The sequence below is a fragment of the Elephas maximus genome, chromosome 8 (assembly GCF_024166365.1).
Source record: "Elephas maximus indicus isolate mEleMax1 chromosome 8, mEleMax1 primary haplotype, whole genome shotgun sequence".
NCBI classification, from domain to species: domain Eukaryota; kingdom Metazoa; phylum Chordata; class Mammalia; order Proboscidea; family Elephantidae; genus Elephas; species Elephas maximus.
The window spans coordinates 82,051,252-82,339,609 of NC_064826.1; positions in this window are offsets into that span (position 1 = coordinate 82,051,252).

Consider the following 288,358-nt stretch of genomic DNA (forward strand, 5'->3'; position numbering starts at 1 on the left):
TCATCCCGTTTATTGCCACTTGAGCTAAATGCCCAGCATCAGCTTCTTGGCTGGGTTCCATTCCAACTACACTTGGAGCCTGCGAAAATGGCTTTGGCTCCACATCTTATATGTGATTGTCTATCATGAAGAATTTTCCCACTGATGATGATTTCTGTTTTTATGAATACTTGAAAATACACATCTCACAGAAGAGTTTTGACCTCCTTTTATCTTTCCAGTGGGAATTCTTTCATAAAGAAGTGTCATCTCTTTTATACAAGTATGCTTTGTGAGGGGCTATTTATAGCACTGTGAAAACTAGGGAACGTAGTACTCCTTTTGACTTCCAGAAAAATTGTTAAGCATCAAATTGCATGTCAAGGGAAAAATGACCTCATGAAAAAATTAACAGGCCTCACTGTTTTCCACTCCCCCTCCCATCTCCCACCCTCAATACGTAGAGGACTGGTAGTCATTACTCTCCAATAAAATGAAACTAACATCAAATATAAATCCAAGCTTTACCTCTTTTGATGTAAAAGACATACTGCTGAAAGGGGGCATTTGAAAGCACTGGGAGAACTAGAGAGCCTGCGTCTCAAGCGGGAACGCATGGTGAATGGTTTCAGAAAGAAATGATGCTTCAGGAGGTGATGTTCCATTAACTGGGATTTTCTTTACTTGAAGCTGTGGTCACCTATGTAAAGGCGAGGTGTAGTCTGTAACTACCAAATCTCCCCAGGACATCCATGTGCACTCTTTATAGACAGTTCCTCTCCCTTAGCTGTCATACATGTGATTTTCAGAAATGATAAAATGCTCATCTTACCTGAAAACTGAAAATATTCTAAGCCAAAGAAAGAATTAATGTCTCTCTCTGGAACCATCCAAATGGCTTGAATGCCAAGAGCATGCTCCATGCAGTACCAGACGTGAAACAGTGGGAAGACAAGGTGCAGCCGTCCTCATTAAGTTCCAAAAGCAGCTTCTTTTCAACAGCAGCTGAAACAATAAGTATTAGTCACTTGCCCATATTTCTTCATTAATTAATATGTAGAAAAGTAAGCACTGGGAAAACAAAAGCTATCCAGACTTAGTCTAATGTAAAAGTTAAGAAGTTATGTGTAAGAAATTAAAGAAACCTCTCCAGGAGACCTGGCAGATTCAGTGTCCAAGGCAGGTCGAGGTCAGCTGCTGGATGGGAAAAGCACCTGTGAATTTCTCTAACGCTCATCCTGAAATCCAGGAACAGAATCTCTCTGAGGAATCCTGATTCAAATACATGAATGCTTATAGTGGCTTTATTTGTGATAGCTCAAAACTGTAAACAACCCAAATGTCCTTCAGTGTGTAAATTATAAACCAGGTTTCATCCATACAATGGAATACCACTCATCCATTGAAAAGAACAAGCTATCGATACACACAGTGACACGGATGAATCTCATAGTCATTATGCCAAGTGCTGTATGATTCCATTTATATGGCATTCTGGGAAATAGGGGCAGAAAACAGATCAGTGGTTGTCAGGCACTGGGAGTCGAGGAAGAAATTGACTAAAAGGGGGGATTATGGAACTGTTCTGTATCTTGTTTGTAGTAATGGTTGTATGACTTTATGTGTTTGTCAAATCTCACATAACTAGACACTAAAAACAGAGAATTTTACTGTACGGAAAGAATAACCAAGGAATCTTGGTGGCACAATGGTTAAGCACTCTGCTGCTAACCAGATGGTTGGCAGTACAAACTCACCCAGCAGCTCTGCAGGAGAAAGACTTGGCAATCTGCTCCCACAAAACTACAGCTTAGAAAACCCCGTAGGACAGGTCTACTGTGTCTCATGGCACCTAACAACAACAAAATACAACCAGTTGAAGTCAAGTCAATTCTGACTCATGTGTTTCAGAAAACTTTGCTCCATAGGTTTTTCAATGGCTGTGATCTTTCAGAAGTAGGTTGCCAGGCCTTTCTTTCAAGGCACCCCCCAGTTAGATTCAAACTACCAATCTTTTGGTTAGCAGCCAAGTGCTTAAACGTTTACATCACCCAGGGACTATATGTAAATAATACCTGAATAAAAAACATTAAGAACCCACTCCGTTAAAAATATGAAATGATAAATAAGCTAATGATAATAAGTTTGGCAGATGTACTTCCAATATATTCAAAAGTGAGATAATGGGTTGTTTAAACAAGAAAACCTTAATTCAGACTGTGTATCTGGCTTTCTTTCTGGCAGATTATCATTCATAGCAGGGGTTCCAGGCCTGTCCCACTTTTCTGGGGATTTAACCACCAAGACACTTCCTATTTTCTGGAAAACAGTAGATGCAGAGCTCTGCATAAGTGAAGGATATCTAGGCACAGTCCCAAAGACTCAGAAGGGTTCTAGATCACTGCTACTGCCATGCCCAAGATGCCTCAGTTAAGGTTGACTATGCCTCTGGGAGGATGTATGAGGGGCATTTGAATCTGGTCACCCAGACTTGGAAACCATTGATCTGGTCAGTTAATCTAATACTGATCCTAAGATATGGGATGCCCATGGATATGCATGAAAATGTTCTTTTTCTAGGTGAAATCCAATTAAAATAAAGCTCAAAATCAGCGCATAAAAGGAAAGGGCATGAGAGGGTGGAGGGGGTTAGAAGCTGGCAAAAAGGACACGAAAAGAGAGTGGAGGGAGAGAGCGGGCTGTCTCATTAGGGGGAGAATAATTGGCAGTGTGTAGCAAGGTGTATATAAGTTTTTGTGTGAGAGACTGACTTGATTTACAAACTTTCACTTAAAGCACAATAAAAATTATTTTAAAAAATAAAAAAAAGGAAAGAGCATCACAAGAAGATAACAGGCAGCCTTTGGAGTACATGGAAAGTAGGAGTGGAAGTGTCTTCTTCAGTACAGGGGTGTGTGTGTCAGGGCGTGTATACACATAGACACACACAAGCCATCTCTTGATTCCAGAGGACTGCCTCCTTAAGATGAACTCCCGGAGTGGCACAAACTATTAAACTCTCAACCACTGGCCAAAAGGTTGGTGGTTCGAACCCACCCAGAGGTGCCTCAGAAAACGGCCCTGGCCTTCTACTTCCGAAAGGTCACAGCCTTCAAGATCCTATGGCGAAGTTCTACTCTGCACACTCGGAGTTGCCATGAGTCAGAATCGACTTGACGGCAACTAACAACAACAACCTCCTTAAGATGTAGCTTTAGCTATGCCGGTGTGATGGGCTAAAACAATTTCAAAACAATTCCCCTGAGTTTTTTTTTAAGTGTTTCAGACACCACATTCTGATCCAAACTGCCATCTTTGCCCTTATCTCTAAAACATGTCTCTGTCATGAAGTAAAGGAATTGTCCTTTAGCCTTGTTTGGCACTTCTTTTTCTTTTTTTCTCTCTCTCTCTTTGTATTTTTTTTTTTTTTGTGTTTAGGTGAAAGTTTACAACTCAAGCTAATTTCTCATTCAAAAATTTACACACATATTGTTTTGTGACATTGGTTGCAACCCCCACGATGTGACAGCACACTCCACCTTTCCACCTCCGGTTCCCTGTGTCCATTCAACCAGCTCCTGACCCTTCCTGCCTTCTCATCCTGCTTTAGCACAGGAGCTGCTCATTTGGTCTCTTATATGTGATTGAACTAAGAAGCGCATTTCCCACGTGCATTATTTTTTGCTTTATAGTCCTGTTTAATCTTTGTCTGAAGAGTGGGCCTCAGGAATGGTTTCAGTTCTAGGTTAACGGTGCGTCTGGGGGCCACAGTTTCCGGGGTTCCTCTAGTCTCTGTCAGACCATTAATTAAAGTTTGGTCTTTTTACGTGAATTTGAATTCTATTCTACGTTTTTCTCCTGCTCTGTTTGGGATGTTTGGCACTTCTTGACATCCTTCTGCCAACTACACAGACATTCAAATTCAAGTAAGAGAGGTCAGAGGGCCCAGCTGATTACAAAAGCTTTTGCATATTGATGGAATCGGGACTCCTCCTCATTTCATGAATAACTCAGCTTCAGAAATCCAACTGGCAATGATCACTGGGATTTCCCTTTCAAATAATCTGTTTTTCTAATATACTTAGCTATATAGGCCTTAACTTTTTTATAAATATCTCAGGTGAATACAATATAGAACAAGAACATGTTGTCATCTGAAGCTCAAAAATGTGTAAATTTGTAATTAGCCCGGTAATTTGGGGGCATGCAAAGTGGATGCTGCTGAAGTAATTTCTAATGTACTCAAAAAACAGTCTCCTTTCCTCTGAAGTGGGCAGAACAGTTTTCTCTTCAGTCCTGTTGACACTATTAATTTGCTTTGGACTCCCTCTCCCCCGATTTTTTTTCTCCCCATCACTATTGCAAACGGAAGCAGGAAAGCCAGGCTTGGAGAGCTCTTGTGGGGAAAGCCATTTGCTCCGGCTCAAACAAACAGCAAGTCCAATCAGCCTGAAATCTGAATTTTTCAGACTCATAATAGACCCTTGGCTTATCAAACCCTTTTATCTGATTGGAAAAAATCAAAGGTAAACTTCAGGGCTCATGGAATTAAAAGACAAATGAGATGTCATAATTATCAAAGTGGCTAATTTAGAAAATTAAGCTGTTCACATAGGTGACATAATTGCTTGTCACAATCACTCTTTTTCTCATTAGCTTCTTCCATTCAACACCTACACGCTGCAGAAGAGTGTTTGGACTTGCTCGATAGGATGGGTGTTCTTTTGTGGTTTAGCGTGAGATTGTTTCTCTCATCCCCTATAAGCAATGCATAGATTTAGTAGCAGTTTTATTCAAAGTACAGTTCTGGAAAACCCCCATCTTCCACAATTTAGTGTTTGATCCTACATTACATTTATTTCAGTTGAAACATTCTTTTGAAATAACTAGTTAATTATCAAGAAAGAATTTCTAGAATGATATACCCAGTGCCTTCGAGTCGAAATGATATAGCCTATTAACATTCCTTAGAAAACATTGCATTTTGATACATAGAAATAATAAAATTAAAAAAATCAGAGATTAAATAGTATTTGCCTTTGTCTTCCCAAATTCTGAATAGCAAGATAAGAAATACATTTTCAAAGGATCAGTTTTATTTCTTTGCCCAATATTTTATTATTTTATTTCTATAATCCAATCTAATGTAAATAATACTTTGTATAAGAGAGTTACCTGTAAGACTGACAATAATACTCTTGATGTTTCAGCAAGTTCAGGAATTATTAAGGATAATGTCTAACAAAGGAAGCAAGTCTTGTTTGCTACGTGCGTTTAAAGCGCTACGTTGTAAATGGGCAAGGGTAAACATTTTGAATTAAAACATGACACAGATAGATTTGAATATTACTTTCTTATAAAGTTGTACAATATGGTAGCCATGACTTAAAGAGAGACTCCACTGATGTTATTCATTTAGATAGTTCACCCTGTATGCATACAGTGAATCGTCCATCTGTGTGTTTCTGGAATAGTCATGTATCTATCATGTTTTGATTTCATTAACATTGAATTAGTAAATTAATCATGTCATAAGTGCTGTTATGGTCACATACTAAAAGCCAAAACTCAGAAAGAAAAAGAAAAACCCAATTACGTCTCCAAGTTTCTAGAAACCTTATAAGTGAACCTGAAAGTGGCAGTTTATAGTCTAAGGATCTATGGACATAGAATTATATGGAGAGTTTAACCCACCAAAGAAATAGTTATAAGTGCAATTATATCAATGTTATGTCTACTCCCTTGACGACCACAGGTACATTCTTTGGCGAGAGGAATGGCACACAGGATGTTCTAGACAGAGAGCTCTGAAGACTAAGAAAAGAGAGACAGAAGATGGGCAACTTGTCTAAGCTTTCTTTGTCCATTATACCCTGCAGGCTTCAGTAATACGGCAGAACACTTGGGTTGAGTTTGTTACTGGCTTTTGAATAAGAAAGTGTGCTGGTTTGTGGCAGAGGATACATTAGGGTAGAATTCACAGAGGGAGAGAAAGGAACAACAAAGACTAAGGGAAGATGGTCATGTGGAGGATAAAGAGGTAGCAGGCTGCAGTGAGGCAGGATCAATGTGTGGCAAAGTCTTGGAGACGTCTCAAAGTAGAACAGAAAGCAAGGGAACATTTGTCAGTTACAGAAGAGAACGGTGCTTGACTATTTTCAGTGATTTGACCATTCATTTGAGTCATCGTTTAGTCTTTCTGCGGTTTTCAAACTGCGCTCTGTGGAGTCCTAGGTGTTTCAAGTTAAGAAGGCAAGATAGAGCTCTGAGCTTTCTACCTCCTGCTTTAAACAGCACAGCTGCGCATCCGTCTGTTTTATACGGTGGACTTCCATTTAAGGTTTCATTTGAAGAGAAAGTGTCATGCCTAGAAATATTTGGAAAACTGCTGGTCCAGTGAGTAGGCCCGTGTGTAGCTAGAAGAGAGTAAGCTTGAGATAGTAAAAGGATAATGGTATTGCACAGGAAGTAAAGCATCGTCCACGTTTCCACCCCATGGATAAATCTGTTGTCAATTCAGGAAGTAACTCTCACATTCTTTCAACAAATATTTGTTGAGTTCACTACTCCTTATCCTCCCTTAGGTCAGCCTTAGACCACCCTAAGACACCTGAGTTGCTCATTTTAGCTCTCTACTGGGGTTGTGGTTAGGCTATTTTTCCAATCTCCAATCTGAAACTACTACTCCTAGCTTTTGACCTTTCCAAGGAGGCATTGTTAGCAAACTGCAGCCTCCTTAGCATCTGTGTTGAAGTAAAATTAATGTCTTAACAGAAATGGAAAAAACTAGAGAGGATATGCCTTCTGATGATTTCAGGTAGCCACAACCAAGAAAGGAATAAGAGAATTTTTGTCAATATTTTGACATTCACAAAATGAATCTTGTAGATGTTACTAATAAGATTAGGAATCGTGTGCCCTTTATCCCCTTAAACAGAGTAAGTCAACCAACCTTCTGAAGATCCATAGAAAATAAGTGACAAGTGGGATTTAAACACAAGCCTGTCTGAAGCCAAAGTTTACCACCACACCAGTGACAGTCATTGTGTGGTCTGTAGGCCCTTGCTGGTCCCCAAGGAGATACAAAGTTCAGGAATCGGGAGTGGGCATTTAGACGCCTTCAGAGCATCTTGACAGAGTAATTTATACATGTCAAATCTAAAAATAATAAAAATATAGGCTTATAAATTGTGTCTTTGTTTTTTATTTCATATTTTAGTAATACATTTACATCGTATTTTACAAAACTATCACTCTATGACAGGTTAGAAAACAAGAGCCAAAACAAAAACTGGCCTGCTTGCACAGCCTCTAAATTTAATCAGCTTTTCAAATAAAATGGGTGCAGTACTGAGAAAGAGAAGCGTCACTATTAGCTCCTGCCTTCTTATCTTCCACGATAAAAGGTGACGTGAATGCTCAGTGGCTTGGCTCCATTTTGCTGTTGAGTCATTTTATGTCTAAGCGTAAGAAACTTCCCCCAGTCTTCTCCCCACTGGACAGCTGTCTTTGAAACTCCTCCTTCTTCCCCCAGCACCGAAGTTCCTCTTCCAACACAACCAGCTTTATCTGGATATGTGTTTCATTTGTTTCCTCTCAGTTTGGGCTGGATTATCCAGAAGCTTTCTAATGGCTCTTTCATAGGTACTCTCTGAAAGAGACCAGATGTATTTATGATGCCCTTTGGCTAGGGTGTTCGATTTCCTTCAGGAAACATCACTGACTCTTGAAAGGTTTGTCTTTAGGTGTTCTATAGCTGGCCTGCACCCATGTTCTCCTAAACGGTGATCAAAGGTGCAGGCAACACCAAGTCAGTCAATACAAAGTGTATTCCATTTAAACATACTGCTTGGAACTCCCTTTGTAGTTTTCTAGTTTTTAAAGGGCTGTGTACTGGAGACAGTTACCAACAATCCCACTGTACTGTAATTATGTGCATTTTAAGTTGTCTCTCCTATTTTCTCCCTTGAGACTACCCAAATTTATTTGCTTATTTATTTATATAACACATACGTTAAAAGTTTAAGTAGCATATTTGGTAAGATACATTGTTAAACTAGAAGTGTAGCTTCATCATAAAAAATTAGGAACCATAATACATGAAGCATTTGTTTAACATGGTGGTCATGTTAAAGGCAAGTCTCTTAGCACCTAGAAATGTTCCCATGTTTATTGTCAAACTCTCATGTTTTGGAGAAAATTGCTAAATTGCCTCTTGGGTCTCCTTTTAAGGGAGTGCCACTGTAAACTTTAAAATGTTTACAAGTCGTTGTTTTTAAAGCTGTACTGTTAAAATACAATTAGTTGTTATCTGAAGTCAGGTTGTTATAACAGAAATAAACTTACCATGCTAGAAGGATCAATTACTCCTACAAAATTAAACATGTCCTAAGTAGCGTTGTTGTTGTGTTTCCTGGCTATTGCTTTTTCTTGGTGTACATTCAATCCTCTCAAAGCATCAACCTCTGGGTTATTTTCAAAATAGAATGTTCAAAGTATTTACCGAGACTGTCTCATCATCTCTCTAATATAAACACTGGCCTTTTGCCAATGGTGAACATACAAACCAAGGGGAGTTGTTTGTGATACCATTCTAATCTAACGATCAGTGTTGGGGCTTCCTCATTAGAGGCTTTGGAAAGAGTCAATTATTCAATATACAGTTTATTATTAAATATATTTTTTGAAAAAAAATTTTTTTTTTTTTTTATTAAGGGAACCATTCCACAGGTGCCAAATGAGAACAACATTATTAAGATGGAGAATTTGCTCAAAATAAACAAAATCTTAACACATGGGATCACCATAAGTCAGAATGTACTCGGGTAAACGGCTTGGGTTTTGTTGTTGTTTTTGGTTTTAGCAGTCATTTGTCAATCTATCTAAAATTTCCTTTCAAATCAAAGTTAAGAAGATTACATTTGATGAGTCTATGTAGAAATAATGCCATGATACAAGGCAATTTATTTTATGAAGTCGGAGGCATAAGAATGAACTACCTGGAAATATCCAAGCCAGGGAAACTTACCTTCTTAAGAATCTGGTACGGAACTCGTGTTGGTAAAAAAGGAAACCTAGCAAGTTCAACATATGTTGACCAGGTTTTCAAATGAGTTCACTCAGAGTCCTCATAGATAAGAGAAGTCTTTAATTCCAGACTACTATTAAGTAAATGCAGGTTGACAGAACAGTTGACTAAGTTCACGTATATGTAATAGTATGTACCCAACACTTCTTGGGAGTCTTCTTAAATTGCCCCTCTCCCCCGAAGCCAGAAACAATTGTGTTCAAAATTTGTAATCTGTTTCTTTTTTAAAATAATAATATTGTCTTTTCGGTAGAAGTGTACACAGCAAAGCAGGTTCCCATTTAACAATTTCTACACATATGTGACTTTAGTTACATTATTCACATTGCATCAACATTCTCATTTTTTCTGTTCTAGTTGTTCTATTCCCATTAACCTAGACTCACAAACCCCAAACCTTCTAATCTGTGATTTAGAATATTTGTTGAACATTTGGTCTCATGTAAATGATTTTTTAACTGAGTGTAGCACTCAAGGATGATATTCATTACTTTATGAGCTAAGTTGACATTTAGCTAAAATGTGATTTGAGGGGTTAGTTTCAGCTTTAGGTTTAAAGAGTATTTCAGGGAAATAGTCTTGGGGATTCCTCCTGTCTCAATGAGTCCAGTAAGTCTGGAATTTTTGAAAATTTTAAGTTCTGTTTCACATTTTTCTCCCTTTCTATTAGGACCTATCTACTACGGCCCTGATCAGAACATTCAGTAGTGGTGGAAAGGCACCATCTAATTCTTCTGGTCTCAAAGTAAAGGAGGCCATAGTTGATGTAGACAATTAGTCCTACAGACCGGTTCCTTTCCTAAATCTTGGGTTTCCTTCTTTCTCTTTTGTTCCAGATGAGTAAAGACCAATAGTTATATTTTAGACAGGTACTTGCAAGTTTTTAAGAGTCCAGCTGTTCCTCACCGAACTAAGATATAGAACATAAACTTTATGAAATTTATTACACCAATTGACCGAGTTGTTCCATGAGACTATAGCCTCAAGACTTCAAACCAAGAAAACTAATCCTGTGTAGTGTTTGGTTATGTTTAAGAAGTATCAGTTTCTGAGATTTAGAAAGGACTCAAGTTGCCTTTGCTAGCTTTGAAGATGGAGGCAGGGACCCATGAGCCAAGGGATTATATTGATTTCTAGAAAGTAGAAAAACCCACCCAGTGCCGTCGAGTCAATTCTGACTCATAGTGACCTTATAGGACAGAGTGGAACTGCCCAGAAAGTAGAAAAGGCAAGAAAATTGATCAAACCTACAACTAACAGAAGTTGTAGGTTTGATTGCTTTTCTTGCCGTAGTTACTGGTGATTGGAATGCAAAAGTTGGAAACAAAGAAGAAGGATTTGTAGTTGGAAGACATGGCCTTGGTGATAGAAACAATGCTGGAGATCGAATGCTAGAATCTTGCAAGACCAATGACTTCTTCATTGCAAATACCTTTTTTTCACCAACATAAACGGCAACTGTACACATGGACCTTGCCAGATGGAACACACAGGAATAAAATAGAGTACATGTGTGGAAAGAGATGATGGAAAAGCTTAATACTGTCAGTCAGAACAAGGCCAGGGGCTGACTGTGGAACAGACAATCAATTGCTCATATGCAACTTTAAGCTGAAACTGAAGAAAATCAGAGCAAAGTCCACAAGAGCCAAAATATGACCATGAGTATATCCCACCTGAATTTAGAGATCATCTGAAGAATAAATTGGACGCGTTGAACAGTAATGACTGAAGACCAGGCGAGTTGTGGAAGAACATCATATATGAAGAAAGCAAGGTCATTGAAAAGACAGGAAAGAAAGAAAAGACCAAGATGGATGTCAGAGGAGACTCTGGAACTTGCCCTTGAATGTCGAGCAGCTAAAGCAAAAGAAAGAAATGATGAAGTAAAAGAACTGAACAGAAGATTTCAAAGGGTGGCTCGAGAAGACAAAGTGAAGCGTTATAATGACATGTGCAAAGAAATGGAAAACCAAAAGGGAAGAACATGCTCAGCATTTCTCAAGCTGAAAGAACTGAAAAAAAATTTGAGGCTTCAGTTGCACTAGTGAAGGATTCTATAGGTAAAATATTAAACAATGTAGGAACTATCAAAAGAAGATGGAAGGAATACCCAGAGTCATTATACCAAAAAGAATTAGTCAACGTTCAACCATTTCAAGAAATAGCACATGATCAGGAACTGATGGTACTGAAGGAAGAAGTCCAAGCTGCACTGAAGGCATTGGCAAAAAACAAGGCTCCAGGAACTGATGGAATATCAATTGAGATATTTCAACAAACAGATGTAGTGCTGGAAGTGTTCACTCGTCTATGCCAAGAAATGTGGAAGACAGCTTCCTGGCCAACTGACTGAAAGAGATTCATATTTATGCCTAGTCTCAAGAAAGGTGATCCAACGAAATGTGGAAATTATCAAACAATATCATTAATATTACACACAAGCAAAATTTTGCTAAAGACCATTCAAAAGCGGCTGCAATGGTATATCAACAGGGAACTGCCAGAAATTCAGGCTGGATTCAGAAGACGACACAGAACAAGGGACATCTTTGCTGATGTCAGATGGATCCTGGCTGAAAGCAGAGAATACCAGAAGGATGTTTACCTGTGTCTTACTGACTATTCAAAGGCATTTGACTGTGTGGATCCTAATAAATTATGGATAATATTGGGAAGAATGGGAATTCCAGAACACTTAATCATGCTCATGAGAAACCTGTACACAGATCAAGAGGCAGTTGTTTGGACAGAACAAGGGGATACTGAGTGTTTTAAAGTCAGGAAAGCTGTGTGTCCGGGCTATATTCTTTCACCATACCTATTCAATCTGTATGCTGAGCAAATAATCTGAGAAGCTGGACTATATGAAGAAGAAACTCGTCATCAGGATTGGAGGAAGACTCATTAACAACCTGTGTTATGCAGATGACACAACCTCGCTTGCTGAAAGTGAAGAGGACTTGAAGCACTTACTGATGAAGGTCAAAGACCACAGCCCTCAGTATGGATTACACCTCAATATAAAGAAAACAAAAGTCCTCACAACTAGACCAATAAGCAACATCACGATAAATGGAGAAAAGATTGAAGTTGTCAAGGATTTCATTTTACTTGGATCCACAATCAACACCCATGGAAGTAGCAGTCAAGAAATCAAAAGACGCATCGCATTGGGCAAATCCACTGTGAAAGACCTCTTCAAAGTGTTGAAAAGCAAAGATGTTACCTCGAAGACTAAGGTGCACCTGACCCAAGCCATGGTATTTTCAATCACATTATGTGCATGCGAAAGCTGGACAATGAATAAGGAAGACAGAAGAATTGATGCCTTTGAATTGTGGTGTTGAAGAAGAATATTGAATATACAATGGACTGCCAAAAGAACGAACAAATCTGTCTTGGAAGAAGTACAATCAGAATGCTCCTTAGAAGCCTGTATGGCGAGACTGCATCTTACATACTTTGGACATGTGTCAGGAGGGATCAATCCCTGGAGAAGGACATCATGCTTGGTAAAGTACAGGGTCAGCAGAAAAGAGGAAGACCTTTAATGAGATGGATTGGCACAGTGGCTGCAACAATGGGCTCAAGCATAACAATGTTTGTAAGGATGGCACAGGACTGGGCAGTGTTTCCTTCTGTTGTGAATAGAGTCGCTATGAGTCAGAACCGACTCGACGGCACCTAACAACAACAACAATTCACAGAAAGGAAGGAAGTCCAGCTGATTCTTGATTCTGGCCTAGTTGGACCCATGTCAGACTTCTGACCTATAGGACTATAAGATAAAAAAATGTGTGCTGTTTTAATACCAAGTTTTCCATAATTTATTACAGCGGCCATAGGAAACAAATATAAGCCCTTAGAGGCTCTCCACCCTGGGTAGCAACATGTGAGCAGCGGCTGCACTGTTCACCTGTGGGCTCTGGCCCTGCTGACATCTGTGGCTTCCTTGGCCAAAGGGACACCTCAATCCAGGAAGGACATTGTATTTCACTAAATCTCTATTTTTTAGGTTTCAGGTAGGAAAGAATTTTTCTCAGCAAGAGTATGTCTCCCTGGATAAAACACAGACCCCCTTTCTAAATAAGCTTTCTCTATTTTCTTTCATTAAAAACTTAATGCCCTCTCTCTTCTGTGACAATGGACAAATGCTTGAGTTTAATCTACAAAAGTTGTGGTTCACATTCAAATTGCTGTTGGCCTACGGGAAAAATCTCTTCAGAACTTTCAAATCCTTTATGTTCTTCTCAATCCCTTAAGTGTATGTTATATAAGCCGAGCGACTTGTTGAAAACATTAAAACATGCAATGCATGCATAAATGTGTTATTATTAAAAATGGGATTTAAATAATTTATTATCTAGTGAAATTCATGAAGCACAAACTGTGCCTTGGAAAGATAAAAACATGTTCCCATCCTCTCAATAATTTTCTGACTTAAGAAACCAAACCCAAACCAAACCCATTGCTACTGAGTCGATTCCAACTCACAGAGGCCTTATAGGACAGAGTAGAACTGCCCCATAGAGTTTCCAAGGAGCACCTGGTGGATTCGACCTGGCAACCTTTCAGTTAGCAGCCATAGCACTTAACCACTACACCATCACTGACTTAAGAGAGTAGTATAAAGTCTGTACTATTTATTATTATACTATATACTGAAATACATACTTTCATTTATTAAATTTTTAGCAAATATTTATTAAGCATTTACTATGTGCAGAATTTGTTCTACATGCTGGGAATACAAAGGCACACAAGATAACCCATGCCACTTACTGATGGGGCTTTGAACCCAGGACTACATCTTCAAACCTCACATAAAGCCCTGGTTTAAGTCAGGGGTTCTTAACCTTTTCTCTGCCACAGATCCCTTTGACAGTTAGGTGCTGGCTATGGACCCTTTTTGGAAACCCTTCTAACGGAGTGGTTAAGAGCTATGGCTGCCATCCAAAAGGTCGGCAGTGTGAATCCACCAGGTGCTCCTTGAAAACTCTATGGGGCAGTTCTACCCTACCCATAGGATCTCTACGAGTCAGAATCAACTCACTGGCAACAAGTTTCAACAGATTATGAACCCTTTTCAAAGTGTTTTTAAATGCATGAAACCAAATACATAGGATTATAAAGGAAATCAATATTAAAAATACACAATTGTAATATAGAAGATAAACACATCTTTACTAGCACATTAAACAACAAGATCTAAGAAAATTTTTATCAGTGACAAAATGATAGGTATTGAAAATGCCATTATGATTTGTTGCCTATGTTTATCATTGAAAAAAATAAAGACTAAATTTCATTACAAGGTGGTGAAAATGAAGATGTAATTCTTTGCCCATCCATGTATAAGGATTCCTGGAACTCCAAATTTCAGTCGAGTATCCCTAGTCTAAGTTAATATGAAAGAGTAGTTTCAAAAGAAGTGGATTTCAAAATGTAGTCCTAAATAGGTTCCAGTGCTTCATGTTTTCTTCTAATTATTATAAATTTTAATTTTGATGGGCTACTCACTAGTACAGTACGGTCTCCTGGGGGGGGGGAGAAAAGAGTATTTAGAGGAAAGAAATCATGTCAGTAAAAGGGACAATCTGCTCTTATCTGTTTATTTATTTCTCTCCGCCCTTGTTCCAGGAAGGATTTAAGGCGGCTTGTTCCTGTCTAAGTTCCTAGAACTTGGTTAATTAAATCTTCTGAAAATGTAAATTAAAATGCAGTAACATTATTTGACAAATGGGACCAAATTATTATCATCTTTTGAATAATTATGTGATTGGGAATGTCTACATCATATTTATCTAATCTGCAATTAAATCATTTATATATGCAATTAAATCATTTATATCTGCAATACATAAATTTGCATCATCAATAATGGGAAATGTGGCCAATGGCCAAGTTTGTTGTAAGAACAAAATAGCCTGTGTCAGGAGGAAGGGTCACCAATGATGTTCTAATTGAAATGCTGACAAATTAAACAAGGGCATAACTCATGCATTCAGCTAGCAAGCGACACAAAGATCCTCACACTGAACTGGCAGTATTTTGTTTACCCTTTTCTACATATTCTGTAGCACACACTTGTCTTGTGGCAACATCACTGTTAAATCACTGAAGTAATGGCTTTCAAGATAGTATCTAATCTCTGTTGGGGAAAATGTCTGCTTTATTGTATAAACCTCAATTAGCATTGCTACCATAAATTTCCAGGTGCAATTTCAAATCAATTCAAAAAATACTAAGCACCTAATGTGTGCCAAGTACTGTGCTAAGGCACGTATAACAATAGGACAATTAGTCTACAAACTATAGGGTCTGCAGGGCAAGTTTCTTTCTTTATATTACTTAAATAAGTTTAAATGTGACTCTGGGCTCCCTACCAAAAAAAAAAAAAAGCAATTTTAAGGCTCCATTTCCACACCCTCTTTAGGTCATGCAAAAATCCAGAAGACTTAAACGGTGGCTAGAACGTTAGAAACCTCCGGCCATCAGGCCAGAGTCAAGGCAGCCCTAGAATTCTAGCAGCTCTCCAAGCTTCTTGTGAGACACAAAAGTCTTTGCAGACGGATGGAACCCCAGAGTAATACCTGGGCCCAGTCTCCTGAGGGGTACACACAGCCATATCCCCTGAGAGCTTGCCATCTACCTAGAGTGCTGACCCAAGTGGTACTTCGGTCTTCCCTATTCTTGCAAACTTCCAACTTTCCTTTTCTCCCCAGTCTGGAGAAAATCTGTCCTTTCCTTCTCTCCTTTTACAACTGGAGGGTCCTTCCTCTGTCAGACAAATAGATAGTGTCACTGATGAGTTTAGATTTATTCAGAACAAAAGTACTGTTCATTCCAAATAGCTTTGTCTTTCTCCACGGACAGCAACCTCTGCCTCAAAATAGCTCTCTTTCCCACCCTCCAGATAAACACATGAAACACATGTTTGAAAAGGATAAAACACAAAAACCAAACCAGTTGCCATCAAGTCAATTCCGACTCATAGTGATCCCATAGGATAGCGTAGAACTGTCTCATAGAATTTCCAAGGTAGTTTCAAACTGCTTATCTTTTGGTTAGCAGCCAAGGGCTCTTAACCACTGGGCCACCAGAGCTCCTAGAAAAGGAGGAGGGGCATTAAAAAAAAATGATGAGAACAAACACAAATCAATATCTCAATAAATTAGTCTGCCCTCATAGAAGATGTGACTTCAACTGTTGAGGAGCTAGGAAACTAGGCTTTAAAATTAGCAGTCTAATGAGGATAAAAAAAACACATTGCCAAAAGGTTTTATATACCTACAGGGTATAGTCATGTATTTCTTTCTACATAGTTCCTGGTGTTTATTCAATTCCCACTTAACTAAGTAAGTGCTTAATAAATGTTCCCTGAGACTAACAATGAAAAGTTAATAAATAAAAATCTATATAACTATAATTTTTATTACTATCTTTAATAACATTTCAAAGCTGTATAAATTAGTGCACTTACATAATTTTATTACATCAAACTGTACTTTAAGGTAACTGTTTTTCCATTTTTTAATTAAGAACACATAACAAATGTTTCTATATTCTAATACCAGCAAAAGCAAAGAAACTTGATGGTTCAGCTTATACAAACTTCCTGAGAATAAATCTGTAATTCCCAGTGAAATATTGATATTGATAATGTTATTGTTTGAAATATCAGTGACAGTTAGTGGGTCCTGATAATTCACTTGTAGGGGAAACCAGATTGGAAAAGTGTTTACGAAGTACTTACTATGTGCTAAGTGGAAACTCTGGTAGCGTAGTGGTTAAGCGCTACGGCTGCTAACCAAAGTTTGAATCCGCCAAGTGCTCCTTGGACACTCTATGGGGCAGTTCTGCTCTGTCCTATAGGGTTGCTATGATTTGGAATCGACTCAATGTCACTGAGTTTAGTTTTATGTGTTAAGTACTAAGTGATTTGCATAGAGATATTTTTTCACCCTTGCAGCCATCTCTACATTTAAGACGGAGAAACCATAGCTGAGACCAGTCAGACAACTTGCCAACCAACTAGAATAGTGCTTGCAGAATATCTACATGGCAAGGGCTTGGCCAAGGCAATTTTGCTGGAGAGTGTGTCAGGGATTTGTGGGAGCCAGGAGAGTTGTCCTAAGGCTGCCCTTGCACGCAGGCATTCTGTTTCTACTGAAGAGCAGACGTTTGTTTAGTATGGTACTGGCAGATAGAGATTATAAGGCTAGAGCCTGCCATCACCTTCCCCAAAGTATTCTTGGCACCACCACAATCCATAGTCAGAACTCAAGTCCAAGAGAATCTGATTCTGGAACCATGCACTTAATCACTGAGTTGTGCTGAGAATCTTGGGGCTTCAGAGATCAGCAGTTCAGTCCCTCACTTCCAACCTCAGATCCATACCATATTAATCATCCCTTCTGCTGTTTCTGGTATTGTGTTAGGCTGGGGACAGAGAAATGGAGAACCTAGCCTGTGGGATAGCCTAGAGTGAGGTCCTCATGCAACTCCTGATTCCCTGGGTGGGGTTCAACCAAGTCTCACCTTGTTGTGTGTTCTGGGCCATCCTGAAATATGTTATAACATAAAAAAAAAAAAAAAAAAAAACTCATTGCCATCAAGTCAATTCCAACTCATAGTGGCCCTATAGGATGAAGTAAAACTGCCCCATAGAGTTTCCAGGGAGAGACTGGTGGATTTGAACTGCTGACCTTTTGGTTAGCAGCTGTAGCTCTTAACTGCTCTGCCACCAGGGTTTCCATCATAACATAAGCAATTTTAAATGGCTTATTTTTCCTTGGAGAGGCTGCATCCTGTGCTGGGACTCTTGAGCCAGATTTCCTGGGGTCAAATCCCAGTTTTATTACTAATTAGGTGTATGACCTCACGGGCAATGCATTCTACCTCCTGGTGTTTCAATTTCCTCATTCATAAACTGGGCACTGTAGCAATACCTATGTAATAGGGTTTTATACAGATTGAGTGACTTAAACAAGCAAACCTACATGCAAATGGTTTATATAAGACAGATGGTTTCAGAGTCCAGCACAAGAAATTTTCATCTCAAAGTCTTGGTTTTTTACAAATCAACACATTGCAAACATGAGTTAGATATATCAAGGCGGGGCTCTTTGCTCATCTTAGTATAGCAGTGTCAGGAGGCTGTGTCATAGACTGAATTGTGTCCCCCCCAAAATGTATGTATCAGTTTGGCTGGGCCATGATTCCCCGTATTGTGTGGTTGTCCTCTATTTTGTGACTGTAATTTTATGTTGAGAGGATTATGGTGGGATGCTAACACCACCCTTACTCAGGTCACCTCCGTGATTGAATGCAAAGGGAGTTTCCCTGGGGTGTGGCCTGCACCACCTTTTATCTCTCAAGAGATAAAATGAAAGGGAAGCAAGCAGAGAGTTGGGACCTCATACCACCAAGAAAGTGGTGCCGGAAACAAAGCGTATCCTTTGGACCTGAAGTTACTATGCTGAGATGCTCCCAGACCAAGGGAAGACTGATGACAAGGACCTTCCTTCAGAGCCAAAAGAGAGAAAAAGCCTTCCTCTGGAGCCAGAGCCCTGAATTTGGACTTCTAGCCTCCTGGACTGTAAGAAAATAAACTTCCCTTTGTTAAAGCCATCCACTTGTGGTATTTCTGTTATAGCAGAACTAGATGACTAAGACAGGCTGTTTGTGCAACATCTGTTTTTATCCTTTAGAATAATATATTTTTTGTAGTTCCTAGCAGTTAATAGGAATAATCACATAAACCTAAGTCCCTTGAAAAATTACATATTTAAACTCCTTTTACAAGTAAAAAAATGATATCTCCTTACTAATACATTCTGAAAATATTGGCCCAAACATGAGAGGCCACCTTAGCCAAGCCACAGACAAAAGGAGAATCTCTCCTGGGGAAGAAGGAGGCTCCTTAGCTTGCTGTAAGACCAGGCCAGAGTGGAACAACAGTTTGCCAATAGTCACAGCAAACCAAAAGTGAAACTGGAACCAGAGCTAAGACAATGCAGTAACTGGGAAATTCATTCATTCATTTATTTATTATTTGCTCGGTACCAGCAGCTAATTTTCACAGCCATCTTTGTTTTTGGTTCAACATTTAAAATGCATTTTTGAAGGGCAGTTAAACTTTTCTCACCATCTTGCTGACAATATCCTTTTCCCATTTATAAACATATGCGGAAATATGACAGTGCAAGAAAAAAATATATATATACAGTTGTTGTTATATTTTTATATACTTAGATGTTTTTAATTTTAGTGGTGACTCCTGAGAGAATGAAGCACAATTAGAATAGCAACTCAGGCACCTTGTTGGGAAATACCTGATGTACTCTCACAAAGAGCAGAGGGAGGGACAGGCCAGAACTTGGGAGGAGGAGTTACCAGCTGATAGTCAAAGGGTGACAGGATGATAACTTAAAGCTCCTGGGAGAACTCACAGCCAGGATATAGGTGAAAAACAGTGACCAGTGTAGAGTGGTGAAGGTCAACACAAACATATTTTCTGTTTTGAGTGTCAGAAAATGGTAAGTTAGAGACAATGGATTGAACAAACGGAGAAACTGATCAGGAGGTGTGAAGCAAGGTGGGAGCAAAGAGAGAGACTACTCAACATTTCCTAGGAAAGGTCAGGGTTGAACTGTGATCAGAAAGAGATGGCAGGAAGAGAAAATCACCAAAGAAGTATAATATGAATTACAATACTTAAAACCAGCCACCTTTAGTTTTAGTCCCAAGGAAGGGCTGGCGAGAAACAGAGATTAACCCTGAACACCAAGGCTCCCAAGTATTTTAATGATATGACAATGGAAAGAATCAGGACTATGGGCCCAATACAGTTACAGGGTGGGTGGCATTATAAGAATATCCTGAAGAAGGTATTTGCACAGAATCTGGGATGGAGTCAAGAAAGCTAAGAAAACAAAAGGAGCGTGATTGCTGTTTTGTTTGTTTATTTATTTGGGGAGAGGTTTTTTTTTTTTTAAATATATAAATATGTTCATCTAAGCATGCATGTTTGAGAACTAACACCGTTCAGACAAGGGAAGGTGACTAATCCATAGTTGTAGATCCTAAGAACTGAGACCAACACACTCATTGCCATCAAGTCAATTCCAGCTCATAGCAACCTTATAGAAGAGAGTAGAAATGCCCCATAGGGTTTCCTAGGATGTAATCTTTACAAAAGCAGACTGACACATCTTTCTCCTGTGGATCGGCTAGTGGATTTGAACTGCTAACCTTCAGGTTAGCGGCCAAGTGTTTTGACCACTGCGCCACAAGGCCCCTTGCAACCAGCATAACCCCCTCAACTAAGTAATGCTAGGACTGGGCACGCCTTTCTGTTCCTATATTAAACAATGCTGGGGCAAGGCATAAAAAATTTTGCTGTTTTTTCCAGGAAATAATTGTTCCTAGATAACAAGATAGTGATCCAACCAAAGCTCCTTGTTCAACTGGCAACGAATGTCACAAAATAATATGTGTATTAGTTAATTAAGGAGAAACTAATTTGCTCTGTAAGCCTTCACCTAAAGCACAATAAAATAAAGAAGGCTTGCCTCAAGACCCTCTCCCTAGCTATGTCTATCAATCCAGAGCTACTATGTCATCAACTCTTATCAAACCCAATCAGTTCATTGCCTTGCAAGATCCACCTACAAATCACTCATCTCAGGCCCTAAAGTTCTGTAAATACTCTTCCCTTAACTTCGCTTAAAGTCCCTGAGTGGTGCAAATGGTTTATACTCAACTACTAACCTAAAGGTTGGTGGTTCAAACCCACTCAGTGGTGCCGTGAAAGAAAGGCTTGGTGATTTGCTTCTGTAAGGATTACAATCAAGAAAACCGTATGGAGCACCTCTACTCTGTTACCTGTATGGAATCACTCGTCACCAGGAGTTGGAATCAACTGGACAGAAATTTTTTTTTTTTTTTTTTTGGGAGTCGGGAGGGAGGTTAGCTTTGCTTGCTTTAAAAAAATCAGGGCTGGGTGGTAGCAAGCTTCATGTTGTTGGATGCTCTCCGCTGGTGTGTGGACAGTCAGCTGGATTGTATGGTCAGAAGCCGGACAGCGCCATGAGGCTGAATTCCCCAGCTGACCTCTGTTGGTGTGATCTTCAGTGGGATGGAAATTGGTTGGATGAAAGCTAACACAAAATGGTTTCACACTTACGCTGGATCGTAAGCACACACACACACAAAATTAGTTCTTTAGTTTTAATTAGTATTCAGAATTAATTGAAATTAGTCATGATATCTAGGGATAGAAAATTGGTCACTAAAGTTTTGACTTTGCATCAAAATGGCTACATCAAAATATCTCCCGCACCTTTAGGAAAGAGAGGTTTCAGTGTGTGTGAGTATTGGTCCAGCTGCCAGTGATTTTTCTTACAAAGGATTTATAGAAGGTTTTCTAAACATAATCTTGTTCTGATACTAGAGCCTATGATGCAGCACATACGATTAAACTCTTCGAAGGGTAACTCGGAGTATGTGGTGAAAACATTAATGTACTCAGGTACTAGCTGAAAGGTTGGAGGTTTAAGTCTACCCAAAAGTGCCCCGGAAGAAAGCCCTGGAGATCTGCTTCCAAAAAATCATCCATTGAAAATCCTATGGAGCACAGTTCTACTCTGACACACATGCCATGGAATTGACTCCATGGCAACCGGTACGGTGTGTAAGGGGAATTCAGTGAGCTTCCCGTTGATGGAACTGTGAATCAAATACCACTTAAGATTAGAGTCTCTATTGACCTTCATATGTACACCTCTAACAAGACAGCTGGTTTGGTTAAATTCATATTTAAATTCATCAAAAGTCATTCCTCTGACTAAGGTCTAATTGCTTCCTTTGCCATGAGACCAGAAGAAATGGGTGGTGCCCAGCTGCCATCACTGAACTTTTTGATCTAGAACCCAGTAGATGGATCCTGATTGAAAGGAGGAAAAATGTGGAACAGAACTTCAAGTTCCTATGGAAAACAGACTTACTAGATCCATTGAGGCTGATGGAACCCCCAAATCTACTGTCCTAAAATAATCTTTAAACTTTGCACCAAAACTATCCCATGAAGTCATCTGTAAACAAAAGTTTAGCTCAATTAATAAAGAATGTTGGCCTTGAATATTTTGCTCATTTAAAGAATTATCTATGTGCTGTCAAATTGAAAACAGCAACTCTAAAGTACAGATGAGAGCTTCAAAGGGCATAGAGAGTAAAAGTTAATGATGGTGAAACAATATGGGTAGAGATAATGAGAATGGTAATACAATGTGAAGAATGTAATCAATGACATTGATTTGTACATGTAAAATTTTTGAACAGGTATATTATATTGTGTGTATTTTCACCAAAAATATTTTTTAAAAATCAGTAACAGAAAAAAAAAAAGTCATGTTTCTTTGAGTTTCTCAATATTTTACCCACATTTCCTTGATTCATCATGGGGCAGCTTACTTCCTAAGGCACCGGATGCCTTAGGAAGGGCAACCTCATGGGATTATTTACCTCTTCAGAGGTAAAAAGGAAAGTTAACTTCACAAGTTAAAAAGGAAAATGGCTCAGGCAGGGAAGAAGGAAGGTGCTTTTTCAGACCAAAATTGTAAAGCCACGGAGAGGACAGCAGGAGGGGAAGCATCAGGCAGTCAAGCAGGTGGCCAGGCCAGAAGGTAAGCCACACAACATGCCACACTAATTGATAGGAATCACACCTGTTGTTTCCATTGTTTTAGGAACAGTTGATCTTAAAGTTGTGGAAATTCTACATTAGGAAAATTCAATGAGAAACCTGGAACTGCAACTTTGGTCAAGCGATAACTATACTTTGCTGCCTTCTGGAGGTCTTTCTCTGGAGATTCAAGGCAATGTTAAAGGCATGACTGCTCACTGTTCATGAGGGAAAGGCTTAGATACTCTTTTCAAAGAAGCACATCCAAGTGATGGTAATGGAAGACTTTTATTAAAAATGAAAGGTTAGCTATAGAGCCAGTAGTATATATATTCTTTGAAGCAAAGCTAGTATCTGTTCTACTGAAACTGTTGCTGTTGAGGTGACACTGATTCATGGTGCCCTCACGTCAGTCAGAGTAGAACTGCGCTCCATAAGGTTTCCAATGGCGATTTTTCCTCTGAAGCACCTCTGGGTGAACTCAAACCACCAACCTTTCAGTTAGCAGCTGAGCACATTAACCATTTACACCACCCAGGGGATCCTTGTAGCATACTACATGGCCCATGATAGGTATTCGAATTCCTGTCAAACAATACAGTAGGTTTTGCAGCTCTGGTCTCATTTTAGTGAATGGAGAAGCATTATATATATATATATATATATATATATATATATATATATATATATATATATATATATATATATATAAAACTGTAAAACAATTTCTTATGGCTTGGTAGAAGTATATACATATCAGGCACTATTTCCTGGAATACTTTGAATCCAGCTTCTTAAAATAGAACCCGCAGCGACATAAACGTTCCAGTTAAGGAGTATTGAAATCCTGGGCACACATACTGGTAATGCCTAGCATGACATGGGTGTGTGTGAAGGGTTTACGGAGCTTTCATTTAATCAGAGTCAGACTTCACCTGTCATTCAACTTTAGGCAGGAATTCTTGGACAGTTACAGGTAAGATTGTGAGTGGTGGACAGCCAAAAGAAGAGAGAACGCCAGTTGGCTAGTAGGCACTCACCAAGTGTGTTGGGCTCAGAATAGTGGGCACAGGCAGAGCCGTGTTCGTATTGGGAAGGAGAAGAGCATGTAAGTTGTAAATGCCATGTTGAGGTCAGTAAGATTTTAAATTAGGAACAGTTCAACTTCTTAGAATAACTCTGCATCCAGCTGCTAGTCTAAAATGTGAGTTTCTTATTGTTTAGTCCTGATTCTGGCATACCTAACAGTGGCCTATTTTACATGATAAATCCCTAGATGTTAGAGGTCTGTCTATTCAGCCTTCTTAGTCATAACCTAGCAGCACATCACCTCCATGCAGATCTACACTATAAAAGCCAGTGTTTTTGAAACGAAGGCACCCAATAAAGAAACTAAATTGACCTTGGTTACAGATGCCTGGGGACATTTTGGTTGGTATTCTTATATGAAGGCATTTCTATCGACCAGTTATGAAGAGATGTGAATCTCTCCTGAGTACACAGGACACGATGCCCGGCGCCAGAGCTCCACTCTACAAATCATTTCACCATTAGCCTCAGCAGCTCTAACACACCAACAACCACTGCGGGCGCGTTTGCTTTATTTTAAGGTAGAATATTTATTTGAGATAATGGATTATTAAATATATATGTATCATTTATCTCCACAAGTCGTTTCATTGAGGATGATTTATAGCCCATCAACAGCCATGGCAAAGGCATTTGCTCTCTTTTGAGGGCTGCTCATTTTATTACGAATGGCTTACTGAGCAGCCACAAGCCAATTGCAGAGAACCTGCTTTCTCCGGGCTGGGATATTTCACAAGGGTTGCCTGATAAATGTTTTGTAAATACCTTGTAAATCTCACTCTGGCAAAATATCCTAACACCCAATTAATGTCCCTATTCTAGGTGGCTGTTCTGGGAAAGAGGACACCCATGAGAGGGGTCCTGAGATTTGCCCTCCATATTAAATGAGCTTTGTCAAAATGATATCAAGGAGACTTTTATCCTGCACTTGGAACTTCAGTATAAATTAGAATATTTATTTGTTAGAATTAAGGGAACATTAGGGAAGTTTCATCACAGAATTTGAAGAAAAGGACACCTCTAGTTAATTTCTAACTTTTCTGTCATCGCTACTGGAAGGAATACTACTGTTTGCAGTTCAAGCAAATGATATAGTTCAATGTGTGTGAAATATTCAGAAATGAGTGTGAAATGTACCTTGATGATAATTATTTGGATTTTTTTTTTAAAATCTTGACTATTAAGTGTGTCTTTAATACCCTCATGTACATCTGGGTATGAAAAATATGGATACTTGGCTCCAGTATGATACTGTCAAATTTTTAATTTCAGAAAGGGTAAACACTGCCAAGTTTTGAAGGTCTGCATCAAGGATACTGACATAATTTTCAAAGCCACGGGTAATACCGCAGCACCTCCCCTTGACATAAAACCCAGGGGGTTGACACCGGCACTTCTCTCCCTTAATCTACCCCGTGCATAACAATGTTGCCACAGAGCCTTCCGGAATATTTGCAACTGCACAGGCAGAAGTGGGTTTGCGGATGAGGTGGGGGTGATGTATTTTATTGCTGATCCCCTTTCACCTGTATTTAGTTCCACTGACATGGCAAACCCCACGGCCAATTGTCTTTATTATAGCCCCTGTGTATTTCTCCCCAGCGCACTTGCACGGGGTGGGGGAAGATGTGAGAACATGGAGCATACTTAACTGCCAAGCTGAATGGCTCTGTAATGTAGCTTCAGTGTGGCATAAATTAAGCTGTCATTTTTTTGGCAGCAAGTGCAAAGAGGCGATTTTCCTGTACTGTAACATTCGAAACAACAATTTTCTGTCTCCAGGACTGACTGACAGTTCTGTGTCATACATTCTCTACGTGTGTGCTTCAGGGCTGCAGCTGGAAACTGCCTTCAGGGCAAGGTATTGTCTCTGTTAGCAAATCCTGGCTGCGGTCCCCGGAACGCAGACGTTTCCAGACTCCTTCCGCTGCCACTCATCCCAAGGAGGCTGCTACCAGGCCGGCAAAAACGGCCCTGGAGGTTCATCAGCCCGAGCAAGGTTTTTAACCATGTTTCTCATATGCAAAATGGCCTTTTATCATGAAAATCAGATTGCGCGTTCTTGTTATCCATTTGCTGGCTATAACGGTAAAAAGCCTTTTACAAATAGGGAGGTTTCCAGGAGCTGGGCTGAGGTTTTCTTGGCAGGAAACACCGGTGGAGGCTCTGAGGGGCTTCCAGGTGCGAACTACCGCTCCGTTCCCATGCTGCAAGTCAGCTCCGGTGGAAAAGCAGGACGTTGATGAAGGTAATGAGGGGTATCGGCAGGAGGGTCTCAGGAGGGACCACAGCAAACTGCGCTTTCTGTAAATGTCCTCTATCTCCCCCTCCTCCCCCCACAGGTGACTGGCTATAAAGCAATATGGGCACTCCTCGCCAACTCTCTTGAATACACATAAAGGGCAGAAAAGGTTACCTTGAAAGCAATCAAAATAATAAAACCGTGATCACATCAGTCAGGATGAAGCAGGGAGAAGTAAGTTATGTTAACCCTGAACTTGCATCCAGGGTTGTCGCTGTTATACTGGAAGAACGAGGTTGCTCCCCAGATCAGGGCCAAGGCTTTCACCAGTTCACAGTTAGGCAAAAAAAAAAACTGTACTTAAACCGATCCCAGACAGGATCTTGATCATATTTCCAGAGCTCTTCAAGGAAAAATCAGTAACTTCACTGAGTTTGCATCGTCAAGCTCTTTGCCAAGTAATTTGTTCACAGTCAGGAGGTTCATAATTGTGTAGAATGTACCTGGTCCTTTTCTATGTTGTTGTTAGCTGCATGGCAACCCCACCACACACAACAGAACGAAACACCACCTGGTCCTGCACCATCCCCATGATCCGTTGTGGATCGGACTACTACGGGGTGATCCACAGGGTTTTCATTGGCTGATTCTCAGAAGTAGACCAGCAGGCCTTTCTTCCTAGTCAGTCTTTGTCTGGAAGCACCACTGAAACCTGTTCGGCATCAGAGCAACACACAGCCTGCACTGACCGATGAGTGGGGGCTGCACAGGAGGTTCATCAGCCAGGAATCGAATCTGGGCCTCCGTATGGAAGGTGAGAATTCTCCCACTGAACCACTATTGCCTCTTTTCTCATTAGTTTCCTTTTATTCTGTTTGGTGCTGGCACCAGTGAAAATAGAGAACATGTCATAGGCATTTCTTATAAAATAACATTTTATAGGCTGTTCTCAGGTCCAAATATCTTGATTTCTACAATGTTTCACATTTATTTTGTAAATTATTTATTCATCCAGTCAGAAAACACACAACGCTTGTGATGAGTCAGGGACACAAAGACAAATTACTGATAAAATTTTAGTCCTTCCTTCATGATCAAGGCTCTCTTCCTTCACCAGCCTCATTTCCCAGCACTCTCCAGTTCACACCTATGATGTGAGCCAGAACCTCCTTCTTACTGGGCTAGAATCGGCCACCTTTTCTCTTACCGTTACGTCATTGATCAAGTTGTTCTCTGGTATAACACATCCCACTGCTTCTTCTTCCTGATAAAATCTTAACCAGACAGAAAGCCTTCCCTGACCAAATCCTGCAGCACAGTCAGGGTTAGGCATTTCTGCTCTCTGAGGACTTTGTGCATATATCTCTTTCATATTTTAATTGTCCTTTATTTGCCTATCTCTAAGGAGCCCAGGTGGCTCGAGGGTTAAGGGTTTGACTGCTAATGGAAATGTTGGTGGTTCAAACCCACCCAGTAGCTCTGCAGGGGAAAGACCTGACAATCTGCTCCCATAAAGATTACAGCCTAGGAAACCCTATAGGGCAGTTCTACTCCATCACATTGGGGTCGCTATGAGTTGAAATCAACTCGATGGCACCCAACAACAACAACAAACTACACCTTAAGTCTCTTAAAATAGTAGCTGTGTTTTGCTCTGTAATCCTGCCACATTGCCTGGAACTTCTACACATTTAATAGATATTTAAGTAAATGGATGAATACATTGATGATTATTGTCCTCCAGGTACATCCACAAATCATAAATCTCCAATTACAGAAGAAAAAAAAAATTCTTAGATAATGGTTCTTTTTTTTTTCCCTGGGCGAAATAGTCACTTGGATTATACTTCTTTTATGATCTCCTATCAAAATCCATTTTTTCCCGTAGCATGTGTTCCTACAACGCTGCTCCATGTTCAGCCCATAGCCGATAAGTGTCTAAATGTTTTCCTGCTGTGTGTAATATTCCACCACTCTCTAGAGCTTATTTCTGTGGTTTGCTGAGCTATGATCATCCATATTGAATTTTCATTCTGTTTAATCTAAGCTACATTACTGGGCTTGTCAAAACCATTTTAAATTCTCTGGCGAGATTGGAAGATTCTGTGTTTTCTCTGCCCATGACAGGATATCTGTTAGAAAAGAAGATCCAAAATGAAAATGGGTAAAATAGTCCTCAGGCTCTGAGGTCAGCCTGTGGCAGCAGTGTTTCAAGAGCTGGTGGGGGGTGGGGTGGGCTGGTGGAGGGTAGGGCGGGGGTGCAGGGGTGGGAATAGAGACCTATGTTCTTACCTTAGGTCCAGCATTTACTAACTCTGTGTGACTTTGAACAGGGCACATAACCATATTTGTGCCCAATAATACTTACACTGCCTACATATCTATTAGTGTTGTGATGATCCATATAAAAAAGCCTTGAAAATTAGGAAGAGTTAAATGATACTATTTTTGTTACTATTGAATATTCAATGAGTGTACTGTTGTGTGATCCAATAGGAAAATACCAAACCAAAACCAAACCCGTTGCCATCAAGTTGATTCCAACTCATAGCGACCCTACAGGACAGAGTGGAACTGCAAGGAGCAGCTGGTGGATTCAAACTGCGGACCTTTCGGTTGGCAGCTGAGTGCTTAACCACTGTACCACGATGGCGCTCATAGAAAATAGTTTCTGCTATTTTTTGCACCTCCACTAACCTCTTTCAAATCTGCCAGGGGCTCCTTGGAAACTCTATGGGGCAGTTCTACTCTGTCCTATAGGGTCGCTGTGAGTCGAAATCGACTCGACGGCCCTGGGTTTCGTTGATTTTGGAGCTAACCTCTTCCTGTGAGTCAGAATCAACTCGATAGCAGCAGGTTTGGTTTTTTTTTTTTTACTCTCCTGATCATCAAAATATTTATTAATTACCAGAGTCCTGGGAAGGTGCAAATGGCTGCTAACTAAAAGGGTGGAGTTTCAAGTCTACCCAGAGGTATCTCAAAAGAAATGCATGGCAATCTACTTCTGAAAAATCAGACATTGAAAACCCTATGGAGCACAGTTCTACTCTGACACATATGGGGCTGCCATGAGTCAGAACTGACTCAAGGGTAATTGATTAGCAATCAGGTACAAAGTCATTTAGCATTGTAGTTCACTTGTGCTCTCTTGTTCTGGGTGAAATAAATAACCCTGTGTCACTTTATCTTCAAAAATGTCTAAGGAGGCCTGAGTCTCATATTGGGAGTCCTCTAAAGTGTGGTCCATAGACCAGCAGCATCAGCATCACCTAGCTTGTTAGATGTAGGATCTCAGGCCCCACCGCAGACCTACTGAATGAAAATCTGCATTATAACACCATTCCTGGTGATTCATGCGCACACTGAATTGTGAACCTGCATCTGAATACTCTCTCTAATGCCTTCCAGGTCTGGTGTTCTACGAGTCTATCCATTTTCTCTCCTACCCCCTCAGCCCACTAACTTGTCCAGCAGGGTTTTTTCTGCAGAATTCATCCAAGGTTATTTATTTGACATCCAGTATCCTATGCTCTCTTACCAACTGAGAAAGTCATTTCCGTTAAATAAATGTGACCTCTATTGATTTTTGCACCCCGCCCCCAGAACTGAACTTAGCTGAATGTTGTCTCTTTCACCCATAATGGAAACCCTGGTGGCGTCGTGGTTAAGTGCTATGGCTGCTAACCAAACGGTCGGCAGTTCAAACCCGCCAGGTGTTCCTTGGAAACTCTATGGGGCAGTTCTGCTCTGTCCCGTAGGGTCACTATGAGTTGGAATTGACTCAACGGCACTGGGTTTGGTTTTGGTTTTTTGGTCACCCATAATGGGGCACACAGGTCTCTGATGGCCTAAGGCCATCTCTTGAGTCCTGAAAGACTTGTATGGAGATTGCTTCTTTATCGCTTACCTTTAGATATTTTGACACATTCTCATACCTTTATTACCTGCTAACTGAATTACTGCAATTTCCTTCTAATTGGTCCTCTGCAAACGTCTATTAGCAGGTTTTGCTGTATTCAAATTACTACTGCCAGTCAGACAGCACCACCTGTTCAAATGTTCACTCAAATCACCTTTTCTGAAGGTACTGGCTCTCTTTCAGACTGTTGATTTCAGAACAGCGGAGGATGCGGTGAAGACTCCATGCTGCTGAGAGAGGATGTGTTTCTGCTTTTCTGCTTGAATTTCAGTCCCCATGTCATGGAGCTCCGAGTCAAGGAGCAGCATCGAAAGAAAACCGGGGAGCATCCTCCCTCCACATTCGCTTTTAAAGCAAACTCAAAAGACATGGCTTTTTGGTGACTGTTTGTGTTACTCATGGTTTTCCAGGACGCATTAGGGTGATTTTCTGAACTAGCTCCTTGCATTTGTTACATCCACACCGAGAAGCATCGCTATAATTAAGTGCTTATCACCATTTTCATTGCATGCTCCTGTTTTAATGGACCTCAAACAGAGCCATAAAATTTATTTTGACTGAAACTTGGCCTGCTCAGATCCAAAGCTGAATCACTATTTTTCACAAAAAGCATAAAATTATATTATGCTTCCCAAACACTGGTTTGCTCATAAATACTTTTATGTTTAGAAGAACAAAGATGTGATTTCTCCACCTCAAAATGGTCATCTATTGTTTTTTCTCAATGGAAAATATGGGTATAATAAACTTGAACAAAAATATGTTATAAGGCATAAGAAGTTTCCTGACATAGGTGCTATATTTTCAAGAATTAGCAGTAATGATTACATTAAACGCTATAAAATACATGCTCATGTAGTTTCACGTAAATAGCCTAAAGAATGATATAACACAAAATATCTGAGACAATTATGTCCAGTGACCTACCACATTTATGGCTTTTGTTCAGTTTCACAATGGGAAGGAGAGAAAGAAGGAAGGAGGGAAAGAGAGAGAATATGAATATGCCCCTTTTGTGGCTAAATTTCCAGGTACACATCATCCAGATATATCATTAAAGGAACCTGAATGTGAAAAATAAAAGCCACCCAGACCCCATATATCTTAGTTTCCTAGTGCTTCTAAAACACAAATACCCGTTAAACCCATTGCCATCAAGTGGTTTCTGACTCATAGCAACCCTATAGGGCAGAGTAGAACTGCCTCATAGGGTTTCTGGCAAGTGGCTGGTGGATTCAAACAGCCGACCCTTTAGTTAGTAATCTTTTAACCCCTGCACCACCAGGGCTCAATGACAGAAATAGGTGGTTTTTTAAAGAACATACATTTAATTTTCTTACAGTTTAGGAGGCTAATAATGCAAATTCAGGGCACCGGCTACAGGGGAAGGCTCTCTCTGTTGGCTCAGGTGGGAGATCCTTGTTGCTTTCAGCTTCGGTTCCTAGGTTGCTCTGCGGTCTTCATGTGGCATCTACCTTCCCCCAATTATGCTCTCTTGTCTTTGTGTCTATGCTACTCTTTATAACTCAGAAGTGATGAGATTTAGGATACACCCAACACTGATATGGCCACATTAATGTAACCAAAAATACCCTATTCCCAAACAGGATTACATCCACAGGTATAGGGCTTAGGATTCCAACACATTTTGGGGGAACAAAATTCAATCTACAAGACTATATGTGATTAGAAAGATTCCTCAGGATAAAAATATTTTGGAAATTAAAAATGCAGGTTCATTATTTTTAAACTTTTAGGAGTGGCTAATATCTTTCAGAGATATAAAAGGAAATGTTAGGGGAAACATTTATTACAAAGCTCTGAATTATTTTTATTCTTCAATGATTAATGCTTCAAATGTTCTGTTATCTTTACTAATAAAGTTATTTTCATTGCTCTGGTTCTAGAATTGGGTGAGACAGTTCTATTAAGTACATGAGATCTTCACCCAAAAGTAGCGGATGCTGATATGCACATCATTTAACATGGGTTTAACACTGGGAGGGTGTTAGAAGCACCCTTTTTTCAAAGTAATGGGTAGGAAGGTTTGGGCTTTACACTCACGAAATCACGGTGTTTAGCTCTCATATAGCTTTTTAGCTAAGTTGACAGGTATTTTGGGGGGGGGGGCACAATTCAATCCATAACAATTTTTCTTAGGCCCCCAACACCACTTTCTCAGCCTTGCATACAGTTCACCAGCAATAATATCAAGTGGGTAGCAGTGAATTATATCCCCATACAGCAGAAGCCCTTGCATCCCTGCTGCAGCAGAGAGGCACTCAGGCCAGCACTGAAGGTCTCCCGAAGGGTACCAGATTTACAAGACATAGGAAAATGACGTCAGATGACAAAATAGTAGACAATCACACAGTACTGGGAATCATGACCTAGCCAAGTTGACAGGTATTTTGGGGGGGGGACACAATTCAATCCATAACAATTTTTCTGCATCGAGCAATGCATTTATGGCTAAGCCTCTTGAGAAGGGCATATTAGACCTAGAAGCCCAATCCCTGTAACTATCTCTCTTACCCAAGAGAACATTCCTAATTTTTGTTCCCCTGTGAAAGAGGAAGAGCAAGGGGAGTGGGCGTACCCGTTCCTGACAAAACTTTAGTATATATGCCATCCTGGATATAAGACATTGGCATATTCACTTTGTTTATTGAGTAATGGACTAGGCAGTTGGGCTACAGGCATTACCATATTATAAGATGGATAAGCCTCTAAATTGCCTTAATTTGTGTCTTATTTACCTAGTGCTGCTATAACAGAATTCCACAGTGGAGACAGTGGAAAATTTATTCAGTTTAGGAGGCTAGAAATTCGAATTCATGGTGCCAGCTCTAGAGGAAGGCTTTCTTTCTCTGTTAGCTCCGGGGGGAAGGTCCTTGTCATCAATCTTCCCTGGTCAAGGAGCTTCTCAGGGCAGGGACCCCTGGTCCAAAGGATCCACTATTCTCCTGGTTCATGTTTCTTGGTTGTATGAGGTCCCCCATGTCTCTCTGCTTGTTTCTTTCATTTATATCTCAAAAGAGATTGATTTAAGACACAACCTAATCTTGTAGATTGAGTCCTGCCTCATTAACATAACTGCTGATAATCTCACCTCACTAACATCATAGAGACAGGATTTACAACACATAGGAAAATAATGTCAGATGACAAAATTGTAGACAATCACACAGTACTGGGAATCATGACCTAGCCAAGTTGACAGGTATTTTGGGGGGGACACAACTCAATCCATAACAATTTTTCTTAGGCCCCCAACACCACTTTCTCAGCCTTGCATACAGTTCACTAGCAATAATACCAAGTGGGTAGCAGTGAATTATATCCCTATACAGCAGGAGCCCTTGCATCCCTGCTGCAGCAGAGAGGCACTCAGGCCAGCACTGAAGGTCTCCTGAAGGGTACCAGAGGCTCTGGAGGGATGCAACAATTATCCTGGATGTTCATCCCCTGAAGCCTGAATCTTGAGCCATGTACAGTGATAGAGAGCCACATAACAGAATATTTACAGATAAATTAATAACCATGAAAGAACCCACCCACTTGCCCCCCAAAAAGAATATACACACTCAGAAAGATGGAGACCTAACACTTCTATGGCTTTGTTGTATGTTTTTAAATTCTGTAAGTGACCGACCGAATGGGACCATTAGATTATTTTCACCTGGCTTTGGACTAAACCAATCCCTAGGCAGCTGAAAAGTGCTGAAAATTTACCTGAATATATTTCTGTACTTGAAAACTCTTGGCACCATTTGCATGTTATATATGTCTCTTAGCCAGTCCCTTGGAGAAGGACATCATGCTTGGTAAAGTAGAGGGTCAGGAAAAAAGAGGCAGACAAGACCCTCAATAAGACGGATTGACACAATAGCTGGAACATTGGGCTCAAGCATAACAATGATTGTGAGGATGGCCCAGGAATGGGCAGTGTTTCATTCTGTTGTATGTAGGGTCACTACGAGTTGGAACTGACTCTACAGCACCCAAAAACAACTTATCTTCTTTGGCCAGGTTTATTTGTGCATGTGTCTAATATTTACTACTGGACTATAGCATCTAGGATTCTAGGTATGATGTTTTATACCTACTCATTGCTCAGTAAGCATTTATTGGAGGAGGGGGAGTAGGGGAAGGCAGCAGGAAGGTGTGTAGGCTAACCCCTCCCATTTGCCTCATATATTCCCACAGAAAACATACAATAAAGTGTGAAACATACATCATCTTTGGCTGCAGGGACCAGCACTCCTGGCTTTTCTGTCTCTGGCTTCATAGGTACCCAGGATGTAGTCTTACTAATCACCCTGATGGGCCATTATACTGCCAGCATTGAGGAACTCTTCCTACATGGGTTCAGAAGCATCTCACCACAGGAGATTATTCCACTGGATGAAGTAGGTAGAGACTATGAGGCTAGTTTGCCTTCTTCCATACTTCCATTGCCCTCTGCTCAGCTTCTATAAAACCAAAAAAAAAAAAAAACCACACCTGTTGCCATCGAGTCGATTCCGACTCATAAGTCTCCTGTAAGTAGTTGTTATATATTACAATGAGCAGGGGGAAAGCCTGGATTTCAAGCTTGTTACCTCCTACCTGGTAACTGCAGGATCTCAGCCCTCAGTCTTTCAGTGTAGTTGTCACCAGTCAAGAATCTCTGGAGCTGTCTTGCATGTGCTTGTGAATCAGACTGTCATTGCTCCTCTGAGCCAAGCTTCCACCTCCTGTGGAATTTGATCCTTTCTGTAGGGCAGCTCACTGAGGCTGCCTCTGCCTTCAGATTCCTCCCTGGGCACAGTTTGATGCTCTGAGGCAGTCATTGTCTCAAGCAAAGTTCCCACTGATCCCAGGGAATGTTGTTTATGACTCTGAGTAAACTTAGACCGGGTAAACCGAGGTTCTGCCAAGTCAGAAGATTGAGGACTGAGTTTTGGCCACAGGATCAAACTGACTTCACAGCCTTTATCTCTAGTTATATCTTCATCTTTAAATGTGGACTTTATCACTGGATCTCTGAATCCCATATAACCCCAGTGGTGGTCTTTGCCCTCATTTGGAGCGCCTCCTCCTCCTATTCTTTATTATGGGAGCCGGGGTATTGATGGAGAAATTCAACAGAAGTTTCCTTTTAGGGGGTGAGTTGTGATGGTTGCCTGGCAAAGGCCAGCTGGTCTCACTCTTCCCTCCTTTTTTTGGTTGATAACCTTTCTGGATTTTGCACTCTGTCCTCCAGGAAATTTGTTCCAGAGTCACCCGGGCCATGTTCCTGAGGCTAGCACATGCTCCTGTCCATTTGCTTTCTTGGCCCTTCCCAGAGAGCCCTAAGACTGATTCCTGGCTACCAGAAAACTACTCTCTTGAACACAACAAAAACAAAATGGCTGCAGGTCTATTTCAGTTAGCCCCAGCCTTTTGCCTTTTGGGGCTAGGAGGGGCTTTTCTGATCACAGTGGCCTTTGTCGAACTTACCACCTGGACCAGGCTCAGGGATAGACTAGCTGCTTGATCTAACCACTGAGGACTGACAGGAGACTTTGAGACTTTCAGATGGCTTGTACTTTTCTCTTAAGCCATTGCTGGTGGCCCCCCTCAACTCTAGAAAATTGGAAGCCTGCCCCAAATCAGTTTATTGAGGATTGCCACAGCAGGGCTTGTTCAAGACTAGCCATGTCTGCACTATACCTTGTCTTGTCTCAGGACCCTTTTGTGAAACAGGGCTTCTTACCGCAGTGCATAGAAGAGACTCATAGGCCTTCTGCTAAGTCTTAGGAGGAGGCCTGCAAGGCTGGTCATACTTTGAACACTTAACTCGTCCCTTCTGGTACCAGTCGACCTGGTACACCTGCTCAGTCACAAGGCTGTCCTTCTGCCACCTTCTCCTTGCCCCTTATGAGGCCTGACATTCTGTCCCCTGTTCGTGGACTGTGTCAGCCAGTGTTCCCAGTTCTTTCTTCTTCCTCAATTTGCTGAATGTTCTTCTTCACCACCTTACCTCATGGGTAGGCATCCTGGGGGGTGGGGCTGGGGTGCATCCTTAGGCTTAGGCTAGAGGGGGCTGTCATTATAGCCCAGGATCGTGGCCACACCTGCCACAGGCCACCTCATCTTTCTCCAGGAAACGTTCATTCCTGGAAATTCTTCTATCAATATTGGTGAATTAAGGATCACTTTCTAGGTACCTGTCCCCTTTTCTTGTATCTTTCTGAAGATAGAAGAAAAATTGACATTCCCATCAAGCTCTAGATGGCTGTATTCATGTTTTCTTCATTCTTGAAGATTCTGACAAGCACTCTCAATGCCTGAGGAGACAGTTTTAACAAACAAATCAATTGGTTCTCACCCCTGTAGTTAATCACTGGTGCAGAAGTGCACTGAGTCAGGATTTAAGTAACCCCAGAGGAACTCCCAACATACACCTGAAACAACCTCCAGATCTCACGGTGGGTGGTTCTGATGTGGTCCAGGTGTCATTGAATCACAGATTTCACTAGATCTTTAGCCCATATATGTGCTACTTTAAGATTCTGACCCAACCCACCACTATCTGAATGCCCTCCTCCCTTCTTACAAGGTGTTTTGGGACTTCCCAGGGAGAATCTTGCATGCACTAATGACCCACCCTCCCTCTCATCAGCCACTGCTGCTGGGGCCAAAGTCAGGCTTGGCTTGCTATTGCCAGTATAATTGCTCTCAGAACCCATCCAGGAGTCTCCTTCACTTTGCGAAGTCAAGCCAATGCTCTGCCACCACAGACACTGCTGTAATTGCTTCAATCCTAAGTATAGAATGTTGAAGGCAGCCTTGCCTCAATGGCATTATGAGAAGGGCACTGGCTATTTCCCGTCGTGTTATGCTCTGTCATATGGGGCCCATGGCAGGGTGGCTCAACACCCTGAAATATTAGGGATTATTAGTGGGCTTCTTCCAGTTTACCTATAACCTGTTTATTTCCTGAGTAATAATAACAATGGCTAAAGTGATGCAGTGGTTAAGCACTCAGGCTGCTGACCAAAAGGTTGACAGTTCGAATCCAACAGCTGCTCCTTGGGAACCCTGTGGGGCAGTTCCACTCTGTCCTATAGGGTCATTATGAGTCAGAATTGACTCGACCGCAATGAGCAACATTTATTGAGAGCTTACCACATTCTCTTCTAAGTACTTTATATGTATTAACGCATTTCATCTTCACAAATATCCCATGAGGCATCTTCTATTACTACCATTCTCATTTTATAAATGAGAAAACTGAGGCATACTGCAGTTTAGGCTATCTAGAAGTTACAGAGCTAGTAAGGAGCAAAGCTGAGATTTGAACCCAGGCAATCAGATATGGAATGTGTGCCCTTAACTGCCGTGCTATACCACCTGACGTGTGCATGAGCCGATTGGTTGGATCATGGAATGTTTCTATGAAATCCACCATGTGCCCTATCAGAGCCCAACTTTCCTCTGAGGGTATGAGCAGAGGTTGAGTCTCAGTCATCATGTCCGTTCCCTCTTTCTTTTGAGTTCTTTTTTAAGTGCCTCTCGGTCCTCCCTTACAATTTGTTTTATGCTTCCCCTCCCCAACCTCCACCCTACCCCATTTTATAAGACATGCCTACATTCTGGAACCGCAAACATGGATGTGGCTTCATGACCTTTCAGAGAAGCCCCTTTACCTCGCGGTAAGTCAGTGAACACAGGTAGGTAGGTGAGTGAAATGTGGTCTGACTTCCCAGCCAGATGAACCTGAGTTTTCATTCTAGCCAACCAGGACCTCACTCATAAAATTTTAGAGTATTTCATTAGTATTCCCCAAGAGAAGAAGGTAAATCTTTAAAATCAAATTTCTGACTAGTCTATATGAGAGTAATTTTTTTTTCCCCTTCTCCTATGAGGAGATTTCATTGAAGAAGGAAGTTAAGGAAGTTAAAAGAAATCCAGAACTTTAGAAGCCAGCCAAAGCAACCCATATTTCCCACGTTTGCACTCCTTTCATCAAACAAGACAAAAAGATCAAATAATTATAACGGACTTGGCATCACAATGGTCCAGTGCAGCTGGCTGTACAGAACTGGTCTAAAAATGAAATGGCCCCTCTATTGTTTGCTTATTACAGTTGGCCCTCTATATCCATGGGTTCCACATCCATGGATTCAACCAACTGCAGATGGAAAACATTCGGAGGGGAAAAAAAGGAAGTTCCAAAAGCAAAACTTGAATTTGCAGCCCGCCAAGCACTGCCCTCAATCCACGCAAGTGCAGTAATGCGTTGGCATACCCTGCTGTAGCCTCCCGTCATTGCACAGATCCTCAGTCTCTCCAGCACTCATTGTTTGAGCATTATTTGTCTCCTGTTCCTTTGCTCCTTGTATTGCGTGTACCCTTTGTTTCTATTAAAAAAAAAAAAAAAAAAAAACTCCTGAAAAGCAATTAAGTAGTCAAAGCAATCCCTCAAAGGCTAAGAAGGAACATAAAGTGCTATTTACTTAGCACTTTACAAGTATTTACATAACATTTACTTGTATTGAGTATTATAAGTAATCCAGAGATCATTTTAAGTATACTGGAGGATGTGCGTAGGTTATCTGCAAATACTACACCATTTTATATAAGGGACTTGGGCATACTTGAATTTTGGTATCCACAGGGGTCCAGGAACCAATCCCCCATGAATACCGAGGGACGACTGTATACACTTCAGATAGAGAACACAAGAGCAAATGACATTCTTCTCAGCTTGTAAGTGATTATACTTACATGCAGCTTCCCTGCGTAGCCTCTTTCTGCCTCCACAGCCATGCCTACTGCTGTCTCGATTTGCTTTTACTCTTATACCATTTTGCATGCAAGCACATTAAATGCAGCCTGTGTTATACAAGCTATTATTTATTCTCACATCGAAACACTGTAGGTCACCCACCACACGCTAAAGAGAGAAAATCCATCAACAAATAGGCCCTTGTCCATTTAGCTCAACTGACATTTTCATTGTCTTTAACGGGGGTCTCTGCATAGCAGTGTACACAAGGAAGGACATGGCAAATGTACCCATTGGCTGCTGCCTGGCTTTGCTTCTATAATTGAGTGCCATTTGACCAATGCTGAGAGGTTTTCTGGGCGTGTTTCCCTCCTTTGTCAATGCTAATGCAATGCCAAGTAATAAAGATGCCCTTTGGCATGCAACACTCTTAGCCTTTAATAATAAACACTTTCTGCATCTCAAATTGCTGCTATACATGAACAGGTTTTAGTCAACCCCTGAAGTGAACATGTACCTTCTCATTACAGGGCAGCAGTAGTGAGAAAGTAATTCACTAAGCCATAGGGTTGGCAATCACCCATATTTTCTGCTATGAGTAAATAACTTCAATTGATTTAATCATAAAAGAATAACAGGAAAACTACATTGATTTCCAAATCCCTAATGTGAACATCAGCCTCTATTGACTAGGCTGCTTGCAAGAAGGTTGTAGCCATTTGTATGAGCTCAAGAAACATCAATACTTGATCATTACTCCAACAAAAAAATGACAATTTGGACCTATTTCAAAATGGATTGCGGTAATATTATGCAGGGTGATTGGGCAATCTAGAATGATATAAGTGATAATATGCTGCAGTGCTCATTAGGTTAAAAAGAACAAAATCCATAAATTCTGGTGAAGAGTTCTCCTGTTAATTGTAATAGGTCATTCACCTTCTATGGGAACAGTAATAATATACTAGACCTCTATTCCTATGAAAGTAACCAAATAGGATTGTTGAAAATTCCTTCATTGCTCATGTCAGTTTATCGGCTAAGAAGGCCTGTATACAGAGAGACTGTCTTTATAAATGGAAAAACTGTGGTGTTTGTCTCAAGCAACGTTTAAAATAGTTTGTTTCTCAAAAGTTGACTGGGCCACTGGGGTTGAGTAGGAAAGTCAAAAATCTTTAAGAGAAACATTTCAAATAAAACATGCAAAAAGAAATAGATATGTTCTTTATTTTAACGGAGGAGAAAGAATGTTGGATTAAGGAGTTAAGTAGGTGACCATATACGTATACAAATAGGGGTGAATCATCAAACCAGGATACTTGTAAGAATGAAGAGAGCCCCTATTAATAAGAGACTGGGAGGCTGGGAGGTGAAGCATAAACCAGAACTATCCCAGGGAAGCAGGGCATAAGATCACTGTGGAGGCAGGGAAACTGGATATAAACGTTGCCACTAAACTGCATTGAAACTCCAAGCAATTCACCTACTAGCTTTGAATCTCCTCTCCTTCAACTGCGAAATGAGCTAATCTATAAACTCAAAGAGCTCTTCCAACTATAAAAATCTGACACTAAGCCAAATGATTTGAGAGTAATTTTAATGTCATCATCCTTTTACTTCTTGTATTTTCCTGTGAATGCTTCTTAATTGCTATCTCTGTGCAAATACTTTCTCCTTTGCTAAGCTTTACTGAGCCAAACAGTGATTGTTTTAACGAAAGTTCTTATTTATTTCAAAAACTATAACATGCAGGCTTTCTCCCATTCAAAAGACCCAAAGTCTTTGATAATGGTTAAATAGTATACAAAATATCAGTGACTCCCAGAGTGAGCACTCTACGTGCTGAGCATCTTAAGGGACTCAGTGGTCAGAAATTAACTGGTATTTAAAAAGCATTTTACATGTACAAAGCTAGGTCTACCTGGATATGAAAGTCACCTAAGGAAAAACAGCTGCCCTCCAGGAGCATGCATTGTTGTTAGGGAAATGATATTGCATCAAAAATTACTGAATCATACTTAATTGACTCCAACATTTAGAATACGCTGTAGAATTTAGTGAAGGCTGGAATCAAGGAGGATTGGGTTATTCAGAAGTGGTTATGGAATTTGTAATTGGAATGTGTACTAGGCTTGGAATGCTGGATAACATTTGGCCAGCTGGGAAGGGAACAGGAGCTTTTCCAAGCAAGAGAACCAGTATGAGAATGAACATGCAAAAAGCGGAATTGCATTTTCAAAATAGAGAGGTACTTTAGCAACTCATGGAAATAACTTTGGCTAGGTGAGATCAGATCTACGAGCCCCTGAAAATCAAATCATTTAGATGTCTTGTAGTAGCAAAGCAAACATACCAGATTGCTGTGTTTCTCTAAACGTGAGACTCCTACAATTGGTGGTACAGAAGATAATTTTAGGCGTACACAGACATGGCTGTAAGTTACATTAAATTATCATATGACAAAGTTATTCCCCTTTAAATCCTCTTAATTATACTAGCAAGATTTTATCATCTCTCACTTGCTAATTTCGCCTTATAAAATAAAACAGACCTCAGGAACAGAACCTTTAGTGGGCAAAACCATCCACCTATTATCTTAGTTATCAAGTACCACTGTACCAGAAAATACCACAAGTGGGGGGCTTTAATGATCAGCAATTTATTTTCTCACTGTTTAGGAGACTGGAAGTCTGAATCTAGGGTGCCAGCTCTAGGGGAAGGCTCTCTCTGTCCACTTGGGGAATAGCTTCTCTAGCTATTCTTCTCATGTTCCTTGGAGATCTCCATGTGGCATCTATCTTTCTTCTATTGCTGCTTGCTTCTCTCTGTGTCTAATCTGATCTTTTTATACATCAAAAGTCATTAGGTTTAGGAAACACCCTACACTAGTATGACCTCATTAACATAACAAAGAAAACCCTATTCCCAATGGGATTATACCCAGATATAGGGGTTAGGATTTACAACATATTCTAGGGGGAAACAATTCAATCCATAATACCTATAAATTAATAGCATTGTTGTTTTTCCATTGTATTAATTTTAAGATAATCTTCTAAGTACATGCAGCCATAATGGTTTTCCTTTTACTGCTGTGATATAAATTTTACTTTAAAGATACACGTGTTGTTTTAGAACCAATCAATTAACAGTTATGAAGTAAATCAGCAATATGAGTGACACACAGATGTGGCAAAATCCTAAAGGTTATATGTGAATGAAAATTTGAAGAGCACTGTTAGATTGGGTTTTTTGGGGGGGGGGGTTAGATTGAAAAGACTGCCGATCCTCAAGGTAAAAGCCTGGCTTTGAATCCCACTTATGTGGCTTATTACCAGTGACCTTGGGTAAACCACTTACTCTGGCCGAGCCTCAGTTTCCTCATCTATAAAGTAAGGGATTGAAGAGATGAACTCCAAGGTCTCGCTCAGCTCAGAGTTATATGATTAAAGGGGTACTGAAGGCTTCTGAGCAGACAGTGACAAGTTGAGAGTGGCGCTTAAAGATTAGTCTGGCAGTGGCGTGAAAGTGCGATTGGAGAGGAGAAAGCTTGGGGTCAGGGAGGCCAGGTAGGTGGCTGCTTCAGTAATCCAGGAATGAGCTGATAAGGGCCTTGGCTAGGACTAGGGGAATGCAAATGCGAGGGATGAAAAGGCATGGAAGTCATTTCAAAGGAAGCCCTGATGGGATTTCATAACTAAATAGTGAATAGAATTATAAAAATGACCTTGGGGTTTTGAAATTGGGTGACTTAAAAATGGAACCTTTTGACAAAAATATATATGTTGGAAAGAAAGTTTGATTTGGTTTTGAAAATCTTGAGATTAGGCTGATTGTAAGACACTGCTATTGGAATGCTCTTGGGAGAGAGGACAATATAAGGCTGCCACTTAGATAAAAAGAATAATTTGGCAATACAATTTTAGGAGTCTTCTACATTGAAATGATGGAGAGGTTGCTAGAGAGAATACAAAACAAGAATAGAAGAAAATCCAAAACTGACTTTTGGGGTACAATGCCCCTTGTAAGTGGGGCAAGAGAAGCGGGAAAGAGCATGAAAAGAAACAAATATGGAAGGCTCAGAGTGTGAGAGGAACCAGAATGACATGGGGTTGCACCGTTTTCAAAAGATGAGCAGCACTGAAGTGCAGACAACCATGCAGGGGGAAGGAGCTCTCAGGCAAAGGCAAAGGCCTAAGATCATTAGGGCCATCTGGGCAGAAAGCATCAGAGTGGTAGCAGCTGATTTCAAAATATTAAGAAGCCGTTTGGGAGTGAAAAGTAGAGGCAAAAATTTGGAAAATAGGCAGAAAGAGAAAAAAAGAAAAGATACTAGTACAAGAAAAGCTATAGATTCAAGGAAAGGTTTTTTGTTTAAAAAAACAATTTTTTTTTTTTTAGTTTTAATATGGGTAGCCTGTAATTTTGCTAACAGAGGAAAATCAAACATTGTAAGAAGGAGAAATATAGAAGGTTCTGGGAAGTGAAAGTGTGCATGTGAGACGAATTGATCTCCACATTCCGAGGCCCAAATTGTAACATGGCCCACCCTTCAGTCATTAAAGATCCTCTTAATTAACTTCAAAGAAAAGGGTGTGGTATTTCTTCTTCTTCAATTTTTCTCGAGACCCAGGATTGAAAACAATGATTTCCCAAGAAATTCCAGGAAGGAATTCCCACATGGAAACTCCAGAAAAGACTCATTTGGAAGGATGTGGTAACAAACAGCTCATATAGAAAGGGTGATCACAGAGAGTAACTTACCAGAAAACAAAAATGCGAAGCTGCAGGCCACTGACTTGTTACTTTCTAAGAATCTGGGAGGACGCCTCAATGTGGTCACATGGTCAAATGTTTTATACTTTTTTTGTGTGTGTGTGTGGTAATTTTTGTCTTAAAGATTGTCCTAAATTCTATAAGCTTCAGGTCCCACAATATCTGGATCCATTGCTGGGTGCTATGGGGAGGCAAGTGGGAAGCTATAATAACGATAAGGTTAGCTCATTTGGCTAGAACAACCCTGGTGAGAGAGAAGGCGTAGCCGGTGATCCTTCTAACCCAAGAATCAACAAACTTAGTTGCCTACAGGAACCAGGAAGTTAACGTAACCAACTACTATATCAGCTCAAGTGTAAGGCAATAGGGAGAGGTGGGGCTAAGGTGAACTGCCTGGGGCATGCCCTTCTGAAGGGGGCCGCCGCTCACGCTCACTCTCCTCAAGCCAGTTGATACCATATGACCATGAGACCCCAGTGAAGCCAGATCCTCTAATTATTCAAGGGAACCTAGAAATTTCAATATTTTTTGGCGGGTCTCCCAATTTTAAATCTTGGCAACTATTTAAATATGTTTTGAATATTGTGCTGGCCAAACAAAACATGTCGGTGAGATACAGTAGTTTCCAAACTGGCTTTCAGCTCATAACATTTAAATATGTGAACTCTTTGAGATCTCATAACTCCCAGGAATAAGTCCATTTGTCCTAAGAGCTACCCAGGGCCCATCACTCTCAACTTCAAGGGCTCCCTTGCTCTTGAGCCCCATCCTGAAACTTTGGTCCCCTGTAGGGTCTTCAGAGATTAAAAGCCACCATTAAGTTCAAGTCCATGACCCATCAAAGCCTGGTTCTCTCAGTGGTCCCTGACTCCCTCAAAAGGATAGGAGGGACAAGATCAACTTAAAAATGGGTTCTAAAATATTAATGCTCTCTAGAAGGATTTGCATTTTTAAAGGGAACACTTGCGAACCCAAATCCATTTCTGTAAACTGTGTGCGGAAGCACTGTGCAGCTGGCAAGGAGATAGTTTGGGGAAGTTAGGGACCTTCCTGGACCCCTTAAATTCCACGGGAGTCTAACATATGCTATGGAGCAGGGCTGGCTCTACCATTCAGCGAATGCTTATCGAGCTTCTACCATGTGCTAGACACAGAGTTGGCCCTGAGAATAAAGGACAAACAGGTTAGATGGGGACCTTGTTTTCAAGGTATTATCATATTTTTCACAAATAGTGCACACATGTAAATAACATGCACACACATATAAAGTATGGAAATGAAGAAATTACGTAAAAAAGTTCTGGCATGGTACACCCATGCATATACCATGCATGTCTCCTGACATTTCCAGAAGTGAATTTCACCCTCATTCATCCTCATTCAGTGGTCTGAAAATGTTATTTTTGATCATATTTGTATAATAAAGGTATAAGCCACGGTCAAGAAGTCATGAATCTAGTTTGGAAGTATCCTGGTAATTGGAAAATAAACAATTGAAACTGCACATTTGTTTCTATTAATTTAGGTTGATAATTATATCCCGGTCACTCTTGAGTCATCAGTCTGGAACCTTGAACCTGCTGAAGCCTGCCTGTAAACCACATGTTATCAATTGGAAACCAAGCGAAGTTTGCGCTGACATAAACGGCATTGGGTAGCTATCAATAGGAATCTTGATTCAATCTTAATTGACACAATTATCACAGCTGTCTTCCCAGCCTGGCTTTTAATTGGAGGAGTAAACAAAGCAAAACTGATACTGGATTGCTCTTGGCTCAACAGTTGAGTGAGAAAATTTTATCAGATCATCTTAAGTGAAACTATTCAGCTATGTTAAACCCGTTGCCGTCCAATCAATTGCAACTCATAGCAACCATATAGGACAGAGTAGAACTGCCCTACAGGGTTTTCAAGGAGCAGCTGGTGGATTCAAACTGCTGACCTTTTGGTTAACAGCCAGACTCTCAACCGCTGCGCCACCAGGGCTCCTTTCAGCTATGTTAGTTCTGCTTATTTCATAGTCTAATTATTTCTTATTAGCACCACTTTCTTTGGTCAGTGATTATAAGTCACCTTAGTCAAATGCTTACAAGCATACAAAAAGACCCTTGCTTCTTGTACACTTCACGTTTGAATTTTTTGATCTCTTTACCAGAACCCCGCTGGAGAAAAATATGGCAGTCTGGTTCCATAAAGATTACAGCTTTGGAAACCCTATGGAGCCGTTCTGTTATGTCCTGTAGGGTTACTATGAGTCAGAATCGACTTGATGGCAACAGGTTTTGGTTTTTTGGGTTACTAGAACCAGCTAGTTATCAATTATATTATGCACTGTTTTTCAGTTTATAAATCTAAATCTTAGAACCCTTTAGGATCATGGCAGGAATTAAATGCAAGTCCTACCCTGCTGACTTCAAGCTGAAAGTCATTTTGAGGGTGGAAGACACAAGTCAATAGAATAGCAACGAGAGAGTTCGAGGTTGGAAAGTTGTCCGTTCACGAATCAAGAAAGGAGAAAAAGGAGCCGAAGAAAATAAATCCAAGAAGACATGCACGTCATGAACCCAAAGTGAGAAGAGCGATTTAGGGAACAAAATCAAGCTGTCTCTACTGTCGCAATTTAGATTAAAATGATGCTTCTGGCAATGAAAGAAAAATCCCAGATCCAAGGCATGTTTCACCCAGGTTTCTAAAGTCATGAAAAAGAATGGCCTTTCTGTGACAATGAGAACCGCCATAGGCAGCGATTTCTGGATAAGTGGGAGATGGTCGACTTCGGCAAATTTGTCACCAAAGAAATCTCAGAACTCAGTATCTCTGCAATAGATATAATTAATATGGATGAGGTTCCAATGTTTTCAACATTCTGGCCACCATGACTGTAGAGGCTTCAGGTATGAAAACTGTAGCCATTACAACCACTGGCCACAAGAGTGCTTGTTTCACTGTAGTCCTTGGTTATACTGCCAGTGGTGTGAAATTAAAGCCGATGGGGATTTTCAAGAGAGTTACCATGCACCACAAAAAACTAGTCACCAGCGTGGTTGTTCGTTGTAATAAGGGATGGACTGTGATATTATGAAATTATGGGTAGATAAATGCTATAGGACCAGGCAAGGGGGATTCTTTTCAAAGAAGTATTTACTAATTTTCGATACCATGGCTGCTCACAAAGGAAAAAAAACATTCAAAATTTTATTAACTCAAGCAATGCCCATCTAGCAGTCATATCTGGTGGCTTTACCTGCAAGCTACAGCCACTAGATATAGCAGTCGATCACTCGTTCAAGAGAAGAGAGGGGGGGTGAATGGATGCAGTCTGGTATTCATGAGTTCGTACCATCAGGATGACTGAAGACAGTGATGTATAAGAAGTCTGCAAGTAGGTGGCTTCAGCTTGGGGGAAAATAACCCCAGAAACCTTCCAAAACAGCTTCAGAGAGTCTAGGATTTTGTACTACCAGAATACTGATGACAAAGATGAAGATGCCAAAGGCAGTGATGAGGATGACATCAGCTCAGAAGTCACAGAATAGCGTGCGCAGGTAGCTCTGAGATATTTCAATGATGATAGTGACTAGGGATTGGACTTTGATGGGTTCCAGGAGTCAGATGATGATGATGAATGAATAAACTAAAATGGCCTATTTTAAGATGAAAACACAATTTCTTTTGGTGACTTTTATTTGTTGATTTCAAAGACATTGATTATCAAAATTTATGTTTCAGTTTAAGATTCATAAAAGCAATAAAATATAAACAACATCTTGTTCTTATTGTTTTAGGTCTAGGATCATTTCTTACTAATTTCTAGCTCTTCATGCATTCATACTCTTTGGATTCAACATGGCATCCCATTTCCATCACAAACCCCTTCAGTTCACCATTGGCTGCATTTGGTTTAGGAAACACCTACCTAAAATAAAGTTTCCCTGACATCAGTTTTATCCCAGTAACATTAAATCCATTGGACAGAAAGAAAAATTGAAAGTGAAAAGAGGAACATGTAAAAAATACTGGTATAGCGTGTTTATGAAAATAACGCACAGGGGCTGGGCGGGGGTTATACGATTTGAAAAAATGTATAACGCACTCATTATTTGTGTGAAATATGGTAAACAGCCTGTTAAAGAAGTCAGGCATGTAAATAGCAGTTATATTACACTGCCTCAGGTTTTTTGCATCCAGATGCTCCAGAGCGGGGGTGTGGAAACATTTCCTGCCTTTCTACTTCCTTCCTTTCTTTCTCCTCTCCTATAGGTCCTCACTGGCTTCAGCCCCTGACTTCACCTGGTTTCAATTAACTTCCAGATGTGACAGGCTCTGCCTGACCCCATAAGTGGTATCTCTGAGCATTGTGATTTCTCTCAGGCCAATGAGTTTAGCAGCTGAGCACATTGGTCTGGACCTGGCTCCAACTCACTCTGGTTTTCCTGTCTTCCAGTTTTTGCTTCTTCTGCTAAGAATATTGTTTGCTTGTTCCTTTGCCATAGCCTTTATGTTATCCTGCCTTTTTGTTTAGTTGGTTGATTCAATGTCTGCATCTACAAGCAACTCGCAAGGCCAGGGGTCATGTCTATTAATCTGTGCCCCAGTAGTGTGTTCATCATTTAAAAAAAAAAAAATTTAGTGCTCAATAAATGTTGGGTAAAATGTGTTAAGAGCCCTCCCCTTCTCAGTTTGTAGAAATCCTATGTATCCTTTGAGAACCAAATTAAACACTGCCTCTATCAGGCAGCCTTCCCTGATTGTCTCAGCTTCAAAGGATGATCTCCTGCTCTCCATATCTAGGCTTGAGTTTGAAATACTTTTACTGTCCCTCTCACACTATGCTTTGTACTCTGAGTATTGTGTACATACGTCTCTCCCCTATTAGACTGTAATTTTTCTACCCTCCACAGTAAACAGCACCTGACATTGCCCATGGTTGAACTTTAATCAATAAGCACTGAATCAATGTACTTGAAGAAGTGAACGAACTGAATAAATGAATGGGACAGGAAGTGAGGAGCTGAGGAGCTAGAATCAAAGCAAAATGGATTCCACCCAACTATTCTCTTCATTTATGACTAGATTTCAGAGTTTGATACATATTTCACAAGGGCTTATTTACGTCCCACAGGTCTTAAAAATAATGATTGTCATTAATTTTTCAGGTTACTTAAGACCACAAATCCTTTTGTGTTAAACCCTTTTGTAGAAGATCTTTATGATAAAAAGTGGAGGGAGTTCATTATGATGCCCAGATCATTCTACAGTCTATAAAACATTGACCCTTTGAGGGCTGTAAAGGGCTGTTTGCTATTTTCCTTTACTGAGCTTAAAACAGCTGTACTTTTATATTTCTTATGTCTTCTTTTATAGTTTTTCTTTCTTCCCTTACTTGTTGCTGTTACTATTGCATCCTTCTCCCCCTCCCTTGATGTAGTTATTTCATCAACAATTATTTCTTGAGCATCTATTATGTGACTCAGAATCTGCTATGACCTGAAAAGCAGACATTCCAGCTTCTTGGAGTGATGTTTATAGAAAAGGGAAAATACATTTTAAGTGAGAAATCACTTAGTAGTAAAAAAGCCACATTGCCATGCATGGATTTTGCAAGCCCTGTTTTGGATTCAGAGTAAACTGTGGGACACCTCAGTCTGAACTGTGCTCCAGAGAAGAGTTGGTTGGATAATTGAGCAGAGGGTGAGTGTGGTACAACTGGGCTTACAGCTCTAGAAGAGAAGTGATGGCCAGAGCAATTAAAAGATTCGCTCCATTCTGCAGTGAAACCAAGTTCCAATTCATCGTCCTGACTTTGTACTTCTCCCCACTTGATTTTGTCAATAATGTACGTCATCTTCTTGTAAAAATCACTGGTGAGGTCAGCAGAATAATGAAGGAAAACAAGGTAGAGTACTGTTGAAGAGAGAATGAGAAAACCACAAAACCATACTTTGCAAGAACAAATAACATCATATCACCAGGAAATATTAACAAAGATTTTTTTTTCATTTATTTACGGCATTTTTATAGTACAGAATAGGCAATGTAAAACCTCCAACAGTGATGGATTAGAGATCTCTCTTATCTAAAATATAACAATAGCTCACATATCTGTGCTTAGGGCAATAAACAACTACATCATTAATTTCTACCTCAGATTCATGAGTGATTACACTTTCTATCTGTAAAAAGCACATAGACTGCTAGCTATTGGAAGTGAAAATAATGTGCCATTGATTTGAACAGCCTTTTAGAATATAGGAATAATGATCTGAGGGATTTTTAATTATCTAACCTCCAGTAAGAGCCTTTGAGAGCTTTTTGAAAAAAAGAATATGACCCAACATATAAAAGGTGCCTGAGAAAATGAGATGTGCTTTTGGGCGAATTTAGATTCTGTAGCAAAGAGTCGACCATAAATGCTAAAATTAAGTCCCTGTGTGCTTCTGAGGGGCTTGAGCAGAGAAACTTTCAAAGGAGGCAGATGAACACTCCTTAGAGGAATTTTTATACATGAGTGAATAGTAAGAAGCCATCTTTGTGGTTACAATTTTATTATCTACATATGCCTCAGACCTGTTGGAAGTCATAAACTCACACAAAATGACACCAGAGACAAGTGTGTATTGGCTGCCTTTTCACCTCATATCCATTTGTGTGTGAACTAGTGGATATGATGGGCTTTTTTTCCCCTCACACTTATAAGCCGAAGTCATTGTCCTGTCAGTGTTTAATGATTTTAGTATTTTTGGAGTGCTAGCCACAGGATTGTTCCATTGCATAATGGAGCACCAGCCCTGTCTACACTCAGAGTTAATGCATGGGGGAGGGGAGGAAAAAGGAAGTTCAGTTAAAAAGGACAAAGGAGAGAAAAGAAGAAATTTTCCATTTGCTCTGCTGGACCCGAGCCCCACAACATAAAGAACTTCTTAGGCTGTCCTGGACAAGCTATTTGATTTCTCCTCAGAAGCTTTCGGTGCCCCAAGGCTCGTCAAAATGGCAAATATTTTTAAGTGGGCCTCTTGCCCCTCAAATTTCTGAGAGTCGAGCCGTACAGGAAACTGATATGATGTACACCTACCTTCGGACTCCACTTGCAGTGTTTTCCTAAACCCACTTTTGTCTGGCTTCTAATCCACTGGGTATTAATGTTAATCTGATATTTCTGCATGCTTAAAGGTGTTTGTCTATGAAAGGGGCTGTGGAAAAGCAGACTGATGGATTGGCTGTAGAGTTGACACGAATTCAAATTTTGAAAAACAAACCTACTTATCTGAAAGTGCCAAATAATCACCGTATGCTTCCTTAAAATAAGAGCAATATATAAAGAATCTTGTAAGACCGTGACACTAATTTCCATGTTTGTGGCACCATTTTACACTCCCATAAACCTGTAGTAGCTTCAACAGAAATATGGTCGGATGAGGCATATTTTATTCTTCAGCACGCAAGCCTAATGAATAGAATTTTTAACATAGACTTAAACAGTCCCTGCACTCAAACTTGGTGAAATATTTTAACAGACATACAGCTCATATTCTTCCTTTAAAATTTTGGGGGAATAATCTAGTATCTGATCATGGGTCACAGGATCAGGAGCACGGTGAGAAGAGACGGTGCAATGCCTACCCGAAGTTCTGCTCAAATCACAGCCCAGCCATTTGGATTTAAACGAGAGTCAGGCTGAACCAGAATCCAAAACACAAACCTGTTGCCATCGAGTTGATTTTGACTCATAGCAAACATAGCTGTCTATTTTACCAAATATAGTTATTTTACCAAAGCAGCTCCATATTTGTTTTCACGGAAGGAGCCTCCAGATAACGGTTCTCATTTTGGTAAACCTACCCTAGGAGTCCCTTATGGGAACCACCTTAAAGGCAAGACTTCTAAATTAAGTTCTGGTTCTTCTCTGCAATGAAATGGTGGTTTGGGCGCAAGGATGTCCTATATTAGGCTAAATTCTGTGTAAGCAAGGCTGAAATATATATGGTAACATATACTGAGAAAAACGTATATCTTATCTTACTGAATTTTAAAAATAAATTTTTTTTTAATATGAAAGGAATATATTACCTCATAAAAAAAGTAGAACGTTCAAACAAAAGGAAGAAATGTAAAGATAATCAGATTTAACTTTTGGTGGCTGTCTTTTCAGACTGTTTATACTTAGGTATAAAAATCTATCATATGTAAGTTTACATATACAATATGCTATACACGAAACTCAAAAACCCACTGCCTTTGAGTCAATTCTGACTCCTAGTGACCCCACAGGGTTTCCAAGGCTGTAAATCTCTATGGAAGCAGACTGCCACATCTTTCTCCTGCAGACCCGCTGGTGGTTTTGAACCGCGAGCCTATCCGTTAGTAGTCGATCACTATAACCACTGCAGCACCAGGGTTCCTGTTCTATATATAATACATATAAAATATAGTGCAACGTAATTGAATTGTACTGAATTTAAAAATACATTGTTTTTAAAATAAAATAAGATTATAAAGAATGTGCTACTCTATTACTTGCTTTTTTTTTTTTAACCTTATATATTACAAAAATCCCTCCATGTCAATCATTACAATTCAGAAGCATCATCTTTAATGGCTATAAAATATGCCACTGCATGGATATGTTCTCTAGACTATTTAATCCAGTGATTCTCACTCTGGCTGCCCATAATATCCACTCCAAGAGCTTGTAAAATACATATGTCTTGGCCCTGCCTCATGAAACCGATTCTGTTGGTCAGGGGTAGGACCTGGGCATCAGTTTGTTGTTTTTTTTTAATTTCTCAGGTGATTCCGATGTTTAATCAGTGATGACAAGCTCTGATTCAAATTTTCTCTTTTGTTCAACAGCTAAGTCATTTCCTATTTTTCAAAATTATATATAACTCTGAAAAGATTAAGTTAGAAATTTTTTCTAGGGCACTTCCATAATTCTTTTCCTAATGCTGAACATGCTGACCGTAGAATTTGTTTTTCATAGAGTGAAAGGGGATGCTATTAGTCACCACGTCAGGAAAACAAGTGTGTAAAGTAGGACTGTCTCTGGCAAACCAGCATATACAGAGTTGCAGTATTCAAAAAGCATACCAATTTTTAAAGCATTTAGTAATTATTACCTAAGCACCATCCAAAAAACACCATACCAATTACATCAGTAATTTTTTTTAATGCCTATATTCCAAAAGGAAACCCTGGTGGCGTAGTGGTTAAGTGCTATGGCTGCTAACCACAGTGTCTGCAGTTCGAATCCGCCAGGCGCTCCTTGGAAATTCTATGGGGCAGTTCTACTCTGTCCTATAGGGTCGCTACGAGTCGGAATCGACTCGACGGCATTGGGTTTGGTTTTCACTGGGTTTGGTTTTTTTGGTTTTATATTCCAAAAACTTCCAACAATATTGAAAAATGTTCATTCATTTAAAAAAGTATTTACCGAACAAGTGCTACATGCCAGCATAAGCTAAACACTGGAAGTGATTGATAAATAAGCAATACATAATCTCCATTTCATAAATCTATCAGGAGTGATAAGGAGCCCTGGTGGCACAGTGGTTAAATGCTGGGCTGCTAACTGAAAGATCAGTGGTTCAAACCCTCCAGGAGGTCCTCAGAAGAAATGTGTGGCAGTCTGCTTCCACAGAGATACACAACCTCAGAAATCCTAAGGGTAGTTCTACTGTGTCCTACAGGGTTGCTATGAGTCAGAATCTACTAGAGGCCAGTGGGTATCAGGAACTATAGACATGCTACCAGTGCTACAAACATTATCATTTCATCTAGTCTTCATAATTATTTTAAGCAAAAATGGACTTTTTTTGTTTTAACTTGTGCCTATTTGATCACTAGTAATTGTTTATTGACTCTTTGTATTTCTTCTTTTGTAAGTTGCCCAGTCACATCCTTTGCCCACTTTGGTATCATTTGTTTCAAATGTTTTTCCAGGTTATTATTTGTCTTTGAAATTCGTTTGTGGTAGGTTTTGACAGAAGATTCAAAGTTTGGTGCAAAATACCAGTAAATATTTTCTTTACTGATTTCTGTCTCTGGTATCATCATTCATCTTGTTATTCTGGTGTACCATGAGATAAGGATCTTATATTAATGATTCCAAGTAATTAAATAATTATCCTAGTAGCATTTATTGGAAAAAAAACCATTATTTTCCCCTTTAATTAGAAATGTCATCTTTAGTATACAATAAGGTCCCAAATACACAGATCAGTTTCAGGGATTTCTATTGTGTCCTTTGTTCTATTATTGATTCTTTTAATGCTATATCACCATTTTACTTCCTTGGCATTACACTGGGTTTTAATATTTGAGTGTGAAGTGCTCCCACCATATTCTTTTTAAAAATATTTTATTGGTTAAGAAAAAAAATTTTTTTTTTTTTTTATTGGTTACTCTTGTTCAAATCTTCCAAAGTAAATTCTAAAAGCTCATTGTCAAGTTCCCCTCAAAATCCAACTGGGAATTTTACAAGATTGATGCCTATGCAGGAATCTGGTATATAGCTCCATTCATTCAAATATTCTTCTATGTCCTTTATTTTTCTGATTTTGCAGGGTTTTTTTTTTTTCTTTTTAACACAGACTCCACATATTTCTTGTTAGATTTACTTCAAAGTATTTGTTTCTCTGTGTGTGTGTGTGTATGAATAGGATTTTTTAAAACCCATTTATATTTTATAGATGCTTATTTCATCCTAGTGAATTTTCCTAGCCCTATCTGATGTCATGTTAGCATGCTATAGCAGACATCATTGTACACCAACAAATTACATAAGCAATTTGAGTTATTTTTCCTATTTTCAGTAAAAGTATTACATAGCAGTGGTCTGGCTCAGCCTAAGATAATTTGCATCGTCTATTCTTTCATTTAACAAATGTTGCGGCACTCCAATCGCCCAGCACACTGAGCTAGACGAGGGGTATGATATAGGAACAAGTGGGACAAGAGCTATGAGCAAGAAGCACACAGGGGATCTATCTTAGCTGGGGTCCTGGTCTGGCAAGGCCCCTGAAAAAATTATATTTAAGCTGAGGCTTGAAGAGTGTGTAGGGTTTAGCCAGGCCAAGAAGAGGAGGAAAAACATTTGGAGCAGAGGGAACCACGTGGAAGGGCTCTGAGCATGAATAGTCCATAGAGAGGGCAGGAGACTGGCTCCATATAAGCCTTACACATAGGCGGGGGCCAATGCTACAAGGCCTTCAAGACACGCTAGAGCTTTTGTATTTTATCTTGGAGCAGTGGAAAGCAACGAAAGGTTTCATAGGGAAATGACTTAAACATATCTGTATTTTAGAAAGATAACCTAGATGCACTGAGGAGGATGAATTCAAGAGCAAGAGAGTTTGTGCGCAGAATAATAACCAGGTTTTGGGTGTAGTCCACCTGAAATAATCCACCTGAAAGATGACACTATCAGACTTGGGAGGTGGCTGTGAAATGGAAACAAGTGGAAAAATTAAGGAGGCATCTAGGACACACACACACACACACAGAAACAGGATTTGATATTGATTTGATGTGGAATATGAGGGTAAAGGAGAAGTCAAGAATGATATCCAATGTTCTAGGCCTAAGTCAGGTGGCATTGTTGGTTCAGTAGTAGAATTCTTGACTTCTGTGTGGGAGATACAGATTCAATTCCCAGCCAATACACCTCACACATGGCCACCAATGTCAGTGGAGTCTTGAGTGTTGCTATGATGCTGACCAGGTTTCAGCGGCACTTTCAGACAGGAAGGAAGGCCTGGTGATCTATTCTGAAAATCAGCCAATGAAAAACCTAAGAATCACAATGGTGTGCCTGTGAGTTATCTAAGTAGAAACATCAAGTAGTTGATATCTTGGGCTGAATCTCAGGAGGAAGGTTGAGTGGAAAATTTAAGAGTTACTAACACACAGATGGTGGCTGAAATATAAACAGGTAAATAAAATTATTTAAAAGTGGGTGAAAGCAAGCACTGAAAGGCCTAAATCTTGGGGAATTTCAATATGTAACAGTCAGACCAAAGTTGGGTTAAGGGGAGAAGAAACTGACATAGTAATGATCAAATAGTTAATGGTATTTGAGAAGGTAAAAGGAGAAATGAAGGTGCACAGAATTTAATTTGGTGATCCTTGCCCACTGTAAGATCTTAACGATTTTACATTTCTAATGCAGTCTATTGAAAATAGCTGTATCTTTGCAATTTCTCAACATACAGCTTTAGATCCCCTTGGTGGAACACAATTTTTCAACCCCAAATGACTATAGACCCTCTTGCTGTATTAGATGCTACTCTCTGGGGCTGAGTTACCCCTCAGAGGCCCTTGAACCAAGTCAGGGTCCTTCTTCATGTGAAACTTCATTGCCTCCATCCATCAGACTCCTCTCGTCCTAGGGAAACATGTGTTCTCACAGTTACCACCACAGGCAATTTAGGAGTACACTTGTATCAGCCACCTGGTGCCAGGCAGCCACTTCATTTTGAGAAATCAACAAGACATATTGAAGATTAGGGATTAATGCCATTACTTGGGTATTCTCTTACAGTACAATGTGTAAGGTTGATGCAAAACAAAGCTGCCCTTGGATAGTTTGAAGAAGCATTGGTAGAAAGCAGATGGCAATAAAGTCAAACTAGGAGAAAAAGATGTGTAGCAGACACTGAGAAATGGACCTGCACTCCCTGTGACAGGTAACACACAAAAAGGCAAAAAGAGGCGACAAATACCACAGCAGTTCTGGACAATCCATTGTGGTAAATGCACTTTTTGGGGTTCATCTGGTCACCCATTTATTCAACAAATGGTGGCTGAGTGACTACCTTGTGCCAGGCCATTTTCTGGGCAATGACGGTACAGCAGTAAGGAGGCAGATACAGAGTTTATACTCTAGGAATGGGCAGACAATAGACAACAAACAAAAGACCCATCAGTTAATGAGAAAAAAAAAAAAAATGAGAAGTGCTAGGAAAATAAAATCAAGTGATGGGATTGCAAATGAGTAGAGGTTACTTCAGTTTGGGTTGAACAAGCACCATAAACATGTGGTAAGATTATTTACCGATGGAAGCATTTACCAAGAGAAGATGGAGTTCTAGTGACAAACGTCCATCATGCAGCAGGTTTGAATTCCAGGCGGACCACTTGATAAGATAGACATATAACAATTTGACACATTGTTTCAAATCTGAGCTGGGTCAAGCTGTTTGACTCTCTGAGTTTTAGCTTATTTTTCCAAAAGTCGGGCTACAGCACCTACCTCGCAAGTCCCTGGATAGTGCAAACAGCTAAGTGCTTGGCTACTAATAGAAAGGTTAGAGGTTGAAGTTCACCCAGAAGTGCCTCAGAAGAAAGACTTGGCGATCTAGTTCTGAAAAATCAGCCCCTGAAAACCCTGTGGAACACAGTTCTACCCTGACAGACATGGGGTTGCCAGAAGTCCAAGTCGGACTCAGTGGCAACTGGTTTGGGTTTTTTTTTGTTTGTTTGTTTTGGTTATCCAGTTGGCAGCGTCTCTGTAACGATCAGTTAAATCTCATCGAGTGCCCAGCAAAGTCTCTAGACTCCTTCTCACTTTCCTTCTTCCCATGATACCCTCAGCCGGCCCTGACCTTCTCGGTTTAGATCTACCTGATACTCTTCTCACAGCACATCTTCATAATTTCTAAAATCACAATCCCAGGAGCTCGACAATTTCTGTTACTAAAAGAAACTGGGACATTGTAGATGTATTTTCAGATGCCAGAGCAAAGTTAGAAATTCCAGTTTGAGTAAAAGGCTAGTGACAATCCTACAGGGTCCTCTGTACAACAGGAAAAACACAAGTGGTTCCAACGGTTTGCTCTCTGTCAAAGATGCCATCAACCACCCCCGTTAAAATAGATGCTTTTAGTTGAATTCAGGTAGTGGAGATAGTTGTTCTGAGCATTTTACACTCTCTTGTTCAACACCCCCCCCAGCACACTGTTTATTAATTATGATATAGATTCAACCTGCCATAACAAAAAAAACAGAGCCTCAAAATGCAGAACTTAATATAGAAGCTGATTTCTCCCTTATGAAACTTTGTATTCCAGAAGAGGTATGGCAGCTCTATAATTTCAGACCCAGGCTTCCTCTACATTGTCACTCTGTCATCCTTAGATCATTGTTCTCTTCCGCACAGTGCAAGATGACTCACTGTCACCATGTCAGCATTCCAGTTAGTATGAAGGGGACAAAGGAAGGGGACAGCACATCCTCTCCCTTTATGGACACAATCCGAAGGTTGCACATATCATTTCTACTCATATCTCATTGGCCAGGAAGGTCATAGCCATCTGCAATGACCATTCTAGTACATCAAAGAGAAGAGAAAATACAGAGATCCCTCACAGGCTTGGCCATAACAGCATACACTTACGATGGTGCAGTCCACGTGGGGGTGAATTTATGTCCTATAGACATACCTAAGTGTGACTATAAAGATTTAAAAAAAAAAAAAAAAAAGTTGCCATCAAGTCGATCCCGACTTACAGCAATCCTATAGGACAGAGTAGAACTGCCCCGTAGTTTCCAAGGAGCGCCTGGTGGATCAAACTGCTGACTTTCTGGTTTAGCAGCCGTAGCCCTTAACCACTGCACCACCAGGGTTTCCATAAAGTAAGATACCCACACCTGCATGTTTTAAAGAAATATAATCGAATTGTATTTGCATACATGTGTGGGTTACTGGGTCTGGGTGTTTACTTTCAATATTGTCACCTTTGGAGTATTTACTCCAGATTATTGTTCCAAATATTTCTGATTTCTGTTCTGTCACTGCCTTTTAGAAACAGTTCATATAACACTTAGGAACATCTATTTGCCTTATTACTTCACAGCTACAGTTCAGGTTTCTGCAAAACAAGGCCACTCAACCCAGCCTTTCTACTTCCCTTATCCATCAGACTTAGTTATAGTTTAGTGTGAGCTATTTTCTAAAATCAAAATAGTTTTTAAAATACAGGTAGATCATTACTGAGTTTTTTTTTTTTTTTTAATGTTAGGCTCGCTGTAAAAACTGTTCCAAAAGATGTTCGAAAAAGACATTCATATGGACCAACAAGCCCTAGTATATTGTTCAAATAATCGATGGCTTTTACCCTATAAACATATGCGATGTAATTTTTAGGATGGCATTACCTGGCTATTGGCAAGAAGTACCCTGAACTTAATCTCACCTGCAACATGCTCCAACTGTCCAATAGCAGGGGCGTCCTCCTTTCCAGCCTCCTTCTTGTGACTTCTTCCAGTGTATCCTATAACCCACACGTACATATTTTTACATTGTTTTCCAAACAGTTTCAACTCTTTCAAGTCTTTGGGTCTTTGCTTCAGATAAACATAACCCCTTTCTCTGTCGATAAACTGCTCCTTATCATCCCTTAAGTCTTTGTACAAAATCACTTCCTCTGTGAAGTTGTCACTAACTCCCCTATTAGAGCTGGCTAGTCATCCCTTTCTGTTCCTGTAGCACTCTGTGTAGAGCATCCTCTTGGTGCTTAATGTACCATACAGTAATTATTCATTTACTCATAATCCCTACATATGCACATGCATGTGTGTGCACACACCCACACCCTCCCCCCACATACGCACCTACTGGAGATGGGCCTTATTCATCCTTGCATGCCCCCTGGTGCCTTCTACTTAGAGAGACTCAGCAATGTTGGAGAAATTTATTGAATGCGCAAACAAATGAAAAATATTCTGTAGAAAAATAATTCACTTTATATCTCTGGCCTTCAGTTTCACATCCTTATTTATAGTTGCTCTATAAATTTGGGGGAGCGTCTTAAGTGTTCTCTTTCCGATCTGAAATCTCATGATTCTATGCAATATTGGCTCAAGATCGTGATTTTAATGGAGGAGGGACTGGCAAGACCTAGGTGTAAAGTCCAACTTACTCAAAGGAGCAGGAGTAAACCCTTAACTTTTACAGACAACACCTTTTTCAAAGACTGGACAAGATCTTCTGTTCCATTTTATAAATGCTGACTTTAAACATGAACACTTCTGCCTCATTGTGCGTAGGTAGGTAAAGAAAAGAGAGAAAATAAGATTTACTCTTAGGATAGAAGCACCTTGGAAACTCTATGGGGCAGTTCTACTCTGTTCTATAGGGTCGCTGTGAGTTGGAATTGACTGGACGGCAGCGGGAGGATAGAAGCATAGCCAAGAGCCAAGAAAGAATCCCCCACCGCCACCTTTCCCAGTAAACTAAGTTCTTGACTGCAACACCTAATGAGATTATTAAGACTAAGAAAAGTTAGCACTGCAACGATATGCAGTCCCTGAATCTGTTAAACAAAAAGAGAAGTGATAAAGGGAAAGCTTTAGTTTTCAATTACTAGTTTAGAATCTAATGTGACGGCTTAAAGAATATTATCAAAAACACATGGAAAACTTTAAAAAAAGAGGAAAAACTATCATCAAATAACATAATTTTATACAATTTAAAATTTTTTCAACATGCCATTTAACAAAAGGAATGTTCTGAAATACTTTTGTTGAAGGTTATTTATACAGTCACATTGGAAGAGTAAAAACAATAAAAATTCTGCATGGCATATTGGTCTAGAAAGCAAGACTAATTGAATAAAGGGGCTTGCCAATCACTAAAATAGTTCAGTTATTTCCATAGGCCAAATATGTATATATACACATAATCGAAATATATTTTTCTCTCCCCAGCAACTTTCTTAAAAAAGCACACCAACTACTCTCAGGCTGCAATATTTACCAAAGTTTTCTCAGTGGAAGAGCTATCTCACCACGTAAGCATAATATTTCACCTGGAGAGGAAGAACGGGGACTAGACAAGTAGCCTAGGGGCAGGTAAGCCTTAAAAAAAAAGGGGGGAATCTCGCAATGGCCTCTCTCTATTTTCCATTTCTCTGTAGTCGGCGAATATCAGTGAAGTGTTACAAGCCTCAGCCGCAGGAGTCGCAGACTGGAAATCACCCTGACAGAACCCCTCTCTTTTTAGCACAAGAAGATCAAGGCGTTCACTTGTTTACTCCTGTGAGATTCTCCTTCCCACACACCGCCTTCGCAAGTTGTAAAAAAAAAAAAAAAAAAAAAACCCTCACAGCAGGGAGCTTGGTGGTTTTACCTGTCTTTAATTTATGCAGCATTTTCAAATGATGCCACGCCGGCAGGTGTGACCGCGCTTTTGCGGAGCCTCGGTGCTGTTTTACCTGCTTGAATCTGTCAAAAACCCATTTGTATGCGCCCGGCTAATGTGCTAGAAATAAAAGCCCCAACCTGTCAAGTAAACTCTCTGCACCTGTACGAAGCAGTTAAATTGTTCCATCTGCCATTATCCCAGGAGATCAAAGGCCCTCCCCGGGAGGGGCTCCCAAGAACCAAAGCAAAGGATGGCGCTCCTTGTCCTGGAGTTGCAAAAGAGGAGGACGAAGAGGAGAGTGGAAAGGGGGGCTGAACACCCGCAGGAGAAAAGACTCCATGAGGCCCTGGCCGGGCCTGGCTACCTGAAGGAGCTTTTGTTTGACCCGGGCGCGCCAGGAGCGCATTCTTGCACATTAAGAACCGCAGGGGAAGACATTCATTCACTCCTTTTTTTGGTGACGTAGCTGGGGCATTCATGTGTTTTTAACCTTGAATAATTTTTGTCTCTAAGCTCCAAACAAGTTTTATCCTGTCCACAGGTCAGTTTTGTTACAGAGGCCAATTAGCAGTGCTACCTTCGCCTGCGGCAAAAAGCCAAGTAATGGCGGGGCAAGCCCTATAGAGAGGTGATGAATAACTCGGAGAGCTGTAATTTGAAAGGGGGGCCTTTGAAGCATTTACCTTACGTGGGACCCCATTGTCACTGCAGGGTGTTTGATCTTAAAATAATTTACTTAATGATCTCACCATGGGAGCAATTGGCAGAGCAAGATTAGGCTGAAGGCCTAATGGACATGGGAAAAGTTAAAATTGCTCCGAGAAAGGTATGTACAGCGCTGAGATCGTCCGTGGTGTGTGTTCATTACTTACCGGGGTGAAAAGCCCGGCTGACCGCGAGCGGCTTTGTACGGGAAAATCAGCAGGGAAAATCATCAGATGCGGGCCTCGCCTGGGGTGTTGGCTGAGCGTTTTCCGTCTTTCCTGCATTTCAGGATTTGTGGAAATGAATGATCTTATTTTGCTTTTGCGGTCGCTGGTTTTTTTTTTTTTTTTACTTTTTCGCAACCGTGGAGCCACTTTATTGGGAGTGCACGCGGCAGCGTGGTATGCGTGGTGCAGGCTTCTGGGCTGAATCAGAGAGGTGGAAATATGAAAGTATGTCATGTTTTGTTCCCTTTCCGTTGGCAAACACGACATCAAGGAGACACAAGGCAATTATCTGGCAATGTTATCCTGGGCTGAAATACAGCTTTGCCCTCTAGGAAGGAAATTCAAAAATGTAAGCTCCGATTTGATATACTTATAACTCATGTCTACTTGTGTGTTCTTGTAGATGCATCGATTATGCTTATGTAACAACTGGAAGAACTATTATAAGGCTGGGTTCTATCTATCTGTTCCATCAGGAAAGGCAGAACTCCAGGTTAAAATGTCTTCATAATTTGCTCTTTCAACCGTTCGAAATTTCCTGACTGCCATAGCCCCTAGGAAAAAAGCATTTTTTCCCAGTTACGGAAATGGAATAGACACCGTAAGTGAATGTGTGTGTGTGTATAAAATCTCCAACGGGAAAAAGCAACCTAAGAATGGCTATTGCTGTTTATGTACTTGATGCCAAAACTAAAGGTGTGTGATGCAACAATATAAATAAACAACAAATAAACTAATTTCCTCTCTAATGCAAATTCTCGCTGAGTGAATCATAGCAGCCTGCCCAGGCAACCCAATGTCTTGGTAGGAGTTCTTCCTTTGGAAAAAAAAAATATATATATATATCTAACCCAGGGAACATATCTCAGTATGTCATCAGGAAGATTTGAATACCTGTTTGTGTAAGTAGAAAAGTTCACCTTTGAGCCCAAGTACACAGTCTGATCCCCCAAGATCCGTAACTTTTGCCTGTGCCTGGTAGGACGGTGGAATGACATCTTTTTAGTTTATGCAAATCAAGTAATTATGAGCATGACTATCAGCTTTATGCAAGCAAATGCCAGTTTGCGTGGGCAAATTCAAGGCAGCACAAATTCCCCACAATGCTGAGATTTTTTGGAATTTAGCTTTTGAAGTCAATTTCTGGGTATCGATTAAAGTATACCTGAGACTCACCACATACCCAAATAGAGTAGACAGCTTTGGAATTTGTCTTTTTGTCTCTTACCCATACTTGGAAATTAGTCACTTATTAATACACTTCTATAATTTCTGCTCTAATGCATGGAATTACCTGAGGCTGAGCTGAAGATTATAGATGCTGTGTTCATGTATTCTCCTTGTCGTAGTAAGTGATCAGTGAGCATGGAGTTCATGCTGCAGCGTAGGGCAAAGAATGCCAGCAAATCAGGGTATGAATCTATGTGTCTTAACCTTTTTTGGTGAGCTAAAACAAGATACTGTTTGTAAATGGAGATATCAGACATCTCTGGTTCAAGTGGGCCTTAAGGTGAGATAATTATGTAAAATACATAGCACTACACACATAAAATAGAAGATGCTCAATGGAAATTAGTTCTCTCCAACCTTGTCATCTAGAAACAAATTTGAATCTCTATAGTCAGAGTTAAGTTTTGGTCACCCCTGCCTTCCGTAATTTGCCTTGCACCACCCCCCCCCCCCCGCCCCATTTCCACTTAGGACCCAGTAATGGGTCCTTGAAAGCTGAGCTGATTTCAATGGGTAAGTTAGAACGTTAAGATTGTTTGGGAACATCTTAACATTTTGAGAGAAATCAGATTAGTCACCACTAAATTAAGCCACCCAGATTTTGTGATCACTAAGCTAGGGGTCCCGGAAACCCTGGTGGCTAGTGGTTAAGTGCCACAGCTACTAACCCATGGGTCGGCAGTTGGAATCCGCCAGGCGCTCCTTGGAAACTCTACGGGGCAGTTCTACTCTGTCCTACAGGGTCGCTATGAGTTGGAATTGACTCGACCTCACTGGGTTTGGTTGTTTTTTTTTTTAAAGCTGGTGGTCTTAGGGAAACCCTGGTGGCGTAGTGGTTAAGTGCTACAGCTGTTAACCAAGAGGTTGGCAGTTTGAATCTGCCAGGCGCTCCTTGGAAACTCTGTGGGGTAGTTCTACTCTGTCCTATAGGGTCGCTATGAGTCGGAATCGACTCGACGACAGTGGATTTGGTTTTGGGCTAGGAGTCCTAGGTTCCTGGGTGCTGGAAGAAGCTTGAAAAGGCCTTTTGTGTGTGGCCAGTGAGATTTCCTCTCCTCCATGTTTTTTTATTTCCTAATTCCATTTTCCCAATGCTGCCTTTTATAAAAACTGAATCTTAATGTAATTCCACTTGTGGTTACTGTCATAGGTAGTTACTGCAACTGGTTCTTGTTGTTAGCTGCCTTGGAGTGGCCCGTCAACTCCTGGCAACCCCATGCACAACAGAATGAAACACTGCCTGCTCTGCCATCCCCATGATTTGTTGCAGATTAGACTGCTGTGACCCATAGGGTTTTCACTGACTGATTTTCAGAAGTAGATCTTCCTAGTCCATCTTAGTCTGGAAGCTCCACTGAAATGTGTTCAGCAATCATAGCAACATGCAAACACCCGCTGAAAGACAGGTGGTGGCTGCACATCAGTTGCATGGATGGGAATTGAACCTGGGCCTTCTGCATGGAAGACGAGAATTCTACCAGTGAACACCACAGCCCCCTCTTACTGCAACTTAAGGAGCCCTGCTGGCATAACCAGTTAAGCACTTGGCTGCTAACCAGAAGGTTGGCAGGTAGAGCCTACCCAGCAACTTTATCGGATGAAGTCCTAATGATCTGTTGTTGTTGTTAGGTGTTGTTGAGTCAGTTCCAACTCATAGCGACCCTGTGTACAACAGAATAAAATGGTGCCCGATCCTATGGTATCCTCACAATCATTGCCAAGTTTGAACCGATTATTGCAGACACTGTGTCAATCCATCTATTTGAGGGTCTTCCTCTTTTTTGCTGACCCTTTTACTTTGCCAAGCAGCCCTGGCAGCACAATGGTTAAGAGCTATGGCTGCTAAACAAAGGTCGGCAGTTTGAATCCACCATTCGCTCCTTGGAAACCCTATGAAGCGGTTCTACTCTGTTCTACGGGGTCACTGTGAGTCAGAATAGACTCGACAGCAATGGGTTTTTGTTTTTTTACCTTGCCAAGCATGATGTCCTTCTCCAGGGACTGGTCACTCCTGATAACATGTCCAAGGTACATGAGACAAAGTCTCACCATCCTCACTTCTAAGGAACATTCTGGCTTACTTCTTCCAGAACAGATTTGTTCATTCTTTGGCAGTCCATCATACATTCAATATTCTTCGCCAACACCGTAATTCAAATGCATCAATTCTTCTTCAGTCTTCCTTATTCATTCTCCAGCTTTCTCATGTATCTGAGGGGATTGAAAAGACCATGGCTTGGGTCAGGTTCACCTTAGTCCTCAAAGTGACATCTTTGCTTTTTAACACTTTAAAGAGGTCTTTTGCAGCACATTTGCACAATGCAGTATGTCGTTTGATTTCTTGACTGCTGCTTCCATGGGTGTTGATTGTGGATCCAAGTAGAATGAAAATTTTGACAACTTCAATATTTTCTCCATTTATCATTAAAAAAAAAAGTTTGTTTTTTTTTTATGATAGTGTTGCTTATTGACACAGTTGCGAGGTTTTTGTTTGTTTGCTTGTTTTTTATGTTGAGGTGTAATCCAGGATTACACCTGGAAAGATTACAGCCAACAAAACCCTGTGGGGCAGTTCTACTCTGTCACATGCGGTCTCTATGAGCCAGAATCAACTAGATGACACTTAACAACAAAAGCAGCAATAGTTGCAACTTAGAAGCCAAGAAAATAATTATGCTATCCTTGACAAAAAAACAAAGTAACACTGCTTAGAAAAGAGAAAAAAAGGATAACTAGGAAAGAAAGGAAGTTATGGGTTTGTCTTACTTAGTGCTGCATTAACAGAAATACCACATGGATGGCTTTAACAAACAGAAATTTATTCTCTCACAGTCTACGAGCTAGAAGTCTGAATTCAGGGTGCCAGCTCCAGGGGAAGGCTTTCTCTCTCTGTTGGCTCCGGGAGAAGAGCCTTGTCATTAATCTTCCCCTGGTCTAGGAGAGTCTCAGTGCAGGGACCCCAGGTCCAAAGGACATGCTCCACTCCTAGTGCTTCTTTTTTGGTGGCCTGAGGTCCCTCTCCTCTCTGCTCAATTCTCTCTTCTCAAAAGTGATTGACTCAAAATACAGCCTAATCCTGTAGATTAAGTCCTACCTCCTTAACATAACCGCCTCTAACTCTGCCTCATTAACATCGTAGAGGTTAGGATTTACAACGCATAGGATAATCACAGCCGATTACAAAACGGTGACAGCCACACAATACTGGAATCATGGCCTAGCTACATTGACACACATTTTTGGGGGACACAATTCAATCCATAACAGAGTTCTTTAACATCAAAGTCACCGTTTGAATAACAGCATGAATTTTGTCTTAGTTAAGCCCCTCTTTATCTCTCTCGCCTTCTTCTCTCTGTCTTTCTCTCTCATTCAATCCTCCCTTCCTCCCCCTCTCTGGTGCTATGTCTCTGTTTCTTCATCTATTCCTTTCTCTCTCACCCTTTGTCTATGTACCTCTCGATTTCTATTTCTCCTCTTCCCTCTCCCCTGCCCATGATATTTTCATTCTCTCTCTCCTTCCTTCCCCCGTCTCTCTCCTTTTTTCTGTGGGTTATGTCTCCATTGCAGAATTTCTGTCTCTTCCACCGAGTTTCTCCATATCCTTTGACTCTCTGTTTCCATCTCTTTCTCTCTCTCTCTCTGAAAACTGAGGATATAAGTTAAAAAATCAAAGTTGAGTATATGAATAAACCATGTTAGAATTTTTTTTTCTTGATCATCAGTCTATAATGAATTGCTTTTCCAAGTAAAGGCTGTGTACTGGCCAGCTCTCTCAGAATCTCCCAATCTAGAGGGGACCCAGGTGTCAACAAGCAGTTGACCATCACATCCCACACAGCAACCCCTGAGCCATTTCCTGAGTTCACACACAGCCTGCAGGCAAATTGTTCTGCAAGTCTGAGCATTCACACTAAAGACAGAGTCAGGATAGGGGTAAGAAAGAACAAGGTCAAGATCAAGTTACTCACCCTCCTCCTCTCTTTGGCTCTCCTCCCATCTTGCACTGACTACTGTACTGTGTGTCAGAGGTACTCCCACTGGCCTAGAACCATTATCTCAACCAGAAGACACATAAATTCCATCCAGGTAGTTCTAAAATCACCCAGCTGATCATTCAATTTATATACAGTATCAAGTGCTCATTTTATAGCTGCTATTTCAGTTCCACTGACCTGCAGGTCCTTGACATGTGCTTTGCCAGGGCCCTCCAGAGATGTAAGAGTAACTTTTTAGCACTCACAGAAAAAGCAATTGATGTTCATTTCTCGAGGATTACCAGGTCCCATCAGAAATGAAGACCCTGTAAAACAGGCATCGAACAATCTCCAAATGCCCATCACTGTCAGTGGAAAGAGTCTGCTGTGGTGACCAGTGAATCGGACAAGTCACATGGGACTTGTTCCTGTTTCTCAGTGCACCGCTACATGGCATTAGGATCCCTAAGAGCCCACCGACGTCATCAGGGGATTGAGACACCCGGCTCTAGAAGATTTTTACATCGTATATTTCTTATTTTATTTTTGCACAGTCCAGGAGTGGCTGCGCTAACTTTAGAGGGGAATTATTGGTGGCCTAGCAATAGCTTGTGAAGTTCCTGGGTGGGGCAAATGGTTAATGAGCTGCTAACCCGTGAGGTTGGCTGTCTGAGGCCACCCAAAGGTGCCTCGGAAGAAAGGCCTGATGACTTATTTCTGAAAAAGCAGCCATTAAAAACTCTGTGGAGCACAGTTCTACACAAACACACATGAGGTCACCATGAGTTGGAGTTGACTAGATGGCAACTAATTGTTTTCAGCAACAGCTTACACATGGAGTTTCTAGGGGAATGGGGGTGGCAATGTGGGTTCTGTTCTGTACTCAGAGCATCATCCTGTTATTCTAAGATGAGGTGCAGGAGAGGAGATTTGCTGGGTAAAACAGGACAATTGTATCTCTCGTGGCCCTATTTTAAGACCACCTTAGACTATGGTTGCTTCTCAGCTGTGCCCACCCCTCTTTCCCTATTCCACAAAGGATATTGCCAGAAATCCATTGTTTCCCGATACTTCACCCTCTATTCTCTGCTTCATCCCTCCTACATAATCCCGCCCCCCCCCCCCGCCCCCCGCCACCTGATCTGAATCAAGTTCTTGTGAAATGAATTTCTGTTAGGGAACCTGAAGGATGCCTACTCTGGCCAGTGGCCCGAGTTCAACTTTAAGACTGGTATAAAGGTTCAGCCTCCTTGTCTCAATGTGGAGCAACATGAAGGGCCATCCCAACTCGAGTTCTCTGCAGGACTGGCTTCAGCCATTGCTGCACCCGTATTGCTGTTCAACTTTTCCCTCTGCTCAGTGGGGATTTTCTGTGCACCCCCAGAGGTATTGGTTACCAGAGTTCCTGCAATAAACTTCCTGCTGTAAACTTCCATCTCAAAATCTGTTTCTCAGAATCTAATGTAAGACACTTATATTCGTACAATATGCCATTGTTTTAAAGTGCTGCTACACACGATTACTTACGGTATTTACAGCAAGCTGAGGATCGGAAAAGTGAAATGGCTTGCCCTGGGTCACAGCTAGGAAATGCTGGACCTGAGACAGGATCAAAGTTCTCTGACTCCCAGCCCAAGGCTTTTTTGGAGTATAATTAGTGGGAGTTACAAAGGTACCCATACATAACTATTCTTAAAAATGCCCCCCCCACACACAAAAGAACAAATGTTGTATTGTCCCACTTGTATGAAGTAGCTAGAATAGGCAAATTCATAGAGACCAAATTTTGTTAGGGTTACCAAGGGCTAGGGGAAGAGGGAAAGGGAATGTGTTGCCTAATGAGTACTGATTCTCTGTTTGAACTGGTGAAAAATTTTGGAAATAGTGGTAATAGATGCACGATGTGGTGAATGTAATTAATGTCACTGAACTGTGTACTTATAAATGGTTAAAATGGCAAATTTCATTTTATATATATTTTACCACTGTCTTAGTTATCTAGTGCTGTTATAACAGAAATATCACAAATGACTGGCTTTAACAAACAGAAATTTATTTTCTCACTGTTAAGGAGGATAGAAGTCCAAATTCAGGGTGCCAGCTCTAGAGGAAGGCTTTGTCTCTCTCTGTGGGCTCTGGAGGAAGGTCCTTGTCTTTTCTGAACTTCTGCTCCTGGGCAATCTCCATGTGTCTTGGCATCTCTCTTTCCCCATCTCTGTTTGCTAGCTTGTGTTTAATCTCTTTTATATCTCAAAAGAGATTGACTCAATATTCACCCTACACTAATTCTGTCTCATTAACTTAACAAAGACAACCCATTCCCAAATGGGATTATAACCACAGGCATGGAGTTTAGGATTTACAACACATATTTTTGGGGGGACACAGTTCAATCCAAAACAGCCATAATAAAAACAAACAAAAAAATTCCCCCCAAGGCTATTACTCTAACTATTGTTTTACCTTCCATCATTCCTTTTTATTTCCTTGGTTGTTTACTTTTTCTTCTTAAAAGAACTTGCTCCTCCCCTGCCCTTTATGATGCTTTCTTTAGAACAGTGAGGGAAGGAGCAAGAAATACACAGGCTCCACATGGGGGCACTAATACTTAGCCACTTGAGACTTCTTGACCTCAGTTTTATTTCCTGCAGAACAGCCCAGAAAGAAGTGGTGATGGAGTGATGTGTCGGGCCTTCTGGGGATACATTGCCCTACCTTCTACTCTAGACATCTAATGTTTTTAGTGTTTCACACCTGGTTTTGAAACAAGATTTCCTCAGAGCGGAGGCTCCGATCTTCTTGTTTGCAGAGAGCAAGGATTTCTCAAGCTAATTCCCTGTTAGCCCTATAAGCACAGGGGAGTTTGGGACACCCAATAATTCCCACACCTGTTGGAATGTTCTTGGGTCTGTCCACCAGGATCACAATACCTTCCAGTATCCCCTGGGGACCCTCAATCTTTTGGTTCAGCCCAATACTTGCCTGAGGAGAAACTGTCCTTCAAATTCAGGATGAAAAGCTTCTGGCAATCTATTCTCTGCCTTAATGTTCTGGAGCTTCCAAGGCCCCAGGAGATTTCCACCTCACTCTGCAAATCCTCTCTGGCTGATTGGCAAGCAAATTTGCACCAATTAGCTTCTTCGCATAGCCTCAGGGCAGGTTTTTGAGTAGCTACTTGTTCATAGGTACTGCATTTTGGTTTGTTTTTGAGCTTCGATTTTTTTTTTTTTTCTGTTTTTGTGGGGTTTTGGGGTTTTTTTTGGTTGTTTGGCAATATTTTGGAACACAGAAGTAAATCTGTTCAGATCCATCATCTCCTCATTATTTCAGCCAATACACTGCCTCCTACAAAAGGTGTATCTCCGCGTAGATTGCAAATGTGTGGAAAGAGTGGATGAGCTTAGTGTCAGTGGCCCTGTGGCTCCTTATTACACTTCTCCTTCATCACCAAAGCATTCCTGGGTGGGGCAAATCGTTTCTTGGATACAAACCAAAAGGTTGGAGGTTCAAACCCACCCAGCAGCGCCTTAAAAGAAAGTCCTGGTAATCTGCTTCCGTAAAGATTACAGTCAGGAAAACCCTATGGAGCTTAGTTCTACCCTGTAATACATGGGGTCACCATGAGTTGGAACCGCCTCAAAGGTAATGGGTTGGTTTTTTGTTTGTTTCATCACCAAGATGCACCAGAGACTAGTGCTCACACACTGGGCCTTCAGGCTTCTCCTGGGCCCGTTTGTAATATTATGGTCTTGTGAACAGTCCTATTTGACCAGATGTAGTGCACATGTGTGAAGGAGCCCCGGTGGTACAGTGGTTAAGCCGATCAACTGCTAACCTGAAGGGTTCGCTCTTCGAAATCACTAGCGGCTCTGTGGGAGAAAGATGTGGCAGCCCGCTTCCTTGGAAACCCTGTGGGGTTGCTATGAGTCAGAACTGACTCGAAGGCAGTAAGTGGATTAGTTAGTGTACAGATGTAGTATTTTAATCAAAGCTCATATATTCTGAGCTTGACTCTAACTGACCTTTAAAAAAAAGAAAGTTTAGACCTCATTTGCTTCGTGAATTGGTCATTTGAACCTTTTTTTTTTTTTTATGGAAGAGGCTTTCAAAAAACCCATATGTTGTGGAATTTGTCTTAGAAGTGTCTTTTCTGTGTCATACCAGTCCAGGTATGCCTCTTTCTGATCTACCATCCTGAGAGGCAGAGGTTAAAAGTGTGAACTGGACAGCCAGATCTCCTGGGCTCAGATCTCTCCTCGGCCAGTCACCAGCTGTGTGTTCTTGGGCAAGTTACTTAACCTCTCTGCACCTCAGTTTTCTCATCTGTAAGATGGATTAGCACAAACAGCTAACATGCCAGGTACTAACTGAAAAGTTGGAGGTTCTAGTCTACCCAGAGGCTCCTCAGAAAAAAAAGCCTAGTGATCTATTTAAAAAAAAATCAGCCATTGAAAATCACGTGGAGCATAGTTCTGCTCCAACACACATGGGATCACCATAGTCACAATCAACTTGATGACAACCAGGTTTAATAGTAGGATTATTATGAGGATTAAATAAATGAACTTACTTTGAAGCCCTTGCAACAGCCCTTGGCATACTAAGTGTATTTTGTATTCGGTATCATTTTCCTATCATTGTCATTCTCTCTCCTCAGTCAGTTCCAGCCAGAGATTTTAAAACAACGGAACTTTGTGTTGCCTGACTACATTTGTGGCAGAGAGAGAAAAAAGAGAGAGCTTTTTTTAAATGTCTCAGTATCATCCATTTCACCAGCAAACCTTTCTGCATATTAGGGAAGGAAATCGGAAGGTAAGTGTCCACTGTGTCAGTGGCCCTGTGGAGTGTGGTATTTTTAAACAGTTTTCAATTTACTTAAGAGTTTTAACCCAGCTAATATTAGTCGGAACTGAATGTCTCAGAAGGAGGTTAGTGTTCTGAAGAAACCTTACTTTTCAAAAGCTCACTTGAAGGGTCAAAGACCAGGAAATGCCCTCACTATAATTCTCATTTTCAGCTGAATTGGACATGGCAACGAGAATGCAGGCCTGAATCACATTATCTTCCAGGAAACTTTAACTTTGCATCATAATGGCCTGCAGCCTAACAGAAGCAAATTGCAAGTGGTTTCAAAAGGATAAACTCTAATTTATATTAAACTAGTATTGTAACTTAAGCAGCTCGTTTTGAAAGCAAAACTAAAAACCTCATCCTTCGTGTGATGGCTCCTAAATGCATTCCTTTCCATTTTACCTGTAAAACGCCCTGTGTTTGCTGACAGGTTAAATGTATACTATACACAGAGAGCCAACATTTCTCTTTGTAATACTGCAGCAATCTTACTAGTTTTAGCAGCATTCTTATTATTTTAAACTGTCTCCATTGTCTTCTAAACACCATAATTAGAAGCTGAAAAGCTTACAGCAAGCAAACCCAATAAGGTCTCATTATGAACAAAATATTCTAGTGTGGCTCAACAAGTGACCCTATGTAGTCCAACATGATGAAGCCTTCAGCCCTCCTGTCCAATTATGGCATCAGGTATGTATGAAGTCTTCTCTTTCAATATTATTTAGCAACTCCATTCAAGTTCAGTTTCTTGGTCATAATTATTTTCTCACTAGTCTCTTTGTTTCATTTTGTGCAGCTTTCATTGTCCTCTGGAGAAGGGTGGAAAAGAAAACCTGTCTGCTGGAAAGAGTTCAGAGTACCTCTTCTCGGTAGAGTGGTATTTTGTAAATGATTTGAATGAGAGAGTCAGTAAGCAAAGGGCTGAAGTAATTAAAAGGATTGACTAAAGGCAGAAGAGGGGGGGTGATTTTAGAGTCAAAGAAAATATTTCCCCCAGCAGATCAGTGATTTTTAAATATGAAAGCTTAACATTGTTTTTCATTCGACTCAACTCTTCTTGTACTCTGTCCAAACTCGAACTTCTGTGGGAGATATAATACATTAAGCATTATCAGCCATTTCCACCTGAAGATAAATGAACACAAGTCCCTGGGTGGTGCAAACAGTTAATGTGTTTAGCTACTATCTGAAAGGTTGGCTGTTCGAGTCCACCCAGAGATACCTCAGAAGAAAGGTCTGGTGATCTACTTCTGAAAAATCAGCTGTTGAAAACCTAATGGAACACAGTTCTACTCTGATGCACATAGGGTCACCATGAGTTGGAGTCAACTGGACAGCAACCTTTTTTTTTTTTTTTGTCATTGTTTAATGAACACGTCATTTCTTATAGAGAACAGGAGAAAGCAGATGGTTCTAGGTATCTGGTGAGTTTGGAGGAAAAAATTCAGAGAAAAAACAAATTAGAAACATTAGAAAATAAATCTCCTGACTCAGTGGCAGCTAACAACATTCTCGTTTTCTACCTAGGAGTTTTGCATCAGCACATGGCTGCATGTCTTTGTGTTGGCTGTAAGCTTGGAAATATTAGGTGGGGAAAAAGTAAAATTTATTCTGGTATCTCATAGTTATTTCAGAAAATACTTTCCCATGGCCAAGCAGACATGGAAGCTAGTTATGAAGTGTTCTCATTTAAACCAAGCATATGAAATGTGAAAATAAATCTTGGACTTTTTTTTTTCCTTTCTTTTATATTCGGCTGGTGAAACACTGAACTCTGAAAAATGGGCATGTCATGATGGCTTTTAATAAATCTACTTACCTGTCATATCTTTTCAAGGTTTCCTGACTGTTTGCTAATTATCAAGCTATATTTCTCTTATTTTTCTAATCGTTAGAACACAATGAAGCATATCAATCAACATAAACCTCAGGGAAGCTGCTGTTCATCTCTTAAATCCCATCCCAACTGTTGTTAGATGCTGGGTCTCTGAAGCCAAGATCGTCCCAGGTTGTAACTTTCCTCATACTCCCCTGGCCCCTTACTTTTAGACTAAGTGTAGATTTGATTCTCTCTTTTTTTCTTTCTCTTTTTGGCTTCTTTCCTCCAAACACACACACGCAAAGTGTGAGCTTGCTTATGAAACCTGAGTATTGATATTCGACAAGAAGAAGGTGACTTTCAGAGTTATTCTCCTCTCTAAGGCAGTGTGGTTCAAAATTGAGTTTGACGTCAGACATGGATTGGACTGGACAATGGGTTGGAGAGAGATGCTGATGAGGAGTGAGCTACTTGCATCAGGTGAACACTTGAGACTATGTTGGCATCTCCTGCCTGGAGAGGAGATGGGAGGGTAGAGGGGGTTAGAAGCTGGCAAAATGGTCACGAAAAGAGAGACTGGAAGAAGGGAGCGGGCTGTCTCATTAGGGAGAGAGTAATTGGGAGTATGTAGTAAGGTGTGGTGTATGTAAGTTTATAAGTGAGAGACTGACTTGATATGTAAACTTTCACTTAAAGTACAATAAAAATTATTAAAAAAAAAAGGAAAATTGAGTTTGAGAAGAGTCTCTCTGTAAGGACTTCAGCAGGAGGTATGAAAAATGACCCACTGACTTAAGACCTCTGGGGTCAGAGCTGGTAATCTGCCTTTATAGCAGGCTTTTCAGTGAGTTTTAAGTGGCTTAAACCAGAGTCACTGCCCTGTGGACCCCATTCTCCAAAGGAAGGAGCATTTGTCCTAAAATAATGTAATTATTTAATTCTAAATTCTCTCCCAAAAGGTGGGCACACTGTCCCTCAAGTGCCTGAGTCCGACAGAGGGTCAGAGAGAGAGAAGGGAAAGGTGTAGTCTTTGCCTTGACTTTATTTTCTTTTCCTTAGCTGCTTCCAATGTACACAGTGCCTGAGGGAAGAGGTGGGAATGAGTGCCCTGGGCTGCAGAGTCCCCAGAGGGTCCAGCCGTCCCCAGGGGCACTGGCCTCCGCTGACTCATTGTGAGGGGCAGAGGCAGGGCAGAGAGAAAACCTCCACCTTCCTGAGTTTCTGCCGTGCTTAGCCATCATGCTCAGCTTCTGGGACAGTTGAATTTCCTGCAACAGTTTCCGAACATAAGGTTCTTCCTGATATTTAAAAAAAAAAAAAAAAAAAATCAGAACAGCTACATTCCATTACCTTTATTTTAAGGAATAAAAGGGAAATAACTGCCAAACTCAAAGGTTTTGCATTCCATCTTTATTCATCCAAATGTTAATTTCATTCTGACACACGTTTAAATTGTTCTTAGCCCCTTAGTGGCAAAGGCTGTGTCTACAAATACCTTTTTTTTTATATGCCTCCAACTGGATGGAGCCTGCGATCCAAAGACCCAGGACTGAAATTTCATTTCATGATCCAGTAGAAGGTGAAACAGAAAAGGCTCCTTCTTGCAGCAATAACTAAAAAACAAAAATAAAAAACAGCACGATCTTGAGGATACGCTCTTGAGATCTCAGAGTTACTTCAGTGTATGTTACCTGATTTAATTTCCCTTGTTTGCCAAGAACCCTTGAAGGACTGACCTTCAGCGGGCAAATGGTTGAGTAAACTCTAGTACAAACATACCATGGAATACTACTTAGCACTAAAGAGGACTGAATATTGTTACATGCAACAATCTGAATGAATCCCCAGAAAATTATGCTTAGTGAAAAAAGCCAATCCTCAAAGGTTACATACTATATGGTTCCATTTATATAATGTTTGTGAGATGAGAAACAGAAATGGAAAACAAATTAGTGGTTGTCAGGGATTAAGGAGAGGGTGTGGGGAGGAGGCAAGTGAGTGTAGTTATCAAAGAACAACACGAGGGATCTTTGTGGTGATGGGACTCTTCTGTATCTTGATGACTAATAGCAATATCCTGGTCATGATATTGTACTACAGCATTGCAAAGTGTTATCATTGGGGGAAACTGGGTAAAGGGTACATGGGATAATCCTGTGTGGTTTCTTACAGCTGCATACAAATCTACAACTATCTCAAGGTAAAAAGTTGGAATAGATAGCACTCAATGTTTAACCTATTCATTTCTCCCCGTATTTTAATTAACCAAAGGCTTATTTAACCCCCTGCCTTTGGAATACCATGATTTCAGACTTCATTGAAACAATAAAATTCAGGGGAAAAAAAAAAGTCATTTAATGTAGCCAATGCTGACTTACAAGGATAAATACTCCTTTTCCTCATTTATCGACTATCTTGTTATCTGACATTTCGCATTTATGGCAATAGTAAAAAATCTATCATCAAATTATTTTACTCATTAACAATGTACATCTGGCAGTAATGAATGCTGAGGTATGAGGGAAGAGTAACACTGGCTGTGATGGTTAAGGTTATCTGTCAGCTTGGCTGGGCCATGATTCTCCATAGTTTGGCAGCTGGGTAATGATGTCGTCATCTTCCATTTTGTGATCTGATATGGTCACTCTATTTTCGCATACTATCTTTGGAACCTAACCATGTCAGTAAGTGAGGAGAGGGTGTTTATAATTTTATTAGCAAAAATAATCCATAGGCTGTTTATTGTCTTTATGGATTTTGAAGTGTTTGAAGACTTCTGGTTGAGATGCTGCAGTCAGAAACAGGTGAGCCTCAACCAGGTACCTGTAACAAGGGAATGGACTTGGGTGCAGGGTGGCAGTCAGAGTCTGCCAAATATAAGAACCAAAAGAAGAGCTTAGATGGGTGTGGGGGAACCAAGAGGAGTGAGAAGGTCCCTACAGAGGTCTGAGAAGGTCCCTACAGAGGTCTGAGAAGGTCCCTACAGAGGTCTGAGAAGGTAATTAGCTGCTAGAAAGGAGCAATGGAACAAATATTCAGAACACGGGATAAAGGATAGTGCAAGGCACACTGAAGGGGAAAAAGGCATGGGCTTTTAATATTGGAAGCACGGTCTCAGGCATGATCAAGGCAAAATGCCTGCGTGGACAATGATATTTGAGCAGAAGCTAGATGGTTGTGCCCAAGACCCAACAGAGAAAACATCACAGACTGAGGTTATAGAATGCAGTTGTATCTGACCACAGGTAGGGACTGGGTGGTGGCTGTCTTAGGCTGGGTTCTCTAGAGAAGCAGCACCAGTAGAAAGTATAAATTTAGAGAGAGGGATTTATATCAAGGAAATGGCTCGCACAGTTGTAGAGGCTGGAACATCCCAAGTCCATGGGTCAGGACAGAGTCTTCTCCTGATTCACGTAGCCACAGGGGCTGGTGAACCCAAGATCGTCAGGTCAGAGAGCAGAGCTCTTGCTCATAGGCTTTGAAGATCAACAAATCCCAAGATCGACAGGTAAGCAGGTAAGTAAGATCATAGGTAAACTACTAGCTCAAGTCCTAAGAACTAGAGGTCAAATGAACAGGAGCCAGCTGTAGGATCCAGAGTGAGCAAAAGCCTCTGAGCCTTGCCACAATATCCACTTATATTCAATGCAAGCCACACACCCAATGAAACTTCCTTTCACCTGATTGGCTACTCACAGCAGATTCCATCATGGAGGTAATTACATTATATCAAATCTCATCATGGAAATGATCACAATATCATATGACTGCCAGACTACATCATAACTGGCAGACCGCTGAGAACTATGGCCTAGCCAGGTTGACACAAAAGCTTAACCATCACAGTGGCCAAAGGGAAGTGGGGCTTCCCTGGCTGGGAAGATAAGGGAACGAGGTTGACTGAGCTTGAGCTTGTAGAACCTCAAGTTGTATCACAAGTCAAAGTCTAGCGGAATTTCCAATAGGTAATAGTTGCTGACCCCCTTTTTCTCCTTCTTTTTGTTACAAGTTACACTCTGTTGTTCATCAAGTCCAGTCATTTTTTTTTCTCCAGTATTTCTCAAATCTGTCTCTACCTGCCCATTCACATTGCTGTTGTCTTAGCATCATCATGTATTGCTTCTTCTAACTTGGCCTTTCTGCCACTTGTCTTAACACAAATCAGATCACAATAGTCTTTTGAGTTTAAAATCCTTTGGGCTTCCAGGAGAAAACCCAACCTCCTCAGCATCACATATAAAGCCTACCTTTATAGTTCAGCAGTTCACCAACCCCACACCTGCAAGATCCAGCCTTACCTAACTGGGTAGTTTTTAGAGCATGGTATGTTCTATGATGTCTCCTTATCTTTTTACCTACTGATCATCCCTTGGGAAAACTTTTTCCTCTCTGCCCTCCCCCCCACAACCACTCTTCTTTACCTGATTTTGAATGAATGGATGAATGATTTAATGATCAAGTGAGGAATAGCCCAGAATTGTGCTAAGAAAAATAAGTTAGTTCTGCCCCTAAAACAAGGAGCCCTGGTAGCACAATGGTTAAGCATTTGGCTGCTAACTGAAAGGTTGGTGGTTCAAACCCACTCAGTTGTTTCATGGAAGAAAGACCTGGTGATATGCTCCCATGAAACAACTAGGTGGGCTCAAACCACCAACCTTTGAGTTCTGCTGGCCATATGGGGGCGATACACTGGTCGTATGTGGACGATATGCTCCCATAAAGATTAAAAGCCCAATCAAACCCATTGCCAACGAGTCGATTCTGACTCACTGTGACCCTATAGGACAGAGTAGAACTGCTTTATAGAGTTTCCAAGGAGCACCTGGTGGATTGGAACTGCCAACCTTTTGGCTAGCAGCCATAGCTCTTAACCACTACATCACTAGGGTTTTGATTACAGTCTAGAAAACTATAGGGCAGTTCTACTCTGTCACTTGGGGTCACTATGAGTGAAAATCAACTCGATGGCACCCAGCAACCACAACCCCTAAAATAAGACTGGATAATCTAAAAACAGAGAAACACTGATAATATTCATGTGTAAATGATATGTACCCTAGTTATTCCTCACAGTTCCTATACTAAACAGTGTGGAAGAATGAGATCAGAAAGAGAAAACACTGAGTAAACCAGGAGTTAGAAACACAGATTTGGGCTCTGAGAAGAAAATTCTTATACCCAAACTCTTGTACAGTCTCTGCAATGTTAAAGAAATTAGGTGATGGTCAGTGAACCCAATCAAAGGCCCCAATTTTTATTCAGAGTCTCATGAAACAATAGACAATTTCAAAGACCAGAGGCTTGTATAGATTTTAAAATAACTTTTCAAATTATTGAATAGACTAGCCCTGCCTCTTTGATCCTCGCAGTGTTTTCAGCCAAGAGCTCTATCAGATTTTTTTCACTCCTGACATCACGTGATTCTGAAATTTACCCTAATTCCAAGGCCCAAAGTACATTTTAAAGGTTTTAATACAGGGTTCAGCTGCCAAGCCACCCCTGCCTCCAGGTGTTATTTTGAGAAGCGGGTAAGGGTGGTTCTGAGATATCTCAGGCTTTTGTTCCCTCCACTCCACTGAAATGGCTCTTGTCAAAGTTACAAGGTTATTGCCAAACCCAGTGGCCTATTTTAAGTCCTCATCTTACTTGACCCATCAGTAGCTTTTAACAGGTGACCACTCTTTTTAAGTCCTTTCTTAGTCTCCTTTTTTGGTTCCTCATCATCTTCCTGACTCTTAATACGATTGCAGTGCCTGGGCTCAGTCTTTGAATTTTTCTGTATCTATACTCACTCCCTAAATAACATCATGCAGACCCATGGCTTTGAATACCATTTATATGCTGATGACTCCCAAATTTCTCTGTTCCCAGCGATAGGCCTAAACCAGCTCCCATGGTCCCACAAGAACACATTTCTTTCCAGCTCTGTATTCAGTGACAGTGATTTCTCATTGGTAGCTTGAACTTAACCATGCTGAGAGTATTTATGCCAAAGAAAGTGGCAAACATTATAAACTAGAGATGTTTCAGAGCACCAAGTTGTTAAGCCTTTTCCATCATACCATTTTTCCTGACCTCTCCTGCTGAACTCCAGATTTTGCCTACAACTGCCTACTTGATATGCCCCTTTGGAGATGAAATTTAATGTCCAAAACTGACTCCTCCTCCACCTCCTCCTCACCCCAGGTCATACTCTCCTACCTTTTCCTCTCAGTAAATAGCAACTCCATCTTTCCAGCTGCTCAGGCCAATTTTTCTTTCTTTCTTTCTTTTTTATTGTGCTATAAGTGAAAGTTTACAGCTCAAGTTAGTTCTTCATACAAAAATTTATACACACATTGTTAGGTGACCTTAGTTGCTACCCTATAATATGTCAGCACACTCCTTCTTTCCACCCCGGATTTCCCAAGTCCATTTGATACCGGACCTCCAGGTCTCGCTTGGTGCAACACTGAAGCACTAGTCAGTGGAAAGCCAAAGAAGAAAAACTTTATTTGGTTGGTCAAGCAAAAGAGCTCACCAGGACCTGAGCTGCCAAGACGGCTTCCTGATAGGCAGGCACAGGGCTTTATATACCGGGAGGAAACAATAGGGGTGGGCATTTCTTCAGGGCATGTTCAGGGGTGTGGTCCATCAGGATTGGTGGACAGGTCCTGTAATGATGCCTATGTCATCTAGTCGCACCGAGGCCGTGGTGACTGGGGCCCAGCTGCCATCCAGTGGTTTCCCGCCTCACTCGCCATTCAGGCGTTTCCTACCTCACTTCAATCAGTTCCTGTCCCTTCCTGCCTTCTCATCTCACCTCCAGACAAGAGCTGCCCATATAGTCTTGTGTATCTACTTGAACTAAGAAGCATAGCCTCCACAGGTATCATTTTATGTCTTATAGTCCAGTCTAAGCTTTATCTGAAGAGTTGGCTTCTGGAATGGTTTTAGTTTTGGGTAACAGAGAGTCCAGAGTCCATGTCTTCTGGGGTTCCTCCAGTCTCAGCCAGATCATTAAGTCTAGTCTTACTAGAATTTGAGGTTTGCACCCCACTTTTCTTCTGCTCCATCAGGGACTCTCTGTTGTGTTCCTTGTCAGGGCCATCATTGGTGGTAGCTGGGCACCATCTAGTTCTTCCAGTCTCAGGCTGATGGAATCTCTGGTTTATGTGGCCCTTTTTGTTTCTTGGGCTAATATTGTCCTTTGTTTTTGGTGTTCTTCATTCTCCTCTGCTCCAGGTGGGCTGGGACCAATTGATGCGTCTTAGATGGCCACTGGCTAGCTTTTAAGACCCCAGACACCACTTATCAAAGTGGGATGCAGAATATTTTCTTAATAATTTTTGTTATGCCAATTGACCTAACTGTCCCCTGAAATGATGGTCCCCAGGCCCCCACCCCTGCTACCCTGTACCTTGGAGTGTTTGGTTGTATTCAGGAAACTTCTTAGCTTTTGCTTTAGTCCAGTTGTGCTGACTTTCCCTGTATTGTGTGTTGTCCTTCCCTTCACGTAAGATAATTCTTGTCTACTATCTAGTGAATACCTCTCTCCCCACCCTTGTAACCAGCGAAGAATGTTTTCTTTTGTGTTTAAACCTTTTCTTGAGCTCTTATAATAGTGGTCTTAAACAATATTTGTCCTTTTGCGACTGGCTAATTTCACTCAGCCTTCCAGATTCATCTATGTTACGAGGTATTTCACAGGTTCATTGTTGTTCTTTATCATTGCGTGGTATTCTATTGTGTGAATATACCATAATTTGTTTATCCATACGGCTGTTGATTGGCACCTAGGTTGTTTCCACCTTTTTGCTATTGTGGATAGTGCTGCAGTGAATGTGGGTGTGTGTATATCTATTCGTGTCACTGTTCTTATTTCTCTAGATTATATTCCAAGGAGTGGGATTGCTGGATCATATGGTACTTCTATTTCTAGCTTTTTAAGGAAGTGTCAGATTGATTTCCAAAGTGGTTGTACCATTTTACATTCCTACCAGTAGTGTATAAGTGTTCCAGTCTTTCCATAAGCTCTCCAACATTTTATTATTTTGTGTTTTTTGGATTAATGCTAGCCTTGTTGGGGTGAGATGATATCTTATTGTAGTTTTGATTTGCTTTTCTCTAATGGCTAATGATCATGAACATTTCCTGTTAGCTGCCTGAATGTTTCTCTGGTGAAGTGCCTCTTCATATCCTTTGTCAGGCCAAAAGTTTATGAGTTATTTTTGGCTCCTCTTTTTCTCTCATGCCATATATCCAATCCATTAGCAAATCCTATTGGTTTTACCTTCAAAATATATGCAAGGATGCTCACAATACTCACTCAAGTTACTTCCTCCCTCCTAAATTCTAAGAAAGAGAGAGGAACAGAGGAGTTATATTTCCAGTAAATCTCATTTATCATTCAGAGTGGCTTGCTGCTCTCCTCCCTCTTTTACCTCTTTCCCAGTAAACTGACTTAGTACTTGCAGTAAAGAGAATCTTATCGGCTGTATTTATATATGACTCCATTCACTACTATGCGCTTGTTTCAAAAAGAGATCAATAACAGGAATAATCTTTATCAGTGCATCTCCTCTCACATACTTTTAACCACACAGTAAGGTATATTATAAATTCCATATTTTTACCTTTATCCTAAGTTCATGCAACACAAGGGAAAAAGTCAAAGTGGACTTCCCATGAAGCTAATGAGTTTTTAACTTCAGAGTCCCTCACTTGCCCAGGCCCATATGAGTGCTGGGAGTTCTAGAATGTTCCAAGTGGGAAGGAAAAGCCAGCTACCATCTCAAATGTAAGTCAAGGCCCCACTTACTAATATTTAATTTGCTGATTACATAGTCTATGAAAGCGAAGTTGCCACATACTCTAAATATTTTAAAAATATTTACGAGATGTTTTGTAAATGAATGCCTAATATGTAATCAAATTAATTTAGTCTTGATTTCATTTGGACCTTCCAAAGAGTTTACATCGATTATTATATGCTGTACAAATGGAACTGAAACTTTGATAGCCCCCTCCCCATCAGAGTAAACTCAAAGCAGTAATAAAACAGCTATTATCCTAGAATATAGATCTCTCGGTGGCCAAACAGTTAAGCTCCTGGCTACTACCAGAAAGATTGGTGGTTCAAACCCACACGGAGGCACCTTGGAAGAAAGCCTAGGCATCTGCTTTCAAAAGGTCACAACCTTGAAAATCCTATGGGGTGCAGCTCTACTCTGACATACATGGGGTTGCTATGAGTTGAAATTGACTGGGCAGCAACTGATTTGGGTTTTTGTTTTTTATTTTTTGTATCCTAGAATATATTAATAGCATAAAATAAAATTTCAGAAACATCAGTCATCAAAATCCGCTCAATAATATCATCTCTTAAACAAATTGCCACATTCCCCCCTCGTTAGACTAATTTTTCAGAAGATTTCACTACTGCCTCCATCTGCCCAGAAAAGGACAGAGCAGGGTCCTTCAAACTGAGAATGCAGGAAAACCATACTAATGACCCAAGAGAATAATGTTGTCCAAAAAAAAAAATGTTTTTTTTCAGATTTCCATTTTTTACAATTCTAGTTGGCTAACCATTGAATGGCTGAAGTGCAGATGGGTCAACTCCCTTAAATGTCACCCACTATCCTGTCACTAGCCAAGGACAAAACAAACAGATGGCAAAAGAATGGAGTGGGGAGGGTGGAGGGCAGATGGGGAGAGAAGCAATACATGCTGGAAATAACTCAATTCTTGGTTTATCCAAGTTGTGTGTATAGAACTCTGCCAGAAAAGTTCACAGGAGTTAGACTTTTGGAAAGGCTGTAAGATTGAATTACACCTTTAAAATAATTCTTTAAATAAATGGACTAGCCCGGAGGAGAAGCTTATATTGACTTTCTGTTTACCCAGAAGGGGGAGAAAAGTACAAAACAAGCTTTTCTTGAACTACAATGGCCATCTTCTAATAGCAGCACTGACTTGCTCCAAAATACAGGAGTTAGAGGTTGATAATCATCTTTCGTCCTAGGTTATTGCATGCAATTTTTCACATTCATTCAGCTTTCTTCATACAGCTCTTAGTAAAGTAACTCCCTTAACAATAAAAGCTTTTATGGAGCCCATTACATTGGAGGACTAACCACACCTGGATTTTCTTTTTTCCCCCTTCTCCATCTTTTTTTTTTTTTAATTGGCTCCTTGGAATATTTATAGCTGCCTTTGTTCTCACTACACACTTACATATTTGACTGTGTGTGGCCATTTTTACTGTTATTATTGGGTATGAAATGGGTAAGTGTATGTACATATGTTGGAAGGGGTTCTTTTTTGCACATGTGCATCTATTTCCGTCATCTTGTCACTGCAGCTCTTCATTGTTTAGCCCCAGAATGTTCACCCCTGGACTCTTGCCATTGTGAGCTTCATGACATTAAAGTTTATGTGCTGCCATGCTCCTTCTTCCTGACAAACAGGTTCTCTGATGGAGGAAGTTCTGGAGAGAGACTGAGCTTCAGGAACAAAAGCTTGGCTCCCTGGACACTCAATGAGCAGATTAAATTCCCTGGTAAAGAGTTTCACAGGAAGGAGCTTACATAAGCAGAGTGAGCGCACTTTGGCCTGGATCAGGAAGCATACAGGATCGAACAAGGAAGCTGGTTCTACACCTTGGCCCCACGCATACAGGCAGAGCCCGTGTGAAAATTGTCCGTCTTTACTGCTACATTTGTGTTGTTTTTAGTTGCCGTTGCATCAACTCTGATTCATGGTGACCTCATGCACAACAGAATGAAATGTTGCCTGGTCCTGCACCATCTTCATGATCGTTGGTATGCTTGAGTCCATTGTGGCAGCCACAGTGTATTTTGAGTGCTTCCGACCTAAGGAGCTCATCTTTCAGCCTATATCAAACAATATTCTGTTGTGATCCATAGGGTTTTCACAGGCTAATTTTCAGAAGTAGACTGCCAGGCCTTTCTTCTTATTCTGTTTTAGTCTGTAAGCTCTGCTGAAACCTGTTCACCATGGGTAACTCTGCTGGTATTTGAAAGACTGGCAACATAGCTTCCAGCATCATAGAAACACATAAACCACTACAGTATGACAAATTAACAGATGAGAGGGGCACAACCACATTAAAGAACTGCATTTAGACATTTCAACAATGGCGTCAAAGTCTCCAAAGTAACAGTGAACAATTTGGCCTTGCCATCACAATTTCTCCTGCTGTTACATTCATCCTCTTATCTGAAAGAGGATAAGAGAAAAAAAGCTGCCAGTTCAGGAGCTAAGGTGCCTGGGCAAGGTATTCAACTCTCTGAGCCTCAGTTTCTGTACCTGATAAATGGGAACGATAATAGTACTTACATTAGAGGGTTGTGGTGAAGACTGAGATAATATAAGGCTTAAAACTATATCTGACCCATAGTAAGAGCTCAAAATGTTGGATCTTATTATCCTCCTACTAGAACATAAGCTCCATGACAGTAGAGATTTGGTCTGTTTTGTTCACTGCTGTATCTCCAACACCTAGAGTTTAGAAAGGAATTCCTCACCAAGTTAATCTAAGAACTTGTTTCCTACAAGAATCATGGAGAGGATTTCTCCTATATATAAAGAATAGGAAATCCTCTTAAGTCTTCAACCACTGGGTCTCCACGAGCACCTGGTTGTTTCTTGTTAAATCATGGGGGATTTAGTTGAAAGATGTTTTGAGGCATTTTACCTCCCAATATTGCTTCTAGGTTAGTGCCTCTCAAAAACAAAAACAAAAAACCAAACTCATTGCCATTGAGTCATTTCTGACTCATACCGACCCTATAAGACAGAATAGAACTGACAAAAAGCAACATGAGTGATTCCCAAACTCACAAAAACTCACCCCTCTTTTCTGCCTTCCTCACTGCAGAACAGAAAAATGAGCTGCCTCCACCTCAACATAGCTCATTCACCCGCCAGGGTCATTTCTCATGGCTCCCCTCTCCTGTGAGTCCTCTGGTATAGGGGAGTGTAAGGGATTGAGATTTCCTTGTTTCCAATGTACTGTGGCCATTCAGAGCATAAAACTGTTGCTAAAGAAATTTGGAGGTCACAGATTTCTTGGCTTTGAATGCTGGAGTTCGTAAAGATGTTTTTATAGGGAGTTGTTAACACGGGACTCTTTCTGAGGCTCTAAAATGACAAAACAATAGGTGGCAGGTATATGTGTGTGTATGTGTAATTTTATTAATCTATAGCTTCATTTCCCTATGGATTCATGCTTAGTGTCATGGTTACTTTAGATAACTGGGTGAGTTAAAGAAAAACTTGACCCTTTGCATTCTTCTACGTAACTAGTTCACAGTATGGGGCCATGGGGGAACCACAATCAGCTTTGCTGATGACTGAGTGGGGCAGAAATGTTTCAGTGTTGACTTAGCCTACCTCAAGGCATTCTCTGTTACCTGACTGATTCCCTCAGGAGCTCCCTGGGGTATATGTCGAGTAAGGTTGTATGCAGCAGGTCAGCTGTGCTCGGTGTAATGGAAGAAGCCAGCCCAACACAGGCCAGTCTAATCTCCAATCTAGGCATTGTGGTAGATATCAAGGATTTACTGGAATTTTGTTAACCACTGCCTGGAAGCCCTGGAGAGTCTGGAAAGTCATGTACCGTACTCCTTCAGTCAAGCTCAGGGTATATAGAGAAGTACTTCTTGTTTCTGTAGGTTCTTCAGAGGAAGCAGCTGTGCCATGCAGGCATGTTCCTGGTGTCCAGTGTGTTACACTATGCTTTCCTTGCACAAGCAAACAACACATCAGTAACCTCTGCTGATTCTGACCGTAGCTTCCCAGTGACCGTGCTCCCACGTAGTCAATTGTGGAAGGTGTGTGTTATTCAGTCCCAACTTCAGAGGGATGAAAAAGATACTATTTCCCGTACTCATGTAACATATAATTCAGAATGGAATAAGAAAAACTTAAGGGCATTTCCTAAACAATGTTTAAAGCACACGTTTTAAAAGGCTAAAACAGAGACTGAATGTCTGGAGTCTCCTTTGTGACAAAACCTAAAGTACAAAGAGATTGGGATTGGGCCAAAGGCAGAGGACGGGGAGCCTGTCACCATCACGAATTCATGAACAGTGTGGATGGACCCTCACTGAAATAGTTCCATCCCTGTAAAGGCCTGTGGAGTGATCTAGAACACTGGACCTCTGTCAGACTGTCTGATGACCCCTACTTAATTCTTTATCTATTTCAGAAGCAATTACAATGAAAATGAAAGTTCAATACATCCCTCCTCTATCACAAAGTGAGAACACAAGCTTCATGGCGGCGGCTTTCTCTATTACATAAGCCTGAAAGATGGACTTGTACTCACTCCATACTCAGCTCAGTTGTAATTAAGTCAAAATGAAGAAAGTTTTATTAGTAAAATACTGATATGTGCATTTCCGATATCGTGATCTACGTAGTTATATAGTAATCTAGTGCACAAAAAGGAGGTCAGGTAGCTCAAATTTTTCTTTCTCAAAGAAGAGAAAATTAGTGCTTTGGGTCCCTTTAAACTGATTTGAATAACTATGCTGTGTCTTACATCACACACGCACAAGCATGTAAGTATACACGCACACATACAGAAAAAAATAATGGCTTTCCCTAACTATGTGAAGATACAGCCTCAGATGCTCTGATTTGTAGCAATAGGTTATTTGATCACCAAATCTTGGATCTTGAGGAACCAGAACAGTGATTCTCAACCAGGGACAGTTTTTTTTGCGCACCAGGGGATATTTGGAAATGCCTAGAGGTGTTTTCGATTTTTGCGAATTGGGGGCAAGGGGGGAGGGGGCTGCCACTGGCATGTAGTGAGAAAAAGACAGGATGCTGGTAAACATCCTGCAATGCACAGGACAGCCCCCACAGCAAGGAATTATCCAGTCCAAAATGTCGATAGTGCCAAGCATGAGAAGCCCTGAGCTACAGTATAAAAATGAGCCTAGAATATTGTTATGAAATTAACACGATGAGTCACTCTGAGTCAGTCCCTGAATCAGCTCGATGGCAACAGGCTTAGTCTGGTATTACACAGAGAACTTCTCAACCTGGACTTCTTTTGGAAAAGTATTATCATAGTAGTTTCAGTTCAGTAGAAAGGAAATCAATGAATTTTTAAAAACTAAAATTAAAAAAAATTTTAATTTTAACTAGAGAGAGTTTCTAACTAAAAGATTGAAAGATAACTCGAAAGTTTAAATAGTAATGCCTCTAACGTAATATGACAAAGAACAGAGTAAACCAACCTCTCCAGGGCCAACTCAGCAGCCATAGGTGGAGATCCGTGGCCATTTTAAATGCGTGCACTGTGTACGAAGCACGGCTACTCTCCTGTGAATGGCAGGCTGCCTGACTTCTCATTACAGTGCCGACAATGCAGGGGTCAAATCACCCAGTGCCACGGCATTCTTTACTTTCAGTTTATTGAAAATTGCTTGAGAGGTGCAGTATGTGTGTGCACATGATAAGCCCCCCACATGTATGCAGACAGGTTTCAGATAAAATGCAATCCATTTTAACAACTCTCTCTTGGAGAACTTTATCCCATTTATGCAAAGATCATCTTTCCATTCTTCCAGGCAGTAGTTTTATATTTTCCATGAGTACATCAAATGATGCCTGTCTTAGTTATCTCGTGATGGTATAATAGAACTACCACCACTGGGTGGCTTTAACAAACAAATTTATTTACAGTCTAGAAGGCTGGAAGTTCGAATTCAGAGTGCCAGCTCCATGGGAAGGCTTCCTCTCTCTGTCGGCTCTGGGGGAAGGTCCTTGTCATCAGTCTTCCCCTGGTCTAGGAGCTTCTAAGTGTGGAACCCTGGCTCCAAAGGACATGCTGTTTCTGGCTCTTCTTGCTTGATGGTAATGAGGTCTCCTCTGTCTGCTTGCTTCTATTTTATTTTTTTTTTCTTGTAAGATAAAAGGTGATGCAGGCCACACCCCAGGGAAACTCCCCTTACGTTGAATCAGGGCTATGTTGCATGGCACCCTAATCCTCTTTGACAAAACCTAATCTTGTGTCATTAACCACAGGTAGAGTTTAGGATCTACAACACATGGGAAAATTACATCAGATCACAAAATGGAAGACAGCCTCACAATACTGGGAACCCTGGCCTAGCAAAGTTGACATATTTTGGGGGACACTATTCAATCCATGGAAACCCTGGTGGCATAGTGCTAAAGTGCTACAGCTGCTAACCAAAAGGTCAGCAGTTCGAATCCACTAGGTGCTCCTTGGAAACTCTATGGGGCAGTTCTGCTCTGTCCTATAGGGTCACTATGAGTCGGAATTGACTCGACAGCAGTGGAATAGATTCAATCCATGACAATGCACCAACCTCTCTAACTTAGTTTGACCTGCTTTCTCGTTTGATATTATACAAATATTCTTTACCTTTAATCTTTGAAAATTAACAGGCATGCATGACTGCATCAATCAGTGTTCAACAAGAGAAGTGTAACCAGTAGAAAATATATATTAAGAGATTTATTGCAAAAAATTGGCTTACATGATTGTGGGGTCTGGCTAGACAAGTCTGATAGCCATACAGCAGGTCATCAGGAAGGGCAAGCTGGAACACTCAGGCACAGGCTGAAGCTACTTTCTAGAGACAGAATTTCTTCTTCTGGAGAGAAGCCTCAGCTCTGCTTTTAAGGCATTTCAACGAATTGCATCAGGCCCACCCACATTATCTGGGGTAATCTATCTTACTTAGTGGCAATGGATATGGACTTTAATCACATCTACAAAATACCTTCACATCAACACCTAGATTAGTGTTTGGTTGAACAATTGGGGACTATAGCATAGCCAAATTGACACATCAAAAGACCATCACAGTGACCAACTGAAAAGAGAAACAGAAATAGGCAAGTAAAGGGTCAGATATAGAAGGTTCATCTCTTTTTGATGCCCCAGCATCCATCTTTGAAATATTTATATCTCATTCAAGTAGCAGCTTTGTTCAACTCTGTGAGTTTGGTAGAGGGGTATTAGATGTGAGTTTATTAATCAGCAGGATAACCTCTCCCTTAAAATTAAGGTAACCCTATAATTTATCATCCAAACTGGGACAATATTGAGCATAAAAGGGGTTCTCTGAATAATATGATAGGACCATTGGCAAAAACCAGAATGTTCTCAGAAAACCAGACACATGGTCCCTTCACTCAGCCAGAGATCCCTTTGACCCATCTTTTGACTCACCTATCAATGTCCTGCCTACTTTTAATGTTGTTCATGGAAGCAAATGCCATTACTTACATAGCTTTGTTTGTTAAAATTTATGTAGAGCCTGTGATGGTTAATTTTATGTGTCAACTTGATTAGACTATGGTTCTCAGTTGTTTGGCCAAACACTAGATATTTGCTGTGAAGGTGTTTTGTTGATGTGATTACCATTACAATCAGTTGACTCCAAGTAAAGGAGACTATCCTTGGTAATGTGGGAGGGCCTTGTCCATTTAGCTGAAGGCCTGAAAAGTAAAAACTAAGGTTTCTGAAAGAGAAGGATTCTCCCTCCTCAAAACATAGCTATCCTCCAGCAGTTTCCAGTCTGTCACCTCACCTACAGATTTGAACTTGTCAGTCCCCATGGTAGTGTGAGACAATCCCTTAAGATAAATCTCTGGAGAGAAGCGTAGAAGCAGAAGTAGAGATAGAGTTGATAGAGATACATAGATCCAATTGGTCTGTTTCTCAGGAGAACACTGACAAATACAGACCAATTTTATCCATACTGGAAGATATTTTTTAGAAGCAAAAAACTTTTCCTCTTGAACAGTCCAGTTCTTTTCAAGTGAAACAATCTTTTTAAATAAACATTAAGAGGATAAGAATTGTAAACAATTAATTACCTCACGCCATACATGCCATGTGATATAGAGATTTTACAAAAGCTTTAAAGAGGTAGCAGAGCACAATAGTTAGGAGTTTGACTTTGGAATAAGACTGCCTTAATTCGAATCCCAACTCCTTTATTAATTATATGAAATTGGGCAAGTTGCTTATTCTCTCTAACCCCCGGTTTCCCTGTCTGTAAGGTGAGGATAATAATGTTTGTTGTTGTGTGCCATCAAGTTGATTCTGACTCACAGCAAGCCTATGTGACAGAGTAGGACTGGTCTGTGGGGTTTCCTAGGCTGTAATCTTTGTGGAAGAAGACTGCTACACCATTCTCCCAATACTCTGTTTCCATTTCTTGCGTTATTGCTCCAGCTAGGATTCCGGTACAATATTGAATAAGAGTGGTGATAAAGTGCAACCATGTCTCTTTCGCCTTCTCAATGAGAATGCTCTCAATCTCTCTCCTTGGAGAATAATGTTGACTGTTAGTTTTGCATATATGCCCTTCATTATGCTGAGAAATTTCACTTCTATTCCTGTTTTGCTGAGAGTTTTGTCAGGAAAGGGTGTTGGATTTTATCAAATGTCTCTTCTGCATCTATTGAGATGATCATGCAATTCTTTTCCTTTGTTTTATTTCTTTGGTGCTATGGATTGAATTCGGTCTCCCCCCAAAACATGTTGTAAATCCTAACCACCATGCCTGTGCTTATAACCCCCTTTAGGAATGGGTTGTCTTTGTTATGCTGATGAGATAGGATTAGTGTAGGGTATGTCTTGAGTCAATCTCTTTTGAGATATAAAAGAGATTAAACAAACAAGTGAAAGAAGCAAAGATGTGGGAAGAGAGATGCCAAGCCACATGAAGACTGACCAAGAGCAGAAGTGCAGACAATGACATTCCTCCAGAACCAACAGAGAAAGAAAGCCTTCTCCTAGAGCCGGCGCCCTGAATTCGGATCTGTAGCCTCCTAAACTGTAAGAAAATTAATTTCTGTTTGTTAAAGCCACCTACTTGTGGTATTTCTGTTACAGCAGATAGCAGCACTAGATAACTAAGGCATGTGGTGAATTACAAGGATTGATTTTCTAATGTTGAACCATCCTGCATCCCTGGTATGAATCCCATGTGATCATGATGTATTATTATTCTTTTGATATACTGTTGAATTCTGTTGGCTAGAATTTTTTTTTATTAACTTTTATTGAGCTTCAAGTGAACGTTTACAAATCAAGTCAGTCTGTCACATTTAAGTTTATATACATCTTACTCCGTACTCCCACTTGCTCTCCCCCTAATGAGTCAGCCCTTCCAGTCTCTCCTTTCGTGACAATTTTGTCAGCTTCCAACTCACTCTATCCTGCCATCCCCCCTCCAGACAGGAGATGCCAACACAGTCTCAAGTGTCCACCTGATATAATTAGCTCACTCTTCATCAGCATCTCTCTCCTACCCACTGTCCAGTCCCTTTCATGTCTGATGAGTTGTCTTCGGGGATGGTTCCTGTCCTGTGCCAACAGAAGGTTTGGGGACCATGGCTGCCAGGATTCCTCTAGTCTCAGTCAGACCATTAAGTATGGTCTTTTTATGAGAATTTGGGGTCTGCATCCCACTGATCTCCTGCTCCCTCAGGGGTTCTCTGTTGTGCTCCCTGTCAGGGCAGTCATCAATTGTGGCCGGGCACCAACTAGTTCTTCTGGTCTCAGGGTGATGTAGGTCTCTGGTTCACGTGGCCCTTTCTGTCTCTTGGGCTCTTAGTTGTCGTGTGACCTTGGTGTTCTTCATTCTCCTTTGCTCCAGGTGGGTTGAGACCAATTGATGCATCTTAGTTGGCCACTTGTTAGCATTTAAGACCCCAGATGCTGTTGGCTAGAATTTTGTTGAGAAGTTTTATGTCTATATCATGAGAAATACCAGTTTGTAATTTTCTTTTTTAGTAGTGTCTTTGCCAGGCTTTGGTATCATGGTTATACTGGCTTCATAGAATGATTTAGGGAGTATTCTGTCCTTTTCTGGAGCAGTTTGAGTAGAACTGGTATCAACTCTTCTCTACATGTTTGGTAGAATTCTCCAGTGAAGCCATCGAGGCCAGGGCTTTTTTTTTTATGGGAGTTTATTTATTTATTTATTTATTTATTTTTAAATTACATCTTCAATTTCTTCTTTTGTTATGGGTCTGTTCCAATTTTCTACCTCTATTTGTATTAGTTTAGGTAGGTAGTGTGTTTCTAGAAATTTGTCCATTGCTTTTAAGTTTTCAAAATTGTGGCAGTACAGTTTTTCATAATATTCTGTTATGATTCTTCTTATCTCAATTGGCTCTGTTATAATGTCACCCATTTCATTTCTTATTTTGTTTATTTGCATCTTCTCATTTTTTTCCTTTTTTCAGTTTGGCCAGTGGTTTGTCCATTTTATTGATCCTCTCCTAAGAACTTCTAATCTTGTTGATTCTTTCTATTGTTTTTTCTGTTTTCTAGTCATTTATTTCTGTTATGATCTTTATTATTTTCCTTTTTGGTGACTGTGGACTTTTTTGCTGCTCTTTTTCTATTTTTTGGAGTTGTACAGTTAAGCTATTAATTTTGGCCCTTTATTCTTTTTTGATGTGTGCATTTATTGCTATAAATTCTCTTATAAGCACTGCTTTTGTTGTGTCCCAAAGGTTTTGATATGTTGTGTTTTCATTCTCATTTGCTTCTGAGAATTTTTAAATTTCATTTTTAATTTCTTCTACTACCCAATAGTTTTTTAAGTAAGATGTTATTCAGTTTCCGTGTCTTTAATTTGTTTTCCTTGTTCTTGCCTTATAGCGTAATGATCAGAGAAGATGCTTTATATTATTTCAATGTTTTTTAATTTATTGAGCCTTCCTCACTGCCTAAAACATAGTCTGTTTTGGAGAATGATCCATGTGCATTGGAGAAGAACGTGCACCGTGCTGCCGTTGAGTGGTGTGTTCTGTATATGCTTATGAGATCGAGTTGGTTGATTGTGTTATTTAGATCTTAAGTATCTTTGTTGAGTTTCTTTCTAGTTGTTCTGCCCATCATTGAAAGTGATGCTTTTAAGTCTCCTACTATTATTGTAAAACTGTTTCTTTTTTCAATTCTGTTAGAGCTTGTTTCATGCATTTTGAAGTTCTGTCATTGGGTGTGTAAATATTTATTATGGTTGCATCCTCTTGGTGGATTGACCCTTTAATTGTTATATAATGCCCTACTTTATCTCTCATAATGGATTTTGACTTAAAGTCTATTTTATTAGAGATTATTATTGCCACTCTGTTCTCTTCTGGTTACTGTTTGTTTGATATATTTTTTCTATCTTTTGATTTTTAGCCTATTTATGTCTTTGTGTCTAATATGTGTCTGGCATAGGCGACATATTGATGGGTCATGCTTTTTAAATCCATTTTGCCATTCTCGGTCTTTTGACTGGTGCGTTTAAACCATGACATTCAGTGTGATTATCGATAGATATCAATTTACTGCTGCCATTTTGTTATCCTTTTTTTTTGGGGGGGGGGCTGTCAACAGTTTCTTTGTTCTGCTTAATTTTCTGGGCTGCATTATTTTTGTTTATTTATTTATTTATTGTATCCTTCATTGTTGATTTTGTGTTTACTGAGTCTTTTTGATTTTCTTCTTTACTTTGTTGAGTAAACTTATCAATTTTCTTTGTGGTTTCTCTGAAATTCACCATTATCTTAAGTTTAAAACAGTCTGTTATATCTCAATATCACCTTGACTTCCTCTCCATATAGAAGTTCTATAACTAAACAATTTATTTCCCTTTTTGTTTTGACATTGTCATCATTTACAGATTGACATCTCTGATTCCTTGTTTTCAGTCTTTTAGCTTTGCTTTATTTTTGAGAATTCTTTCTCTGGGTTGGTATCTGGTTGATGTTGTCATGTATCTTAATCTCAGGTTGTTGTCTGATGTCACTGGTCCTCTGTCCAAAGGGCTCCCTTTAATATTTCTTGTAAGGTTGGTCTGATTTTTAAAAATTCTAATAATTCATGTTTGTCTGGGAATGTCCTACTTTCACCATTGTATTTGAAAGACAATTTTGCTGGATATATGACTTTTGGTTAGCAATTCTTTTCTTTTAGAGTTTTAGATATGTAATCCCATTGCCTTCTTGCCTACACAATTTCTGATGAGAGATCAGCACTTAGTCTTATTGTTGCCACTTTGTAGGTGATATTTCATTTTTCACAAGCTGCTCTCAGAATTCTTTCTTTGTCTTTGGTTTTGGAAAGTTTGATTATGATATGTCTTGGTGACTTTCTTCTGGGGTCTTTCCTGTAGGTGGTTCATTGAGCTTCTTGGATGGAAACCTTCTCATCTTTCATGATATTAGGGAAGTTTTCTGCCAATAAATCTTCAAAAATTCTCTCTGTGCTTTTCTCCCCTCCTCTTCTGGAATTCCTATTGCATGTAAATTATTCTTCATGATAGTGTCTCACATAGCTCTTAGGCTTTCTTCATTTTTTTATTCTTTTTTCTGATTGTTCCTCAAACAAATTAGTATCAAGGGATTTGTCCTCTTGATTCTTTCCTCCATTGATTCAGTTTTACTTCTATGTCCTTCAAGGAGTTATCTATTTCTGATATTTTATTGTTAATCTTCCAGATTTCCAGTCATTTTTGTCTGGTTTGTAATTGTGTATTTATTTTGTCACTTTGTATTGTTTTCCTGAATTCTTCTAGAATTTTGTCTGTGTTTTCCTTGATCTCTTTGGGAGTGCATGCCAGTGATTGCAGGGAGCATAGGAGATGAGGTGGCTCAGGGGTGGGCAGAGCAGGCACAAACCACAAACCTCTGGTCACAGGTCCAATGGTGAGGGAATACGTGCTATAGATAACCAGGCAGGGAAGAAGAGGGTGTTACAGGGAGGGTGAGGGGGAAGGAGAGAGGGACCATGATCCCCCAATCTCTTGTGTGGTCTACAGGGCGCTCCCTGCAGAGTATAGCCAGTGATCAGGTCCAGCCCTGACCAAATGTGAGGAAGAGAGGGCTGTCCAGAATTTGGATGGGTGGGGATCTCTAGCTGTCACTCCAAGGGCCCCCCACCCCACCAGCAGCACCTGCCCAAATGATCAAGGACCGCTGTTGGTGAGTAGTTCTGTTCCTGTTTTCTGGCTTCCTCCCTGCTTTATGATCACCTGGATCCCTAGGGCTCTTGCTTGTCATCCTGCGCTTTCCCACCTTAGATACAGTTCATGTTCTGCTCACCTTGCTTCACCCCGGATCTGTCTACACAGTATCTCTGTCTCCTATTGGGAATTCCATGAAGTTGCCTTCCTGTGCTCCTCAACCAGAAATGCTGCTCATTTCGACTCAAGATGGACACAATGAACCAGGCTGGGTCCTACAGTCCGTAAGTCTCCTTTTTCACTGTTTTCATTCAGTTTCTCCTTCTCTTCGGTGTTCGATCTAATTATTCATCTTTCCATTTGCTGTTCTGGGTTCCCAGATTGTCATCTGTATCTGTTTCACTTGGTTTCTCAGGTGTTTGCTGTAGGGGGACGACATGGTGTGTGTGACTAAGCAGCCTTCTTGGGCAGTCTCCTGTATTTACTCTTATGACTGCTAAAATTTGGCAATATTTTGTTTTTAATTGTCCATTCAAATTAAATTAACCTGGTAGCAGCAGATACTCTACCTGGAAATATCCTTCCACAGACTAACCTCTCCAGGAGCAATGCTAAGCATCATCCACATCTTCAAAACCTTTTTCATAAACATAGCTCTCATTCATGAGGTGTAATTATTGAATACAGCTATATTATTTGCAATCATGATTGTAAGGCAGTAAAAATAATTGTGTTGGAATAATTACGTTTTTGAGATTTCTGCTGAGAAAAGCCAGCAAAGGCATAGAATGCACAGCTCAACCTTACCAGAAATGATGGGAAATAAAACAGCTCTCCCACTATGCTATGTAGTTTATGAGACTATCTCCAGACAATTCATTAGTTCTAAAATGACATGAAAATCAATTAATTTTAATGGTGGATAACAGATTATGCTATTTAGTAGTTCATCTAATTTCATGAGGCAAAGTGAATTAGACAATGCAATGTAAATCTAATAAGAGTTGTGAGAGCATATTTGACCACTTGTCAAACGCAAAAATGAGTGGGTATATCAGGAATTAGATGTGAACTAAAGCATTCTGTATGAACTGAGTATATCCAGAATCAGGTTATAAGCCTTAAGAAACATAAAACATACAGAGTCTATTCCCAGTTAGTTTATTCTTAAACCTTATTCATTATGCACTTGTGATCTAAACTCGAAGAATCCCTGGTGGTGCAGTAGTTAAGTGCTTAGCTGCAAACTGAAAGGTGGGTGGTTCAAACCCACCAGCTACTCTATGGGAGAAAGATGTGGCAGTCTGCTTCCATAAAGATTACAGACTAGGAAACTCTATGGGGCAGTTCTACTCTGTCCTATAAGGTCACTATAAGCCAAAATCAACTAATAGCACACAATAGCAACAACAATATCTAAACTGTGTTCTATCTGTCAAAGCAAATAGCACTGAATGATATATACATTCCTCTCTTTCCTCATCCTTTTTTTTTTCTTTCTAAAAATAAGTAAAATAATCCAGAAATGTTGGTGTTAAAAAGTTCTTTATGGGGGTTGTTTATGAACAATTGACTAGATGGAATACTAAGGTCTTGTGCGGAATTAAAAACAGCCCATTTGCCCTGGGAAATAATTTCACTTTTCTTAAATAAGCCCATTTTAACTCAGAAAAGTAGCCACTTCTTCATAAGATTTGGCACAGCTGAGATTTTGGTCTAATAACTCCCCTTCCCCTAAGAACTCAATTTATAGCCCAATGTCCCCCCAGTGGAATAAAATGCACACAGGCAGATTCACTAGAAAGTTTCTTTTCCAAATGCTGTTGAATGATGTCTTTGAAATAGTTGTAGCTCTACAGTAAAGGAATCAAGGAGTCACAGATGCCTGGTTTCTATTGATTCTCCTAGTTAATAAAGAGTTAAACAGTGAAGTGTGCTCTTTTATTTAAAAAAAAAAAAAAAAAAAGCATTCTGAAGGTGTTGAAGAGGGAAGGCCTGGTCCTAAGTGGTCATGTGGCTACCGCCATTCATCTTGGTAGTGACTATCTGTCAAAAGTGGCAAGAGTCCCTGTTAACAGCCCTGACCTGAGCGGTAATGAAGGGAGAGTGCACAGCAAAGTGTCCATTATCAGCAGGTCGGGAGCAGTAAATTGGAGCAGTTTGCTTCAATCTTGCTGCAAGTCGAAATGTAAGATAGGTGGGGATCAGCAAGAGGCAATTTTATCCTATGATCATTTTTGTCAGATCGCATCAAAGTGGAAACTTAGTTCGATGAATGATTTCAATTAACCAAGTCTGGCAGTATTTCTTCCACTGCTGGGGAAGCTCTTCCCAGAGCCTGGGTTCCTCATTATTTAAACCCACCTGGGCACATACAGGTGAGAGAAACTGTAGAGACAGGAAAAAGCAAGTGGCACGTGGGGATGATGAAGGACGCAAACAAACCTCGCATCTCTACAGCAGGACTAAGCAAAGATTAGTGTCCTGGATGACTCTGAATGTTACCTTGCTAATTGCAGATTTTCTAACTCAAGACTGTTTTTAATGAACTTCAGCTTCAGATTTTAAATATGATGACCTTGCATGTTGTTTACTTTTTGACTAAGGAATTAGCCTTTTGGGTAGCAGTTTATGAAGGATCAGTTAATCAAATTCTGTACTTGTGCCAAGTCATGTGAAGCTTCTCACAAGCACAAGAAAAACCTGGGTGAAGCAGAAGGCTGAAGCTTTAACTCTTAAAAAAAAATGCCTGCAAATTATTTATTGGATGACAAAAGTGAATACTTGATTCAATGAGTCTACAAAATGTATGTCAGCTTACATATACAAGGCTATTTCTGCCCACAAGGACCTTAAAATTCAGGAAGAGAATAACCGATAACCAAAAAGTTGAAGCCTGAGATTTGGAAGCTTCCATATTTGAAAATACCTCTGCCACTAGCATATCATCCTGGGAAAATCTTTTGAGATCAGAAAAGACTATTATTTTGAACTAACTTAGGAAGCAACATGGTGTTAGAAATACCCAATAAAACTTTTGAAAAGCAGTTCATGGCTCAGTTTTCTTTTCTGATGGAGTATACCAAAAACCAAACATACTGCCATTAAGTCAATTTCAACTCATAGAGACCTTCCCTATATGACAGAGTAGAACTGCTACATAGGGTTTCCAAGGCTGTAATCTTCAAGGAAGCTGATGACGACATCTTTCTCCTGTGGAGTGGCTGGTGGGCTCGAACTGCTGACCTTTTGGTTAGCAGCTGAGTGCTTAATCACTGTACCAACAGGACTCCATGGAGAATATATACACAATGAAAAGGTAAGGCCAACATAATTGCACCTTTTATTATTCTGTCATTCAAAAATCAAAAAGAGTTTGATCTAGAACATGCTGTTACCAGGAGTGTGTGAGTGTGTGCAGTTGACTTTATTCGAAGCACAAACCTGCAAGATACCTGATGTTTTGGCCAGTTTTGACTGACATTTCTCAGGCTTTTACTACAATGTTAGGAGTTATTTAAGTCTCTTATTTAAAATACATATTATATGGATGGATCGATAAATATTGCGTATCAATGGCATATGTTCTTGTTGTTGTTAGGTGTCGTCAAGTTGGTTCCAACTCATGGCGACCCTATGCACAACAGAATGAAACACTGCCTGGTCCTGCGCCATCCTTATAATCGTTGTTATACTTGAGCTCATTGTTGCAGCCACTGTGTCAATCCACCTCGTTGAGGGTCTTCCTCTTTTCCTCTGACCCTGTACTCTGCCAAGCATGATGTCCTTCTCCCGGGACTGATCCCTCCTGACACCATGTCCAAAGTATGTAAGACGCAGTCTCGCTATCCTTGCCTCTAAGGAGCACTCTGGCTGCACTTTTTCCAAGACAGATTTGTTCGTTCTTTTGGCCGTCCACGGTAGTATATTAAATATTCTTCGCCAACACCACGATTCAAAGGCGTCAACTCTTCCTCAGTCTTCCTTATTCATTGTCCAGTTTTCAAATGCATATGATGTGATTGAAAATACCATGGCTTGGGTCAGGCACACCTTAGTCTTCAGGGTGACATCTTTGCTCTTCCACACTTTGAAGAGGTCCTTTGCAGCAAATTTGCCCAATGCAACGCGTCTTTTGATTTCTTGACTGCTGCCTCCATGGCTGTTGATTGTGAATCCAAGTAAAATGAAATCCTTGACGACTTTAATCTTTTCTCCGTTTATCATGATGTTGCTCATTGGTCCAGTTGTGAGGATTTTTGTTTTCTTTATGTTGAGGTATAATCCATACTGAAGGCTGTGATCTTTGATCTTCATTAGTAAGCACTTCAAGTCCTCTTCACTTCCAGCAAGCAAGGCTGTGTCATCTGCATAATGCAGGTTATTAATGAGTCTTCCCCCAATCCTGATGCCCCGTTCTTCTTCATATAGTCCAGCTTCTCGGATTATTTGTTCATCATACAGATTAAATATGTATGGTGAAAGAATACACCCTGACTTTAAACCAATCAGTATTCCCTTGTTCTGTCCGAACAACTGCCTCTTAATCTATGTAAAGGTTCCTCATGAGCACAATTAAGTGTTCTGGAATTCCCATTCTTCGCAGTGTTATCCATAGTTTGTTATGATCCACAAGTCGAATGTCTTTGCATAGTGAATAAAACACAGGTAAACATCCTTCTGGTATTCTCTGCTTTCAGCCAGGATCCATCTGACATCAGCAATGATATCCCTGGTTCCACGTCCTCTTCTGAAACCGGCCTGAATTTCTGGCAGTTCCTTGTCGATATACTGCTGTAGCCATTTTTGAATGATCTTCAGCAAAATTTTGCTTGTGTGTGATATTAATGATATTCTATAATTTCCACATTCAGTTGGATCACCTTTCTTGGGAATAGGCGTAAATATGGATCTCTTCCAGTCAGTTGGCCAGGGAGCTGTCTTCCATATTTCTTGGCATAGACGAGTGAGCACCTCCAGTGCTGCATCTGTTTGTTGAAACATCTCAATTGATATTCCATCAATTCCTGGACCCTTGTTTTTCGCCAATGCCTTCAGAGCAGCTTGGACTTCTTCCTTCAGTACCATCGGTTCCTGATCATAATCCACCTCTTGAAATGGTTGAGTATCGACTAATTCTTCTTGGTATAATGACTCCGTGTATTCCTTCCATCTTCTTTTGATGCTTCCTGCATCGTTTAATATTTTCCCCATGGAATCCTTCACTGTTGCAATTCGAGGCTTGAATTTTTTCTTCAGTTCTTTCAGCTTGAGAAACCCCGAGCATGTTCTTCCCTTTTGGTTTTCCATCTCCAGCTCTTTGCACATGTCATTATAATACTTTACTTTGTCTTCTCGACAGGCCCTCTGAAGTCTTCTGTTCAGTTCTTTTATGTCATCAATTCTTCTTTTTGCTTTAGCTGCCTGATGCTCAAGAGCAAGTTTCAGAGTTTCCTCTGACATCCATCTTGGTCTTTTCTTTCTTTCCGGTCTTTTCTTTCTTTCCTGTCTTTTCAGTGACCTCTTGATTTCTTCCTGGATGATGTCCTTGATGTCATTCCACAACTCGTCTGGTCTTCAGTCATTACTGTTCAATGCGTCCAATCTGTTCTTGAGATGGTCTCTAAATTCAGGTGGGATATATTCAAGGTCATATTTTGGCTCTCGTGGTCTTGCTCTGATTTTCTTCAGTTTCAGCTTGAACTCGCATATGAGCAATTGATGGTCTGTTCCACAGTCGGCCCCTGGCCTTGTTCTGACTGATGATATTGAGCTTTTCCATCATCTCTTTCCACAGATGTAGTCAATTTGATTTCTGTGTGTTCCATCTGGTGAGGTCCATGCGTATAGTTACCGTTTTTGTTGGTGAAAGAAGGTATTTGCAATGAAGAAGTTGTTGGGCTTGCAAAATTCTATCATTCGATCTCCGGCATTGTTTCTGTCACCAAGGCCATATTTTCCAACTACTGATCCTTCTTCTTTGTTTCCAACTTTTGCATTCCAATCGCCAGTAATTATCAATTCATCTTGATTGCACGTTCGATCAATTTCAGACTGCAGCAGCTGATAAAAATCTTCTATTTCTTCATCTTTGGCCCTAGTGGTTGGTGCGTAAATTTGAATAATAGTCGTATTAATTGGTCTTCCTTGTAGGCGTATGGATATTATCCTATCACTGAAAGCATTGTACTTCAGGATAGATCTTGAAACAGTCTTTTTGACGATGAATGCAACACCGTTCCTCTTCGAGTTGTCATTCCCAGCATAGTAGACTGTATGATTGTCTGATTCAAAATGGCCAATACCAGTCCATTTCAGCTCACTGATGCCTAGGATATCAATGTTTATGTGTTCCGTTTCATTTATGACGATTTCCAATTTTCCTAGATTCATACTTCGTACATTCCAGGTTCTGATTATTAATGGATATTTGCAGCCGTTTGTTCTCAATTTGAGTTGTGCTACATCAGCAAATGAAGGTCCTGAAAGCTTGACTCCATCCACGTCATTAAGGTTGACCCTACTTTGAGGAGGCAGCTCTTCCCCAGGTGTCTTTTGAGTGCCTTCCAACCTGGGGGGCTCATCTTCCAGCACTATATCAGACAATGTTCTGCTGCTATTCATAAGGTTTTCACTGTCTAATGCTTTTCAGAAGTAGACTGCTGGGTCCTTCTTCCTAGTCTGCCTTAGTCTGGAAGCTGAAACCTGTCCTTCATGGGTGACCCTGCTGGTATCTGAATACCGGTGGCATAGCTTCCAGCATCACAGCAACGCACAAGCCCCCACAGTATGACAAACTGACAGACACGTGGGGGCAATGACATATATGTATATATATATTTAAAATGTATATTATAAATGTAAATACTTTGAAAAGCATTCAATAATGACAACCAAGATTATTAAAGAAATAGTAGATAGCTCTCATCAGAAAAGATTAAAGTAATTGGGCTACCGTGATCGTTAAGGTTGTATGTCAACTTAAAAAGAGACAGAACTATATAGAACAGTTATGTCTTTAAGGCTGTTCTTCCTGAACTCCCTCAGCATATGGGAACAGTAGGAGGCATCATATTAGCTACTTAGAAATTTTAAGAAGGAAAGTATATTGATTTTTTTCTTTATAGTTTCTGCCCTTGATATCCTGTACTAAAAGCTGCTTCTCCCTGCCTTAAAAATCTCATTTTTTCACAAAATGTTCATCTCTTACCATGATGTCAACATACAGTGACCTTTGATTTTATTACACCTGAGGCCAGTATTAGGAGCACTATTCATTGAGCTTTGTACTTAGTTGGAGGAATAAGGATAGAATCCAAATCAAGCTAACTATTGAGGGAGGTAGAAGTTTCCTCATAATTTATTCACAGCTTAGTAATCATTTGTATAGATACACTGAAGACAGGAACCTACAATTCAGCCTGCTATAAATGAAGAAACTGTTAGGAAATTGTTAAGAGACCTGGGCTTGGTGAACAAGAGTCAGAATTTCATGAAGTACTAAAGAACCTCAGTGGGGCATCTGGTCTAGTTTACAACTTCTGGATATGCAAATCCTTGAATCCCTCATAAGAATTATTTTTCCTGGCCTTATAGACTTCTAGAATTATTTTTCCTGGGCTTATGCACAATGGACTCTTGGTAGACTAAAATGCTCTATCTGAAAAACTAATGTATTCACTGGAATTATCCAAGGAAAGATAGAATGGCCATCCATTGAGGGTATTTTGAGGAGTATTGTCTAGTTGATCTTGACTCATGGTGACCCTGTTGTCTTACCTGCTGATCTTGAGTTCACCAGCCCTGGCAGCTATGTAAGTCAGGAGAAGCCTCCAGCCTGACCCACTGACTTAGGACTTTCCAGCTTCTACAACTGCATGAGCCATTTCCTTGATATAAATCTCTCTCTTTCTCTCTCTAGATACTTCACTGGTTTTACTTCTCTAGAGAACCCAGCCTAAGACAGCCACAGCCATAAGACCTTAGAACGGAAAGGGACTTTAAGCGTTACCCCAACCCCAACCTTTTAACCAGTGAGTGCACTCACAACAAGAGTCCCTGGGTAGGGCAAACAGGTAAGCACTGGGCAGCTCACTTACAAGTTGGTAGTTTAAACCCACCCAGAGGCACCTTGGATGAAAAGTCTGGTGATCTGCTTCTGAAGGGTCATAGCCTTGAAAACCCTATGGAGTGAAGTTCCACCCTGAAACACATAGAGTCACATAGGGTCACCATGAGTCAAGATCAACTAGACAATACTCCTCAAGATACCCTCAGTGGATGGCCATTCTATCTTTCCTTGGATAATTCCAGAGAATACATTAGTTTTTCAGATAGAGCATTTTATTTTTGCACAGCTTTAATTGTTAGTAAATCCTTCACCATATATCAAAATCTCCATTGCTTTTGTCTGGCCTCTGGAGCCAGGGACCTAATCTTCCTCCATGTGACAGTACCTCACATCTAGGACGCTCCCATTTTGTGTGAGTAATGCATTCCAGAGTACTTCTCATATTCAAAACTCATGGAAACTGAGACTTGTTCTGATAAAGGATGAAGGGTATTTTTATTTATTGACTAAAGTGGTGCTTCTATATGGCAATAGGGTAAGTGCAATTCATTGACCCACCCCCAACTTGAACTTACACATTTCTTGATTAATTTTTAATTGCAGAGGGTTGCCTTTGGAGAATAAGTAGAACTATTTCAAATTCACTTAAAGAGTAGCTAATAGTAAAGCATTACAAAGTTAAGGAGCTAGATTAGAGCTATTACTTTAATACACACAAAAAAAGAAAGAAAGAAACAGATTGACACACCAGTAAAAAGACGATGGACATATACAAAAAAGTTAGAAAACAGATACAAATGACTAATAACAAAAGTGACATGTTATACCTTACTAATAAATAAAAGAAAATAAGAATCCATTTTCATATGCCAAATCAGAAAAAAAACATAAATTCTTCTACTTTAATGTGGAAGTATAAATTTATAATTTTTTCATATATATACTTGGAAATATAGACAGGAAATTTTTTAATTTGCATACTTTTGATCCAGCTATAACAATTTTAGGGATTTGTCCTGGGAAAGTAATGAAAGATTTATGCAAAGGACAGTGACAAGACTATTCCTAGAAGGGTTATGTAATAGTACATAAATTTGGATAAAGCCTCAATGTCCAACAGTAGTGGCATGGTTGAAGTAAGTGTGGTACACTCAAAATTATTACACTCTGCAGTCAATTAAAGTGATGTTGTGGAAACATATATATCATTTATAGACTTAAAACCCAGACCCAGTGCCGTCGAGTCGATTCCGACTCATAGCGACCCTACCGGACAGAGTAGAACTGCCCCATAGAGTTTCCAAGGAGCGCCTGGCAGATTCAAACTGCCGACCCCTTGGTTAGCAGCCGTAGCACTTAACCACTACGCCACCAGAGTTTCCGTATTTAAACACTATAAAACAGGCAAAAAGAATGAAATTCACCTCTTAACACAGATTATACCAAATGCATAATGGCTAACAAGAAAAGCAAGATGTAGAAATATGCATACAACCTGAAATCATTTCTGTACATTTAAAATATACACAAAGTAATACTATATATTGTTATGGCCGTACATACATATAGTAAGTTAATAAAAATATGAGTGTAAAATCTACATCTCATCTCCAAAGTAGGTAAGGAAGTGAGAAGAACCAAGAAAGAGTTAAAAGAATGCCTTCAACCCTATCTGTAACATTTCATTATTATTTTTTTTTTTTAAAAAACCTGAAGCAAATATAACAAAATGTCAAAATTATTAAGCCTGGCTAATGGTACTTCTGTACTGGCTGTATTATTTTACATTTATACATATTGAAAAATTTCATAATAAAAGTTATTTAAATGGAAAAAAATTAATAACATGGAAATATTTCAAATATATTGAGAAGTATCCACAAGACAGCAAGTCGTAAAATGTTATGTGCAACATACATCATCATTTAAAATTTTTTGATATTTGTATTTTCACACAACTAAAGTTTAAAGTTTATAACCATAGTTTTCAATGATAAACAATTAACCATAGTTTTTTTTTTTTTTAATTGATGAAAGGTCAAGACAGATCACTATAATTTTCTTATTTTTCTTAACTGTATTTTCTAATTTTTTTACATTAAGCATGTAATACCAATAAATAATTTTTAAAATGAGAGGTCTTGGCATCAATCTTCATTTTATGTCTGTAGTAGTGTTTTTTGGTTTTAACCCAAAATGAAATTTTCGTTCCATGCTTTCTTTAGAAACTTTCAGAAAGTTCCCAACCTATCCTTAGAATTACAAAACGAATGGGCCTCTGCTAAGGAGAAAACCTTAGTTTTGTGAACTTTTTCTTGCTTAAGTGACATTTACGTATGCTGTTTTAACTATTGGTGGTCATTTTTAAACCAAGGTTTGCAGAATAAAATAAGTTTACACATTCTATTCTCAGGCACCTTGCTCAGCCATTCTTGGGGTTTTCCACACTGATGGAGAAAATTACACACAAATTACACTTGATAGGAGGAAGAAGAAACATTTTTAAGCTGAATGAAAGATAACAAATTACTATGGGTTCCGTACCTGGCCAACTGACCAGAAGAGATCCATTTTTATGCCTATTCCCAAGAAAGGTGATCCAACCAAATGCGGAAATTATAAAACAATATCATTAATATCACACGCAAGCAAAATTCTGCTGAAGATCATTCAAAAATGGCTGCAGCAGTATATCAACAGGCAACTGCCAGAAATTCAGGCTGGATTCAGAAGTGGATGTGGAACCTGGGATATCATTGCTGATGTCAGATGGGTCCTGGCTGAAAGCAAAGAATACCAGAAGGATGTTTACCTGTGTTTTATTGACTATGCAAAGGCATTTGACTGTGTGGATCATAACAAACTATGGATAACATTGGGAAGAATGGGAATTCCAGAACACTTAATTGTGCTCATGAAGAACCTGTACATAGATCAGGAGGCAGTTGTTCGAACAGAACAAGGGGGTACTGCATGGTTTAAAGTCAGGAAAGGTGTGAGTCAGGGTTGTATCCTTTAAGCATACCTATTCAATCTGTGTGCTGAGCAAATAATCCGAGAAGCTGGACTATATGAAGAAGAACAGGGCATCAGGATTGAAGGAAGACTCATTAACAACCTGCATTATGCAGATGACACAACCTTGCTTGCTGAAAGTGAAGAGGACTTGAAGCACTTACTGATGAAGATCAAAGACCATAGCTTTCAGTATGGATTACACCTCAACATAAAGAAAACAAAAATCCTCACAACTGGACCAATAAGCCACATCATGATAAACGGAGAAAAGATTAAAGTTGTCAAGGATTTCATTTTACTTGGATCCACAATCAACACCCGTGGAAGCAGCAGTCATGAAATCCAAAGACACATTGCATTGGGCAAGTGTGCTGCAAAGGTCCTCTTTAACGTGTTGAAAAGCAAAGATGTCACCTTGAAGACTAAGGTGCACCTGACCCAAGCCACGGTATTTTCAATTGCCTCCTATGCATGTGAAATCTGGACAATGAAAAAGGGAGACCAAAGAAGAATTTATACCTTTGAATTGTGGTGTTGGTAAAGAATATTGAATATACCATGGACTGCCAGAAGAATGAACAAGTCTGTCTTGGAAGAAGTACAACCAGAATGCACCTTAGAAGCAAGGATGACAAGACTGCATCTTACATAACTTGGACATGTTATCAGGAGGGATTAGTCCCTGGAGAAGGACATCGTGCTTGGTAAAGTAGAAGGTCAGTGAAAAAGAAGAAGGCCCTCAATGAGATGGACTGGCACAATGGCTGCAACAATGGACTCAAGCATAACAAGGATTGTAAGGATGGCACAGGACCGGGCAGTGTTTTGTTTTGTGGTACATGGGGTCACTATGAGTCAGAACCGACTCGATGGCACCTAACAACAACAAGTGGGGTAAGGTAGGATGAAGAAAAGAGAGGAAAGCCATATTCTAGATCCTTTTAGATAGCTCTAATTTTATTCTACTATTTTGAGAAGGAAAACATCCCAATCTCCCTCTTTAACACCTGTTATCTTATTTAATTTCTTTTCTTCCTTACCTCGATTTCTTTCCTTAATGGAAATCAAATTTGTGGGAGTCAAATTTGGAGGCGTAAAGCACTGATGGAGGTTAAAGGGTTATAGCAGTAACCAGTTGCCACTGAGTCGATTTCAACTCATGGTGACTCCATGTGTGTCAAAGTAGAACTGAGCTCCATAGGGTTTCGATGGATGATTTTTTGCAAGTAGATCACTAGGCCTTTCTTCTGAGCACCTCTGAGTGGTATTGAACCCCCATCCTTTTAGTTAGCAGCACAGTGTTTTGTTTGTATCATCCAGGAACTCCCTTAAAGGCTATGTTGTTGTTGTTCTTGTGTGTTGTTGAGTCGATTTTTGACTTACATCAAACCCATGTGACAGAGTAGAACTGCCCCATAGGGTTTCCTAGGCTACAGTCTTTATAGGAGCAGATCACCAGGCCTTCCTCCCACAGAGCTGATACAGCTGACTTATTTCTGGAAGTTCATTTCCCTGATTTTTGATGCAGTTAAATGATACTTTGGTTGTCTGTGCAAAGAAATACTAGTAATCTGCCACATGGCATAGCAATTTGTGGTTCACGGAGTACATTTACACATGTTGTCTCATTTAACCCACACAACAAGGATAAGGAGTAAGAAGGAATACTCTGTTGACTGACGAGAACCTACTGCCCACTGAACCTGTTGTAGACCATATGATCCTTCAGAGATATATTAGCCAAGTGGGAGTCTGAAATAATCAGAAGTCAGAATACCAAACAATTTTAAAGTATAAGTCCTCACGCATGGACCCACTTAAATTGCACAGCCAATTGGCTAACAAATCCTTTACCCACTTTAGACAGTCCTCCTTCAATGTCAGTGAATCATGACCTTACCACGCTACAAAACTACTCAGTCATTCAACAAAGATGAGTTGAGTTTGACTATTTGCCAGGCCCTGTTTTAGACATTCAAGATACAGAGGTGAATAAAACAGACACAAACCACTTACCTTAAGGTGTTTAAATTCTAAACGATATCTAAAACTCAGGCATAACTGCAAAGTATTTTCCAGGAGTGACCAGCTCAAACCTATGCCGCCAAGCCTCTGAATTTTAAAGTGGAAATAACACTGTTGTTGTTAGGTGCCTTGGGGTTGGTTCCGACTCAGAGCAACCCTACGTAGAACAGAATTAAACACTGTCCAGTCCTGCGCCACCCTCACAATTGTTGCTATGTTCTCCCCTCTCGATTGTTACCATGTCTGAGCCCATTGCTGCAGCCAATGTGCCCATCCATCTTACTGAGGCTCTTCCTCTTTTTTGCTGACCCTCTACTTAAGCATTATGTCCTTCTCCAGGGACAAGTCCCTCCTGATAACATGCTCAAAGTACATGAGATGCTATATCAACATCCTCACTTCTAAGGATCATTCTAGCTGTACTTCCTCCAAGACAGATTTGTCGGTTCCTCTGGCAGTCCATGGGATAGTCAGTATTCTTCACCAATACCATAATTCAAAGGCATCAATTCTTCTTTGGTTTTCCTTATTCATTGTACAGCTTTTGCACGTATATGAGACAATTGAAAACATCATGGCTTGGTTCAGGCACACCTTAGTCCTCAAAGTGACATCTTTGCTTTTTAACACTTTAAAGAGGTCTTTTGCAGAAGATTTGCTCAATGCAATGCATTGTTTGATTTCTTGACTGCTGCTACCATGGGCATTGATTATGGATCCAAGTAAAATGAAGTCACTGACAAACTTCAATATTGTCTCCATTTATCATGATGTTGATTATTGGTCCAGTTGTGAGGTTTTTGTTTTCCAAATGTGTGCTCTTGATCAAGTTGTATAACATCTCTGAACTTCTGCCTTTTTTTTTTTTAAATAACAGAAAGCTGAACCAAGTGGTTTTTAATGTCTCTCCATCTCTAAAATATTGTTTCATTAAAATTCAGAATTTGCATGGTCAATCCACTTAAGTCAGGGCAGTTCGATTCTTGAGCACAGGATAGTTTTAGTCATATTTGTTTCATTTCCTTTAATGCTCTAAACTCCCCAGAAGAAAATACCATTTGAGTCCGTTAAATGCTGTCTTTGCTCTACTGCTGAGCGAAGTAGACTGTTCAAGGAACAAGTGAGAAGAATCTTAGGTAGAATAGAGACTTAAAAAGAGCTTTGCCATTGTTCTTTTCAGTCATCACAAGTGAAGGAGATACCCTTTCCTTTTGATGTTCATCTACTTCCTCACCTGGAATAACACAAGATTGGCTCCTTCCCTTCTTTAGGTTAATGGTTGGAAGAAAAGTGAAATAGTGTGTGTATGTATCAAGAAGCTCAAAATTCTTCAAAAAACTAACAGTAAATAATTAAGAAATCTTATATGTAATAACCAGAAATACAAATGAAGTTTTGAGTGTGGTTTGGAATTATAAAAATGAATAAGATAGGAGATTGGGTTATTTTATTCCTTTATTGATTGATTCATGTTTTCATTCATTTGTGCATCCACCTATCCACGTATCAATTCTTTCACCCATCTATCCTTCACCTATCCGTTTAGCAAATATTTATCGAGATATTGCCACGTACCAAGCTTCAGCATGGTGGTCATATGTTATATTAAGGCCAGGTAAACAGGCAGAGGCCAAATTAAGCAAGGTCTTGTAGACCTTGTTAGGAATTTTAAGTCTTATTCCAAGAGCAATGGGCAGCCATTAAGAGTTTTAAGCAAAGACATTTCATAATCCGAGCAGTGATAAGAGGAGTCCTTCAGTGAGAAGAAAGCTGAGAAAACAGAGATGAGAGGAACCAGTGGTGTGAGGTCTCCAAGAAAGGGGAAGGAATGAGCACACCTGGACTCATTGGACTTTGAAAGGAGGGAGAAGAAAGAAGAGATTGGGTATAAACAGGGTGGGTTTTTTACATGGTGGCGAGAACATAAAGGAGGTCCCTTTTCGTGACTTCTGCTTTTGAAAAAAGAAATTTAGCACCCCAAGTCTTACATTGACAAAATAAATAGTTTGAGGACATATCCCTCCAACACATGCATACGATATCACACATACTCAAAGTCATAGAAAAGTTTCTAGAGGAGGAAATACTAGTTTATTTCATGAAAAACCAAAACAGCAACAGTGAAAATAGGAATCACTATGACTACCTTGGAATTGAATTCCATTCCTTGAAGTTCATGCTAGAGAATCAATTAAAATAATATATATATATTTTTTTTTGCCTAAAATTAGTTGCAAAAAAGCTCTAAAAGTTAATCAGAGGAATAAGGTTGGTTAATTAGTTCCTATTCTGAAATGGGAATAGAAACGGCTTAGCTGTATAACTAACTAGAAAGTAAAACTTTGAAATTCTGTTTCTTTTTCATCCTTTGAAATGATGTGTAAATCAGAACCAGTTGAATTAAACAGGTAATGCATGGCACTGAATTCAATAATTAATTGTACCTATACAGTAATTTGGAAACTCTGGTGGCGTAGTGGTTAAGTGCTATGGCTGCTAACCAAATGGTGGGCAGTTCGAATCTGCCAGATGTTCTTTGGAAACTCTATGGGGCAGTTCTACTCTGTCTTATAGGGCTGCTATGAGTTGGAATTGACTCAATGTTAAAGGGTTGTATTTCTTTGTTGTATACAGTAATTTATGGAAAAATACTATAGAGCTAGGGGGTGTCACTCTAGCTCAATACATGTATAAGATATCACCTTTTTATGAAAAACAAATTTTCTATTTTTTCTCCACATTATCAACCTCAGTAGACAGACTCTTCTGATCATTCCTGGTAAGAGGCACTCTGCAGCACCTAGGCTGGGCATATATGATAATACATCCTATAGTATCATGATGTTTTACGGTATCATGATAGAAGGGGGAAAAGGATTAGAAGTGTTTAAAACAAAGAAATTCACATGCTATTTATACAGACTCTTCATTGTTTTATTTAGTTTGCCCACTTGAAAATCCAAAGACTGCATATGTATGTGTGTATGTGTTTTGAATTATAAAAAAGAATCCCAGTGGAAGTGTAGCATTAAAAAAATAACTGAAAATGGTCTTGGCATTGCTGCCTGTTTCTGTACTGATTTTTTAAATACCTGTACCAGTTTTTCATATTTGCTTTATGCCCTTTAAAGGGCTCAGGTTCATAATATACAAAGAACTTTATGTGATATATGGAGCAGAGCCATAAACCATATTTTATGCATAACAGTGATTAAATGCACAGTTGATATATTTCACTAAGATGGAAACCATGCCGAAAGGCTTACATTTTGATAACTTTCCTTTTGGGGGGCATTTCTAAATTATTTAAGTTGAAGAATAAAATGACTTGTTTGTGAATTTACATGCTCTTTTTAATCATCTTTAGGTAATGCTGATATGGCATAGATGCTAAATTACAGGCACCAGTGGGAATCTACTGTGTAAAAGGCGCAGAATCATTTCGTATATGAGTCCATGAGGAATATTGTGCTCAAGGAGTGGAGACATAAGAAAATTGCCTAACTCATGAACCACATATTAAGAGCGTAGTCAGCTGTTGTAAATGCGTATCCAACAACAAACCATTATGTATGTCTGGTTTAATTATATGTGCTTATTACACACCTGTACTGGAGAGCAGAGGCTGCTATTTGCATTGCATGTGGTTTTCTCTATCAAAACAGCATTAGCATTACGAAGCTTATCAAGATTATGTATGATTTCTCCGGCAACAGTGTGTAAGTCCCCTTATTTTGTGCGCAACCTAAACAAGGTTGGGGGCGGGGGGGAATGAGGGGATATTTTATTCATGTTAGCAAAGAATTTCTCAATTTAGAAATCTAGTTAATTTGTAGACATGGACAAATACCAGCACAATTACTAAGCTTTGTTAATCAACGGACTATTTAGGAAAAGAATAAAAAGTTAGATCAATTCAACATTTACTTTTTTCCCCCAGCGTTCCAAGTAAAAAGAGTATTGGTCATTATTTATTAAGAGGGTATAATTTACCAAGTAACAGGAAAAAACATTAAGCTACCAAATAATTAATGATTTATAGTTTTTATAAGTCGCACTAAATAAACCATCTGGCAAAATTGTTCTGGATATTAGAGAGCATCTACTAATTAAATGGAGGTATCGAAACATTTCTTATGTGGAAAGTACATTTTAAGAGTAAAAGTGTATATGTATTGACAACAACCTCAAAAGGTCCTAAGTGTCTCTAAAGAGAAGTTCATGGAGTAATTGATTTTCAGACAATATCAAACCTGTTACTTTTACAAATCAGATTGCCCTAATAATTTTGACATGGATTTATTTTAAGAGCATTTTTTTTTTTAAAAGCCTTAGTACCCATCTTTTAATTTCACCATTGTCTATGTTTAAGTTAATCTTTCCATGTCCTTCTTGAGGCCGTCTTCCTTCTTTTCCAAGGGGGAAAAAGTGAAGTTACACTAAGGGAGACTACTCATGTCCCGATGAACATAACACTATTATCATAATGAAAATAATACCATTTCAGAGGAATAAACAACAAATGGTGCCCAGAGCCCAGAGAAAATTAAAATTCTATTTGGGATTCCCATAGGATCCAGTACCAATTCCACAGACGAAGTTTGATAGCTTCTCAGGAAGACAAAACTTAGCAAAATAAGGGGTTTGGATCCATGAAAAATATGATAATAATAATAGCAAAAAGAGAAGGACTAAATAATATTATTGACTTATAGTAGAGAGAAGAAAGGAGCAGAAAGTGGTTTGGGAAAAAAAAATAGTCATTTTAATGGATGCCTCCCCATATAAAAAATGAATTGTATTTCTTAGGACTGCAGAATAATCTACAGATACATCTGTAGAAATACAAACAAATTTCTAGAAATGTACGTAGGTCTCCAGTATTTTTTTTTTTTCTTAGAATAAAGCATAAAGCCAAATATAAAGATAATGCAAAATCTTCCCAGTTCTGGCTCATAATGCTGTATTTTCAAGGCCATATTTCATTCACAAAGTCAGAGGCATCAAAAGAAACTCTGGTCACTTTTTTATATATAAGTTCTCAAGCTAATTTTGTCTTGTTTTATCAATATTTAGATATTATAGTCAACTCATTTTACTTAAAAAATAATTATTTTTTTCAACCATTGCTGCAATTTTTTTTCTTGGGAATTGTTTTTAAAACAAAACCGTGTGAAAATCACTAGAACAATGAGGTTATTTTTTTTAGAATTTAGATTATCTCCACAATACCTGTTACATATTTTTGCAAGTCAGCAAATTATTTCATTTTTCTCTCCCTGGAAATTTAATCTAGGTATTTATTTCATTTTCTGTAACCTATTTGAAGAAAGACTAACTACCCTTCAGTATATGGTATTACATTATGCATTCAAAACTGATACTATAAATTATGCAATCTAACAAAAAATTATTAATGGTTCGTATGTGGGTGGGGGCAACCATGAAACCTCAACTGCTAGCAGTAGAATGTTATTTTTCTCTGTCGACCATCAGTGAAGGGAAAGGCACTGGAGGGTCTGTGTTTAAACAGGTCAATTGCATTCACTTTTTTTCACACACATCACTGTTTATAACGGCAAACAGCAGTAAGGCCTGCCCCCCAAACAGTCCTCAAGCCTATACCACTGACAACCCTTAAACATTGGTATGCAGATACTTTCAGGCTACAGCTAGGTACTCAATACTTTTCTATTGACATCTATTGTCTATTTTAATATGCAGTTCATGATAGAGTGAGGAGAAAATTGCTACTCTACTGTATTATATTGGTGGCAGAATTTGATACCTAAGATAATTTGCTGTTATTACTAGTGCTCCCTCCACCAAAAAAAGAAAACAATCGAGTATTTTATAATGAGTGAAATCACCTAATATAGATTCTAAGCTCTTTCCTATGCCATTTTAAAATCGCCTGAGTCTGTGTTGAGAAAATGCCTGCCTCTACCAGATGCAAGTGAGGATGCTGGCCAGGAATGTGCAGAGGCATCCCAGGTGAACATGGAAGGCTCAGGTGATGGTGGAGACCATGAATTTGTCAGGCCATACATCCATAAGTTTGTGTGATTTTTCTGCAGTAGCACTTTGTACAGCAGGAATCTAGGTTTAAAGAGCTGATTAGGATATTGCTGGAATGGTACAACAGAGAGAATTAAGTCTATTGTGATGAACATGAGTCTAGGCGGGGTAGAAAAGAACACAATGTTTTGTGATGAATCACAGGATCCAAGCCAGAGAAGCAAAGCTATTAAGGAGCTGATCCACTAAGAGAAAGTAGATCCTCCTTCCCTTGCTGTCACATACTTTTATAATGACAGCATAATCCAGCATTTTATCTCAAACAATGTAATTCTATGGGAAAATGTGATTACATTTACAAAATTTTATTTTCTAGAAATGTTTAAATTTCTATAAAAATTTTATATAAAATTTAAAAAACATTGAAGAAATTACGTATAGACTAAGGCAAATCTTCCTGTTATAAATCTCAGAGAAACAAGACTTTATATTAAAATATTCTGCCTAAAATGAAGCTGAGCCTTTTCATAGTTCGTTGCACACGGAGGTTGCCTTAAAGGCTGTCTCCAGACCCCAAGTAGACATTTGTGTACTAAGATGAGAATTCCACCCAGTAGTACCATCCACTCCATGGGCGTTATGTTCATTTATCCTGATCAAGTCCTACACACAAGACATGTACACGGTGTTGGCAACAGTGAGTCATTTTAATTACTCCCAGACAACAGGTGGTATAAAACAGGAAAACCATTGTGAGAGGTCCTCCCTGGCTCAAAATCTATCCAGAAGGGGTGGAAAATTTCCCACGAGTGCCCCCTCTCTTTGCAAGGTGGACAAAGGACCCAGAGGATCTTCCACCACCAGGTTTTATATTGCAGGAGTTGTGTATTTCACTGCACAGAGTGCAATGCAAGTTTTTTCCACCTGATCACCTGAAGAGGGGTGTAGTCAGATATGGGGGCACCAGCCCAGAATTGTATCTCTTTAGCACTGTTGCTTATTTAGACAAACCATCCGTCTTCAGAGGAAGAGGTGCAATGCTTTATTCCAATTCCAAAGATGCTAAGGGGAAGGAACGGGAATAATTACAGCAATTTGGGCCATCCAAAGGGCTGCCTCCTCTCGTATACCTTACTTTTAAATAGACTCCTTTCCAATTCTGTTAAATTCTGGAGTAATTTACATTTGTTTTGCTTTATTTTTATGTGCACAGGAGAATTTATTATACTGAGAAGGGAAAAGCTCATTAACTACCTCGTCCAACATCACCTTCCGGTTGCCTTTGAGTTGATTCCAACTCATGCCGACCCCACATGTATCAAAGTAGAACTGTTCATACAATTTTCAATGGCTGATTTTTCAGAAGTAGATTGCCAGGCCTTTCTTCCCAGGCCTTTCTGGGTGGACTTGAACCTCCAACCTCTTGGTTAGCAGCTGGGTGCGTTAACCTTTTGCAGCACCTAGGGACTCCTCACTCACTGCAGGATACTCTTATTTACATTTTTCATCTTTAAGTTAATACATAGAATCAGTGTTCTTGGGACTTAGTTATCTAGCCCTGCTATACCAGAAATACCACAAGTGGATAGCTTTAACATACAGAAATTTTTTCTCACAGTTTAGGAGGTTAGAATTCTGAATTTAGGGCTCCACCTCTCTGTTGGCTCTGGAGGAAGGTCCTTGTCTAGGAGTTTCTCAGCACAGGTATCCTAGGCCCAAATGATGCATGCTCCAGTCCTGGCTCTTCTTTCTTGGTGGTAGGAGGTCTCTCTCTGCCAGCTTCTCTCTCCTTTAATCTCTTGTAAAATAAAAGGTAATACAGGCCACACTCCAGGGAAACTACTCTTACATCAGATCAGGGCTGTGACCTGAGTAAGGGTCACAGCCCTGAGTAAGATATTAACATGACCTAATCCTGCCTCATTAACATAACAGACATCTCACTCCCAAAGGGGACCATAACCACAGGCTAGGATTTAAAACAAATCACAAAATGGAGGGTAATCAGATCACAAAATGGAGGACAACCACGTAATACTGGGAATTGTGGCCTAGCCAAGTTGACACATATTTTGGGGGGACACAATTCAATCCATGACAGAATTTGTCAGTCTGCTCTCCTCCCTTTCTATTGCCTAGATTTAATCTGATGTTGGACTAGTTGCTTTCTATAGTGTGCTAAAGGAAAGGATTTGTTTTGCTTTGCTCTGGATATCATTTCAATATTGTTGGTGTGTGTGTTGGGAGGGTTGCATGTAAGAGCCTTGTATCACAAATGAAAATAAAACTTCTTGGTCATTTGATTTAATTTTACCATAATCATGCTAAAAATAACTGAGAAAAATTATTATACACTGGGTTATATAATATGCAATATATGTAATTTGTAAAATAACCACACCTTGGATTGTTTTCTGGAGGAAGAAAGGTCAGCACAAGCTAAAACTTCTACTTGGGTATCTAGAGAATTCTCTTTGATTATCAAAAATCTGAAAACACTAACTTATCTTTTCTTATGGTGTGCTCAGACTTTTTATTTATCCTCATTATTGCCTAAAATTACTGGCAGCTTGAAGGGAAAGAATTACATTAGAAACTGGAAGCCAGAGTCATTTTGTGGAATTTCAGGCTTCAGTCAGAAAAACTCTCATCTCTCTTGGAATATTGACTTTTCTATCTCCAGTTGCTTTTAGAATAATTTCCAGTGTAAATGGGAAATGATCTTTCTATTAAAAATGAGCATATTACACATTCAATAATAAGGGTGTATTAGAAATTTAAAAGGCATACACACATACTGACAGAGAGTGAAAAAAAAAAAAAGCCTGGACATGTATATACTAAAATATTAACAAAATTGAGAGTTTTCAATTATCCTCTTTTTGGTTGTACATGTTTCCTACTTTTTCTATAATGAATATGAATTACTTGTGTAGTAAAAAAATAAAGATATTAATAGCGAGTTTGCCTGGTGCACCACATGAATTTTTTTTCCCCTCTTAGGTCAGATGTTTCCCTGACCTTAACTTTGGGCTAGGAGAAGTAAGGCAATGATCTTTCACAGTCTTCTTGACTTGGAAATTTGTTTCTACACACACACACACACACACACACACACACACGCATCCAACTAATATAAGAGTGTTAGCTTTATCACCAATGAGATGTAAGGGAGACATAAATCATGGATGTATCTAACATTTAACCAGTTCAGATTCTTTTTACGTGACTTTCAATTTCAAGTGTGTCTTTCGTGTCTCTATTTAGAGAAAACAACCCTGTCTGCTAATCAGAGAGCATCTAACCAAGGCTGCCCCATCCCACAGCTCCTGGAAGCCTATCAGTCATAGCACAGTATGAAGTGAATATATATCACACAGCCCTATTGCCTGTATGTGGCGTCCCTGAGTCTAACCCTACTTTCTAGAAACACTCACCATTGTATAGTCTTGAGCATAAATGGTATAAGAAATTGTTCCTGTCTTCTGGCACTTCCAGTTTTTGAAAGCCAGTAATATTTCTATACTTCCCATTTATCTTTGGGCAAATAATATAATTAAAATGATATACAAGGCCCTACACGATTTTTGTTTTTTTAACTTTGTTCTCCACCAGTACCTTGTACTTAGACAGTATCTGGCAAATAAAGCAAAAAACCAAACCCCTTGCCGTTAAGTTGATTTCAGCTCATAGCAACCCAACAGGACAGAGTAGAACTGCCCCACAGAGCTTCCAAGGAGTGCCTAGTGAATTTGAACTGCTAACCTTTTGATTAGCAGCCATAGCACTTAACCACTTCTCCACCAGGGTTTCCATCTGGCAGATAGTAGGCTTTAAATACATATTTATTGGATGGAGGAATATATGGACGAATGAATTGAAAACACAAACTTTTAAAAGTTCTTGGAAGTTTTTAGTTTTCTAGAACTTTCTCCTTCAAGGCCAAGAGCCATGGAACTGTATACTCTGCTAGATACAGATGGAAGAAGAACTTTGAAAGCAATGTAGTTCTGTGGCCATCCACAAACCAATGCTTAACCGTGGTGAGCACTATTTTTCCTTTTTAAGTACACTTCTACCATTTTTGCTCATGTATCCTGTGCCCATCATGGAATTTCCACCATTTCTTCTTTGTGCACGAAGTCTGTTATGGATTGAATTATGTCCCCCCAAAATGTGTATCAGTTTGATGAGACCATGATTCCCAGTATTGTGTAATTGTCCACCATTTTGTCACCTGATATGATTTTCCTATGTGTGGTACATCTTACCTCTATGATGATAATGAGGTGGGATTAGCGGCAGTTATGTTAATAAGGTAGGACTCAATCTACAAGATTAGGTTGTGTCTTAAATCAATCTTTTTTGAGATATAAAAGAGAGAATCGAGCAGAGAGATGGGGGACCTCATACCATCAAGAAACAAGAGCCAGGAGAATAGCCATCCTTTGGAGCCAGGGTCCCTGTGCTGAGAAGCTCCTCAACCGAGGAAGATTGATGACAAGGACCTTCCCCCAGAGCCAACAGAGAGAGAAAGCCTTCTCCTGGAGCTGGCACCCTGCATTCAACCTTCTAGCCTTCTAGACTGTGACAGAATAAATTTCTCTTTGTTAAAGCCATCCACTTGTGGTGTTTCTGCTATAGGAGTACTAGATAACTAACTAGATAACACTTACATTATTCAATATAATTATGTATATTGGAGTATATTCATGGTAGGAAGGTGGCCCTTCATGCCTGTGTCATATGCATTTTTTACCTGCCAACTATTTCCTGGTATTCTGACCATGCCTCCCAAAATGGTGCCTTCCCAGACTCTCTTAACATATAGGATTCTAGGCTCAGTTAACCATGCCACTTAATAAAACGGCACATGAAATACGGTGGATGAAAATGGACTCTACCTCTTGCCTCCAAGGAAAACCATTTTTTATTATTTTGATTGCTTGGAACAGATATAATGAGACCAAGAAACTGAGACCAGTTCAAAAGTTTTATTCTCTTTTCATTCCATATCAATTGCAGTACCAAGTGTTCCTGAAACCTTTTCTTGTACTTTCCCTGGAAGTAGAACTCTTTAACAGTTTCAACAGTTGTGAACATTGTCTTAGTTATCTAGTGCTTCTGTAACAGGAATACCGCAAGCAGTTGGCTTTATCAAATTTATTCTGTCACAGTTTAGCAGGCTAGAAGTCCGAATTCAGGGTGCCAGCTCTAGGGGGAGGCTTTCTCTCTGTTGACTCTGGGGAAAGGTCCTTGTCTCCTTCAACATTTGTGAGCCTGGCGTTCCTTGGAGATTTCCATGTGTCTTGGCCTCAATCTTCTCCTGGGTCTAAGAGCTTCTCAGGGCAGAGACCTCAAGTCCAAAGGAGGCGCTCCACTCCCAGCTCTTCATTTTTGGTGGCGGGAGGTCCTTCCTACTCTGCTCACTTCTCTCTCCTTTTATCTCCTCTAAAATAAAAGGTGTGACTCAAGAAAGAGTGATACATCCCACCCTAATTGTCATTAGCATAACCTAATCTTACCTCATACATAATGGATAACTCACTCCCAAAAGAGCTCATAACCACAGGCATAGAGGCTAGGGCTTACACCACATAATTACATCAGATCACAAAATGGAGGACAATCACACAATACTGGGAATCATGGCCTAGCCAAACTGAAACACATTTTTGGGGGACACACAGTTCAGTCCATGACAGACATCAAAGTTAATATAAGACACTTGACTACTTGACCATGTTGCTGAGCCTCAAAGGATTTTCCTCAAGACCTACAGCCAAGGCTCTAGTTTGGTCACCACACTGATAATGATTCCAAAAAAAATAAATAAATAAAACTTGTTGGTGTTGAGTCAATCCCAACTCATAGGGACCCTACAAGACAGAGTAGAACTGCCCAATAGTGTTTCCAAGGACCAACTGGTGGATTCAAGCTGCTGACCTTTTGATTAGCAGCTGTGGCCCTTATATAGGAGAGGAGAATTTTCACATCTCTTATTATTTAACTCAAAGCAGAAATAAAGGCCATAGTGACAAGCAAACACAATGTTCTTATGCCTCACTTGGAACACAGATGGACAAATGTCTGCTTATTTTTTAATTAAAAAAAAAAAAAAAACCCAAAACTAAACCCACTGCTGTTGAGTCAGTTCTGACTTATAGCAACCCCATAGGGTTTCCAAGGCTGTAAATTACTGAAGCAGATTGCCACGTCTTTCTCCCATGGAGCTGCTGGTAGTTTCAAACCTCTGTACTTTCAGTTAACAATCGATTGCTTTGACCGCTGCACTGCCAGTGCTCATAATAGGAAAAGCTGTGTGATTTCAGGAAGAAGAGGGGCTTTTACCAGGGCATGTAATGGTGATATACCTTCTCTCTCATTACAAACAGACAAATCATTTCTTGAAAGAGTCTGTTTATTGTATATTTTATTTACATTGCCTATGTCATTATTTTATCAGTTTCTTGCTAGAAGGAAAAATCATTTTATGTGTTGTGACAAGGTGTCTGGTTGCATGAGAAGTTTCTCCAAAGTTGTCCCATAGAATAGAGGAAACTAACTTTATTTGAAGTCCCCAGGTATTGCAAAAGGTTAACATGCTCATCTGCTAACTAAACGGTTGGCGGTTCAAGTCCACCCAGAGGCACCTCAGAAGAAAGGCCTGGCTATCTTCTTCCAAAGAAACCAACCACTGAAAACCCTAGAAAGATGGTCTGTCACCTGTACGTTATTTGCGTTTTTTACCTGCCAGCCCTTTCCTGGTATCGACTCTGACCCACATGGGACTGTCAGGAGTTGGAATTAACTCAGCAGCAAATGCTGGTTTAACTTTCCTTTCAGTCACTTCTCTCCTTTAAATTTAATGCTCACTTTAATTGGCGCCATTCAGTGGCCTTCTAGTCCCATTCCCTGAAGGTCACTTGCTGCTGTCCCTCTAAAGGTCACTCTGCACAAAGGGCAAAGAAGAAAACAGTCATCTTCACTGTCTCATGCCCAGCTATTCCCCACCGCCAATATTTTAATCCCTCCCTACCAAATCTTGACCTTAGAATGTTGGTTTCAGGCACCAAGTCGCAGTGTATGGGATGTAGGGGACATGAGGCCTGTCTGATGACTCTGAAATCTCCCTGTAAGGCAGTTGCTGAATTGCTTACCGATAAAACGCAGTCTTTTTCATGCTTCTTCTTGGTGACAAGATTGACCAAAAGAAAATTACGAAAATGCCGTCCTTCCCACATGCATTTTAGAAATGACTTCGGAAGCCTTTAAAGCATAGGTCCTCCAAGAAGGATTTCCCTCTCCCTGCTTTAGGGCCACATTCTGTGTTTGGAAGTCTGGTCAGGTTGCAGTCTGCAAAATCACAGCCCTCTAGATAGCTCCGTTCTCGATATGCATCCAAAGAGACATGAGTATATTATTCCTTCCAAAATCAGCTGCACTTGAAGCTCACTAAATTGACTCCACGTCTGCCTATCTCAGGCAGTGACAGAGGAATAGCAAGTTTTTTTTTTTTTAGTAAAATGCTCATTTTTAACCAACCCCTTCTTCGAGGATTTCTCTGTCACTGATGCAGAGGACATGATCTTAACTTTATAGAAGATGGCAGAACAGCAGCAAATCAATGTTTGAGTCCAGGGCTGCTGTCAGTGCCTCAAACACTTATCTAACAACTGTGTCCTTTTGCCAGTAATGTCATGCAGAATTGAGGGAAGAATTTATTGTAAATGCAAGGGGACTGATGTCAGAAGGAAATTTCACATGTGTGTGTATGTGTACGCACACATACGTGCACATGTGTGGAGGGTTAGGCATATGTGCATACATGTCTGTCAAAAAAGGTGACCCGATTAACTTCACCCCTTAATGCTTCATACTAATTATGACCAAGAAAATTGTAATAATTGATATCTTACATAATATAAAAATGTTACGTCAAACAACAACTTACACCAATTTCTGTACAGTGAGCCAGATGGTGAATTTTTCCCCCCATTCTTCATGAGGAGCTCAGTCCTCCTCTGCCTCTGCCTTTCATGCAGCAGAAGTGTTCTGCCCTGGGTTGGTGTTGAAAATTATATAACGATGAATAGACAGTAAATTAAAGGCAAAGCAAGCAAGGGAAAATGTGGAAACCAGGTAATCAGACCCTTAATCAAATTGGTTTTACTTAATTCACATGGATGAAGAACCATCTTAGCAAGAGCTATATTTCCAAAGATTACTTTTGTCACATCCCAAAATGGTGATTATTATTCACTGAGCCCATCACCTGTCTGTCATTTTGCGGCATACGGTGGCTGCTCGCATGTTGCTGTGATACTGAAACCTGTGCCACCAGTATTTTGAATTCCAGCAGGGTCATCCATGTTGGACAGGTTTCCACAGAGCTTCCTGACTAAAGCCAGACTGGGAAGAAAGGTCTGGTGGCCTACTGCTAAAGACTAGTCAATGAAAACCTTATGGAGCGTGCAGAGCATTTTCCTACTTCCTTGCTTTGGAGGGATCCAGTCGCTAGAGAAGGACATCAGATTTGGAGAAGTAGAGGGTCAATGAGGGTGAGGGAGACCCTTGGTGACAGGGATTGACACAGTAGCTCCAAAAATGAACTCGAACATGCCAGTGATCATGAGGATGACACAGGACCTGGCAACATTTTGTTCATTGTTCCTAAGGTCACCATGAGACAGAGTTGACTGGACAGCAGCTATCTAGCCATCCATCCATCCATCCATCCATCCATCCATCCATCCATCCATCCATCCATCCATCCATCCATCCATCCATCCATCCATCCATCCATCCATCCATCCATCCATCTATCCACCCACCCACCCACCCCTCCCTCCCTCCCTCCCTCCCTCCCTCCCTCCCTCCATCTATTCACTGGGTGATCACTATGTGACAGACACTGTGCTAAGAGCTGTACATGCATTAGTTCAATTAACCCTCACTCCAGTTCTATGAGGTATAGTTACTATTACTATCCCCTTTTTATAGCTGCAAAAACTGAAGTTCAGAGAGTTAAGTTACTCAACCAACGTTAATTAGTTAAGAGATGATCGATGGATGAGGAATATGAACCCAGCAGTGCGATTTCAGAGACTGTGCACTTAGTACTCCCTAGGCCTTTGGTTTTTGCCTTGGAATCCCAAACTATTTCACATATTTTAATGCTTATAGTGAGGAGGTAATTCAGAGCCAGCAATGCAAGACCTATATACAAAGGAAAGGCTGAAGGCAGGTGAGTTTTCTACAGTTCTATGGGCAAAACCTGATCCTCTGAAATGGGGGCCTTTGTTCTCACCCCTTACATAAACTTTCTTTTACTCCTGGAATCACAAGATGAGGCCATCGGAGCTGCCTGTCAATCTCCTGTTCCTACCAGCAGTCAAGAGCTAATCATTCTACAAATATGAATATTTTTCTGCTGTAAATTATCTTCAGGGGTGGATATGGCCTAGGAGCTTAAGTAATACATTCCAAAATCACAAATTTTAAAGAGTATAAAATCGCAAAAAAACAAAACTATTGCTGTCTAGTTGATTTCAACTCATAGCAACCCTATAGGACAGAATAGAGCTACCCCATAGGGTTTCCAAGACTGTAATCTTTACAGAAGAAGACTGCACATCTTTCTCCTGTGGAGCTGCTGGTGGGTTTGAACCGCTGACCTTTAGGTTAGCAGCCTAGTGCTTAACCACTACATCACCAGAGCTCCTTCTTAAAGAGTATAGAGTTTTTGGGGGTTTTTTTCAGCTTTTTTTTTCTTATTGTTGTAAAAATACAGAGGATACAACATGTGCCAATTCAATATTTTTCACATGTGCAATTCAATAAAACCAATTACATCAATCGCATTGTGCAAACATCACGGATATCCCTTGCCGAATTTTCCATCTCTATAAATAAAAACTCAGTGCTACCTAAACAATGATTTTCCACTTTCATCCTCTGGTAAGTATTATTAAACTCCAATCTCTATACATTTGCCTATTCTAGATATTTCATATCAGTGAAATAATGTAATATTTGTCCTTTTGTGGTTAAAACTAAGGTCACTCGGCATAATGTTTTCAAGGTTCATCCATGTTGTGGCACATATCAGGATTTCATTTCTCTTTATAGTTTTTACCAGAATACAATTTGACTAGCCCTGTCCCCAAAAATTTATTCTGAAGTCTATAAACATTCAATATTTACCTCTTGTAGGAACAGAATCTGAGAAAGAGTCGTTCACTCAGCTGATTTTGCTACCACGTAGTTTATTAAATTTCTTTGACACTTGTTGAAACAAACAGTCCTGAGTGGGAGAAAACAGTCATTCAATGATATTTGTTTGATCAGGCAATAGCTCAACTGATTGACAGCAGGTTTGCTGTGCAAGCCTGCATCCACAAGTGACAGTGACTTAGCAAGATGCCTATTGATTGTACAGATGCTAAGATTTTCATCTAGTTGCAGCCTGAAGAAATTTATATATATAAATATATATATACACACACACACACATATATATATATATAATCAGTTTACAAGTGATACCCGGGCAGAGTGTGTTAAGTACCAGATGCTTAGAGAACTATGTTGGTTAGAGCACTCGTTCACTTTCTTGCATTTTGCAAGATTTGTCTTTAACTGTCAAAAACATTTGCACCAAGTTAAAATACTGATATAAAGAAGGGAGGCCTAAACAGCTTCCTTTTTAAATTTAGACTTAGAATATGTCATCAAATCCACTTTGTGTTCCCCAGGTTTGGCTTCTTGCTAAATCCTTATTTCAGTCTCAACCTCTTTCTTAGTTAAAATTCTGCCCTTTGAACCCATCTCCGGGTTGAAAACCTTCTTGGCAAAATAATATCAGCTGGTGTCTGCAGTTAGATGGTCCCCTCAAGCCCTCCCAAGGTGAGAAAATGTTATTTTCTTCTTTTATGTGTTGTGGTTCATTGGATAGTATTCGTCATCTTGTCACATAATAAGAACGACGTTCACAAAGTTGAAATACACCCTTAAGAAGCAGTCTCTATGGACATGGAAACAGTCACTGGGCTGCAGCCTTCCTCAATCCCTCCAACCACTCACCGGGGCTCGTATGTCCCCAGCCAGGAACGTTCTCCTTAAAGTGCACCATTTCAATGTGATTTGTCACAAGGATCAGGTTCACACCAGGACAATCTTTCCTTGGGAAAGCCAAAGACATAACTGAATTGTATTTGGATGCCTTGTAGCATATTTTGTAGTGTATTTTTGAAAAGGCAAGAACAATTTTCTGAGTGTTGCATTCTTTAAGGGGGAAAAATAAATAGTTTTTTGTTTACCATGAGGACAGTTGTCATGCAATGGTGGTGACGATTTATAGGTAAGGGTATTTCCTGAAGGTGCAAATTGAGAACCCTGATGAAGGAAATAGCTTAGGGTTCTCTCTTATGAAAATTTCCCCTCAGCTGTAAATTGCATAGTGACTCAGGGTAGCTGCCAGTGGGGGAGCCTAGTACTCATTCCAACTTCTCACACCTAAATCCATTGTCACTGCCCCTTGGCTACAGTGTGTTTTATGATTTTTTTTTTTTTTTTTTACCTTCAAGTCCCATGATGAATTACATTTTTTCCCCTCTCCACCTGTGTCTATACTTTTTTTTCTTTTTTGGCTATGAGGGAATGAATACAAGGTGGGCTTCCCTCTGACGTGTTCCAGGTAGGATTCTCCTGGCCTGAAATCCCCAGGAGAGGCAGTTTTGCCTATTGAAAAATAAACATTTCCAGGTAGTTTCGGAAGGAAAAAAAAAAAAAGCTTTTGCATAAGTGCTCTAGGAATCCTCCTAGAGAAAATGTGCCCCAAAACACAAAACCAGAAAATGCATATATTCTTAGAGGTTAATGATCCAACCAGTGAATTTCTGTGATATTTTTTACTTAAACAAAAGTGAATTTGATCAATATGAACAACTATTCAAGAGAATCCATCTCTGCTTAACTGAATTGGATTGATAACACCAGTAGGTAAGCAACTCTCCCATTTTTATAAACACCTTAGTTAATTGAAACCACAGACATGTGACTAGAGTATCCCATCCCCCCAGTCTTTGAGCATACCTTTTGTTCAGAACAACAGCGTAACATAAATGTACCACATACTGTAATTTTGTTGGAGGTCATGGAGATTTCTATTTACTCTTTGAGGGTTCTCAGTTTATAGTTTAAAAGCAGCAGCACTGAAATAGTTTCTATATGTAGTATCAATTATAGCTGATATTTCACTCCCACTGGGATTTGTAAAGAACAGACATTTTTCCAACTGGTTGCCTATTTATCCCTGCTGTAGAAAAAGATAAAATAAGGCAATGAGTAGCCTCGCAATCTGAAACAGAACCCCTTAGTTCACCTAGCCAGTGAGGAAAAGGGCCTTTGCAAGTTAATAGCTACACCACCATGATCAGTTTCACTTGTGTGCACTGATGTCTTAGTCGGAATTCTCTAGAGAAACAGAACCAGACTCTGTTTAGATAGATAGATGATAGGTAGGCAGATAGGTAGATAGATCTGCAGGAAGAACACACCCTAAAGAAACTCCCATTTCAACTGATTGTGTTGCACTAGATTACATTATGAAAAGTGATCACGTTACATTACATTACATTATGTTACGTTACGTTATGTTATGGAATTTCAACTAGATTAGTGTTTGGTCAAACCACCAGGAGCCATAGCCTAGCCAAGTTGACACATAAAATTAACAATCAGAGGGATTAGCCATCAGTATGAAATTCATCTACCTGCTTCCAGACTTCTCTGCTGACCAAACCTCAAGCCTGAAAAAGTGACCAAGACTACAGTGTAACATTTCCTGAGCCCAAAACTATACATGAACACATTTGTGGGTTCTCAGTATAGCAGAGAAATGAGGTTTAGCAAACTTAGGTTCAAGCTAATAAAAATGTATATTGAGGGAACAAATGTTTGTTAAAAAAATTGCTTCATGCAACCATATCCTACCCTACCACAGTTATTTTGGTGTTATTATTCCTATAGTTTATTCAATTTTTTTTATTTTTTAAAAATGCAGATTCTTTAAACTGCTTCTAAATGGAAAGCATATGTAGCGCCAATACCCTCAGACTTCAGACATCAGGTCCCTGAGGTCCAGAGAATATTCTGTGAATTGTACCTGTCAGAGGCAAGCAACCTGTAGAGTAGCACCCAATTCCACACAGGTAAAAGTTTTTACGTTGGAAAAAAGTGATCATTCTTAAAGTTCCAGGTAATCAGTAAAATAACCTAATTATTACCATAGTCTCAATTTATTATACTGATCGTCCCTCCTAAACCAAATTATACAGTTAGCATCTGAGGTTGTACAGTCCATTTCTGCAGTAAACAGATTTCAAAAATGACCAAAAAGCATAATCCCTGCTGCAGATTCCTGATGGTGCATCCCTATTCAAATATTTTCTTTGCCAGGAATCTCCTATGTGGGTTCTGCTTCCCTCCTGGACTCCTTACTTGTCCCTCCTGCCTTTCACCATATGTTCCAGCAACACAATTGCTTGGAGCTGTCCACTCACCCACATTCCACTCACTTTGCTACTTCTCACCTTCATATCCTTTTTTTTTTTTTTTAAATCTTATAAGTGAGATGATGGATATCATAAATTTTCAAGTGATCAATTCAGTGACGCTTACTACATTTCACAGTGTTGTACAACCACCACCTCTTATCTAGTTCCAAAACATTGTCACCACCCTAAAAGAAAATCCCATCTCCATTAAGCAATTGCTCCCCATTCCCCCCCTTCCCCCTGACAACTTACAATCTACATTCTTTCTCTTTGGATTTACCTATTCAGGAAACCCTGGTGGTGTAGTGGTTAAGTGTTACAGCTGTTAACCAAGGGGTTGGCAGTTCAAATCTACGAGGCATTTCTTGGAAACTCTACGGGGCAGTTCTACTCTGTCCTATAGGGTTGCAGAGGAGGAATCAGCTTGATAGTAACAGGTTTTTTTTGTTTTTTGTTTTTTTTTGGTTTGGATATTTCACATAAATGAAATTAGCTTCTTTCATTTATCATAATGTTTTCGAAGTTAATCTACACTGTAGTATGTGTTCGTACTTCTCTGGTAGGCAGTATAAATTTGGATTTTGTAAAATCCACACTGTCAGAGTTGCTTCTTTGCCAGTTTATGGTTGCTTCAGTGGAGAAACCTATTGCTTTAGCACCCTACTCCACCATTTTCCATGATGTCACCTCACCGTCATATCTTTTTAGGTTGTGTTCTCCACCTGGAATTTTGCTTATGCCTTCTCTGCTTGCCCTACCATCCATACATACATGGACACACACACAAACATGGCTAACTTCCACTTATCATTGGAACTCACTTCACATATCACATCCTTCAGAAAATCTTCCTCAATCTCCTGCCACTCCCCTCCCTACACACATACACACAAACTCATGCACACTTCAAGCTGAATTAGATGACTTTGCTAAGTGTTGTTCTCTCTTATTGCACTTATTACATGCATTATACTTATCTGTTCCTGTGTTCATCACCCTGTATCTCCCTCTCTGTAACGTGTATGCTATTGAAGGGCAGAAATTACACCTCATTTACTTTTGCATCCAGAGGTGAGGCCATGGGTTGTTGACTGATTGATCAACTAACAAAAATGAATGAACAGGGCGGAGCCAAGATGGCAGAACAGACAGACGGTTCTGTCTAGCCCTCTTTACAACAAAGACCCGAAAAAACAAGTGAAACGAGTATATTTGTGACAAGCTGGGAGCCCTGAGCATCAAAGGCAAGCTTAGACAACAAACTGAGGGGCAGGGGAAGGAAGAGACCATTCAGAAGCGGAGAGGTGTTGGCGGACCTGAATAGCGGGGAGCCCTCAGGCACCATTCCCGGAGCGGCTGCAGCGGTGGCAGGCTGGTCCTAGCATTCGGCAGCAATTTCCTCAGGCAGAAGCAGCAGCCACACAGCCCACTCACACCTCCGGAACCTGAGCAAAAGGGCTCTCTCAGCAAAAGCTAAGTACCTGCGTATGTTTTACCACGCCCCCCCACCCCCAACCCAGCTTCAGCGGCTGAATCCCCAGGACTGAGATAGACCCTGGTGAGTACCTGGAAGCTGTCCTCCCAGCCTTGGGGAAGGAAAAAATTTCCAGCTGGGGGGAAAAGATAATTTGCTAGCTCCATTAACTGGGGGAGCTCAGGACAGAAGCGGCTCCTGTCCAGGCATAAACCATCTGTGGACCTTGAGCACATTTCCCTTCTGCATGGACCTGTGTGGGCCTATTTCGGGAGAATAGGCCCTTGCTGGCAAACTCCAACCATTTCAGCGGTGCGGTGGAGAGGGGGGTGTTTGACGTTTGATATTGCTTTGCCTATTAAACAAGGTCCTCACCTACCCACAACAGGGACCTAAGGACTGGTGGCTCCACTTGGGTCGCACAGCCACCCGTGACAGGGGCCCAGGGATAACTGGTACTTCCCAGTCCTTACAACAAAATCTTTGGGTGCCCATGGTCCCTCTGCAGAGCCCATCCACCAGCATGCTCTAGGGAACAGAGACGTGTTTTCCTCAGAGACACTTGGGGGTTGATTCTCAGCCCCCTGCCTTGTTCAGAGCGTGACCCCCTGCTGCAATCAGATACGGGTATATACGTCAATCACCCCATCCCTCTAAGACTGTAGGACAGAGCCTGTACCACACACTTGATGATCAGCTACCTGGAAACCTGAGCTGAATTCATACAAGAAAACTGAATGGACTCTTAGACTGATATACCTGATAACAGCTCTAGCCAGCTGGGGACAGGACACCAGAGCTCCAAAGGCAAAAATAATCAAGCTAGCTCACTCAAGTAGCCCATAGGGGTATACCAAAACAAAACAAAGCAAGCAGCTACGACACAGTAAGCAAGCATAAACTAATACAATAACTTCTAGATGGCATGGAGACAACAGTCAATATCAAGTCACATAAAGAAACAGGCCATGATCATCGCAACAGGCTCTCAAAACAAAGAATCCAGGGATCTTTTAGATGAAAGTGCACTCCTGGAATTACCAGATGCAGAATACAAAAGTTTAATATACAGAATCCTTCAAGACATCAGGAAAAAAAATGAGGCAATACGCAGAACAAGCCAAGGAACACACAGATAAAGCAACTGAAGAAGTCAGAAAGATTATTCAGGAACATAATGAAAAGTTTAATAGCTGGAAAAATCCATAGACAGCAATCAGAAATTCAGAAGATTAACAATGAAATTACAGAATTAGATAACTAAATAGAAAGTCAGAGGAGCAGAAATGAGCAAGTAGAAGCTAGAATTTCTGAACTCAAAGATAAATCACTTGGCACTAATATATTTGAAGAAAAATCAGATAAAAGAATTACAAAAAATGAAGAAACCTTAAGAATCATGTGGGATGCTATCAAGAGAAATAACCTACGAGTGATTGGAGTACCAGAACAGGGAGGGATAACAGAAAATACAGAGAAAATTGTTGAGGATTTGTTGGCAGAAAACTTCCCTGATATTGTGAAAGATGAGAAGATATCTATCCAAGATGCTCATCGAACTCCACATAAGGTAGATCTTAAAAGAAAGTCACCAAGACATATCATAATCAAGCTTGCCAAAACCAAAGATAAGGAGACAATTTTAAGAGCAGCGAGAGATAAAAGAAAAGTCACCTACAAGGAAGAGCCAGTAAGAATGAGTTCGGACTACTTGGCAGAAACCATGCAGGCAAGGAGGCAATGGGATGACATATTTAAAAAATTTGAAGGAAAAACAATTGCCTGCCAAGAATCATATATCCATCAAAACTGTCTCATGAATATGAAGGTGAAATTAAGACATTTTCAGATAAACACAAGTTGAGGGAATTTGTAAAAACCAAACCAAAACTGCAAGAAATACTAAAGGGAGTTCTTTGGTTAGAAAATCAATAATATCAGGTATGGATCCAAGACCAGAACACTGGGCAGAGCAACCAGAAGTCAACCCAGACAGGGAAATCCAAAAAAAGAAAAAGAAAACAAAGCAAGATTACAAAAAAAAAACAAAACCCCAACACAGGGTAACGGCGATGTTATTATATAAAAGAAGACAACATTAAAATAATAAAGAGGGACTGAGAAATGTAAACATACACCTTCCATATGGAGAGGAAGATACAGCGATACAAAGAAATAAAAGTTAGTTATAAATTTAGAAAAATAATGGTAAATAATAAGGTAACCACAAAGGAGACAAACTATCCTACTCATCCAAATAAAATACAACGGAAAAATACAGACTCAGCAGAAACAAAATCAACAACAAGTATGAGGAAAGGACAATATATAAACAAAAGCTACTCAGCACATAAAATCAAATGGGAAAAAGAAGCTGTCAACACACAAAAAAAGACATCAGAATGATAGCACTAAATTCATACCTATCCATAATTACCCTGAATGTAGATGGACCAAATGCACCAATAAAGAGACAGAAAGTGGTGGAATAGATTAAAAAACAAGATCCGTTTATATGCTGCCTACAAGATACACACCTTAGACTTAGAGACATAAACTAAAACTCAAAGGATGGAAAAAATATATCAAGCAAACAACAATCAAAAAAGAGCAGGAGCAGCAATATTAATTTCTGACAAAACAGACTTTAAAGTTAAATCCATCAGAAAGAATAAGGAAGGACACTAAACCCAGTGACCAAGTGCCCTCAAGTCGATTCTGACTCATAGCGTATTGTCCCTTTCATCATTATATAGTGTCCTAGGAAGGACACTATATAATGATGAAAGGGACAATACACCAAGGAGATATAACCATATTAAATATTTATGCACCCAGTGAGAGGTCTGCAAGGTACATAAAACAAACTACCAGCATTGAAAAGTGAGATAGACAGCTCGACAATTATAGTAGGAGACTTCAACACACCACTTCAGGTGAAGGGCAGGAAATCCAGAAAGAAGCTCAATAAAGACACGGAAGATCTAAATGCCACAATCAACCAACTTGACCTTGTAGACATATACAGAACACTCCACCCAACAGCAACCAACTATACTTTCTTTTCTAGTGCACATGGAACATTCTCTAGAATAGACCACATATTAGGTCATAAAGCAAGCCTTAGCAGAATCCAAAACATTGAACTATTACAAAGCATCTTCTCTGACCATAAGGCCATAAAAGTGGAAATCAATAACAGGAAAAGCAGGGAAAAGAAATCAAACACTTCGAAACTGAACAATACCCTGCTCAAAAAAGACTGGATTATAGAAGACATTAAGGATGGAATAAAGAAATTCATAGAATCCAATGAGAATGAAAACACTACCTATCAGAATCTTTGGGACACAGCAAAAGTGGTGCTCAGAGGCCAATTTATATCAATACATGCACACATCCAAAAAGAAGAAAGGGCCAAAATCAAAGAGCTATCCCTACAACTTTAACAAATAGAAAGAGAGCAACAAAAGAAACCCACAGGCACCAGAAGAAAACAAATAATAAAAATTAGAGCTGAACTAAATCAAATAGAAAACAGAAAAACAACTGAAAGAATTAACAAGACCAAAAGCTGTTTTTTTGAAAAACTCAACAAAATTGATAAACCATTGGCTAAACTGACAAAAGAAAAGCAGGAGAGGAAGCAAATAACCTGAATAAGAAATGAGAGGGGCCATATTACAACACACCCAACTGAAATTAAAAGAATCATATCAGATTACTATGAAAAACTATACTCTAACAAATTTGAAAACCTAGAAGAAATGGATGAATTCCTAGAAACACACTACCTACCTAAACTAACACAAACAGAGGTAGAACAACTAAATAGACCCATAACAAAAGAAGAGATAGAAAAGGTAGTCAAAAAACTCAAACAAAAAAAAAGCCCTGGTCCGGACGGCTTCACTGCAGAGTTTTACCAAACTTTCAGAAAGAAGTTAACACCACTACTGCTAAAGGTATCTCAGAGCACAGAAAAGGATGGAATACTACCAAATTCATTCTATGAAGCCACCATATCCCTCATACCAAAACCAGGTAAAGACACCACAAGAAAAGAAAATTATAGACCTACATCTCTCATGAATGTGGATGCAAAAATCCTCAACAAAATTCTAGCAAATAGAATTCAACAACATATCAAAAAAATAATTCACCATGACCAAGTGGGATTCATACCAGGTATGCAGGGATGTTTCAACATTAGAAAAACAATTAATGTAATCCACCACATAAATAAAACAAAAGACAAGAATCACGTGATTTTATCAATTGATGCAGAAAAGGCACTTGACAAAGTTCAACACTCTTTCATTATAAAAACTCTTAGCAAAATAGGAATAGAAGGAAAATTTCTCAACATAAAAAAGGGCATTTGTACAAAGCCAACAGCCAATATCACTCTAAATGGAGAGAGCCTGAAAACATTTCCATTGAGATCGGGAACCAGACAAGGATGCCCTTTATCATCACTCTTATTCAACATTGTGCTGGAAGTCCTAGCCAGAGCAATTAGGCTAGATAAAGAAATAAAGGGCATCCAGACTGGCAAGGAAGAAGTAATAGTATCTCTATTTGCAAATGACATGATCTTATACACAGAAAACCCTAAGGAATCCTCCAGAAAACAACTGAAACTAATAGAAGACTTCAGCAGAGTATTGGGATACAAGATAAACATACAAAAATCAGTTGGATTCCTCTACATCAACAAAAAGAACATGGAAGAGGAAATCACCAAATTAATGCCATTTACAGTAGCCCCCAAGAAGATAAAATACTTAGGAATAAATCTTACCAGAGATGTAAAAGACTTATACAAAGAAAACTACAGTACACTTCTGCAAGAAACCAAAAGAGACTTACATAAGTGGAAGAACATATCTTGCTCATGGATAAGAAGACTTAACATTATAAAAATGTCTATTCTCCCAAAAGCGATCTATACATTTAATGCAATTCTAATCCAAATCCCAATGACATTCTTCAATGAGATGGAGAAACAAATCACCTATTTCATATGAAAGGGAAAGGGGCCCCGGATAAATAAGGCATTATTGAAAAAGAAGAACAAAGTAGGAGGCCTTACTTTACCTGATTTTAGAACCTATTATACTATCACAGTAGTCAAAACAGCCTGGTACTGGTACAACAACAGATACATGGACCAATGGAACAGAATTGAGAATCTAGACATAAATCCATCCACATATGAGAAGCTGATATTTGACAGAGTCCCCAAAACAGTTAAATGGGGAAAAGACAGTCTTTTTAACAAACGGTGCTGGCATAACTGGATATCCACCTGCAAAAAAATGAAACAAGACCCATACCCCACTCCATGCACAAAAACTAACTCAAAATGGATCAAAGACCTAAATATAAAATCTAAGACGGTAAAGATCATGGAAGAAAAAATAGGGACAACGTTAGGAGCCCTAATACATGGCATAAACAGTATAGAAAACATTATGAAGAACATAGAAGAAAAACTAGATAACCGGGAGCTCCTAAAAATCAAACACCTATGCCCATCCAAAGACTTCACCAAAAGAATAAAAAGACTACCTACAGACTGGGAAAAAGTTTTTAGCTATGACATTTTTGACCAGTACCTTATCTCTAAAATCTACATGATACTGCAAAAACTCAACTGCAAAAAGACAAATAACCCAATTAAAAAATGGGCAAAAGATATGAATAGACACTTCACTAAAGAAGACATTCAGGTAGCTAACAGATATATGAGGAAATGTTCATGATCATTAGCCATTAGAGAAATGCAGATCAAAACTACAATGAGATTCCATCTCATTCCAACAAGGCTGGCATTAATCCAAAAAACACAAAATAATAAATGTTGGAGAGGCTGTGAGAAATTGGAACACTTCTACACTGCTGGTGGGAATGTAAAATGGTACAACCACTTTGGAAATCGATTTGGCACTTCCTTAAAAAGCTAGAAATAGAATTACCATACGATCCAGCAATCCCACTCCTTGGAATATATCCTAGAGAAATAAGAGCCTTTACATGAACAGATACATGCACACCCATGTTTATTGCAGCACTGTTTACAACAGCAAAAAGTTGGAAGCAACCAAGATGCCCATCAAGGGATGAATGGATAAATAAATTTATGGTATATTCACACAATGGAATGCTACGCATCGATAAAGAACAGTGAGGAATCTGTGAAACATTTCATAACATGGAGGAACCTGGAAGGCATTATGCTGAGTGAAATTAGTCAGCTGCAAAAGGACAAATATTGCATGAGGCCACTATTATAAGAACTTGAGAAATAGTTTAAACTGAGAAGAAAACATTCTTTTGTGGTTACAAGAGGGGGGAGGGAGGGAGGATGGGAGAGGGGTATTCACTAATTAAAAAAAAAAAAAAAACTAGTGCCATCGAGTCGTTTCCGATAGTAGATAAGAACTACTTTAGGTGAAGGAAAAGACAGCACACAGTACAGGGGAGGTCAGCACAATTGGCCTAAACCAAAAGTAAAGAAGTTTCCTGAATAAACAATGCTTCGAAGGCCAGCGTAGCAGGAGCAGGGGTCTGGGGACCGTGGTTTCAGGGGACATCTAAGTCAACTGGCATAATAAAATCTATTAACAAAACATTCTGCATCCCACTTTGAAGAGTGGCGTCTGGGGTCTTAAACGCTAGCAAGCAGTCATCTAAGATGCATCAATTGGTCTCAACCCACCTGGATCAAAGAAGAATGAAGAACACCAAGGACACAAGGCGATTACGAGCCCAAGAGACAGAAAGGGCTGCATGAACCAGCGACTACATCATCCTGAGACCAGAAGAACTAGATGGTGCCCAGCTATAACCAATGACTGCCCTGACAGGGAACACAACAGAAAACCCCTGAGGGAGCAGGAGAGCAGTGGGATGCAGACCCCAAGTTCTCATAAGACCAGACTTAATGGTCTGACTGAGACTAGAAGGACCCCAGTGGTCATGGCCCCCAGACCTTCTGTTGCCCCAGGACAGGAACCATTCCCGAAGCCAACCCTTCAGACATGGATTGGATTGGACAATGGGTTGGAGAGGGATGCTGGTGAGGAGTGAGCTTCTTGGATCAGATGGACATTTGAGACTATGTTGGCATCTCCTGCCTGGAGGGGAGGTGAGAGGGTGGAGGGGGTTAGAAGCTGGCGAAAAGAACACGAAAAGAGAGAGTGGAGGGAGAGAGCAGGCTGTCTCATTAAAAAAGTCTCATTAGGGGGAGAGTAATTGGGAGTGTGTGGCAAGGTGTATATGGGTTTTTGTGTGTGAGACTGACTTGATTTGTAAACTTTCCCTTAAAGCACAATAAAAATTATTTTTTAAAAAATGACTGAACAAAGGAATGAATGAGAGAGTAAGGGAGTGAGTGAGTAAGTGAAAAGCATGAACCCTGTGATATTCATCTATGCAGACAGTAGTACAGAGAAGGACATGCTTCCCGCTCTTAGTGCCTTAATAACTTACTTGTCAATTATTTAGTAGAGTATAGATCTTTCACACTTCTTGCAGTGCCTCCTACAAGCAACTACATAAAAAGTCTCGGCATGTTCAGCCACAGTGGTAGAACTTATATATATTGCTATGGACAAAAGGGCATTTTCTGTTTATTTCACAATCTGCTTAGTTATCTCCCAAGTGTGTTACTTTCTGTACACAATTTCCAACTGAATGTCATCCTAATAACAAAGTTCACCAGACAGAGACATTCTTCAAAGGTACAAAGAGTTATCTGTGTAATTTTCCTAATAAGACTGAAAAGGCAGTGCATCATTTTTTCTAACTACGGCACGCTCTGTGACACCATGTAATTTTGGGGGTATCTATACTTTGCTGGGAAAAGAAAAAAAACAATACCTAGTTTCTTTTTAAGACTATTTTTTGCTGCCAGGAAAAAAATATTCATTTGCTGTGCCACAATTACAGCAATAAATCTTATAGCATAGACAGTTAATGATGGCTACAAAGCTTCCTTTATTTTACCTTCCAGAGACAGGCTTTAACCTTACTAAGCATGTAAGAAGAAAGGAATAGGTGCACGTTAGTTTTACAGATGCCCACTTGAAAAATGTGTTGTTAAAAAGAAAAACTTTTCTGGTCCCGAGTTTGTGTGACCTAATATAAGACTTCTGCCTTCTACCTATACTAACTTTAATTATGTCCTGAAGCAAATAAATTGGAGTTTCGGTTCTTGGATTACTGAAGACATTGAAATAAGTTAGATTAATCCAATTTGTTGCAGGTTTGTATGTGCTTAGGGGTTCCATTTTTTTTTTTTTTAATTTTTAATTTTGTATATAAAATAGATTCATAGAGTATAAAATTCAAAGGGTTCCAAGACAATATGGTAACAATTCCCTCACACCTCGGGCCCCTGGGCCTACAGATCAACTTCACTAATACAACTACTTTGACCAGCTTCTTCTGTAACCTTTCAGAGATAGTACATGTACAAACAAACACAGATATACTGGGTTTTTTTTTATTTTTGTTTTGTTTTATTTTTACTGAATATCTCTTTGAGATCTTTTCATATGAATAATGGCTGCATAATATTCCACCAGATGGATAAACCAAAGTTTATTATCAACCTCATTTTGATAAACATTTAGATTATGTTATTAGAAATGACATTTCTTTTCTTTGTTCACAGGCTGGTCTGTTATTGGCTGAAAGGTGGCCTCAGGGGGTGTCTTCAGTTTCAAGTTTAGAAGATTGTCTTTGAGCAATAGTCTCGGTGGTTCCACCAGGCTCTTTCAGACCAGTAGGTCTGGTCTTTTTAGAAATGACATTTCAATTAGTTAGAATATATGCTTTACACATATGTGAAATTATATATGTAGCATAGGATTATAGAAAAGGAATTGTTAGGTCAAAGGTATGTGCAGTTTTATCTTAATAGATACTGCAACTACTCTCCACAGAGGTTAGGTCAACGTATACTCCCACCAATATAAGTGTGCCTAAACCTCAAATTCTCACAGCAAAGCCTGTTACCAAAACTGATCTTTGCCAAACTTAACTAAGTTAAAAACGTTCCCAAATATTGTAAAATAGGAGGTCTTATTTGTTCAAGACAGTCATCCAAAAAGTATTTTTTTAATTTGAAAATTTTCTTATTTAGAACATTTGAGCTAAATGTGTTGACTAAGATAATCAGAAATGGTTTAATATTCATTCAAATGGAATTTTCACATTTTATATGCAGAAAATATATATGAATGAGAGCTCTGAAGTACAAGGCGAGAAGAGGAAACAGGAACTTGAAGGCTCACTCCTTTTTTTTCAGCCAAATCATCTGTTCCCAGTCTTGTCTTTCCTTATCACTCTCCTACCCTCTCCCCATAAAATAAGGAGCCCATTTTGTTTAACTTTTTTTTTTGTTTCATAAGTGTGGGTATTCAAAGTACAATGAATGGATAAAGCCTAGTGTCTTGGGGATTTAAGGACAAGTTCAACTAAGAAGAGATAAGACATTTATGTTTTCCTTTTAACTGGTTTATCACATCATCCTTTATGTTAAGCTAATTCTCCTTTGGAGTTGAGTTTGTATTTATTCTCCTCTCTGCTTCCTTAGGGCAGAAACCTACTTCCTAAATCTGAAGAGCTTGACTTAAACGCTCACTTTTCTGAGGCAGAGCATGAATTAACGTAATCTTTTATCATATGCTAGTCACTGTCATTGTGGTTAACTACAATGTAGCACAGACGTGGCATTTTTTAAAGAAACCCACATGTGCACCATGGTGTCTCTTTGATGGCTATGGCAAGCTGTTCATTCCCCACCGCTAAAAGGGAGACAATTGTAATAAGCAAAATACAAGAATCCATTTCATCTCTTAGTTGAAAAGAGAGAGTAAAAAGTAAGTTATAGCTAAAATTTCACAAGGATTCTTATATTTGATCAGTAATTTAAAAATTATTTATGTTTGACCATGCCAAAAATTAAAATACAAAATTTGGCACAGTTGGAGACGCAGTTTAGATATTATTACAAACTGATATTAAAGCCTTACCTTTCGCCATAAATAGACACTTAAGGTTGCACTAAAACCCAGACAGAAAACTAATGAAAAGCAAAAATAAAATAAAATAAAATAAAGGCCAATAAATGTTATTGGCCTTACCTTTCGCCATAAATAGACACTTAAGGTTGCACTAAAACCCAGACAGAAAACTAATGAAAAGCAAAAATAAAATAAAATAAAGGCCAATAAATGTTATAGTAGGTTTTAAGCACAAGTAATTCTTAATTAAGCAAACTTGGTAACAAAATCTTTAATACAGTTGATAAGGAAGTCAGTTCATTGCACATAGCCTGAAGCATCAATTGCAAGTGCTGGTATTTTAGGTTTAGTTTTGCTGATGGCAAAAAAAAAAAAAAAAAAAAATGCATGCTAGGTGGTAAGTATATTCTGGTGAAATGTACTATCGCAGTTAGCACTATTAGGTATGTGTGTGTTCTGCATACAGGAAAAGAGGCAAGGACTTTGGAGGGAATTCTTAGGCCAGAGGTGAGAGCAAAAGGAAAATTCTGTTATAAAACAAGCAAAACATACAATGCAGACAAAGCAGGAAAATGCTGTCAATACAAAGCATGCCAGGCCACTAGCCAAAAATACATTGGCCATATTTCTGGAAGAGTGATAATGCAAGGGAAAGTTGAAGAAACTAGATGCCAAGAAAGAAAAAGGGCAAAAGGCCATAATGATAAAGTGGATAGAAATGTCAGGGCCCATAAGTAGAGGGTGTTCTAGGGAGAAAAATAACATTTTAATAATGCTAGCAGCTTAACAAGAAGACCCTGTACTTTGAAACTCCTTTTAGCTGGGGATGACCTCTCCATGTGGAAACAATGTTCTAAAGCTGTGGCGTTTACAGTGCAGCCTCAGAAGAGCATCAATGACATCACCTGAGAGCTTGTTAAAAATGCAAAATCTCAGTCCCACCCCAACCCTAAGAAGCAAACACTGTAGGGTGGGACCCAGGAATCTGCATTTTACAAGAACCTCCAGGGACTCTAGTGCAGGCTCAAGTTTGGGCTCCACTATTCTGTAGAGTGGTTAAGACACTTCGCTGCTAACCAAAATGTCGGTAGTTCAGGTTCACCCAGAGGTGCCTCAGAAGAAAGACCTGGCTATCTACTTCTGAAAAAGCCATGGGAAACCCTGTGGAACACAGTTCGACTCTGACACACATGGGGCAGCCCTGAGTCAGGATCAGCTTCAGACCACCTGGTTCTGTTTTGTTTTGGGCTCCATGAAGTGAAGTTTGATGTTTTGGAGCTATGAAGAATGCCCATTAGAATCGGAATGCCTCAGATAAGTGTTCTCAGCTTCTGGTAAGCTCTGTCTCATGCCCAGATGGCATAAGATTTGCCTTCTATTTGGATGGGAGGAAACAAGCAGGGGAGCACTCTTCATTCTGTGGAATACCTTCAAAAAATCACAGTTCATAAATCAATCTTGTTTTCTCACTTTCTCAGTCTGTTCTCCTCCTTATTATTCTCATGGGAAGAAAGGGTTTCTGTGTTATTTGATAATAATATTAACTGTGTCTAATTTCTCTTGATTATATGAATGTGAAGCAAAGGCCATGATGAACATTAATTCCATGTGGAAATCTTGAATGATAGGTGTTTTTTGAATGGCAAATCACTTTGGAAGTTTAAATACCCTGTTCATATGCCATGGATGCCACTGTGGTTTTTCTATTGTTACAACCCCAAAACCCATTGCTGTTGAACAAATTCTGACTCATAGTGACTGTGTAGGACAGAGTAGAACTGCTCCATAGGGTTTCCAAGGAGCACCTGGTGGATTCGAACTGCTGACCTTCTGGTTAGCAGCCAAACTCTTAACCACTACTCCACCAGGGTTTCCTTCAATTGTTAAGCCACGTAATTATTATAATAATGTTGTTGTTATTGTTAGTTGCCTTCCAGTTGGCTCTATACTCGAAGAGTATATTATACATGGTGATGCCATGTACGATAGAACAAAACGTTGCCCCGTCCTGCACCGTCTTCACGATCATTGGTACGTTTGAGTCCATTGTTGCAGCCATTGTGTCAGTCCATCTCATTGAGGGTTTCTCTCACTTTACCAAACATGTTGTCCTTCTTCGGTGATTGGTCCCTCCTGATGATGCATCCAAAGTGAGTCGAAGTGTCAGACAATATTTTGTGATCCATAGGATTTTCATTGACTGATTTTTGGAAGTAGATCACCAGGCTTTTTTACCTCCTCTGTCTTAGTCTGGAAGCTCTGTTGAAACTTTTCGCCATGAGTGACCTTGCTGGTATTTGGAATACCAGTGACAGAGCTTCCAGCATCATAGCAACACACAAACCACCGTAGTAGGACAAACCGACAGATGGGTGGTGGATTACAATAATAGTTACTTTTTATTGAGCATTTTCTGGGACTAAGCATTATTTTTTTTTATTTTTTAAGCATTGAGTTGAGGAAAACCTTATTTAACTCTCACAATACATCTATGAGATAGGTGCTATTATAATTCTTATTATATAGATAATGAAACTGTAATTTAAGAAGTATCTTTAAAGTAACCTTAAGTAACTTGCCTAAGATTACTCAGTTAATTAACAATGGTGGAGAGGATTCCCAGTTAGGTCTGATGCCGGATTTCCTGCCATTCACCACCATACTCTGTGCCTCTCGATGGCATTTATCTGACCCTAGCCAGTTCCCCAGGGCCTTTCTTTTGCTAGCTTCCACTACCCATTCTGTTCCTCAGTTGTTCCCGATTTAGCATTCGCAAAGCAGTGAAACACAATTTGAATAACTTTCCTTCCCATCCCTCTTCTTACCCAGAAAATCAGTATGCAGAGCATATAGTTTTAAGAGTTTAATGCCATCATAATGGGAAACTACACGACTAAAATTAATGAACACGAAGAATGTAGTATCCTTAAAAAATTACAAAAGTCTTATAATTGTGTTTTATTACCCTTGAATTTTTTACCACATTGCAAGGTGAGTCTCAAAGAGTTTCCCTGTACTTTGTATATTTTGAGAGAAGGCAGAGAGATGGGGTAGAGATAGAATGAGAAAATAAGCAGGCATTTTCATAATGTGGTTTGTTACACTATCTTTTTCACCAGCCTGGATCCTTAATATCCTCCTCAAGGTCTTCCTTTCTCTGCACCCCCTCATCCAGTTGGTCCCCAGTTCCTATCGGTTGTACCTTCTACATAACTCTCTATTTGGTCCCTTCCTTTTGCTTCTATTGCTCCTGCCTTTAGTATCACTTGAGGAGGTTTTTGGATTGTAAACTGAAGGCACTAGGAATGTACAGAAGGTGATTTGGGCAAGGAAGTGGCATAAGCAGAAACAAAGATCATGCAGGCGCATATGCAGAGGGTAGGTTGGAAGGAGGTGAGACCCCAAGGCAAGGAGATGAATTAGGCAGTATGAATTAAATAAAAAGCGTAAGAGCACTGAACTTGAGGCCAGACAAATGATGGATGTTTCAGTGTTAGCTTCTGTCCCTATCAGTCCTTATGGGGAAAAGTTTTTTTCTACCAAATTGCAAATTTATTTAACATTTATTCCATAAATATTTTCTGAGCACTTGCTGTGTGCCAGACAGGACACAAGGCTATGGAGATACAATAGTGAAAAAAACGGTATGCAAAAATACCTCTAGTGGTCAACGTTTTTCTAGCCATCATTATAACTTTACATGAATGAATGCTTTAAAAGACAGTTTTACTAAGAAATGAAGAAAAAGAGTATTCATATATATATCATAGGCTTGGGGATGAAGACACAGCACCAAGAAGGTAGAGATAATGAAGATAAACTTCTGCTAGCTCATATCTTAACTAGGTCTTTCCCCCGATATAAAGGAAATAATTGGTCATCGGTTACCATTAAATAGACATATATATTCAGATTTTTTAGGTATGCTGTCATTCAGCATAGAATAAGTTCAAGAGTGAATAAGATATCAGTTAAATTTGAATTTGAAAAAAAAAAAAAAGGGTGAAAGATCCTTAACCCCAAGGAATTACAAGCAGAAGTCCAGGTGAAAGCTTTTTCACCTCCAGGAGAGTCATGAGGTCAGGATGCTTGAGGATGGACAGACAGCAGAAGGAAAACCAAGGATAACAGTGGATGAAGAATCGCGGAAGAAAAAGAACTATGATTAGAGCACTATGAACAGATGGGAAGGCAGTGAATCTGAATTGATTCCTTGTTCCACTCTACATAAGCTGTATGAATTTGGGTACACGAGACAACCCCTCTGAGCCTGTTTTCTCATATTTGAAATGGAAATAATGATACTTTTATCCTTATTACTTCCCAGGGCTATGTGAAAAGTCAAGATTAGAATGTTGTTGTCATAAAAAGAAAGATCCATAATAAAGGGAAATTCCTGGACAAGTATAAAGGCTGGTACTGAAGTATTAATGCTTGATAATTCTAGTTGTGTTGTCCTTCATGTTTCTTAATAACAATTATATAAAAAGCAAGGATAAAATTATCTTACAGTGTACATGAAATACAAAGACATAATGAGTGATAACAACAACAAAAGTGGTGGGGGAGAGGAATGGTGTAGATATAGAACTTCTTGTATGTTGCTGAAGTTAAGTTGGTATCAACTTACCTTAGAATATTATAAATACAGCTGTTAAATGTAATATTCATGGTAACCACTAAGAAAACATACTAAAAACATACACAAAACGAAAGGAGAAGTGAACCAAAAAGGCTCACTGCGATAAGCCAGCAAAACACAAAAGCGAGCAGTAGTGAAGGACAAAGACAAAGAAGGCTTAAGACACACAAAAAACAACAAAATGACAGAAGGAAGTCACTTCTTATCAGTAATTACAGTGAATGTAAATGGACAAATGCTCCAATCAAAAGGCAAAGAGTGGCAGAATGGATTAAAAAAACATGACCCAACTATATGTAGTTTAGAAGAGACACACCTTAGATCCAAGGAAAGAAATAGGTTGAAAGTGAAAGGATCTAAAAAAATATTTCATGCAAATAATAACCAAAAGAGAGCTGGGTGGCAATCTTAATATCAGACAAAGTAGACTTTAAGATAAAATCTGTTAGAAGAGATAAAGATGACAGTATAGAGTGATAAAAAGGTCAATTAATCAAGATTTAACAGTCATAAATATATGCACCCAACATCAGAGCACCTAAATATATAAAGCAAATACTGATAGAATTGAAGGGAAAAATAGATAGCACTACAATAATAGTTGGAGACTTCAATACACCACTTTCAATATTGGACAGAACATCTAGAAAGAAGGTCAACAAGGAAATGGGACCTGAATGACACTATAAACCGACTAGATTTAATAGACATATATAGAACGCTTCATCCCACAATAGCACGATATACATTCTACGCCAGCGCACATGGATCATTCTCCAGGATAGACCACATGTTAGGTCATAAAGCAAGTCTTGATAAATTTAAGACGATTGAAATCATACAAAACATTTTCTCTGACTACAGTGGAATGAAGCTAGAAATCAGTAACAGGAAAAAAAACTGGAAAATACACATATATATGGAATTTAAAAATGCACTATTAAACTGCCAATGGGTCAAGGAAGAAATCAAAAGAGGAATCACAAATTTCTTAGGGTCAAATGAAAATGAAAGCACAATATACCAAAACTTACGAGATGCAGCAAAGGGAGTACTCAAAAGGAAACATAGCAATAAATACCTACATTAAAAAAGAAAAAAAGATCTCAGATCAACAGCCTAACTCGACAACTCCAGGAACCAGAAAGAGAAGAGCAAACTAAACCTAAATCTAGCAGAAGAAAGGAAACAACAAAGATCAGAGCATAAATAAATAAAATCGAAAACAGAAAAACAATAGAGAGAATCATTTATGACAGAAGTTGGTTCTTCAAGAAGATCAATAAAATTGGCAAACTTTTAGCTAGACTGACAAAGAAAAAAAGAGAAAAGATGCAAATAACCAAAATAAGAAATGAAAGAGGGGACATTACAACTGACCTAATAGAAATAAAGAGAATTATGACAGAATATTATGAACAACTGTATGACAATAAACTGGATAACCTAGATAAAATTGTCAAATTCTTAGGGGGACACAACCTACTCAAACTGGCTCAAGAAGAAATAGAAAGTCTCAACAGACCCATAACAAGTGAAGAGATCAAACCAGTGATGAAAAACCCCCCAACAAAAAAACAGTCCTGAACCCGATGACTTTACTGGGGAATTCTACCAAATATTTAGAGAAGAATTGACATCGATACTGTTTAAACTCTTCCAAAAGATACGGAGGGAGGAATACTCCCCAACTCATTCTACTAAGCAAGCATAACCCTGATATCAAAACCAGACAAAGACACCACAAGAAAACTACAGACCAATATTGCTTATGAATATAGGTGCAAAAATCCTCAACAGCGAATAGAATTCAACAGCATATTAAAAGAGTCATACACTGTGGCCAAGTGGGCTTTATTCCAGGAATGTAGGGATGGCCCAACATTAGAAAATCAATGTAATACACCACATCAACAGAACAAAGGAAAAGAACCACATAATCATCTCTATGGATGCAGAAAAAGCATTTGATAAAATTCAATATGTTTTTTGATGAAAACTCTAAAGAAGATCGGGATAGAAGGGAAATTCCTCAGTATGATTCAGGGTATATATGAAAAACCAACAAACAACATTATATTTAATGGAGAAAGGCTGAGAGCGTTCCCCTTGAAATCAAGAACAAGGCAAGGGTGCCTGCTCTCACCACTTCTATTCGATATTGTGTTAGAAGTCCCAGCCAGAGCAATAAGATGAGAAAAAGAAATAAAAGTTATCGAGATTAGAAAGGAAGTAAAATTTTCTCTTTTCACAGATGATATGATCCTATATATAGGAAGTCCTAGAGTCCACAAGAAAACTTATAGAGCTAATAGAGGAGTTTAGCAAAGTTGCAGGGTACGAGGCCAACAAACAAAAATCATTTGATTTTCTATACAACAGCAATGAGAAACCTGAAAAGGAAACTAGGGAAACAATGCATTTACAATAGCATCTAAGAGAATAAAATACCTAGGAATAAAGCTAACCAGGGATGTGAAGGGCTTATACAATGAAAATTATAAACCCTTGCTTGGTCAAAGAGATTAAAGAAGACTTAAATGGAAAGATGTTCCATGTTCATGGATTGAAAGACTTAATGTTGTTAAGATGTCTGTATTACCCAAGTGATCTATAGATTCAATGCAATCTTGGCCAAAATTCTAATAGCCATCTTTACAGAAATAGAAAAACCAATCCTCAGCTTTATATGGAATGGAAAGAGGCCCCAAATAGCTAAAGAAATGTTGAAAGAGAAAAACAAAGTAGGAGGACTCATACCTCCTGATTTTAAAACATAATATACAGCTACAGTAACCAAAACAACCTGGTACTGGTATAACAATAGACACATAAACCAGTAGAATAGGATGGAAAGTCTAGAAATAAACCCACACATCTATGTTGTTGTTGTTAGGTGTCGTTGAGTTGGTTCCAACTCATAGGGACCCTATGCACAACAGAATGAAACACTGCCTGGTCCTGCACCATTCTCACAATTGTTGCTATGCTTGAGCCCACTGTTGCAGCCACTGTGTCAATCCACCTCATTAAGCGTCTTCCTCTTTTTCACTGACCCTCTGCTTCACTAAGCATGATGCCCTTCTCCAGGGACTGATCCTTCCTGATAACATGTCCAAATAATGTGAGATGTAGTATCACAATCCTTGTTTCCAATGAGCATTCTGGTTGTACTTCTTCTAAAACAGATTTGTTTGTTCTTTTGGCAGTCCATGGTATATTCAGTATCCTTCACAAACACCACAATTCAAAGGCGTTGATTCTTCTTCCGTCTTCCTTATTTATCGTCCAGCTTTCACATGCATCTTTTGATTTCTTGACTGCTGCTTCCATGGGTGTTGATTCTGGATCCAAGTAAAATGAAGTCCTTGACAACTCGATTTTCTCTCCATTTCTTATGATGTTGCTTATTGGTCAAGTTGTGAGGATTTTTGTTTTCTTTTTGTTGAGGTGTAATCCATACTGAAGGCTGTGGTCTTTGATTTTCATCAGTAAGTGCTTCAAATCCTCTTCACTTTCAGCAAGCAAGGTTGTGTCATCTGCATAATGCAGGTTGTTAATGAGTCCTCCTCCAATCCTGATGCCCCATTCTTCTTCATATAGTCCAGCTTCTCAGATTATTTGCTCAGCATACAGATTGCATAGGTATGGTGAAAGGATACAACCCTGACGCACACCTTTCCTGACTTTAAACCATGTAGTGTCCCCTTGTCTTCTCTGAACAACTGCCTCTTCATCCATGTACAGGTTCCATATGAGCACAATTAAGTGTTCCAGAGTCCCCATTCTTCGCAATGTTATTCATAATTTGTTATGATCCACACAGTCGAAGGTCTTTGCATAGACAATAAGACACAGGTAAACATCTTTCTGGCATTCCCTGCTTTCAGCCAGGATCCATCTGACATCAGCAATGATATCCCTGGTTCTACATCCTCTTCTAAATCCAGCTTGAATTTCTGGTAGTTCCCTGTCAATTTACTGCTGTGACCACTTTTGAATGATCTTCAGCAGAAGATGTTTAAAAATCAATTGATATTTGTGGTCAACTGATTTTTTGACAAAAGTGCTAAGTCCATTTGATGTGGAAAGAAGAGTCTCTTCAATAAATGGTGTTGAGAAACCTGGATTTCCACATGCAGAAAAATGAAAGAGGACCCATGCCTCATACCATACACACACAAAAAAAATTCAAAATGAGTTAAGGACCTAAATGTGCAAACTAAAACTATAAAATTCTTAGAAGAAAATGCAGGGGCAGTGCTGTCAAGCCTAGCTTTTCATAACGGATTATCTAGTATAATAACAAAAGCACAAACAGCAAAAGACAAAATAAGTAAATGTGACCTCATAAAAATTAAAAACCTTTATTCATCAAAAGAGTTTGTCAAGTCTGGGGTCTTAAATGCTAGCAAGTGACCATCTAAGATGCATCAATTGGTCTCAACCCACCTGGAGCAAAGGAGGATGAAGAACATCAAACACATATGGTAAGGATGAGCCCAAGAGACAGAAAGGGCCATATAAACCAGAAACTCCATCAGCCTAAGACCAGAAGGACTAGATGGTGCCTGGCTACCACTGATCACTGCCCTGACAGGGAACACAACAGAGAATCCCTGATGGAGCAGGAGAACAGTGGGATGCAGATCCCAAATTCTCATAAAAAGACCAGGCTTAATGGTCTGACTGAGACTGGAGGGACCCTAGAGGTCATGGTCTCCGGACCCTTTGTTAGTCTAAGATTGGAACCATTCCCAAAGCCAACTCTCCAGACAGGGATTGGACTGGGCTATAAGATAGATAATGATACTGGTGAGGAGTGAGCTTCTTGGCTCAAGTAGACAAATGAGACTGTGTAGGCAACTCCTGTCTGGAGGCAAGAAGAGAAGGAAGAGGCAGACAGGAGCTGGTTCAATGGACATAAGGAATACAGGGTAGAGAGGAGGAATGTGCTGACTCATTAGGAGGAGAGCAGCTAGGAGTACATAGCAAGGTGTGTGTAACTTTTTGTATGAGAGACTGACTTGATTTGTAAACTTTCACTTAAAGCACAATAAATAAATTAATTTAAAAAAAAAGACTTCTCCAAAAAAGTGAAAAGACAAGCTACTGGCTGAGAGAGTATCTTTGGAAACCACAGGTCCAATAAGAATCTAATAACCAAAATATATATGAAACATAGACAACTTAACAAAAGGACAAATAACCCAATCATAAAATGGGCGAAGGACTTGAATACACGTTTAACCAAAGAGGACATTCAAATGGTCACCAAACACATGAAAAGATGCTCAGCATCAGGAGCCATCAGAAAGATGGAAATCAAAACCACAATGAGATACCATCTCACTTCCACTAGGATGGCTAAGATTTAAAAAAAAAAAAAAAGAAAAACCCAGAAAATAACAAATGTTGACGAGGATGTGGGGAAATTGGAACCTTTATCCATTGCTATTTGGAATGCGAGATGGTACAGCTGTTGCGGAAAACAGTGCGACAATTCCTTAAAAAAACTTAAAACTAACATATGATCCACTCCTGGATATAGACCCAAAGACTTGAAAACAGAGATTCAAAAGGAGACTTCTACACTGATGTTCACTGCAGCACTATTCACCATAGCCAAAAGGTGGAAACAACCTAAATGCCCATCAGCAGATGAATGGACAAACAAAATGTGGTACATACATACAATGGAATACTATTCAGCCAGTAGGAGAAATGAAATCTTGATACATGCTACAGTGTGGATGGAACTTGAAGACATTACGCTGAGTGAAATAAGTCAATCATAAAAGAACAAATATTGTATGACCTCAGTTATATAAAAAGACAAGAAAAGGCAAATGTGCAGACACCAGAGTTTATTAGTGGTTACCAGGGGTGGTTGGGAGGGGAAAAAGTGGGGTTAACGATGATGGAAAATGGCCTTGATTAAGGGTAGGGTTGCACAGTTGATTATTGTAATTGCTGTCAAGCTGCATGTCTGTAAAAGTTGAATGGGCAAATAAATAAGGTTGTTGTTTTTAGGTGCTGTCAAGTAGATTCTGACCCCACGTACGACAAATCTAAATACTGCCTGATCCTGTGCCATCCTCACAATCATTGCTATATTTGAGTCCTCGTTGCAGCCACTGTGTCAATCCGTTTTGTTGACAGTCTTCTTCTTTTTCACTGGCTCTCTATCAAAATTAGAATGAGATACTAATAAAATGCTATACAATATAAAAATTCTATTGGTTTTATCTTTATCTCAAAATACTGTCATGTAAGCCACTTCAAATTCTTTTTTTTTTTTTTTTTTTTTAAAGAGGAACAATATAGATGGATGGCAAAGTGGACGGTGAAACAGATAAACAATCTACAGAAAGGAATTTTTTTTTATCCATTACCGTATCAACCCTCAAGAATAGGGTCCATGTCTTAGTTTTACATCCAAAGGATCTGGTACAAATCTATTGTCTTTAAATATTGGTTGAATGAATGAGTGAACGAAACAATAAAAGTTACTAATTTTCCTAGGGTTAATGCTGGAGAAAGTATCAGTGACTTTCCAGACCTTTCTGTGGATGGAAATGCAGAGTATAGAATTTGCTTGACCTACTTTATAGTAGCTTAAAACTGGTCCAATTATACTGCAGTCCTAACTAATAGAATGCCTAGTTTCTTGTTACCCGCAAGTATACTTCCAAGACAATACTAGCCTGCAAACTGTGTATTACTGGTCTGCAACAATATAAGTTCAGAAATTCAGTGAAAGCATCTAGAAATTTTTATAGCAATTTGACATCATAATTTTACATCTAATGAATCTTTTAAAAAAATTGGCCTGTATTTTTTGCATCTATTTTTATTCATTTTTCTATTAATTCATTTTATCATATTTTACAAAAGTACTGCTATGTGGGAAACCCTGGTGGTGTAGTGGTTAAATGCTACGGCTGCTAACCAAAGGCCAGCAGTTCAAATCCACCAGGCACTCCTTGAAAACTCTATGGGGCAGTCCTACCCCGTCCTATAGGGTCGCTATGAGTTGGAATCGACTCAATGGCACTGGGTTTGGTTTTTGGTTTTATTGCTATGTGACCAGTTACGGGGTGGCGGGGATGAATAGTCCTTCACTACGGGTGGTTTGACAAGCACTGGCCTGGTTTATTGCCTTGCTGTTGTGTCATTAATCTCTCCTTTCAAAAATTATCAATAGAATAAACATACCATATTCATGGACACCCTTAAATTTTTTATGATTTCTGCAAATTAAAATTGGTTTAATATCAGATAAGCAGATCTTGATTTAGATCATTACCAGACTTTTAGTCCAGTGAGAATATGGACCTGGCATCTCCATGGTAGTAGCATGGAATATGGTTCACAAAGCCAAAAGTTTACCCTAACTCTACCACCTACTAATGGCATGAACTTGAGTTAGGAACAATTCTTTCAGACTATTTTCCTATCAGTAGAATGGGGATAATTACTTCCATATTAAATAATTGTAAAGCATAATTGTCTCAGGAGAGGTTGCTCAGCACAGGGAGGAACTCACTAATTTTTGGTGTTGATACAAGTATTATTATTATCATTTTGATATATCCTCTGAGGAAGGAGAAACTAAGTCTCAGGAGGCAATCTGGAATGGAATAAGGTCAGTGGAAAAAGCATACATCCTTGCAGACTATTTAGTCTTAGATGGTTCTAAGCATGGCTGCTTGTCTAGATCAGTGTTTCTGGGCTTCAATGTGCAAGAATATCCCCTGGACATCTCATTAAAATGCAGAATTGAATTCAGTGGATCCGGAGCTTGAAATTCTACATTTCTAACAAACTGCCTGGTAATGAGGATGCTGCTGGTCCACAGATCATACTTTCAATAGCAAGGCCCTAGACAGGTGGTTCTCCAACTTTGGAGCCCTCGTGGTGCAGTGGTTAAGAGCTCAGCTGCAAACCAGAAGGTTACCAGTTTGAATCCACTAGCGGATCCTTGGAAACCCTAAGAGGTAGTTCTGCTCTGTCCTATAGGGTCAGTATGAGTCGGAATCGACTCCGCAGCAACTGGTCCAACTTTAGTGAAGAAGAATCACCTGGAAGGCAGGTTAAACCACAGATCCCTGGGTCCTACCTCCAGATTTTCCAACTCAGTAGGGCACGAGGCAGGCCTGAAAATCTGTCTCTAAATTCTATCAGCATTAGGTGATGCTGTTGCTGCTGGTTTAAGGGCCACACTTTGAGAACAATTGCCCTGGACTATAAAGCAGAATGGATGTTTGTTTTTTCACTGACCTAAATCCAATGACCTGACTTCCCTCAGTTTCATCATTTATAAAATGGTGATAAGCCGAGTGATTTCTTAGCTGCCTTCTAGTCCTCAAATATACCCATTTCTATCCAAAGTTACCCACTGTTGTTTTGAAACAAACAAATATGCATTGGTGACTTAAATAGTGCTGCTATGACAGAAATTCCCTAAGTGGGTGGTTTTAAAGAACAGGTATTTATTTTCTCACAGTTTAGGAGGCTAGAAGTCAGAATTCAGGGCAATGGCTCTAGGGGAAGGCTCTCTCTCTGTCGGCTCTGGGAGAAAATCCTTGTCTCACTTTTTAGCCCCAGCATTCCAAGTTTCCTTGGCAATCTCCACATGAGATGTCTTTCCTCGATTTATGCTTGCTCTTTGGACATCTCTGTCTAATTTGCTCTTTTTATATCTCAAAACTTATTAGGTTTAAGACAAATGCTACATAGTTATGATCTTATCATAATACAGGAAACTCTATTCCCAAATGGGATTGCATCCACAGATAAAGAGGTTAGGATCCCAATACATACATTTTCGGGAACTCAATTCAATCCATAACAATTGGTAATTGTGAAATTCACATTAAGTACATTTTTACCTATAGTGTTTCCTTTGTTTAAAGATGACTCCAAGAATGGCACAAGTTTATTGACAAAAGGACACTCATCAGTAACCTTCTTTGACCTACTAGGATATGGTAAGGCTGCCTTGTGGTTGATTTGTTTACTTGTTTTTTTTAAATAGAACATTGTTTTCAAAGCCTGGAAGTCCAGATACTCTGTCTGCTTTCCTCATGAGCAGCCCAACACGGAGCTCACCTTTCTTGATTAGCGTATTCCAGCCTGGTCTTAATGCCATCACTTAGGTGCCATAAACCATATTGAGCACTTGACACGGGCTATCTTATTTATCCCTCATAACAACATCAACTAACCCCCTTTTTCTACTTAGAAAACTAAGGAATGGAGATTTTAAGTAAGTTACCCAAGTTTACACAACTGGTGGCCATATTGGGACTCACACTCTGAACATTGGGTGATAATGATATAGAACAGAGCAGAAGAGAAAAAATGGGGAGGGGACTGTTGGACACATTAAAGGTTAAGAGTAGAACTGCAGATAATCCTGTTTTCCCAGCTTTCTCAATCCCTGAGAAAGGAGGCTGGTGACAGAGTCAAAAATTATGTTGAGTTTCAGAGATGCCAAACATAAAAGAGTGCGTACTGTATGAGTCCATAGATGCGAATTTCAAGAACATTCAAAACTAATCTGTAGTTACAAAAATCAAAATGATTTCCTCTTGGGGGAGTACGGACTGGACAGGGACAGGAGGGAATTTTGGGGGCAATGAAAATACTGATTTGGCTAGTGGTCATAAGGGTGTATACATATGTAAACATTCATGGAGCAGTACATGCAAGATTTGTGCATTTTATTGCATGTAAATTTTATTTCCAATAAGATACTTTTTTTTTTTTTTAAATAAGATACCTGGGAGTAAAACGTATATACCATTATTTTCTAATTTACATCCAACCATATATTAGTAATTCCTCACTTAGTGTCCAGTCAGAATTATCATCCCATTTCACAGATAGACTAAATAAGGCAGAAGGAAAAATCTGTAGCACATGACTGGTTTGCTAGTTCCCAATGCATTTCATAACTTTATATTAATTATAGAGACAAGGCAAACTGTTGTGCTTTAGGCCAGACATATTTGTAAAAAGACAAACCTAGGTATAAGATGTATCACCCAAACCATAAATTATGTTCTTTTCAACAGCATATGATTTTATGCAGTGTATTCAGGATGATTCTAAAGATGTACTCATTTTCAGTTGACTGCAGTATTTGCTAATATTCAGCTTATCTGGGCTTTTCTGATCTTCAACTATGATATTGTGCCCCCTTGTTTCTTTGTAAGATAATGGAGGATAATTCCCTTAAAATCCTATTTGCAACATCCATCCATTCATCAGGTCACTTCATTTAGTGTCCTCAGTAAGCACTACTCTAAAGTTTAATAATTTTGCTGGCACCAATGTTCTCCCATTCCTCCCCCAATGAATTTTGTGTAATTTATTCTTGTTACAACTCATCTCCCTTCATCTGCCCATAAACTGCAGTCATGATATTTCATGATATTGCCACCACCATATAATTTACAAAACGGCCTCGCATACCTGAAGGTCTGTTTAGAAAGAAAGAATAAATTGTGGCAGGGGAAGCTCGGTGAAACAAGTGAATTGGGAAGTTTCATTAGAGACAGCTCAAAAAAAGAGAATTTTTTTTTTATGGTGGAAGTTCCTTATTCTTAGACAAGGGACGGACCCTTGCAGAGGGAAAATAAAGCAGGCAGCTCTTTTGTGTTCCTAATTAAATTGTTTGCCACCCCCAGTGGCAGAAACAGAACCTGCCACCGTTGAACAGGCAACATCAAGGTAACTAAAAACATTGCAGTGCAAAGATTAATAAGAACTCTTCTCTGCAGAAGAGTTGCAAACTTATACAAACAAACGAATAAATGTATTGCATCCCTTTGAAGTTCTTTTTGTGTGTGAGAGGTCTGTCTTAATGCTGAAATCAACAAAAGCCTAGAATTCACAGAAGGCAGCATTTTTAACCTGTCCCATTGTATCCGGGTGTCAGAGGCTCTGAAAAAAAATTGATGATGAATAGAAAAACATAGGTTAAAAAACTCAATCGTGGCATTTAAGTCTGCAATTCTCCCTGCTACAGAACAGGAATCGGCTTTCTCTCCCCATGCCTGGACGTACAGTTCCCATTAAATGTAACAGGAGTTACAGACCAGAGGAGAAAAAAAGCAGACCCATCTCCTGTACCACATTAGAATCGTGAGCTGAATGTTCGATTCTCATTGCATGAAGTTGCGTAGAAAATATTTGCATTATCTCTAAATGTACTGGGAAAATAAAGATCTTCATTAATGGCAAGCTCTTCCTTTTCATTCTGAGGATCATGCAATACTAGTGCTATTTTTTTTTAAATTATGATTCCTATCGAAAGTGTTAGGATTGCAGCAACCTAGCACAGCACTGAGTGTTTCCCTGCTAAAGATGTGCCTTAAATGCCATGACTGAGTTTTTTAACCTATGTTTTTCTATTCACCATCAATTTAAAGAAAAGAACAAACAGTGCTGTGTTTAAATGGTATCTATGGATTCCTGTTGTTAAGACATAGTCAGATGCTTTCAAGAGTTAAATAAATCCCACCACCTTGAAATGGCAAAATCAAGTGGGAAAAAATGTAGTTCCCTATAAGAGTTTATTTCCTAATGCTGATGGCTGCTTTTAGTATTCAAATAAGTGGTGAGCCTAAAAAAGATTAAAAAAAGAAAAAACTAAACAAACAAAACCGACATTAACATAGAAACCCCCTGGTGCTTAAAGCTGAAACTCCCACCAGGATCTCTCCCATTCTCATATGTGGTATCATTATTTTTCTTTTAATGTAAGGGGTGAGTAAGATAGGGCTGAGAAATGTGATCTCTGATGGCAGAAAAGAGAATGGGATCAACTACTTTCATGAACACAGTGACAGCCACATAACCTCAGAAACCCTGAAGTGATGGAAGGTTAGTAAATTTTAGAGATTTCTCTTTAAAATGGTTTTGCACCATTCTGTGATAAGCCACTTCATTTTGCCAGCTCAGGATGCTAGTGGGGGCTTGCTGAGTAAATGACATCACACATTGCATGCCATAACAGTGAATATGCAGGAGCAAAATCCACAGAGGCAGAGGTACCAATGATCAGGGAAAGCCGGGGCAGAGAACACCCCTATGCCAAGCTTTCATCTTCTGGGTGTTTGTCATTTGTTTGTTTTTAAAGAAAGACATTATCTTTCTTCAAGAAATAAGATTCTGGAAATGCAGGGTTGTTTTCTGCTTTGTACAAGAAACGTGATTGTAAATATCACTGCTCTCTGCAATCATCTAAGGCTCATATTAAGTACATACATTGTAATGCCCAAAAATCTAGACATGCATCTTGGTTTGTTAGCTCTTTCGCATATAAAATATGTTCGTAAAGCACAGACAGATAATTCTATGTATATACTTAATAAGAAGCCCAGTGTATGTGTTACTGAAAGTCATGGTCTTTGGGAATTACTATATATTCCTGTTTTCCAAAAAAAAAATTAGTGAGTGTGTTTAATGAATGCTGAAATGCAATAGAATTCCTATGGAAGTATTTATGACATCCACATGAATACCAAATGAGTTCATCCTGATCTGTGTTATTACAATGAATACTGAATGAATTAATAATGCTGGAACACTCAAAATGAAGTGTTACCAAGTGTTGTGGTATAACAAATATGGTTAAATATTATGTGATTAAAGTTATTATAATCTGAATCTCAATCAAAAGAATGAAAAATTCTGTCTCTACTGCAGGAAGTTAAGAGTGGAATCAAACTGTTATTTCTGAGCATTGCGATTCTTAACTTCGAACAGTCCCTTAAAGCCTTTTTCCAAATGCTATAATCATTTAAATTACCTTGGTTCAAAGTGTGGGGTGGTGGGTGGGGCAGATAGAGCGATGGGAAGGGGGTGGTAGGTAGGTTGGTAGAAGGAGCAACTGATATACCTCAAGGTTTCAGCAAAGTCAGAAGCGTATATGTGATTTTTCTTATAGTTTGCATAATAAGAAATGGTGGTTTCCATCTAATTATTCTTCTCCAATGACAAGCTTATTAAAATAATTATTTAATATGTATTTCAGGATAGCAAAGCAATGACAAACAAGAACAGTTTCTTCAGTCTTCCTGCTGAAGTTCTACTTTCGTATGCCAGACGTTCCATAACAATTTCTAAAATGAATTATTTGAAATAATGTCTCCCGACTGTATTTCTGTAAATGATTGCGGCAGGCACGCATTCTGTGGTAGGAAAGCTGGACTCTACATCTACATTGTGTTATTTATGCACTTAGATGTAATACATCGTTACAGTTCATATCTATTATAGATTTAGTAAGACATGCAGGCCTAAGTGGATTTAATCAGACATGTAATTATTTTTATGCCTACAACTCAAAAATATGCGTAAATGAATTTATGGTTATTTGGCAATCAGTGGAAATGGCCTTTATAAATGTTGAAACAGCTGCTGGCAAATATATTTGCAAAAGAAGGAAAACGGCGCTTATCTTCTAGTCAGGTAAATGATAAAGAAATTATTGTTAACCGTATGCAGTATCCTAGCTGTTTAAATATTTGCTTCATCATCCTTAATATTACATAAACATACATTTAACAAAAGAAAGCCTTGCATTTATTTCCTTCTGTGATAATGGAGCATATTCCTCGTGAGAGGATTTTCAAACACATCTGTATCCTAAAATGTTCTTTTTTTTCCCTAAGTCTGAGCAGTTGCTGTCATGTTGTTTTTTTATATTCCCATTTATTCCATTATTTGTGGTATCATTCCAGTTCTTGAGATAGAACACTCTCATTTAAAATAATGGGCCCTGATAATGCACTCACTTCTGTCAAATATGTTGATTCTGGTGTCTATTAGAATTTCTCACTGTTGCTCTTATAATGGCTTAAAGACATTTGTAAAACTTTTCTGCCACAGACAGTAAATGCAATCCAGGCACTACCTGGTTATGATTACTTCGCTGTGTTGAAGCGTCTAATAAATTACATATCAGTAAATGTAGATCTTGGACAAATACCCCTAGAAAATCTAATTTTCTTGAAGTGCATCTTTTTTCATTCTTTCAAGTTTTCAGTTCAAATTTAGTGCCTTTGACTGGTGAGAAATAAATAGCACCCGCACCTGAAATCTCCCCTATAACCTGTGGCGGGGGAAAAAAGCTTCCTAGACATCTCGAATGTGTCAATTATGACCCAGATAGATTACCATATGAGGAATTATTTCATTTTTCTTGGCTCAAATATGAAATAGCTATGATATATTTAAGTTGTACTAAAGCAGCCAAGCTAAAGACACTCCCGCACACGGTGTGAGGGCAGGCAACATAAATAAAGCTGTCATGCGCTCTACAAGGTGAGCTGGCGTTGGAGCATGCATCTGGGTTTTATGCCTGGGATGGCCCCCACTAACCGTCTGGGCTACCCTCAAACAATAACACCACTGGCTTAAAAGTCACTTGCATCGGACTTTCGTAAATCACGGGGTTTTCTTTCATTCAGGTATGTTGTTTCAATGATCAGTAGCATTTCCAATAAATTATACACTGACCATTTGGAAGAGCTTCTGCCTGTTACTAGAGGAAACTCTGTGAAAACCTCTTCTGTCGGACGCTGCACTCCCAGCGTTGGCCCCCTTGCGCAGCCCTGCAGTTCCTTGGCAAACCACAGAGTGCCCTCTGTTGGTTGGAAAAGAAATGCGCAGCGGAGGATACATGGGGAAGCTTTTGAATCCCAAGTCGTAGACCTGCCTGCGGTTAGCCGGCACACATTTGTGATTCAAAAATCACATTTTAAACCATAAAAATATTGATTTAATGCACATATACACAGTACGTATTATTGTAAGTTCAGAGGCAATTGTGGGGTTATATATTTACACACACATATACACATGCTATTCAATTTCTACCTACCTGAAAATGCTAGGTAAGACTTCTTTTTATTCTGTGTAGAAATTTCCATCCAGATATTTCTGAAATCAGATAGAAAACTTGGCATGAACAATGATGTTAAATACTCAGAATCTATAAAAGAAAATTAAAAAAAAAAAAGGAACCTTAACAACTCAACCGATTTCTAAATTCTCTCAGGCTTAAAGGGGGACAGAAAGAAAGCAAAGCCACTGAGAGCAGCTTCAGTGTTCTCTCTGCAGGACGAGGGAAAATTGATAAGCTGGTTTGCTGTTATTGCTTCCAGACTAAGTTCTAGTGAGCCTTTATAAAACAGTACATTTTATTAAAATTTTAAAGCAGTAATTCACTAATGGGTACTCACTTCTTCACTTTAAATCTCCTTTGGGTTGGTGGGGGGGGCGGTGGGGGTAATAAAATTACAGAACTTTCCATTTTAAGGCCATTTCGTATGTTAATTAGTTTCAAAGCAAACATGAAAAATTGTTAACTTGCATCAAAATACTTGCAGTTCACATTTTTAAATGTGTGATTTTCTTGACTATTTTGGATAAATGCACTGTCTGGTTGGTTGCAGTTGCCCATGTCAAATGTTTCTGCTCAAGAAGTTGAATTTCTGGGATCTGCACATATTTAAATACTGGTGGTGTACTTAGTCCTGAGTGTTTGCAGTCACAGAATTAACCTAATGTTGTAATTTTTTTGGAGTCTTTAATTCCATTGTTACAATGGGTTTTCTTTCTTTTTTAAGATTCCGTTTACAAATGCTAAATGAAATTGAAAGTTAATAAATTAATCTCATGCCACAGCCAAGAAACAGTGCTACCAGGAAGAAAGGGGGGGAGGGTGTTAAATTGGATTTTCCATTACCGGTGTTGATGAAATCGACCAATAAATTGTTCAGCACTCTTCCTTCTTTTAGTTAAAATAGTTTGCTGATTTTTGTCTTTTACATACCCCAATCTTTATCTATTTTAAACAACTTTGTTAATGTGAATTAAAATTCTATTTACAAGATTTGCTCACATAGAATATGAGATTGTGCCGAGGAATTTCAAACATGAGTTAGAATTCTCAATTAGTGACAATTGTCTGACAAAATGAGGCTAGCAATGCCTCAGAGGTTGTTAAAATACGTGAGACGAAAACTGAAAAATTCAGTTAGTTGGCCTACCTGTGCTTCCGCTTGCTGGAACCTCTATATTGGGGGGAATTGCAAACAGAAGAGGATGAGATCCTGTTGGGTCACAGGATTAACTGTGCCCTGGGACTGGGGAGGTTTTTTAAAGATTCCAACATGTGCAGCAACAATGGAGACAAGCGTAGCAACGATTGTGAGGATGGCACAGGATCCGGCAGCATCTCGTTCTGTGTACATAGGGTCACTATGAGAAGCAACCAATTCTACAAGTTTTTATGAATATTCCCTAAAACTGCTTTCCTATTTCTATCCATTTTAGCTGTTATACTTTGATGTGTATGTGTTTTTAAAACATTTTCCTTTTGAGCAATATAACTGTTTTTTGGTCATGAGCATAATTATCTCATTTCTATTTCTTTTTTCAAACAATCAAAAGGAAAAGACCCTAAGTGTGATAAACATTATTTTTTCCACTGCTACAAACAACTGCAAAACAAAATTATCAAAATAATGATATGCCAGAAATGAAAATGTCACAAATTATTTGCTTTGCTTCCATGATTTTAATTGAAGCTTGAACTAGCATAAATTTACACATAAGGAAAAACTAGTTAAAAAAAAAAATTAGCTAAACTCAAATTATAATTAGCTTTTACATTAATGAAGACTATTTTGACCTTTTTGTCCTTTTTTCCAAACAATTTTTCCATTTACATGCGTTGAATTGTAAAATAATCACATGGCAATGTGCAATATTTTATAAACACAGCTCGGTTGAAAAGGTGCTAAATATTTTAGAAACAGCCCACCAGAGGGCAGTCAGCTTTTAGTCTAACAGGTTTGAAATAGATAAATTTATTGCTATGGTTGGATTTTAAATAACATGTCTACTTAAATTACATTTCTCTTTGCATCTAGGAGTTGAACAAAATAAAGTCATGACTTGAGATTTAGAACCCTAAGACTTCAACTATTTTGATTAAAAACCACCAAAGGACAAACAAGTCTAAGTTTTGCTCTTCTATTCACCCTCCCACTCAATTTTTTTCATTAAGATATTTATGTTTGGTTATAAAGTAAAACTTACTTTGATTTGAGGTACTTTGGGATGTCAGTATATTTTAATCAACAGGGACTGAGGCAAACCCCTTCTGAGAGAAAGAGAGAGACTTAATTTTGTTGCTCACCTGTCTCTGTATTCCTGTTCATTCCAAATGAGTCTAGTAAGGGTTTTAATGGTGACCAGTAGGCTTAATAACATGTATTGTACAAATGATGGAGAGAAAATTCTGGAACACACAACTGGGAATTGGTGAGCCATAGGAAAAACTAGTTTAAGAACTAGATTCCTGATATAGACACCGTGGAAGTAGGGCATTAAATGTACTGTAGTCATCTCAATATGAACAGAACATTGAGATGACTACAGTACATTTAATGCCCCATATTCATGGTGTCTACGTGAGAAAACAGAGCCATAGTGGTGCAGTGGTTGAGAGCTCAGCTGCTAACCAAAAGTTCGGCAGTTTGGGTCCACCAGCCACTCCTTCGAAACCTTATGCGGGCAGTTCTACTCTTTCCTGTAGGGTCGCTATGAGTTGGAATCGACTCCACAGCAATGGTTTTTTGTTTGGTATGTGAGGAAACTATGTTTTAAACTCAATTGGTTTAAAGTCAGAAAAGACGTGCGTCGAGGTTGTATCATTTCACTATATTTATTCAATCTGCACGCTGACTAATTTGAGAAACTGGATTATGTGAAGAAGAATGCAGCATCAGGATTGGAGGAAGACTCATTAACAACCTGCGATATGCAGATAACCCAACTTGCTTGCTACAAGTAAAGAGGGCTTGAAGCACTTAGTGATGAAGATCAAAGACTATAGCCTTCAGTACAGATTACACCTCAAAATGAAGAAAACAAAAATCCTCAAAAATAGTTATCATAATAAATGACCAATTAACATCACGTTAAACAAAGAAAGTATTGAAGTTGTCAGTGATTTCATTTTACTTGTATCCACAAACAAGTCCATGGAAGCAGCAGCCAAGAAATCAAATCATGTATTGCATTGGGCAAATCTGCTTCAAAAGACCTCTTTAAAGTGCTAAAAAGCAAGATGTCGCTTTGAGGACTAAGGTATACCTGACCAATGCCATGGTATTTTCAGTCACCTCATATGTGTGTAAAAGCTGGACAATGAATAAGGAAAACAGAAGAGGAATTGAAGCCTTTGAATTATGGTGTTGGAGAAGAACGTTGAATATACTATGGACTGCCAGAGTAGAACAAATCTTTCTTGGAAGTACACCCAGAATGCTCCTCGGAAGCAAAGATGGTGAGACTTTTTCTCACATACTTTGGACATATTATCAGGAGGGCCCAGTTCCTGGGGAAGGACATCATGCTTGGTAAAGCAGAGGGTCAGTGAAAAAGAGGAAGACCTGCAACCAGATGGATTGACACAGTGATTGCAACAATGGTCTCAAACAGCAATGATTGTGAGGATGGCACAGGACCGGGCAGCGTTTTTGTTCTGTTGCACTTAAGGTAGCTATGAGTCAGAACCAACTAGACAGCACCTAACAACAACAACAGTCATCTCAGTAGCTGGAGATAATAATATTCATTTGGAAGCAGATTAAAAGAACACTGAGGACCTTGTTTAAAATAAGTAAGGGCCTTTAAGATTTGGAGAACTTTTGTCATCATTGTTTCATTATTTGCAAAACTCTGACTGTCACAATTCCAAGCCCTGGAAATACAATGGTCGTTCTAAAACCAGAAAAGGAGGCCATGAATGATAATGATTCTTTATGAAGGCTTAGGTGCTTTTGGATATTCACTTGTTTGGTTTCTTGTAAGACCCTTGCAACGTGTTAAGACCCAGGTTAAATGATTTGGTCAAGATAACAGAACTGAGACGTGTATCCTGTCACCTTCCTCTTCATCAACTTGCTTGGAACTCAGAAACAAAGGAAGAAGCTACAGTCTTGGGGTTTGTTTTTGTTTTGTTTTCCCGTAGGAGTTGTTAATTTATTTTTATTTTATTCAGAATGGAAACCATCTTTTTTTCTGATGATAAAATCCCCCTGTGTTTATAAGAAAATAACAATGTCACAATAACAGAGATAAACACTGCTAGCATTATGATGTATATGCTTCCAGATATTTGCTGTGCATACATAGATATTTACAAAAATGGGATCACAATGTATATGCTTTTTCACAGCCTCCTCTGTTCACATGTCAGTATGTCATGGACATATTTTCGTGTTGGTACATGTAGACAATAGCTAACATCTACTGAGTGGTTCCTACATGCTGGGCACCCTTCTCAGCATTTTATGTGAATTAATGCATTGATCACAACAGCCTATGAAGTAAAAAAAAAAAAAAAAATTCCCTTGTTTTTCAGACGAGGCAAGATAGAGACTAGTTAACGACTGGGCAACACACACACCCCACATCTTAACCCTCTGTGTTTTTAAGGGCTACATAGGAGTCTGCTGTATAAATCTACCATCTTCATTGAACTATTTGTGGACAGTTCCCTGTTTCCAGAAAGTGAATTCCAGAATCCGGACTTATTCTATTTATCCTCTGACATGTACAGAGACACCTCAAACCATTCTCAGATTTTCCTAGAACTCCCTTCTCCCTTTCTACTCAGACCCACTTTTCAGGACTTCTGAATCTGTCTTTTACCAGCTGAGCCACTGAGAGGCGGCAGCTCCAATTCAGGAATGAGAGGCTTAGAGTTCAAACCTGGACACTGCTAATTACCAACTGGTTGACGTTGGCAAATTACTTAATCTCCCGAGGCGGTATTTTTCTTTTGAGAAGTATGAGGATAAAGTACCTACCTCACAGAACTGTTTGGGAGTCTTAAATGTGATGACATATGCAAATCAGTCAACCAGTTGACTTCGAGTCAGCTCCAACTCATGGAGTCTCTGTGTGTGTCAGAGTAGAGGTATACTCCTCAGGGTTTTCAATAGCTGATTTTTTAGTAGATCACCAGGCCTTTCTTCCATGGTGTCTCTGGGTAGACTCAAACCTTTCGGTTAATAGCCAAGTACATTAACAGTTTGCACCACCCAGGGACTCTGGCATATGAAAAGTGCCTGGAAAGTAGTAAATTCTCAATAACTGTGAGAGAGAAATGCCCCATTGCTTGATTGGCAATATTAGGATCAAATAGAGAGAAATAGTGGATCCTACACTGCTATAAATGGCAAACTCCCATTTCAATGTTAGACTTCTGTGTCTAAGGACTTTGAGAAGTCCCAGTTATATTCTCCTTGTGTTGATCCATACATGTGAAGAAAAATGAAATTTTTAATTTCCTCCTTGGTTGTATTTAAATAGAAATTTTTAGATGAAACAAGTTTAAAAGAAGACCTAACAAAAATTTCTTGGAAGGATATTTTGCCATCCAACTCAATAAAGCCTTGGGTGAAGGAGATTGGGCAGGAGGATAAACTGTAACCCCCTTCCCTGCCATTTCTCTCCTTTCTTAATAATCTCTTGGAATGTCTGTGTATCCTAAATTAGTAAGATTTGAAACAGGCACTCAAGACTCGAGTACCATCACTTGTGTTCAGGGCCTGTTTAGTTGGAGCCCACGCCAAGTTGCTAATTCCAAGTCTATTCTTTAAAATGATTTCTCCTCTAAACCTAAGCCCCATCCCATGATTAGTTGGCCCAGCTCAGTGGATATCAGAACTGGAAGAAGAGTTGACTGATGCGCTGTCAGGGACAGAGTTGCCAGGTAGAGCCAAAAATTTTAGCGAAAATATTAGCCATCATGCTTCTGAGTGTTCACGCTGTGGAAACACTCCTGTTGGGAGTAGGGCTCCTCATTATCCACAGGTGCCTAATAGCGAGACCGGGGTGGGGGGGCTGCTAACCTCTCCATCAAAGACCGAAGGTGATGGTGTTAATTTTCCCCAAGAGCACAGAGTGGCAGACATCACCAGAACCTATGGCCATGAATACCAACGGGTATTCCCAGTCACTTGTGTGACTGTGTGACAGTTTCCTATTGTTTTAGGAAAGATCTCTGAGCCAACACCCAAAATGGTCTTGTTTGATGCTCACTCATTGGAATTTTTTAAGTCATGGATTTAGAAGCGAGCACACTCTGGATACATCTCCAATGGCTGTCAGCATGTCCCATAGGCACATGATCAACGAATCCAGGCTTGGATGTGAAGAGGTTAAACCCTTTGAGTCTAAATAGCTCTGATTCTATACAAGGCGTTCTCATACGCATTATCTCAGGTATTTTTTCCACAAGAATCCTCCTTACCCTGCATTTTATAGATGAGACAATTGAGCTACAAGTAAAGAGGTTTGACTAAGCTCTCAAAGGCAGCTCCTCAGTAGCAGAACTTACCGGCTGGCAAAACTCACGCTCAGACTCAGGTCTTCTGCCTCTAAGGCCAGTACTTTTTCAATGATCCTGGAGCTCCTTTGTCCATAGCTTTTCCAAAAGTTACTAATTAATGCAAGTCCTGAGAGGGCAGTGGGTAATGCAGAGAACGTCCATATGGATGGCCTGCCTGTTTCCGCCACTGGGGATGATCCAAGGAACTAAAACACACATCAAAACTGACATTTACAACTCTCATTTTTACTGCCTGTACTTCAGAAAGTGATAAGTATCAATCTAGCTACCAGCATGTAGGGCTAAAAAAAAAAAAACCCTGAAGTAATATGATGGGCCACATTCTGTCTTTTTACATCAATACTACAACCCATGGACTTAAATAGAAAATGTTCAAAAGGCCCCAAATGTTACAGTCAAGGATTGCATTCAGTTACTAACCTATTAGGTAAAACTGTTAATCTAACTAGCTCAGAATGAAAGTCCAAAATAAAAGACAGAGGAGATGGCCTACAAGGTTTTCCGACTTAGTATTATGCTTGCAAAGCGGCTGAGTTTCCTCTTCTTCTAATCTTTCAGCATTTAAATTTTACTCTGCCTTTGAAAATAATCTTCCTGTACTTAGTTTACAAGTTTCTAGAGCTCTATGGCTATATCTGTGTCAGGCATAATGAAGCAAAGTTTGCCCCACAGTGTATCAGTCAGGGTGAGCTAAGTTATAAGTCAATAACAGACAAATCTCAGTGATTTCACATTACAAAGGTTAATTACTCATGTAACAGGTCCAGCTTTAAGTGGCTGAAGAAGACTCTGCTTCATGTGGTTCCTATGCTGAGACCAAGCTGAAAGAACAGCCACTGTCTGGAACACTCCTGGTCACTGTGCCTGAGTGGAAGCGAGCTGCAGAGAGCCTCACACCAGAAATACTCCCATCTGGAAGTGAGGAGTGTTACTTCTCACATCTCTTTCGTAAGAACAAGTAACATGGCCTTACCCCACCACAAGAGGGCCAGAAAGTACAATTCCACCATGGGTCTAGAGAGCAGAAAGTTGGAAATAGTGTATACTCATTGTTGGCATTAAACCAAAAACACATCTGTTACCATCAAGTCACCTCTGGCACGTGGTGACCCCATGTGTTGCAGAGGAGAGCTGCTCCATCGGGTTTTCCCGGCTGTAATCTTATACCTTTAGATCAGTTGAGGTGTGACCATTTGCACAACCCAGGTACCTAGAATAAAATTTACATTTTAGAAAGAAGTCCTTTTTCAAGATATTCTGTTACTCTGACTGATCTTGTCTTTTGCACATTCCAGCTCACACGAGAAATGTTTTAAATATTAAAAAATGTGTATGTTAAAAGAATATGTGAAGGGTATGAACACAAACTTTAAACTTCCAATGTCCTGTCACTGATTCATAGCATAGCATTCAAACAGCCATGTATCCATTCATTCTGTAGATATATTCCTGAAAAGTAGATAGAAAATGAGGACCTTGGTGGTGCAGTGGTTGAACACTCAGCTGTTAACTGAAAGGTCAGTGGTTTGAACCCACAAGTTTCTGTGCAGGAGAAAGCTGTGGCAGTCTGCTTCCATAGAGATTACACCTTAGAAACTCTATGGGCCAGTTCTCCTCTGTCCTACAGGGTTGCTATGAGTTGGAATCAACTAGTTGGCAATGCAATGGGTTTGGGTTTGGAGGCGGATTTAGTTACATGACAACGAACAAACACAAAGCAGTCACTTCACTCATGGCACTCACTGTATGTGGGGCAGACAGCTCACCAGGCCACCACTAGACAATGTGAAAGAAGGAGGGTAAGGTGCTAGAAACCTATCGGAAGGGCACCCAACCTGGTTTGAGGGTCGGGAGAGACTGCTTGGAGAGTGTTACATCCAAGCCGAGATGGGAGGGAAAGGGGAATGCATTTTGGTATATTTCCTTTCGATCTTTTTCTCCCCCTACTCTGTCTCATGGGGTCACTATGGGTCAGAATCAACTCAACATCAACTGGTTTACATTTAATCTGGGAGTTGGAATCGACTCAAAGGCAATGGGCTTGGGGCTTGGAATCTCAGTTATTTTTTTTACGTAATTTAAAGAACATCGTCAGCCAAGTTTGCATACTGGTCTTAGGTGAGGAAATTATGGAATGTCACCTCCAAAGAATATATACCCTTCAAAGTGATGATGAGGAAAATTAAAAGATAATGTGGGAAGTGTTATGTAATGTTTCAGGAAAATAAAGTAAAAATTGTCTTTCTTGTCATTAAAAAAAACAAATGCATATGATCTGGAAAAAATAAAATGAAAACAAAAGATTAAGGATGGAGTTGTGGGTAAAGTTCTGAATTTTTATTATCATTTGTAGTGTGGTTATATTTATGCATGAATTTTAAAATGTGCAGTGATCCATGCACACACACATGTCACATCCCTCTAAATGTGTCCTTAGTGCCCCTGACAGAGAAGAACTCTCAAATCTATTTAGCTTGGTCACATTTATGTTTTTATTTTTGTGCCTTAATTTGTTTATCTGCTAAAGGAATGTTTTTCTGTGCATCATGGATGATACAAGAATTAAGATTGAAATGTGGTATTAAATATCATCCATATGCTGATGACATCAAATTTATAAATCTAGCACTTAAACAAATAGCCTATGTCTATTTTATTTATGGATTATCTCAAGCATGTAGAGCCCGGAGTGGGTGCTCAATAAGTCCTTGGGAATAAATGAGTGAAAGGGTAGAAAGAATCTACACGTTTTCTACAAAAGTATTTACAGCTAAAACTTCAAATTGAGATACTGAAAAATGACTTAAGAGGATTTTCTCTAAGAAGCAAAGCCAGGAAACCTAAGCAATTCACTTAACACTAGATTCTAGGTTGTTACTTTTTTAACTCAGAAAATATGTGTTAAAACAATGTTACTTCCGATAAAACTACAGCGTGGGAGCAAAATTCACAAATGTGAAATTTTATGATGTTTATACAGAAAGCGTATGTTAACTAAGAATAAGCTTGTATTTTTACTTCTTAGTATTTGATTGCCTTAGCCAGGCTGTCAACTAACTATATAAATTTCAAACATTAAGAGGTACAAATCAACCTGCTAAAATATGTCAGGGTTTTCTGCATTAATCCAATCTGATGTATTATAACCTACGGGGAAAAAAAATTTGTGACAGAAATCCAAAAATAATTGAATAAACATAATGTTAAAAAAGCCTAGCTTTGAGTTATTATTTAAGCTTATATGAAGAGAAAATGAATAGGAACCCAAACTTCCTGTTGTACGTATACATTGCTCTTTATTATAAATTTTCTACATGTTGTGAAGAAATTAGACTGTGCACTACTAATAAAAGAGTTTTGATCTGATTGGACACATTCAAGCTATATCAAAAACCTGTTTCAAATATATTTAATTTGCCTTAAAGAATAATTTAAAATTCAACACTGGATATTAATTTTTAAAATTCTTTTTAAATTTTTTGAGCACAAAAGGGACAATTCCTTAATTTTAAAAAAGAATATCTTTCATTAGCCCAGGGTCAAGATCATGTCTGATGATAAAACACCAAAAGCATTTCCATCTAATTTTTTTTTAAAGAAAAGTATGTCCCATCATAAATATTGTAGAACAATGGCTATGAATGTCCTGGACAATTCATAAGATAAGAAATAGAAACAAGAGGTATAACTATTGGAAGGAGAAAATTATCATTATTTTTAGTTATTAAAATTATATACTTAGTCCCTGCAAATCTCTTATAATCATTAGGAATTTTACTGAAGTGGTAGACAAATATGCAAAATCAACCACTTTTCTAAATAAATATAAAAATATTAAAAATATAAAGAACTAAGATTAATTACATTAAAATATCGTGATGTACAATATGTCTAGAACAAATGAAAAAATGCAGCAATTATAACATGGATATTGCAAACCTTTTTTCAGAGATATTAAAAGTTTTGCCTACATGAAAGTCTGAACAGTGTGAAGATGTCAGTTCATCACGAATTGATTTATAAAGTTAAACTTACTCCAATTGAATTAGTTTTCATGCCCTTAACGGGACTTACCAAATTTTCTGAGATTTTTCCCACGCTAGAGGTTTTTTTTTTTTTTTAGAAGTTGTGCCTATTGCTTCTGTTTTTCTAGTATTTTCCCTAAATTAAAAAAAAAAAAATGTAAACATGTTTGTTTGTTAACATCAAGATATACTTTACAACATTTCCCCAAGAATGGCTCACTTTACTGTTCCATACCTCTGTCACAAACAATTCCTATGTTCAGCTGAGATCTTTTGAAATTTTAGTTCTATATTGTTTTCTTAGAAATTTTTAAAATCAGTTTGCCATAACATCCTCTATTTAAACTCATTTGTAAATTTTGCTGGTGTCTTCATATGTACCAAAAATTTGTGTAAGACACAGTGAGAAGTATTATTTTTGTATGACTATTCACAGACTTCCCTGTGATGCCCCCTCCCCTCCACACACACACACACACACACACACACATCTGAAGGTTTATTCCATCTTTCCAACTCCTTTCCTGATGTCAGGTAATAAGTAGTTGACGTCAGAGTAATGAACAAGTTGGAAAATATAGAGTGCTTGTCTGGTTGGTAATTTATATTGAAAAAGGCAGAGAGTTACTATAGAAAGAAGGGGTAAAAGAAATAGTCTCCATCAGTTAGGGGTGTGAAAAAGATTTTGGAAGATCTTAGAATGGAAGGAACTTGGAGGCAGCTGGCATATATAGGGGATATTGTGAGAGAAAGAAACAGACAGGATTTTAAAAAGTTTGACAGTGCTTTTTTTAATTGTAGTTTAGATGAAGGCTTATAGAACAAACTAGCTTCTCATTAAATGGTTAGTACACATATTGTTTTATGACATTGGTTAACAACCCCGTGGCATGTCAACACTCTCCCTTCTTGACCTTGGGTGCCCTATAACCAGCTTTCCTGTCCCCTCCTGTCTTCTTGTCCTTGTCCCTGGGCAGGTGTGCCCCTTTAGTCTCCTTTTGTTTCATGGCCTGTCTAATCTTTGGATGAAGGGCGAACCTCAAAAATGACTTCATTACTGAGCTAAAAGGGTGTCTAGGGGCCATACTCTCAGAGTTTCTCCAGTCTCTGTCAGGCCAGTAAGTCCGGTCTTTTTTTATGAGTAGGAAATTTGTTCTCCATTTTTCTCCAGCTCTGTCCAGGACCCTCTATTTTCATCTCTGTCAGAGTAGTCAGTGGTAGTAGCTGGGCGCCATCTAGTTATACTGGACTCAGTCTGGTGGAAGCTGTGGTAGATGTGGTCCATTAGTCCTTTGGACCAATCTTTCACCTGTATCTTTAGTTTTCTTCATTCTCTCTTGCTCCCAAAGGGGTGAGACCAGTGGAGTATCTTAGGTGGCCGCTCACAGGGTTTTAAGGCCCCAGAAGCTACTCAACAAAGTAGAATGTAGAACATTTCTTTATGAACTATGTTATGTCAATTGAGATAGATATTCCCTGAGACCATGGTTCCCACAGCCCTCAGCCCAGCAATTCGGTCCCTCGGGGAGTTTGGATTATCTATAGACTTTCCATGACCTCGCCTTGTGTAACTTGTACTGGCTTCCCCAAAATTGTGTACTGTCTTACCCTTCACCAAAGTTGTTGTTGTCGTTAGGTGCCGTTGAGTCAGTTCAGACTCATAACAAACCTATGTACCACAGAACGAAACACTGCCCAGTCCTGTGTCATCCTTACAACCCTTGTTATGCTTGAGCTCATTGTTGCAGCCACTGTGTCAATTCATCTCATTAAGGGTCTTCCTCTTTTCCGCTTACCCTGTACTCTGCCAAGCATGATGTCCTTCTCCAGGGACTGATCCCTCCCGACAACATGTCCAAAGTATATAAGACACGGTCTCATTATCCTTGCTTCTAAGGAGCATTCTGGTTGTACTTCCAAGTCAGATTTGTTCATTCTTTTGACAGTCCATGGTATATTCAATATTCTTCCCCAACACCACAGTTCAAAGGTGTCAATTCTTCTTCAGTCTTCCTTATTCATTGTCCAGCTTTCACATACATGCAGTAGTGGTCTCATCCAATATTTCTCCTTTTATGATTGACTTATTTCACTCAGCATGATGCCCTTCAGATTCATCCATCTTGTGAGATGCTTCACGGATTAATCCTTGTTCTTTATAGTTGTATAGTATTCCATTGTGTGTATGTACCATAGTTTGTTTATCCATTCATCTGTTGATGGGCATCTAGGTTGTTTCCATCTTTTTGCTGTTGTGAAAAATCCTGCAGTGAACATGGGTGTGCATATGTCTATTTGTGTGACAACTCTTATTTCTCTAGGATATATTCCTAGGAATGAGACTGCTGGATCATATGGTGTTTCTATTTCTAGCTTTCCAAGGAAGCGCCATATCGTTTTCCAAAATGATTGTATCATTTTGCATTCCTACCAGCACTGCATAAGTGTTCCAATCTCCCTTGGCCTCTCCAACACTGTTATTTTCTGTTTTTTGTTTTATCCATACTGGTAATGCCAGGGTGAGATGGTATTTCATTGTGGTTTTGATTTGCATTTCTCTAATGGCTAGTGTTCACGAGCATTTCCTCATGTGTCTGTCAGCCGCTTGCATGTCTTCCTTGGTGAAGGGTCTTTTCGTTTCTTTTGCCCATTTTTTAGTTGGATTATTTGTCTTTTCTGTTGTAGAGGTGTTGGATTTTCCTGTAGATTTTAGAGATTAGACTTTTGGGGTTTGTAATAGCTAAAACTCTTTTCCCAGTCTGTAGGTTCTCTTTTTACTCTTTTGGTAAAGCCTTTTGATGAGCATAAGTGTTTAACTTTTAAAAGGTCTCAGTTGTCTAGCTTATCTTCTGGAGTTTGTATGTTGTTAGTTATGGTTTGTATCCTGTTAATGCTGTGTATTAGGGCCTCTAATGTTGATTCTATTTTTTCTTCTAAGACCTTTATAATTTTTGGTTTTGTATTTAAGTCTTTGATCTATTTTGAATTAGTTTTTGGGTAGGGTGTGTGGTATGGGTCCTGTTTATTTATTTATTTATTTTGCAAATGGGCATCCAGTTTTGCTAGCATCGTTTGTTAAAAAGACTTGGTGGTACATTTTAAATCTATGTCCCCTTTAGCATTTTCTCATGAAAGTTCAGAAAAAAATTTAGTTGGTATCCATTTTATTTGCTAGTTAGGTTTTTGTTTTCATTTTACTTTATTGGCAAATCGTAGTGTCTTTGAATGTGACTCCTTATTGACACTGGATGATAGGGTGCATCACCTTTATATGGGATTTATTTGTATATCATTCTGTGTATTCTTCAGAAATGCAGACCCAGAGTGAACAATCCAATTCCTTTGGCACGTGACTATGTTTCAAAAACTTCAGTCAGTGATCAGTTATTTTTTGCTGTATAACAAAACACTTATAGACTTAGTGGCTTAAAACTACAAACAGCTGTTTTTTGTCATGATTCTGTGGGTGGGTTTTACTGACGCTAGTTGATGGCAGGCAAAAACAACAACAGTTCACATGGTAACGGAGGATTCCCAGCAGTCTTTGCATGAATTACATTTACTATTGTTCCAGTGGCCAAAGCAAGGCACATGGCCAAGCCCAGAGTAATATGGGAAATAGAATTTACCTCTTGATGGGAACTGCTGTAAATCACATCTGGAAAGGACATGGATAAATGGCAGAGAATGATTGTGGCCACTTGTGCAATCTACCATACTCAGTAAGAGAACATGTTAGTAGGGTGGCTTAGCTAATTAAAAGGCCTTACTAGTTAAAGTGAGCTGCTATGAACTGAAAGGCACTTAGCTACAGAGTTGTAACTACCAGCACTGGGTTGGAGTAAAAAAACCCTGAATGTTCTAGCTACCCATGGTGGGGAGAGACAGGTTATGTCGGCAGCACTGGCTAGGGGATCAACTTCAGTTTGCTAGGACTGAGGCTTTCCTGTGGTACAGGACTTTCAGTGCTAAAACCAGGACTATCATAGGCAAGCCAGGATGGTTGGTCACCCAGGACAAGTAGCTATAATTGAAAATAGCAACAATAGAAATGATTGCAGACCATATTTAAAAGCTTAGAAAATACCTTGGTTTATGTTTATGTTTTAAAACATCTCATAAACCATCACCGTTTTTGCTGGACTCTTTTGTTGTTGGTGGTGCTGCTCTGTTTCCAGAGACCCAGCACGCTAAGGACAGGTACCCACAGCCCTTCTTTATCTGTACACAGATGCAACCCCAGATCTTACTGCAGTTCTCAGAAAATGTAGAAAGTGATGGACTAGACTGCTTAGTGAGAATTCAGGAGATTTCCTAGCAGTTACAGAGTATTCCCAGGAAATGGGAGTGGGGAAGAAGATGTGGCATTGACATATTTAGGCAAGTCCTTTGAATGAAATTTGCCTATCTACATAGCTTTTCCAGACCCTATTTGCATTACTTCAAAACCCTGGGCCTTAGATTGCCAACTGCCCCTTCCTTGTGGGAAGGATGCATCATAATCAGCAAGAGAATTTTAACAAACACTAATTCTCAGGCCCCAAACTAGACCCACTGAATCACATTTCTGGGGGAGGGACTCAGGGAGATGTATTTTTAAAAAAGTATCTACAAATCCATAACAAAATATGAACAACAATAGAAAAAGGACAAAAAATACCAATATATTTTTAACAAAAGAGAAAATCCAAATGACCAGCTGACAGTGGAAAAGATGATTGTCTCTTTAGTAGTCAGGAACATTTAAATTTACATAAAAACAAGAGAACATTTCATATCTGTCAGACTGGGCAAAGGTTTAAAAAAGTAAGAGCGTCCACAGATGGCAGGACTCTGGAAAACAGGAACTTTCAGACATTTTCAGGGGAGAACGTACATTGCTACATTCTTTTTTTTTAGAAAGGAATGTGTCAGCATCTATTAAAAGTACATATCCTTGTGTACCCAGCAATTACATGTGCTTTAATACATCCTATATATATATATATTTTTTTATAGATATTAGGGGAGCCCTAGTGGCTCAGGAGTTAAGAATTCAGCTGCTAACCAAAAAGATCAGAAGTTCAAATCCACCAGCCACTCTTTGGAAACCACATGAGGCAGCTCTTCTCTGTCTTATAGGGTTGCTATGAATTGGAATCAACTCAACAGCAACAGGTTGATAGATAATAGGAATCCCTGAGTGATGCAAACTGTTAATGCTCTAGACCGCTAACTGAAAGTTTGGAGGCTGAAGTCCACCTAGAAGTGCCTCGGAAGAAAGGTTTAGTGATCTACTTTTGAAAAATCAGCCATCCCCTATGGAGCACAGTTCCACTCTGACATGCATGGGTCACCATAAGTCACAGTCAACTCCGTGACAACTGGTTTTTTATAGAAATTAGCCACCAGTGATTTGTGTAGATGCTAGGACAGTGATAACAGCATTGTTTGTAGCAAAATAGAAAAAGGAAACTGGAAACAACCTGAATTCCATTAAGAGCAAAATAGTTGGAAAAAAAAAAAAACTGTAGAATATACATTCTATGGCCTATTAAGCAGCTATTAAAAGAATAAATTAAATCTATATAAGTTGGCCCGTATGATGTCTATGACATATTGTTATGTGATACAAGGAATATGTAACTGTGATGACATTTTCATTAAAAAAAAAAAAAAAAATCACCTGAAACCCTTCCGCATGTTGGTGTCTGTATATTTGTATGTATATAGCTGTTCACACATAAGAGAAATATGTGAAGGGATAAACATCAGGTTGTCAACATCGGTTCTTGTTGGAGAAGGGGTTTGGGAAGGTACAAAATGGAGAAAGTAGATTTTTTTTTTTAATTTATCTTTGCTTTATAGTGGCAACAAACACCTGTTGCTTTTATGATTTATGAAAAATGGAACCTAATAAAAGTGCATATATTTTTAAAATTTGTTTATTTTGAAGCTCTTCAGGAAATCTGATATTCAGCCAAGTTTAGGAACCCTTGCCTTAAGATATTTCTGCAACCTTAGCCACAGTTTTTTCTGCTAATTTTTCCATTCCAAAAGTGCCAGGTGATTGCAATTTTCTGAGTGAATCCAATTTACCAACATTTATGCACTCTCATTAATGATGCCACATAGACTTAGCCATTGTCACTATTTCTGGAATAGTTTATGCTTTCCCTCTTCCTACACAAAGATGTCAGGAAGCTAGAATTATTTTAGAGCCAGATGATCACAAATTGATATAACACATTAGAGATCAATTATCTTTTTGATATATAATTATCTTTCACAGGTGCCCATGGTATTAAGACTTGCCTTCCCAGAAAATCCCCCCTCAAGCCCTATTATCTGAGCTAAGTACCCATGGGTTACTATAAGATCCTATATGAAACCACACTCATAGACAAAACAATGTTTCAGTTCGTGTTTACAGAGTTTTTGCTGCTCCAATAAGGGGCTCAGCTGCTGCTTTTCTAGAATGACTGGACCTGTTATTGGGCTTGATGTCGCGAGAGCTTACAGAGACCGGATCATATCAGTGGATGGCCCACCTCTGGACACACAGGAATCTGGGAGAGAGAAATAAACTTCATGTTTGTTGCACTGTTATTACCTAAGAACTACTCCTGTTCCCTTTTGACTGATCGGTGATGCACCACTTAAGTGCTTCCACAAGTAAGCACTTACGTACGCTTACTGAGTACGCTACAGTAGCCGAAGCCTTTGCGTGGAGGAGTCTGAAGGTAATATATGCCGGTAAAGTAGACTCAGGGTTTTAAACAGAGCAAACGTAAGGGCCATTGGTCCCAGAATTCAGCTGACTGCCTTAGAATTCCGTTCTCTTGTTTGTTCATTATCATCAACAAGCGTGGAACAGATTGATTAATGGCTGAGAGAGTGCGAACCCCAAGTGGCAGCCATCAATGTCTGTCTCCTGAAGAATATGCAAAATTGAGATTGAAGAGTGGAATTTCCCTGATCTGTAATTCAAAACATTTTAATTGAAAAAATGAAAGCTATATAAAGTATTCATACCATTCGCTGTGATGAAAATCAGCTTTATTACTAGCACATACTTTCACTGACCCTAAACATATTCATGCTCCCCCAAAAAAGGCATCTTTATTGTGTATATAAGGAAGCCTGGAGGCGCAGTAGTTAAGGGCTCAGCTGCTAACTAGAAGGTTGGCAATTCAAACCAACTAGCTACTTAATTTTTAATTTCTATAAAAAACCAGTTGCCCAGATGTAGCAGTCTGCTTCCGTAAAGATTATAGCCTTGAAAACCCTATGGAAAAGTTCTACTCTGCCCTATAAAGCAGCTTTGATTTGGATTCGACTTGCTGGCAACAGGTTTTTTTGGTTTTTTTTTAATTTTTTACTGTGTACTATATATTTCTTAGGTTGTCATGGTTGGTAAGCTAACTAGTAATCATGCACATACGTATTAAGATGGCAGTCAGACACTATTTCACATTGTTGTGTGCCATCAAGTCAATTCTGGCTCGTAGGGACCCTATAGGATGGAGTAGAACTGCCCCATAGAGTTTGCTAGACCATAATCTTTACAAGAGCATATCACCAAGTCTTTTCTCCCCCGAAATAGCTGGTGGCTTCAAACCACCAACGTTTCAGTTAGCAGCTGAGTGCTTAACCATTGCATCAGCAAGGCTTCACCTTAGATTAGTAAAAAATTTTATATCTGACATTTTGGGGAGCAAAGATGTGGGGAAATTAGCGTATTTTAGGCTGAGAGGACCATAAATTGATAGAAAACATTTGAGACAATTGTGCACCATTTAGTGCAGCTGAAGCTGTATCCTATGACCTACACCATCACACCTCATTATATGCTCTAGGGAAGAATCTCACATATGTGCACAAGAAAATGGGTACAAAGTTATTCACTGCAGCATGGTGAGTAATTATGAAAAAATGGAAACAACCTAAGTGTTCATAATTTTTTAAAATACATATCCAATAAATTGTGTATACTTACACCATGCAATACTATACAGCAGATAAAATAAATAGCCAGATCTGCATTTTTAAACATGAATAGAACCTGAAAACATGTTATAGTGAGAAAATAAAAGCAAATTTCAGACTGTTAAAGTAGAATATCCTTTGTGTTAAATTTTCACTTGTAATTCTATGAATTCACACAATTGAAGTAACATCATCAAAACATGGTCAGCAAGGACAGACACCCACTTCAAATTAGTGCTTTGTTATATTTGAGGATGGAGAGAGAGGGTCAGGGAATGATAAAAAGGGATTGCAACTGTATTTTTATTGTTTTATTTCTTAAAATCCCTTAATGTCTGTTATAGTTTTCCCTGTACTTTATATATATTTAATATTTTTTAAGAGAAAAAAAAATGAAGTTTGCATAGCTTCTAAAAACTGAATATACTGACATGATACCAAACCCAAAACCCATCACCTTCGAGTCAATTCTGACTCATGCTGACCCTATAGGACAGAGTAAAACTGCCCCATAGGATTTCCAAGGAGCACCTGGTAGATTTGAACTGCTGACCTTTTGGTTGGCAGCCATAGCACTTAACCACTCTGCCACCAGGGTTTCCACTGATGTGATAGGAAATAAAATATACTACTGGTCTCTGTGTTCTTGGAGAATGGATCCACCTCTCTTTGTTGATAAAAGCCGTGTTGTCAAAAACAAGGTTAAGATGGGAATGATGTACCCATTTTGGTTGACAAAATGATAAGCCTGTCTTCAAAGGGCTGTCAAAGCAGCAAGTTAATGATCCTCAAGGGGAAAAACATACAAGCAAACCAAACTTTTAGTATTTTTGTTTTAATCATAAAATGTCAAAGGGTTAAGAAAAAATGTATTTTCTTATTTTGAGAGCTAAATAAAAATAAGTAGATTAAAAGTAAATGATGACCTTGATTTTGATGGGTAAATATTAAACTTGACATAAAGCTATACCTGCATCACTTAGGCCCATGCTCATGTTAAACTGCTTCGTGTTCATCATGAACCAGCACCAAATGCTGTTGAGTTGATTCTGGCTCATGGGAACCCCAAGTGTGTCTGAGTAGAACAGTGCTCCACAGGGTTTTCAATCGGTGATGTTTCAGAAGTAGATTGCTTGCCCTTTCTTTCCTGGTGCCTTTGGATGGACTCAGACTGCGAACGTTTCGTTGAACAACCTAGTGCATCAACCATTTGCACCACTTTTTCATTATAGGTCTACGAAAATGGGGGGGAAGTTAGAAATTCTCTCTTCATTCTACAATGAGCATTAATTGAGCCACTACAAAGTAGGCCTTATCACAGACCATAGAATACAAAGCTCAACAATGCAACGTGCTAGCAGTGGTCCACAGGAAAATCCCCCGTCGTGGGCCTGGGGCTCCCAAGTAAACGTAACTTTTTAAATAGACTTTTTCTCCCTGTTTTCCGAGATGTTCTCATTCTTGGTAGAAGCCAATGAGTGATACTTTATAAGCAATACATTGCACTTTTTTTTTATAGTTTTGAATTTAAACACAAATTATATACTTGAATCTATTGAGTGCATTGGCTTTTAAAAATACGATATGAAAGGATTGGAGGGTTACTTATCTCTGAACAGTCTAGCTCTTGAATCTCTGCCCCCAAAATGAAAGTCTTTATTTAGGACTAGGATGCAGAGACAGCAACATAAGACAAAGTACTGAGGAACGGGGATAATTGTGAGCTTATACCTATTTATACACTCCCTCCTCTCTATTCCATAATGCATCACTCTTATGTCACTTACCTGTTACGTGTCTTCCTGCCCTGTTAGAATGTGAACACAGGGTTGTGGCTAATTCATCTGTATCTCCAACAACCAGCCCAGAGCCTGAAGCAGAGTAAATACTAAGGAGATTCAGTTTCGTTTCATTTTTGTTCAATTGAATTGATGTTCATTGAGTTGAGTTGAACTTAGTTGAATTATTTAAAGTGATTTTTGTGTGAGTAAAGACTAAAAAAAGTATTTATTGCACTAGACTGTTATATTGCAGTAGAGAATTTCTCATAAAAAAATGGTGCAGGTGTACATCTTGAGTGAGGTAAAATGGAAATCTGTTTCAACAAATAGAGTTACCAAAAAAAAAAAAAAAAGATTCAAGATCAAGCCAATTCAATTCAAAAATTCTTTGAGGTTCAGAGTGGGGTTTTGGCATCCTACCACTCACCTCCTCCCTCCCCCCAGATCTCACAAACAAAGGACTTGAACACTTGAGAAATGATAGATAAATGGCAAAACATGGTGTTTATTTAATTAATATCCAACAAGTACTTGATAACCCTCAATGCAGAGCTTTGAAATAAAAAATAAAAACTGGGTTTGATGATGGGCCTTGGGCTAGAAGATCTAAGTGTTGCTTTGCTCTTTCACCTGAAATAAAGATGGCCATATCTGAGCAGTAGAACCAAACCTGACCAGATGCAGAGAAAAGCAACAGAGAAATTGTACATAAATACTCAACACCATTAATACACTGAGTCTGCTCACTAGTGACAACAACCCAGAGCAGATTATTGGCTCTTTTCTCCCTCAAGGAATTGCTAATAAAAAGGAATGGATACACGGTGGGTGCTTCTGCCTTAACACTGTTGATTTAGCTGGACAATGAATAAGAAAGACCAAAGAAGAACTAATGTCTTTGAATTGTGGTGTTGGCTAAGAATATTGAATATACCATGAACTGCCAGAAGAATGAATGTGTCCATCTTGGAAGAAGTACAGCCAGTGTGCTCCTTGGAAGCGAGGACGATGAGACTTCATCTCACGTACTTCAAACATGTTATCAGAAGGGACCAGTCCCTGTAGAAGACATCATGCTTGGTAAAGTAGAGAGTCAGCAAAAAAGAGGAAGAACTTCAATGAGATGGATTGACACAGTGGCTGCAGCAATGGGCTCAAATATAGCAATGATTGTGAGATTGTCGCAGAGCCAGGCAGTGTTTTGTTCTGTTGTACATAGGGTTCCTATGAGTCAGAACCGACTGAATGGCACCTAACAACCACTCTAGTTTTATGCTGGGTGCTTTGATAGGTATACAAACAAGTCTATAAAGTTATCCCTGTACTCTTAGGGTATACAGCATCATTAGGTCCCAGGTTGAGTATGCATATATACATTAGGATAGCAGGAATGGAGCTGAATTATCCATTTCACTACTTTCTAAGTCAATTCCAACTAATAGTGACTCTACAGGACAGAGTACAACTGCCCCATAGCGTTTCCTATAATCTTGTATAGGAGCAGATCGCCAGGTCTTTTCTATCACAGAGCAGCTGGTGGCTTCGAACTGCCAACCTTTTAGTTAGCAGCTGAACACTTCACCATTGCACCGCTAGAGCTCCTTCTCAAGTTAATAATGAACCATTTTCCACCTTCACTGGAACACTAAAATGGGATTGAACATTAACCCCATATGGCCAGCTGTCATACCTTCAGCCTGAGCATGGCAGATTCTCAGTTGTCTGCCACTGTCTATTTTCTTCTTTCAAAGATTTTGCAGGGTGAATATTCACCCAGCTGGTGGCAAAACTTCATGTCATCCTTTGTCTCTACATGTGGCTAACTGGATGTGAGTGACCGGTGGAATATAAACAGAAGTGATATGTGCTCCATCCAGGTTGTAGCCCTAAAGCCTGAGTACACTTCCCTGGTCTTTGTCCCTCTTTCTACTCACTGCGTGACAGTGAGCTTTAAAGCAGCTACTTTGGAATCAGAGAGATAAATGCCATGTGTTGCAGATGGTAAAGTCTCCTTATGTTGTTGTTAGGTGCCTTTCAAATCGGTTCCAACTCATAGTGACCCTATGTATGGCAGAAAGAAACACTGCCCAGTCCTGCACTATCCTCACAATCCTTGCTGTGTTTGAGCCCATCGTTGCAGCCACTGAGTCAATCCATTTCATTGAGGGTCTTCCTCTCTTTCAATGACCCTCTCCACTTTGCCAAGCATGATGTCCTCCAGGGACTGGTCCCTCCCGATAATGTGCCCAAAATGCGTGAGACAAATGCTCACCATCTTTGCTTCTGAGGAGCATTCCGGCTGTACTTCCTCCAAGACAGATTTGTTCATTCATTATAGGACCTGCATTTCTTACCTCTAGATGGTTTCATAAGGAAAAAAAGGAAAAAAACAACTCTGTCTTGTCTCAGCTGCTGTATTTTTAGGTACTTTTGTCATTGCATCTTAAATACTTCCAATAGCCCTGAAGTAGAGAATGATTCCAATAAACCAGAATGGTTGCAAGTAGACTAATGGAAAAAAAAAAAATTTTTTTTTTTATTTTTAATGGAAAGGCTGGGATTAAGTCTGAAACCTTGAAATGGGTAGTTTTGGAAAGACAGAGAGTAGAGCAATCAGCCCTCCAGCAAGGGGTACCAAAGGAGCAGAAACATGGAGGGAGAAACGAGCAGCAGGTATCTGAAGAACAGGAAACTCATAACTTCTCTTCAAAAGTATATTTCATTTCTTTTTTAAAAAATGTTTTTGGTCCCCAGACCTTCTGTTAGCCCAAAACAGGAACCATTCCCTAAGCCAATGCTTCAGACAGGGATTGGACTGGACTATAAGAGAGAAAATGATACTGGTGAGGAGTGATCTTCTTGGCTCAAGTAGACACATGAGACTATGTGGGCAGCTCCTGTTTGAGGGGCAGATGAGAAGGCAGAGGGGGTCAGGAGCTGGCTGAATGGACACAAGGAATACAGGGTGGAAAGAAGGAGTGTGCTGTCTCATTAGGGGGAGAGCAGCTAGGAGTATATAGCAAAAACCCCACCCACTGCCATCGAGTCGATTCCAACTCATAGCGACTATATAGCAAGGTGTATATAAATTTTTGTATGAGAGACTGACTTGATTTGTAAACTTTCACTTGAATCACAGTTTAAAGAAAGTTCAAAAAATTTTTTGAGGTGAGGTTAACATAACATAAAATGAACTATTTTAAAGTGAAGAATTCAGTGACATTTTGTACATATAAAATGTTCTGCAACGACTACCTCTATTTAATAAAAAAAAAATTCATTACTGCAAAGGGAAACCTTGTACCCATTAAGCTGTTACCCCCTATTTGTCCCTCCCCCACCCCCAGCCCCTGACAACCGTCAATCTGCTCTCTGTGTCTATAAATTTACCTATCCTGGATATTTCATATAAATGGCTTCTTGTACTTGGAATAATGTTTTCAAGGTTCATCCACATTGTAGCATCTATTAGTACTTTATTCCTTTTTATAGCTGATAATTCATTCATGCATTGAAGGACATTTGGGTTGTTTCCACCATTTGGATATTGTGAGTGACTTAATTTTTTAGTGCTGCTATAACAGAAACACCACAAGTGGTGGCTTTAATGAACAGAAACTTATTTTCTCACAAGTTGGAGACTAGAAGTCCAAATTCAGGACACTGGCCCTAGGGGAAGGCTTTCTCTCTGCAGGCTCTGGGGCTAGGTCCTTGCCTCTTTGCAGCTTCTGTTCCTTGGTTCTTTGGGGATCTCCAAGTGGTATAGATCTTCCTCAGTTTGTCCTGGCTTGCTTCTGTGCTTAAGCTGCTCCTTTTGTACCTCAAAAGTGATTGGCTTAAGACACATCCTACACTGACATAGGGTCATTAACATAACACAGAAAACCCTATTCCCAGATATGATTATATCCACATGTATAAACCAACCCTTTGCCGTCAAGTCAATTCCGACTCAGAGTAGAACTGCCCCATATGGTTTCCAAGGAGCGCCTGGTGGATTCGAACCTCTGATCTTTTGGTTAGCAGCTGTAGCTCTTAAACACTATGTTACCAGGGTTTCCATCCACATGTATAGGAGTTAGAATTTTCAACACAAATTTCGGGGGGACAAATTCAGTCCATAACAGTGAGTAATGCTGCCAGGAACATGTGTGCACGTTTACTTGTTTCGGTACCTATTTTCAATTCTGGGAGGTATATACCTAGGAAATGGAGCTCTGGTGGCACAGTGGTTAAGCATTCAGCTGCTAACTGAAGGATGGGCAGTTTGAATCCACCAGCAGCTCCTTGGAAATGCTGTTCTCTCCTATAGGGTCACTATGAATCAGAATTGACTCGACAGCAACAGGTTTGATTTCTTTGGTTTGGTATACCCAGAAATGGATTGCTGGGTCATATGGTAATTCTATGTTTAACTTTTTAATTCTGCTTTAGGTGAAAGTTTATGGTGAAAATCCTCATCCAAAAATTTATACACCAATTATTTTGTGACATTGGTTGCAATCCCTGCAATGTGTCAGCACTCTCCCCCTCTCCACCTCGGGTTCCCCGCGTCCATTCATCGAATTTTCCTGTCCCTTCCTGCTGTCTCCTCTGTGGTTTTGATCAAGCGTTGTCCATTTGGTCTCATATACTTGATTGAACTAAGAAGCACGGTACTCACCTGTGTTATTGTTTGTTTTATAGGTCTGTCTAATCTTTGGCTGAAAGGCAGACTGTGGGAGTGGTTTCACTTCTGAGTTAGCAAGGTGTCCGGGTACCATAGTCTCAGAATTCCTCCAGTCTCTGTCAAACCAGTAAGTCTGGTCTCTTTTGTGAAGTTGAATTTTGTTCTACATTTTTCTCCTACTCTGTCCTCTACCTTCTATTGTGATCCCGGTCAGGGCAGTTGGTGGCGGTAGCTGGGCACCATCTAGTTCTTCGGGGCTCAGGCTGGTGGAAGCTGTGGTTCATGTGGCCCATTAGTCCTTTCAACTAATGTTTTCCTTTTGCCTTTGGTTTTCTTCATTCTCCTTTGCTCCAGGTGGGGTAGGATCAATAGGTGTATCTTAGATGGCTGCTCCCAAGCTTTTAAGACCTCAGACTCACCAAAGTAGGATGCAGAACATTTTATTTTTGTTCTGTGTTATGCCAATTGACCTAGTTGTTGTTATTGTTGTTCAGTGTCCTCCAGTGGGTTCCGACTCACAAACGACCCTGTGCGCTACCAAATGAAACACCGCCTGGTCCTGCGCTATACTCACAATCGTTGTTATGCTTGAGCCCATTGTTACAACCACTGAGTCAATCCATTTTGTTGAGGGTCTTCCTCTTTTTCACTGACCCTGTGCTTTGCCAAGCATTACGTCCTTCTCCAGGAACTGATTCCTCCTGATAACATGTCTAAAGTATGTGAGATGTAGTCTCACCATCCTTGCTTCTAAGGTGGATTCTGGTTGTACTTCTTCCAAGACAGATTTATTCATTCTTTTGGCAGTCCATGGTATATTCAATATTCTTCGCCAACACCAAAATTCCTGACTTTAAACCATGCAGTATCTCCTTGTTCTGTTTGAACCACTGCCTCTTGATCTATGTACATGTTCCTCATGAGCACAATTAAGTGTTCTGGAATTCCCATTCTTTGCAATGTTATCCATAATTTATGATCCACACAGTGGAATGCCTTTACATAGTCAATAAAACACAGGTAAACATCTTTCTGACATTCTCTGCTTTCAGCCAGGGTCCATCTGACATCAGCAATGATATCCCTGGTTCCACTTCCTCTCCTGAATCCAGCTGGAATTTCTGGCAGTTCCCTGTGGATATACTGCTGCAGCCACTTTTGAATGATCTTCAGTAAAATTTTACTTGCGTGTGATATTAATGATATTGTTCAATAATTTTCACGTTCGGTTAGATCACCTGTCTTGGGAATAGGCATATATATGGATCTCTTTTTCCAGTCAGTTGGCCAGGTAGCTGTCTTCCAAATTTCTTGACATAGATGAGTGAGCACTTCCGGCGCTGCATCCGTTTGTTGAAACATCTCAATTGATATTCTGTCAATTCCTGGAGCTTTGTTTTTTGCCAGTGCCTTCAGTGCAGCTTGGACTTCTTCCTTCAGTACCATTGGTTCCTGATCATATGCTACCTCTTGAAATGGTTGAACTTCGACCAATTCTTTTTGGTATAATAACCCCCTGTATTCCTTTCATCTGCTTTTGATGCTTCCTGGGTTGTTTAATATTTTCCCCATGAAATCCTTCACTATTGCAACTCGAGGCATGAATTTTTCCTTCAGTTCTTTCAGCTTGAGAAATGCCGAGAGTGTTCTTCCCTTTTGTTTTTCTGTCTCAAGGTCTTTGCACATGTCATCGTAATACTTTACTTCGTCTTCTTGAGCCACCCTAGATATCCCCTGAGATCTATGTTTAACTTTTTGAGGATCATTTATATTTTAAACCAGGGACATCTGAAACTAGATAGAAACTCAGGCTATATTAAGACTCTCTGAGGACTTCATTAATCTCTTTCTAGATTTTGTTACTTCAGAAAAGTATGAAATCTGGAAATGTTTTCAAATTTTTCTCTTTTGATCTTAGCACTTATACAATTGCAGCATTTTAAACTATTACTAAGCAGTTTACTATGCGCCTGCTATTATGCTTAGCAATTTACATGTATAATTTCACTGAATACCCATAACTTTATAAAGGGGTATTAATATTTTCCCATTTTAGAGACCAGGACATTGAAAATTAAAGAGATGAGGCAAAGAGCATTGATTACCCTCCATAGCCCTATCATCCTTACTACCAGACACCTAATGTTTCTCAGAAGTGGAGCAGCAGTGTGCACAGGCCTGGGAGATAAATCATTGGCCCATGCCCTCTGGCCAAAGACTGCCAGGAACAAACTTATACTTGCACTAGCTGAGTTTATTGTTTCTTTCACCAAAGAGAATGCACATCATGGAGAACAGTGGGCATCTCAGCAAGAGAGTGTTAGTTTTTTTTTTTTTTTTAAATGGGATTTGAGCTTGTATTAGGTGATTTGGGGAGGGTTCAAGGAAGTAGGACTTTGATCTGGATTGGATACTCTCAGAAAGTGGGATAATTCTATGACTGGGCATTTTCATAAATTTTATCTAGAAGAAGGGTTAAGCGCTAGATGGCTAACTGAAAAATGGGCAGTTCAAATCCACCCAGAGGTGCCTCATAAGACAGGTCTGGGGATTTGCTTCTGAAAGGTAACAGCCTTGAAGACCCTACGAAACAGTTCTTCTCTGCACACACGGGGTCACCATGAGTCAGAACTGACTTGATGGCAACAAACAACAACAATGGGAGAAGCAGGGAAGCAGGAAAGGCTAGAGTGAGGGTAAAGGTGTAACTGCATAACCCGTTGCTGTAGAGTTCATTCTGACTCATGGCAATGCCATGCGTGTCAGTGTAGAACTGTGCTCCACAGGGTTTTCAAGGGCTGATTTTTCAGAAGTAGATTGCCAGGCCTTTCTTCCCAGGCATCTCTGGGTGGACTCAAACCTCCAGCCTTTCAGTTATCCCAGCGTGTTAACTGTTTGCACCACACAGGGAACCCAAATAAGCAGCATTCAAGCATATTAACTGGGAGAAGGGATGTTTGGTATTGTGTGGTTTGCACAGTGCCTTGTTTTATTTTGTGCTTAGACAAGACTATGAAGTTTGTTTTGTTTGCTTGTTTGTTTAGCCTCACTTCATCATGGTCACAGAGTGATCCTGTTTAATATTGGAATTCTGGGATATTGTAAGTCCATCACGGCCTAGCTGTGACTGCCAGGTCTCATGCTAGGAACACTGAGACCTAGCAGTTAGAGTCAGGCCAGTTCCTGATGTCAGGGGCTCCTTTCCTCTTTCTCCGCAGATACTTCAGAGATAATTGGCCCCTGTGTCCAGCCCACATGTGGTTATGTTTGGTTTTTGTCTAATCACAGGATCAATCAAATAGCAAGGCAGCTTCCACCCTAAAACTGCTGCACAAGCCATTGCAACTTATCCAGGGAAGATCTAAGCCTCTGCATTGCACATGCAAACAGGCTGTGCCTCAAATTTTGAGGCAGCCGTTAGACTGCTAGAAATGAGACACATACACCCACTGGCATCAACCTTTTATGGGTGCTACATTCATCTGTGATCAAGCTAGGCACACAAGACACTTACATGGTGTTGGAAAAGTGAAAGCCACTATTATTATTTATAGAAGGCAAATATTAAATAATAAAAACAGATTCTCAAAGGAGAAATACTTCCCCTTCCCCAAATTACCCATGTCCATTCTTAGGTCTCTGGGCATGTGTGTTGTGGTTCAGGTCAGACGCTGTGCTCATGTCACCACTGCCTCCAGCTACCACCACACTGCTCAGGGGGCCGGTATAGCCGTAGGCTTCTCCTCTGCTGCTGGGCCTCACTGGGCCTTGCTGCCAGCTCGAAGACTCCTGCACAGAATCTCCTGAGCCTCTACTGCTGTGCCCCTCTAAGCCTCTGCTGCCAGTTCCCGCCACACTACCCAGGCCTGCGGGGCTCTCTTCCCACCACACTACCCAGGCCCCCACTAATCAGGGGAAAAGTTGTGCAACCCCTACACAGGGCGCACTCAGGCCTCTCTTGCCTTTCACAAGCAAGTGTTACAGCCCCTTTAGCTCCGTGGACAAGATTCCTGCCCAAAGGTGTCAGCTCTTGCTCCATGGACAGGCAGGTCTACAGCTAATATCTCTCACTGTCTTCAGTGCTCACACTTTCTTCAGAGTCTAGGAGGTTCTCAGCACAGAGATCTCAGGTCCTTGGTCCAAAGGACTTCTTCACGGTAGTGCTGTCCCCCTGAAACTCTATGGGATTAGCCCTTTTAAGCCTATCAGGATGGCAAGACCAACATATCCCCTTGGAGGGCACAGTGACCCTATTTGCATAGCCAGTATCCAATCTCAACAGGAAGTTTACACACCTTATTTGCATAGTCCTAGCCAATCATTTTGTGAAAGTTACAAGGCCATGGCTAGAAAGGCCATATAAAAGCAATTCACTGCACCACAGCCTCTTTTTCCAAATGCAGCTGTGACGCAGCAGATTTCTGAGGTTTCTTGAACCTCTCCTGACATTGGTCCAGAGAAGGTTGCAGTTGCCTATGGGCAGGACGAAAGGCTCTTGGCTATGATAGTGGCAGTGTGGATGTGGAGAAGCTGAAGTCAACAGATGTAGGTAGGATTCGTAAGAAAGGAACAGAGGGCTCTAACGTTCCTGTCTTAAGGGACTAGGTATTAGAGATGTTAGAACTTAAGCTTGAAAGTCCACTGCAGGTTTTTGGGTAGGGCAGGTGGTAATTTCTGTTTTGAATGTAAACGCATTCTCAAATTTGAGGTGCATGTGGGACATTACGGTAGAATTTCGAACAAGCAATGGAGTTTAGGAGAGGGTTTAGCTCTGGGACTCATCAACATGATGAAGTTAAGATAGCAGCTTAGATCACACGGTAAAGGAGCATTACCCTGTAATTGAGTTAAGGAGCAGCTCCAGACCAAAACGCAAATGAACAACTGGAAAAAATGAAAACCAAACTGTGGGGAATTTAAAAGTAAAAAAAAAAAAAGCCTATATATGTATATATATTAAAGGCATCAAGGAAGTCAGACTGTGAAGACCAATAAATATTGGCCATTATCATTCATTAATTTATTCAACAAATATTTATCGAATGCCTACTTTGTGCCAAGAGCTGTTCAGACCATGGAAAAAAAATATTGGGGCGGGGGGGGAAGGAGGCAAAAATTCCTGCAGTCTTCCAGTTTACATCATAGTGGAAAAAACAAATACAATAAGTAGGTACATTATATAAGTGGTTGGAAGGCAATAGAATTAAGGAGAAACACAAAACAGGGACAAAAATGGGGTGAGGTAGGGGCATGGGAGGGAGGTTTTTAACTTCAGCGTGTTCCTCACTGACAATGTGGAATTTAAACAAAGATTTGAAGTAGGCAAGTGTGATGGTTAAGTTTGTGTGTCACCTTGGCTGGGTCATGATCCTCAGTGGCTCGGCAGTTATGCAATGATGTAATTTGGTGGTTACATAATGATGTAGTCATCCTCCATGTTGTGATCTGATGTGATCAGCCAATCAGTTGTAAGGGGAGTTTCCTCAGGGATTTGACCTGCATCCAATATATATGGATTTTTTGACAAAGTTTGCTTGCTTGCTCTGGATCCTGTTTCTGGCTTGTCATCATCTGACCTCCAGTTCTTGGGGCTTCAGCCAGCAGCCTGTCACCTGATCTGCTGACTTTGGGATTCACCAGCTTCACAGCCCTGTGAACCAACTCTGTAAACCCATCTGACCTGCTGATTCTGAGTTTGTCAGCCCCTGCAGCCACATGAGTCAGGAGAAACCTCCAGCCAACACCTGACCCACAGATTTTGAGGCTTGCCAGCCTGCACAACAGAGTGAGCCATTTCCTTGAGATTAATATCTCTCCTTCTCTTTCTTTCTCTTTCTGTGTATGTATATGTGTGTGTATTATATATATACATATATATATAAAACCCACTGCCATGAGTCGATTCCGACTCATAGCGACCATATATACATATATACATATATACATATATACATATGTACATATATACATATATACATATATATATATATATATATATACACGCACACTTCACTGGTTTGGCTTCTCTAGAGAACCCAGCCTAAGAGAGTGAGGGACTGAATGATGCAGTAATTTGGGGGTGAATCATTCCAGAGAGTTAGTAAATTCTCAGCAGTCAGTCAGTGAGAGACTAGCCTTGCCCAGTGCCTTACACATTATAGGTAAACCAAACAGAAAGCAAACCAATTGCTGTTTAGTCGATTTCAACTCATAGTGGCACTATAGGACAGAATAGAGCTGTCCCATAGGGTTTCCAAGGAACAGCTGGTGGATTCAAACTGCCAGCCTTTTAGTTAGCAGCCAAGCTCTCAAACTCTATGCCACCAGGGCTCCAACATTATAGATACTCCATATATACTCAGTGAATTAATTAATACAGTGGGTGTTCAAGGAAGTAAATGTACAAATAACTGAATTTTCTAGAATCTCAGACAATACGTAGACATGACGATAGATTGACTTGGAAAAAATTTAGTACGTTTAGTAATGCCTTTTTGATAAGATAAAATACGTATTTAAGGGTTACAACTTAACAACTTAAAATATCTCCTTTTTCTTTCTTTGGGAGTGGATATTAAAGAGATAAATCATGCAATGTGTATTTGAGGGGTTAGACTTTGGATGATTAGTTTGGTTTTTTGGGGGGAGGGAATATTTTGTTGTCCATTGTTTTATCAAAGAAGAGCCCCTTATGTAAATATTACAGCCTTATTCTTGACAAACACCAGCCCATAAGGATTTCTTATGGCTGAGTTACCTAATACAAAAACAGATCTGTGTCTGTGTACCCATGTACACACACAATTTACAACAGGCCTGTGTTAAAAGTTAAATTGTGTCTTGATTTTTGAGAGCTGAAATAATTTGCTTTTCTGCCAGCGCCACAGAGAGTTCATAAATGATGGAAGTACTTTGGCTTTCAGAGAGATGCTATTTCTTTGCAATGCTATCTCTTTGGGGAACAAATATGAAAAATAAAATGTGCCATTTTCCATGATACAGAGTCTTTTTATTGTCACCTTCCTGGCTTTAAAATAGAATGGGGCAAATCATAAAAAGACATATTGTAGGTGCAAGTTCTCCCTTAGATTTAGATCTTCTAATGGAGTGTACAATTCAGTGAGTCTTTGCCATGTCTCTTATTTCTCCCATTCCTTATCCATGGGCAGAGTGACCCGGTAATAAAGCACTGGACTATGAATGGGATGATTTATTTTGGGCTGGCAGCCTCTCTCAGCTTATGGCTCTTGGAGATGATGATTTTCCTACCAACTTATTCCACAAGAGTGTTGTTAAAATCCATCAGATTGAGTCCTGGGGATTTAATGGAAGTGAATGTGTATACACATGGCTTTAAAGATGATTTGCCATATTTTCAGATTACACTCACAATGATCAATAATAAACATCTTACAGACTTAGAAACCTGATACTTAAAAATTATGGAACTATAATGAGATAATACTTCACATTCACTAGGATGGCTATAATTAAAAAGATAGACAATAACAAGTGTTGGCAAGAATGTGGAGCAGTTGAAACTCTCATCCATTGCTGGTAAGAATGTAAAAAAAAGCAGCTGCTGTGGAAAGGAGTTTGGCAGTTCCTCAAAAAGTTAAATAAACATAGACTTACTGTGGTGCAATGGATTTCTCTTACATGCAGCATTTCTGGCCCTGGGTTTATAATTCTCTCAAAATGATCCACCAGCCACAATCTTGCAAGTGATTGGTTTATTTGCCATTCACATAAGAGGCTTGTTGGATTGGTCAGTTTGCTACCAAAAGCTAGTAAATTAGTTCCAGTGCTGAGAACCTCCTTATTGTTACTAGGTGCTGCTCAGTTGATATCGACTCACAGTGACCCAATGTAACAGAGTAGAACTGTTCCCATAGGGTTTCCTAAAAATGTAATTTTTACGGGAGCAGATGCCAGGAGTTTCCTCCTGCAAAGCCACTGGTGGGTTCGAACTACCAACCTTTTAACCATTGCACCACCAGGGCTCCTTAGACTGAGATAAGAGAGTTGCAACATGAGTCAAAGGATGTTAACACTGAAGATAAAGAGACACAGTGGACTTGTTGGCCCACATGCAGAGAGATGGCTGCGGTGGACTATGTTAGCCCACAAAGAAAAACTGGGCACCCCCGGGCAGGAGATAGCTGATGGAGCTCGGCACCCAGAAAACGGGACCCTACCACAGTCCAGGCCTGTGGTGTCTGAGCAGAGCAGACGGCGCAGCTGCTGCTGAGATCTGTAACACTTGCCGAGCAGAGCAGGCACAGAAAAGCCCAGCACAAAGCCAGCAACAAGAGGTCCTGAGAGGCCCAGTGGCAAAGCAGAGCATGGCGGGAGCCACAGGCCCCCAAGGCAGCACGGGCGAAGCCACATAGTGGTGGCATAAACACAGCAGGCTTGCCTGCTGAGAGTCCTAAGTATGAACACGGGTAATTTGGGGAAAGGGTAAACCCGTGTTCTCCTTTGAGATATAAGCCAGTTCCTCTCCTACAAATTGAACTACGTGTAGCGGAGTAGGACAGGCTCACCATAAGTAGTCTGTGCCCATTGTTCAGTGTTTGCTTTCCATAAATAATAATAATAGTGGCTTTCACTTGGCTAACACTGTGCACGTGTCTCGTGTCTATGGCTGGATCATACTGAAATGAGTAGCATCCAGGGAGTGGTTGATAACACTGGATAAAATCTTCATTCCTAGCAGCTAATTGCAGCTTAGATTGCTTAGAAGTTTGAGGCACAGTCTGTTGGTGAATGCAACACAGACAGACACTTATCATTTGATCCAGCAATTCAATTATCAATTCAATTCATCTACCAAAGATAATTGAAAATGTGTCCACACAAAAACTTGTACACAAGTATTTTTATCAGCAGTATTCATAATAGCTAAAAAATAGAACCAATCCAAATGTCCATCACCTGATGAATGGATTAACAAAATGTGGTATATCCATATACCACAAAGAGGAATGAAGTACTGATACATACTACAACTTGGACAAACCTTGAAAATGTTATGCTAAGTGAAAGAAGTCAGACACAGAAGCCCACATATTGCATCATTTCATTTATGTAAAATGTACAGAATAGATAAATCCATAGAGACAGAAAGGAGAGTAGTGGTTGCTAGGACCTGGGAGGTTGTGGAGGAAACGTGGAGTGACTACTAATGAATATGGGGTGTTTCCTTTAGGGGTAATAAAAAGGTCTGGAATTAGTGATGATGGTTGAACAACTTTGTGAATATACTAAAAGCCACTGAATTTTATATTTTAAGAGGATGAATTTTGTTGTACGTGAATTATATCCCAAACCTGTTATTAAAAAACATTGTAGAACAATTGAGGACTTGAACTCTGTTTGGATATCAGATTATTTTAAGGAATTATTAATTTTTGTCATTTTAAAAGTATTGTGGTTGTGCATTTTAAAATAGTTCTTAACTTATGGAAATAATAATTAAATACTTGGGAATACATTTTTTAAAAATTAATGATAAATTGTATTGCTAAGGTGGTACCGTTTTGTGTAGACTGCCATCATGTGAACATGGTGGCTGTTGACTCTAAATCTCAGTTCTGCTACGTACTAGCGCTGTGACCTTGAACAAACTACTTAGCTGCTGCAGTCCTTGGTTTCCTCATCTATAGAGCAGAAATTGTTATAAGGATCGAAACCTCCTAGGGCAGTTGTAATAGCCAGTAGATAAGTGATAAAGGGTAGTTGCAGTCATTGGGATGGTGGTGGCGAAAGGTGGGGTTTAAAGGGAGACATTGTGGCTCAGCAGTAGAATGCTGGCTTCTCATGTGGGAGACCTGGGTTCAATTCCCAGCCAATGTATCTTATGTACAACCACCACCCATATATCAGTGGAGGCTTGTGTGTTGCTGTGACAGGTTTCAGCAGAGCTTATAGACTAAAAAAGATAGGAAGGAAAACCTTGAAGTCTACTTCCAAAAATCAACCAGTGTAAACCCTAAGGATCTCTAGGGTCCAATCCGCAATCCGTCATGAGGATGGCACAGGACTGGGCAGCATTTCGTTCTGTAGTTCATGAGTCAGGGACCAACTTGACAGTAGCTAACAACAACAAAGTTGCAGTTGTTGGGGTGGTGGTGAGGAGGGGTGGTGGTTAACCTTATTTTATTGATGCTAACACACATATTTTCTTCCATTTTAACAACTCTGAAATCAGGATGCATCTACTAATCAAAAGAATATTATAGTGTAATTAAAAATAGTTTTCTTTCTTAGTGGTACATAAACTAAAGAAGCATCTAATGCTCAATGCCTTCTTGGACTCTGCAATAATGTGGTGTTGCTAGTTTTATTGTTGTTAGTTGCCATCAAGTCCGCTTTGACTCATGACAACTCAATGTGCAACAGAACAAAAAGTTGCCCAATCCTGCACCATCTTCACAATCGTTGATGGGCTTCAGTCCATTGTTGTGGCCACTGTGTATTTTGAGTGGCTTTCGACCTATTCTTACTATTGGGTGGTTTTTATTTTCCAATTTATTTTTTGCCTAGAAGCTCCTCCTGACACATTTGGTCCTCAAAGAACATCAATTTATTTCTTCTGTCTTCTCCCCTTTCTCCATTTCTTCTCTCATGTTGCTCCATTTATTATTCATTGATCTAATGATTACAAACAATTTAAACTTCTTCCGACTTGGTTTCCTCAGTATCTTACAAGCTAATTCAACCTGTTCCTTTATAATATAGTGAAAACTGTGAGAGCCAGAACTGCCTCATTTTTTCGGGCCTCACAAGTTTTCCACCTTTGACAGGGTGCAATCTTACCACTTTTCTATCCCTCTCTATTAGTGGGAAATATTTGAGTTTTCCTTCTCTGACAGGTTTCCACTGTACACAGGTTCTGGCTTTCGCAGGTTTTACTATAATAAATTAATGCCAATCTTCTGTTTTACCATGGGGCTGGCGGGGAGGAATGACTAGAGATATCTCAATTTAACTTTTTCCCCATAGTGCTCTTAGAGCCTAAGTTATCTACAGGGAGGAGGAAGTGTTCAGGCTTCCTATTTCAGTCATTTCCTTGCGTGCTGTTGTTGTGTGCCATCAAGTCAATTCCAACTCACAGCGACCCTGTAGGACAGAGTAGTACTGTCCTACTGTACTAGGTTTCCTAGGCTGTGATCTTTACAGTAGCATATCCCCAGGTCTTTTCTCCCACGGAGCCGCTGGTGGGTTCCAGCTGCCAATCGTTTGGTTAGCAGCTGAGCCTTTAACCATTGTACCACCAGGGCTCCCTTTCCTTGTATGCAGGTGTAAGTAAAAAGTAAATCATGACTTTAACATCATCATTCCTCCCTGACTCCAACTACATGTCTCTGATCCTGCCATAGGCTTTTTTTTTTTTAGCATGCTGAATTTATATGTGTGTGTATGTGTGGTATGTGCAGTGAAAATATACACGCCAAAACATTCACCAATACTTGCTATAGGCTTTTAACTCTCCCATATTTACTCCTGAGTCTTAACAACTATTAGCTTATCTGACACCTTATCTGTTTTTTGTTGTTGTTGTTTTGTTTATACTTGAGCAAGACGATCTGGTACCTTTTGAGTGATTCCTGTAGCCTTGACTATCTCTGCTAAGACCTTCTTCCCGACCACCCCCAAATTTCTCTACATTTATCAGTATAACAAATTATGCAAGCACGCCAAGTAGTGGCAGACACCACTTACCAAGAAAATCTCTCAAGAGGAAAATGGAATCAAGGAGACGAGCTTTTAAAGGACCTTTCAGAACTGCTCTGATGTCTTTAAGCAAGTGTGTATATTCTCTCCTGAAATGGCTGCACCTGACATGATGGTGGCAATTCTGGCATCAGAGATGGATGTGGACTTGAGTTCTAACTACTTATGACCATGTTAAGTTGAGACAATCAGTTCACCTCTCTGTGTGTCATCTGTAAAAGATGGCTGCAGTATCAAAAAGCAACCTAGGTGAAAACTTTGAGTGGTGTACAGCAGTTCTAGGGGTTTAATAAGTATTAAGCACCTCCCAACCCTATCAATTAATATGCACATCTAGTCACAAGGTTTAAATACAGCCTAAGGAGCCCTAGTGGCTCAGTGATTAAGTGCCCAGCTGCTAACTGAAAGACTGATGTTTCAAACCCACCCAGTAGTTCTGCAGGAAAAAGACCTGGCTATCTGCTTGTTTTTTTGGGTATCTGCTCCCATAAAGATTATAGGCTACAAAACCCTGTGGGGCAGTTCTACTCTGTCACATGGGGTCACTATGAGTCAAAATCGACTTGATGACATCTAACAACAACAAAATATATCCCCGTGAATCGAAATATGAAAAATCAATCTTTGTTTACAAGTGTAAACTTATTTGATGCTGAAGGTAACTTAAATAGTTTGGGATTAAAAAAAAAATTAAAATAGCATTTAAATCATCTTGGAAATAAAGATAGAAGAAAGGGAGGAGGATTGGAGAAGAAATTAAAACAGCATTCCTACCCTAGCTTCTTTTGATTTAGTGTGTTATCCTAAGCCTTAACATACTCATAATTTTTGGTAATAAATTATTTGTCCGTAGCCCAACTTTGTCCTTGCTCTTGTTTCTCTCTCTCCTTTCATCCTGCCTTTACCTCACGTTACTTTGTTGTATTTTATGTTCATCTGTAAGCTCCCTGAAATCCTTTTTGGAACACAGTGGAGTATAAATAAAATAAAATATTGTGTGTTGGACATGGTAACTTCAGAAAGAGAGCTCAAGGAAGTCAACAATTCTTAACAGAGCCTAGAACAGGATAGTTCCAATGCATAACCTGAGACATGTTGGTCAACAAAACCAGCAGTTCACCTTTTTCAGATCCTACTTTATTTTATTTTATTAATTTAAAAATTATAATAGCTAACATTTATTAAATATTTTGTATGTGCTAGATATTAACCTAAAAGCATTGCCTGTATTCACCTATTTAGTTTTACCAACCATTCTAGAGGGCAGGTACATACTGACAAAGAAATTCAGTATGTTTCTTAAGGTTGCACACTTGGTAAGAGTGTTAGTTAGATGAGGCAGTCTGAATCCGAACCCCTTGCCTTTGGCCATTATGCAATATGACTTACAAAGGGCTTAGAAACCTTTTGTTAGTCCCTCCTTTATTTGATTTTAGTCTCATAGATATTTACAAATTGTGTAAAAGACCATTCTTTTATTAAAAAAAAATCAATTTATTGCCTTTAAAGTTGTTTATTGGTCCTTTCTTCAATACATTTTTTAAAAATTTAATATTGATTTTTTATGGCTAGGAAAGAGAATGAGTGAAAATAGCTCGCCCTTTAAAACAGCCAACTCAATTCAACAAAATATTCATAGAGATACCACTACACCAGGCATGGTGCCAGGCTCTGGGGCTACACGAGTGAACAGAGTTTGGACCTTTGGCTGCACGGTGGCTGTGTGCAGTGGAGATACAAATATTAAACATGAAGTGATAATGTTGTGTGATGAGAGATAGGATGGTAGTAACACATGGTGCTCTGAGAGAATAGAGTACAGAGAATAGATTGGAGAGGGGCTAGACGCAGGCAGACCATGGAGGAGATGGTTGTGTTAGGGTAGCGACAATGGGGACAGAAAGAGTGGGCAGATTAGGAAGAGGTGTTCAAGGGTTAAAAATAGCAGGATTTGCAAATAAATTGAATACTGTAAAAAAGAGAAAGGTGTCAAAGGTTGTGCTCAAATTGGGCTTCCCAGACACTTGGTATTCCAAGGAAACAGAAGCTACCAATAGAACACAAAGAGAGGATTGTCACTGGGTCCCAAGCAAGGCAGTGAGAAAACTCTCTCCTAGTCGCTAAAAGTCCCAAGCAAAGATGGAGTCTCTGACAGCCAAAGCTTTCTGTCACTGGGTCCACCTTTATAGCCATCATTAAGCCTTAAAGTTTAAGAGCTAGTGACACCTCATTGGTGCTTATTAACCAGTTCCACCAATTTCCAAGTTAGCTTGTGTTCTGCGTATTCCTTTTATCTTCTTTGTTTTATTTTCTCAAAATGTCTGGATACTCTAGCACTATGGGAAACAAACCTCTGTGATCTTATCAGTGTATATTGATTGGTTGAGCAATCTCGAAGCCAGGAGAGCATAGATCTCTTTTCTGAAATATATCTAGATGAATATTGTAAAAATAATAAAGCCACTAAAGCAAGCTGCCATTGATTTGAGACCCCATGTGTGTCAGAGTAAAACTGTGCTCCACAGAGTTTTCAATGACCGATTTTTCAGAAGTAGATTGCTAGGCTTTTCTTCTGAAGCATCTCTGGGCTTGGTTAGCAGCCAAGCACGTTAACTGTTTACACCACCTAAGCACTCCTGTAATAATAATGGCAATTGTTTATTAAGTGTTATCAAGTACCCAGCACTGAGCTAAGACATATGAATATATATCAAGTTTAATCCTGACAACCACCCTCTGAGGTGGGTACTCATCTTTTCTGATCTTACAGATGACACTGAGATTTTAGATATAAATGGCTTGCTAGTAAGTCACACAGTTCTAAGTCTCCAATTTTGTCTCTACAATGATTTAATAATTAAGATGTAATTCTTAAAATTTTATTTGTCTACTAAATTGTTAACATTTGTACTGTGATTTAAAATAAATTTCTTCTTATTATAATTATGGAGGCTTATTTCAGGAAACTTGAAAAATATAAAGAGGAAAATAAAAATCGTCTGTAATCCTGCCCCACCACTCATCTGTCAGTTTGTTGTACTATGGTGGCTTACCTGTTCCTGTGATCCAGGAAGCCATGCCACCAGTATTTCAAATACTAGCAAGGTCACTTGTGGTGGACAGGTTTCAGCGTGCATTCCAGACTAAGTCACACTAGGAAGAAGGTCCTGGCGATCTTCCTCTTAAAAAAAAAAAAAAATTAGCCAGTGAAAACTTTACGAATTGCAGTGGAACGTTGTCTGTTACAATGCCAGAAGACGAGCCACTCAGGTTGGAAAGCACTCAGAAAATGAACGAGGAAGAGCTGCCTTCTCAAATAGAGTCAATCTTAATGACATGGATGGAGTAAAGATTTCAGGACCTTCGTTTGCTGATGTGGCACAAGTCAAAATAAGAAGAAACAGCTGCAAACATACATTGATAATCAGAATGTGGAATGTATGAAGTATAAAATTATGAAACCTAGAAGTCATAAAAAATGAAATGGAATGAAAAAGATTGATATCCTAGGCATTAATGGGCTGAAATGGGCTGGTATTGGCCATCTTGAATTGGACAACCATGTGGTTGGTCTACTATGGCAGGAAGGACAAATTGCAGAGGAACGGCCTCAGGTCATCGTCAAAAAAAAAAAAAAAAACTTTTTTTTTTTTGCAAGATCTATCCTGAAGTACAATGCTGTCAGTGATAGGATAATATCCACAGGCCTGCAAGGAATACCAGTTAATACAATTATTATTCAAATTTACTCACCAACCACTAATTCCAAAGATGAAGAAATTGAAGGTTTATACCAACTTCTGCAGTCTGAAATTAATCAAACACGCCATCAAGATGCATTGATAATTACTGGTGATTGGAATGAGAAAGTTGGGAACAAAGAAGAAGGATGAATAGTTGGGAAATATAGCCTTGGTAATAGAAATGATGCCAGATATCACGACAGAATTTTGTAAGACCAATGACTTATTCATTGGAAATACCTTTTTTCAACAATATAAATGGTGACTATACATGTGGACCTGACAGGATGTAATACACATGAATCAAATCAACTACATCTGTGGAAAGAGATGATGGGGAAGCTCAATGTCATCAGTCAGAACAAGGCCAGGGGCCGACTGTGGAACAGACCATCAATTGCTCATATGCAAGTTCAAGTTGAAGGTGAAGAAAATTGGAACAATTCCACAAGAGCCAAAACACAACCTTGAATATATCCCACTTGAATTTAGAGACCATCTCAAGAATAGATTTGACTTATTGAACAATAATGACTGAAGAACAGACAGGTGGTGGGATGACATCAAGGACATCATCCATGAAGAAAGCAAAAGGCCCTTAAAAATACAGGAAAGAAAGAAAAGACCAAGATGGATGTCAGAAGAGACTCTGAAACTTGCCCTTGAACATAGAGTAGCTAAAGTGCAAGGAAGAAATGATCACGTAAAAGAGCTGAACAGAAGATTTCAAAAGGCAGCTTGAGAAGACAAGCTATTATAATGAAATGTGCAAAGACCTGGAGTTAAAAAACCAAAAGAGAAGAACACAGTTAACATATCTCAAGTGGAAAGAACTGAAGAAAAAATTCAAGCCTCAAGTTGCAATATTGAAGAATTCTATGGGCAAATTATTGAACGACACATGAAGTATCAAAACAAGATGGAAGGAATACACAGATTAACTGTACCGAAAAGAACTGGTCAATGGTCAACTATTTCAAGAGGTAGCAAATGATCAAGAACCAATGGTACTGAAGGAAAAAGTCCAAGCTGCACTGAGGTCATTGGCAAAAACAAAGGCTCCGGGAATTGACTGAATATCAATTGAGATGTTTCAATAAACAGGTGCAACACTGGAAGTACTCACTTTTCTATACCAAGAAATTTGGAAGACAGCTAGCTACTTGGCCAACCAAGTGGAAGAGATTCATATTTGTGCCCATTCCAAAAAAGGTGAACCTGCAGAATCGGGAAATTATCCAACAAATCATTAATATCACACGCAAATAAAATTTTGCTGAAGATCATTCGAAAATGGTTGCAGCAGTAAATCCACAGGGAACTGCCAGAAATTCAAACCGAATTCAGAAGGGGATGTGGAATGAAAGATATCATTGCTGATATCAGATGGATCTTGACTGAAAGCAGAGAATACCACAAAGATGTTTGTCCATGTTTTACTGACTATGCAAAGGCATTTGACTGTGTGGATCATAACAAATTATGAATAACATTGCAAAGAATGGGAGGTACTTAATTGTGCTCATGAGGAACCTGTATATAGACCAAGAGGTAGTCGTTGGAAGAGAACAAGGGGATACTGTGTGGTTTAATGTCAGGAAAGGTGTGCGTCAGAGTTGTATACTTTCATCATACTTATCCAATTTGTATGCTGAGCATATAATCAGAGAAGCTGGACGACATGAAGGATTGGAGAAACACTCATTAACAATCTGCAATAGGCACATCTGCTTGCTGAAAGCGAAGAGGACTTGAAGCACTTACTGTTGTTGCTAGGTTGTTGTTAGGTGCCATTGTCAGTTCTTACTCATAGCGACCCTATGCACAAAAGAACAAAACACTGCCCGGTCCTGCGCCATCCTTACAATTGTTACACTTGAGCTCATTGTTGCAGTTACTGTGTCAATCCACCTTGTTGAGGGTCTTCTTCTTTTCCACTGACCCTGTACTCTGCCAAGCATGATGTCCTTTTCCAGGGACTGATCGCTCCTGACAACATGTCCAAAATGTGTAAGACTCAGTCTAGCCATCCTTGCTTCTAAGGAGCATTCTGGTTGTACCTCTTCTAAGACAGATTTGTTCATTCTTTTGGCAGTCCATGGTATATTCAATATTCTTCATCCATACCACAACTCAAAGGCTTCAATTCTTCAGTCTTCCTTACTCCTTGTCCAGCTTTCACATGCATATGATGCAATTGAAAATACCTTGGCTTGGGTCAGGCCCACCTTAGTCTTCAAGGTGAGGAAGCACTTACTGATGAAGATCAAAGACCACAGTCTTCGGTATGGATTACACCTGAACCTAAAGAAAACAAAAATTCTCACAATTGGACCAATAAGCAACATCATGATTAAAGGAGAAAATAAATATTGAAGTTGTCAAGTGTTTCATTTTACTTGGATCCACAATCAATGCCCATGGAAGCAGCAGTGAAGAAATCAAATGACATATTGCTTTGGACAAACTTTCTTCGAAAGGCCTCTTTAAAGTGTTAAAAAGCAAAGATGTCACTTTGAGGACTAAGGTGCATTTGACCGAAGCCATGGTGTTCTCAATCGCCTCATATCGATGTGAAAGCTAGACAATGAATAAGGAACATTGAAGAACTGATGTCTTTGAATTGTGGTGTTGGCGAAGGATATTGAATATACCATGGACTGCCAGAATAGGAACAAATCTTTCTTGGAAGTACAGGCAGATGCTCCTTGGAAGCGAGGATGGCAAGACTTCGTCTCACATACTTTGGACGTGTTATTAGGAGGGACCCGTCCCTGGAGAAGGGCATCATGCTTGGTAAAGTAGAGGATCAGTGAAAAAGAGGAAAACCCTCAGCAGATGGATTGACACAGGCTGCAACAATGGGCTCGAATATAGCAATAATTGTGAGGGTGGTGCAATGTTTTGTTCTGTGGTGTATAGGTTCTCTATTAGAAACTGACTGAGGGCAACTAACACCAACAACAACATAATCCTACCACCTGGGAATAACCCTTATTACAATTTTGATGTATTGGTACTTCATTTCTGTGTTTTTCAGTATACATTTTTTGTAGTTGTTGTTGTTGTTAGGTGTCAAGCAAGTCCAAATCCAGCAAACAAATTGCATTAGCTCTCAGTGCTTAAAAATAATCCTCTCCTCTCTCAGACCATCTGGGCAATGGTTCTGGGTGTTTGCCATTTTCTCTGGATTCTAGGTAGAGGTCCCTGTGCCCTCTGGGATAGTAACTCTGCTCCCTTGGCATTGAGTGACCCCATTCTCCTAGTCCATCTGAGTGGCGACCCCACCCTTGGCCCTGGCAGGCCCCATTCTTCTGCCTCTTCGTCATAGCAGCCGTATCCCCTCAGCTTTGGGCAGCGGCCCCATCCTCTTGGCCAAATTGAATGGCAGCCCCATGCTCTAGAACCAAGTTAGTGGGATTTGACTCTTTGAAGCCTAGGAGGCTGTGGCTTTACCCTCTGACACCCCAGAGGCTGTGGCCCCACCCTTTGAAACCCCAGGGACCATTGCACTGCACTTTGAGACCAAGGCAGCTCTGCTTCCCTTGCTCCTTTTAACAGTTCTGCTGATTTCTAAGCTGCTCCAGGGATGGTTCTTTTCTTTTCTCGGACAACAACAGGTGTAGCTCTTTTGACCTGTTTCCTGCCTGTAGAATTCCAAGAGGCAGACAGCATTCTCTCCTTTTGTTCCTTTTCTGTCCCCTGCAGTCTAAGCTGATGGGTTTTCTATTGTGGTAGTTGGTTAGTTGATATCAGCATTTATACATTTTAATCATGCTTCTTTAATTTAAATTATAAATATAGCCCTTTCTCCCTGCTATTAAGCATGATTTACAAATGTTATTTTCAATGGCTCTAAAATATTTCACTGTATAGATATATTGTAATTAATAGGACCATTCAAGCATTTTTAAACATTTAAATTTTTTCATTTTTCATTGCTATAAATAATACACTAAGTATTTCCAATTATTTCCTTTAAAAATATCATCAGAAGTGTAATTATTGCCTTGAAAGAGTAAGCACATTTTTAAGGCTTTTAGTACTTTCCAGAAATAATGAGACTATAGACATTCCCATCAACACAAAATGAGAATTCCTGCCTTCACTAGCACTATTATCACTTTTAAATCTTTATTAATGATTTCATTTTTATTTCTATTCCCTTGAGTACAAACAATGTTTAAAATGGCTATATGTCTTTGGGGTTGATTTTATCTTTTCTGAATTTTCTTTTCTTGTCACTTGTATATTCACCTATTCCTTGCATAACTAATATTTATTGAGCACTTACTATATCCCAGGCCCTATCTGAAACTCTGAAAATGCAACAGTAAACAAGATAGTCAAGGTTCCTACTCTCCTGGTGCTAATGATCCAGGAAAAGGGCATATAATAAATGAATTAAAAAATAAGAAAATCATCTGATAGTAAAAGACCTACGCAGGCTGTTGTTTTTATTATATGCCACTGAGTCGGTTCCAACTGATAGTGACCCTATAAAACAAAGTAGAACTACCCCATAGGGTTTCCAAGGAGTGGCTGGTGGATTCGAACTGCAGATCATTTGGTTAGTACCCTGAGCTCTTAACTATTCTACTACCAGGGCTACCTAATAAAAAGGGTTAATATGATAAGCCACCACTCATCTGTCAGTTTGTCACACTGTGGTGACTTGCATGTTGCTGTGATGCTGGGAGTTATGCCATGGATATTTCAAATGCCAGCAAGGTCACCCACAATGGACAGGTTTCAGCAGAGCTTCCAGACTAAGGCTAGGAAGAAGGCATGGTGATCTACTTCTAAAAACCTTATGGATCACAACAGAACATTGATAACTCACTTGCTTTGGACATGTCATCAGGAGTGATCAATTGGCTAGAGGAAGATATCACTTTTGGTGAAGTAGTGGCCAGCGAGGCAAAGGAGTCACTCAGTGAGATGGATTGGCACAATAGCCACAATAACGGACTCAAACATGCTGGTGGTTGTGAGAGTGATGCAGGATCAAACAACATTTCCGTCTGTTTCCATAGGATCGTCATGAATCAGAGTCGACTCAACAGTAGTTTATAGCAAAACAACATTATGTAGAAGTAATAGAGCAGCAGTTCTTGAAGGTTTTGGTCTCAGGGACTATTTATACTCTTGAAAACTATTGAGGAACCCAGTGTGGGTTATATCTATGTATATTAACTGTTCCAGAAACTAAAACTGAGAACTTTTTTAATTGTTCTTGAAAGTATACACAGCAAAACTTAGGCCAGTTCAACAATTTCTACATGTACAGTTCAGTAACACTGATTACATTCTTCAAGTTATGCAACCACTTTTGCCCTCCTTTTCCAAATTAAAATGTACTTAATATGTACTCATTGCCCCCTACACTTCTCTTTTTTTTTTTTTTTTTACTGTTTTAGGTGACTTTTTTCTCTTTTTCGCTTTAGGTGAGTTTACAGCTCAAGTCAGCTTCTCATTCAAAAATTTATATACGCATAGTTGTGTGATATTGGTTGCAATCACCACAATGTGACAACACTCTCCCCCTTTCCACCCCAAGCTCCCTGTGACCATTTGTACATTTCCTGTTCCTTCCTGCCTTCTCATCTTGCTTTTGGGCAGGAGTTGCCCATTTGATCTCATATATTTGATTGAACTAAGAAGCATGTTCCTCACTTGAGTTACTGTTTGTTTTATAGGTCTGTCTAATCTTTGTCTGAAAAGTGGGCTCCAGGAATGGTTTCAGTGCTGGGTTAGCAGGGGGCCTGGGGGTTCCTCCTGTCTCTGTCAGACCAGTAAGTCTGGTCTCTTTTTATGAACTTTAATTTTATTCTACATTTTTCTCCCACTCTGTCCAGGACTCTCAGTTGTGTTCCCTGTCAGAACGGTTGGTGGTGGTAGCCAGGCACCATCTAGTTCTTCTGGGCTCAGGCTGGTGGAGGCTCTGGTTCATGGGGTTCTTTAGTCCTTTGGGCTGATATTTTCCTTGAGTCTTTGGTTTTCTTCATTTTCCTTTGTTCTGAACAGGAAGGGATCAATAGATGTATCTTAGATAGCTGCTCACAAGCTTTTAAGATCCCAGATGCTACTTACCAAAATAAGATTCAGAATATTTTCTTTATGAACTATTTTATGCCAATTGACCAAGATGTTCCCTGAGACTGTGATCCCCAGCCTTCAGCCCCAGCAACTCAGTGCCTCAAGGTGTTTGTATGTGTCTAGGAAGCTTCTATGACTTTGCCTTAGTCAAATTGTGCTGACTTCTCTATATTGTGTTTTGTCTTTCCCTTCATCAAAGTTGATACTTGTCTACTATCTAGTTAGTGAATTTCCCTCTCCATCCCTCCCCACCCTCATAACCATCACAGAATTTTTTTTTCTGCTTGTAAATCTTTTCTTGAGTTCTTATAATAGCGGTCTCATACAATATTTTTCCTTTTGTAATTGACTTATCTCACTCAGTGTAATGCCCTCCAGATTCATCCATGTTGTGAGATGTTTTGCAGATTCATCACTGTTCTTTATCCATTTTATGTATGTACCATAAGTTGTTTACCCATTCATCTGTAGATGGGCACTTAGGTTGTTTCCATTTTTCCCGTGGTGAATAGTGCTGCAATGAACGTCAGTGTGCATGTGTCTATTCACGTGATGGCATAAAAGTTCCAATCTCCCTGTAACCTCTTCAGCGTTTGTTATTTTCCATCTTTTTGATTACTGCCAGTATTGTTGGGCTGAGATGGTATCTTGTTGTAGTTTTGATTTGCATTTCTCTGAATCGACTCGATGGCACTGGGTTTTTTTTTGGGGGAGGGGGTTGATGGCTAATGATCCAGAGCATTTTCTCATGTGTCTGTTAGCTACCTGAATGTCTTCTTTAGTGACATGTCTGTTCATATCATTTTTAATGGGATTATTTGTCTTTTTGTTGTTGAGGTGCTGAAGTATTTTGTAGGTTTTAGAGATTAGGCCCTTGTCAGATATTTCTTAGCCAAAATTTTTTCCCTATCTGTAGGTTTTCTTTTCACTCTTTTGGTGAAGTCTTTTGATGAGCTTAAGTGTTTAATTTTTATGAGCTCGCAGTTATCTAGTTCCTCTTCTGGTGTTTGTGTGCTGTTAGTTATGGTTTGTATACTATTTATGCCATTGTCCCTATTTTTTCTTCCATGATCTTTATTGTTTTAAGTTTTATATAGACGTCTTTGATCCATTTTGAGTTAGTATATGTATATAGTGTGAAATATGGCTCTTTTTCTTTTTTTTTTACAGATGGACAACCAGTTATGCCAACACCATTTGTTAAAGAGACTGTCTTTCCCCCATTTAATGGACTTTGGCCCTTTGTCAAATAACAGCTGCTCATAGATGGATGGATTTATGTCTGGGTTCTCAATTCTGTTCCATTGTTCTACATGTCTGTTGTTGTACCAGGACTAGGCTGTTTTGATGACCGTGGCTATCCCCTAAACTTCTTATCTGAACTTTTGAGTTGGGGCTGTTAATTCGATACCATATAGATAGTTCTCCAAAAGAGCACGATGTTCAAGGCAAACATTCTTTACTAAATAAGCTAACCTATTGCTTGATTTAAAGAAGACTTCAAGGTTTATTTTTGGTTTAAGGTTTAAAAAATTTCTCAGAGCAACAGTTTCACGGGTTCATTCAGCCTTAGTGGTTCCAGAAAGTCTGGATTTCATGAGAATTTGGAATTCTGTTCCACATTTTTCTCCCTTTTGATCAGGATTCTTCTATAGAGTTTTTGATCGAAATGTAAAACTGACAAATTTTTAAAACACAAGAATACTCAAGCACATATTCCATTAGCCATCAGAGATATGTAATCACCCATCATTTTAGCCTCTGGAAAACTTCACTGTACACTCATGAAAAAACAAAAGTAAAAAAAGCAAAAAATGACTTAATGTTATTATGAAAATAGTTTTGATCTCACAGATGCCCTGAAAAGATCTTGGGGGCACACAGGGTCCCCAAACCATACTTTGAAAACCACTGTTCTGGAGATTTGCTACTTTGGATTGGGTAGTTAGGGGACGTCGCTCTGAGAATATGACATTTAAATCCAGGACCCAAATGACAAGAAAGGACCATTAATGGGAATATCAAAGGAAAGAGCATTCTGATCAAAAGGCATAAAATGGATTAAAGTCTAAAGAAGGGAATGCACAGAATTTGTTAGAGGAATAGAAATAGGTCCAGTATGCCAGTCCGTAACAGAATGCCTTTCTATAAGTTTTTAAAGGGTTAATTGACTTATAGATTGAACTTAGACCCCAACCCTTTAGAAAGATTCACCTCTTATATGCTAACTAAAGAAAGGAAAGCAAAGGAATCATTTTTGCCGTAATGAGCAAATGGCACATAGTGATTGTCTTATTATATTCTAGTGCTCCTATAACAGAAATACCACAAGTGGACGGCTTTAACAAAGAGAAGTTTATTTCTTCATAATAAAGTAGGCTAAAATTCCAAAGTCAGGGCATCAGCTCCAGGAGAGTGCTTTCTTTCTCTGTCAGCCTTTTCATCAGTCTTTCCCTGGGCTAGGAGCTTCTCTGCCAGGGACCCCGGGTCCAAAGGACACGCTTTGCCCCAGCAATTAAAATAGAGTACTCTTATCCCAATGTTCTGCCAGCATTTAACTCTAGGATCTAGTGAAAGGTTCTCACTTGAAAACTAAGTATTAGGATATGAATGGGGTCAACAGAATTGAGCAATAGCCTGCTTTGGTCTTTGAGTTCCACTTAAAAAAAAAAAAAAAAAGTCAAGTTGATCCCAACTCATGGCAACCCCATGTATTACAGAGTAGAACTGCTCCATAAAATTTTTTCTGAGCTATAATCTTTACAGAAACAGATCGCCAAGTCTTTCTTCCACAGTGCTATTGGATGGGTTTGAACCACCAACCTTTAGGGTAGTAGACAAGCGCAAACCATTTGCACCACTCAAGGTCCTTGAGAGCACCACTAGATAAAAGTAAACAAAAAACACACTTAAATAGGATACCACAAGAGCAATGGAGTATTGAAAGGAGCACTCAGTATGCTATAGGTATTTGATAAATATCTTTTGTTGATTGTTGAACTTTTCATATGTATCTTTTCATATTGCAAATAGTCTTCTTAACTATTGTTTAGAATAGATTTTCTATTCTTCACTTTAGAGGTGAGTAAACCAGAAAAAAAAAAACAAAACCTCCTACTTTATGTTCTGTGTGCTGGGTTTTAAAATACTGTTTTAATACCTGTCAGTTCAGAAAGTGGTTGCAAACCCAGACACCTATAGGATCAGGCAGTTAACATAAATGAATTAACATGTAGAGCATAAAAAATAAGGAGTGGTGTGGTCCATGGAAAACTAGAGACTTCACTTCGTGCCATATCCGGAGGGAGCAGCAGCCATTTAGCTCCAGCCAGTAAAGCCATGCAGGAAGAGTTGAGTATTGTCAGGTCATCTGATTTTTCCCGAGAAGACAGATATTTTAAATTTTACCTGTATGCTTCTGATCTTCAAATGTTACCAACTAAATCCAATTTTCTAAAGTACTGTGTAGGTCAACTCCCACAGCCAAACAAAATGAATCCAAGGCTATAATTCACCTCCAGGTTGGGACCGCCACTCAAGCTCTCTACGTAGACTGTGTATCAGCAACCTGGTTGTCACAATCACTTGTGCAGTTATTTGCGTTTGGCTGCAAAGCTTTGATCTTTTGTGGCTCACTGTATGGAATAGGCTGCCACAGAAACAAGTGTTTCAGTAAAGACAAGGTAAACATCAGACCAGGTTATGGTAGAAGAAATTAAAATGATGAATGATGTGGGCTTGTACCACCCAACATTTAAGAACCTTTGAAAACTAAGTTCTCTTATGAGTATGTTTTATGGCATACAGTATTTTAGAATAATTTGCCTTCCAAATTCCATTTCTATAACGGACAATGATTTTATTTGAAACCCTAGGAAAGATTCGTACCTTCTCTGACGTTTTCTGTCATCATTTAAAGACACAGGTTCTTGCAAACAAAACTAGCAGTAAAGTGCTTTAAGATCTGTGAACTAATATTATTGTGTAAGTACGAAGTACAAGTATCATTATTGCTAATATCTACTCTCCTTCACAGGGCTAAATTATAACCATTTCACGCAGTAAAAGACTCTCAACTGGGTACAAACTACAAAAAAAAGAACAAAAAACTTATGAGGAAGGCAATAAAATAATAAGATTTTTTAATTATGGAGAATACAAAGGTATGAACCCTACCCTCCACCCCCCCCACATTAACTTATAATTTTTTTTTTTCCTAATTCTCCAATTGAAAATTCCAAGTTAGTATTCCCAGAAACAGGTCCTCTATTTCAGTAAAAACAGACAAATAAAAATTAGTTTAGTTTAAATGAATAACATAAAAAAATGACAGATTCTGAGTCCAGTTAACAGAAAGGAAGGAAGCAGGGGAATAGGGGGAGAGAGAAAGAGAGAGCAAGGAAGGAAGAAAAGAAGGTTGGAAGGAAAAGAGGGAGGGAGGGAAAGGAAAAAAAATTCTGATACGCTACAACAGACATGAACAAGTTCCCAAAGGGCTTCTGAAATTTCATCTCTTTTTCTTCCTCTTTGCTTCCACTCACTCTCCCCAGAAAGTCCTAATTTTAGCTGTCAGCTAGAAAATGCTCTACAGCTTTAGCAAATCACATACTTTTGACCGGAGACAGTCTCTGGGGGAATGGAGCTAACTAAAAGATTAGATGGAATTTAATTTTTAATTCAGAAATGTATCCTTAACAGGAGTCCTTTAAATAGCAGATGCCATTTTTTATTATTGATGTGAATGTAAAAGAACCCCAAAGCATGTTACCTCCTGACAAGCTCTGCAATCCCTTTAGCAAGATGATGCTGAGGGAAGTCGTTCTCCTTTTTCATGGCTGACCCAGAGGACATTTGCTGAGTTCAAAGAGTTAGGAAAAATACAAAGTTCTATATTCTTTAATGGCAGAGGGGCTGTAAATCAAAATAAACAACAACAAAAACCCCGAACCTGTTGCCATCAAGTCAATTCTGACTCATAGCGACCCTATACGACAGAGTAGAACTGCCTCACAGGGTTTCCAAGGAGTGGCTGGTGGATTTAAACTATCTTTTGGTTGTCTGCTGTAGCTCTTAACCACTGTGCCACCTGAGCTCCAGAGCAGCTATAAACCCATTGCTATCTAATCAATGCTGACTTATAGCAACCCTATAGGACGGAGTGGAAGCCCTGGTGGCCTAGTGGTTAAGTGCTACAGCTGCTAACCGAGAAGTCGGTAGTTTGAATCTACCAGGTGCTCCTTGAAAACTCTATCAGGCAGTTCTACTCTGTCCTGTAGGGTCACTGTGAGTCAGAACCGACTCCATGGCAGTTGGTTTTTTTTTTTTTTATAGGATGGAGTAGAACTGCCCCATAAGGTTTACATGGAGCAGCTGGTGGATAAGAACCACCAATCTTTTGGTTAGCAGTCTGAGCTCTTAAGCACTTAGAGAAAAGGAAAAGCACAAGTTATCTGGCTTTCCTTTTCTTTTAACCTGTGATTGATTTAAATAGTTTAATATGTAGATGTAAGCAGAATATTTATTTTCAGACATATTAGTGCACCTTATTTAGTGAGTTTAGAACTTCCAACACAAGACAATGACCAGTTCTAATACTAAAAAGGCAAATGTTATAAATCAGGTTTTGGTTTGTTTATTTAGGTAGCAATTAGGAATGCATCTAAGCCAGAATAAAATTTTTTAAATACTTTAATATTTAGAATAAAAAATATAGTCACACTGAACCACACTGAACATTTCATCTGACTTTCTAAAATATTTCCTTACATGTTCTCAAAAAGGAAAAAAAAATCAGCAAAGGGACTCTCCTTTCTCCTAACCTGGGAACAGTTTTAGGTTGACAATCTTTAGGTCAGAGTCAGTGTGGGCAGTTTCATATGGTTTGAACTTCATGTGGCTTTTTTCAAATCATGAAATTTTAGATGCTTCCCACACTATATATAGATGACCAGGTATCTCCTTTGTCTAAAGACCATCATGGCATTTGGAACATTTTAGGCTATGGGTTTTGTGAAGGACCATATATAGATGGAAATATGCACATGGAGATGCACTTCCAGTTAAAAGAAGGTACCTTTGTCTTGCTCTACTATCACAATGATTAATCTCAGTATTGTAGAGATCAGTGAAAAGTCAAGTAGTGTATCAAAATACAAAATGATCCTGGATGTTCTTTTCAAATGCCTTTCAAAACGTTCTGGCTTATTGTGTAGTGGGCTAGAAGCAGCAGACCTACCAGGGCTCAGTCTTGCCCTCTCTCATTTGTGTCTCAGTGAATCTTGGAGAATGTGCTTTTGCTCGCAGCATATCAAAGGGAAGGATCAAGCCCTTGGTATTACTGTGAAATGTAATTTGCACACCACTTTATACATTAGTAGAATGCAACAGTGTGAAGTTCAACAAATTGAGTCTTCTGTGAGGAATGCTATCAATGAGATTCCAGGCCCTCACTTACACACGTTTTCAGTTGCCAGTGATTTATTTTGCTGATCCTTTCAATTTGTCAGCCATTTGAGAATAGACTCTCAGTCTTCAGGATTCTAATACCAATCACATGGCTAACAGAATTCCTGAACTTGTGCTAAGTGCCTTTAATCTTTATGACTGGAAAATAAAAGGAATGTGGGAGCATTAGGAGGGAGGTGCAGAGAACTCCCTCCTGATTAGATAGAAAAATAAAGATTAGATAGTCTCCATTTAATCATGTATGGCTCCTGCTTCTAGAAACTAGAATAGCCTGGTCACTTATTTATTCCTCCTCTAATTCTGCCACTTGGGTGGAAATCCACATCGTTCTTAATTTGGCTTATTTTAGCAACATATAATCTGGCTAATTTGCTCCTTTAGAATTAAGTTCCAAGTCAAATGCCTTCCTTTAAAACTAGGTGAATGTTATGCCCAAACAGCCAGATAAGTTGAGGAAGGAGAAGCAAATCTATCAGATATCTGGGTGATTCATCTCATAGAGCACAATATCTAAACAGGTGGAAACACTCGGCATGATTCAGAAGTACTGATCTGCGTGCTAATGGATCATTTATTTCCATTCCATTTTCCTTGAGGAAAAAAAAAAAACAGTCCTATGTCAATCTTTCTAATTTTAAGTGCAATATGCACATCTGTTGATATTTAAAGAAAAGAGCGGCACATATACAGGTATTCACATCCCTAAACTGCATAATTGATTTCTCTTTCAAAATAGAAGGGTCTCAGCTAAATGATTCACAGGAGGTATTTCCAAACACTCGTTTGATGAAGTGATTCATACGCTGCAAATATCTATTCAATGCTTTTAATACATGGATGGACTTTTGCTAAACATTATATGATAAGAGGAGTCCAAAAATACAAATTGCATAAAATTCAGAGTGGCATTGTTCTAAGGAAATACAGGTAGTCTCAAAGTATGTAAGATGAAGTATTGCTATCCTCCGTTCTAAGGAGTATTCTGGCTGTACTTCTTCCAAGGCAGATATGTTCCTTCTTTTGGCAGTCCATGTTATATTCAGTATGCTTCGCCAACACCATAACTCAAAGGCATCTAATGTCAACAATAATGAAATACAAATTAAAATATCGTAAGTTATTCTTTCTCTTTTTTTACATACGCAAACGTTTTTTAAAATAAAATAATATCTAGTGCTTGTGAGGGTAAAAAGAAAGAGGCTGTTTCTTCTTCTGTGGTTGTCAGGTTAATTGGTAAAATGTATCTGGAGAACAATATGACAATATATATTAAAAACCTTAAAAGCGTTCAAGTCATCTGACCAGACAACTCTACTTTTAGTAAATCACTGGAAGAAAATAATCTGAGGTACACAAGCAGACTTTTGTACAATAATGTTTTTTTCATTCCTGTATCAATAACGTTCTCAGTTTCAAAGAATAGAACCAACTATAGGTACTTTAAGCAGAAGGAAGCTCACAGAATCTCCAGGAGGGCCAGAGGATTGACTTGGAGGTCCTCAGGAACAATCCCTGAATTATGCTAATGGAGTAATTGCAGCAGCAACTCTACCACTCTGGGCACTACTTCTAGGATCTCTGCATTCCTGCTTCTGAAATCTCAAGGTCTCTATGTCACAATCTGCTACGTGTGCTAAGAAATGGATTTAGGAGTATGCTTACTTCCTCATGTTGCTTATCTCTGAGTCTCACACTGCTGCATCTATTCGTAGTACTGAAGTGAAAATCCTGTGATCTAGCTGCAAGGGAGGCTGAGAGGGGAATTCTTGTTTTTAATTTGGATTTAGCTAGGAAAGACTTATAATGTGGGAAATTACCAAATACAGGAAGAGTATTTCAATAACATATTAACTCGTCTTCCTTGTAGGCATATAGATATTATCCTATCACTGACAGCATTGTACTTCAGGGTAAATCTTAAAATGTTCTTTTTGATGATGAATGTAATGCCATTCGTCTTCAATTTGTTATTGCCAGCACAGTAGACCAAATGATTTTCCAATTCAAAATGGCCAATGGTCCATTTCAGGTCACTAATGCCTAGGATATTGATGTTTGTGCATTCCATTTCATTTTTGACAATTTCCAACTTTCCTAGATTCATACTTTGTGCCTTCCACATTCCAATTATTAATGGATGTTTGCAGCTGTTTCTTCTCATTTTGAGTCATGCTATATCAGCAAATGAAGGTCCCGAAAGCTTGACTCCATCCATGTCATTAAAGTTGACTCTACTTTGAGGAAGCAGCCCTTCCCCAGTTGTATTTTGAGCACCTTCCAACCTGAGGGGCTCATCTTCTGGCACTATATCAAACAATGTTCTGCTGCTATTCATAAGGTTTTCACTGGCTAGTTCTTTTCAGAAGTAGATTGCCAGGCCCTTCTTCTTAGTCTGTCTTAGTCTGGAAGCTCAGGTAAAACTGCCACGGGTGACCCTGCTGGTATTTGAATACTGGTGGCATAGCTTCCAGCATCACAGCAACACACAAGCCCCTGTAGTAGGACAAACTGACAGACATGTGGGGGACTGATAGACCCAATGCTGTCATGATAGGATAATATCCATATGCTGACAAGGAAGACCAGTTAATATGACTATTATTCAAATTTACACACCAACCACTAAGGCCAAAGATGAAGAAATTGAAGATTTTTACCAACTTCTGCAGTATGAAATTGATCAAACATGCAATCAGGATGCATTGGTAATTACCGATGATTGGAATGTGGAAGTTGGAGATGAAGAAGGATTGGTTGTTGGAAAATATGGCCTTGGTGTTAGAAACAATGGTGGAGGTTGCATGTTAGAATTTTATAAGACCGGTGACTTTTTTATTGCTAACACCTGTTTTCACCAACATAAACAGCGACTATACACATGAACCTCGTCAGATTTGATTCGCAGGAATCAAATCAACTACATCTGTGGAAAGAGACAATGGAAAAGCTCAATATCATCAGTCAGAACAAGGCCAGGGCCAACTGGGGAACAGACCATCAATTGCTCATATGCAAGTTCAAGTTGAAACTGAAGAAAATTAGAACATGTCCACGAGAGCTAAAGTACGACCTTGAGCATACCCCACCTGAATTTAGAGACCATCTCAGGAATAGATTTGATGTGTTGAACGCTAATGACTGAAGATCAGACAAGCTGTAGAATGACATCAAGGACATTATACATGAAGAAAGCAAGAGGTCATTAAGAAGACAGAAAAGAAAGAAAAGATCAAAATGAATGTCAGAAGAGACTCTGAAACTTGCTCTTGAACATTGACTAGTAAAATGAAAGGAAAAAAATGATGAAGTAAAAGAGCTGAATAGAAGATTTTAAAGGACAGCTCAAGAAGACAAAGTATTACAATGACGCATGCAAAGACCTGGAGGTAGAAAACCAAAGGGGAAGAATACACTCGGCATTTCTCAAGCTTAAAGAACTGAAGAAAAAATTCAAGCCTCGAGTTGCAGTAGTGAAGGATTCTATGGGGAAAACATTAAACAACCTAGGAAGCATCAAAAGAAGATGGAAGAAATACACAGAGTCACTGTACCAAAAAGAATTGGTCAACATTCAACCGTTTCAGGAGGTAGCATACGATCAAGAACCAATAGTGTGGAAGGAAGAAGTCCAAGCTGGACTGAAGGTATTGGCAAAAAACAAGGCTCCAGGAATTGACAGAATATCAGTTGAGATGTTTCAACAAACGGATGCAGAACTGGAAGTGCTCACTCATCTATGCCAAGAAATTTGGAAGACAGCTACCTGGCCAACTGACTGGAAGAGATCCGTATTTATCCTATTCCCAAGAAAAGTGATCCAACTAAATGTGGAAATTATTGAACAATGTCATTAATATCACATGCAAGTAAAATTTTGCTGAAGATCATTCAAAAGCAACTGCAGCAGTACATTGACAGGGAACTGCAAGAAATTCAAGCTGGATTCAGAAGAGGACGTGGAACCAGGGATGTCATTGCTGATGTCAGGTGGATCCTGGCTGAAAGTAGAGAATACCTGAAAGATATTCACCTGTGTTTTATTGACTATGCAAAGGATTCAACTGTGTGGATCATAACAAATTATGGATAACATTGTGAAGAATGGGAATTCCAGAACACTTAATTGTGCTCGTGAGGAGCCTGTACTTATATCAAGAGGCAGTCATTTGAACAGAACAAGGGGATACTGCATGGTTTAAAGTCAGGAAAGGTGTGTGTCAGGGTTATATCCATTCACAATGCTTATTCAATATGTATGCTGAATGAATAATCTGAGAAATTGGACACTATGAAGAAGAATGGAGCATCAGGATTCATGGAAGACTCATTAACAACATGCATTACGCAGATAGCACAACCTTGCTTTCCGAAAGTGAAGAGGACTTGAAACACTTACTGATGAAGATCAAAGGACACAGTCTTCAGTATGAATTACACCTCCACATAAAGAAAACAAAAGTTCTCACTACTGGACCAATAAGCAACATCATGATAAACAGAGCAAATATGGAGGCTGTGAAGGATTTCATTTCATTTGGGTCCACAATCAATGCCCATGGAAGCAGCAGTCAAGAAATCAGAAGATGCGTTGCATTGGGCAAATCTGCTGCAAAAGAGCTCTTTAAAGTGTTGAAAAGCTAAGATGTCACCTTGAAGATTAAGGTCTGTCTGACCCAAGCCATGGCATTTTTAATCGCCTCATATACATATGAAAGCTGGATGATGAATAACGAAGGCTGAAGAAGAATTGATGCCTTTGAATTGTGGTGGTGGCGAAGAATATTGAATACACCATGGACTGCTGAAAGAATGAAAAAATCTGTCTTGGAAGAAGTACAACCAGAGTGCTCCTTAGTAGTAAGGGTGGCCAGACTAAGTCTCACATACTTTGGACATGTCATCAAGAGGGATCAGTCCCCAGAGAAGGACATCATGCTTGGTAAATTGGAGGGCCAGCAAAAAAGAGGAAGACTCTCAACCAGATGGATTGACACAGTAGCTGTAACAATGCACTCAAGCATAACAATTGTGAGGATGCCGCAGGACCAAGCAGTGTTTCGTTGTTGTACTTAGGGTCGCTATGAGTGGGAACTGACTCGATGGCACCTAACAACAACAATAGGAAGAGTATCCAAAATATTTTTACAGTTATTAGGTGATAAATGCTGGTGTCTTGATAGAGAGCAAGATTACATGGCAGTAGGAGAAGCATGTACCTTAGAGAAAATCAGACTTGAGCTTGAATCACGGTTTATTTAATTACTAGCTAGGCGACTTAGGGCTGATGCTTACTTTTCTTATCTGTAAAATGTGGATATCTACAGTACAATGAGTTTCTCTTATATATGGCCTTTTTGGCCTTGGATTTGTAATTATGCCAAAAATGATTGGTTGGGCCTTGTCGGCCCTGTGATTGATCTACTATACACACCTTACAAGGCTTGGTCAGTTTAGTAGTTGGAAACGTGGTATGTAAAACGGCCCAATAGGACTGAGCCACTTGCAGTCCACTGAAGGGATTGATTTGTTCATGGTCCTGCTGAGAGGGACTTACCTTGAAACTGACAAGGAGTTCTCTTATATAAGCAGCCAACCCCACAGAAGTTTTTTAGAGAGAAGAGGTGAGGAAGGAACCTCAAGACCAAGAGGAGCCTGGGATGGAGTGGTTTGGACCTGGGGTTCCTGCAAGAGGAATCTCCTCAAGGAGTTGTAATACAAGTCAAGGGCTGCCACACTGAAGGCAGCAAGAAGCCTGGAAGGGGCCCTGATGGCCGAGAGCTGGTGGCAAGAGGTCCAGAAGAGGGACCGGGCAGCAGAGCCAGCAGTGACAGCAGAAAGTGTCTGCTAGGAAAGAAGCTAAGAGAGCTGAAGGGCTGCTAAAGTGGCCATGAGTTGGGCCTGTTAGATGAAGAGAGACTGAAGACAGGGAGGTTGAAGGCAGAGAGGTTGTACGTGGCTGAGAGGGACCTGTTTGCTTGGCCAAGAAGAGCAAAAGAGCTCTCCTGGTTGGAAGCTGTTCTGATTGATGAACTGCATCCTGTGTCCTGAGTTGTATCTTCTTACTTCCAAGTTGCATGCTATTCTGAGTTGCTCCTGAGTTGTATCCCAATAAACCACTTAACTGTAAGTACAGTTCATGAGTTCTGTAAGACATCGTAGCAAATTACCGAACCCAACAGGGGAAAGAAGAGTGCTGAGAGGTAAGGGGGTGGCTGGTGTCGGGGTGATAGATTGGCCCAGCAGCTTGGAGAAGTTGGAAATCTGGGATATATTTAACCTCTACCTCATAGGAACCAGCTTTGTGCTGATTCTTATTAATGAAATTTTTCAATACCTTACTGGCCTGTTTTGAAAATTAGTGATCGTATATAAACTGTCTTTTATAGCACTTGACACTTACAGGTGCTCAGTAAATATTAACTTTTTAGTATCCACTGTTATTGTCACAAAAATGAATGTAGAGTTGTGGCCACAAACTTTACGAGATAAAAGGAGCATGCTCAGAATAAACTCCAATTAGGCAGTAATTTGCAGAATCCAATCAAGAGGTGATGAAAATTATCTGCATACTGAATGAAGGTATAGAATTCTGTTAACCAATATTAGGTGCTAAAATTAAAAGAGATTATGAACAAATGAATGAATAATGAACAGTATTAAACCTCTATCAGGAGACATAGGTTAGCAAACTTAATTCCAGCTTCATGACATGGATTTGGAGCCTCCAGTTGACAAAATGACCTTTAAAAACCAGCTCATATTAATTGTTCCTTTTTATTCTCAAAGGTACGAAAAGGGATACATTGGGATGAAGATTTTTTTTTTTTTTTTTTAAATTTGCCAATGTCAAAAAAGAAAAATAATAACTTACGGATGATATAATTTGTATTTCATTACTATTGACATTTAATCTTTTTCTATTTTTATTGGTCATTTGTATTTCTTTTTGTAAATTATCTGTTACTCATTCTATATTAGGATGTTTTGTTGTTGTTTTTTTACCGATTTGGTGGCATGTTTATATACTATTTCCTCCCTCCGGCCCCCAATTTGTTATTTGCCTTCAAGTTTACTTATGGTGTCATTTGGCAAGTAAAAGCTGTGAGATTCTATGTTGCCTAATCTATTAGTGTTTTCCTTTGGGGGTTTCTTCCTTTGCATTTATGTATATATGTATAGCCTTTTCCTCAAGATCATCAAAATACTTAACTTTCCTTCAAGTTTTATTATGGTTTCATCAAAATATTACTTTATGCTTAATTTAAATTTTAAATATCGTGTCATATGGTACTATTGGGCAAAATACAGTTTATTATTGTACAGAATCAAATAAGAACCCAATCTTATTACTCTAAAAGAGTTAATGTATATTTTTAAAGCTTAAACAGTTTGTCCTGCTTTCTAATGTCAGAACCAAAAATGGCTTATAGTTTATCACAACATATTGGTTCATGGCTTTTTGTTTTTTATTTTGCTCTTTTTTTACCTTTTCTTCATATATTTGTCATGCGCCAGATTAACTCTAAAAGTGTTCCTTCTGGATTTAAACTTTACTCCTTGTCATTACAGATTTAGAAAAGTAAAAATAATTCAGCAGGCCGAGGATTTAGTCTACAACTCACATATGCTTGAGAAACCTCCTTCTAAATGAATTTTGTGACCATATTTCCACACTCTTTAGAAACAAGCAAAATGAAAATGATTAATAAAATGTTTGGATGTCTTCTGCCTGCAGTTCTGTTCTTACAATTTTCTTTGTTATTATTATCTCAGACAATAATTTGAGAACTGCTTTTTTTTTTTTTTTTCATTTCTGGGAACAATGATTTCCTTAGGCATTATCTTCATTCATTTATTTACCACAAAATGTTTGTTGGGTATTGACTAGTAAGGCAATGAGCTTGGTACTTTGAGAGGTATAAGGTGAAAGAAGGCACAATCTAGCCTTCAAGTAGGTAAATAAGTAACTTATATCCATAATACAATACGGAAAGTGGTTTTCCCATGAAGAACTGAGATAAAATACACACATACAGACACACACAATGGATACCTTCTTCTAGCACTTCTTAAATCTCAGGAAAAAGGCAAAAAAACTTCTGTAGGCACATGCACACCCTTTGGGAATGCTAACAGCCTGGAGTTCACACTCATTTAATTTCACATCTAGGCACTATTAGGTATCCTCTGTAAAGTCAAATATTGTAAAAAATATTTGAGACAAAATGAGAATATACTTTACCATTTGAGATTATAATGCAAGAGATTAAGAAAACAGAAAATTGCCCCCAAAGAGTATCTTATCATTCAAATGACTACCTTTAGAAAGAAACTATGATTATATTATATATGATTTAAGTGTATATGTATGTATATATACCATATGTATACCATATAGTGATAATTGTGTATACCATATAGTGATAATTATGAAAATGCCAGACTTTTCTTTACCAGATCAAAAAGATAAATATATCCTGGAGCTCTGGTACTGCAACTGTTAAGTGCTCAGCTGCTAATAGAAAGGTTGACAGTTTGAGTCCACCCAGCAGCTCTGCAAGAGAAAGACCTACAGCCAAGAAAACTCTATGGGGCAGTTCTGTTCTGTCACGTGGGATCACTATGAGTCAGAATTGACAGCACACAACAGGAACAACAGTACACTGTCATTCTTAGAAAAAAAAAAAGCCATATAGATTATGGGAGAAACATGCAAAACTATTGCCAGAATGTACATTTTACCTTGGAGGAGCTGTCGTTTTACTCAATTTACAGAGGAGAAAAATATTTACTTCTTGTTTTGGAAAATACAATTACCCTGGTCTTCCTCCTTGTTACTGACCACCCAATTCCCTTTCGTGTAATGTATCTACCATTAGGAAATCTTCAGCAGACAAGAATGAGGTGTGGCAGTGTCAGTCCCATCACTGACATAACCACAGTGAGAGAATAGAAAATCATTTTCATTTGGCTTCTCTGCTACACACAATCAGGCTTAAAGCACCTGATACACGACACAAGCATTGTCACTGTCTATACAACCCTCCTTTTTCAGTGAATTCCTGTTGTTTCCCTTCATTTGGTATGAAGTCCCTTCCTCCATTTTCTCTAATGCCCTTTCCCAAACCAGTTTTTAACAGAAGATACCTATTTCCTAATTTTCCTCATCTGTGAATTTTTTTTATTCTAAATGTACGATGTACAAAGCAAGAATGTGATTAAACCGTTACTAGAAAATATTTAGCTATTGCCAAATTCTTAGTTAAATTTCCACAATTTTAAGTCATGTTTTGCCTTTTCCGAGAGTTAAAACCATGCATTTTGAATTAACTCTACAGATTGAAAATTGAAGTCTTCTATCGATGACAACATCATGATTTGTCCTATAGGGAATGCCTTCTGAGAAATCAGACCAGCCAGTAATATATTTCTGTGACCTTTAATTGCATGCCTGACAATGTTTGCAAATAAGATTTTATTGTAGTCTTGGCTTAATAATGTATTTTCCTATCTACTTGTCTTGGGGGCAATTGAAAGCTTGCATATGGGAACAGTGAATTCTGAATCAAAGTAATTACATTTTAAAGATTTGGGATCTTTATTACAATTACAAAAAGCCAATAATATAGTTTATTATTCTCCTATTTCAAGCTTTTGACTTGTAATCCTATAGATTGCTATGCTGATTTATTCCACAGATCGCTTTAAAAAGGGCAGCATCAGTAATTTTCATTTACAAATTACTGCGTCTTGTTGTCAGTATCTTCTAAAATATTATTCTCAGCATATGTGATTCATGAAGACAGGCAGATGGTAAATTTCCCTTTGGCAAAATACATTAAAGCTCTTTCATTCTGTCTTCCTTTTGCAAGCTTGTACAGTTATGAGCTGTTACTGTTAACAAATTGGGTGAGATAATGCCTTTAGGAGTGTGACTCTTTGAAGAGAGACAATAAATTCTTTTCTCTTGGTTATAGTTCAGCTATGTCCAGAGTAACCATATATCACTGCAATGTTAAAGGTCATGTGAACGCCAGCTTGTAGCATATGCTCTCTTCATTTGTTCTGTGCTGCTACAGTTAGGCGTTTAGCTGGCAAATTAAATCACACCTTTTTCTGTTAGGTCACTAATAACGTTCAGAGGAAGAAAGCTCCTCTAAGTATCACCAATAGGAACCGTTTCGCAGACGATGTAGCCAGAGCCTCAAAATGATCTAAGAGTCAAAACTAAAGGATGGGAAGGCAGGACAGTCACCATGGGAGAAGTTTGAAGAAATGAATGGTATAAACCTTAATGATCAAAAGAAGCTTGAAAGCTCCACATTTCTCTTTAATCGTGTATTTGGGCATCAGTGATTTCTTGTCACTTTCTTATTTTGTGTTGGTTAATGATTAAAAAAAAAAGGTTAAGGATATACATACATGTGAATTACTATAGTTCACTCTATCTCAAGGTCAAGAAGCTTCCTTTGATGACCCCTTAGACTTTATTCAAGTTTCAACAAAACTGAAATTGGAAGGCTGAATGGCTTTCCAACGTAAGAGGACAACCCCACACCGACAATTCTTATTAATATTTCTGTTTGGTTCTAGATAAATTTTCCAAAAGCCAATTAACAAATGACTGACTTGTCAAATTAGGTTTGAAGAATCTTTATGAATAATAATACACTACTGAAGAATAAGGTCCTTGAGAAGCATAAATGGTTTGCATTTGTCTACTAACCTAAAGGTTGGCAGTTCAAACCTACCCAGTAGTACAGCAGAAGAAAGGCCTGGAGATCTACTTCTGTAAAGATTATAGTAAAAAGAAAAAAAAGAACCCTGTGGAGCAGCTCAACCCTGTCACACATGGTGTCACTATGAGTCAGAATAGACTCAATGGCAATGAGTATGGTTTTGGGGTTTTAACAAAGAATAGTTTTATAAAGATCCCTCATATTCAATCAAGCCCTTCCATCTCTCCCATCTCTACTCCCTTTCCTTTCTCCTGTCATCTCAGTATCAAGCTGCAGCAACAAGAAGTGGAGGCAGAACAAATGAAATGTCTCTCAAAATTCCATTATGAGTTTTGGACAGGGACAACTACAGTTGTTATGACAATGGGAGGCAGTCAGGTGAAACTAAATAATTAATGGAACCAAGTAAATTAGCTAAATTGGCTTTCAGAGAATCAGTCAGGCTGCTTCCCTCTTGTTCGTATCAATACTGATAGGATACAACTGCACATTCGGGGGCAGGACTGTGTATAATCCCCACCACAGAGCAACTGTCAGACACCCTTGGAATGGAAGCTCCTCGGAGACAGCGCAATCGACAAACACCCAGCAGTATTAGACATTCACAAGTGAATAAGTCAGTCTGAGAATTAGAATTTTAGGGCTAGAGCTGCCAAACGTGTAGCTCCAGCCCTGCTGAGATGTTCTTCCTTGGGTCTCAATCTTTCATTTTGTTTCTCTCTACTTGTTATGATGCTTTTGGCATTTGTGTTGTGTTCGATGGCATACCAAGTGCTCTCCAATGTGGTCTCTTTTAAGCCTCAGAAGAACCTTTCGAGTTAGCTCTTATGGTATCTCTAGAGAAGGAAATGAAGTTTGGAAATTTGCTCTGTGTCAACCACTTAATGAGTGATGGGCTAGAGACTTGACCCTAGATTTCAAAACCCAATCTAACACCATGCCGACCACACCACACTACATGGGTTAAGATACAAAATAATTAGCCACCATCTTCCAGACAATATCTACAAGCCTCAAGGAAATATCTGGCCAAATAAAATTTGGGATATGTTGCAGGAGAGGAAGCCTGGATGCACAAGTGCTTTTCAAGTCTCTCCTTTTATCAGGATTGCTAATGACCCATTGGCCAAAGTAAGTCACATGACCAGGCACACATTCAGTGTTAGAAAAATAGATTCTACCTCTGTTGGAAGGAACTGCAAAGGCACATTGCAAAGAGGTATATTTATAGAGACAGAGAGAATTTTTGGCCATTGGTACAATTTGACTAAAAGAAATAATAGGAACTTTATCTTTTAAATTCCACACTCTTCCCATTCTACTACACTGCCACTTCAAGATGAAGCACCTAAAAATGTGAATTAGCTCAACTATCACTCTTATGAGGCCACAAGGATACCAGGAAACTGGCTGGCTTTCAACATAGGGCTTCATTCCTAACATTTCTGTTTTCTTTGTTCTCTGTGGTTTCTCTGACTTCTTTTTTAATCGGCACCTATGTCACCGGTTGAAGGTCCCTTGGTGACATAAACAGCTTGCACTCAGCTGCTAACCAAAAGGCTGGTGGTTTGAATATACTCAGCTGCACTGCAGAAGAAAAGCCTGGCGATCTGCTTCTGTAACAATTACAGCCAAGAAAATCCTATAGAGCAGTTCTATGCTGTTAACATGTGGGGTTTCCATGAGTGAAAAATTGACTCAATGGCACAGGCTGGGTTTTGGTTTTGGTCACTGGTTGTTACGTGGACTCTGTAAGACCAAATATTGAAATTTCGTCTCCATAAAAATTGTTTAAAAAAAAAAAAAACCTACCAAGATCCCAATAGATAAATGTACAAAAAACCTAATGTATGAAAGAGAAGTTTCAACTAATTATAAAATACATGGGCAAGTGTTCAATTTAATAATTACAAAATTCAAATGAAAATAATGAGATACCATTGCCCCTCTACTACCTAGTCCACCCCTATAGTTAAATTAGCAATGTTTGGTTTGTTCATTGAGGTTTTTAATCAAAATAACTGGTACTCCAAGTGGAGTATAATATGGAACATTAGTTTTAGCAAGCATTTACCTAATTTTAATCAAGAGATTCCATTAATTCCTTTGTCATGAATCTCTCCTAAGGAAAGAATCCTAAACACAAAAAATAACTGCATGCACATAGATGTTTATTACACAATTATTTATATTTACATAAAACTAAAAACAGCCCAAAGCTTCAGGAAGAGTAAGTACAGGAATAATTTAAATCATTGGCTGCTAACTAGGACTATTATACACTCATAACATTATATGTATTACATAAAAATTTTTAAAAGGCTTGTAAAAAATAAGTGAAAGAAACAGCTTGTAGAATTACCATGTACTCACAACTACATATAAAAATAATAATAATAAAGTCTACCTATAAAATAAATACTGGAATTAAACATATCAAAGTTAACTGTAGCTATCTCTCTCTGTATTTTCCATATTTTAGCTAGTAATCATGAATTTAAAAAAAAACTAAAAATGTTTTGTTTTATTGTATAGAATGAAGTTTTCTGTTTATCCATCCCTTTTTGCTTTTAATATCAATACTCTTATGTACAATCTTTCTCAACTTCATAATTCATTATTAAGTGTTGATTAAATGGAGCTGTGGGGGCACAATGGTTAAGCAATCAGCTGCTAACTGAAATGGTTAAACACTGACCAAAAGTTCAGCAGTTCGAACCCACAGCGACATTTTGGGAGAAAAGGCCTATTGATCTCCTCCCATGAAGATTACAGCCTAGGAAATCCTATGGGGCAGTTCTACTCTGTCATAAAGGGTCACTATATGTTCAAATTGACTCAACGAAACACACAACAACAAATGTTCATTAAAAAAAAAAAAAAAAAAACCGATGCTGTCAAGTCCATTCCAACTCAAAATGACCCTGTAAGACAGAGGAACCCCACAGGATCTCCAAGGAGCAGCTTGTTGTTGTTGTTAGGTGCTGTCGAGTCGGTTCCGACTCCTAGCGACCCTACGCACAAGAGAACGAAACACTGCCCGGTCCTGCGCCATTCTTACAATCGTTGTTATGCTTGAGCTCATTGTTGCAGCCACTGTGTCAATCCACCCTGCTGAGGGTCTGCCTCTTTTCCTCTGATCCTGTACTCTGCCAAGCATGATGTCCTTCTCCAGGGACTGATCCCTCCTGATAACATGTCCAAAGTATGTGAGATGTAATTTCACCATCCTTGCATCTAAGGATCATTCCGGTTGTACTTCTCCCAAGACAGATTTGTTCTTTTGGCAGTCCACAGTATATTCAATATTCTTTACCAACACCACAATTAAGGCGTCAACTCTTCTTCGGTCTTCCTTATTCATTGTCCAGCTTTCACATGCTGAGCTTCCAGACTAAGACAGACCAGGAAGAAGGACCCGGCAGTCTACTTCTGAAAAGCATTAGTCAGTGAAAACCTTATGAATAGCAGCGGAAGGAGCAGCTAGGGAATTCCAAATGCCAACCTTTTTGGTTAGCAGCTGTAGCTCTTAACCCCTGCACCACCAAGGCCCCAAATGTTCATTATGTATCCTGTTTTCTCTTGTTTACTTTGCTTCTCAAGCTCCATCAGAAATCTGGACAGTCTTAATTTGATAATGAGCTACTGATGCCAGTATATTTGGAATTTAGGACCTTCAGACTTTTAAGTCTTCAGACTTTCAAGCCTCAAAATTGATCCCTTAGTGTATATGCCAAATTATATATACCTTCTAATTGTTGGCAGTGTCATGGAATACAGTTTGTGATAAGCAACACAAAAGAGAATACGTTTTGTGAGAAAGGATTAAAAAACACCTTATGTAGAAATTTTTGGAACCTGGAGAACATATTTAGCAGTTTTAAGTTTTTGTTTTGTTTCGTTTTTTTCATGTAAGCGCTTCCTTACCTTCTAGAGTTGGAAGGTTTTGGCATGTATATTTCATTATTCCATCCTCAATTTGTATTAAAATCATTTCCTCTTTTCCAGAAATCTTTGATCATCAGTTACTTGAACTACCCCCATAAATAGAATGTAAGTGAAAAGGCCTTTAAGCCATAAGGAAAAATAGTATAAAAAATGCATGCATTTTACTCTGAAATAGAGAAACACTGCCATGTCACTGAATTAGATGACTAAAATGTGTGTTAAGCTTATTGCCTTAACAAGCTGGCTTATGATTACCAATAGTATTTGTCAAATAATCCAAGGTTACAAAGAGCAGCAGAGTAGATCCAGCTGAAAAAAAATTGCTGATGTACTGTGAAAAGACAAGTGTAACGAACTGGCTTCCTTCTCAGTAGTTGTTTTAGTTATCTAGTGCTGCCATAGCAGAAATACCAAAGTGGATGGCTTTAACAAAGAAAAATTTATCACAATCTAATAGGTTACAAGTCCAAATTCAAGGCGTCTGCTCCAGGAGAAGGCTTTCTCTCTCTGACAGCTCTGGGGGAAGGTCCTTGTTCTCCATCTTCCCCTGGTTGAGAGGAACCCGTGGCCAAAGGATGCGCTCTACTCCTGGTGCTGCTTTCTTGATGCTATAAGGTCCCCAACTCTCTGCTTGCTTCTCTTTCCTTTTTATCTCTTGACAGATAAAAAGTGCTGCAGGCCACACCCAAGGGAAACTCCCTTTACATTGGCTCAGGTTTGTGACCTGGGTAAGGGTGGTGTTACAATCCCACCCTAATCCTTTTTAACATAAAATTACAATCACAAAATGGAGGACAACCACAGAATACTGGGAATCATGGCCTAACCAAGTTAATACACACATTTTTGGGGGGACACAATTCGATCCATGAGAGTACAAAACCACAGAATTCCTCACCTTTTAGTTTAAATAAAGGGATTTATTACAGAATAGAGATAGCTTATAAAAACCACTGAAAAAGTGCTAGAGAGAGTACAGACTCATGTTCCAGGAATGATACTATCTTAGTTTCTTAGTGCTGCTGTAACAGAAATACTGCAAGTCGGTGGCTTTAAGGAACCGAAATTTATTTTCTCTTAATTCAGGAGGCTAGAAGTCTGAATTCAGAGAACCAGGTATTGGGGAAGTCTCTGTCTCTGTTGGCTCTGGGGGAAGGTCTTTGTCTCCTTCAGCCTCTGTACTCCTGTTGTTCCTCGGTTCTTGGCGATCTTCATGTACCATCTACCTCCACCCTCCCCACCCCCATGAGCTTGTTCCTGTGTCTAATCTGCTGTTTTCAAACTCAGAAGGGATTAGGTTTAGGACACACCCTACACTAATATGGTCTCATTAAAGTAACATTCACAGGTATAAAAAAACCTGTTGCCATTGAGTCGATTTTGACTAGTGGTGACCATATAGGACTCTATATGGTTTCCAAGGAGCAACTGGTAGTTTCGAACTGCTGACCTTTTGGTTAGCAGCCATAGCTCTTAACCACTATGCCACCAGGGTTTCCATTCACAGGTATAGGGGCTATGATTCCAACACATATTTTAGGGGACACAATTCAATCTATGACACCCAGGGCCACATCCCACAATAAGCCCACCTAAGGGACAACTTACTGTGCCTCCCACACTCAGGAATCTCCTGGATCAGGAAGCTGCCACCACAGAGGCCAGCTCTCTAGCCACATTGTCTCTGCCACAATTTTCACCAGGAAATGGGTACTTTTTGCCCTGTGCTGCTTTCCCCACACAATTCAGTTCTAAATCAAAGTGCCATATGAGGACTTGACAATCTAAATCAATTAGTATTGCATTTTTCTACCAACACATTTGTTTAAATTAAAAGTAAAGGGATGAGAGATGTTCTTTGGTGGAGAAGATAATGGCTTCAGGTTTACTTTGCTGTTTTTAAGCCTCCTTTCTCCCTTTTTTTTTTTTTTTCTTTCTCCCTAGAGGGGTGAAACAGATCCTTTGGGCTCCTAGAATGCTCATTAAAACATATTGTATCTAAGAGTTATTTCTCTGCCTACCATAATCGTTCCCTTTTCCTTGGCAATCATATTATAGAGTAAATATATTTTATTCATTACCTTGTCTCTATATTTTTGCAAATGAGAGAAAAACCTAAATATTTCAGTTGACATAGCCTGAAAGCTAAACTAAAGTGTTGGTTTTGTCCCTATGACAGTGACGGCTTTGTGCAGACTAGCCTATGGTTGTTTGAATCATGTTTAATGCTGCTCAGTCACAGCCATATTATAAGACTGGTATGATGCTTTATGTTTCTGAGCCTCTCCCAAGGACCCTCATAAACATTTGGGAAGAGATCTGTACTCTGTGATGACCTCTGGTTATTATTGTTTAAATCTTAAAGAAGGGACCCTGGTGGTGAAATGGCTAAGCTTTTGGCTGCTAACTAAAAGGTTAGAGGTTTGAACCCACCCAGAGGCACTCTGAAAAAATGACTAGTGACCTGCTTCTGAAAGGTCACAGCCTTGAAAGCCTTATAGTGTAGCTTTACTCTGCACACATGGGGTCACCATGAGTCAGAATCAACTCGATGGTAAATGGTTTGGTTTTTAGGGTTTGTGCTGCATCCAGTAACAATAACTTTCCTGGATCACTACATCAGGTCAGAGTGGAGAGGGGCATGGAGTTAGTATTTTTCCATTAGTATCAAAGGCACTTCAAATAGATGATACACAGATGTTTAGAGCAGTAAGTTGAAAATGAAATAGTTCCGTACAATGCCAGCTTCAAAACCTGTAAATTGAAAAACGATAACAGTGTTGGAATTCTGTGATTTAAAATGATTGTAGGGTTGTAGATTGGCATGTCGGGAAATAATATTCAGATGATGCAGAAGAATTTTCTTTATTATAGAAGCATTTCCAAATCCTCAATTGTTATAACCTGCATTCCTGGCCAGTTCATTGAGAGCACTCAACTAGTCCTATCAGTCTACTCAAGGCTGTTTGCTAAGGCTCAGCCAATTTTCTATAGAAATAGAAAATTAAAATATACAACCTCAAGAAATCAAGAGAAAAAAAAAATCAAGAGATTCCAAAAAAGAATAGCATACTTCATATTCTTGTGATAGTCAAAAGGAGCCCAACTCTTTTTGGGAAAGGTACTTCCTGTGAAGGAAAATATCATTTTATATCCTAAAACCAAATTATCTAAAAAACTAATTCTCTTTAATGGGTATAACACAGAATATAGCAAATAGTGTACTTATCTATAAATGTCACATTGAAATTATTGTGATAAAGAGACATTCTTATAAGGCCTATAATGTTAGACTCCAATGCACATATGAAGGCTAGTGATAAACCTGAGATATCTCTGAATAACTTAGAAAATGTTTCATTCTGTGAATCCTCTTAGATAATGCCAGGATTTTGTTTGTCCATTTTTTAATAAAAAGCAGAAGATGACCTCTTTTTCCATGCAGAGAATGAATTTAGAGCACCCTGGTAGAAATATTTTTAAAAATTGAGCAGCTCCACTGGATTTTTAGAAATGGTGGTTGTGGAAACCATCCCACAGATAACAATTTTTAAAACTGAATAAAAATCATTTAAGACACTGGATAGCATGCAAAATCAGACAGATGCTATTGGGGAGTATATTCTTGAAAAACTGCACCTGGAAAAAATAACAGTTCTCAGTTTGTGGCTTTCTAGCCTGCAGGCACTTGCCAATCCCCAAAACTATGGTTGTGAAAAACAGTAGTAACAGAAATTACAGTCTTTACCAGCACAAGGCTAGTTCAGGCTAGAAAAGTAAGTGGAATTTTAAAGGAAAAATTCTACCAGCAAGAGATCTACAAAACGAAGGTGACCTATTCTGAGTATAAACTGCCAAACCCCTGGCTAACACCTAAGTTATGCAAGCGTGGGAGTATCCCAGGTGGCCCAGAAAGAAAGTAAACATAGACCAGAAAGGAATTGACTCTTGCAATACAGATCCACAAAGAGCTTAATCTCTGAGTTTAGTGCTTAAAAAAAAAAAAATACTGAAAGCATTGCACAACCTGTGCATAGCTCAGCCAGAAGAAAGTTGAAACCTTGCAGACTTGAAGTGTCAGAAGACAAAGCAAAGATCAGCAATAGCTTGAAATTAAAGATGAATACCTAGAATCAAGGAAACCACAGACAGGGTGAGCCCATCTTTGCTCAGTCCTTGGCTGACAACAAAATAACACAGATAGATATAGGGGAGACTCCCAGGAAGCCAGACTAAAAAAATGGTGGTGGGAAACCAAAAGAACAAGGCAGAAGTATCACTTGCTATATACCATGCGGAAGACAAAATTTTCAGTTTCAGTCAGTCTGGGGAATTAACTGCTTACTAGAATAAAATATCAACAATCTTCAGAAAAATATGAGAAAACTAAGAGTTACTACAACATATCATCTGCAATGTCCATTTTTCAACCAAAAAAATATTAGACTAGCAAACAAAAAGGAAAGTAAGTCTTATTCTCAGGAAAAAGGCAGTCAATGAAGATTTACCTCAACTGAACCCAGATATTGAATTTAGTAATCAAAGCACCCTAAGTAGCCTTTCTATATGTTTATATGTATATATATTCAAAGGAAGGAGCCCTGGTAGCACAATGGTGAAAGTGCTCAGCTGCTATTGGGAAGGTCAATGATTCAAACCCACCAGCTGCTCCGTGGGATAAAAGGTCTGGTGATATGCTTCTGTAAAGATTGCAGCATAGAAAACCCAATGGGGCAATTCTACTGGGTCCTAGGGGCTCACTGTGAGTCCAAATCAACTCAACATCCCACGACAACAACAGCTTATTCAAAGAATTGAAGAAAAACATAGTATCAATAAACAGATAAGGATGATAACAGAGAAAGCTGAAATTCTACAATTGAAAGTTATGATATAATGAAAAAAAATTCATTACCCAGGCTCAACAGTAGATTAAAATGGAAGAAGAAAGAATTTGTAAACTTGATAATATTAGAAATTACTCAATATGAAGGAGAGAGAGAATGATTGAAGAAAATTGAACAGAGCCTTGGAAACCCTGGTGGTTTAGTGGTTAAGAGTTTGGCTGCTAACCAAAAAGGGTGGAAGTTCAAATCCACCAGGTAGTCCTTGTAAACCCTATGGGACAGTTCTACTACTCTGTCCTATAGGGTTGCTATGAGTCGGACTTGACTCTACCTATGAAAAAATAGCAAGTGGTACGACTTATGAGTAATTGGAATTAGACAGGGAGAGGGAAGGAAAGATATTTTAAGAAATAATGGCTAAAAATGTCCCAAATTTGAATCGAAATACCAATTTTCTGTTCAAAGAAGCTCAACGAAGTCAAAGCAGAATAAACATAAAACCACTCCAAAAAATCATAATCAAACAGCTGATAGGGAGTCCCTGGGTGGTACAAAAGGTTAATGCACTTAACCAAAAAGTTGGAGGTTTGAGTCCCTCAGAAGCACCTTGGATGAAAAGCCCAACAATCTACTTCAAAAAACTCAGCCATTAAAAACCCTGTGGGGCACAATTCTACTCTGACACACATGGGGTCACTATGAGTTGAAGTTGATTCAACAGCTACTGGTTTTTTTGTTTTTGTTTTTTAAAAAAACCCCACCTAAGGACACCAGGGGAAAAAAAAGGAAATTAAACTCAAAGTAAACGGAAGGGAACTTGTTGCCTTCAAGTCAATTCCAACTTATAGCGACCCTAAAGGACAGAGTAGAACTGCCCCATAGAGTTTCCAAGGCTGTAATCTTTATGGAAGCAGACTGCCACATCTTTCTCCCATGGAGTAGCTAGCAGGTTAAAACTGCCAGCCTTTCAGTAAGCAGCCAAGTGCTTAACCACTGTGCCACCAGAGCTCCTTAAATGGAAGGAAAGAAAGAATAAAGCTAAAAGAGGAAATTAATGAAATAGGAAACAATGAGCAATAGAGAAAAGTAATGTAATCAAGAGCTGGTTCTTCAAAAAGATGAATACAATTGATAAATCACTAGTTAGAATGATCAAAACAAAAAAAAAAGAGGACAAAAATTACAAATGACTACCATATCAATAACAAAAGAGTAGACAAAATACCCAAAGGCTATAAACAGACAATTCATCAAAGAAGCCCCCACACGTCTGTCAGTTTGTCGTACTGTGGGGGTTGTGTGTTGCTATAATGCTGGAAGCTATATCACCGGTATTCAAATGCCAGTAGGGTCACCCATGGCAGACAGGTTTCAGCTGAGCTTCCAGACTAAGACGGACTAGGAAGAAGTACCAGCGGTCTACTTTTGAAAAGAATTAGTCAATGAAAACCTTATGAATAACGGCAGAACATTGTCTGATATAATGCCAGAAGATGAGACCCTCAGCCTGGAAGGCACTCAAAAGACAACTGAGGAAGAGCTGCCTCCTCAAGCAGAGTTGACCTTAATGATGTGGATGGAGTCAAGCTTTCAAGACCTTCATTTGCTGATGTGGCACAACTCAAAATGAGAAGAAACAGCTGCAAACATCCATTAATAATTGGAATGTGGAGTGTACAAAGTATGAATCTAGGAAAATTGGAAATCCTCAAAAATGAAATGGAATGCATAAACATTGATATTTTAGGCATTGGTGAGCCGAAATGGACTGGCATTGGGCATTTTGAATCAGATAATCATATGGTCTACTATGCCGGGAATGAAACCTTGAAGAGGAATGGCATCACATTCATCATCAAAAAGAACATCTCAAGATCTATCCTGAAGTACAATGCTGTCAGTGATAGGATAATATGCATATGGCTACAAGGAAGACCAGTTAATAGGACTACTATTCAAATTTACTCACCAACCACTAAAGCCAAAGATGAAGAAATTGAAGATTTTTACCAACTTCAGCAGTCTGGAATTGATCAAGTGTGCAATAAAGATGCATTAATAATTACTGGTGATTGGAATGTGAAAGGTCAAAACAAAGAACAAGGATCAGTAGTTGGAAAGTATGGCTGCGATGGTTAAGATTGCCTGTCAGCTTGGCTGGGCCATGTTTCTCAGTGTTTTGGCAGTTGTTTAGTGTCATGATCGCTTCCTTGTTGAAATTTGATATGTGATCACACCCATGATGGAATTTTTTGAGTGGTACCCGTGGAGACGGGGCCTGTGGCAGTTCATCGCCCCCTCAGCCTTCACCTCTCTACCCTCCGCCACCTACTTCCTTCCTGCTTGCCTTGCCAAGGCTTTTGGCTGGTTTTGGATCCTGTAGCTGCCTCTTGTTCATCTGACCTCTGGTTCTTGGGACTTGAGCTAGCCTCTTACCTGCCAATCTTGGGATTCGTCAATCTTCGTAGCCTGTGAGCAAGAGTCCTGCTCTCCAACCTACTGATCTTGGGTTCACCAGCCCCCGCAGCTACATGAATCAGGAGAAGCCTTGCAGTCTTACGTGCTGGTCGTGGGATTCATCAACCCCTGCTCTGCAACCTACTGATCTTGGGTTCTCCACCCCCTGCGGCTACATGAATCAGAAGAAACCTCTATCCTGATCCATGGACTTGGGACATTCCAAACTCTACAATCACTTGAGCTGTTTCTTGATATAAATCTCTTTCTCTCTCTCTCTCTCTCTCTCTATTTATAGTCTTTACTGGTTTTGCTTCTCTGTAAAACCCAGCCTAAGAAAATGGCCTTGGTGATAGAAACAATGCTGGAGATTACGTGATAGAATTTTACAAGACCAACAGCTTCTTCATTGCACATACCCTTTTTCAACAACATAAAGGGTGACTATACATGTGGACCTCACCAGATGAAAGACACAGGAATCAAATCAACTACATCTGTGGAAAGAGACAATGGAGAAGCTCCATACCATCAGTCAGAACAAGGCCAGGGGCTGACTGTGGAGCAGACCATCAATTGCTTATATGCGAGTGCAAGTAAAATTGAAGAAAATTAGAACGACTCCACCAGAGCCAAAGTAAGACCTTGAGTATATGCCACCTGAATTTAGAGACCATCTCTAGAATAGATTTGACTTATTGAACACTAATGACCAAAGACCAGAAGAACTGTGGGATGATATAAAGAATATCATACATGAAGAAAGCAAAATATCATTAAAAAGACAATAAAGAAAGAAAAGACCAAAATAGATGTCAGAGGAGACTCTGAAACTTGAACTTGAGCATACAGTAGCTACAGCGAAAGGAAGAAATGATCAAGTAAAAGAGCCGAACAGAAATTTTCAAAGAGAGACTCAAGAAGACAAAGTAAAGTATTATAATGAAATGTGTAAAGACCTGGAGTAGAAAACCAAAAAAGAAGAACAATTATTTTTGTTATAGTGACTGTGTATTCCTTTTGATGCCTCCTGCAACGTTTAATATTTTCCTTGTAGAATTCTTCAATTTTGCAATTCAAGGAATGAATTTTTTCTTCAGTTCTTTCAGCTTGAGAAATACTGAGCTGGTTCTTCCCTTTTGGTTTTCTAACTCCGGGTCTTCTCACATTTCATTATAATACTTTACTTTGTCTTCTCCAGCTGCCCTTTGAAATCTTGTTTAGCTCTTTTACTTCATCATTTCTTCCTTTCACTGTAGCTATTCTACTTTCAAGTTTCAGAGTCTCTTCTGACATCCATTTTGGTCTTTTCCTTCTTTCTTGCCTTTTTAACGACCTATTGCTTTCTTCATATACGATGTCCTTGATGTCATCCCACAACCTGTCTGATCTTTGGACATTAGTGTTCAATGCTTCAAATCTATTCTTGAGATTGTTTCCAAATTCAGGTGGAATATACTCTAGGTTGTATTTTGGTTCTTGTGGACTTATTTTAGTTTTCTTCAACTTCAACTTAAACTTGCATATGAGCAATTAATGGTCAGTTCTGCAGTCGGACCCAGCCTTGTTCTGACTGATGATATTGAGCTTCTCCATCATCTCTTTCCACAGACGTAGTCAATATGATTCCTGTGTATTCCATCCAGTGAGGTCCACATGTATTGTCACTGTTTATGTTGTTGAAAAAAGTTATTTGCAATGAAGAAGTCATTGGTCTTTCAAAAGTCTATTATGTGATCTCTGGCATCATTTCTGTCACCAACTACTGATCCTTCTTTGTTTTCAACTTTTACGTTCCAATCAGCAGTAACTATCAATGCATCTTGATTGCATGTTTGATCAATTTCAGACTGCAAAAGTCAGTAAAAATCTTCAATTTCTTCATATTTGGCCTTAGTGGTTGGTGCATAAATTTGAATAATAGTCATATTAACTGATCTTCCTTGTAGGCGTATGGATACTATCTTGTCACTGACAGTGTTGTACTTTAGGATAAATCTTGAAATGTTCTTTTTGACAATGAATGCAATGCCATTCCTCTTCAATTTGTCATTCCCGGCGTAGTAGACCTTATGATTGTCTGATTCAAAATCATCATAGCTAATATTTATTGACCATCTTCTATGTACCTGGCACAGAGCTAAGTGCTTCATATGCATTATCTTATTTAAATCCTCACAATAACTCTACAGGGTAGGTACTTTTAGAACCCCATTTCTTAAATGATTAAACTGAGACTAAGAGAAGTTAAGCAGTTTGCCAAATGTCATATAACTCTTGAAGATCTGGTTGGTATTCAAACCTAGATCAAACTTTAGTCACTACACTTTTCTGCCTCCTTTTTATTAAAAACAAGAAACAAACAAAAAACCACAAACAAAAAAAATGTTATAATTTGACATGGATTAAATTATTTTGGTGTCTGTTAGTTTTGATCCTTCAATAAGCAGATGCCAAAGTAAGATCAGAAATGCAAGAAATGTTTTGGGGAAAAACGTCTGAGAGAAAAAATGCGGTGGAAACCAGAGAAGCCTGGGAGAGCCATCAGACCACAATGCAGACTTTTTGAAAGAGAGAGGGAAAGAAGGTTTGGCAGGAAACATCTTAGACTATACAGCAATTCCAAAAAAATTTCAACAGATCCAATGGGTTACCCTGTGGAGGCGTTCCACATATCCCAGGAAGGGGCCTGCTGCAGTATCCCTGCAGCCCTCAGTTGTTGGCTGGGATTAGCCCACAGGAGGTGTGAGTAAACAAGATGATGGATTTCAGAACACAGCGGCGGGGGTCCATGTCAACTTTCCTCCCTGCAGTTAGAGATCTGAGAGGCACATCGCATGGCTGCCACAGTGTCTCTGATGTTGCTTGGTATTATGTGAAAATAGGCTGATGTTCTTACAAATTATTCAGTATCAGGGTTCCCCTACCGCCCCCCCCCCATTCAACAAACATTTGTTAAATACCCACATGTGTGACACACTTTCTGTGCTCTGGTGTTACAAAGATGAATGAGTCATGGTCCCTACATCAAACACCTTAGAAAATAAGGAAAGCAATTATATAAACAAATGATTACCATGAAATGTGTGAAGCCTGTAATTGAAACATGCCTGAAGTACTATAAGAATACAGTGGAGGGAGGCATTTTCTGGGAGTGTCAAAGAAGTCAGAGAAGTTGGCATTAAGATATACAGCTCATTGGCAGAGAAGTAGAGGAAAGGAGCTTCCAGGCTCAAAGACAACATGCAGACTTGGAGGTGTCCAGCATGGGCATCCAGGAACTGCTGACTTTTCAGCAATTTGCTTCTGTAAAGATTCCAGCCTAAAAAACCCTATGGGGTAGCTCTACTCTGTCACAAGGGGTCTCTATGAGTCAAAAATAGACTCAACGGCAGCTTACAACAACAACAGAACACTGAGCATGTGGGGAGTGGCAGGGGTCAATGTTATGAGGTCTGGACTTCATCTTTTAGTCTGAAAGTTTCTGTGGATTAACCAAAAGTGTGACTTGATAAATTATGTGTTTCAGAAAGACCTCTTAGATTACAGAGGAAGAATAGTTAGAAGGTTGATCAGTTTTGAGTGTGGATGCTTTGGTCTAAGTGAGAGATGGTGAGATTCTAGCCTGAGGCAAGAGAAGGGGAGAAGGAGGTACGTTTCAGATATAGACTAGAGGTAGAATCATAGGACTTATTGAGAGGTATCCAGGCTGAGGTTTCAAATAAATAGATAAGTTGTAGAATGAATTATTTCCCTCAAAATACATGTTGAAATTCTAAATTCTGTACCTATGTATACATGACTGTATTTGGTAATAGGGGCTTTTATTTTTTTATGTTAATGAAGCCATACCAGTGTAGGGTGGATACTAAAGCTAATCACATCTAAGTATTAAAAAGACCAGAATAGACACAGAGGCACACAGAGGGGGAAGAGAAAGACAGATGGAGATAAATGCATCTACAAGGCCAGAAACGCCAAGGATGGCCAGCAACTACTAGAAGCTGAAATAGATAAGGAAGGGCCTTCCCCTAGAGCCATGCCCTCAATTCAGACCTTTGGCCTCCGGAACTGTGAGAAAACAAATTTCTGTCTTTAAAGCCACCCACTTGAGGTGGAACCAAGGTGGCAGAGTAGTCAGATGCTTCCTGTGGTCCTTCTTAAAACAAAGACCCAAGAAAACAAGTGAATCAATTATATATGACAATCTATGAGCCCTGAACATCAAAGACAAAGTTGAGGAGTCAGACTGAGTGGCAGGGGGAGGGAGAGACAGTTCAGAAGCAGCGAGGATTTGCTGGAACTGACCTGGTTCACGCTCTACAGGCTGGATTGGCTGGCTCTCACAGGCTGATGCAAGCAGTAGTGTTTGGGATGTATTTTCCACACTGAGTGAAACTGAGCAGTGGAGAGTCTGGGGCTGGGGGAAGCAGCGCTAGATCTGCGAAAGTTAAGTGCAAGCATCTAACCTACTGCACGCTATCAAAATAATCCTTCCCCCTCTGAGAAGTAACTTTCTCCCCTTCACTTGCCTCTTCCGCATTCTGTTCTGGTCCTGGTCTGACTTCAGGGATAGTCAGGCCCCTGGGCTGTAAGTGGGACCCTCTGTGCACTCCAAGCCATTCTCCTGGCTTTGGAAAGGGAACAAATTAACAAACAAATAACAAACAGGGAAAAAATAATCTGTCAGCTCCCCTAAACTGGGACCTGAGGGCAGGTACAGCCCCTTTGCCTAGCCACAGGCCTAAGGGGTCCAAAGACTTTGAATGCCTTTCATTCCTGCCTAGATCTCTATGGGCGCATTCCAACAGCGTAGGCTCCATTAGCATAGTACAACAGGGTACATACCTGAAGCCTATTTTAAACTGCAACAGCTAAGGGAGAATGGCAGATTCATGACATTTGACGCTGCCCTGCCCATTAAGCAGGATCGTCACCTACCCACACAGGAGCCTCAAGACTGGCGGCTCCACCCACTCCACCTAGGCTCTCGCAACAGGGATCCGAGAATAAGTGGTGCCTCCCAGTCCTTACAGCCAATAGTATTCGGTGTCCAAAGGCTGGCTGCAAAACCCACCCACCTGCACGCTCTAGGGAGCGGGGACACACCTTCCATCCAGGCACTCAGGGACAGCCATCAGCCCCCTACCTTGCTAAGCACATAAACCCCTACTGTAGCTAGATACCTGTGCATGCTCCAATCACCCCTATATAGCCCTGCCTGACTAGGACTGTAGGTGAGTACTTGCACCACACACTCAGTGATCAGTGACTGGACACCTGAGCTGAGTCCACACAAGAAAAGTAAATGGACTCCGGTGCTCACATCCTTACTAGCAGCTCTAAGCACCTGGTAACAGGATGTGAGAGCTTCAAAGATGCCAATAATCAAAGTAGCTCACATGACCAGCCTATTTGGGCATATTAAAACAAAACAAGAAGCTAGGACACAGTGTAAGCAAACATAAAATAAATAAATATAATAGCTTATTGATGGCTCAGAGACAACAGTCAATATCAAATCACATAAAGAGGCAGACCATGTTGGCTTCAGCAAGGGACCAAACAAAAGAGCCAGGAAATTTCCCTGAGGAAGAGAAGGTCTTGGAATTACCAGAGGTAGAATTCAAAAGATGAATTTACAGAGCTCTTTAAGAGATCAGGAAGGAGATAAAGCAAAATGCAAACCAAGCCAAAGAACACACAGACAAAGCAATAGAAGAAATTAAGAAGGTTAAACAAGAGCAAAATGACAAATTTAACAGGTTGCAAGAATCCATAGAGAGACAACAAATAGAAATCCAAAAGATTAACAATAAAACTTCAGAATTAGACAACTCACTAGAAAGTCATAGGAACAGAATTGAGGCAATGGAAGTCAGAATAAGTGAGATTGAAGATAAAGCACTTGACATCAACTTATTTGAGGAAAAAGCAGATAAAAGAATTAAAAAAAATGAAGAAACCCTAAGAGTTATGTGAGACTTTATTAAGAGAAATAACCTACAAATGATTGAAGTACCAGAACAGGGTGTGGGGGGGGGGCAGGAGGGGGTAACATAAAATACAGAGAGAATCATTGATGATTTGTTGGCAGAAAACTTCCCTGATAGTGAAAAAGATGAGAAGACATCTATCTAAGAAGCTCATCATACCCCACGCAGGGTAGATCCCAAAAGAAAGTTATTAAGACATATTATAATCAAATTTGCCAAAACCAAAGATAAAGAGAGAATTTTAAGAGCAGCTAGGGATAAACAAAAAGTCATACACAGAAGAGAGTCAATAAGACTAAGCTCTGACTACTCAGCAGAAACCATCAGGCAAGAAGGCAATGGAATGACATATATAAAGTCTTGACGGAAAAAAAATCCCAGCCAAGAATTATATATCTAGCAAAACTGCCTCTCAAATATGATGGCAAAATTAGGGCATTTCCAGTTAAACGGAATTTAAGGGAATTTATAAAAACCAAACCAAAAGTACAAGAAATACTAAAGGGAGTCCTCCTGTTTGAAAATCAATAATATCAGATAGCAACACAAGACTAGAACACAGGACAGAACAACCAGATATCAACCCAGATAGGGAAGTCACAAAAATAAGTCAAAGCTAAAACACTGACAATACAGAAACAAAGATGTCAATATGTAAAAGATGACAACATTAAAACAAAAAAAGAGGGACTAAATAATCTCATAGAACTTTTGTATGGAGAAGAATTTAAGACAATATCAAGAAATAAAAGAATGGTTTAAACTTAGAAAAATAGAGGTAAATTTTAAGGTAGCCACAAAGGAAACTAACAATCCTACACATCAAAATAAAAAAGAAGAAAAACGTAAAGACTCAGCAAATACAAAATCAAGAACAATGAAAAAATTAAAAGAAAACAGATAAAGAAAAATGACTCAGCCCAGAAAATTAAGTGGAACAAAGAAACTGTCAACAACACACACACACACACACAAAAATAAAAATGACGGCACTAAATTCATACCTATCAATAATTTTTTTTTAACGGACTCAATGCACCAATAAAGAGACAGAGAGTCGCAGAATGGATTTTAAAAAACCACTATCTGTCTATATGCTGCCTACAAGAGACACACCTAAGCCTCAAAGACACAAACTAAAACTCAAAGAATGGAAAAAAAAAATATCAAGCAAACAACAATTAAAAAAGAACAGGAGTGGCAATATTAATTTCTGACAATATAGACATTAAAGCAAAATTCACCACAAAGGATAAGGACACTATATAATGATTAAAGGATCAATATACCAAGAGAACATAACCATAATAAATATTTACACACTCAAAAATACCCAGGGCTCCAAAATACGTAAAACAAATTCTAATAGTATTGAAAAAGAAATAGACAGCTCCACAGTAATAGTAGACTTCAACACACAACTTTTGGTGAAGGACAAAACATCCAAGAAGAAGCTCAGTAAAGACACAGAAGATCTAAATGCCACAATCAACCAACTTGATCTCATAGACATATACAAAACACCCAACAGCAGCCACAAATACCTTCTTTTCCAACGCACATGGAACATTTTCCAGAATAGATCACATACTAGGCCACAAAGCAAACCTTAAGAGAATCCAAAACATCAAAATATTACAAAACATCTTTTCTGATCATACAGCCATAAAAGTAGAAATCAATAACAGAAAAAGCAAGGAAAAAAAATCAAACACATGGAAACTGAACAACACCTGTCTCAAAAATTACTGGGTTATAGAAGAAATCAAGGATGGAATAAAGAAATTTCATAGAATCAAATGAGAATGAAAACACATCCTACCAGCACCTTCGGGACACAGCAAAAGCAGTGCTCAGAGGTCAATTTATAGCAATAAATGCACACATCCAAAAAGAAGAAAGGGTCAAAATCAAAATATTAACCCTACAACTCAAACAAGTAGAAAGAGGGCAGCAAAAGAAGCCCTCAGGCACCAGAAAAAAGGAAATAGTAAAAATTAGAGCAGAAATAAATGAAATAGTGAATAGAAAAACAATTGAAAGAGTTAAGAAGACCAAAAGCTGGTTCTTTGAAAAAAATCAACAAAATCGATAAGCCATTGGCCAAACTGACAAAAGAAAAACAGGAGAGGATGTAAATAACCTGAATAAGAAATGAGATGGGTGATATCACAACAGACCTAACTGAAATTAGAAGAATCATAACTGAATACTACGAAAAATTGTACTCCAACAAATTTGAAAACCTAGAGGAAATGAACAAATTTCTAGAAACACACTACCTTCCTAAACTAACAAAAACTGAGGTAGAAAAACTAAATAAACTTAGAAGAAGAGATTGAAGAGGGAATTTTAAAACTCCCAACAAAAAAAGCCCTGGCTCTGACAGCTTCACGGGACAATTCTACCAAACTTTCAGAGAAGAGTTAACACCAGTACTACTAAAGATATTTCAGAGCATAGAAAAGGTTGAAATACTCCCAACTCATTCTATGGAGCCAGAATAATCCTGATACCAAAATCAGGTAAAGACACCACAAAAAAAGAAAATTACAGACCAATATCCCTCATGAACATAGATGAAAAATTCTCAGCAAAATTCTAGCCAATAGAATTCAACAACACATCAAAAAAATAATTCATGTTGACTAAATGGGATTTATACCAGGTAGGCAGGCATGGTTCAACATTAGAAAAACAATCAATGTAATCTATCACACAAATAAAACAAAAGATAAGAATCACATGACCTTATCAATTGATGCAGAAAAAGCTTTTGACAAAGTCCAACACCCATTCATGATAAAAACTGTCAGCAAAATAGGAATAGAAGTGGAATTTCTCAACATAATAAAGGGCATTTATACAAAGCCAACATCCAACATCATCCTAAAGGGAGTCTGAAAGCATTCGCTGGGAACCAGACAAGGATGCCGTTTACCACCACTCTCATTCAGCATTGTACTGAAGGTACTAGCCAGAGCAATAAGGCAAGAAAAAGAAATAAAGGGCATCCAAATTAGTAAGGAAGAAGTAAAAGAATACGTATTTGCAGATGATATGATCTTATATACAGAAAACTCTAAAAAATCCACAAGAAAACTACTGGAACTAATAGAAGATTTCAATAAAGTATTAGGTTACAAGATAAACATACAAAAATCAGTTGGATTCCTCTACACCAACAAAGAGAACTTTGAAGAGGAAATTACCAAATCAATACCATTTACAATGGCCTCCAAGAAGATAAAATACTTAGGAGTAAATCTAACTAGAGACGTAAAAGACCTATACAAAGAAAACTACAAGACACTACTGCAAGAAACCAAAAGAGATCTACATAAGTGGAAAAACATACCTTGCTCATGGATAGGAAGACTCAACATTGTGAAAATGTCAATTTTACCCAAAGTGATCTACAGATACAATGCAATCCTGGTCCAAATTCCAATGACATTTTTTAATGAGATGGAGAAATAAATCACCAACTTCATATGGAAATGGAAGAGGCCCTGGATAAGTAAAGCATTACTGAAGAAGAACAAAGCGTGAGGCCCTACACTACCTGATTTTAGAATACGGCCATGGTGGTCAAAATCAGCCTCATATGGGTATAACAGCAGATACAGAAAGCAATAGAACAGAATTGAGAATCTGGATGTAAATTCATCCACCTATGAACAGCTGATATTTATATTTGAGAAAGCCCCAAAATCTGTTAAATGGGGAAAAGACAGTCTCTTTAACAAGTACTGCTGGCATAACTGGATATCCATCTGCAAAAAAAATGAAACAAGACCCATAACTCACACCATGTACAAAAGCTAACTCAAAATGGATCAAAGACCTAAATATAAAATTTAAAATGATAAAGATCATGGAAGAAAAAATAAGGACAACACAAGGAGCCCTAATACATGGCATAAACAGAATATGAACCATAACTAAAAATGCACAAACACCAGAAGAGAAACTAGATAGCTGGGAGCACCTAAAAATCTAACACCTGTGCTCATCAAAAGACTTCACCAAAAGAATAAGACAACCTACAGACAAAAAAAAAAAAAAAAATTTTTTTTTTTTACAGACTGGGAAAAAAAAATTGGCTACAACATATCAGATAAGGGTCTAATCTCTAAAATCTACAAGATACTGCAAAACCTCAACAACAAAAAGACAGATGACTCAATTAAAAAAAATGCACAAAGGATATGAACAGACACCTCACCAAAGAAGACATTCAGGTGGCTAACAGACACATGAGGAAATGCTCACAATCATTAACTGTTAGAGAAATGGAAATCAAAACCATAGTGAGATATCATCTCACCCCAACAAGGCTAACACTAATCCAAAAAATACAAAATAATGAATGTTGGAGAGGTTGTGGAGAGACTGGAACACTTATACAGTGCTGGTGGAAATATAAAATGGTACAACCACTTTGGAAATCAATTTGGTGCTTACTTAAAAAGATAGAAATAGAAGTATCATACGATCTAGCAACCCCACTCCTTGGAATATATCCTAGAGAAATAAGAGCTGTCACATGAATAGATATATACACACCCATGTTCATTGCAGCACTATTCACAATAGGAAAAGGAATGGCAACAACCTAGGTGCCCATAAATGGGCAAACGGATAAACAAATTATGGTACATACACACAATGGAATATTACACAATGATAAAGAACAATGATGAATCTGCAAAACATCTCACAACATGGATGAATCTGGAAGACATTATACTGACTGAAATTAGTCAGTAGCAAAAGGACAAATATTTATCAGACTACTATTATAAGAACTCAAGAAAAGGTTGAAACACACAGAAGAAAACACTCTTTGATGGTTATGAGGGTGGAGAGGGAGAGAGAAAGGAATTCACTAACTACATAGTAGACAAGAATCATCTTAGGTGAAGGGAAGGACAACACGGAATACAGGGGAAGTCTGCACAACTGGACTAAACCAAAAGCTAAGAAGTTTCCTGAATATAACCAAACATTTCCAGGGACACAGTAGCAGGGGAAGGGGTCTGGGCACCACGGTTTCAGGGGACATCTAGGTCAATTGGTATAACAAAATTTATTAAGAAAAGATTCTGCATCCCATTTTGGTAAGTGGCGTCTGGGGTCTTAAAAGTTAAAAAGCAGCCATCTAAGATGTATCAATTGGTCCCAACCCACCTGGAGCAAAAGAGAATGAGAAACACCAAAGATACAAGGAAAATATTAGCCCAAGAGACAAAAGGGCCACGTAAACCAGAGACCCCATCGTCCTGAGACCAGAAGAACTAGATGATGCCCAGCTACCACCAATGACCGCCCTGACAGGGAACAAAACAGGGAGTCCCTGATGGAGCAGGAGAAAAGTGGGGAGCAGAACTCAAATTCTAGTAAAAAGACCACACTTAATGGTCTGACTAAGACTGGAAGAATCCTTGAAGACGTGCCCCCCAGACACTCTGTTAACCCAGAATTAAAACCATTCCCAAAGCTAACTCTTCAGGGAAAGATTAGACTGAACTATAAAACATAAAATAATACCCATGAAGCTTCTTAGTTAAAGCAGATACAGGAGACTAAATGGGTGGCTTCTGTCTGGAGGCAGGCTGAGAAGGCAGAAAGAGGTGGGAGCTGGTTGGATGGACACAGGAAACCTGGGGTGAAAGGGAGAGTGTGCTGTCACATTATTGGGATTGCAACTAGGGTCACATGAAAATATGTATATAAATTTTTGTTTGAGAAATTGAGTTGTAAACTTTCACCTAAAGCACAATTTAAAAAAAAAAAAAAAGCTACCCACTTGTGGGTTTTTTTTTTTTTTTGGTTATGGCAGCTAACTAGGTGAATAAAATAACAGAAAGAATGGGAAGTTTAGAGGAAAATCTAAGGTTGAATGTCAATCGAGTACCTGAGGGAAATCCAAAATGACCACTGGCCAGTAGGAAATACACATTTTTAGGTCATGAAAGAAGTTAGGCCAGAGGTAAAATATAGCTATAACCCCTAAAGTCATGAATGACTCCTCCAAGAAGGGTGTAAGGGTACAGATTTGTGGAGAAAATTGAGGATAGGGTTACCACTATTTAGGTTTCTACTTAGGAAGTGAGTGTAAGCCAGTTTCCTTCAGTCTCACCCTCCTTCTCTCTAAGTGTAAGCTCAGGAGGCAAAGGATTTTCCTATTCAGTGACATCTGCCTCCTGGGTGTCAAAACCACATCCTCCACTGTGGTATAAGAGTGTCCTGGGTCATTGAAAGGGGTAATCCTACAGTGTGGTAGAATAGAAACTAAACAGCGTGTGAAGGCCAGATGCCATCTCTCCCCATGGGAGGTGGATGGGAGATATACTGCTCCTATCAATAGGAGGTGCTCTCTCTGCTTACCAGCAGGAGGGTCATCAAAGGCAGCTTGTCTTAGTCAGGGTTGTCTAGAGAAACAGAACCAGTAAGATATAGAGAGAGAGAGGTACAGAGATTTTGAGGAATTGGTTCACATGACTGTGGAAGCTGGCAATTCCAAAATCCATAGGTCAAGTGGTAGGTTGGAAATTCCAGCAGTCTTGTGTCAAGAGCTAGAGGAGAAAGAGAATTCCATCAAGATATTTATTTATAGTCTGGAGGCAGAATACTCCCCAGGGAATCCTCCCTTTCTGCTCCTAAAGCCTTCAACTAGTCCATGAGGCCTTCCCACATTATGGAAGATAATCTGCTTTACTTCAGGCCAACTGATTTAAATGCTAATCACATGTAAATACTTTACAGCGACATCTGGAGTAGTGTCTAGCCAAACAATAGCACCATAGCCTAGCTAAGGGGACACATAAAACTACCCACAACACAGCTCCTTGGGCCTGTCACAAGATGGACACCAGGTAGTATGTAACCACTGATTTACTCTTTGGCTTCTGGGCACTGGCTTCTAGTGGGGCCTATGGGGTGGAGGTTGGACGGCTTTGGGATGTAGACTCCATGCCACCCAGGTAATCCTTTCAAATCCCGGCTCCTCCCCAAAGTATGCTCACTCCACTCTCCTCCCCACTTCTACCATCTAACAGATTTAAGTTGTCTTCTTAGAGCCCACCCACCAGGCAAGGACCAGAAAATAAGCACTTTGCCTGTCATGTACTTTCAACCCTTTTTTCCCCCTTTCACACCTGAACCTTGGCTTTTGAAATTTAATAACCAAGGGTTTGGTGACTTTTTTCTCTGGTTCCTCTGTGACAGTAGACAAGGAAGCAGTAGGTGCCTCAACTATAGCTCTCCATGGGGATGAGCTCACCAAGCAACAGGAAATACCAGGAAAAGCCACATCAGTTCATATATCAAAATGTTATCCCACTAAAATAAGAAGAGAACAAGGCCAAGGGTGGGACTCTGGGAAACATAAACATGTAAACACCTGGTAAAGAGGAGGAGAGAATGGGCTCACAGAGAGGTCATGTTTTCAGGATTGAGGTCAGCTTTGTTGGTGCCATAGAGGAATAAAGTAAGACAAAGATTAAAACATGTCCATTGGTTTCAGCTCTCAGGTCCCGAGTGACATTTGTCTCTGTGAAGGCATGGGTTTCAATCTTAGCTCCCCACTTTACTTAGTGTATGAATGACCTTGGATGAGTTATTCAGCCTCTTAGCCATCAATTTCTCCTCTTTAAAATGAGTTTTAAAATATTTTCTCTAGGACCACCAAACCAAACCCACGCCATCCAGTTGATTCAGACTCACAGCGACCCTATAGGTCTGTGTAGAACTGCCCCATGGGGTTTCCAAGGCTGTAAACCTTTACAGCGCAGATTGCCACATCTTTCTCTGGAGGAGTGACTGGTGGGTTTGAATCACCAACCTTTCGGTTAGCATCCTAGTGCTTTAACCACTGCACCACCAGGGCTCCTCTTCTCTAGGACAGTGGTTCTTAAAGTGCATTCAAGAACAGAAGCACCAACAACATCTGGAAACTTGTTAGAAATGCATATTATCAGGCACTTCCTGGGACAAGTCCCTGGAGAAGGACATCATGCTATGTACAGGGTCAGTGAAAAAGACGAAAACCTCAACCAGACGGATTGACACAGTAGCCGCAACAAAGGAACACAGCAATGATTGTTGTGAGGATGGCACACGACTGGGCCGCATTTAGTCCTGTTGTAAATAGGGCCGCTGAGTCAGCCCTGACTTAATGGCACCTAACAGCAACAACAACCCTATATCTGAAAGAACCCTGGTGGCGCAATGGTTAAGTTTTTGGCTGCTCGCTGAAAGGTCTTCTGCTCGAACCCACCAGCTTCCCTTCAGGAGAAAAGTCCTGGCAATCTGCTTCCATAAAGATTACTGTCTAGGAAACCCTATGGGGCAGTCTACTCTGTCCTATACGGTCCCTATGAGTCAGAATCAACTCAGCAGCACACAAAAACAACCCCCGAGATCTACTGAATCAGCAACTCTGCAGGTGGGCCCAGTGATCTGTGTTTTACCAAGCCTTCCAGGTGTCCCTGATACACGGTAAATTTTGAGAACTATAGCTCTACAGGATTGATGCAATGAGAAAAAGAGATGTACAGAACCAAACGTGGAACTGCTACCCCATGGCAGATCTTCAATAGACTCTGCCTGTCACCTTTACCCCTTCATTCCTACCCTCACTCTGGTCTCCCTCATGTCATCACCTGCTAATCCTTTCCCTTGTTTCTTACCATCCCCCTCCTTCTCTTCCCCATTCCATCACAAAGGAACACCCCAACTTACTTAATTCTCCTAGGCCAATTACCGACAATGTGCTACACATGGTGATGAAAGAACCAATTAGTCTAAGTGAATTTTCATTTTCCTGAGCAAAAAAGAACTAACTGGCTATTTAAAGTCATGTAGGAACCCCCACACACAAGGCCCAATTATTTGGCTGAATTTTTCACTTTCCAATTGTTTATGTTGGTGCTGTGTAGACAAAACCTAAACTAATTACTCTGTAGGTTTCTGGCTCTAACAGTATCAACAGAATGTGGAAGTCCTATATTCAAGATGCAGCCAAATGGGGTTCCCAGGAGGAAGAAATAGACGATGGCTTTTCCCTAAATTTGGGTCCCTATTTATTTCTAGTAAAAGCTCGTAATGAAGATTGCTATGTGCTCTTGCTGACAAACACATGGAAATGAACAGAGCTTCATTACTTGGCACAATACAGTTTTCGCTCTGTAGCTCTTATTTGTCTCGCGTTTTCATCATTTACCAGAACTTTGTTTTCCTAATCAAGAGATTGAAAGAAGTAAATGTGGAGTATCATAAGGAAAGAAAAAGCTTGAAAACAAATAGTCAAGTGCTGCATTTTTATCAATCGCATCGCTTCATTGATAATCAGGGCATTTCCATTCCATTTAAAACCAATTATTGTGGTTTAGCTGTACAAAAGAAAACCCTCCTTTCAAGCTATTTGAGGTAGTAGAAATAATTTCTAAAATGTCACAATATGAATAGATTTTATTAGGCAGGTTATATATACAATCAACTATCAATTCTACTGAGGCAATTGTCAAGGAGCCTCAAAAATATTGTCAGGAGAGTATTGTACTCTGATACGTGGAGTCGTTTTTACCGTTAACATTGCTTGGGTTTAAAATGCCTTAAACACTGATGGACTTATCAATCTTCATCTCATTTCTCACAGGTCTATTTTCCAACTCCCCACACCTGCGCTGACTTCCCTTCCCGAAGGGTCAGCTCCGCTGCATTTCCTGTGTCATTCTCTACATAAGGCAAAGCAGATGTGAACAGCTTCAGCATCCCAGTACTGATTACTGGGCCCCTGTGGTTCTCTGGCATTAAAATCCTCATGTCTTTGGGGAAATAGGCAACGGCTTTTCTCTACATTTGGATCCGTATTTAGTTGTAGGGAAAGCTCAAAATGAAAATGGCTATGTGCACTTGCTGGCAAATGGAGTGTTCTCAGAGCTCAGATCTGGGGTCCTGATAGATCTGCTCTTTTTCCTTTTATTGTTATTATAATTATGATTTTACATTTTAAAAATTTTGTAATGTTTTGGGCACAGTTGAGCAGTAGTAAATTCCGACTATAAGATTATAAGTGGGGTCCCAACATTCCAATCATGTAAAACGTGAGGTTAACGACTCAACGGCAACAGGTTTGTTTTTTGTTTTTTAAGTTTCCATTGTAGCCAGGCAGCTGGGAGTCCCAGGGCCCAGAAGGTAGTTGCCAATTGCATTACTTCTGAAATCTGTATTACTATAGGGCTTGGTTGTACTTTTACTTATATTATCTAACTTAATTTTCACACACACAAAAAAACCCTACGAGAAAGTTATGATTATTATTCCCATTTGACAGATGAGAACCTTGCAATTTAATGAGGTTAGGCACCTTGCCCTAGGACACAGATCACTGTCATTCTCATCTCTAGCCCAAATATGGCTCACTGAAGAGCTCTAGATTTTATCTACCATGCTATAATTGCTTCTCCTTATCAATCACTCTCTTAAAGACTGAAAGCCTTGTCCTGAGCCCCAGCCTAGTGCAACTGAAGACAGACTTTCCTGATATCATCAGCAGCACAACCGACTCCAAAACACTGCTGCCCCAATTTACCCCACTGCTAAGCTCTGCCAGTCTGGTTGAGATCATAGAACCCCTTGCAGGAACCACCCGCCTCCCATGCTTAGGGCCTCTTGAATCACACTAAGTGGTGTAGCCATTTACTGTGTGAACTTAGCCAAGTAACTGGGCCTCTCTGGCTTCAGCTTTCTCTTCTGCAAAATGAGTATAATAGTAATAGTCATGCACTTTTTTACAAAGAAATAATTTACAATTCTTTCTACCAAGTTCCTTCAAAATCCAGACACATTAATGTCCCGATCCCTCTTACTACCTTCAGGGACTTTCACCAGAGGGCTGTGCTTTACCCTCTGAGTATATAAAGAGATCAAGAAATGAATGCTCAAACTTTAAATCTTAACTCGTCTTAATTAAAATTAAAATGGAGTCATGTCTATGATTTCTGTTCATCCAAGTCACAAAACATACCAACAGGACACTAAACAAATGATTAAACAGTTAGATAGAACACCTAGTAAAGATACAAAGGGGATTAGCAAACGGGAGTTTCTAGAGATAATGAAGGATAACCCAGAAATTTTTTTGACAGATTCCCATCATGCACTTTTCAGTGAGGACCCCCTTACAAATGTTCTCCCCTACTCCTAATTTCTTTTTTTTTTCCTTCAACCCCCTCCGTTTTCCATTCTTTTTTCCTTCCTTTTCTCTTTCCTTTATCATCCCATCATAGCATTTATTGAGCAGCTACTAGGTTCCAAACCCACTGCCGTCAGGTCAATTCCGACTCCTAGCGACCCTATAGGTTCCAGCACTGTGTATGATGAAAAGGCCGGGTCCCTGCTATATTCATTTTCTATCGCTGTGTGACAGATTACCAACTCAGCAGCTAAAGCACAACTCTGTAGGTCAGAAATCCAGCATGACATGGCTGGAACGTCTGCTTAGGATCACACTCAGCCAAAATCAAGGTGTCAGCCAGACTGAAAACTGCATGGTGACTCTTAGAAGAAATCCACTTCCAAGTTCATTTAGTCATTGGCAGATTCAGTTCCTTGAAGTTATAGGACTGAAGTCCCTTTTTCTTTGCTGTCGGTCATCAGGGGTCTCTTTCAGCTCCTTAATTTCACTTACATTCCTTCTTCCATGGCTCCCTACCTCGTCAAGCCAGTAACGGTGCATAGAATCCCCCTCATGCTTCAAATCTCTCTGACTTCCTCTTCTGCCACCAGCTGGAGAAAATGCTGTTTTTAAAGGTTCAGGTGATTACATTGCACCCAGCTGATAATGCAGGTCAACCTCCTTATCTAAGGTTAACTGTGCCAAACAATAAAACATAATCTCAGAAGTGATATCTCATCATATTCACAGGTTCTGGGGACAAGGGTGGGATATCTTTGGGGGGCCATTTTAGAAATTGTGCTTTAGGTGAAAGTTTACAGAGCAAATTATTTTCCACTCGATAGTTTATATGTAAACTTGGTCATTTTAGAAATTCGGCCCAGCATACCTGCTAGCAAGGTGCTCACAATCTAGTGGGAATAGGGAAACAACAGCATTACTGTAATTATACAAAAGAGAGTGGGGAATAGCCTAACTTCCCTCTTTGAAGATCAGAGTGTCAGGATGGGCAGGAGATAAGATCACATAAACGTGGGCGAGGAGAAGGGTGTGGGCTGTGTGGTGGGGAGGGGTGGTGTCATACTTTCAGTTCTCTTTTTCATCACTCAAGCCCAGGGTAATTTGTTCATTTTGTCCAGATTTGGTCTTCCTTTCTCACACAGGCTGCCTGGAAAGCAAGCCTTATTTAGAAGTCTGTTGATAGTCCTCAGACCTTGAGTGTGGGTGGTAGAGGTGTAATTTAAGTAGCAGCTGTTTATTGAATGTCACACTGGTGACTCCAAGTTAACTTCCTTGTAAGAAACAAACAAACAAAAAAGTAGGAAACACAGAGACTAAGTATTACTCTGTGCTGGGCACTCTGCTTCCTTGCATAGCATTGATGCCTCACAATAACTCTGCAAGTTAAGTACTGTTATCCCCAGTTTGACCAATAAGGTAAAGAGGTTCTGAAAGTTTAGATAATTTCCCCAATGTCGTGAAGCTAGGAAGGGAAAGTGCCATCTTACCTCAGGGACTTGAAATATATTATCCCTGAACCTGGGCTGCTCGTCTTCTCTCTCAACACAATCAGCACCACTAGCACCGTAACACATACACACGCGTACATATCCATTTCTAACATTCTTCATCTAACTCCTACCCATGATTTATGTAGGGCTTGCACATTCTCCTTATGGACTGTACTATGCAAAAGTCCAGGGAGCACCACTCATGTAGATTACAATGTTAAAGACATCCCCGGACTTTTGCAGTGCCCAACCTCCACAAACACACGTGGCAAACCTCTCTTAGGGTCTTGGCTTAGGTGTTACCTTCTGCAGGAGGTCCAGTTAGATCTCCACTCATATTGCAACAGTATTTTCCTTCAAAGCACAGTTATTTGTGTATGTTTTATAGGGGGTTTCTTTGCTAAATTATAAGTTCAATAAAGGGATAAATCACATCTTTCCTAAGTCTTTTTGAACAAATGAATGAGAGAGAGCTGAGTTTATGTGAGTCAAAGCAAGGACCTTTCCATTGTAAGAACAGGGGATGGCTGTTCTCCACATGGTGATTCATTGACAGACTCTTTTCATCTTGTATATCTACTATCTTTTAGGGCCTTTTCACTGCCTATGGAAAGAGAAAGACAGAGTTTAGAAGACACATTCACTTCTTAATTGCCTTGTCTTAGAAGTGACACAATTTTCGTTTACATTCCGTTGGCAAGAACTCGTTACATGGCTCTACTAGATGTAACACTAGATACAGCTGCTTTGGAGTGACAATTCTATACTCTGGAAGGGGAACATACATTCTGGTGGACAGTTTACCAGCTCTGCTACACCGTCCGCCAGCCACAGTTGATACAGTCAAGCTGACTAGTGACCTCATACTTGGCACAAACCAATAAATTCAGGTAATCGGATTCTCACTTATAAGAGTTTTGTTTTAGAACCTCAAGGAGAATCCAGCCATTACAGATGAGCTGAAGCTGAAAGGATGTTTTGAGAGAAGCCACAAAGTAGCCATGAAAAATTATGAGAAGCCCAAGTTATAACAAAGCAGAAACTATGACTAATCAGAAACCTAGAGGAATATGCAATTAAACAGGAAGAGGATATCAAGCTGACATCTGAACGTAACTAGGCCATGTTAATAAGAGAGCACCAGAGTGAAGCTCCTCAAAATCATTCCGCTAGTGTCCCAAAGCAGTCACAGACCAAATACCAACTCTTCTGAAACTCAACTATATTCCCTATGTTGGGGTGCCCCTGACATACCAGCCACCGTTGACACACATGTATGCTTACAATATTCTCCCTCATGCTATCCACTCCCTGTTACCTGAGATGATTTCAGTGAGTCTTGCAACCCAAAGAGTCTCACAAAAATAGCCATCCTGTAGTTATTCCTCATCACCTACATATTAAAGAGAAAAAAACATGTGTCAATTTAACTTGTGAAAGATACGCAGCAACTACAGCATACAACTCTGCCTCATCAGCCCATTCTTTGACTTGTTGGACCATTTTGCTCTAATGGAAGAGCTCCGTGGTCAGCTAGGGTTCATGCTTTATCAGTCAGAGTTCTTAGTTTGCAGGTGAATCCTTGCAGACAACAGGATGCACTCTAGTTACTTGAAGCAGAAACTAATTTATTACAGGATATTAGCTAGCAAACAAAACTTGTTGGAAGAAAACAAACTAAGTTTGGATGCTACAGAGCCAGTAACCTGGCAGCCAGGAGAAATGCTCAAACGTGCAATGAGACTGTTCTGGTAAAAAAAAAAAAAAAAACATAAAGGCTTAGCACTTAAGATACTGAGAACTGGAGATGGGAATCTTCACAGTAGTTGTCCCAGAAGAACCAAACCCCTCTGCCATTATGCTTACCAGAAGCTCCAATTCCTCCACATGTGATGCTACCTCATGTTGCTCTCTTCTGCTTTCAAGTTTCTTCTTGGGAGAACCTAGATCACAAGAAGAAACCTTCCTGCAAAGAAGTATGGGAAATGCAGTTTTCAGCTTTCCAGTCTTTATAGTACAGGAGGAAGAAGCTTTGAAAGGGCACGGGATAGACCGATCTCTAGTACTTGCCGTATATACCAACTCCTAGAAACTGAACTACCAGAAGAGAACTTTTATTATACACTCAACCACACTCGGTGGTATAGTAAGTGGTTCTCCATATGGTGGCAAGTGAGAGCACTCTCCCTGCTTCCACTACCCAGATAGGGGATTGAGTCAAAGGAACCACCAGGCCTTCTGGTCTTAGCATAGCCATTGATCTAAAGGACTTTGACAGGAGTGTAGCTTTACTCACCATCCTTTAGAATTGGATGGAGAATGACAATCACCAGCACTGATCATCAGGTCTCTAGAGGTTATTGCAAAAGTCTGAAAATAATTTCCAGAGCTCCTTTAAGTATTGGGAAGTCATACAAAATCAAAGAATAATAAGGTATTCAACTAAAAAAAATGTTGAAAATCACTGTTATCCTAAGAATAGGAAAGAAAGGAAGACAGGCAGTAAAAATGAAAGAAAACCCTTGCTCTTATTAAATCTCTAAGACTGGAAAATATGGATGACAAATGTGTATTGCTATTCATGAATAGCATAGTCAACTCAGATTTTTCAAGCTAAAGGTAAAAGCATTAGAGTAAAAAATAAAAACAATAGCAGGTGATTACCTCAGGGCTTCCTTCTAGCATATTCATCTCCAAGACAGTAAAGCCTAACCCACCTTACATGCCACCACCAAATTAATCTTCCTAACACACTTCTTTAAGGAGCTGTGGTGGTGCAGTGGTTAAGCATTTGGCTGCTAATCGAAAGGTCAGTGGTTTGAACTCATCAGTCGTTCCATGGGAGAAAGGTGTGGCAACCTGCTTCCAAAAAGATGACAGTCTTGGAAACCCTATGGGGCAGTTCTGCTTTGTCCTGTAGGGTTACTTTGAGTCAGAATGGACTTGATGATGCACAACAGCAACACACCTCTTTAATCATGTCACTCTGCAGTTCAAAAACCTAAGCCAAATAAAATCAAATTTCTATCAGTTGCAGCCCTCCATACTGTGGGTTCAGGTTAGTTTTCCAGTTTACATAGATTCTGTATGTATTTTGTGGTCAAGTTGGTCTCTTGCTGGTCCTACAAAATCCGTTGTAGGCACCTACCCCTCTATGCTTGTTCATGTGGCTTCCTTGGATGAAATCGTCTCTAATTCTCAAAATTACACCTTTCTATAAGGTCCACACCCCTTTCACCACCTTTTACTACTAGCTTTCCTTGACTCCCCATCCCAGCCAGGAGCAAGATCTTCATCCTTGACCACCTCAGAAGCTCTATTTCAGCACTTATCATATGCTCACTTATATTACAGTTTTTAGTAAGCATGTTTTTAGCACTTGTCTGTCTCAACTTCTTCCCAACCCCCTGAGGTCAGAGACTGTGTCTGATTCATCTTTATACTCCCCTCCCCATGTGCTTTGTGTAACGATTTAAACATTTAAAAAGATATGTATTTATCATCGAGTGGATTCTAACTCATGGTGACCCTATGTGTGTCAGAGTAGGACGGTGCTCCATAGGATTTTCAAAGCTGATTTTTTTGGAAGTGGATCTCCAGGCCTTTATTTCTAGTTGTCTCTGGTAAATTCAAACCTCCAGCTTCTAGGCTGCTAACACTTTGTACCACCCAGGGACTCCAATTTAAACATAACAGGGACTTAATACATATGAGCTCTGTGCATGCCCATATGAGTGAATGAATTAGGAGGCATTAAGAATATTTAAAAAAAAAAAACTTATGTCACCAGGTTTATGCAGTGTCATTTCTCCATTTGTAAAGAGATCAATCACCCGATCCTGCTCTTCATTATTTCACCATGATCCGTATTCAACGCTCTCTAGAGGAAGTGATTCTTCTCTAGTTACAAGCAACTTGCTCAGGATTGTACACAAGGGCTTGCCATTTGTCAGTGCTAACATACATGCTCCCCAGCAAAAAGCCACATCAGGTGAATTATGGTTTCCTCTTCCCTTTCAGAGCAACAGTAACCAACAGCCACTTCTAGTTAAGAGCATAGACTCGTTAACCACCATTAGAAGAGGCTCAGCATTGACGTGGAAACACTTCAGAGCTCTTTGGGGGAAAGCAACAATATCTGGGTTACTCAGTGTCAAATCCATTTTGTGCTCTTCTGTGGGATTTCTTGAAGCAAAGTGGAGTAATTGGGGCCTGTGAGGTATAATAAATGGACTTGTAGAAAAAATGCTTCAATGTCAGGCAACGGTATGTGTCTTCTGAAACTTAAATATACATATAACACATATATGTTGTTATAACTATATAAATAATAAATATGTATATTGTTGTAAATCAAGTAGTACTTTAAGCTAGATTCAGGTCTGCTCTTTTCTCCACAAAAAAAGACGTTGAGCTTTGTTTGCTTTCTTCTCCTCAGGAGCAGCACCTGAGTATGTCACATAATTCCAAGAGATATCAGAAAGTAATCTCTGCTCGCTCATGAGTCTCAAGGGCTAATCCCTAGGGGAAAGTGAAGAATTTTGTGATTTACAAGCTGCCTTTTTCAAACACTTCACTAGTGAATTATTGCAATCTGCATGCAGCAGTCAAAATAACAACTCTCTCTAAACACCAACCATCATTCAATCACTGCAGAAGACAAGGAAATACGACCAGTGTGAAATGGCGGTCCTTTTCTTGAAGCCAGGAAATGGAGAGATTCATATAATCATTAAATTCTGCCACAAGTCACTATACTGAAAATAAAAACTTCTGATCCAAGGGACACAGTTAAAAGGAAGTGCTTGACATGTGTTATTTTCACCAATAGGATTGACAAATTTTAATAGAATTAGATGGTTGAAATTTCTTAGAATCAGAAAATGTCCTTGAACAGGGAATAGAAATTCTTAGGTTATCATTTTAGCTACTTTTTGTCACTACCTTCAAACTTTTATCTATACCCAAGTGAACTTAGAGGACAAGAAAGAATGGTCCTTAGTGGAACAATATTGGTTCTCTATTGTTCTATGCCGGGTTACAGGGAGCAAAACCTAGTCCTACCTGCCTGGTAGAAATAGTCCAACCATTCCTGCAATTAAAAATGAGAAAATCCAGCCTGCCAATATAGGAAGGAAAAGGGAAAAAAAGTTACTATAAGTACAGTAAAAAATACTCCTGATAAATTGCCTTAGAAATACCACTTTGTACTCAATGAAAAAAAGAAATGCGAAGAAGGAGAAAAATTTTCACCACTGTTTCCTAGAAGGGGAGAAGATAGCACATTCAAATTACAACAAAATAATGAATTTTATAATAATGGAAGCCTTTAGAGATCATAAAAATAGCATCGCTTACTGAGTGCCATGTATGTATCAGGCACTACCATAGACATTTTATAAATTATCATGAATAGGCACCACCCCACTGATAACTAAAAAAAAAAAAAAAATCCGTTGCCACTGAGTCAATTTGGACTCATAGAGATCCTATAGTATTGCCATATTACTATTCTCATTTTAGGAACGCTTTTCCTTCCTATATTAGGGAGCCCTGGCTGCACACCGTTTAAGATCTTCAGTTCAAATCCACCAGCCACTCTTTGAAAACCCTAAGCAACAGTTCTACTCTGTCCTGCAGGGTCGCTACGAGTCACAATGAACTCGATGGCACAAAAAAACAACAACATTCTCGTTTTACGGAAGGGGAAGCTATTGCTCACCGAAGACCAGAAATGTGTCCAGAACTTCATAGCTAGTAAACTGTGGTGCGGGCTTTAAACTTGGATCTGTGATACTAAAGCCTGCACTCTCACCATCGTATTACACTAATTCCCAATGCACTGAACCCAGCATCATACAAACAATCTAGGGTGTATCTTAGCTATACTGCAGAAAGGTAGATGGTACATGAACGGAATCGCAGGACATGGTTTTCAGCTTCGAATGGGGTTCAGAGTTTAAGAACCACACTCATATGAGCAATCTGAAAGACTGCATTTTGACAACTGACTTAGATGCAAATTAAATTCATAAATAAGCAGATGTTCCCAAACAGAAACCAAAAAAACCCATTGCCGTCCAGCCGATTCCAACTCATAGCGACCTTATATTACATGACCCCATAAACATATAACGTTTTTCCTTTCCAGGCTGTCCTTCATTTCATTTTTGAGTTCTCAACATTTCACAGATTCTCTTATTATTGGAGAAGCCCTCGTAGTGCAGTGGTTAAAGAGTTCTGCTGCTAAGTTGGCGGTTCGAATCCACCAGCTGCTCCACAGAAGAAAGATGTGACACTCTGCTTCCATAAAGATTACAGCCTTGGAAACCCTATGTAAGGTTCTGTCTTATAGTGTTGCTACGAGTCAGAATCAACTTGATGACAACGGTTTTGGTTTTGTCATTGTTGTTAGGTGAGGTAGAGTTAGTTCTGACTCATAGCAACCCTATGTGCAACAGAACAAAACATACGAGGTTCTATGCCATCCTCACAACTGTTGTAATGTTTGAGTCCATTGTTGCAGCCACTGTGTCAATCCATCTCAACGAGAGTCTTTCTCTTGTTTTGCGGACCCTCTACTTGACCAGCATGATATCCTCTTCCAGGAACTGGTCACTCTAATAATATGTCCAAAATATGTGAGACAAAGCTTTGGGTTCTCATAATTGATGTCTAGCTATATGAAGGCATAAACTATGCATACTGAAATAACTTTCAAAGGTGCAATCTCATTTTCCTGTTCTTCTTGTCACAGCTTCACACACCTCTCACTCTCTTTAGAGTGTGCTACTTTTTGTCCCCCTCTTGTCAACTGATAACTCTACCAGCCCCAAATCTGAGGACCCCTCAGGAATTTCCTCACAGGGCTCTGGACTTGTTTCATCATCCAAGCCCAAAGTGTTTTCTTCTAAAATGTAAAAGCTTTGCCACTCAAATTCTTTCTGTCTGCCTGGATTAATCCTTTTTTTAAAAAAAAAACATTCTATTTTTATGTCTTTTCCAGCTGACTTAACCTGTGTTGACAGATGGACACATTTTTGGCCACATCCTGTTTCCCTTAACCCTCACTCATACCTTAATGCTTTCTGGCCCCTGTGTTCTCAACAAATCTTATTGCTTACCTACCTCCACCATCTTGGCTTTCTCTTATATATAGGCTGCCTTCCAAACTACCCCCATTGTCTACTCACCCATATGTACTCTGCCCTTGCCAGACAAGAGGCCCCTCATAGCTGCATGTAATTTGGAGAGAGTAATGTTTGAGACTTTTATGGATTGAATTGTGTCCCCCCCAAAATCTGTGCCAACTTGGCTAGGCTATGATTCCCAGTATTGTGTGGTTGTTCACCATTTTGTGATCTGATTATCCTATGTGTTGTAAATCCTAACCTCTACGATGTTAACGAGGCAGGACTCAATCTAAAGGATTAAGCTGTATTTTGAGTCAATCTCTTGAGATGCAAAAGAGAAAATTGAGCAGAGAGGAAAGGGGCCTCATACCATCAAGAAAGAAGCTTGGGTAGCAGAGCATGTCCTTTGGACCCAGGGTCCTTGCACTGAGAAGCTCCTAGACCAGGGGGAGATTTATGATAAGGACCTTCCCCCAGAGCCTTCACAGAAAGAAAGCTTTCCCTTGGAGCTGACACTGTGAATTCGGATTTCTAGTCTCCTAAGCTGTGAAAGAATAAACTTCTGTTTGTTAAAGCCATTTACTTGTGGTATTTCTGTTATAGTAGCACTAGATAACTAAGAGACATTAATATCACCATGAAGTTCCCAAGCAGTCCAGTTAAAAATCCATGATTTTTTTTTTTTTTTTTAATGCACAGACTTTGGTGTTGCCCTTAGTCTTTGCTGGAAAAATTCCTGATGTTGAACCTAATCACAGATTGTTCCGTTGTCACTGGCCACCATTTCAGTTTCCTGGTTGGACAGCATCGTGTTTGTACCTCTCAACTGAAGCATTCTCATCCACCCTCCCCCAGAAGTCTGCTGTTTCTAATAAAGGCCCCCTGGTAAAGATAAAATTCTCAGTCTCTACGTCACTGTCTCCTGCCACTCTTATTTTTATATGGTCTGTACAATTTGCAAAACACTTAACATTTACTCTGCTGTTGTGTTATATAAGGAGCCCCATTGGTGCAGAGGTTAAAGAGGTTGGCTGCTAACTGAAAGGTCAGTGGATTCAAACCTACCAGCCGTTTCATGGGAGAAAGGTATACTAGTATGCTCCCATAAAAATTACAGCCTTGAAAACCCTATGAGAGAAACCAGATAACTGGAAGCTCCGAAAAATCAAAGACCTATTCTTATCCAAAGATTTCACCAAAAGAGTAAAGAGATTACCTACAGACTAGGAAAAAGTTTTTAGCTATGACGTTTCTGATCGGAGTCTGATTTATAAAATCTACATGATACTGCAAAAACTCAACCACAAAAAGGCAAATAACCCAATTAAAAAATGGGCAAAGGATATGAACAGGCACTTCACTAAAGAAGACATTCAGGAAGCTAACAGATACATGAGGAAATGTTCACAATCATTAGCCATTAGAGAAACGCAGATCAAAACTACAATGAGATTCCATCTCACTCCAACAAGGCTGGTATTAATCCAAAAAACACAAAATGATAAATGTTGGAGAGGCTGTGGAGAGACTGGAACACTCATACACTGCTGGTGGGAATGTAAAATGGTACAACCACTTTGGAAATCGATTTGGGGCTTCCTTAAAAAACTAGAAATAGAACTACCGAATGATCCAGCAATCCCACTCCTTTAAATATATCCTAGAGAAATAAGAGCTCTTACACAAACAGATATATGCACACCCATGTTCACTGCAGCACTGTTTACAATAGCAAAAAGATGGAAGCAACCAAGGTGCCCATCAATGGATGAATGGATAAATAAATTATGGTATATTCACACAATGGGATGTTACGCATTGATAAAGAATAATTATGAATCTGTGAAACATTTCATAACATGGAGGAATCTGGAAGGCGTTACGCTGAGTGAAATTAATTAGTTGCAAAAGGACAAATATTGTGTGAGACCACTATCATAAGAACTCCAGAAATAGTTTAAATGGAGAAGAGAATATTCTTTGATGGTTACGAGAGGGGGGAAGGAGGGGGAAAGGGTGAGGGTTTTCACTAATTAGATAGTGGATAAGAGCTATTTTAGGTGAAGGGAAAGACAACGCACAATACAGAAGAGAGCACAACCAGACTAAACCAAAAGCAAAGAAGTTTCCTGAATAAACTGAACACTTCCAAGGCCAATGTAGCAGGGGTAGGGGTTTGGGGACTATGGTTTCAGGGGACATCTAAGTCAATTGGCATAATAAAATCTATTAAGAAAATATTCTGCATCCTGCTTTGGAGAGTGGCATCTGGGGTCTTAAATGCCAGCAAGCAGCCATCTAAGATGCATCAATAGATCTCAACCCACCTGGAGCAAAGGAGAATGAAGAACACCAAAGACACAAGGTAATTATGAGCCCAAGAGGCAGAAAGGGGCACATAAACCAAAGACTACAGCAGCCTGAGACCAGAAGAACTAGATAGTGCCTGGCTACAACCAATGAATGCCCTGAGAGGGAATACAACAGAGAACCCTGAGAGAGCAGGACAGCAGTGGGTTGCAGACCCCAACTTCTCATAAAAAGACCGGACTTAATGGTCTGACTGAGACAAGAAGAACCCCGGAGGCCGTGGTCCCCAGACCTTCTGTTAGCCCAAGACAGGAACCATTCCCAAAGCCAACTCTTCAAACAAGGATTGGACTGGACTATGGGATATAAAAAGATACTGGTGAAGAATGAGCTTCTTGGATCAAGTAGACAAATGAGACTATGTTGGCATCTCCTGTCTGAAGGGGAGATGAGCGGGTAAAGGGGGTCAGAAGTTGGCCGAATGGACATGAAAAGAGAGAGTGGAGGGAAGGAGTGTGCTGTCTCATTAAGGGGAGAGCAATTAGGAGTATATAGCAAGGTGTTTATAAATTTTTGTATGAGAGTCCGACTTGATTTGTAAACTTTCACTTAAAGCACAATAAAAACTAAAAAAAAAAAAAAGATAAGCGCCACAGAGATAGATGCAGAGGGAAGATGGCAATGTGACAATAGGATTAATAGAGCCACAAGCCCAAGAACATCTGCAGCCACCAGAAACTGGAAGAGGCAAGGAAAAATCCTCCCCTAGAGCCTTCAGGGAGAAGTGTGGCCTGCTGACGCCTTGATTTTGGACTTCCAGCCTCCAGAACTATGAGAAAATACATTTCTATTTTTTTTTTAAACCCTATGAGGCAGTTCTACTCTGTCCTATAGGGTCGCTATGAGTTGGAATTTGACTTGATAGCAACGGGTTGTGTTAGGGGTTGTGTTAGGGGTTGTGTTATAAGTCTCTTTTTAGGTGTAAGTTTTATATCCCAACTAGACTGAAGGCTCCTTTAGGGCAGGAATCTGTCTTATAATCTTTATGCCTCCAACAATGGGTAGCATGATATTGAAATATGCTCAAAATCTGTGATTTTATTTTATTTTGCTCTGCATGTGGACCTGAACTATTTATAAGATCATTAGGTACTTCTGCAAATTTGAAGATTAGGAGACTGTGCACAATCCAAAAATCTTTCTTCATAAAGTGGAAATGATTTTAAGGAAAAGAAAAATAAAGGTATATCTGGGAACTTTAGCTGAAGCGGAATGGCATTTAAAATCCATCTATTGGACCCAGTATTGGTACCAAGTTAATATTTAGTTTCTCGTACTCTCATTTCACTTGGGTTTCAGTTGCTCTTGCTCGCTCATCAAAAATGTGAATCCCCTTGTAAGGTCACCGAGAACAGACACTTAATATTACTCCTAAATTTCCTAGTTCGTTTCTCAAGCAACACTCCCCACAGTTGAAAATTCATATTGATAAATCATAGAAGACAAAGATAATTATCTCACCAAAATTACACAAAGAACAAAAAGATCATAAAATGCATATCTTATGTACATGGAAGAAATATACAAGTATTATATAAAATAAATATTTGTCGTCAATCTATAATGAGATTTACATCAATTCACCAAATGATTCAGACACTTCAACGATATAATTTCAAGACAGCTAAAAGCTGTAAGGAGTCTCTGGATGGTGCAAATGGTTAACGTGCTCAATTGCTAACCAAAAGTTCGGTGGTTCAAGTCCACCCAAAGTCACGTTAGAAGAAAGTCCTTGCGATCTACTTCTAAAAAATCAGCCATTGAAAGCCCTAGGGAGCATGGTTCTATTCTGACACACATGAGGCTGCCATGAGTTGGAATCAACTCAATGGCAACTGGTCAAGTTAGGTCAAAATCTGTAAACTTAAATAGCAGATCATGTTTTATATTTACTTTAAAATTTTTTAAGTGTTATTTGCACCAGCTGTCACATTCTCTAATGGGTCAATATTATTGTAAAGTTTCCATACTTTGTGCTATGCAATATCTGCCCCTATCCACCTAATTGAAGATAATGTTCTGAATATGGCTGAAAAATTATTGTTTCAATAATGAAAACTTTATTCTCTTCTCTGTCACATTTTGTTTCTTAAATCAACCAAAGATAATGATTACAACGTGGAAAATATTTTTCCAGTTTTCCTATTCTCAGAAGTTTTAGATATTTAACGTCTCAAGTTGTTATTGTTGTTAGGTGCCGTCGAGTTGTTTCTGACTCATAGCGACCCCACGCACAACAGAACGAAACACTGCCTGGTCCTGCGCCATCCTTACAATCATTGTTATGCTTGAGCTCGTTGTTGTAGCCACTGTGCCAGTCCACCTTGTTGAGGGCCTCCCTCTTTTCCGCTGACCCTGTACGCTGCCAAGCATGATGTCCTTCTCCAGAGACCGATCCCTCTTAACAAAGTGTCCAAAGCATGTAAGACTTAGTCTCGCCATCCTTGCTTCTAAGGCGCATTCTGATTGTACTTCTTCCAAGGCAGATTTGTTCGTTCTTTTGGCAGCCCATGGTATATTCAATATTCTTCACCAACTCCACGATTCAAAGGCGTCAATTCTTCTTCAGTCTTCCTTATTCATTGACTAGCTTTCACATGTATATCATGCGATTGAAAATACCCTGGCTTGGGTCAGGCGCACCTTAGTCTTCAAGGTGACATCTTGGCTTTTTAGCACTTTAAAGAGGTCCTCTGCAGCAGATTTGGAAACCCTGGTGGCGTAGTAGTTAAGGGCTACAGCTGATAACCAAAGGGTCGGCAGTTCGAATCTGCCAGGCACTCCTTGGAAACTCTATGGGGCAGTTCTACTCTGTCCTATAGGGTCGCTATGAGTCGGAATCCACTCCATGGCACTGGGTTGGGTTTGGTTTGGTTTGGTTTTGGTTGCAGCAGATTTACCCAATGTAATGCGTCGTTTGATTTCCAAGTAAAATGAAATCCTTGACAACTTCAATCTTTTCTCTGTTTATCATGATGTTGCTCACTGGTTCCGTTGTGAGGATTTTTGTTTTCTTTATGTTGAGGTGCAATCCATACTGAAGGCTGGGGTCTTTGATCTTCGTTAGTAAGTGCTTCAAGTCCTTTTCACGTTCAGCAAGCAAGGTTGTATCATCTGCATAAGGCAGGTTGTTAATGTGTCTTCCTCCATTCCTGATGCCTGGTTTGTATAGTCCTCCTTCTCAGATTATTTGCTCAGCATACAGATTGAAGATGTATGGTGAAAGGATACAACCCTGACGCACACCTTTCCTGACTTTAAACCAATCAGTATCCTCTTGTTCTGTCCAAACAACTGCCTGTAATGAATGTTTCAAGAGCCCCTTTAAAATAATAATCTTATGGGCTTATCTTCTGAATATACATAATCTACATCAAGTGTTTGTTAATATTTTTTCTTACTTTTTCCACCCAAATGAACCTTGCAGTCAGTACTTAAAGCACATTCCACCACTAAGTAATCTATTGGATTAACTGGGCATATACAATTCATTTTTATGTTTGAGTAAGCCTTCATTTAAAACATTTTAATACCTTGAGTTCCACAGTGTTGAGTACACTTCTCCCAGAATGTTTAATCCCGCCACTATACCCTAAGAGTGTTAGTTTCTTGTGGATGAATGGATCCATCATACTACTCCATCATACTAATTATTTATTTATTCATTCAACTAATAATAATTTAGCACCTACCGTGGGTCAGACTACACTAGGTACTGGGAGCACAAAGGTGCAAAGGGCAAGAGACAGACAGTAATCGGTTAGGTGACAGAAAAGTGATCTCAGAAAGAAAATAGAAGGAGCATCTAACTCAGTTGTGTCTGTGTGTGTGAGATGGAGGGTTGATTAAAGGAATATTCCTAGAGGAAAAGGTCAAAGCTGAAATCTGGAGACTGAGCAGGAGTTATCCTGGGGACTGAAGGGAGGAGGTAATAATAACACATGATGCTTCCTCTGGGCCAGGTACTGTCCTTTATGCGTAGCAACTCATTTAATCCTTGAAACAGCCAGGTGATAGAAATACTATTAGCATATCCATATTATGCATGGAAGTTAAGTTACTTGAGGTCATACAGCTGATAAATGCAAAGTCAGGATTCAAGCCCAAGCATCTGACCCCGAGTATTGTCCTTTCCAGCAGAGATAACACAGGCCCAGGGGTCATAGAAAGAAGAATAATAGACCTTACACTTACTGAGCACTATGTCAGATGTGAGGCCCTGGTGGCACGGTGGTTAAGCGTTTGCTGCCAACCAAAAGTTCAGCAGTTCGAATTCACTGGCTGCTATGTGCGAGAAAGATGTGGCAGTCTGCTTCCATAAAGATTTACAGCCTTGGAAACCCTATGGGGCAGTTTTACTCTGTCTTATAGGGTTGCTATGAGTCAGAATCAACTCAATGGCAGTGGGTTTGACTTTGGGTTTTCTGTCAAGTTTCCAGGCATGCATGACCTCTTTTACTCCTCACACAATCCTATAAATTAAGTGCTATTATAAGCCTCATTTTACAGATGTAGATTAAAGGCTTTAAAAGGTTGAGGAACTTGTTCAGAGACAGAGCACAGCTAGGAAAAGACGAAAAGGCACATTTCTGGACCTCCAAGTTGTTTGATATGACTGAAGTGAAGTACATGTGTGTGGAAAACCAAAACCTGTTGCCGACTAGTCAATTCTAACTCACAGTGACTCTATAGGACAGAGTAGAACTGCCCCATATGGTTTCCAAGGAGCGGGTAGTGGATCTGAACTGCCAACCTTTTGGTTAGTAGCTGTAGCTCTTAACCACTACACCACCATGTGTGCAGTGAGAGGGTGGAAAAAGATGAAGTAGAAGGAGGAATCAGTCTCCATCATGAAGGGTGCCTTGTAAGGTAGATAGAGGCAACCCTGGAGGTACTGATATAGACCTTAGCAGCACTGAGGAAGACAGAAGACCACCAGCTTTTCACTGAACTCAGGACCTCCCTCCATTGCATGCTCTTCCCCATGTTGGCTGTGTCCTCTGGGATTTCTGGATGGAGAAAGCAACTGCTGAAGAATAAACATAGCACTTAGTATCCATTTCCCTCCCAACCTAACAGTGAAGACAGAAATATTCTTTTTGACACCTCAAATTCTTCATCTGTAAAATGGTGATAATAAAAACAATAGTTCCTATTTCATAGATTTGTCATAAAGATTAAATGAGTTAATATTTGCAAAGTCCTTGAAACAGTGCCTGGCACAAAGTCAGCGCTATCTAAACGTTCACTATTACAGTTTTGCTATAAACCTTGATGGCTTCCTCAGAGTGCCCCTCAGACCTTTTCATTATTATCGTGTATTATAAAACCAGTTGCTATCTTATCTGGAATGTTTGCCCAAGCACCCTGTATTTTGTTAACATGGGACAAATCTTCAAAACCTGACCTCGTGGGAAAAAGCATTATAGACCATTATATCTGTATTTATAACCAAAACATAAATTTCTTTCCTGGTTGCTTTGATAACCCTGGAGAACGTTCTTCCTAGGCTAGTCTGTGCTTATCACCATATAATGTAGTAGCACTAATTAAGAGAGTCCTAAAATTTTTTAATTCAATAAAACAAGTTTAAAAGCTATGCCAACAATTTCAGATAGATGATTTTTCAAAATCTCAAGGCAAAAAAAAAAAAAAACCCATACTTTGTATTATTGCCTGTTGCTTAATATTGTGGAATTTCACACAAATTCCCAATTAAAAGAGGTTAAAGGGAAGGGAAGAGCCGACTTTTTAGATTTAGTGCTGTCCATCATGTTTTGGAGCTTTCTTCACCAAGAATCACTAATAAGCTCTCACATGTCCTCATTATGTAAAATGTGTATCAATAAAATGTGAAAATAAGCCTTCTTCTTTCTAACCTAGCCTGAGGAAAGAAGAATTTTAAATCTTGACATTTGGGGCTGTTTATTAATGACAACAGTGTGATGAACAGTTCATTGATCCTTTTTATCAGGCTGTGAAATAAGCCAAAATTGCCACGGTCATATAGTAATATAAGTGGGCTTTTAAAAAACAAGGAGTTGTTTTATGATTCTTCAGTCTGAACTGAGGGGTTAGGATTGTTCTTTAAAGGGTCAAACAGTAAACATTTTAGGCTTTGCAGACCATAAACTCTAGGCCACAACTATTCAACTCTGCTGTTGTAAGGTAAGAAATAGTCACAGGCAACATGTAAATGATAGGCCTGGCTATGTTCCAATAAAGCTTTATTTAAAAAAACAAGCAGTTGGTCTATGGATCATAGTTTGCTGACTTCTGACCTGAACTATCATTTCTCCTGCTAATTATGCTCTTTTTTTTTTTTCTTTGTACATCTTTGTCATTATTTTTACTGCTGCTCTTTGTGTCTTTGATTAGGCAGACAAAATGTTGCCTTGTCTGCAAAGGAAAAAGAAACAGTTTGTATCCACTGGGGTCTACAGTTCTTTCTAGAGACAGTCCATGCTGAAACCTACAGCATTAGCAAATGCAGATCCAGAGCTACAAATATGAGTGTGATATTCTGCGTACATGAAAATAACCACAGTCACCCAAAAATATTTGCAGAAAGAATTGGGTTGGTTTCAACTTTTTCTGATGGACTTACAAAGTCTCCACTATTTCCCCCTGCATTCTTGATGGACAATAGCTTAGTGCTGATAACGAGCTAGTGACAGGGCACACTGGCTATGGCTGTCAGTAGAGCTTTTCTCTATGTGGAGGCTATTGCCACCCGAACAGGTTGAACCCTCAACCTTGATTCAACATTCTGCTCTAACCAATTAGGTCAACTTACCTTGACTTAACTCTCAGCTCCAAAAGGCAGTGGCATTCCAGGGCAAACCTGATTCCTCAAAGTAGAGACAGGCAGAGATGAGTCTGTTTGCCTGAGTCCCTACTTTGAGTGATCTACTTGCCGTCGAGTGGATTCCGACTCATAGCGACCCTATAGGACAGAGTAGAACTGCCCCATACAGTTTCCAAGGAACAGCTGGTGGATTTGAAATGCCTACCTTTTGGTTAGCAGCCGTAGCTCTTAATCTAAAAGGGGGACCTATTTAAAGAAGGATATTTTGAAAGGTGTCTTACTGGAAGATACCTTTAAATGGACCAGACCAGTCTATTAAGACCTCTTAAAGATCAGAATACCTAACTTATTTCAGATTCTATTCCACCAAAATCAATAAACTGAAAACTGACCAGGGTAAGCTACCTTTGATGGAACCACAACAGTAAGAAAAATAAATTCAACACCTTTACCTAATGAAGTAAAAATTATTTTTACTTACCTGAGAGAAGACAAAGATCTTTATTTCAAGAGGATTTTTACCTAAGAAAAAATCGATTATTTTTTGTTATATTTCTTATTATACAACATTTTTAAAGCATCTTCAGTACCTGGTTAAAAGTCTCTAAAACCATAGGACTTGCACACTTCAATAATCCTTAATGTTTTATTTTCCTCCTAATTTTTATAATGAATTTTTGCCTGCCAATTTAAAAAAGACATTGATTTTTGAAGTTTTAAAAATGCAGTTAACAATTAATCTCAGCAATTTCTTTTGATACCAAAATATTCTTAAATTTTTAATGCCATTTCCACTGTTTTACATATGACCCTGTGACCAATAAAACGCTAATTGGTTGAAAACCAATTACTGAACCTTGTGACAACAAATAAGATTTTCAAAGCAAAGAGGAACATAAGTGTATGCAGAATTCCATTTTCTTTAAATAGTTTTCATCTGCACATATTAAAATTTGTGTTAAAATATTTAATAAGACAGAAATGAAGAAGTGTCACTTTGTCTCTTTTAGCCATAAACTTATTGTAGTCTACACACTGTGCTGGTCCCCAAGTATAAGGTGGAAGACAAAGAGCAATGATGTTTGAGAATTTATAGTCACCAAAATGATGAGGTTACAACTGTCATTTCTAGACACATGAAATATTTACAGATCACTTGAAAAATCACTCTAGCTTTCAAGATGTTACCTGTTGACTTTTGAAAGTAGAAGCAAGTGAATTTTGCTATCAGTGTCCTTCTTTCATGTTGAAGTTTAATATAGTGTCATTGGCTCTCCGATATCCACAGTGCCTATTTCCCACTGATGTCTTATATCTTGGCCTTCTTTTCCCCCATTAGAAAAGTATAGGGATGAAATAGGAGAGGTAACTCTGAGCTCAGAAAGCCCATATAATTACATAGTGTTTCCAGCACAATCCACAATGTTCTGACACTGGCTATCAGGACAACAATAAGTAAGAGGAAAAGGCTTGTCACAGAAGCCTGGCAATGAGAGCAGCCCCAGGTAAAGGGCAGGAGCGTTTCCAAGTGGAGGTGGCCACAAATGCTTGGAAATCAGAATGTAAATGTGGAGAATAAGTTGGCTTCTCCTCATTATTTCTAGAAGGTCTTTTTGTGAGGCTCGTTTTTCTTTTAAATAGATGGGCTGTCCAGTACATAAAGTGAAATGCTTTTCTTCTGAGAAGAAACATTCATGGAAAGTGCTGTTCCTGACCACAAGGGGATACAGATAATTGATAGGATTACATGAATAATTTCTTTTCCTGAACTGACTTGTAATTCTGCAATCTGACAAAATTTGACTAGCTGCACTAATTGGACTCACACAAACACAGCCTCCAATTTTCCTACTGACAATTGAGGGCCACACTGTTCGTACTTTCCCGTCATTACTCACCAGGCCCCTAAAAGCTTGCTGAGATTTCCAAAGTACCTATTTTTGTCAGTTTAAATTATTTGTCTCTGGGTATGCATAGAAGTGATTAGAACAAATACTTAAATTCATATAATTGCCCTGCCTTAGTATTTTCCCCCCTTTGGCCTATTTCTTAATTTCGATTTCTTACCATGATTTGACCTGTACACTCATCCTTGGAGTTTGTGTTAGTTTCCTTTGGCTGTCATAACAACGTACCACAAGGTAGGTGGTTTACAACATCAGAAATGTACTCTCACAGTTCTGTCTGGAGGCTAGGAGTCCAAAATCAAGGTGGCAGCACTGGTTCCTTCCGAAGGCTCTGAGGGAGAACCCGTTCCATGCCTCTCTCCTAGCCTCTGGTGGCTCCCGCCAATCCTTGATGTTCCTTGGCTTGAAACTGTGTCACTCCACTTCTTCCTCAGTCACAACGTGGCTGTCTTCACTCTGTGTCTCCCCGTCTCTGTGTCTCTTCTCTGTGTCTTTTATGAGGATACCACTCATATTGGATTAGGACCCACCCTACTTAAATATGACCTCCTGTTAACTGATAACACCTTCAAATACCCTATTTCCAAACAAGGCCACATTCATAGGTACTTCAGCGTATCTTTTGGGAGCAAGCAATTCAATCTAACATAACATGCTTCCGTTCTGCTGGCAATCACACTGAATAGCTCTAACTAATTATGGAATTGATAACAAAGAGCTGGAATTGAGAGGAGAACAAAGAACTCTGTCGTGTCTTGAGATTCCATAACCTCAGAGAAAGCTCAGACTACGAATTTTACCAGAAGTCACTGCTGTAACTGGTCTCTAGGATTTTTGGCATAATAGTGACTATTACTAATGAGTATCAGATGCTGCCTTAGGTGATGCTAGAGATACCTCACTTCCCCAACAAGCAAGTAAGGTGGTGATTATCATCTCCACTTCACAGGTGTGGAAACTGAAGAGAAAGGATGTAACCATTGAAATCAATATTTAACCTGCTTTCTGTCTAACTCCAAATCCAATGCTCCCTCGGTTCCACAGCCTCCATTTCTCACCCAGGCCTCTAACTCTCTCTTTTTGAAGTAACACACACACACACAAAACTCACAGAGCAGTATACACGCCATATTAGTAATGTATTTTGATGACTTCATGCTTAAAAAATATTAAAAACTGAAAGCAAGATACAGTAAATATCAGCAGTGGTTAGTAGCTTTTAGTAGATTACTAACAATGTTTGTTTCTTATACTTTTCTTTATATCACACATTTTCTATAATAAATACAATACTTTTATATTAAAATGGAAGAAATATCACTATTTAAGTGCAAATGTTATAACAAAATGAGTTTTCTAAAGTGACTTATAAATTTGCCTAGTTGTCGTGTTTGATTGACAGTTATCATTGGGTTTAGCATGCCAGTGAATATTTGAATGTCCAAGGAAGGGCTTTTATTTGCAAAGTGAACATCTTAGAGCTGTGTAAATATACAATTTATTACTGCTGTTAATTCAAAAACTGAAATTTTTCTTAAATTTCTAAGCTCAGTTTATAATTCATGCTAATTTATGAATTAATTTTATTAAAAATAAGCACAACCCTTTTTACTTATTTGCCAATTAATTTTTAATTTAACTAATAAGCTAATAAGTTTAATATATTAGATGCTCTCATATCATAATTAAAATCCATTCAAAAATCTTAGTTCACTAAATCCTTTTAAGCATTTTAAACTACATTTACAAACATAATATTTTTTTATTTTTTCAAACACACCACATTCCTGAAAAACCTGCCTTACAAATCTAAACCAATGGTTATAAATTCTTACAGAGCTTCTTAAAATATAACATACTGAAATTACAGCTTTAGTAAACATTTCAACACTGTTTAGAAGCTTAATTACATTCTCAGTTGCATGTCAGATTTAAGTAACACGTATCAATCAGATATCTCTAATTAGACATAATCTAACATGTCAGAATCTCTTAAACATGTCAAACACTACATGTAAGAAACATGTTGATTATCATAGTAATTTAAAGCATATTTCACCTAAATTGAATCCAAAATATTAATGCTTTCTATTGATTTAAGAAGGCCTGGTGGTGCAGTGGTTAAAGTGATCCACCGCTAACGGGAAGGTCGGTGGTCTGAAACCATGAGTGGCTCTGTAAGAGAAAGATGCGGCAGCCTACTTCGGTTGAGATTTACAGCCTTGGAAACCCTGTGGGGTCACTATGAGTCAGAATCGACTCGACAATAGAGGGCTGGGGTTTAGGACTGGGGTTTATACTTAATTTTACAAATTGCTGAGTTTACAAAGTCTCTTATCCAATTAAAGAGTGAAAATTACTATCTCTAGTAGTTACAAGCAAAATCATGATAAACGGAGAAAACATTGAAGTTGTCAAGGATTTAATTTTCCTTGGATATGCAATCAACATCCATGGAAGCAGCAGTCAAGAAATCCAACAACATATTGCATTGGGCAAATCGGCTGCAAAAAACCTCTTTAAAGTGCTAAAAAGCAAAGATGTCACTTTGAGGACTAAGGCACACCTGATCAAAGCCATGATATTTTCAATTACCTCATATGTATGCAAAAGCTGGACAATGAATAAGGAAGTCCGAAGAAAAATTGATGCTTTTGAATTATGATGTTGGCAAAAACATTGAATATGAAGTGAAACGCCAGAAGAATGAAAAAACCTGTCTTGGAAAAAGTTCAGCCAGAATGCTCCTGGGATGGGAAGATTTCATCTCACATACTTTGTACACTTTATCAGGAGGGACCAGTCCCTAGAGAAGGACATCATGCTTGGTAAAGTAGAGGGTCAGCAAAAAAGAGAATGACCCACAATGAGATGGATTGACACAGTGGTTGCAACAATGGGCTCAAACATAGCAATGATTATGAGAATGGCACAGGACCAGCCAGTGTTTTGATCTGTTGTACGTAGGGTTGCTATGAGTTGGAATGGACTAGAGGGCATCTAGCAACAATAGTAGTTACAGGTTCCTGAGGTAAAGATTGAAGACTAAGATACAGTTTTGAATTTTGGTGATTAGCCTGAATTTGGGAACTGAAATGTAGAGTCAGGTCTGTGTTCCTTCTTCCAGCCCACAGTGGCTTGCTGCGTCAACTAAGAGCCCAAACCCATGCTTTGTAGATTTTAAAAGCTGTTGCCATTGAGCTGATTCCTACTCACAGTTGACCCCATGTGTGTCAGAGTAGAACTATGTTCCATAGGGTTTTCAATGGCTGATTTTTCAGAAGTAGAACATCGGACCTTTCTTCCAAGGTGCCTCTAAGAGCTAACCTCCAACCTATAGGTTAGTAGAAGAGTGTGTTAATCATTTACACCACCCAGGGACTCCCCCTATGAATTTACACCCTAAAATATTTTCGTTGGTGTCTTAAGTCACCCAGTGCTGCTGTAACACAAATACCCCAAGGTATTTCTTTAAAGAACAGAAATTTCTTTTCTCACAATTCAGAGGCTAGAAGTCTGAATTTAGGGCACTAGCTCTAAGGGAAGGCTCTCAGTTGGCTCTGAAGAAAATCATTGTCTCTTTCAGTTTCCATATCCCCAGTGGTTCCTCCATTTTGTGGTGAATCTCATGTGGTATCTGTCTTCTCCCCATTTGTGCTTCCTTGTCTGTCCATTCTGCTCCTTATAACTCAGAAGTGATTATGTTCAGGACACACCCTACATTGACATGGCCTTGTTAACATAACAAACAGATTATATCCACAGGTATGGGGTGTGGGATTACAATGTATATTTTGGGGGAACTCAAATCACTTCAAAACACTTGGGTATATTTCAAATTTCACCTTTAGGCAAATTTTATTTTCAACCTCTTACTGCCTGATTTAGACAGGTACAATTCTGCACTGCTCACGTGGAATCCAGCTGATAGGTTTCAATTAGAATTAATTGAATTATGTACCCCCTTCCTGTTTATAACACCTTTTTTTAAATTTTACTTCATTATCTGTCTCATTGGCCACTATTTCATAGCCATTACATTAACAGTATAATAGGTTTATAAATTATGTTGATACATGCAAAATGTTCATAAATTGCTATAGACCTGTACTCCAGCATGGAAGAACATTGTTTCCATGTTCATTTTTCAAAACTATGGTTAAGTCACAGTTTACAGGCAGCTAGTTCACCTGGCCACCAACCTCTAAAACCAGTCATAGTCAAATTAATCATGCAATGACAATTTTTCCACATAAAGATGAAGTACTACTCTTAATAAATAGTGGATTTTGTAAACCACTGCAACACACCTAATTAACCTCATTTTTATCATTGTTTTCAAAAAGACTAAGCTGCCTGGTTAGATGCATAATAAAAAGTATAATCACCCACCAAATTAACATAATAATACTTAATTAACCATTGCCTATTATTATAATTTAAGCTGTTCTGAATTTTTATTATTATAAATAAAATCACAGTGAAGATGAATTTCTTCATGAACATAGCTTCGTTTTTAGGTTGAATTATTTCCTTAGAATAAATTCTAAATTGGGATATTATTTGGTATAGCAGATAGACTTCTTTTGGCTATTCACAGATATTGCTCTTAGGGCTTTTCAAACAGCTTATTTGATCACAACTGTGCCAGCATTATGCTTATTTGTTTTGTTTGCGTTTTCTTTAATATGGGTATGTACAGAGATGTTAAATGGTACTAAGGTGTTGCTTTGGTTACTAGGACAATAGATTTTTTTATATCATTTGTTTGCGGCTTACATTTCTGCCTATGTGGTTTATCTGTTTATCACCTTCCTCTTTTATTATTGAGACTTGATGTTTATCTTATAAATTTCAATTAATTCTTCATATATTTCTCATTAACCTGTAGGCGCTCATATTTTATGCACTGTTTTTCCTATTAGTTTTTATTGTATTTCATTTTATACATATACTTAAATGTCTTGCTTTCATTTATATGACATTAAACCTAGAAATCTTTTAATTTATACCTCTCTAGCTTTCTTTAAAAAAAAGTATATATATATATTTTTAAATTTTATTCTGCTTTAAGTGAAAGTTTACAAATCAAGTCAGCCTCTCACACAAAAACCCATATACTCCTTGCTACACACTCCCAATTACTGTCCCCCTAATGAGACAGCCCACTCTCTCCCTCCACTCTCTCTTTTCATGTCCATTTCGCCATCTTCTAACCCCCTCCACCCTCTCATCTTCCCTCCAGGCAGGAGATGTCAATATAGTCTCAAGTGTCTACCTGATCCAAGAAGCTCACTCCTCACCAGCATCCCTCTCCAACCCATTGTCCATCCAGTCCAATCCATGTCTGAAGAGTTGGCTTCGGAAATGGTTCCTGTCCTGGGCCAACAGAAGGTCTGAGGGACATGACCACGGGGGTCCTTCTAGTCTCAGTCAGACCATTAAGTCTGGTCTTATGACAATTTGGTGTCTGCATCCCACTGCTCTCCTGCTCCCTCAGGGGTTGTGTTCCCTGTCAGCACAGTCATCGGTTGTAGCTGGGTACCATCTAATTCTTCTGGTCTCAGGATGATGTAGACTCTGGTTCATGGGGCCCTTTCTGTCTCTTGGACTCGTAATTGCCTTGTGTCCATGGTGTTCTTCATTCTCCTTTGATCCAGGTGGGTTGAGACCAATTGATGCATCTTAGATGGCTCCTTGCTAGCGTTTAAAACCCCAGATGCCGCTCTCCAAAGTGGTATGCAGAATGTTTTGTTAATAGATTTTATTATGCCAATTGACTTAGATGTCCCCTGAAACCATGGTACCCAGACCCCTGCCCCTGCTACGCTGGCCTTCAGAGCATTCAGTTTATTCAGGAAACTTCTTTGCTTTTGGTTTAGTCCAATTGTGCTGACCTCCCCTATATTGTGTGCTGTCTTTCCCTTCACCTAAAGTAGTTCTTATCTACTAATTAGTTAATGCTCCCCTCCAACCCTGCCTCCCTCCCCCATCTTGTAACCACAAAAGAATATTTTCTTCTCAGTTTAAACTATTTCTCAAGTTCTTTTAATAGTGTTCTTGAGCGATATTTGTCCTTTTGCCACTGACTAATTTCACTCAGCATAATGCCTTCCAGGTCCCTCCATGTTATGAAATGTTTCACAGATTCCTCACTGTTCTTTATCAATACATGGTATTCAATTGTGTGAATATACCATAAGTTATTTATCCATTCATCCTTTGATGGGCATCTTGGTTGCTTCCATCTTTTTGCTATTGTAAACAGTGCTGCAATAAATTTGGGTGTACATATATCTATCTGTTCGTGTAAAGGCTCTTTTTTCTCTAGGATGTATTCCAAGGAGTGGGATTGCTGGATAGTATGGTAGTTCTATTTCTAGCTTTCTAAGGAAGCGCCAAATCGATTTCCAAAGTGGTTGTACCATTTGACATTCCCACCAGCAGTGTAGAAGTGTTCCAATCTCTTCATGGCCTCTCCAACATTTATTATTTTGTGTTTTTTGGATTAATGCCAGCCTTGTTGGAGTGAGGTGGAATCTTATTGTAGTTTTGATCTGCATTTCTCTAATGGCTAATAACATGAAAATTTCCTTATGTTATCTGTTAGCTACCTGAATGTCTTCTTTAGTGAAGTGTCTATTCATATCTTTCACCCATTTTTTAAATGGGTTGTTTGTCTCTTTGCAGTTGAGTTTTAGCAGAATCATGTAGATTGTAGAGATCAGGTGCTGATCAGAAATGTCATAGCTAAAAACTTTTTCCCAGTCTGAAGGTAGTCTTTTTACTCTTTTGGTGAAGTCTTTGGATGAGCTTAAGCGTTTGATTTTTAGGAGCTCCCAGTTATCTAGTTTTTCTTCTACATTCTTTACAATGTTTTGTATACTGTTTATGCTATGTATTTCGGCTCCTAATGTTGTCCCTATTTTTTCTTCCATGATCTTTACCGTTTTAGATTTTATATTTAGGTCTTTGATCCATTTTCAGTTAGTTTTAGTGCATCGAGTGAGGTATGGGTCTTGTTTCATATTTTTGCAGATGGATATCCAGTTAAGCCAGCACCATTCGTTAAAAAGACTGTCTTTTCCCCGTTTAACTGTATTGGGGCCTTTGTCAAATATCAGCTTCTCATATGTGGATGGTTTTATGTCTGGATCCTCAATTCTGTTCCATTGGTCCATGTATCTGTTGTTGTACCAGTACCGGGCTGTTTTGGGTATGTGGTGGTATAACAGGTTCTAAAATCAGGTAAAGTAAGGCCTCCCCCACTTTGTTCTTCTTTTTCAGTAATGCCTTATTTATCCGGGGCCTCTTTCCCTTCCATATGAAGTTGCTGATTTGTTTCTCCATCTCATTAAAGAATGTCGTTGGGATTTGGATCGAAATTGCATTAAATGTATAGATTGCTTTTGGTAGAATAGACATTTTTATAATGTTAAGTCTTCCTATCCATGAGCAAGGTATGTTCTTCCACTTATGTAAGTCTCTTTGGGTTTCTTGCAGAAGTGTACTGTAGTTTTCTTTGTATAAGTCTTTTACATCTCTGGTAAGATTTATTCCTAAGTATGTTATCAATGCTACTGTAAATGGCATTGATTTGGTGATTTCCTCTTCGATGTTCTTTTTGTTGATGTAGAGGAATCCAACTGATTTTTGTATGTTTATCTTGTATCCCGATACTCTGCTGAACTATTAGTTTCAGTTGTTTCCTGGAGAATTCCTTAGGGTTTTCTGTGTATAAGATCATGTCATCTGCAAATAGAGATACTTTTACTTCTTGCTGATCTGGTTGCCATTTATTTCTTTATCTAGCCTAATTGCTCTGGCTAGGACTTCCAGCACAATGTTGAATAAGAATGGTGATAAAGGGCATCCTTGTCTGGTTCCCGATCTCATTGGAAATATTTTCAAGCTCTCTCCATTTAGGGTGATGTTGGCCGTTGGCTTTGTATAAATGCCCTTATGTTGAGAAATTTTCCTTCTATTCCTATTTTGCTAAGAGTTTTTATCGTGAAAGAGTGTTGAACTTTGTCAAATGCCTTTTCTGCATCAATTGATAAAATCATGTGATACTTGTCTTTTATTTACGTGGTGGATTACATTTCTTGTTTTTCTAATGTTGAAACCATCCCTGCACACCTAGTATGAGTTGCACTTGATCATGGTGAATTACTTTTTTGATATGTTGTTGAATTCTATTCGCTAGAATTTTGCTGAGGATTTTTGCATCTGTATTCATGAGGGATATAGGTCTGTAATTTTCTTTTCTTGTGGTGTCTTTACCTGTTTTGGTATCAGAGATATGCTGGCTTCATAGAATGAGTTTGGTAGTATTCTGTCCTTTTCTATGCTCTGAAATACCTGTAGTAGTAGTGGTGTTTACACATCACTGAAAGTTTGCTAGAACTCTGCAGTGAAGCTGTCTGGACCAGGGCTTCTTTTTGTTGGGAGTTTTTTGATTACCTTTACAATCTCTTCTTTTGTTATGGGTCTATTTAGTTGTTCTACCTCTATTTGTGTTAGTTTAGGTAGGTAGTGTGTTTCTAGGAATTCACCCATTTCTTCTAGGTTTTCAAATTTGTTTGAATATAGTTTTTCATAGTAATCTGATATAATTCTTTTAATTTCAGTTGGGTCTGTTGTAATATGGCCCCTCTCGTTTCTTATTTGGGTTATTTGCTTCCTCTCCTGCTTTTCTTTTGTCAGTTTGGCCAATGGTTTATCAATTTTGTTGAGTTTTTTAAAAAACCAGCTTTTGGTCTTGTTAATTCTTTCAATTGTTTTTCTGTTTTCTATTTCATTTAGTTCAGTTCTAATTTTTATTATTTGTTTTCTTCTGGTGCCTGTGGGTTTCTTTTGTTCCTCTCTTTCTATTTGTTCAAGTTGTAGGGATAATTCTTTGATTTTGGCCCTTTCTTCTTTTTGGATGTGTGCATTTATTGATATAAATTGGCCTCTAAGAACCGCTTTTGCTGTGTCCCAAAGGTTCTGATAGGTAGTGTTTTCATTCTCATTGGATTCTATGAATTTCTTTATTCCATCCTTAATGTCTTCTATAATCCAGTCTTTTATGAGCAGGGTATTGTTCAGTTTTCAAGTGTTTGATTTCTTTTCCCATTATTGATTTCCACTTTTATGGCCTATGGTCAGAGAAGATGCTTTGTAATATTTCAACATTTTGGATTCTGTTAAGGCCTTGCTTTATGACCTAATATGTGTTCTATTCTAGAGAATGTTCCATGTGCACTAGAAAAGAAAGTATAGTTGGTTGCTTTTGGGTGGAGTGTTCTGTATATGTCTACAAGGTCAAGTTGGTTGATTGTGGCATTTAGATCTTCCATGTCTTTATTGAGCTTCTTTCTGGATGTCCTGTCCTTCACCGAAAGTGGTGTGTTGAAGTCTCCTACTATTATTGTGGAGCTGTCTATCTCACTTGTCAATGCTGATAGAGTTTGTTTTATGTATCTTGCAGCCCTCTCACTGGGTGCATAAATATCTATACTTATATCTTATTGGTGTATTGTCCCTTTCTTCATTATATAGTGTCCTTCCTTATCCTTTATGATGGATTTAACTTTAAAGTCTATTTTGTCAGAAATTAATATTGCCACTCCTGGTCTTTTTTGATTGTTGTTTGCTTGATATATTTTTTCCATCCTTTGAGTTTTAGTTTGTTTATGTCTCTAAGTCTAAGGTGTGTCTCTTGTAGGCAGCATATAGATGGATCTTGTTTTTTAATCCATTCTGCCACTCTCTGTCTTTGTATTGGTGCATTTAGTCCATTTACATTCAGGGTAATTATGGATAGGTATGAATTTAGTGCTATCATTTTGATGTCTTTTTTTGTGTGTTGACAGCTTCTTTTTCCCATTTGGTTTTATGTGCTGAGTAGATTTTCTTTATATTTTGCCCTTTCCTCATATCTGTTGTTGTTGATTTTGTTTCTGCTGAGTCTGTATTTTTCCCTTGTATTTTATTTTGATGAGTAGGATAGTTTGTCTCCTTTGTGGTTACCTTATTATTTACCTTTATTTTTCTAAATTTATAACTAACTTTTATTTCTTTGTATCGCTGTATCTTCCTCTCCATATGGAAGGTGTATGATTACATTTCTTAGTCCCTCTTTATTATTTTAATGTTGTATTCTTTTATATAATAACTTTGCCTTTACCCTGTGTTGGGCTTTTTTTTTTTGTAATCTTGCTTTTTTTTTTTTTTTTTTTGGATTTCCCTCTCTGGGTTGACTTCTGGTTGCTCTGCCCAGTGTTCTAGTCTTGGGCTGATACCTGATATTATTGATTTTCTAATCAAAGAACTCCCTTTAGTATTTCTTGTACTTTTGGTTTGGTTTTTACGAATTCCCTCAACTTGTGTTTATCTGGAAATGTCCTAATTTCGCCTTCATATTTAAGAGAGAGTTTTGATGGATATGTGATTCTTGGCAGGCAATTTTTTTCCTTCAATTTTTTAAATATGTCATCCCATTGCCTTCTTGCCTGCATGGTTTCTGCTGAGTAGTCCGAGCTTATTGTTATTGGCTCTCCTTTATAGGTGACTTTTTGTTTATGCCTCGCTGCTCTTATAATTCTCTGTTTATCTTTGGTTTTGGCAAGTTTGATTATAATATGTCTTGGTGACTTTCTTTTAACATCTACCTTATGTGGAGTTCGATGAGCACGTTGGATAGATATTTTCTCATCTTTCACAATATCAGGGAATTTTTGCCAACAAATCTTCAACAATTTTCTCCGTATTTAAAAGAAGTATATTTTAAACTATATGTTTGCTCCTCGAGAGCAAAGAAAAATCCTATTTTATTCACAAGGGCCTCCAGGATTTAACACACAGCCTAGCATTCAGTGGATAGCCAAAGATTTTCTTTCTGTTTAAAAATATACAGAATTTCCCACAGTGTTTTTGTAATCAAATAAATTTTGGAAACACTGAAAATCATAGTCTATGTGATTTACAATGCACATTAGCTTGTTAAAGGCTCTTAGTAGTACGTTTATTAAAAAAAAAAAAGCCCATTTGACTTTCTTTAACCCCAAGCTATACAAACTTGTTTTACCATAGAACTTTCATTGACTAACATCTATGATATATCACAGAACAGATATCCAATACAATGGGCTTCAGAAAGTAGGTACTGATATTCTTGAACATTCTTTGACTTAATTTTTTTATCAATAAAAAAAATTTAAGATAGATATTCATGTGGAAACTATTACAATAGCCACTGGAAAAAAGGTTTAATAAAGTAGATATGGGCAATGCTAGAAAGAAAGATCTATCCTTATTGTTATGAGATTTTTTTACATAATTTTTCAGTGATCAATAAAACAAAAATAATTTTGAAAACACTTTGATTCTGCAGTATCAATGTCTTGCCTATAAAACAGGTTTATCAGATGATCCTTTATACCATACAAAAACCAAGCATTCTCTTTTTAGAAAATCTCAAGCCACACTAAGCAGCAATTTATTTTATTTTTAATTATCTTCTGCCCTAAAAATTATATATTAAAATGTTTATAATTTAGATTTGAAGCCTGATAACATCTCAAGATAAGTAACTTTGATGCCAAAAAGAGGAATTTGTTACATCCAATTTCTGTTTACTGATTTTACACTGTAACAAATTAAAATTTCCCATATTTTTATAAAGGCACTGACTATGGGAGTTTAAGGAGCCCTGGTGGCACAGTGGTTAAAGTGACAGACTACTAACTGAAAGGCTGGTAGTTTGAAACCACCAGCAGCTCTGCAGGAAAAAGATGTGGCAGTCCATAGGTTTACAGCCTTGGAAACCCTATAGGGTCACTGCGAGTCAGAACTGACTCAACAGCAGTGGATTTTGTGGGCCCTGGTGGCACCGTGGTTAAGAGCTTGGCCCCTAACCAAAAGGCTGGCAGTTTGAACTCACCACCTGCTCCTTGGAAACCCTGTGGGGCAGTTTTATTTTGTACTATAGGGTCGCTATGAGTCGGAATTGACTCCATAACAATGGGTTTGGTTTGGTTTTTGTATAGTTTAGGTTTAGGGAACAAATATTACTTGTCTAGTTAATCCCTTTATTTAATATCTTCAAAAAATTGTTGAATACTGAAATATGTCAGAAAAAGCCTGTTTACAAATGTATTGCTCTCTGACTTTCTAACCTGAAAACATAACTAGAGTAACGAAATCAAAATGAAGTGAAACAGCATAACTGTAGTAACTGCTCAGATACTACAAAAATCACCTTTAAGTGCTATGACAGCGTTATATAGAAAATTATTGAGTAGAAAAGAGGACAGCCGCGTCCCAGATGATGGGGATGAAGCATCTCAGAGAAGGATATTTGAATGAGGTGTTAGTTTTGACCCATGTCTTGGAGAACGGTGTCATCCTAAGGAATAGTAGACTTGGGAGAAAGGCAGGAGGGTGCTGGATGGAATAGCATGTACAAAAGGATGGCCACATAAGATAGCAAGATATATTTGTATAAATGTCAAAATTCAGTTATGTGTACACCAATGTTCATTGCAGCTCTTTTCGCAGTAGCCAAAAAGCGGAATCAAAATATCCATCAACAGGAATATTACTCAGCCATAAGAGAAATGAAGTCTTGATGCATACCACAACATGGATGAACCTAGAAAGCATTATGCTGAGGGAAATAAGTCAGTGAAAAATGACAAATACTGTATTAACTCACTTATATGAAATAAGCAAAAATACAGAAGCCAAAGATTATTAGCAGTTACCAGGGGTAGGAGGGAGGGTAAAAAGGGGAGTTTTGACTTGGGGGCATTGAGTTTGTGTTAACAGCGGTGGAATGATTTGGAAAAGGATAGCAACAAAGGTTGCACAACTCAAAGAATGTAATCGATGTCACTGAATTGTACATGTAAAAATTGTTGAATTGGTGATTTTGTTGTATACATTTTCACGGCAATAAAAACTAAAAAGTTAAAGTTCAGTGTGTTAGAACTGAGGAAGTGACAGAGAAGTGAGCCAAGGCCAGGTCATGCAGAAATTTGCATGGGCTGCTAAGGACTTCAGATTTCATTCTGGAAACATTGTGGAGCTTTCGGAGAATGTTAAGTAAGGCTGAGACATAATAAAATTTTCATGTTTTGAAAGATCACCCTGGAATCAAAATGGTATATAAATTGGAGGAGAACAAGAGAGGTGGAACAATATGGAAGTGATTGCAGTCAAACGAGCAGGAAATTACAGAAACCCGAAGAACGGCAGTATCAGCAAGATGAAGAGAAGAGGTCACGTTCAATTTAGAAGACAGAATTGACAAGGTTTGGTAGCTAATTGTGAGGCATGAAGGAAAGGGAGGAATTCATAAGTGATTCTGAATTTTCTGAATAGTTGCCGTAAACAAATTGGATGAGCATGTTTAGACATATTAAGATTTTTGTCATGTTGAGATTACCAGACATATGAACATCCAGAAGGAGATGTCCAGAAAGATGCAATGTCTGCAGTCAAGGGAAAGGATTGAGATAGATATTTGGGAACCATGAATGAGATTTTTAATCTAGAACTGTGGTTTTTAAAATGTTATCCTAAGACCTTTGGTTGCCCAGCAATGGATTTCAGGTAGTCTGTCTATATGAAAGGAAATATTGAAGAAAACTGTTAGTATACATCTCACAAAATTGAGATGTAAGATTAATCACTATTTTAAAAATACTAAGATTATTCACTATTTTTACAGAAATTCCATTACTGATAAATGAGTATTGTTTTAGCTGAGGTTTTGCATGTTCTACACATACTGCATTGGTAAGTTTGTCTTGGAAAATATTTTCATGTTATTTTTTACATCTATTACTTGCATTTTAATTATACTATTGTGTGGTGCTTTACCCTCAAGTCATGAAAGTGGCTCAGTAGTGAGTCATTGAAGCATAAAAGTAAGATGGCAATAACAACAAACGCTATAACCCAGAACCATTCAATAAGGAAAGATAAATAATATGGCCCTTCAGTGAAATCTAAATGTGACTCTTTCTGAGCAAAGGAAAGTGAATCTCTGAGTGGGGTAGTTCCACACAAGAAAATGAAAAAGAAAAGTCCATGTGGGAAATGCCACTCTGACTATGGGATTTCATTAAGCTGGTGGTCCATTCTGCCCACCCCCTGTAATTAACCTTTGTTCACCAGTATCATGAAGTCTTCTGCTTCATTTTCTAAAAAGCGAATTTCCCTTAAGTAAACCAGTTTAGTTTTATCAGAAGTAAAAAAGAATGTTTCCCAGTATAAAATCAATCCGTTATATCACTTATAAAAGAAGAAGTGGTCTTACCCAAAACAAAAGAAACATTTTTCAACATTGTACACTTTATAACAAAAACAGGCACAAGTTATACTGTTGTTAAAAAGCTGGTAAAACCAGCCGCGCACACAGAAATATATGTATTTTGTTCAGCAACAAAACAAAACAAGCTTTTGCAAAAATCTTTTATCAAATGACACTAGTGGACATTGCCTAAAAAATAGCACCCACTATCATTCTGTGAACTGGCCAGGTGTGATATTCAAAATATTTAACAACTGGTAAGGAAGAGAAGCTAACCAACGTGGACAAATGTCGACTGTATGCAAATGGTAGAGGTGTGTGATTACCCACGTACTAGCAGATATTTTGTTTTACATCTGTGCAGAGTTTGAGTCAATTCTTGGCAATTGTCTGATACATATATAAAGGAGAAATGCTTGATAATTTTTTTCTGTTTATCATTAAAAGTCTTGGTCCCCAATTTAGGAGAATTCTTGACCAAGTTTAGGCTAGACACCCTTGAGTGTCTACATCCATGAGTAATCAGTATCTCTGCGAAATGCTCGGAACTTTAAAAGATAGACACCACCAGAAGGATTTTCCTAAGTACACTTTGGTTTCTACTCAAGGTAACATTAAGTTATTTATCAGTTATTACTCACCCTGGTTTCTCAGCTGTCTGCTGGGGTTCTTTTATTTTAATTGCTCATGTTCCTGGCAGTAGAGTTGCTTTCTTGTAGGAGGAGAAGATACAAGTTTGTCTGAGTCAAGCTTCCTGGACTCAAATAGTTCTTCCCCTGAGTTTAGTGATGGCCTCCTCTCTTATGTCTGAGATGACTCACAGAGATGACAGCCAGGTACGACTTCTTCTTTCCCAAAAGGAATGCTGGAAGACAGAGTCCATATATATTTTTTACCAGACACATTACAAAGCATGTCCAACCAAACACCTCATAGGATTTGGTTCCTTGGTTTGGAGGTTTAGGGTCATGGTTTCATGGGATATCCCACTTAATTGGGCTAACAACGTGTTTAGTACTTCTGTTCTTACTCCTAGTTCATTGCATAGCATCTGGAGTTTTAAAAGCTTGCAAGCAGCCATCCAAGTTACAATAATTGGGCTCTATTTGCCTGGAGCAATAGAGGAAGGAGAGTCAGAAAAAGGAGGAGAAAATGGAATGCGTGGCTAATTACCTCCATGACCAACTGCCTCCTTTGCAATGAGACTAGAACTGGATAGCGCCCAACTACCATTACTGAACATTTTGGTCAAAGATTCTATAGAAGAATACTGATCAAAAGGGGAAACATGCTGAAAAGAACTTCAAATTCTCATAGAATCCAGATATTCTGGAGCCATGGAGGCTTGCTGAACCCCTGAAACAATTGCTCTGAGATAGTCCCTAAACCTGAAACCAAAACTATCACCTGAAGTCTTCTTGAAACCAAACAATATGGGTAGGAAGACTCAACATTGTGAAAATGTCAATTTTACTCAAAGCAATCTACACGTATAATGCAATCCCAATCCAAACACCAACAGCATTCTTTCACAAGATGCAAAAACTTATCTCCAGCTCTATATGGAAAGGAAAGAGTCCCCAGATGAGCAAAGCATTATTGAAGAAAAAGAATAAAGTAGGAGCTCTCACACTACCTGACCTCAGAACTCACTAAGCAGCCAACATGGTCAAAACAGCCTGGTACTGGTTTACAACAACAGACACATCAACTAATGGACCAGAATCTCAAGAACCCAGATGTAAATTCATCCAGCTATGGTCAGCTGATCTTTGACAAAAGACTGAAGTCCATTAAATGGGGAAAAGACAGTCTTTTTAGCAAGTGGTGCTGACAAAACTGAATGCCCATCTATAAAGAAAATGAAACAAGACCCGTATCTCAAGTATATGAGACCAAGTAGGCAACACCTGCCCAAAAGCAAAGTCAAGAAGGCAGTAAGGAACAATGAAACTGGATGAATGGATACGAAGAACCTGGGGTGGTAAAGGCAAGAGTGCTGACGTATTTGGGGATTGCAACCAATGTCACAAAACAATCTGTGTACAAATGTTTGAATGAGAAACTAACTTGCACTGTAAACTTTCATCTAAAGCACAATTTAAAAAAAATTTTTTTTCTCTAAACAGACAATAGTTTAGCTTAACTAGTAAAGAATGACGGCCTTGAGCATTTTGCTCTTCTATGAACCATCTCTATGGGATCAAATTGACAACAGCAACGAGAAGATTACACAGGAGCCTTGGGGCAGTGCGTTTATGTTAATGGAGAAGGGACAACTCAGTGAGTTTATGTTAATTGAAATAGGTGAGAATAGTTGCACAACTTGAAGAATGTAATCAAGGTCACTGAATTATACATGTAGAAACCGATGAATTGTTTTTTGTTTTTTTGCTTTGTTTCTCTGTGTGTATTCTCAATAACAAAAAAATTATTAAAAAAGAAATATTACAAAGCAGTTAACATGCAAAATATCTCATGACATAGGACAAGATGCAAAGCTGAAAGAACACCCCACACATTTGTTCTATCCCTTATTGTAATTTACATAAATTATCTCTTAGGAAGGAAATGACCCAAGCCTTATGGTACCACCTTCTCCTGTGCAGTTTATCAAGTTCACCTTTACCCAGGTAAAGGAAGGATTGCTCCATGGCATATGGTCATTGTCCAATTATCTTCTGACTTGCCATGCTTTCAGAAAGGAAAAATTTTGTTTTGTTTTGTTTTGTTTAGTTAACAATTTTTTGTGAACCATGATGAGGGCTGGAAAGGATATGATGGAATCAGTGCTGACAGAGCACCCACGATATGTGCAACAAAGAAGGGTGCTGCTACATGAACAAAGGGTTTTACCCAAGTGCCAATCCCCGGGCTGCCTTCTCCATAAAGAACAGAAAAAACCCATTG